The sequence below is a fragment of the Dermacentor andersoni genome, chromosome 1 (genome assembly GCF_023375885.2).
Source record: "Dermacentor andersoni chromosome 1, qqDerAnde1_hic_scaffold, whole genome shotgun sequence".
Classification (NCBI taxonomy): domain Eukaryota; kingdom Metazoa; phylum Arthropoda; class Arachnida; order Ixodida; family Ixodidae; genus Dermacentor; species Dermacentor andersoni.
In genome coordinates, this window is record NC_092814.1 from 88,679,739 (window position 1) to 88,919,820 (window position 240,082).

The 240,082-nt window shown below is 46.8% G+C and overlaps 4 protein-coding genes across 8 annotated transcripts; 3 read left to right on the top strand and 1 right to left on the bottom strand.

Moving 5' to 3' along the window:
* Positions 1-28,183: 28,183 nt before the first annotated feature.
* On the top strand, positions 28,184-47,840 carry LOC126543261 (hemocyte protein-glutamine gamma-glutamyltransferase-like). Its single transcript, XM_050190390.2, has 15 exons — positions 28,184-28,238; positions 31,306-31,499; positions 32,889-33,092; positions 34,039-34,317; positions 36,022-36,140; positions 36,202-36,309; positions 37,192-37,369; positions 37,989-38,127; positions 38,870-38,973; positions 39,482-39,659; positions 41,100-41,197; positions 42,467-42,715; positions 43,712-43,875; positions 44,950-45,086; positions 47,586-47,840. Exons 2-15 carry the CDS (start codon positions 31,352-31,354, stop codon positions 47,722-47,724), a joined length of 2,244 nt encoding a protein of 747 aa, XP_050046347.2. The 5' UTR covers positions 28,184-28,238; positions 31,306-31,351; the 3' UTR covers positions 47,725-47,840.
* Positions 47,841-54,870: 7,030 nt separating this feature from the next.
* Positions 54,871-115,774, top strand: LOC126544125 (hemocyte protein-glutamine gamma-glutamyltransferase-like). The gene is made up of 14 exons (XM_050191347.3): positions 54,871-55,306; positions 59,714-59,893; positions 67,665-67,925; positions 70,678-70,796; positions 71,405-71,512; positions 78,041-78,218; positions 79,217-79,349; positions 81,946-82,049; positions 88,732-88,906; positions 90,345-90,421; positions 103,185-103,415; positions 110,014-110,168; positions 114,675-114,811; positions 115,578-115,774. The coding sequence occupies exons 1-14, from the start codon at positions 55,225-55,227 to the stop codon at positions 115,717-115,719; spliced, it is 2,082 nt and encodes a 693-aa protein (XP_050047304.1). The 5' UTR covers positions 54,871-55,224; the 3' UTR covers positions 115,720-115,774.
* An 8,705-nt stretch (positions 115,775-124,479) lies between these two features.
* Positions 124,480-147,760, top strand: LOC126543262 (hemocyte protein-glutamine gamma-glutamyltransferase-like). The gene is made up of 14 exons (XM_055061726.1): positions 124,480-124,625; positions 125,796-125,990; positions 126,740-127,000; positions 127,761-127,879; positions 129,753-129,860; positions 131,559-131,736; positions 135,016-135,148; positions 135,436-135,539; positions 138,297-138,465; positions 140,226-140,314; positions 141,336-141,563; positions 143,826-143,980; positions 145,483-145,622; positions 147,488-147,760. The coding sequence occupies exons 1-14, from the start codon at positions 124,490-124,492 to the stop codon at positions 147,615-147,617; spliced, it is 2,145 nt and encodes a 714-aa protein (XP_054917701.1). The 5' UTR covers positions 124,480-124,489; the 3' UTR covers positions 147,618-147,760.
* A 22,616-nt stretch (positions 147,761-170,376) lies between these two features.
* LOC126544244 (uncharacterized) lies at positions 170,377-230,769 on the bottom strand. Of its 5 annotated transcripts, none has more exons than XM_050191473.3 (3): positions 230,566-230,769; positions 230,100-230,208; positions 170,377-173,664 (listed from the first exon to the last, which is right to left on the bottom strand). In XM_050191473.3, the coding sequence occupies exon 3, from the start codon at positions 173,649-173,651 to the stop codon at positions 170,568-170,570; it is 3,084 nt and encodes a 1,027-aa protein (XP_050047430.1). In that variant the 5' UTR covers positions 173,652-173,664; positions 230,100-230,208; positions 230,566-230,769; the 3' UTR covers positions 170,377-170,567. The 5 variants fall into 5 exon arrangements, 4 of the variants coding, with proteins under 4 accessions (XP_050047430.1, XP_050047432.1, XP_054917703.1 ...); XR_008608636.1 differs by lacking the exon at positions 170,377-173,664 and adding an exon at positions 217,103-226,077 and having other exon boundaries at positions 230,566-230,767; XM_050191475.2 differs by lacking the exons at positions 230,100-230,208; positions 230,566-230,769 and adding an exon at positions 215,605-215,657.
* Positions 230,770-240,082: the final 9,313 nt, after the last annotated feature.

Genomic DNA, 240,082 nt, shown 5'->3' on the forward strand with positions numbered 1-240,082 from the left:
GAAGAGACTGTAGTGCACTCTCAGGGAGCGCGTTATTTGTAGCAAACTCGTCCTAGAACGACGAACTGCATGACCGGCGCTCGGTTGACTCCGGTCCACATAGGATGATCACGAAGACCTGCGCACGAAGTTGTTTTCCCTCTCAGCAAAGCAGTAATGTATGAGAGAATCAAGTTGAAAAACGTTAGGCTAAGTGCACATCTTAAATCGTTCACACGGGCTAACTAAAAGGCATTTCTAATTAAAATTTGGCATATGGAGAGACAACGAGCTGCATATAACATATGCAACATTTTAAAATCTTAAAATAATGAACATAACCATAATTAATTCCTAAATATTTCGGCGGAGTAGCGCTCAGAGTGCAAGCTTTGAATCACTCTCATGGGCAAGTTAAACGTGGTTGATAAATGGGAGGTGTGGCTTCCAGTATATTAAGGTCGTAGGTTCTTTGAAGTAAGAAGTTGTCATCTCGTTCTTGTTGCATCGCAAACGGATCAGTCAGGACATGTAGGTTTCTCTCAAAATCACGGAGCCACTAAATTATTAACATTCTCTGAATGTCTGAATTGCGAAAGGTGTTAGCAGAGATGAAGTATCTAGAAGTTGTAGTGTCTCTTAGATTCACCATAAAACATTTACCACCTTTATTCAAATAAATAACATGCTGCGCCCGTGAAATATGAACGTGTTCCCTCACTTGCGTTTGAGTGAAATGTAAAACAAAAAAATCATACGTAGTATAGTTAACTGCTTTGGTCGACGATGCAAAGGTTACCTAAGCCTCTGTCAATTTCTTACCTATTTTTGAGCCTCGATCTGGGGAATTGTGCGACCAACAAACGACTTCTCGGCAGCGATTAACAGTGATTAACGCACTTAAAGTAAATAAATAAATTACCGAATATGTGTATGGGGTTAGCGCCAATTTTACCTTTGACTCTAATTATTTATGACGAGACGAGTTTTCGCCAAACACTTGTGTTCACGCTCATATTCATATTCAACCACTAACCACTCGCCGTGATGTCGCCCTTCTATTATTATTTCATAGATTCATTCACAGAGTTGGCCTCACCTTATCAAACCTGAAAAAAGCATCCTCGACGTCACAAAGACTGAACAATCAGTTCAGCTCCACCCGAATTTATGGCAACACACACGCTTTTAATTTTTCAGCTTGGCCCCATGCGGTCCGTTTATGGAACGCTCTATCAGATAACATGAATTGCCAATCCAAACACAGTGCATTTCGCAATATTCTAATCGATCAATATGCCGTTTCAACCGTCTAACACGTCTTGCCTTCTTTTAATTTCTTTTCTGTATTTTTCTACAATTTAATAAAAGAATTTCAGTGATCCAAATTTTTTACTACACTTACTACTGTATACATGCAAAAACATTTATAATGTTGTTATGCGATTATGTTATTGTGTTTACCGTTTATTGTTGTTGCTCTACGTATTGTATTTGCTAATGGCGTATTAATTTTCCGTGTTGCGTGAGTATTCCTTTCATTACACTGATGTTTCTTTTTTCCGGATTCCATACTAATATGTTACCGTATTTCCCCCTTACACAATGCCTTATCGGAGGCCTGTAAGGTACATGTAAATAAAATAAAAATAAAATAAAAAATATAAGTTTCGGAACAGTGGCAACCGCACTGATTTTTTTTTTTTTTTTTGCTGCAATTTTGCCCGTCTAAACGCTACATTTCGGTGCTAACGTCTTGCTCCTTAATTATTATCACTAACCGTTTAGGATCTAGGAGACATGGGGGGGCACTTGCCTGTAATTTTAACTGTTCTTTTTAACTGTTCGTTAGCTCTAACTGTTCTTGAGTACGGCCCTCATCAAAAGGCAGGACTTGTATTCACAAACATTTTCTTACGCAAGAGCCCTTGTTCGCTCGTCGACGTTCGTGTGCTATATTCATCCATAGCGATCGTCTTGCTAACGACACGATCGCTGCTGCGATGACCAATCACAGATCGACTTGCGTTGACGAATTTCTGAATGCGGGCCCAGATCATTGACTTAAAATGACTGAGCCTTAAGACTGCCCGAGTGAACTGCAGTGTTCCCGCGCCTTTGTCAAAACTGAGCAACTCCACTGCCGAAGCCCAACACTTCTCAGGTCCGCTATACTGGGTTTCACCTGTGTTTCCTTGACCATGATCAACATGTACAGCATTCGCGGCCTCCCTAACTCTCAACGCAATATAACGAATCGTACCGCCTTTTATTTCTGGTGGCTACGGTGTTGGGCTGCTAAGCACGAGGTCGCGGGATCGAATACCGGCCACGGCGGCCGCATTTCGATGGGGGAGAAATGCGAAAACACCCGTGTAGTTAGATTTAGGTGCAGGTTAAAGAACTCCTGGTGGCACAAATTATTCCGGAGTCCCCCACTACGGTGTGCCTCATAAACAAATCGTGGTTTTGGCACGTAAAACGCCACAATTTAATTTAATTTATTCCTGGATGAAGACCAATTCGAGTACGAATGAGTTAAGCACGTGCCCAACGTGTTTAACGGCTGGATGTACATTTAATTTATACGCATGTTTGCAACCAAGCCCTAAAGCAGACAGAAGTATGCGGGGTGGCTGATGCGTCAACAACAAAGATCAGTTAACTGGCTAGTCAATTTGGGAATTCGGGTTGTGCGCAGGAACTGTGCCCGAATCAACAAAAAGCTGTTACGCTAAAATTTTTCGCAAAAGCAAATGTCAGCCAGTACTAACGCTGGACATAACATTAGCGAAAGCAGCTTTGACTTATGGCAGAGGTTACTTACGAACGAAAAGCTTTGTGAATTCGACTCCTGGGGCTAAATTCACGAATATTTTCTCTCGTATGTGATCCTTCTCATTGCCGGTCGCCATCTCTAGCAATATCTCCAGCGTTATGATTGGCTGGCATTTACTCTTACGAACAATTCTAGCGCAAGAGCTTTCTGAATACGGGTCCTGATTCGTAAAGTAAGCTATGAAACAATTATTCGCGTAGCACACACAGGCACCAAGCTGAAAGGGTACTGCTTAAATGTTGCTGAAAAATCGTTTCTGTACGAGAGCGAACAGGTTGCAGCTAAGATGCAAAATAAGCAAAAGTGGAGATTGCATGAAGGTGTCATGAATGCGCTGTAACACGGCTGGTAATGCGCGAGCCTCAGATGGTGCTTTGAACGGTACCGTAAAATTTAAAAGTTTATTAGGTTTAGCAAAATGAGAGTTCTAAGCTATGTTTGATAGTGTCAAGAAATGCGTAGATGCCAAAATCGTCTTTAACTCGCGTTCACATGCACCTGCACACGCAACAAAGTATTCTTGTGGCAAAGAAAGAACGGGAAAAGAAAAAACGTGGTGTCCGGGAGGTTCCCAAGCCCTGTCTTGCAAGTAGTGCTGTTGCAGTCCAAAGTACTCAAATCAGATGTGGTCGTTCAGCTTGTGCCATATCGAATATTTTGAAGACTGTCGTCAATTTAGTAACAAGAACAATGTGAGGTCGACAATATAGCACGATTTCCATTACAGGTTTGGTACAGTAAGATTGGCGTCCGGATTTCAGCTTATAGACATCGCAGCAGTGTATTTATTAAGGGTGAATTCGGTTGAATCCCTGCCGACACTTACCCATCGATGACGCCAGCTACGGCAGCTGCGCATAAGTTGTGGAGAACTCTTCTTCGCAACGGCGAACGGATCTGCATCGTCAGTATCCGAGCAGAATTTTGCGTGCGAGAGCGTGTAAACAAAAAAGAGAAAAACAGACCTCGCAGAGCTCCACGGACAATAGGTCCTACTAATGTTTACGGTTCAGACACCTGACAGCCAGAACGCATGCGGCTCACGAAACACGACGGTGCATAAAGATGTCACCGTTGGAAGCAGGGCACCGCTGCTCAGCAGAATTACGCAATAATGTTTATTGTGCGTGGGCGAAGGTTCGCCTTAATAAAAGTAATTCAGGATGGGGGGGAGTGTCTGTTTGTATGTTGGTGTCTGTGTGCGCGTGCGTGCGTGCGCGCGTGATGCGAGGTAGGAGCACAGTAAAGGAAGATGACTTTGACAAAGCTGAAATAAAGGAAACGCAATTTTCAGTGAAGTGAAACAATGTTTCCTTAGCTTGTGCAAACAAAATTACTTGTAGTTAGTTAGTTAGCTAGGCAGTTAGTTAGTTAGTTAGTTAGTTAGTTAGTTAGTTAGTTAGTTAGTTAGTTAGTTAGTTAGTTAGTTAGTTAGTTAGTTAGTTAGTTAGTTAGTTAGTTAGTTAGTTAGTTAGTTAGTTAGTTAGTTAGTTAGTTAGTTGGATCTGCTTCATTTGGCTGTAGTGAGCGTGACTTTCTGACGTGGATAAAAATGACAATATTTCTTAATCATATCGCAGTCGTCATCTTGGTGGTGCTAAACGTACGAAAAAATTGGGCCCTATGCCGAGATTGTGCTTCGCGCTCTTTATGACCCCGATTAATTTTGACCACGTGGGTTGCCTTAACGTGTTGTTCTCTGCATACGAGCATTGTTTTGCCCTCGCTCCATCGAAACGCCTCCTAGAGGCTTGCTGACGTTGACGCTTCCTGGAATCGAACTTGTGACCTCAGCTGCAGAATGCTACAGCCATCGGGGCCACAGTGGCGGGTGGAGACACGATATTAAAATATGCAGGCCGCTTAATGTAAATGAACTTTCTCGTCATGCAAGCTCCTCGCCGAGAAGAAGAAAACTGGCTGAGGTGCGAGTGTCCAGCGCGGCGCCGGCACAAGACGATTTCATAGAATCTCTCGTTATCCGCAGCCACGACATTCTCGCGATGTTGGCTCATGTGGACGTTGTATCCCATTTCACCCGGCCTTTATCATCACCGATTTCTTAAAGTATATCGTTTGTAGTCCTGACAGGAAAGACAAGCAGGCGCACTCGTCTCTCTTGTGCTACATGCCTGCATGCAGGCTCCCTCGGTTCCCGCGATTCCGGCGTGGCTTCTCACGAACGTCTAAGCCAAGAGACTGGCTCCCACAAGGTTCTTAATCATAGGATGAATAAGAACCTTGTGGCTCTTCTTAGAGGTCATACGCAGTTTTCAGTGTCATGATGAAACAGCGCGAAAGGAAGCCACGAAGGGGAAAAAAGGTGACTATCAAATGAAGGTTATTAGGGAAAAAGTACATATAGAACCCTCCGTGCCCGATGCTTGCTGGTGAAAAAAAAAATGAACCAAGGCAAAATATTTATAGCAAGTTCAAGGCAAAGTATACATTAACATCGTCCCATATAATCAATACTGAGGGCGGCGTAAGGGTGAAGAATATTCTGTTTCTTCACAGGATAATGCAACGGACGATTAGCTAATACAGTCATTGTGTAGGCGAAAAACCAGAAAAGCTCGTATAATCTCTGAGTTATAAGTGAATAAGAATTGCATACGAGAATGATGGTGTCGTAGATTAGAGGGGTACAGTCATTCTTTGCAATTCCTGCATTACAGTTGACTTACCAGTACCTATCTTCTTTTGATCTGATAGTGACATGTATCTATACCGCTCTGACGGACATACACTTTGCCCCTTCGGATGGAACAAATAACTACGCTTGCTTAATGGCACAACCGCCTATGCCACAATCACCAATTCTTAGTTTGCTTCAAACAAGATTGCATACTCTGTAAAGCTTAAGCGAACAAATTACTGTATCAGTGCAGTACCTGATCGTACAATCAGACACACAGAAATCGCACACAAGATGTAGACACGTACAACTTCTGCAAATGTTTACAACAATAAGCTTCTTTTCATTGCGACCGTTCTCTAACTTATTTTGCCTACCGTTTCTCCCACTTCACGAGCAAACTACATGCGCTGGTGATACAATGGCTCAGGTAACCTGAAGCAGAGAGCCCCTGTACGATCCCGACCGGGTGAGGTGGGTCTTCACCGCAGGAATCAGGAAACGACGACGAAGCCGGGCATCGTGATGATGAAAAAAAAAATTGATTCACTTCATTAGTACATGGATGTGACGATCATCTGAATCTCGGGCGGTTCTTATTAACACGTGGCCAGCACGGCCTTAAATAACCTCTGGCGGTCCTGTCGTCGCCGCTGTCTTCTTCCGGAGCCTGTCTTTCTCTTTTGCCCATCCTTGGTGTCAGCTCGGGGAAAAGGGGTGACGTCGTCTTCGCCTTCGGTTTCTGCTTCTTATGGAATAACGAAAATTACGGAACAACCACCAAACTCATTTTTTTAAACTGGTATAATAAAAATGCTTGATTTGTATAAGTATCGGCTAAGCGTTCGTTTTAAAATAGAAACAAGAAGTAATATAAGTCACATTCGGCATCTAGCAAACTTACAAGAAAATAAAAAGAGTTACCCTTTCAGACACCCCCAAAACTGGTTGGTGCCAACAGCACGCATCAATACGGGGAAAAGAGCGCCTCCAAAACACACTTCTTTCCCTTCTAAACGCGTACGAATCTGCTAACATCAATTTGTTTACCTGTACCCAACGAGATATACGTTCCATATGCAATTCATATGTAAAAGAATGTACCACTGAGTAATCTTTAGGTATAGTTAAGCTTAATATAGGATGTTTTCTTTGTTCTATTTTTATTGTGTCCATTATTCTTTGTCATTCGTGCTGTTATTTGATGCATGTTATTTGACGATTGTCTTAAATAAGTGTAATCACGCTTCTGACGAAGTAATTTGATTTGTGCGCATGTAAGTGCAGATAAGATTTCGTTTCGTCTTCTTATGTTCTTGCTATATTGTTATATTGTTAACATGAAGCCGTCATGTCTGCGATGATATTGCCTGTCGCTGCTGCTTTGTATTTCGGGGCTGCGGCCGAGTCAAGCTGTTTAGGACAGACCCGCCGTGGTTGCTCAGTGGCTATGGTGTTAGGCTGCTGAGCACGAGGTCGCGGGATCGAATCCCGGCCACGGCGGCCGCATTTCGATGGGGGCGAAATGCGAAAACACCCGTGTACTTAGATTTAGGTGCACGTTAAAGAACCCCAGTTGGTAGAAATTTCCGGAGCCCTCCACTACGGCGTGCCTCATAATCAGAAAGTGGTTTTGGCACGTAAAACCCCATAATATAAAAAAAAAATGTTTAGGACAGCTTTTTCTGCAGCTCCCCTGTCTGTATTTCCTGAGGCAGAAATAAAATTATTATTATTATTATGTGTCAAACCGGGCAATAACGTGACGCCGTTTCGGAGAAGAGTGCAATTACGTTGACGTAGGAAAGCCCGTTTAAATGCTTCTCACACCGGACAGGTCCATCATAACAGGCCAGACAATTTGCTCGTGAAAACTGATTCTCGTACCATGAACCGTGATTTTCATACCGTGTTCAGCTTATTGCGTAAAGCATGTCAGCCTAAATGCCGGGCGGATCTAATAGCAGTCGGTTCCTGCTCTCAGCATAAAAACGACCCTGATTTTCTATTTCCCCCTCAAAATAAGCTAAATCGCATTGTACGTTTTTTCTTTGTGTCGAGGCGCTCGCTTCTGAACGCCAAATTAGTGTACCGAGTGTCAAATGTGATGGCGAATGTCTGGCACCAGAAGCGATGTAGAAAGTGAACTTGTCTTCGAATATCAATGCCTTCAGGATTCTAACAAAAACATTAAACCATATTCGCAAATTTAAAAAAGTTGGTCGGCATTTCTTTCTTAATTGTCCATTTGCCGATTCTGCTTGTGGACAAAAACTGCGTCCTCCAAAGTGAAGAAATCATATGTGCAAGCAACAATTCATAGCACAGCGCTTTATGGCGCTAAGCCGTTACAGGCTAGGTATCGGGGTATCCCCATGGCATCATCGCTGCAGGTGACATCACGGCACATTGCAAAATCATGGCTGCTTGTAACATCCCGCACGAAGCCACGAAAAAAAAGAAGAGGAACAAAAGACTACGGCCAAGCTACGGACCAATGAACAATTCCTGGGAAAGGAGAACTGTCACTTTATTGGGCATTACTATTCGCTTTGGTATAAAAATAATATTACAGCGAAGCTGTTTATGGCTAGCGTTCCGTGCATCTTTCGTGTCCGTCAACAAATCTGCGTGAGCAACAACTATCATCATCAGCAATAGCTCGTGCCACTGCTCGCGCGTTCGTCGTCGTCGTCTTGTTCCACAGCTGGCTCCGATGCCCCTCATCATGCTAGCGTTCCCATACTGCCCCTCGCTCTGCGAAGGCGCTGACGGCATTGGCCTACTGCCAGTCGGTGCGTAACTTCGGTCTCAAATTCCTTGCCTCAATATATCGCGAAATTAAAATACGAATGTGTATAGCGAATGCATAACACAAATGAACGCGGATGTATAAAAATAAATGTGTGTGCGTACCTTTCGTCACGATGACCACCGACCAAGACAATAAATGCGCGAGTACCTTTGTTCAAAATTCTGCGTCACCTCTTTGTCGTGTGCTACAGAGCTTCACTGGTCATCCGGCTTCACAAAATGGAACGGCTCATGATTTTTTTTAAATCCATTTCCATTTCCATTAATTTATCATTTCTTTAATTCAATTATTAGGTACAAGCAATTTTCCCTATGTTGTCCTTGGTGTCTTTGTTTGTTTGCTTCTTATTATATGATCAACAAGAAATTAAGAAATGCATGCCAATATAAGATTTATGACGTTGGGTAGCACGGGTGCGCGACACATGCGGGTGCCAGAGTCCTTTAGGCCAAAGACATAGGAATGAAATGGGCAAATTTATAGCATTTCATTACTGCTTCACGAAAGCTGCACTTAGATTCCAACATAGATTGACACAACATAGAGACATAGATTCCAACATATGCTTGGATCTGCATAATTTTTTCTTCTGGTTACGACCAGCAGCCTTGACTACAGCCATATGTAGCAGTAGGGGTACGGTAAATGGGAGTGGGATGAAGGGAAACGCAGTCAGAGATAGGTGGTGAGGTCTCCCTCCCGTAGCTTCATTCAGTCACTGAGCTGGCTGAAAAGTGCATGGTTTGAGCCGGGACACACGGACGACGTCAGTGCGTGGCAGGGAAGACCGTGAAGCACTGTCCAGGTGGCACGATTTCATAGTTAAATTTCATAATCGGTAACCTGCTGTAAACTTTCTAAAGGCCCACGTACCCCAATAAAAGTTTTTCAGGGAAGCTGATGTGTTGGCGGCTGCGCTCTTCCTGCGAAAACTGCGAATTGGAGAGCCGCGCGTGTCCAATCTGACGTGCCGCATATGTCTGGGCTACTTCTTTACGCGCGTGCACTGTTATGTGGTACGGAAAAGCAGGTAGGGAGGGGGAATGGGGGGGGGGGGGGGGGGGTAGGTGCCGTGTCGAAGGTTAAAGTGGGGTGGCGACCATAAGTGACGTGTAACAAGCGGTGTCGTGATGAGATCACTGGTATGCGGAGGTGACGTAAAACGAGGTGTTGTACCAGCGTTGGTCGGCATTTAACAGGCGTGCGATAGAGCGTGCGCGAGCGACGAAAGTCGTGATTGGACGTTGGTATAAACGCGAGAGTACCGCTATTAACGCGAGTGCGAGCGGAAGTCAGTGACGGCGAATTGTAATTGACGTAGGCGTATAGATGCGAGTATAAGCGTGAGGGCGGGTGCCGATAAATGCAACTGGAAGGGACGCGAGTGAGTGTTGGTAAGTATGAGTGCCGAAGTGAGTGACTGAGGGAGAGTATGTGTGCACATGAGTCTGAGTGAATACATAGCCCACGAAAATATGGGCGAGTAAGTATGCGTTAATATCCGCTTATTCTGCCGACCTATGTGCCCCTGTCACGGGAACCGTCGGATATTCAGAGACGGAAGGAGCATAGGCATTGTCATTCATGATTGCATCTTTTTTCAGTGTGAAGTCTTCCATCTTGGTTGGGCCGAGCAGGCTATGCAAAGAAGCACACTTCAACTGCAAACACATTCGACTGCAGGCATCACAGCAGCAGAAAGAACTGTACTCGCAGTGTCAGGACAATTGGCTGAACGAGCCTTGATGACAAGGAACATACGAGTGTTCACACCACGGCATCTCGCTGCAGGAATTTTGAAAACACGCCCAACGCTGAAGCAGCACTGCAGCATGTGCGGTATTTATTCGAATTCGAAGTAAACTGCAAACATCTCAATGCAACGATCCCCTCTGCACCATGTTCACTGTGTCGCACTGTGGGAAGAGCATCCTCGCATCCCGCCCCGACGACAGACACGAAGGGCAGTGTAACAAAAGGAGTTATTTTTAACGAGACTAAAATATGAGCGCCGTCATGGAGACTTACGCTGCCTAGATACGGTGGAGCAGGGGCTGAGCTCCATTCAGTCCAACCGGTCAGCAGCCGTCAGCTCCGCCATGTCTGAAGCGTCCGCGTTAGTCTTCAGGCTCTCTTTTGTGCGGTTGTTGAGGTCTTCCTCATCAGTATACATAGGAGAGATTTCTCGGCTCCAGGCGGCTCCAGGTTCCTCTGCTGCTGAGATTTTGCCACATGAAGCAATGGCATAGTGCCATCTCGGTGACAGATGGGAGACAGCTACATGACTTCACTTTCTGGACCGGAACCCTTGCTGCAATGTGTGCGCGAAACAGCTTTGCCAATGATGGGGCTCGAACGCAGCGTCTTGTGCAACCGGCGTCGAAGATTGCCTTTTCATGGGTTTGTCTGTCAGCGCTCTTAGCAGTTGGCTTTTACATCTCTCCGGAGTCAGCATCTTTCCTTCTACAGCGCTGCCCAAAATGTTGCGCCGAAAGGAATCATGAGAGCTGCTTTCTTGACGGGCTCTTTGCTTGTACTGAGCCGCATGGAAGGTAAAGCAGTCCCCCAAAAGTGAGCTGATGTCAGCGTCTCGAGGTATTGGCAGCATCGTCTCGGTCCGAACTGTGGATGGATTGGGCTCCCGTTCTGATAACAAGTGACTGCCATGAACAAGGCCTGGCAGCAAACGGGCCCTTCATCCTCGATGGTAGCTCCCGTGGAAACGGGTCAATCTCATGATTTGAGAAGAACAGCTCGATGGCCTGCTGGCGCATAGAGGGCATTGCTTCTTGCCGGCTGTGGTAGCTGGGCTCTCGCAGATTTATGTTCGCCGGCCACAAACCAGCCATCTGCTCAAATGACCACCTGAATGAATGGCGCGATTCCGCTGTTTGGCGACTCCTTGACTGGAACATGGACGGTGAGCAGAATAGCTGAGTGAGCTGCTCGGGCTCCTAGTCGAAAGAGTTTGTACTGCTTCTGCTGCTGCTGATGCTGCTGCTGCCGCGGCGGCGGCGGTGGCGGCGGCGGCGGCGGCCACGACGTGTCGTCAGCAGCGCCACCTCGTCTGATGCACTGCTCCGACTGAGCGAGGAGGCAGGGCCGTTTTAAGAGAAGCCGCCATATTTGCCGTTCACTTCAGCGTCAATGCTCCTGTTGCTACTTGGCACGAAAGTCTGCCTGAAATCTTTCATTCGTGCTGCTCCGGGAACACACCACAGACTTTCCAATATGCTCAGACTCTTCGCTGTGCTTCGGTTACGCACAGAACGATAGGACTGGCAAATATCGCAACGCATGCCAAGATGTCATTGTAACATAAATGCGCATGTTTGCAGTGACCAGTACTAGGATGAGAGCGTCACATCTTTCTGGAACGTTGGCGGCGAGCTCAGAGGTAGACTTCGATGTGCAGACGCAAATGTGATGGGTTACGACTGTGATCGATTGACTTGGCCGCGGCACCGGCGATGACTTTTAAGTTCCCGAGATGCCGCAATGGCGGATGGCCCTATACGGAGTGATCACTTTTAAGTTTTACAGCATTTTTTAATTATCGCCAGTGGTAGATAGTATAATTCTGGTCTTAGAGCTGTATTATTCGAAGAGGCGCACATTACTAACACGATAAATCAAAACCCACATTCAAATAATAACGATAATTCACTAATTAACATCTTAATAGATTATTTTACTTATTATACAAAAATTACGCCACACATTGCAATTTACGAATTGTAGTTCGTCAGATTGCAAGGTGTATCCACTTGAAATGAATTTACCGGAGGAAACCCGTTTCGAGATATTTCCCAAAGTGTGAGACGAAATACATGGGCGTTACAGTTACTTTTATGCTTCAGTGCATGAAAGAGAATTTTGTTAAAAAGGTAAATGTAACAGCAGTGCATTTTTATTGTGAGTTTGGTGGCACATATCTCCAGACTGGTGTCATTCTGGACATTCATTCCAAGTGGATACGTCTTGAAATCTAACAAGCTACAATTCGTAACTTGCAATATCGGCCATAGTGTAATTAATTAAGAAGGTAATTACTGAACTTTTGGTAATTAGTGGAACACGTGTTTAGATATCTCGTGCAAATGATGTCCGCCTCTGAATAATTCACCTCATGGACTAGAATTATGTTATCTGCATCAGGTGATTTTCAAAAATTCCGTAAAACATGAAACTGATCACCCCGTAAATACAAGGTGGCCCGTCGGGTGGGATCACACATGGTTAGTCGGTTGGTTTTCCTCCAAGAGTGGCTCATACCCACTATGGGCGATTAGTCAAGAATCTGAGGAGTTAAAAAATAATTAGTTGAGTCTAAAAATAAACACTAAGAAGAAGTTTTGAACAGATAACAAAAGAATGAAGCCATATAAAAATTTATGCATTTAGCAAAGAAATAGTTCTGATTCAAATATAAACCCCAAAGTAGCTGCACCAACATCCCTACGATGATATCGTACAGAAGAGGCTCCCAAGGATAAAATATCGGGAATGGCTTGATTCAAACTAGCAACATGAAATTGGCCTTCTAAAGTATGTTCACATGTTCAACCAGCCGAACATCGCCATGGCTTCGTCTCCTTCCTCCACGACACATGTTCCTTGAGGCCAGGAGCGATAGGTGTAATCTTTGTGGGGCGAGAGGGACCCTCGACCACATAATATGGGAATGTCCGTACTCTCCCGGGGGAACGCACAAAATAGGTAGTAGAGACACCTGGGAGACCCTGCTGCGCAGCTCGGACTCTGAGCTCCAGCTCCGGCTCGTCCAACTGGCTGAAGAGGCTGCTGGGACCCAAGACCTCCCAGCCTGCATCTGAGGAGGCGGCACTCGCCCCCTGACCTGCGTGTCGGGGGGTGGGTAGATCACCTTATCAGTTGGAAAATAAAGTTTATTCTATCTATCTATCCACGACTGTGGGTACGGCACGAAGTAGAAAAGACGGACGGAAGTAGACAAACACAGCGCTTTATTGAAGCGACTGGTATCAGTATTATACCTATAATTTAACACAACGTTGTATGGTTGGTTGATCTTAGGTGATATGGCTCAACCCCCTACGAGGGGTAGACCATAAATCTGTCGATAGCAGAAAAAGAAAAAGCTAGAAGTGACCTTTTCAAGTTAAAGCGAAGAAATTAACGCGATATTAATAGTAGGGGTGTGCGTATACCGAATAGTAGATTTCGAATCGAAAATCGAATCGAATAAATAAAAACAAATTCCGAATATCGAATCGAATATCAGAAGGTTCTTTAAAAAATTAATGCTTACAAATTCTGGACATGTAAACACGGTGCCGCAATGCTTGGGGAATCTGCTAGCATTGCATAACAAGACTGTATCAATCTATCAGTAACTAAGGTACGTAGAAATCAACATATATAGTACAGTCTACTCTTATTAAAGGGAAGTCCAAATTAGTGTGCCAGCTAGCCCTGAGGACAGCTCCGTTCCAGAATATGAAGGAAACAAAGGAAAGCGGTAACTTCTAACGGGGCGGAAAGAAAGACAGAGACGCAGGAGAGGCGATATCCTGTCTCCTGTCTCCTTTTGTCTCTGTCTCTCTTTCCGTCCCGTTATAGGTTTGCGCTTTCCTTTCTTCCCTTCATAATGCACCAACTAGCCCAGCAACGCATTTTGTTAGTATATGAAGGTCTGGAGAGAGCGAGAAAAAAAAACTATTATTTTGAGCAAGCACAGTCTGCGCCCTAGGTGGGCATTTTGTTAGCCTCCTTATTCGAGGTAGCCGCGGGCCATGGCCACCATCCCGTGCCCGTTCGATGAGGCTGCGCTGTCTCTTCGGGTCCGGGTCTGATAGCTTGGCCTCCCACTGCTCTTCTGTTAGCGTTTGGGTGTCTGCGGTGTCATCTTTAACGCGCATCCACATAGCATATGACATAGGGTGTCTGGGACATTACAGTACGTGCCGAAGTATGAGTGTTGCAGTAGGAGAGATTCGGTGCAATAGGATACCGCGGACGTAGCTGTTGGTTTGCAATTTCCTGGGGGTTACTGCCTCTTTCCTAGTTAGCGAAGAGGCAGTAACAACAACAGCAACAAGCTGCTGAGACCCTGACGGCAACAGTTAACCAACTCAAGGCAACCCTTGACGGGTTCTTCACCCATCTCAGCAAGACTTTAGCCGAAAAGGGGGAACGCGCAGCAGCTTTGAAGGTGTAGAAGATATTTTATATCAGTGGAACATCTGTTGAATAGAATCAAGAGCTTTCCCCCCTCTGAAGCTAAAGAATTAGTGACGTTATGTTGTTCTAAACAAGAATTATGTTCTCAGTTAAATAGCAGACTTGTGTTTTATGACAATCTTTTATTGCTTATCAAGTTTTGCTTTCCAGTTTTCCTCTAAAATATAGGAGGGCTTTCCCGTCGTTAGGGTACGTGGGGTATCGTAAAGCTTGTTTCACTTGGTGCGACTGAAGCGAAAGAAAAAAAGAGCCGGTAACGTCGCTCGCGCCAGTCTTCGCGACAGACGACAGATAAAAGCGCGGACCGCGCATCACGTGTCTTGACCACAGCTCGCGCGTAGCCATCTCTGGCGCTGTGCAGGACGACGGCGCCGGTAAAGAGCAGGTGCCGTTGCATTATCAGGTCCAGCGTGATTTGCCACCTGTCAAATATTCTTAAATTGGGAGAATCACGGCAAGTTTGCGCGGTGCTTCTCCCTCCCCCCCCCCCCCCCCCCTCCCCCGTTCGCGGAAATAAATGCAGTCAGCGCACTAGATAGTCGAACGACCCTTTCGCGCCCGCCGTGTGAACTTAAATCTAGTCTTTCGGGGCTATAAAAACAGACCGAAGTGCGTAAACGAATGGCGTGGAGACGGTGTGACGCAAACATGGCGGCCGTGAGCAAACTATCGCCTTCTCGTACACTAGATTTCATTTGCGCGGCGGTCTGTCGGCTTTGTGAGTGTCGTGCGGCTGCTGCGAATAAATCTACGTCGATTCGACACCAAACCGTAACATCAGTCGCCGACGCCTGACGAAGCAGCGCCGATCAGGCCAAATTACCTACGAACTGGGGCCCAGACAAAATTTCGCCGCTGGCAGGTGTGAAAACGGCCCGCCAGCCGTCGCTGAATGCTCGTTTGAAATACCCAAGATCACGCGTACGGGTTCGATTGATGCCTGTTGAATAAGCTTAAGTTCGTCACCGCCTATCCAACACGATCTGTGTGCCTTCCCGCGCCCAGTCTAAGACCTTGAATTTCCTAGAGGAAAGAAGCACTCTGTCTGCATGCTCCTTCTAGACATAAAGCAAGCTTTCGACTCGGTTCCGCGTAAGACGATTATTTTCGTTCTTGCAACCGCGCGAATTTCGGCTCGTCTGCTCCGCTTTGTGGACAATTTTCTATCGAAGCACCGGGTGAAAGTGCGCGTTGGAAGAATAACAAATGAATCCCGCACTGTGAAGTACGGGTGTCCCACACGGCAGCGTTCTATCACAGCTTCTGTTTGGCACAGAAGCGTACCGTTTTAGCCGTACACGCCGCGCTTCCAAGTCACTTGCCTCGGGACACTGACTTAGGAACATTAATTTCTGGCATTTGTGAACATGCTGCTTCAGTTACACCTCCGTCTCCAAAAGATATAACCAAATTCGTATTTCCCATCTATATCCCAATACCTGACATACACAAAAATATCTGATATGCCTGTTTCGCCAATATCCCAGTTCACTCAGTCACACATCTTCGAAAGCATTCCAGATTATCTTCAAGTATTCACAGATGCATCTGTACACAGAGACGGCCAATGCGCATCTGCAGCTTTTTTCTGCCCTTCGACTCAAGCACGGCGTATATTTCATATACCCCATCCAGCCTCGTCAACAACTGCGGAGCTAGCAGCGATTAATGTTGCACTGAAATACGAGCAAGAGGAGTTCACCCCATCGAAGAGTGCCATCTTTACGATCTCCCACGCTGCCCTTAACAGATTACGACGCAGTCAGATTGATTGTACGGCTGTGCGCAACATTACTGACTCTGATCTGTGATATATACCTTCACACGTAGGAATCACCGGAAATGAAGAGGCTGATCGTCTGGCTTCAACTAGCGCTCATAACGACTGTGTCTGTTCTGAAATTTCGCGCAAGTTTGATGACGCTCGTCTGCTGATTCGTCGCCACCTTCTCAAGCAGGACCCAGATTAGCACGTCGCAAATGGAACGTTCCCGCCGCGTGTTCGCTAGAGCACAACTACAGGCTACTCAAGCTAAGGGTTGGCTGTGTGCGAATGTTTACACCCACAAGGACGTGCGGCCAGTCCATCGTGACGTCTTGTAGTTGCTGCGAGACACTTCAGCACCTGATATTGGAGTGCCCCGCTTTCATTGCGCAGCGCACGTCGCTAGTGAGTGTATATCATCACCTTGGCCTGCGGTGTACGACGCTCGACGAATGTTTGTAGCCCAGTGTTTGTGCGTTTCGACGTGATGAGGCACATCGCGCTCTCCTTACTTTTCCAGGTGTAACTAACTTATGTTCACGTTTGTAGCTTATTTAAGTTTTCAAATGACAACACCTCAGACACTATTTCTTCTATGTTAACATTCTTTAGTAGCGTGACCTATACTGTAGGTGTACTGCTTTGTTCTTTGAGATTTGTCCATCTTGCTCTTTCTTTCCTTTTTTCCTCCCCTGCCTCCTCCTTTCTGAAGAGTAGGCAGGCGTTGTGTCCGTTCCGGTGGCCGTTGCCAGTTTGCCCCTCGCTTTCCTTTTCCTGCACAAGTCTGTATATGTTTTCAAAACTAATAATAATAATAATAATAATAATAATAATAATAATAATAATAATAATAATAATAATAATAATAGTCGGCCCGATCCTCGCACCCGCTTTCGCACTTCCCAAAATGCGCGCTGCTTTTGCTTACCGTTCCCTGTGCCCGCATCGCGTTATGATTCCCATCGGTCCTGTCGATCTGGACGAACCTTGTGCCAACAGAGGCACACCCCCTCCCCCCCCCCCCCGCCCCGGCCGACGCGGCGCTGTTGAGCATCGGGCCGACGTCGGTGACCGCGCGCAGACATAGCTCACGACCGCGTTAAACCGGGGTGGCCCGTCCGCGGCGCGCTCGGCGCATCTTTTGCGCCGAAAACAATACCGTGAGGTGTACTCGTCGAGTACGAGGGGCTACGCGGTGCGAGTGAGATGCGGCGCTGCGCGGGTCTTCTCCGTCGAATATGCCGAATATTCGGAAAATCTAATAGTAGATATTCGATTCGCGAATCGAATTATTCGAGTTATCGCTATTCCATTCGATTCGGTGGTATTCGAGTATTCGCGCACCCCCAATTAATAGTACACAATAACGAATAATCATACTAGAGGATATTATTTTTCTGAACTCTGTTATAAACGTTAAGGCTTATATTGAAGAGCTACAGTTATTGTTAGTCATTTACAATGAAAAAGAAAATAGGAAAATTGACATGGCACTTGCTCCGTTTCACTTCTAAGATTAAATATGCCACCAAACAAGTTTTCGTTGCAGGAGCCTGGAAGAAAGTAGCGCGGAAATTGTAAGGGCCAGCACAAGCTGGCGAAGGGAACCTTCCCGAACTGGTTTCCTTTGAATTTTAAACCTAATTCTAAAAAAACATGTTCCATAGGTTCAGGTTCACTGCCACAGCATTAAGAGGAAGGTGTCAATTTAGTCCTGAGTAAATAAAAATTCACACAAGGGTATATTAAACCATGAACGTCCCCGCCTCGTCGCCTTCTCGAATTCAGGCATGCCTGGCCCAATATCGCGCAACTGCCAGGTCGGTATGGTAGAAACGCACCACACATGAAATTGAATCATTCTCAAAATTGCTCACAGTTCCCTAATTCATTTTATGCCCCCAAATTTACCTACGCAATGGTCAAGGATTTTCTTCACCTCTCACTTCAACTATGTTGGGTTCCAAACAATAACTTCACAGCTGTAACACTTCACCATCGTACTGCAACAACCCGCCCCCCCTCCTCCCCAATAAAAGCAATTAAGCAGGTCGCATTTAGACTGCCATCAAAAAATACGAATCCAATTTCCTGATTGTAAGTAGACCTGGAATGTGTTATCAAGTGAGCAAACGTGCTGCACCATCAAGCGGGAACTATAGAACAGGATTATTCAAATTCGTGGCTTCTGATATTTACGACGCCGCTAAGTGGGTTGTCTCCACGGTCGCATCCGAGGTCTCGCGTACCTGAAGCATTCAGACACTGCATACCTCCGTTAGAGCCAAATAATTCGCGGCCGTCACAATGCCGCCTGTATGTTCCGTGCTTGAAGTGTACTTACATTGAGTTAATTGTTACTGACTCATGCATTTGACGTTCCGGAGAACTACAAACTTCACCGTGTCCACAATAACCCGAACTGGACACTTAAGATCAATGCATTGGCCGGCTTATGCAGGAGCACAAAGTGACAACCCATACTAAGCAGTGGCCCATGGCGTTCACGTGAAGACCAATCTTGATCATTCCTTAAGTTAACATTCGTTCGGTTGTCTGACCAGGGTAGGACACTTTTATTATTGTACCTGGGAAGAAGAAAAACTTAAGTGTGACTGTTCTTGCGATCATATGTGGAGCTAGTACTTGGCTTTGATGGCGTTGGATTGTCTGGTTGTTAAGGGAGACAAATAAGACATACGACCAAGTGCATATTTGTTAAGAATAAAAAAAAAAGGAATTCCAACCAAAATTCTCGTATACGTACATCAAGAGCATGAATGTCATTAGATTTAATTAGTTCTCTAAGGGTGTCGATGAGACAAAACTTGCTGCTGATAAACCTACTCACTTTACTTTGGACATTGCTGATAATAGTTTTAGTGTGCGGGTTTTAAACAGAACACGCATACTCAAGTTTAGGTCCCATAAGCCTACCTCACTCTTTTTCTTCTAGTATTCGTCTTTTTGCAGCCGACTGCGTCATCTATCGCGCCATTCACAGTTCAACAGGTGATCAAGCCTCAAAGCATGACCTGGCGAAAACTGAGTGTTACCAGAACTGGTTTATGACGCTATACGTGAGTAAAACGGCGCTTTTTTTTCAGCGGGGCGCGTACTATAACTCTTACAGGTATTTAATAAATGACAATATTATTTGTTATGGCACCCCCCTTAAATAGTTAGGCATTAAAACCGGTCGTCTCAAGTAACAAGCATTATTAACAAAGCTAACAAAGTTCTAGGTAGCACGAGGTCGCGGGATCGAATCCCGGCCACGGCGGCCGCATTTCGATGGGGGCGAAATGCGAAAACACCCGTGTGCTTAGATTTAGGTGCACGTTAAAGATCCCCAGGTGGTCGAAATTTCCGGAGTCCTCCACTACGGCGTGCCTCATAATCAGAAAGTGGTTTTGGCACGTAAAACCCCATAATTAAAAATTAAAAAGTTCTAGGTCTTTTTTTTTCCAGAGTCATATAGCCGTTACCCTTCCACATGAAAAACTATTATACTACATTTATCCCACTAGTCCATGACAAAATATGCTAATGCTGTATGACTTTCGTGTAAATAACCTAACTCAAATGCTTGAACACGTCAACAATCAAGCTCTTAGATTTATTTTCTCTGCATTCTCGCTTGATGTCCGCGCCACGCACTTAATGGAAAGAACCTAGCCGTCGGGCCTACAAATACGACGCAATATCTTCAGGCTTTGTCTTTTTGTTAAATTCTATCACTCACTCTATCACCCAAAACAGCTACGCTATCCAACCAGCCCACCAGACCTTAAAGGGCCCCTCACCAAGTCTGGCCATATAGAGCTGACAAGCGCAGAGCATACAATGCGCGGCAGCGATCGTGTTTGCAAAGAATTACTACGTTACGCGTCGTGGAAAAGTCTGAAATTTCAATCCGAACGCCGTTTTTCCTTCTCCTCGCGACCACTGCGCTCCAAGCTGGACGGTGACGTACTCGGGTCCGCAGTGTGACGTCGCTCGTGGTCACACGTGACTTCGAGAATTATTCAAGGCACCATCTGTTATTTGTGTGATCTGTTGCTTGAATTGACGAATTGAAGTTTAGAGAAATAACAAAACACACAAACGGAATGTCTGCGTGTTTTTTGTTTTACTTCGCACCGAAGCAAGAGAGATGGTACTTCCGCTTCGTCTGCTTGTTCGCACGGTCGTGCAGTCGCGTGCGCAAGTACCGAAACAATGCCATTTTCTATCGTGTTCCAGCGCCGTGATCATGCTCTGTGATACGCTTGTTCTGCCTCAGTATTCGTGTAGCACTGAATTATACCGCTAGTCATGTGTCCTTGTGCACAGCGCGCAAAATCGGGCGCTGCGCGAAATGAGCCATGACAACAGCTCGCGCGCAGCGCCGCAAAAAAAAAAAAAAAAAGTGAGGAGAAAAAAAAAACAATGAAGGCGGGGCCCGTGACGTATGCGTCGCGCGATCCTCGAGGTCCGGTATGGGAGAACGCAGGGAAGGAATTTCGCTTGCGGAGGCTAGACAGGGCTAGTGGGGAGAGTGTCCCGATATGCAGTGGAAATCGCCTCCTGAAATCATGGGTTCACGGCACTGAAATATTTCCATCTCGGCTATTAATGAGCCGATTTGAAACATTTGAAACTCTAGGGAGCGGCAGAACGCTCCCTAGAGGACACGTAACAACTTCCAGCGTATAACTAAAGTTTGCTACGGGGCCTGGTGATGGCCCTTTAATACCCCTGACACACGGGCACTCTAAAGTCCTTTAGGTAAGGGGACATCTACCGGAAAGGCGTTCAAGTGCAGTGACACACGACAAAGGAGTATCTCCTTTACGGCAAAGTTCCTTTTCGGGAAAGGAGATCGCGCAACTACTTTTCGAGCGGAAAAGTAGTTACCCTCGCACGCAGCGTGCACAACTCGTCAATAGAAGGAAACCTGCCACACAACTACGGTGCCCATAGGTATTTTTTTTACCTTGCGAAAATGTTTTAATTGTTAGCGGTAATACAATTTGTCGAATAGCGAAGATTTCCTCTAGCTATACTCTCAAACGCTCGCATAACGTCGCTAGTGCCGCCATGTTGAATTCCGGCAGTGTCGTCGTTGTTTGCTGCGCGCATGTGGTGTGTTCACGTCGCGAGATGGAGACTGCACAATGAGCGCCCGCAGGAAATACCCAGAAGAAACCACAGTTGTTGGAATAACATATTGAATAAAACGCGTTACGCCTGCGCGCACAAAGGAAGGGACGACAAAGACGTGAAAAAGGACGACAGAAACGTGGGCAGCACCAGAATAAACAGCACGCACAGCAAACCACCGGCTGCACATAGTTGCTGGACCAAGTTAAATGGCTGCTAACAACGCAAAAACGCGAATAAAATAAACGACTATAAGCATTATTAGCCATCAACAATGAAACAAATATATTTTTAGGTTCTACAGTAGCTAAGTGTAATTAAATACGCAGCTTTTTAGGAATGTTTTCTCTCTTGTGGCTTTAACAGCCAGCGCTATTTTTCTTGCGGCGTTCATCTGAGGAACTACCTAAAGAAGTTCAGTGCGGTGCCGTGTGTCATCGGCGCAACTCCTTTCTGCAAAGAGTCCTTCAGAGTAGCAAAAGGGGTTTACTGGAAAGGACTTTAGTTTTGCCCGAGTGTCAGGGGTATAAGCCGTATGAGCCACCAGAGAACATTGTCCCCACCACATGCTCGGACAACAGCCCACCTTCGCTCCTTTCTTTTCTACGGAACACCACGAACTGGAACGATCTTCCTACGTAAATCGTCGTTCATGTATTAACCACACGCCACTTCAAGGGTCCCCTCATGTCTCTGTTTTAGGACGATCGTTATATCCACTCCTCACCTAGAATTTGAGGTATAATAACTTAATTATTACAAATTAAATTTGAATAAAACAAGCCACACCATTTTGTTTTTCACTAAGGGCTTATTTCATCGTGATGTTGCTAAGAGCTAAAAGAGCGGGAAAAAAAGTTATTGCGTGGTTCATTGAGGTTCACGTATTATCGCAACTTCTTGTTTTCAGCGCAGTCTTCTTTTTCTTTTTTCAAAGAAACTTAACAGAATAGTGCGTATCGCTAAGTAAGTGTACCTGACAGCCGCACCTTGCTAGAAATATCTGCCTGACCTTGAAGCATCTCGCCGATCACTGAAGATAGGCAGTGTTTATCGAACATATAGGCGACTTTCGATAATAAATATCTGTTTTTCTTACTATGTGCCACGTTCTGTTGGTTTTAGGCAACTCACTCACATCCCCAAATCTATCTGCCGCCTTCGACTGCGTTTCTTTTCCCTTGGAACATGTTATGAGACTTTAACGGGCAACGGATTAACTCCTCTTCGCGTTAAATAATCTTCTCAGCTCAACTTGCTCAACAAGGCTTGGGCGCGGGCTAGTTGGTAATTTATGAGTAGATTTCAAGCGCGAAATTGACACAGGGAACAGGAAACGCTTGTCTGTGACTTGTTCTTCTCAATATACTTCAGATATTCGATCCCAAAACGCACCACCAAATGCGTTTCTGTTTTAAGTAACATTTTTTTTTTCTGCAGCGTGCTAGCAAGGCTTTCTATGAAAGGAAAAGGTAAGTGAGAGGCCAATCCATTTCTCCGCAGTTTTGCATTTCTCCGTGATAGCCAGTGCTCGGTCACGGGCATTACTGAAACTCAATGCTTGAAAACGCGACATTTTCAAGCCGAGGGCATTCCAACTAATAGCGCACGGATGACTCATGGCAAACTGCGAGCACGGGGCCAAGAAAGCTTTCAGTGTGTTTTTTTTTTTTCTAATTTTTAAAACTTTTTTTACAAGCAAGCGGTCAGGATACTTGCGGAACTTATCATGTTGCACCGCCCTACTAGAGCCAGACGTCGGGCCTTGTGCCCACCAAAATGCTTGTGCTGCTTGTGCCCATCTCAAAAACCAATGAGCATTCGACCATTGGGATCGAATGGGGCACCTCTCGCCACTGAATCAGGTGCCCTGCTCGTCATTGTGCGTGTATAGTTTATACAAAAAAAAAAGACAAAGGCCCGTATTCACAAAAATACTCCGGCAGAACCCATTTCACGATGAAAGTAGACGACCCATCACAAAGCCGAATTGAGTTCTTGTAGCTGAAGGCTGCTCGCTCAGTGCACGCTTTGGTCCCATTTTGTTCACTTCACTTTTTTCTCCACACACGGCTACTTTTGACGGCGTCATTTTCAGTTATCTGTCGCTGACTTCTTCACATCTTGCCTCTTGTTCTGCTTGTCTATCCGGGCACCCACCGAGTGGCATGTATTCTGGAGGATTGGCCAAGAATGTTCACATACCTAGGTTCACCTGAGCAGCTGCACATAGCCAATGGCTCAATTTCTCTATTCGGGCACACACACAGTGGTACATAGCTAGTAGCCGAAGTTGGCGTGAAAGAGATTAGATACCAACGGACATACCAAAAGTGCGTGAAGTTCTGAAAGAATGCTAATCCCATTAAAAATTACTTACTCTAGGTCACTTCGTAAGAGCTCAATAATGATGACGGACATATCGTTAGCGAAGACGAACGGCCATTAAAAACAGCACTTACAAACTAAAGTTTTGTGAATTCAGCCCCTGGGCCAGTATTCAAAAAGCTCTTTGTTCACAAGTGTTCTTCGCCGTTGGCCGGTCGGCTTCGCTAACGAGATGTCAAGTTTCACGATAGGCTGAAAGTTTATCTTACGAAGAATTATAGCGTAAGAGTGCTTTGTTTTGTGTGTGTGAATATGGGCCATGTTTTTGACGCTTACTCGTTCCTAGGACACTCAAAATGTGGTAGTCTAGAGATGCCGTCCGTTTTTCTTTGTGCGTGGGTTTGTGCGCTGGTTTTCATGATGCAACCATACCAACTCGCCCAGCTTACTATGCTTCTCCTATAGATAATAAGGTTTCGCTGGCGCATCCTGAGGGTAAAGAAAACTGTAGTGTTGGGTGTGGAAAGTATAAAAAATATTGTTACAGGGATGTTGCGAGTATATAAAAACTATATTTACAATATATATGCAGGATGAGTCAGAATAGTTAAGATTGCTGACCACCAACAACACGAAGCAGCCAGCGTCTCCGATCTTCTTCCTCTCTCTTATCTCATCCTTCCGTAACAGGGCCCCCGGGTGGCGAAGCGCCGTCTCGGCGCATAGCAGGCGAAGAATTGCGAGCGAAGTATGGCTTCAGCCGCGAAACGTACACGACGTCGACCGGCGCCTGTCTGGAGGATGCATCAAAGTGTAGCGACAAAATCTCGTAATTGACGTCGTTAACTTGGCGTAGGACTTCATAGGGCCCTGTGTAACGAGAGAGAAGCTTCTGGGAGAGGCCAACCCGACGATATGGTGACCAGAGGAGCACCCACTCACCTGGGGCGAACTTAACATAGCGATGGCAACGGTCGTAGCGCTCTTTCTGTATATGCTGTGAGGCTAATAAACGAGATTTGGCGACTTGAAGAGCCATGCGAGCGCGATAGATGAATTCACGAGCGTACTAAGTTGCAACACGTGGCACAGAAGGGAGGGTGGTGTCAAACGGTAGTGAGGGGTCGCGACCATACAAGAGATAAAAGGTTGAATATCCTGCGGTGTCATGTCGGGACGAGTTATACGCGAACGTCACGTAAGCCAGCGTCCCGTCCCAGTCGCGGTGATCGGTGGAGACGTACTTCGACAGCATATCTGCGATTGTTCGGTTGAGACGTTCCGTAAGACCGTTCGTTTGTGGGTGGTAGGCGGTGGACAGCTTGTGCTCAGTGGCACAAGAGCGGAGGAGGTCTTCCACAACTCGAGACAAGAACGAGCGGCCGCGGTCTGTAAGTAACTGTGGAGGTGCACCGTGCTGGAGAATGACGTCGTGAAGGAGAAAATCGGCGACGTCAGTTGCGCAACTAGTCGGCAACGCCTTTGTTATCGCGTAGCGTGTCGCGTAATCAGTAGCGACGGTGATCCCCTTGTTCCCTTTAGCGTTGTCGGAAAAGGGCCAATCAGGTCAAGGCCTACGCGAACGAACGGTTCAGAGGCAACTTCAATGGGATGGAGTCGTCCGACAGGTGCCACGGGAGGTTTCTTCCGGCGCTGACACAATTCGCAAGTTGCGACATAACGACGCACAGAGCGGTAGAGACCCAGCCAGAAATACCGGCGTCGTACGCGGTCGTATGTACGCAAAACTCCAAGGTGTCCCGCCGTTGGTGCATCGTGAAGTTGTTCGAGAACGACGGGTCGCAGATTACGAGGAATGACAAGCAGCAACTCAGGGCCGTCAGGGTTGATATTGCGGCGGTAGAGGATGCCGTCATACAGCACCAACATGCGGCACGTGCCGTCGCTGCTGCCTTGCACTCCGGCGATGATGGACTGTAAGGATGCGTCCCGTTGTTGTTCAGCGCGTATGTCTGTCATGTCAGTCAAAACCATCACGCAGGTCACCGGATCATTCGCAACAGGATCCGGAGGATCCACGGGGTGACGCGAGAGGCAGTCAGCGTCCTTGTGGAGGCATCCAGTCTAGTAATGGACACTATATGAAAATTCCTGGAGCCGCAAAGCCCAGCGTAACAATATAGTAAAAGTAAGGACCCTTGCATTGCTCATCGTCACCACCGAAAATCCCGCGGTCCTGTCAGGTTATATTACAGTATGTAAAATCTGGGTTTGGATTCAATCCTTACATCAAGTGCCAAGCGTACAAACAGGAGCGCACCGCTACCATAAGTAGCCACTCTGGGCCACTGAACAAAAAAAAAAAAAAAAGAAAGTTATGGGGTGTAACGTGCCAAAACCACTTTCTGATTATGAGGCGCGCCGTAGTTGAGGACTCTGGAAATTTCGACCACCTGAGGCTCTTTCACGTGCACCTAAATCTAAGTACACAGGTGTTTTCGCATGGCGCCCCCATCGAAATGCGGCCGCCGTGGCCGGGATTCGATCCCTCGACCTTGTGCTGAGCAGCCCAACACATAGCCACTGAGCAACCACGGCGGGTATTCTTCCCGTAGCTAGACCTTATGAGTTAGCATATACGGTATATTGGAAGGAAGCGCTTATCACAGGCTAGGCAACCACACGAAGGCAGCGCCTTATCGCGGTGCATGTGCCCTCTCTCATTCACCGCTGCGGCTGTCACTTTTGCCCGTAAAGTTCCATACAATGATTACTAGAGGGAACTCTGCGCTGCGACCATTCATCTACCATTGGAATGATGGTTAGTACATGAATTTGTCCGACCTCCGTGCTTGTGGCCTGCGACGTTCTTGTGGCTACATTTATTACCCGTTACCTGCCTTCATTAGCCTAAATTTCAAAGTAATCTATACATTTCTTTCTAAATTCAAAAGCAATACGTATCTGCGAAAACGCATAATCGCGGCTAGTTGCAGTGGTTGCGCTTGTCCATGCGTCTGTGGCGTAATGGTTTCAATATCGGGTTTCTTTGCTAGAGGCCCTGGGTTCGAATCCTGTCGCTGGATAATTTTAATAATGCTTATTGAATTCGTTATCGCACAGTGATTTCTTGAAAATTATCAGTTTGCAAAGTCACCAAGCCATTTAAAGGCAGATGCTTGAAGTTTAGGCAAATCCATGTACTAGCGGTGCATCATTCCCTTGCCCTGCTTGCAGCTCCCGTAGACACTAGGGCCAAAGTTCCCGCTAGTAATTATTGTATGAAACCCTCTGCTTTCGCCGAGCTGGTGCGTTTGGCAGCAGATGCAGGGCAAAGGGTGCATGATCAGAAACAGGGGAGTCTCGAAACAGAAGCGCATTCGGCAGCACAGACGCGCATCGCTCTCGTGCTCTTGAAAAGTGCGCCTAGAACAGTACAAAAGAACGTTTATGAAAGAAAAATATGCGACAGGTTTTGCTGTAGCAATACACATCACTCGTATTAGAATAGATACAAAGGACAGAAAAACTACGTGCATCGGACACGTAAAATGCCCCCCGAACGCCGCTAATATTATTTTCATGGTTCCGGCGGCTTATGTGGAGAGTGAAATATCTCTTGAAACATGATGTCACAGTTTTAACAATTGTAAACTTCATTAATAACAAAGTGCCAAATGATAAAATACAAACTTTCTACACAGACGGCCTCGCCGTATGCGTAGCGGCGTACTATTGGGATTTCGAGTCATCATAATTGAGGTGAGGTTCCTTCATAATGGTGATAGACCTTAAAGCACACAGATTTGTGTGATTAAACCTGGGCAGTTGTTTAATCTACAGCAGATATCAACCAAAGAAGCCCTGAATTCGAAAGTTGTTAGCACACGAGAACAGCTTATATTTCGATACTCCATGACCCTTCTTGTTTTTCGTTATCGTGATTGGTCAGCAAGAGGACGCTGGCTAATCACCATTCACTTCTGAATGCTAACTACCTTGAGAACTTGGCCATTAGCAACATAAAATCAGCCTAAACTTTCCCGGCACTGATTTTTTTTCCCTGTCTAGAATGAGGTTTCGTTTATTTTTATTTTATTTATTTACAGAATACCTGCATCGCCTCGAAGGCATTATCGCAGTGGGGACAGTTAGACAGAGATGTTGAGAATTATCCTAAACTATAGGCATACATCGCGGGCTGCGCGTAGTAAAACTAAATCAATAATAAAAACTGAAGCAAATTGCATTGCGTCTATGTGAAATTGCATATCACAGTACACAAGGAAATTTTCAGCTTTACCTCGCCTATTTCTTTAGTTTATTATCGCTTACGGCGCCCGCAGAGCCTTAGAGCTGTCCATTTAACAGTGCGGCCGGTCACGAAACAGCCATTCTATTGAAATTTTCACCTAAGTGAGCATCCTTACGGCTCTCTATGCCACATAAGTTACGCTAAATAGCGAACAATTGAATGTGCGATATAAAATAGCCAGCGCAAGCACACAGAGTGCGCACGGTCCTGCGAGGAGAGCAGCACTCTCAGGTAAGCTGCTGTGCTTTGCCGAGGCTCTGGTAATGTCGTGGTAGAACTACTGATTACAGTTGTGTTTGCGCAATCAGTAAGGTGAAATATGGAGACTCCCAAAGCAACTCGCGAGCTATGAGAAGCGCCGTAGTGAAGGGCTCTGGGTCAATTTCGGCCACGTGAATTGCTTTAACATGCACTCAAATGTACAAGAGCACCTTTGCGTTTCGCCCTCATCGGAATGCGACCGCCACTGTCGGGCACCGAACCCGCGACCTCATGCCCAGCAGCAGGACAGCGCCGCCTCTGAGTCACCGCAGTGGGCGTTTTTGCAGCATAGAGTTGCCAAGCTCGTACAGCCGCTACATATCGCGGTTTTTTTTTTTTTTACTCGGAATAACCCGCCACGCAAATGACATGATAGATGGCATGACTTACTTGCTAGTCAACCCTCACTAAAATATGGCCCAGAAAATTAAGAGAAAAAGAAAACGGTAGAACGCCTTCAACTGGAATACCGAAACGGCGGAATAAAGTTCTCTTAGCTGTATCGTAATTTCGGAACTCGTCATCAGAAAAGAGACACAAGGCGTCGGACACATTAATGGGAAACGCGCCATACAGCTGAAAGGACCGATTTTCACGGTCAAGCTCACCCTCCGCGCAAATCTTCCCCAAAAAGGGCAAGAAAGCTTCCTATGTTTTCGCAGAATACGCGCAGCCTGGACCATACCTGTTGCCCTCAAAGATTCCGAATATTCCCTCGAGCTTCTTGCATCTCATTTCTGTGCTCTTCCCGTTTGCGTTCCCGTCATCGCTTTCTCTCGAGCGCGTCTTTGCCCTTGCGTGCTACACGCTCGCGCTCGTCTTTTTTTCCTTAATGCTAGTTGAGCATTCTTCTAGTTCCTCGTCTTCTGCCCCGATTGTCTCGAGCGCCTCAATTATCACTGGCTTTCTCTTTTTCTCTGAAATTTCTCTGTTCAGCTCACTGGCCAGCTGTAACAATGCCGGCTTCTTTAACGCCTTCAGGTCCATGGCTGGCCCTAGTGCTTTTATTTCTTCACTGCTACACGACCGTGGCATACTCTAAGAAGACTCGTCAACGGTTACTACTATCACTGTTCTGTACTTCGCATAAAAATACGTAAAGCCAGGTGATATCTCAGTGAAGAAAAACCGTGCACTCACCAACTGCAGTCATGAATCCTGCGACGATCGTACCGAAGTTGCTATCGAGAGACATCGGTTCTTGCCAGGACGAAGCGTGGTCGATTCTATCGGCTGCCAACCAGTCGCTCGCGAATCAGATGATGGCGACTGCCATTGGCCGCAGGTTGCATCCCACCGCTGTCGCCAGTTGTTGCAACTCTGCGTCCGAGCGGCCATTACGGTTCTGTGACTGATGATGAGCCAAGTGCCGGGCAATCAAGAGGTCCGAGGCGACGTCCAAGAGATGGGAAAATGGGTTTATTTACAAATTTACGTGGTGATGATGAAGCGTCAGTATGACGTAATAGTTCTCCGGAAACCCGCAAGGTGGAGAGAAGTAATTATTATGCAAAAAGGTGAGGCGTGCAGACAGGACACAAGAGAAGAGAAGTGGACAACACTAACGCCTGCTGTCGTCCGGGACCTGCTGTTCGTGTTGCTGTCGGCGTTCGTGTTGTCCACTTCTCTTGTGTCCTGTCTGCACGCCTCACCTCTTTGCCTAATGAATCCTTACCAACTAGCTCAGCTTTATGTCGTTCTAAGAAGTCATTAATAAAGGGAAAATTAGACATCCACCCAATTTCAGCAATTGCTACAAAGGACACCCGTACGGGTTCTTCGAAAGAAAGGTCTCGAAAGACCAGGACGATTTTTTTTCAACTGCGAGGCTTTTCTTTCGAGGAACCGTATGAATTTCCTTTGTAGCAGTTGCTACAATTGGGTGGATGTCTAATTTTTCCTTTAATAATTAACGAGCACCAGTATTATTACAAGCATGAGCACGAGCACGAGTAAGAGCACTCGTACGACTAGGAGCACTAGTACGAGATGGAGCACTTTCCCGCAACACTCAAGAGAAGTGGTTCTACAGGGGGAAAGGAAAGGTTGACGCTATCTTCTGCAGCCCTTGCGGCAGCACGGCTCAGCGCAAACAGGGGTGGGGGGAGTGGTAGCAAAGAAGATAGGAGAGTAGGAGGTGAAGGTGTCGCCATGGCAGTGGCCGAGCAGACCGGCAAGAAGGGTCTAGTGGGTCCTGCCGGTAGGGTAATCTGGTGACAGGACAGGGTGCGATGATCCAGCAAGGTGCCAGATGGTTGGGGCAGGTCAGGTAGCCTTGAGTGGGTTGGATAGCCGTGAGGCTATCCGTCTTTGCAGAAAGTCCTAGAGTCCCGCCCAGAGCCCCAACGAGTCGAGGTACTCGACGACACTTAGGAGGGCTGGCAGCTCGTTGGGACCAGGGAAGAGGATCTATTAGAAATGTAAGTTTTTGGTGCACACTATGGTGTACATTGCTGTACGTGATGTCAGCGTCCCGTTTCTTGTGTGTATTCGAGTTTCTTTTCTGTATTTTCTATAGCCTTGTATTATGTGTATTTGACTCATTTATTGTACCAACTGCGTTGTACTTGTATTTTTGTACTTCAGGCTTTTCTTATTTTCATGATCCAATCCCCCCCCCCTCCTTCCTATGGAATGCCTATGAAGCCCTTTATGGTAGAGAAAGGCGTTTATTGTGAATGCCTTTAGACAAAGAAAGCTTGGCTTGATAACGTTTAGGGGAGAACAGGACGCAGTCCAAGCATTACGAAAAAGAGACTTGTATTCGTCAAGGTCCCTCTTGAGGAAAACATAGTCTTTTGTAATCTTGACACAGCGCTGATGACGAAGAGAGATCCTCTTGTTGAAACTTCTCAGCTCGGGAGTGAACAGCCACTCTTGTTTACCCCTGGTTCTCAAGGGGAGCGAATGATTATCTGGAAATTTTAGACCTGGCTCAAGGGAGCTTCGATCGATGAACTGTCCATTACAGTGCGGTGCGCTGCTTCTGATCCCTCGGCCACCAGGCGGTTAATCCAAAGCGCGCCCCCGCGCCCAGATCCCTGCCCCCGTTGTAACGCAGAGAGGCCCAGGAAAGGAGCACCATGGACACCAGCGACGAGGCAATTCTCGACATGCTGCGGCAGCGGATGCTCGCCAACAGCGACTTCCTCCAGTACATGGAGATCGTCATCGAGAGCCTCCGCTCCGGGGCAGAGTTCGATCGCATGCCGCGCCTCATGGCGCACACAGGTACTGTACCGCGATGCACGTGAATGAATACGCACACAGAAGTATTCAGCACGATCTTAGAATGAGAGGGAGCATTTCTTGTAACCACCTATATGCGAATGTATCTTTATCGCCCACTTGGGAAAATTCCCCAGTTAAATTTTGACACTGAGGGGAGAGAGCGAGCCACATGGGATGAAGAACAGGCAGCTTACTTAGACTGTTCGACTAGCTGGCTTCCCTGCACTGAGGTAAGGCGGTAAAGGAAATTAAATGCTATAGAAGGAGAGACAAGATTGAAAGGGAAGAACACTTGCCCCATAAACGCGAGAAAACTCTTGAAGCTTGTCACGTGTATGCCAGCAGGGGCTCCTCGTGGCATGAATAGGCATGAAATAATGCCTATTCATGCCTATTCAAGGGAAAAAATAGGCGAGAAATCATGAGCCATTCCATTCTGTAAAGGTGTTTGACCAGCTAAGCTGTTTAGCACACGACACGGAGGTGACACCCAATTTTGAACACGTGCACGAACTCATTTATTGTCTTGATGGGTGGTCATCATGAAGAAAGGTACGCACACTCATTTATCGTCTTTATCGGTGGTCAATATTTCACCCGCGACTGCAATCACATTCTTTGATAATATCAAATCGATGCACGTATGTCACTGAGTGGTCGGTTGGGCCGAATCGGCGTGGCATCGCAAGGGATTTATCTTAACACGGAACGCGTAACCGCTCCCTTTTCGGTACTGACACATCCACATTGATATCATCGATAACGACAACACTGGTAGTGTCATCGCAGCTACTTCACGCAAAGTTAGTAGCCATGAGCCTTACGGGACTAGCAGTCATTGCATTTTTTGCTTGCTTACGGGGGTATGAGCCATTGCTCACGGGGGTATGAGCCATTGATGATGACAATTTTCGACATGTTGTTCTGTATGATGTATGCGTGATTAAAAATAATTTAAGCGCTGTTCGCTTCACTTTGCCGAGTGCTCTGCCTTACGGAGCTATGAGCCATTGCATTTTTTGCTTGCTTACGGGAGTATGAATGCTTAGGGGGTACGAGCCATTCATGATGATAGTTTTTGTTCGCGGAGAACACAAATGCATGCAACCCTAGCCCTATACAGCTTCGCTTTAAAATGTGGCGTAGCTGAGTTGTGTGTCATAATTTTGCTGGGAAAAGAACTGCTTGTTCCGGTGCTGCTTTTTTTTTTTTTTTTTTTGGCAAAACGAGTAAGGCATAGTTTTGGAGCTACGACTACAGCATCTGATCTAAGGACAGGGTATGCAGGGTAGCACGCAAATATGGTTTTCTGAAGCTTCGCAGATACTGTATGCGCGATCACTGCTATTCCACGCGACGTCGACCAACCACCGTCATTCCCTGCTGCAGGCGGCACGAACCCCCTGCAGGTGAAGCAGCTTGACTACCACATACCGGCCAACACCCGCCGCCACAAGACCGACAAGTTCCTGCTCACCCAGAGCAGTGATGCCACGCTCGTGGTGCGCCGTGGTGCTCCTGTCACTATCAGTGTCCAGTTCGATCGGCAGTACGACGGGAGCAGGGACCAGGTTTTCCTCATCCTCAACACAGGTGACTTTACCGCTTGCCTTTCGCAGTGCCGGCACTTGTAAGCTCGTGCTTTGTAAAGTGCACCAAATTCGTGGGGTCCTCCCTGCGCCGCTCGAAGCAAAAAGACAGTGCTAGTACGAGGCCTTTCTTTTCAGGTGGAGCGCTTCCCTGAGAGTGTCCTTGTTGCGTGCGGCGAAGCGATAGCGCGCTAATGCAGGGACAGGGTGCGTAAGGAAGGGTAGTCTGAACAGCATTTAAAAAAAACTACAGGTAGGACACGCAAGGCTATAGAGCTCGCATTGACGGCGCTGCCGTTATGTAGTTTCAGACGCTACATTTGCTCCGAGGCAAAATTTTGAGGGGAGATGTGTACAAATGCATTTGAACGAAAATGAGAAATTATATGACGTTAACCTTAATCAAGAGCGCACAAATATGACGTGTTCTACATACGGTGGCCACGTGCGAACATGGCCGAAACTGAAAGTCATCCTAGGGTGACATCATTGCTTTGGTTTTTTTTTACCGCCCACTTACCTTTCTAAACCAGTCAGACATCTTGAAATTTTCAAACGCAATAAAGCACATGTACTAAGCGAGTGGAAACAATGCTTTATTCCATACCTTCTCTTGCGCTGGAACGCACGTTCACGTGTCTTACTAACACGACCGAGCATCTACACTCGCCAGGCAGACACAGTGCAGTTCGTTGCTGTCCCAAATCGCCAGGGAATAAACAATAATATGGTCTGATTCCGATTTGTTTACATTTCATCCCTTGAGTTGTACTGCGCCTAATGTGACGGGGATAACGCGAATGATGCAGAGCTGCATTTGTCTTAATTGCATGTGCAGCGCCTATCTGACGGCTTGGTTTAGTGTTTATGGTTAAAGTGGCACTCATGGAAGCCCACAGAGCGCCAGCCCGACGCTCAGTTAGTGCATCGTCGCCCCTTCATGCGCGCAGGTCTGGAGCCTAGTGAATCTGATGGAAGCCGCGTGCGTCTGGAGGTGCCCAGCTCACGCGGCTCGTTCTTCTCCGGGGACAACTCGCCCTACAGCATCTGTCTGGTGCTGACCGAGAAGAACAGCATCACGGTCAAGGTGATGCTGCCGCCGTGCGCCGCGGTCGGCCTCTGGCGCCTAGAGGTTGAGACGCGGCTGCGTGGTTCCGGAGACCCGTCCGACAAGTGCCTGTTCAACGTCAAGGAGACCTTCTACGTTCTGTTCAACCCCTGGTGCCCAGGTTAGTACGGTATTCAATAGTGGTTAAGAAATGAACAACCATTGTTCTGCAGAAATCCGCGTGGTGGAGTAAGCTTCTCAGGAACCCTCATCGGCTTTCCTTTACTTTCGTGTTAATGTCAGGCGTATGTCAACGTTTCCTTATACTAGTGATACCACCTTTCCGCGATCTGTTAGAAGTGAAGTCATGTCTTGAGTTCAGAAAGCAAAAAAATACCATAAGAAAGTAAGGACAGACAGGAACAGCTTCGACTAGGATGCCTAAAGCTCTCTCTCTCTGTCTCTCTCTATTTCCCTCTCTGAAGCTCGCATTCTTCGCTTGTCACGCACAAAAAAACTTGGAAAGAGCGACAAAAGTTTCAATGCTCTGATGGCTCCTTGATGGCAGCCCCACAAAGTGCATTCCTTGTTCCAAAAGAACTTCTTGGGCAAGTTGGTGCTTAGGATTGACTGTAAGGTTCGTAACAGCGCAACACAAGACACGGACAAAAGGAATATAAAAAAGACAACATGTCGCTTCTTTTTGTCCGCGTCTTGTGTTGCGCTGTTACGATCCTTGCAATGAATCCTAACCAACTGGCCCAACTTACCGTTTCGGTGCGTAGGCTTGCTGTGCATTCTTGTTTTGGCGTGTGGTTTAGAACGGGAAAAATCTTGTTCCACTTCTAGTTGCACAGTTAACCCATGTAGACGAGGAGGTGCCGTACGTTGCAAACCACACGTGCTTGACGCTTTCGAACCATGTATGCATGACGCTTTCAAACAACGTGTAAAGAGAGAAATAGAGAGAGAAGTCGTAAGAACTAGTGCTGGGCATGCTCCAAAATACCCGCGCAGCGTTGTTATCGATGCTGTTTCCTACGATAAGCACGTGCCTCTTCTGACTAGAGGCCTTGAATGAAGTAAGTGGCTGGCATAGTCGAACTCAAATCGAATAGTTGAAAATCGTAAAGAACCGTGTCAATGTTTGAGGTGCAAGCAAACGTTAAACGCGACCGCAGATCCTCAGAAATTCTTAGCTATATGGTGCGCGCACGCCGAAGTGTCGGTGTAACCAATCGTAACTCAACACTCAGAGAAGCTTTAGAGCGTGCAACGTGCCAAGCAGGAGGAAGGAATGAGAGTAAAAGGCAATAAAGGACTGGAGAGAAGGATAAAGACTACGTTAAGTACTGTGTGGTTGCTTGTTGTCTAAAAAGATGACTTATTAAAACCCTAATACGGAACTTTTTTTTTCTATCCGAAAATTCATGAAGTGCGCGTTCACCATCGCATTGGCGAGAGTATACATTCCTCTTGTTTCAGCCTGAACAAACAAAATGAATGAACATAAATGAATATACGAAGCAAACGGCTTGTACTTTGTTGCCTCCTTTTCAACTATGGCCTAGGGGAGAAATGTGCTTAATCTTTTCCGAAGTTAAGATGCAACGTGAAACTGGAAGAGAACCATGTGAATACATCTGACCACATGTTTAGTTTTAATTAGCGGCCTTTCTTCTTCCAACGTGTGGCATCGCACAGACGAGACTACAAGCACGCAAAAATTTATAATTTCTGTGGCCCGCGTCGGCTTACAAGCTGCATAGACTTCGATATTTGTCTACTGAAGTATTGCCCTCTGTACTTAGCGATCGTCGCAATAAAATGAAGTTAAATTTCTCTCATATCAGCTACACCGGCGCTGCTATTTGCTTTTTTTCAGAGGACCTTGTTTACATGCCACAGGAAGACCGTCTGCAGGAATACATCTTCAACGAAACCGGAAAACTGTACCAAGGCAATTATGACTACCCCACAGGAAAGCGTTGGTTCTTCGGGCAGGTAAAAACGAAATGTATTTCGCACTAGCTATGTGCACTAACGCGCGTCTCCTGTGTTACAGTTCACCGACGTCGTCCTGCCCACGTGCAACTACCTTTTCGAGCTTGGCAATGTCAGCGTCAGCGACCGAAGTTCGCCCATAAAAGTCGCCAGGGCAATCTCGGCGCTGGTAAGAAAGGGTCTCTTGTGGGTACGCTCATCTCACTTAGAATATCTGGAAAAGAAACTGCATCTTAATGAATGTTATGACTTTTTTTTTTTACTTTCGATTCTCATTCACGCTGCAGCAGTATAAGCTTCGTGCTAAACCTCTGGCTAAACTGCAACGCAAACCCGCTTCGTGAGAAATTAATGTGTAATATATTAAAATACAGTGACTCAGGCACTCTAGACGTATTAGGTACACCGTGAATTCGTTTCTCTATAACACTAACGGTCCCGACATTAATTATTGCAGCTGGATAAATTAAAGATCCATACAACTAAGCATCTGCTTAATAAAGAGTGCGTACAATCCATCTGGAGATCGCGTGCGCCAGTATCCGTTTTTCTTTGTCAACTGCAGAGAAGGTTGAAATCAAATATTGCGCGTTAAGAAGGCGCATCGGGATTTTTTTTTATATACGATAGCTAATCTAAGGCGAGTCGTTCTTCGACGGCCAATTCGGCAGCGATATCTGATTACCGTCCCAAAATGCTTATCCATCACTCCAAGTAATGGACTATGGGAGATCAGGGCCCATGTTCAGAAAATATTCCCTATGTGCAGCCTACCATTGGTTTTCACTGTGGCGATCGCATCGTCACCATACTGATCGCCATCCCAGCCAGCACTAAGCAGGACCAATGTTGGACACACTGCTGGGCCAAAGTCGTCCAATGCCGGATACACATTACTCAATGTAGGGCCAATGGCGGGGCCTACATGGGCCCAGTTTTCTCAGCTCCTGTGCGTCACGAGTGGCAGTTGTCCGAGCAGCGGCCAATCAGGAAACCCCCTGGCATAATGTAATCTAATGTAACCGCTAATCTTTTCCCGTGAATCCCACAGGTCGACTCGAAGGACGAAAACGGCATCCTGGTCGGCTCGTGGGACAACAACTACATCGACGGCGTGTCTCCTACTGCCTGGACGTCCAGTGTCACCATCCTCGAGCAGTACATGCACACCGGTGGTGCACCCGTGAAGTACGGCCAGTGCTGGGTCTACTCCGGACTGGTAACCACGTGTACGTATAGGCGCGGCGATACGCTCAAGAACGAGGACGAAAGGTCGTCAGCACTGCTGATAATTTCACATAACGCTGCGAGTTACCTCAAGGTTGCCGTTATCGTTCACATCTACCGCATCAAAGCACAGCTCATACCTTCCTAGATTTCATTGCAAAATAACAAAGAAGAGAAAACATGTCGAAGAAAGAAAGTCGCATTGTCTAATCATGCTAACTCTGTGCTGCGTAGTTAGGCTAGAGGAAAAAGGTATTATACTCAATGCATTGCCCAAACTTACGCATAAATGCGCAGTTAGGTTCAAAAATTAGTGATTAAAGTAAAAAAAGAACTGGCCGGGATGTAAGCTCGGCTGTAACCCCCTAACCCGTCCACCCCCCTTTTCTTTCTTTTGCTACACGCGCGCTCTGAGTTAAGAAGCAATTATGGCTAAACCTGCCGTATGTGTTCCGTATAATAACGAGCGCGCATCTATCGCTCAATCGGGGACTGTGCGAAAATCGTAGCGTTGAATTTATATAGCGTGTAGTACGTCTAGTGCCATGCATTGCTGACAGCTTCTATGGTGACAGTTTGAAGCCTAGCGTTTTGTACATCGCTGACCCTTGTCGACCCCAGTGTGCAGAGCCCTGGGCATTCCCTGCCGCTCCATCACGAACTTCTCCTCGGCGCACGACACCGACGGCAACCTGCTCATCGAGCGCTTCTTCGACGAAAACGACAACATTCTTGCCGGGAGAAGCGAGGACTCTATCTGGTACGGCTACTTGGAGGCGACGAAATAACCACTGTACACGCGAGCATTACGCGCTTACTCTTTGCGAGGTGTACGTGACAGTGTAGCCGTACGCGGTATCAAGGCCCCCTAACTACGAACGTTGGAGGACAGCAAGGCTGTTCGCTATTGCGAATCGCGTGTCTTCAGCTCAAAGGGATTTCTTCCAGCCAAGAACGCGCTTTAGTGCTCAAGTGTATTCCACAATCTCCACCCGTCGCGGTGGCTCAGCAGTTTTGGTGTACTGAAGCAAAGCACGAGGTTGCGGCTCCGATTTCCGACGAATACCTGCCCGTTTGTAAACAGGCGCAAGTGAATTATCTAAAATGACCAAGATCAATCCGGAGACACGAACAACGCCGCCTCTCGCTGTCGTGCAGGTGTAACTTTGGAACGTAAAATTCGATCAGTTACTGCTCGCCCCAAATTTTTCATACGTAAGGGAACTTAAGCCCATGTCTACTCCACGCACCCCCGACCGTGCACTCGATGAAGAGGTGTCTACTAGGAGCGTAAGCAGCGTCACGCACTAACACGGTCTCAAGTCTTTCGGTGACGAATTTCGAACCACGCAGTGAAATTATGTTGTCATCATTGGCAACATTATAAGCAGTAATGGCATGCTGCCCTTACTGCTTACTTTTCGTTCTGCTCAACTGAATTGTCGCGTTTTATTTTGTTGGCGTTGTACACTGATAAATCTTGCATGATTGCCCCCCTGAAGGAACTTCCACTTGTGGAACGAACTGTGGATGATGCGTCCCGACCTTCCCGGAGACTACGGCGGCTGGCAAGTGATCGACGCTACGCCGCAGACCCTCAGCGATGGTACGGAGGCTGTCAGTTCTAACTATTTATTATGTTGCAGGGTTAATGCGGCACAGCTGCTGTGAACCATCGAGTAGCATAGTTTATATTTGTGTTCTTGTATTTCAGAATCCATGCAGAGCGTTATTCTTCCTGCAATGCGTGTAAATAACGACATTCGAATTCAGCAGTTTCCGTTACGCTTATCACCCTTACTCTTTCATGGGCACATAAGAAGTGAGCACTGAACTATTACTAATGTCCCTCATTGCCGCTATCGTCACACAGGCCTATGCAAACCATCAAAGGCGTTACCTTACTTTTTTTTGGAAAACGTTGAAGCGCAAAACAAGGGACAGAAAGGATGACCGCAAGCTTCAACATTTTTCAAATATCTTTCTCCAAATGCCCCAAACGAATACTCTTCTGAACCTTACCTTGCCGTTCCCCAAGTGTATAGACTTCGAGCCGTAGAAAAGTTCTTTTGATGTGATCTGTTACATCTACGGGTGTCTGCACCTGCACACAGGACTTTTCCGCGTGGGACCGTGCCCTGTCTCAGCGATCTACAATGGACACCTTGAACTGGATTACGACACCCGTTTTGTCTACGCTGAGGTTAACGCCGACCTGGTGAGCTGGAAACGTGACCGGGCCACCGGCCAGTTCAGGCAAACAACGATGAGGAACTACAACGAGGCCGAAGCGTAAGTGCGCACGCTTCCTTCCTGCGTGTGCTGCTCGCAGTGTGTCGACGTTGCTGTCGCAATCGAGGAACGTCAAAGAAGCCACGTTAAATAGGGAAAGCGCGGCAGTAGAAACATCAGAGAAAAGTACCGTTGAATGAGCGCGAGAGTGTATTCTAAAATTAAACTCGACAACTTAACCGCCCTTGTATGAACGTAAAGTTTGTTGCAGGAAAATATGTCTGCTCTCGACAGCATTAAAAAAAGAAGGTTCTGAAATTACTTCTCTCTCTCGCGCGCTCTTTCTCTCTCTCTCTCCTCAGCGGTTATGGCTGTTGAACACGAGGTCACGTGTGTTCGATTTCCGGCCACGGCGGCCGCATTGCGACGGAGGCGAAATGCAGAAACGCTCGGGGTGCCGCGCTTTCGGTACACTTTAGTGAACCCCGCGTCCTCAAAAATAACACGAAACTCTCCCACCGTGCATCTTCGGGACCTTAGTTATTCATCTCATTTTCACAATCCGCACCACTGTTTAAGGATTATTCTGATGTAAGGTGTTCTTTATGGTAAAAAAAATGCTGCCTTATGCAAGTTGGCGCACATAAAAAAGAAAAGATAAAACAACGTTTAACCGCGGGAAGAGTTCACGCCTGACATTCCTGCATCGCTCCAGACAAGTGCAGGCACGCAGATAAATCGTGAGATCTCAGAGGAATACTACGGTCGTAAAGAAGTTACCGCTCCATTGTTATCCAGTACTTCGTGTCATCCCGAAAGGAACTCCAGCTGCACTCTTTTCCCGTCGGTTTCACGCATTCGTCCGATCGCGGTTTGTGTCCACAATCACCACTGAGTCCAAATTCCATTCGAATTCACCATAGACAGTGCATATCTATAAACGGCTTGACATTTTCTAACGGTATGCGTTACCTGAATACTTCCCTCATAACTCAGTATAATGATATGCCGCTTAAACAGGAATACTGTTCGCAGTCCCGTTCAATCGACCGACCACATAGCAGTGCGTGGCGCACCTCGGTGAACGGCATCTGAGGGTTGCAAGCGTATCATCAACGCTAGGAGTAATAAAAGAATGCCTGCGTAATGATCGCAAGTCATAGTACTTTCTGAGCCCTTCAGAAACTTTTCTCGGTCGAAGTAACATTGCATGGAATGGACGCTCACTTCACCCGCAAAGGGGCAAAGAGGAAAGCGTTTTTGCTGGGAGCCCGATCCTCACGCGCCGTTCAAACTGTTAAAAATGTTGTGCCCAGTACAGCGACCGTACACTATACTACCGTACACTGAACTACCACTAAGCGCGTAGATTTTCTCAGCTCTGGCTGCGCACGTTACAAGCGCTCGGAAAGCGTTAATTGAGCAACAATGCGACAGCATGTTAGCAGCACCGAAATAAGCTCATTGATTCTTCTTTTTTTCCTTTTTCTTTTTTTGCAGCGCGGGAATGCTGATTTACACAAAGAAGATTGGAGAGATGACTGAGCATACGGCGGAGGATGCGGAAGACTTGACCAAGTTGTACAAGGGCGTTAAAGGTACCACGATGAACTGGCATTGCAGCATGATCACCATGAAACATGTTCTCCTGCACACCTTTTTTTTTTTTTCTCTCTAGTTCGGATTTCCTTCTATCGTCTTTCTTTCCTTCCATCCCTTATCCCAGAACATGGCAGCCAGCTGGTTTCACACTGGCTAAACTCCCTCTATTTCTCTCTGTCTCTCTTCCACTTTTTCTCCTCGTCCTGCAACGGGAAGAGCATTGAAAAGACGCTTCCATTAACCTTCCTTTCATAAAAGGTAACAAGCGTGTTGACGTAGCTCTAACTTAGCTGTGTGTTACCAGACATTCTCATGTGCATGTCGCAGTGATTCAAAAGGAAGGACGGACTGGCTGGTGGGTTTGTTGATATGGCATATCGTGCAGTACAGTACAACTACAGCGCACAGGACGAAAGAAAAAAGGTGCCACGTCCCAGTCTTTCGTTGCGTCTTGCGTGTTCTCGTTGCGCTATACTGTGCGGAAAGGCGTAATAGCCTCTTACATACTGACGCTGCTAACTTATCTTGGCTCCAACGACAGTCACGGCTATATAGAGCACGTGAATTAATCATCTGGCAACTAATCCAACACGGATAGCAAAGCTTTCTGAAAACCCAATCTCATACATGCGAAAACATTTCATAACACCCAAAATGGCGGTTAGGAAAAAGAACCCGCTATTGCCGCTACGAACCATACTCAGGAACGATGCTGTCTATCAACGCTACGAACCATACTCACCTGCTTGAATTTTAAGTCCCGCTGGCATCAAATTTAAGTGGATGAGAGAGAGAGAGTAACGCTGACTTTAATAGTAAACCCAAGATGTTAGCCTAACTAATGGGGCGCGCTACTGCTGGGGAAGGTTGAGTCGTGAGAACTGTATCGGCGACGTTATGCTATATTCTACCTGAATAAATATTAATAAAATTATTGCTCCGCTAGCTTGAAGCACCAGCGCTTCTTTGATGAGCCCGTTTCTTACGTTAAGATAGGTACATTTAAGGAAGTATGATCGGGTAAAGGCAGCCTGCTTCCAACGCAGCTTTCATATATGTTTCGAGACACGAATGTAATTATATATTGCGTCGAAAGGCGTGCAAGCTCATGCGCAAAGAGGAAAGAGAAACTAGACGCCCCGTGGACCGAGTAGCTGTAGTTGCCCGTCTGTTTCCGCTCCGCTTCTCTACCTCTGGTTGTGTTCCATGTCTAGGTGCATATGAACAGTAATAACGCTCGGCCACGTGGCCACCGCTTCCTGCAGTGAAGCCCAACAAGTCGCTGATGGGCCTGTCTGGCGCTCCGCCTCCGGAAGACGTCGAGATGAAGATGGAGGAGATCTCCTCGGTGCTCGCAGGTCAGCCGGTTCGGCTGGCCGTCACCTGCACGAACCAGTCGAAGACGCCTCGCAAGGTCACGCTCACGCTCTCCGCCCACTCCGTCTTCTACACCGGCGGCGAGTACAAGATGCTCAAGAAGCAGACCTTCAACGTCGAGGTGCCACCCGGAAAGAGTAAGTCCTCACTCTTCCCGAGCACTCAAGTTGAGACCACAAAGCATGCTCATTTGCGCTTAGAACCCCCCCCCCCCCTCGAACAATTATTCAGAACAGTTTTGTTGGCGACGTACCCGACATTCCATACGACTGCACGGAACAGACACTTCCACGAATAAGAAGCAATTAAGCCCACTTAGTCCTTTAGCCCCGGTCACACTGACAATCCTTTAACTCAGTCTACATTGACGCGATCGACGCATGATGCTTGATAGATTGCAGCGGAATCAAAATCAAACACGTTTTTAGTAGCACCTCAGAAGCCAATAACAGAGCATCAAGAAGGGTCAAATGACACGAAAAATCCGAACGCTGCATTTGCCTCAATTCACTTAAAGCCAGTTCTACCCTTGTTTGAAATGACTGCATTTCAGCGCTAGATCTACGTTGAGCTCTTTGTGCGTCAGCTCAAGTTACGAATATGGTCCGAGAACTTGCCAGTCCGCGCAAAACTAAAAGCTAAGCCAGTCATTCCATAGCTCATGAGCTCGAGCTTAGCGCTCGCTGATGATAGTGGCCGGTGTGGTGGTGATGATGACGGTGGACACTTCCCTGGTCGTGTGTCCACAAACGAGACCTTTTTTTCCCTCCAGAGCAAGGCAGGCGTTGTACCACTCCAGCACCCTCCCTGATCGCTTTGTGTCTAGAGCCTAACAATAAAAATATAAAGAATAAGAATAACAAAGCCCGCTTCGGAGGGCATAGGTATTAAATGTTAGAAGAGATCGCGGTTTAGATCTCCAGCTTTCTTACTATGTGTGAGGTACTGGTGTGACTGACGGAGGATCCAAGAGCTCAAACTCACACCTTTGCCATTCGATTAAATCACCGAATTATTAAATGGCTAAAACGCATTTTCGCTTCGTAAATTATCACAGTGTCTCAAGACGTTCCACGCACACAACGCCGTGGCTACGTGGAGCGTGCCATATCGAAATAACACATATTTTGCAGCCGAGACTGTATGCCTGACTGTGACGGCCGACGAATATCAAACCAAGCTGGCCCCGCAGAACGTCGTCAAACTGTTCGCCCATGGCAGCTACGAGGGTAGCGGCCAAGGTACCTGGTACCGCCAAACTAGAATCACCATCGGAAACCCGACCATCGACGTCCAGGTAAGCGCTCTACGATACCACACTTTTTTAAATTTCGTCGGCGCTCGTGCTCACAAGATTGGGGCTCGTGAGGAGAGAAAATGAAGGGCTGCAAAACAGATGCGTGCAAAGTTCATTAGCGGTGGTCCGGTGTCCATTTCGGCGGGCGAGGCCAAACGAGTGCGCGCGATATGCCAGTCTTTCCCCAATATGAGCAGTCCATGTAGAGTGCACGGAACATCGCGACCACGTATTTCGTTTCTTGGGTCAAGTCCAACACGTGTACCTTACACTGGAAAGTCTTCATTACTATACCAAGGATTTAGCGCTGCTATGCGAAAAGATTTAGACGAACAATTGGTCTTCCGGATGGGGCATCGACCGTGCGCGACATGCATTACGTAGCACGACGTATAGACGAACGCCAACCGTGACCTGAAGAGTTCAAAACTAGGCCTTGCGGCATGCTACCATACGAGATCACCGGATTACTTCTTGTGTAGGCACAGAATCTTAGGGTGGCGGTGGTATAAACAAAGTTTCGCATCGTAGTACCTTTTTTTTTTTTTGTTATAGTGCCCGCATCAACTTGTTGTCGTCGGCTTAATCGCTTTATCGTTCAATGTTTCGGTGTGGCCTTTCTCAAAGTTTCGGAGGCCATGTACTCAGTGGGTGACAAGCTGCTGCGGTCGCATTCTGCGGCGGTGCATTTCAGTAACGACTCTAATATAATAGCTCTGAAGCTCGAGATAACGAGATGTACTGTTCATCTTAATCTACAGAGCTTTACTGAGCCGATCTTTCTGAGGGCGTCCTGGCCAGTATACGACCTGAAGACATCCTTGGTGACGCCCGCAGTGCATCTGAAACCTTTAACAAAGAGAGCAAACGTTGTTTACAGCGACATAAGCTCTCACCAGGCTTATGCTTCGCGTGCGCACCCGCGTAACACGTTGCGCTGAGCAATGATGCGATGGCGAGGAGTGAAGCCATCCTTTTTCTTGATGGCGCGTTCCCTCCTCATATACTTCTGCAATCCCGTGTAGCGCAGTTTTTACTATCACGGCTGTATTATTGTGTTTCTCCGTGTTATAGGTACACGGCCCGGTCAGCGTGTCCAGACCTATGGAATACTGCCTTTCGTTCGACAACCCCCTCGGCGTGCCCCTGACCGGCTGCAGTCTGACCCTCGACATCCCTGGAATGCTAGAATCCCATGTTATTCCTGTGGCGTAAGTGCTTCTGCCATTCCTAGTAGTGTTTATCTCTCCTTTTTTTTTTCTCTCTCTCTGCGCGATCATGTGCGTTTATGTGTGCGCGACAGCGAAAAGCAATAAAATCAAAGAATGAGAAAGAAAGGTGGACCACTTAGCATACTTTCAAAAATTTTTTGTCACCCGTAGAGATTCCTACAATGATTAATAAAGGGAACGCTGGCGCTGAAATCGTTCAACCACCATGGGAATAATGGGAAGTACATGGATTTGTCTGATCTTCGTGCTTGTGGATCCAGACGTTCTTGCGGCTTTGTTTATTACGCTTTATATGCCTTCATCGTGGTAAATTTCAGAGCAATCTATACTTTTGGATTTGAAGAAGACGCTGCGAACACGCGCAATCCTTACTAATTGCAATGGTTTAGTTTGTCGAGGCGGCCAAATCGAAACGCCCCAAGCGTCTCAAGACGCTGGCTCACCCACGATAAATTCATAAGGGCGGTTCACGTCGCTTGTCGCTGTATGCATCCGTGGCGTAATGGTTTAGCTATCGGGCGTCTGTGCTGTGCGTGTCCTGTGTTCGAATCCTGCTGGTCGGATTAATTTAAATAATGTTCGATTAATTATTCATTACACAGTATTTTGTTGGAAATGAATTCGCAATGTCACCGAGCCGTTTGAAGCCAGAAGGACGAAGCCTAGGCAAATTCATGTACTTCCCATAATTCCCATGCTGGAACAGTCCCCCCGAGTGCAGCTCCCGTAGGCACTAACGCCAGAGTTCCCTCTAGTAATTATTGTATGAAACTCTATGTTGTCACCCTTATCTCTAAAGAAAGCTTTTTTTTCTCTTGCGATCACGTAAGCCGCGTTAAAGATAAGGGGGTGGGGGAGGGGTCAGACGATGACCACGGCTTCCATGACTTTACCGGAACTCACCCTCTTTATCTGGACGATCCTTCATATATCCGGTAACATAGAGCGGTAGCATTAAATAACTATCGCATGGACGTGTAATTCGATGCTTTGCCCAGATACCGTCTAACATGAATCAAAAGAAACCACATCGCGTTGAGCCGCAAACATGATAACGAACTTTCTTGCGGATGTGCAAATAAGGTCCCTCGTGAATGCCACATTCCCCACCGGTCATCGGCTCAGAAGGCAGTGAAGACACTTTTGTTGCTTTCTGAGAACGTCTGGCTTGGGCGAGCGCCTTTGACTCTGTATGTATTGCTGTCCGTGCACATCTCTCTCCCCCCGCTCTATCTCCCTTCCTTCTATTCCCCTTCTCCCTTCACCCAGCGTGGGGTAGCCAACCGGACTCATGACTGGTTAACATCCCTGCGTTTCTTTTATCTCTATCTCTCTCTCCCAAACACAACATTCGGGAACACGGAAACAGGCCCCACGGAAACACACACACATAAAAAAATTGGAAGAAAATAGAAAGAAGACAAAAATATGTATGATTCCAAAAGAAAAGTAGTAAATCCACAATGTTTTTTTGAGATCGGGAACTGCCCAGGGACATCTGTATTTCTTTTCTTTTTCTTTTTTTCTTCGTGTGTGCGTGCGAGCGGCGTTATAAGTCATAACCAATGTCAATTTTGTTTTGTCATTTTGCTCGCAAAACTGGCATCATTTTGCTCACCTTTATCATGTTCGAGAAAAGGAGTGGCCGGCAAGGCCTACACACGCCAACATCTCAGATATTATTAAGCAGCGTTAGTATAGCATTTCGGTTGTTAACGCGGACGCAGGCAAAACGGCTGTGGACACACCCTACGCATATTCTCTATTATACTTTAACAGAGCGCTCCGTATGGCAAACGGATGGCCAGCGCCAAATGCTGTGGCGCCGTCTGATATGCGGAAAACAAAGGACCTTCTCGACAACGTTGGCATCTTTTGTTAGGCCTGCCAGGTACAGAACAGACGGCTGATATAGCTGATGAGGACAAAAAATTGCCAATACTTTCTGCTGAAAGAGAGATGAGACTAAGCCAACGGCGAATCTTATCATTTATATTTTTCTATGCCGACGAAGAGCAAGTAAGAGGACCGAATTCGGATCGAGGTGGATGCCCTGCGCCCCGCTGTGTCGTTAGGCTAGCTACGCAAGCCACACGAATCCCGCAACTCTAAACTCACAAGTTAGCGTGCGTACGTAACGCGCAAAGTTTCTATGGCGTTCTGTGCATATGCGTGTTCGACCTGCTATATTATAGCCTACGCAAAGGCTTTGCCTGCGCTATACTAAAGTTCTCTTAAGAATTCTCTCTCGTCACCTAGCACTAATAGGTCGAAACGATATTGAAGAATGCAAAAAAAGGAATCAATAAATCGTTTGATATTATTATTATTATTATTATTATTATTATTACTATTATTATTATTATTATTATTATTATTATTATTATTATTATTAATCGGCAGAGCAAGAACAGGACAACGCACACATATTCAAGAGGCACGCGAATTAACGGCTACGCTTCTATCTTTTTCCGGCAGGGACGTACCTGCGAAGGGAAAGTTCGACTACAAGAGCAGAATCATTCCGAAACGTCCTGGCGAAAAGTCCATTCTGGCAGTGTTCAACAGCAGGGAGCTGACCGATATCCGCGGAAACAAGGTGGTCGTCGTGAAGTAAGCTCTTGCCAGCCACAACCCTACCTCGAAAAAAACGGCAGTTTCAGCGTAACAAGTGGCCTGCGTTTCAATCCGTTAAACTTGCTACACGTCAATAAAAGATCCTGGGAGCATCGACTTCGTTGCCTTGAGGTGCCTTGATTGATAATGGTTTTCCCACACATATACACGCAGCACATAGTACCACGTGAATAAACTAAGCTTCCGATAAGACCTTTATGTTATTAAGCCGCTACCAGATATTTTGGAAGCTACTAAGTCACCGGCGAGCGGGCTTCCCTAGAAAGGGGCGACTGCTGAAGTAGCTTGACAGGAAAAGGTTGTTGTTGTTGTTGTTGCTGTTGTTGTTGTTGTTGTTGTTGTTGCTGTTGTTGTTGTTGTTGTTGTTTTAGGCGGTCCGAGGGATGACGCCTGCGAGGAAATGAGGGATGGGCATAAGATAAGGCAGAATGAAGTCCTGCACACATTATCCACAATGCTTCGTTGAAGAGGGTCACATACAAAGAAGCACAAAGACTTCGACATAACCCCACTTTGGACACTATATGTCAATGGGATTTTCGTTTGTCTCAATGTGCCGTTGCGATCGGTGTTTGGTATTTCGTGACCACCGTGGGGCATTTTGCGCTGAAATATTCATTAAGCTTCTTATTCGTGGAGCAGCTCATTTTCCTTAATTATATAATGTTAATTATAAACATTATAAATAGCGCGAACACAACTGCGACCTCTGCAGAAGACATCTCTCGAAAATTGCTCAAAACATTCGCCCATCCATCTATGATTATTGAGTGATCCCGACATTTATACGATGACGCGGCCGTCATGCTCGTATGGACGATACTCGGTCACTTCGTCTACGACTTCCTGTGGGAATGCCCGAACAGAATCATCCCCCTCCCCTCCTTCTCCCCCCGACAACAACGCGACTAAGGTCAATAAACGGCGTTACCAAAAAAAAAAAAACGTTATTAAAAAAAAAGGAGGTATGAATTGGCTTATTCATGCTATCACGAAAGCTTTTGCCTTCCATAGCGAAAGGCCAAAAACAGCTGCAAATGAGCACGAGGAAATAACATTCCTGTCACATCGCCGTAGGACTTCCTGTAATTTAGTCGGTCTTTCTCTATATTTCATCGTGATTAATTCAGTTCGGGCACGTTGCCTGTGTTCTCTTCCTCAGGCAGCATACTACGGCGATCAAAAGTACCTGGCAGAATTAGTCTTCGCGGTACTGTAGAAGCTTTCTAGCAATGCCATGGAATATGAGGTACTGGCAACCCACCAACTTCGAACAATGTTCAAGAATATTTTTATCATCATATGCACCATTTCACTTTTTTCTCTCAACTACTTCGCCGTCCTCCTGTGAAGGTTCTCCTGTTCTTGCTGACTACATTTTCATCTCTGCAACCCAGATGCTAAACGGAAAGATTGCTCGCCTCTCTCTGTTCTTGGTAGTTCGTAGGAAACGGCATGTCCGGGAACTTCATGTCCCACGCTCGCTCAGACCTGTGCGAACCACTCTTTTCGTTCTCATGCATTCGACGTTTCAAGAACTCCTCTAAACTTGTGCCGTTAGCACTCGATCAAAACACAGAATGTGCTTTGATCTAGCGGTCGTGCTTCTGCTTTCACTACTGCGCCGTCCAAGTTGCCAACTTTGAAAGGCCTCTGCCCTTAAACATCTGACGCACTGGAGTTACACCTTTTTCTTTTTATTATTATTATCCGTTTGCGGCTGTCATCGCGCGGTCCTTGTGGTCTTTGCATCTCCGCTTCGCTCTTTATACTTGTACTCGATTTTTTCCGTGGACACCTTGCAAACTTGTGCTCGACACAAGTATATATTTAACAGCACCGCCTAACTGCTTGCATAATTCTATGTTCCCGGCTTCTTTTGCTTAAATACGTGATTTCAGGACTTCTTTTCGCACAAGAACTCATTACCCTTGCACCCCCCCCCCCCCCCCCACACACACACACAAGCTTTCTCTCATCGAGTGGTTCGACGTTGTTTCGCGACAATTGAACTGAACTTCACGGTACACGCACGCAATTTCGCGTTTTTAGTTACGAGTTGCAACTAATCAAGGTGCCATGATCCCCACAGCAGGCGCTCACTGACAGATTACACGCACAATTTGTGCTTTAGCTACAAAGAACGAAGCTATCAACCAGTCCGTTTTCTACCTGAGTACACCTGCGTGCTTTTATGTTTACATTCATCTCATTCACAATTTCGTTTTGAAGGCTGATATGGAACTGTCGCTCATGTAAAAGGAACGTCTTGAAGTTCACCACAGGGTTTTCCAATAAAGGAGGGATTTTTTTTTCTTGAATTTCATTACGGGGAGACGAACGTAGTTTTTCGTTTTTCTTTTTATTCACCCATTTAAGCAGTACAAGAATTTATGGAGTTCCAACGTTGTGCATATCACCTGCCATTTCTCGATAGGCACAAGCTGCACGACACGCACAGTCACGCTATCTTCGCAAAACAAGCAATTACATTCGCTTAAAAACGCTGACACATTTCCCTTTTTTTTTGTTTTACAATGAAAATGAACAAACGCGCGAACTGCAAATAGCAACGCTGGGCCCCTAACGCCGTGACTTTCGATGTATACCCTTAATAAGAATAACCAAACTCTTTATTGCGTTCTTCTCTTTATAATATTGCGCATAATACAGCTCAACGTAAATCGAAACGCGATACCTGCGAACGTGAGATGAGGAATTTATTTAGGGTATTTGATGGTTCCACTTCCAGGCAATTTCATTCGTACCCCAGCGGATGAAAAGCAGCGTCACACAGCAGTTGGTGGGCGCCCACGCTTTATTTATAACTTTTGGTCCGTAAATACGAGCTGTTTTTTACGACGTGGTATTTATACTACTGGAACTATCGAGCCAAGTGCAATCGCCAGCAGCCTAAACTCTCAAGGCAAGTGCACAAACACCTTCAGCCACACAAGATTGGCGGCGCCAGCGCGCACACAACGCCGAAAATTCGCTCACTCTTGTCTATGTAGTGGCGTGAAATACGCAAGGGCCTAGGTGCCCACTTTCTTTCTCATACGCTGTTAAGCAGAAGAATATATGTCAAATTCCATCTCGGAATTGGACGCAAAGATTGAAATCTTGCTGCCTCTGAAGGAAGCAGTCAGCGGCCTCGCTTTCAAGATTGAGTACTCGCCGTTACGGTCGACTGTAGAAGCACTCCAGGGGCGGCTTGCGCGAACATTTAATAACGAAAATAATAACGAATTTAAGAACGCGTTCTTGCGCGGACTATGCGTTGTCTATGGAACATTTAGGAGCGCGTTCTTAAACTCATTATCATTTTCCTTAATAAATGTTCGCGCAAGCCGTCCCAGTAGTTTGTTCAGAGTGTTGAATCCTCAACAGCATATCTATCTAACAAGTACAACGCGATGCTTGCTTTCGCAACAGCGCATCAATCCTGTTTGCATAAATTACAAAGCCTGCATGTGTTTACGGCTTCGATACATGTATAGCCGTCTTACTGACAGTCCAGGTGACCCGCCAAGCCTACGACCTTACGCTATTTCAATCCACCGGGTAGATTTTATCGCATGGTGTGGGCGTTAACTGTCGAGCTAACGCGCGTCATGGGCTACCATCCTTCACCGCACACAAGCAAGCAACAAACCACGCCACAACCCTGCGCTGGGCTAAGAACGAGTGCTGGCTGGTCTCGAGCAAACACATGCAGTGGCGGCTGGTGAAGAAAACAGAACGCAGACTCTGATCGAAACTGGTGGCGAAAAGTGCTATTTGACAAACGAAAAAGAAACTAAAAAGCGCTCGACCAGAGGGTGCTCTCACCATCGTCGCTACTGTCGCAACATCGCCCCTTTCGCCGGCATATTAGTTCGTTGTCTAGTCAAAAAGTTGTTAGTGCTGCAAAAAGTGTCGTCGCAGTTGCACTCTCTTAATCAGTGGGTGCTGCTAAAGTGGTGAGCTTATTTGAGGTTAAAATTGCTGACCACGACCACGGTACAAAGGCAGGAGGCGGCACAGAGACAGTCGATATGATTAAGTATGGGTTGGTCTATGTTCCTCGCGTGCAAGGAGTAAACAGGAATGAAAGAAGACAAGGCACGAGAAGCAGGGTCAGGATTCATGGTCGAATAGAGAATTCCCCGCCTCCGCCCATCCCCCAGCAAGGCCACGAGAAATCGAGCGAGAATCATCTTACCAGGGCAGTGAAAAAAAAAAAAAAGTCTAGTGTGTAAGTGAAGCCCGAGAATTAGAAAAAGCTGGCAGTGAAGCCGTATTCGCGTGAAGCCACACATGTGCCACCAATACGCATCTCAACCAAGAAACGCCGGAAGTTGTTTGAAACCTCGTCGTGTCTCTGCAAAGACAGCTATCTCCTGATCGTGCCTCCGCAACAAGTCTTGATTCTAATGCGATGCATTCTGCAATATCGTTCGCTCTTATTCATCGTGAGGAGTTAAAAAAGAAAATAACTAAAAAAGATAATATTGAAATATTTAAACTGGAGCGCAGTGTAGGCAGACTACCCAAACAGTATGCAGTACATGTTGTTGCAATATCTGCAACCTTGTCGATATTTAATTCACTTGTAAACCCTAGCGCAAGTAGTAATATTTTACGAATAATCCTAGACAGTATAATAGAGAAAACTGCAATCTACACGCTCTTTCGAAAGTGACTAAACCGTTGTTACAGTCGAGTCAATGTACGCCAGACGTATATCTAAGAAAAATGCATATTCGAAGTACCCGCCGTTCCCACGCTGGCTACAGCACTTCAAGGTCACGTTTTCATCAAAGTCACTGCAAGAAACTCTGTGATAGTGGAACCACCTCTTCGGGGCTCTGCCGAAAGATCCCTGGACTCCCATTGGCTATTTGAATCCCTTAGCCTGATTACTGCAAACAACACTTGTGAGCCCTCGACTACTCGATTCCTACTCGATTGTGCGAGTCCCCTGTACTCCTGGAAAAATACTGAAAAGCTCGGGCGCAATTTCAAGACACGTGCAGCTTGCACTCAATAGGAGACGCCCTTGATTAGAACTCCAACGTGCGATACGAAGTTCTTTGCAAAGAAAAGCAAACTGTGCCCTTAATGACAATTAATTTACCAAACTGTCCATATCTACAGAGTCAATCTAGATGCACCGCGGACGCGTAGTATAATGTTATAATGGACCCCACTTTCAAGTTTTGAGCTAGAGGCCGCTTTTCTGCTTGAAGGGATCCACTAAAGAAAAAAAAAAAGATTCAGTTCAGGCTGTACGAGTAAATTGCCCTTCTGCAGTACCAAAAAAAGGCCACTCTTGCTGCGAGAGGGACGCTTGCGACGTCAATAAAAACGCAAAACAAAAAGACGGGTGGCGACGCCGCCTCAAAACTCCCGCATCAGTTTGCCGTGACGTTACTGACGTTAACGAAGTCTGCTCAGACCTAGTAAGAAGCTTTTTTTTTTTCTCAGTAAAAATGGACTAACTTGTAATCTAAATAAGAGAAAGGGTGCGACCTCCGAACAAGTTGGCATTGCGTCTCACGGTGGAAAACAGCGCGTGCGGGGAAAACAGTTGCCCGTGCGTCCTTGTTTCTCGCGCGGTCTTCCACTGCAAGCTAAATGAAGCCACACAGCCAAGCCAGAGCGCTTCGGGAAATGTTACTGCGCGACAATGCTCAAATACGAGAAAATACTTCAATATCCTTAACGTCATACCGCCGACTGGTCTTGGGGTTTCGGTGTGAAGCTAAAAAAAAAAAAAGCGCGCCTTCACTTTTTCCTACAGTAATCAAACTCCTACCACAGAATTAAGGAAAACAGAGCTTTTAAAGCATGCTTTATCAGTTTAGACTTACTTACTGTTTCTATTTTAACGGTCCCTTTCCGTAGTGGTAACATTCCGCACTGGTGCGTGGGTGAAATCCGTCGTAAGATCAGTTTGAGAGAATTCGTGAAACTGGCGAAATGCGGCGTTTTTTCCTTCTATCAGTGAGAGAAGAAAGTGTCCATGGGACAAACGCAAAGCCCAAAATTACAGGGGACCACGCTTTCGCTCGTTAGCCAATGCATAATACCGGAAACGAACAACAAGATGAACCAACCGTGTTGTCGCCTGACTAGTGAATGCGCTCGGAAATAAACCCTCTGCAGCCGCGACTTGTTCGCACGCAATAAAGAGCCCACATTCGATGCTGCTTGCTTTCAATAATAGCACGTAACATTCAACAGGCCGCCATTAAATGCATAAAACTCATTATTATCCTTCCTTTGTCCGCAAAAGAGACAAACGAGTAACGTAAACAGTTTAAAAAGGATAGCGCGAGAGAAATGACGGCGCTAAAGATGCGGCGTCGGTCGTCGTTATTTATGCGCGCGGGCGCACCACTTGCGATCGGCGCGCGAAGATGAACAACGTCACACTTTTCCCACAGCGGGGTGGCAAATACCGAGCAGGAGCGTTAATAGCGTTAAATAAAGCGTGTTGTCGCGTTAAATCTCGGGGCGCGTAACATGGTCTCGCCGCTGCACTTTCTGTCTCAGTGCACGAACAGCTGCGCGGAGAAAGCGATGCGCTGTCGCCTCTGCCCGCAGCGCGCGCCTCAATTGGGCGGCCTGCGCGCGCAGATATAGGATGTGTTGCAATCTTGCGGCCCGGAAAAAAGAAACAGTTGCTGTCACTTCGCGGGAAGACATGCGCGCTCCGAACGCGGCGCGCCTCACGCGCCGCCCTTTGTGGAACCGTCAGAGTGATCTACGGCCGCCTCGTCGTCTTCAATCAAGTGACGATTCATCGTCGGCGCGCTCAGGTTCAATAGGCGGCCGAAGAGATTCAATACGGCCAGACATCAATTGAGCGACACCCGCTCGCGAGAAGTAAAAATCGTCCGCAGAAAACAACGTTTAAAGAAAGGAACTCCTCCCCTCTGCTTCTCGACCTGGTATCCTCCCAGAATGACGGTCAAAGAAAGGGGGCCGAAATAAACAAACACCATTTCGATTAACGCAAGCCTAGAGGCACCTGAACCGGCAGCTGCACGCCCCCATCTCCGTGGAAACGGGAACCGCCGAAAGCGATGCATCCGCCCTTCCCCGAGCGCATATACTGGGCAAATATATATTTCGCTGAAACGTCAACGCCTTCTGCGAATCCCGAACGCCAGGCGACACCGAAAAGCGATCGAAGGCGGCCAGATCGTCTCCGGCGCAGCGATCGGAAACACTCGCTGCTCGCGAACCGGCTGGGAATGAGACCTTAACCGCAGCTGAACCTACGCCCGGACCCTCGGCAGTGGCTGTGCGCGTGCGACAGCACGTGGAGTAGAACGCGCATCGTCATCTCTACGACCTAGGTCCTGCATCCCAAGTATCAGCGGAAGGACGTTCCGAGGCCGCCGAGGCCGTGCAGACGATGGCTTCGCGTTAGACATGCTGCAGCACCGTTCTTCCGTTGGTCCCGTGAGTTCACGCGACACGTCCGGTGATGCCCCGTGTGCCTCGACACCTAGCCGCTGCGTTTGCCGGCCCATTCCTCCTCCTGTGGTGGTCGCTTGCAGAGGTTTCGGGTACGTACGGGCACACGCCGAGCGTGTGCGTCGCTTGAGCTTACGAGTCCCATAGGAGGCCGAGGTATCTCGTATCACGTCTCGGCCTCCACCAAGGTGCGATGCTGATGGTTTTATGCCATGTGCCCAACACGCGGTGACTTAGTTGACAGCTGTAGCCAGAGAGTACACTTGTCACGCGACCAGAACCCCCTTTTTCTCTCTGCTGAATTCAGCACTCCGCAGTACCCTGCACGAGTACCACACAACGCCCTCAGTTTCATAGCCTGCTGTTGTGGCGAGGAGTCACGACAGCTCCCAAGTGGGCCCACAAAGTAGCGTAAGAACTGATGCGAAATGCGAGTTCTAAGCGAGTAACGCATTTACTATATGCACTCTCTTACGCTCCACCAGTCATCACATTAGCAACAAATGCACGCGCTGCAGCTGATCCACAGATAAACCGGCCTGTCCGAACCCTTTAACATTTCGATGTGTTTCCCTTTGTCGTCTCCATCTGCATTGCTCCTCTGGCTTGCTCCATTATATCTATCGGTCCCCCTGTGTGTAATGGACAACCGGAGTAGCCCCGTTTGATTACGTTCCCTGCATTTTTCTTGACCTCTTCATCTATTCCCTATATCCTGGTTTTCTGCTTAAAAGCTTCTTAATGGCTCTTATGCGTGCATATTCCTAAGCAATGTTGCTCGACCAGTGCAATTTTCGTATCGCATCGAACATGCATGTCGAATTTTTAAATCCGGCTCCAAATATCGAATAGAACTTAGTTTCCTAACATCAAATAGAAGTATAAGTGAAAGGTTGGAACCTGGCTATATACTAAATAATAAATGCTCATTTTTTCTAATGCGCAGTACCGTGGTTTACAACTTTAAGTTAGGCCAACTACAGAGCCTGCAAATGACAACTATGAGAAAGGTCGTCACATCAAGTGTGGCAGCGGCAGTGATTACAGAAAGGAATTACACGTGATTAGAAGCACGCATAGAGTTAGACTCGTCGTAGTATACTCAGGAAGGATTGAAGATGACTGTTGATATTAGTCAGAAAACTATAAGCTCAAACCACAGGTCAGTAATGCAAACATGAAGTCTGCCGAGAAATTATTTCAAGTAAGTGACGATAACAGATCTCGACGCAACATAAGAATGAAGCGCCTGTCGATGATATAGCGGCAAATTATCGCAAAAAAAAATTTGTTTCTCCACCTGTTCAGTCATATGTTGTCATACCTGCACAACAACATTGCCTCCTCCATCAAGATAATATAGTGTAGCGATTGCAGCACTGCCTATGTAACAAGCATTCCTACGATTTCTTCGAAAAAGAAAAGCTAGAGCAAAGAACTTTCAACACAGCTTGATCTATTGTTCAGTAAAGTGGAAAGTTGGGCTGGTTGGTGAGTAATCATCATACCTTGCTGGTGAAGCAGCGCACTGACACGGACACAGTGAAGACACACATGAAAAGACGACACTCAGCAAGGTATGTTGATCTATTGTCTTTCAATGTTTCTGTGTTGTGAAACGTTTTATGAAGGCGTTACGAGGTTCGTTGCTACGTCCGTGTGTCAGAATGCGCGTAGACAGAAAGCTGGCAAAAGAAAAAAACTTCCCTGCTTTCCGATTCAGATGAACTCGCTACACGTTATCAGGTCTCTATGGTATAAATTACGGTGCCTGGAAGCTTCATATTCAGCGACGCTGACATCACGATTGACACCCACGGCAGATATTTTGCAAGGGTAGAAGGAGCAGTATTACTGAAATAAATTAATACAGTGTATCATGTCCACACAATCATTAGGGATGTAAGTTATTATTTATATGGGCCGAAATTAAAGATTTTCCTTATGAAATGCTGTTTAGCCTTGGCCGACCTCCTTCGCTAATAACATGTTCAAAATTTAGATTGGCTGGCGTCCATACTCTTATGAACAGTAGGAGAATTTTTCTCAACACAGGACCTGAAGCCTATTTCATAAAGCTTTTCTTTCTTAAGTGATCTTTGTCATTGGCCGGTTGCTTTCGCAGATAATATGTCCAGCGTCAGGATTGGGTGGAATTTTCTCTTACGTACAATTCTAGCCTAAGGGCTTTTTGTGAATACGGACCCTGTTATTTTAAAGTTCTTGTGGAGAAAACTCCTTTATTCCACCAGCTCCTGTGAAGATAGGAGCTGGTGGAATTTCGAGGTGCGCTACAGGAGCTTTAAAATAGAAGACAGAGATGCGGGGGCTCTTTAATGAATCCTGGAGACGTCTGCCCAGCGGCCACACCTAGGGCCAAATTCAGTCTCTCCCTCGTAAGTGCGCCTTGTCATTGACCAGCTTTCTTCGCTCATATGTCCGGCATCAGGGTCGGTTTGCATTTTCTGCAGAAGAGTGCGCATTTGGGCTGGTTGGTTCATCATTACGAGCAATAAAACAGCGCTAAACAACAGAACCAGCAGAGGGACACAGACAACAGCGCTCTTGTGAACAAATTTAGCGTAAGCGCTTCTTGTGAATACCGACATGCCACTCCAGATGGGAATGATGGGAAATTATACGCACAGTGCACGTCACAGGCACACGGCAGACGCAAAATACACCACAGCACGCAACCTACAAACTAATTAAAGTATGTCATTGAAACCAGTGCCTCTCAGGAAGGCTAAACGCGTCTTTTTTGCGCGGGACGCACATGCATGCCAGTCTTCTATGTGTATTCACTGTGGATGTTAGGGAGGTTCTTTCTAACGTGAATACTTTGTAGAAGCAGATTAAGTTTGCTATGTCTTCCCGTTACATAGCACGCAAGGCACAGTGGTGATATTGTCCGCTTACTTTAAATAGAGGTTAATGTCAGCACTAAATCCACGGCCATTGCTTCTAAAGACTTCGTGCTGATGTGTCTCTGGTATCGATTACTCCTCGTTAGAAGTGGCAAGCAATGCCATACCATTTCGGCGCTGTATAGCAGCACACAGCATTGTTCTGCAAACTGTTCGGTACTAATTGTTCCCCAGTAAATTGCATGCTTCTTAAATGCAGTCTCCAACTTCTCGTTTCGTTCTTGGGCACCAAGTTAACAGGGATATATTTTTCATTTCTTGTATATATAGTTAGCGTAAATAGGCCTCCATTGAAGATGTTTCCTGTCGTATTCACAGTCACACTATAGTTCCATCCCTTGTAAAAGTAATATACATATGCTACAGCCTAGTATCTATAAACAACTTATAAATTATTATGATTTTCTACCCTAGCCTCTTGCAATCAGCGAGAGAGAAGAGTGGTTTTGGTACTCAAGGCCACATGAGAACTCCGAGAAGTGTAAGGCTTCAGGTTGACACATTTTTCGGGAACCCAGGACATCATGCAGTTTGCATATGGCGACCAATGTTTTGTCTACCTTGATAGCTTAGTCTCTGCTAAATCAGCGTGCAAGAAGCTGCTTTTGTGGTATTAGTATAAAAAAGCACACATAAAGCACAAGCGCTAGGATGCAACATTTCAAACACATGTTACCCGTGCCAAAGCTTGGTCGCCGAACTTAGAGGGAAGACGAGATGGTCTGCGTTCAGTCTGCACCGGTTTCAATGGCACGTTTCTATTTTCTCCGTTCAGCGCAATTGAGTAAGCATTAATGCAACGTGTATCGTGAAAGAGCAAGGCTGCCGTGAGAAGATTTAAGTCCAATAATTTTGCTGCGTTTTACTTCAGAGGCGGCTGCTTATGGCGCGGACGAGCGCGGTCGCGTGGGCCAGTGCGCCGAGTGCCGATAGCTTCGTGCGCGTTTTGTTCTCACCGCTTTGTCAGCATTGAAGCCAGAGGGCGAGAAGCAGCACGATGGTCAATTCGCTCGCAGCTGCGGCCGCGCTTCCTCACGCCAGCGTTTTGACAGCGAGTGTCCGCAGTCATCGAATGAGATGTGATCATGTTTGCTTGCGCGCGCTCTACAGTATGCTTGTTAATTCAGTTAGTAAGCGAATGTTTACAAGTTTCCACGGCCGATAATGTTAATATCCTTACTTCGTACAGCTGGCTAATCATTTTCTATCACAATCGATGCTTCGCCTTTAGGGCGAAACTCGCACCCTTGAAGAACGTCGCATAAAGGGTAAAGCCATATTCTTAGACAGATAGTATTTTTAGGAACTCTACGCTCTATATAAAACTTTTGTGGATGCATAAATTCCGGGCATCCTAAGGAAAATGCCTAATTAGTAGCGCAAGACTCTAAAATCCACACACGTTCTTAGTGTCTGTGGACAATTAGGGATTCATAAAGAAAGAGCCTGCATGCTTTGGAGATAAACGCTGATAGGCATTTGTCGACCCTCAAAGGGCAGCAAGAACCACGAGATCAGTGACGTATGCCGAGATGTGCGATGACTCTCAAAATTGTTTCCCTGGCGCTGCAGCTCAAGGCGGGAGTGGCATCAACGTCGACCTCTTCTTCGAGGAGAACGCGGTCGTACACCACACGGAGCCGTTCAAGATTCTCCGCGGCCACGCACCTTCACTCGTGTTGAGACGAGGGTTCGCCTTCAAACTCGGAGTCACAGCTCCCGCATCGAACGTTGCCATCGTCCTTAGCCTAGGTAATCACACATGCCTCTTTGATATGATTGCTTCCGAAAAGAAGAAAAATCATACGTATACAACTATTCTTCTTCAAGGCCAGAGTTGGTGAACGTAGAAACTACTCACTTGGCGGGCATATTTTAAAACTCCCTCATTGTAATTTTAGCAAGCCAATATACAAGAACACGTAATGCAAACGTTCGTTTGTAGTGACGTAAGTTCTGTGGCTGATTCCGGCAGGAAGGTAATGCTCTAAAAGAGAGGCGCAGGGAAAGAAGGTAACGGATACATGAGAGATAGAGAAAGAGAATCAGGAAAGAAAAGAAAACGTGAGGAGAGGAGCCGTTGAAATTATAATTGGCTGCACCGCTGAAAATGAATTGTAATTTCCGTGTAGCTGAAAGTGCGCCTTGAACAACCCCGGTTTCTTTCGATTTGATGTTACTGATTCAACTGCGCACCAGTGAGGACGCAAGTTCTGTTACATATATTGAGAGGAAGTTATTCGCGTACTCCCCGTCGACATCAGTGACAGATACAAAAAGTGGTTTTGTGAAGTGAATTTGTTTGAACCCATTGTATCGGCACTAATATCAATACAACTCATTTATGACTTTTTTTCAGTATATGATGGTTAAAGAGATGTTGGCGCTTTTAATTGACGTGCTTATATAAACGCCCCAGACATGAAAAAAAAGTATCACTGAAGATCACACTAAAACTGAAAGTCAACTCATATAAATAAGTCGAACATTCATCCCTAAAGTGTTGTCACATAATCTTTTTTTATAGAAAATATACTGCCCTAATTCAAACAAAATCAGTTAATCACTTTCATCAAATAAGCAGCATCGAATTTCAGCCGCAGTTGTAAGCATCAAATTCTTTTCTTCAGGTTCTACATCATTCGTAAATTCTTGGTTCAATCAAATTCTTGAAATATGGAAGCATCACAGTCTTTTATGTATTTATTTCTTCTACTTTTCCGTCTCCTTTACTTGGGACTTTTCTATGTGCAATCCTAAAGATGCAGACCATCCAGTACGTGCTTATATTGCTACGGACTATTATTTACGGTGACGAACAGGCTAGTGGTGAGAAGACGACGACGACATTTGGAGGCTAACCGCCGGCTTCTTGGCCAATGCCCCGTAGTCAGTAAGCGCCACAAATGAGGAACAAGCAAGCAAGCAAGTTAGCGCGGGCTGTTGCCTTTTGGCCAAGGGCAGCGTAGTCATTTGTAAATATACTTGTATGTAGCTTCTTCTCTGCGTCTTGCCACGTAAGATATTTGGTGGAGGTGTACGTTCCTTGTCCTTGTCATGGAACTTCGCAGCGGACGGTACGTCGACCCTTCCATCGTGGGTCCCGAAGACGACTGCTCAACTCAACCGCATCCGCCACCTGGTGCCACCCCGATGACTTGCATCGCACTCTCTGCTCTCCGAGATCCTGGTGTATAAATATAGGAAAGACGTCGATGACTGGATCAGCCTGTACGAACGCGTCGGTACAAATAACCGGTGAGACCCTACTGTCATGCTCGCAAACGTAGTATTTTACCTCAGTGGCACACCTCGAATATGGTTTCGGACAAACGAAGATGGCCTCACCATATGGGATACGCTTAAACAAAAGCTGTGAGGCTTGTTCGGCAACCCTCACGGTCACCAACTTGCCGCGAAGGCGTTAACCAGCCGCGTGCAGACGTCCACAGAGCCACGTACATTCAAGACGTCTTGACCCTGTGCCGCAAAGTTGACGCACACATGACTGAGACAGACAAAGTTTCCCACATTCTCAATGGCATCGCCAATGATGCCTTCAACTTGCTCGTCTTCAACAACGTGGCGACGGCGGACGCAGTTGTCAAAGAGTGCCGCCCCCTGGAACTCGCAAAAAGCCGACGTATCGACAAACAGTTTGCCCGTCTACCAAATACCGCCGCGACATCTTCCTGTGCCGGCGCACCCCGTCCCAACAACACTGGAGATGTTACCCGGATCGTCCGGTGAGAGACTGAGGCCGCCTATCCGGCTGCCTTCGCATCCAGCTCCTCCGTCACGCTTGCAGTCACGGTTTCCCTGATTCAGGAAGTTGTCCGCCAAGAGATCGCCAACACGGGCCTTCATGCCGTCTGCTCGGCCCATCGCCCTGACGCCTGCCCGGGTTCTTCGATACGCCCTTTCTCGCATCTTATTACCCACCACGCTTCCGCAACCCACCTGAATGACGCACTACTGACAAGCACATCTATTTTCACTGCCGTCGGGTCAGGCACATTTCACACCACTGTCACAGTCGCTGGAGTTCACCGGCCCAGACCACCTATAATGGTTACTCTCGGCCAAGCGACCCTTTTCGTCCCTATATACCGTACGGCCCAGTAATGCCGCCACTAAAGCTCCTGCACCGAACCGCCCCTATTCAAGGTCGCCTTCGCCCAAACGCCGACAATCTCACTTGCCCCAGCCCCGTCGCTCATATTCCCCGACTCCCTCCTACGGACGTTCCCAGCCAGAAAACTAGAAGATGCAGCGTCTCGAGGTATTGTACGCTGCATTGCTCCCTACGCCGCCAAATCCTCTACTGACGCGGCCCACTCATATGAACCTTCTTGAAGGGCAAGTCGGCGGTATTCTTGTGTCTGCTCTTATATATACTGGCGCGCATTTATCCGTTATGAGCGTTGACCATCGTAACCGCCTGAAGAAAATAGACAGTTTTAGTTGGGCGTCCGCAGTCACCCACGTACGCAGCGCGTGAGGTTGTGCGCACGTAGCGAAGCGCGCGCGCACAAAACGGCGATAGTTGGCCGGACGCAAAAGTTGAGAAGGGCATTGCTGACTTTCTCGCGCAGGAGCCGGTACTACTCAGCGCCGCCATATGCCATCTTCTGAAATTATGTAGCCAGTATCAGCCACCACGAACTCAAACCACAAGCCGGAGTCATATCTTCGGCAAGAGCCATATCGAAAAATGCGCTCTCGTGGACACGCTAGAAAGGCGAGGACGTCCCGAGAAGCCCACAGAGCCCGCAGCGGACGTAGATTTTGAAAAGCTGCGGGCGCCCGCATGAGACCGTGTGTTCTCCTGCGTACTGCGCGTACGCTCTGTTGCCTCCGTGGTTTTCCTGCTTATGCAGAGCTGCTGCGGACGCCCAACTAAAGCTGTCTATTATTAGGCAGTTTTAGTGGGGCGTCTGCAGCAGCTCAGTAGCGCACTACCGGCTCCTGCGCGTGAAACTCAGTAATCCCCTTCTCAACTTTTGCGTTTCCCAACTATTGCCGTTTCGTGCGGGAGCGCTTCGCTACGTACGGAAAACCTCGCGCACTGCGTACGTGGGTGACTGCGGACGCCCAACTAAAACTCTCTAATAACACCGGCCACGACACCTGTTATTCGTGTCGCCGACGGCGCAATAGCTCCTGTAAGTGATATGTGTGCCACCCGTGTCTCCTTCGCCGATCGCTCCACCATCGTTCTCTTCTTCGTCGTCGGTCACTGTGCCCACGACATCATTCTCGGCCTGGATTTCCTCTCCGCGCATTCTGCTCTCACAGACTGTTCAGCCAGTACTCTCCGCCTTGACCTGCCTGTTCTGGATCCCATTGGACCTCCCCCCCCAGTCGCCTCATTTCCGTGACTTCGTTCGCTTGCCACCTTCGGCACTGGCTTACGTTGACTTTGTGTTATCCCCACCGGTGTCCGACGGTCACTACATCACGGCTCCCATGTAAGCCGTTCTTTTTACACACTGTATCACAGTACCTCATACAGTTTTATCTATTATGGCGAATTGCGCCTGCCTGCCACTGGTCAATTTTGGCTTGACGATACAAGTGTTGCCACGCGGGATGTCTCTTACCCAGCTTTGCTAATTCGAGGATCACTCAGTATAGCATCTATTATAGTAGACGACAGTACAACCGACTCTAATCTACCATCGCAGTATGCAACTTGTACCATCGCCAACTTACAGAAAATTATTGCGCCCGACTTGCCGTCCGGGCACGCTCGTGAGCACTATCGCATTCTCTTTTCACACCGCGACATTTTTACTTTAACGATCGTCCTTTGTCCCAAGCAACAGCTGTTAGACATCACATAAATACGGCGATGCCTCTGCTATTCATCGCCGCCCGTATCGAGTGCCGCCGGCTGAGCGTGAAGTCGTTCACGCAAAAGTTAACAAAATGTTTGCCAAGAGCATTATTGAACCGTCGTGTAGTCCATGGGCGTCACCTGTTGTCTTAGTAAAAAAGAAAGGCTCATGGTGCTTTTGCGTTGATTATCGGCACCTTAACAGAGTTGCAAAAAAGGACATGTATTGCCTTCCTCCCATTGATGACGCCCTTGACTGCCGTCACGGTACTCACTATTTCTCTTCTATTGACCTTCGCTCCAGCTACTGGCAGATTGCTGTGGACGATCTTGACCGTGAGAAGACCGCCTCTGTAACACCCGACGGTCTTTATCAATCCAAAATGATGCCATTCGGTCTATGCAAAGCTCCGGCCACTTTTGAGAGCAAGATGGACTCCCTCTTCAAGGTTTCAAATTGACCACATGCTTCTGCTACTTGGACGACTTTATAGTGTTCTCCCCACCCCTCGCGACGCACCTCGAGCACCTCTCGTCAGTCCTGGACGTTTTTCGTCGAGCCGGTCAGCAATTCAAAGCATCAAAGTGCCACTTTGGCCGTCACCAGATTACCGTCCTTGGACATCTCCTTGACGCGAACGGAGTGCAACCGGACCCAGGCAAAATCCGTGCTATTACGCACTTTCCTGTCCCGAACTGTGTCAAGGATGTGCGCAGCTTCATTGGCCTTTGCTCGTACTTCCGCCACTTCGTGAAAAATTTCGCACCCATATCACCACCACTAACCGAGCTTTTGAAGAAAGACGCCCCTTTGAAGTGGGGCGATAACGAGGCCTCTGCGTTCTCGCATCTAATCGACCTTCTCAAAACGCCGCCCGTTCTGGCCCATTCTGATCCTCCTGCACCTACCGAAGTCCTTACTGATACCAGTATCCACGATATCAGCGCAGCACTAGCACAACGCCAGCATGGCAGCTAGCGTGTAATCGTTTACGTCAGCAGGTTCCTTTCAACCTCCGAGCGCAACTATTCCATTACTGAGCGTGAGTGTTTGGCCCTAGTTTGGGTGGTTGCCAAGTTCAGCCCATATGACCAACCCTTTTCAGTCATCACAGGCCGTCACACACACTGCTGGTTGTGCTCACTGAAAGGTACTACAGAACGACTTGGTTGCTGGGCGTTGCACCCACAAGAATATTCGTATTCCGTCATCTACAAATCTGGCCGTCTCCACAAGCACGCTCATTGCCTGTCTCGCTACCCGGTCGACGAGCCTGGTGATGTCGACTATAGCACCGCCAACGGCATTTTGTGTCTACCTTCGCTAACATCACCGATGAGCAGTACCGGGACCTACGCTGCGAGCACTCATCGAGCGTCTGCACTCTTCCCCTACCAACGCCTTTGTTCACCGATATGTTCTCCAAGGCGGCATTTTGTGCCAAAATAACTTCCTCCATGGCGAACCAGGGGAGGTATTCTGTAAGAATGGACCTATTGGACATGTCCATTTTGTCTGCTGCCTGCTGAAGTGCTGACTGGATGTGATGCCTGGCCACTGCGGACGCGCAGTGCAGCCCAGCCAGTCAGCACTTCAGCAGCAGACGAAATGGACATGTCCACTAGGTCCATTCTTACAGAATACCCCCCCCCCTTTCCCTGAGTTTCTTCTTGTCGTGCCCAAACATCTACGACGGACTGTTCTCTTTGAGCTCCATGACCCACCCACTGCAGGAAACCTAGGGGTATCTCGCACGTACGACCGCGTCCGCCGCCGCTTCTATAGGCCCGGTCTCGCTCGATCCGCCTGACATTATGTTGCTGCCTGTTATTCCTGCCAGCGTCAAAAAACTCCTCAGGTGCTACCTGCCGGTAATCTCCAGCCGATCCCAGTCCCTGCGGAACCGTTCTTCCGTCTTGGATTAGATCTCCTCGGCCCCTTTCCCACGTCATCCTCTCGGAACAAATGGGTAGCCGTTGCAACGATTACGCGACACGATACGCCATGAGACGGGGTCTCCATACCAATTATGCCACTGATGTCGCAGACATTTTCTTGCATGAGAGTACCTTGCTTCATGGCGCCCCGAGACAGCTGCTTACTGACCGTGCTGGTAACTTTTTGTCGGAAGTTATCGCCAACATTGTGCGTTCCTGTTCCACTCAACACAAGCTGACCACCTCATATCATCCTCAAACCAATAGACTGACAGAGCTGTTGAACCGTACCCTCACAGATATGTTGTCCGTGTAGGTTTCGAAGGACCACCATGACTGGCACATTGCCCTTTCTTACGTCATATTCGATTATAATTCGTCTCGTCATGACACCACCGGATTTTCTCCATTTTATCTATTGCACGGTCGCAAACCGGCCCTTGCCCCTCGAAACTACATTTCCTCCTGCTGCGACCTCAACAAGCGAGTATGGCCGACAAAACACACCAGCTTGCCTCGCAAACCAGTCAGCAGCGCCTATACAACGCCCGCCACCGTGACGCGCAGTTTTCGCCTGGTGCGCTCGTGCTCCTGTGGTCACCCTCTCGTCATACCGGACTTTCAGAGAAGCTCATTTCCCGATACACGGGGCCCTACCGCGTGCTACACCAGGCGACGCCAGTGACTTACGAAATTGCTCCCGTCAGTTCTACCTCACCCTCTGCTCTGGTATCCAGTGATGCCGTGCACGTCAGTAGGCTCAAGGCCTATACTACACTGCTTCCGAGAACGGCCTTTAGTGGCTCAGGGACGGCGCTTTTGCCACCGGGGGTAGGGCTACGGACCATTATTTACGATAACGAAGAGGCCAGTGGTGTGGAGACGACGACGACGTTTGGAGGCTAGCGCGGTTTGTGGCCTTTTGGCCAAGTGCAGCGTAGCCATTTGTAAATATTCTTTTGTGTAGCTTCTCGTTTGCGTCTTCCCACGTAACAGTATCACTTGTCTGCAAGAAAAAATAAAATAAGAACAGATATTCCTTACGATACCCTTTTCCGGCTTATCGGTAAGCATCAGTAAGCATTTTCTTTTAGCTTCCTCCGACTTTCCCGTTTGAGTATAGTATGAGTTGTATTATTAGCTTTCTCTTTGTTTCTCTATTTCTCTCCCGGATATTTTTTTTTACCTTCTTTGTTCTTAAGGTGTTTCTGTAGTTTCACCTTTTGTTGACTACGTCGAAGCCTTGTTATTGTTTAATACGTTCATATGCTGCTTTTCTGTTCATTTATGCCTTGCCTCCTAAAACCTTTATTCGTAAATTTTACATGTTGCCATTGTTGTTTGTATTATTAATTCTAGTCATCATGCACAGGAGGTCCCATTTCAGTTTCTAACTACGGGACCTCCTTCTGTACATACATATGCTGTAATTATCCCCATTTTGTAATGAATAAACTGATTCTGAAACTTATTCTGATTCGTGCCAGCTTAATATAACAGTGTGACTTACAAACAAAAGCAAGGTAGAGCAGTGTCACACCCCATCCTCAGTCACGCGGTTTCCAGTACTTGGGCTGTCCTAAGTTATAAAGCAGTGGGCACCTCACGAAGAAAACGACACTCCAGCAAAAAGAATAAAGCGAATTTTTTTTTTTCTTTCTGGCTGGAACTCATGCACACTTCATAGCGAAGTGCACGAGCTCTCACGCCCTCTCCCGCGACAGTGCCACGCGTTGCCTCGCGCAGGTGACGATCCGCAGCCCGGTGACGGCAGCCTGGTGCAGCTTCCGGTGCCCGAGAACCCACAGTCTGTTACCACGCATCCCGCAGCCGGCCAGGATCAGTGGACGCTGGTCCTTGAGCATCAGGAGGGCCCGATGCGCCTGGTCCGCATCCAGATCCCTGTAACGGTCGGCGTAGGCCGCTGGATTCTCACCATCACTGGCGACGGACACAACTTTCGAGTCAGGGAGTCCCTCTACATTCTATTCAACCCCTGGCACAATGGTGAGCGTGTTTGCCGGTGCACCTCGTGCTAACTCGCACACCTATACGCGCGAAGACATGCAACACATGAAAACACACGTAGAGATCAAATAACGCATAGGAAGACGGTTGGCGAAGTAGGCTTCGCGAAATAAAGGTTACATTAACCAAAGTCGATATGATTCCATTATCATATTGAATAAGAACTTCTAAAGAGTGCGGCAAGGAAAGGGTTGCGAGAAGCAGGTGCCAGCTAGTCGCGGAGTAAAAGTAACCGATCGGAATTCGGCACGCATGGGCGACCTCTGCTTATTCCCACTGACGCGTGCATTCTGACCGCTCCCGGCTATAAAGCTTGGAATACTTTGACCTGCCGCGGAGAGGTGGTGATACAGGAACCTAATTCATTTGCGTCTCACAATTCCAAAAGAGATTGCGTTGGCGAACGCTCCTTTCAATCACCCTTGAGCGTCCCTCCTTCTCCCCCGCTTCCCTTCCCCTCCCACAGCGCAGATGCTGCCGCTGGCACGTTTAGGAAGGCGCTTCGCTACGTTCGCGCAGGGCCGGGGATGAGAAGTTCATGTATTCCCCACGAGCATGAGCACACTTACGGCCAGAATTAGCACTTTAGAATTGTCCCTAGATGTCCCTTTTATGAAGGTAAGAAGAAGTTGTCTTTGGCGAAAAAACAAAAAATCGGTTCTAACGTACTGAAGTAACACAGGGGCCACGAGAAACGGCGTGGTGTAGGAAGGACGCGGGATTATTTCTGACAACCTGGAGTTCTTTAAAGTGCGCCCAGTGCACGGTACTCGAAAGGTTTTGCTTTACGCGTGGATCAGAATCCGGCCCCCGCGTACGGGGATCGAACCACGGTGCATTAGATCCTTATGACGCATCCAGGCACCCCATGTCCTAAGTACATTTAGCACCAGCCTCAGAATGTACGGGGCACGGTTTCTACGTCAATTAGTACAAATTTGTACATTTGCTCATTTATGTATTATTCGTAATCCTTGCATCTCTACAATGGTGACGTTGCCGCCTGCATGCATGCATAGATACACTAACTGCGACCCGCGCGACGAAGAAAACTGCACAAATGAACATCTCTGCACAGTGCCTCTTATTGTGGAGAAGCCAGATTTAAAGGCGTCCGTTACATAGGTCCAGACACTTCCGAGGCGAAAAAATCTTAAACGCAGGCGCAAGCAGCGCAGAAAACTGAGACCAGGATGTTGAGCACATAGAATGTTCCGTATACGCCCTTTAGGCGCACTTAGTAGAGAAAGAAAAGCCCCGGATGTTTTCGCCATTTTGCAACAGAGGCGTAGGCAGAGCGAGGCAGCCCAGTGGCTGTGGCGCTCCGCTGCTGATCGCGAGCTTGCGGGTTCAATCCCGGCCACGGCGGACGCGTTTTGATGGAGGCGGAATGCGAAAAACGTTCGTGTGCCGTGTACTGTGTGCACCTTAAAGAACTTGCAGGTGGTCAAAATTAATCTGTAGTCTCCCACTACGGCGTGTTTCATCAACAGATCGTGGTTTTAGCAGATAAAACCTGGCAATTTAGTTTAACAGACACCCCTCACTGTCTCACTCGAGGCAGGCACGTACATTATTTCGCTAACGAAAGGAAGTCTTCGACTCTTTGCAGGTGATCTCCCTTCTACGCCCGATCGAGTCCGGTGCTGCTTAGTTTCGGTGTCATTCTGCGAGACGGGGCGGGCGGCACGACGGCGGATATAGCGTCACCAACGGCGTTCCGCTTCCTTGTTTCCGTGATATTTGAACAGCTGCACCCGATGCTCGCAGCTCCACGCAGTCGCCATGGAAGACAGTCCAGAACCTATATGCACATCTTCCGGCACCTACTCCGCACCTCGCACGTGCATTTAACGAATGCGGTCGAGACCCACCAGCGGAGCCTAGAAGGAAATTGCTTCTAAGAACGTCGTTGCATATAAATATATACGTTTACCTCTACAGAGTTGGCGCGTTTCATAGGGTATAGCTTGGGGACGATAAGAACAAGCCTATACTGCTGAAGTTCGAGCTTGTACTCGTTCGCTGAAGACACCAAGGATGTTTTTCCTTCTTTTTTTTTTTGCTTTTTTACTGGTGGAGCCAGAGTGCAGGAACACTTTTATCTGTTTAAGATATTTCCAGCGCTTATCTTATCTGTCCTGTCGTCTTTTCTGTGTTCTTCTAATACGTTGTTCGTCTTCTGCCGTGGTTTTTTTTTCTTTTCTTTTTTTTTTAAGCAATGGAAATGTCTAAGTTTCAACTAACCCAGCATTATGTATTAAGTAACCCTTCTGTGCCATAGATTTAGGTCATATTTAGCGAGTATGTCAATGACTGACAAGGCTCATTGACAGACGCCTGGCTCTTAACCATTATCATCGAAACTGCAGCAAATGTCTGGGCAAATATGAAACCCACTCTGTGTATTCCAATGGGATTAGTTCTGATCGATACGTCTGAACCCGCTTTTTTCATTGACATCGTGGTAGATGTCAACACCCGAGGGTTTAGTTCGTTTACTTTTCTGATTTGATGTTTCTTTCTGTCCACCGGGAATGGGTTTCTGTGAACAAGACTCACGTGCGCTGTCGGTGTCTTCAGGGGTGTCGTTGCGATCTAAATTATTGTCAGGTATATATATATATATATATGCTCTCCAATAATGGATGGATTGGGAATTTAGAGTTCCTTTGAATTGATCCCTGCATATACTGCTGAACACCTGTGTTACACTACACGCAATTCGCAGGAGACCTCGTGTATATGGAACAGGATCAGGCTCGGGCCTTCTACGTGATGCAAGACAGAGGCCTCGTATATCACGGTCATGTGGAGCACCCCCATCCCAAGGAGTGGTACTACGGGCAGGTACGAAGCGAGCTCCTGTTGTAATGGAAAGGGGCCGCTCTAATGTGTGTCTCGCGCGGACAGTCACAGTGGGCGCAGATCTCCGTCTAATTTCTGAAGGCCTCCTCGTGCTTCTTATAAAGCGACAGTTGTGCAATACTGCGCGCTGAGCAGCGCATGGTGGCACCCATCACGTAAAAAAAAAAAACATACCCAAGAAATCTGGAGATTGTTCCGGGCATTGTACCGTGTCCCTGTGTCGCTTATTCTCGTGAGAATGCTCGTTAGTACTCACTTTAGGAGTTTACGCTGCACGCAGAGATGCACGGACAGGACAGTAATGTCTGCCTTACACGACATTATAGGTGAAAGGGGGTTTCTCTTTTAGAGGAACACGTATGGGTTTCCTTTGTAGTTTCGTGCTACAAGACGGGTGGATGTCAATATTTCGCTCTCATGAACTTTCCTCCGCCTTGAGGACTGCCGCAGGACTGATTTGTTAGACTCCATATGTGATCCAGAATGGCAATCGAATTGTACGTGTGTGCTTGTTTATTTCGGAAGCTTAGTGCGTAACGCCAAGCAGTGATCTTGTCTTGCACAAAATATTTTTTACTGGTTCCTTTCAGTTCGAGAAAGCAACGCTGCCAACTGCTGAATTCCTCTTAAAGATCCGCGAGCTGCCGATTTCCGAAAGGGGGAATCCCATCGCCGTGTCGCGGGCGCTTGCTTCCGGCGTAAGTGTATTTCTCGTTTTCATTCCCGCACACGAAGTAGGAGCAACGTTTGCAAAGTCAACACACTTTCCCGACCAGTACGAGTGGCGACGCGGGATTCATGACCTGGACAAGCCACAAGGAAGGCTAGAGGCACGAGCCATAGGGTTTAATGCGGGGAGTCGAACTGGAAGAAATGCCGCTTCGGTTAGTGCTCGGGTACAACGCGCTCCCATTTCGTTCCATTTGAGTTCCGGCTCGGAGAAATAAAATTTATGACGGTTCGCAACACTGAACTGGTTCGCAAACCGGTGCGGCGCAGTTAATTTTGTCCTGCCCCCTGGCGATATGTCGCATAGTACTAGAGCACTGCACGGGCCGTTCTGTCAGGCCTGGGCCCGGCCCGAGAGTGCTATGCGTTTGTTTAAACTAGGCCCCTACACGACCCGGGCCCGAAAGATCCGGGCCCGAAAGATCCGGGCCCGGCCCTCCCCGGCCACACCCGGTTTGGTTCGACCTATTAGCCCTTGAGCCTAAACGAAGCATGGTCGGATTCTCTGTTATTGTGAACATGCTAGCCGAGCACACACAAATTATTACTCGATTACTCGATAAGAAAACAGGCATATATAATAGACAGAGGGGCAAATAAGGAGAAAGCAAGCAGGCAACTGCCCCCGAGACGGGATCAACACCTACCTACTCTCTAGCAAGGAGGACATGGAAAAAGAAGTTGATTATTTGGAACACAGTGATTTCACTACGTCATGTTTCCCGCTGGAGTTGGTTCTCTGAAAAAGAAATTCCTCGGTAAGAGAAAAAAAATATTAACCATGCTCGTGTGTTAAAGTGTGATAATAACGACTGTACTATACTTTCCAAATAGTTGTGCAGCAACATATGACGAAGCGTAGGCACACTCCCGTACTCACCGCAAGCCATTTCATCACACTTTAGAATCTCGACAATTCCAAGATACATTGATGTAACTCGAACCAATTGACTTGGCACGAATGTAAAGTTAAATACAATGGTCTATTGGTTTTCAGGAATGCCATAATACACTGCAACTAGAAGCTTTTTAGCCCCAATATATGCAAATTGGTGACACGCATGGGTAACGCTCATGCGCAATCATATTGTCACACCGCACATGCCGTTTTGAATGCTTTATTCTGCTTCCTTTTTATTGGTGTCCGTTCTTTACTGAACAATTTAGGCATCCGTGTTTCGTAATGTAATATGAGCAAATTCTGGCTCTCTCTTCTTTTGTTTCGGCACGTATAGGTAAGAACCATGCATCGGAACAGCGTAGGAAATAGTTGTCTTTTTTTCATCAATTTGGGATATTAAATGCTGCTTTGTTCACCTAAAATTGCAGAGGACCCGCCCAGTGCTATATAAAAACATGTACACTTATCTCTGCAGCGTATCGCTGCTGTGTAGTGGCCTGCCTGCCCCGAGTTTCCCAGAAAGTGGCTGACACAAATGACCTAAAATTTCATTGGGGTTGCACTTCTACAGGCTTCAGTTTTGCGGAGTTGCAAATATAATGCCCGGGTCCATTATGGGCCCGATTGAAGACAGGGCCCGACGCGAGCCCGGAGCGCCTAGCCCCGCCCGGGCACGAGTCAACTATTGGTTGGCCGGCCCGAGCCCACGCAGTGCTCTACATGATACTATACACTTGTCCGCATGGCTTCATCATGTCCGCGTACCTTTCTGCCTCCTTCATCAAGAGGAGGCGGAAATTTAGGAGTCAAATACACAAAGGCGGGAGAGTTTTCATCTCCCTACTGAAGACAGAGGTAATTAGTGAGAATCCACGCGTCAGAGTAAGGTCTACGCAGCTTCCACATTCATTAGTCTGACAGCAGCAGAAGATGTTAATTTTCGTTTTGCTTAAGTTTCTTTTCTTTTTTTTCACTAGAGAACTGGCGTGAGAAAACTGTGGCATATGATCTATGGTGTGGAAGACAGCGCGAATTCCCCACTGTATTACAAAAATGACAACTTCAAATTTCTAGCCTGTAGCAAAGAAGGAAGAAAGCTTCTGACATTGCGCTCAGCTTTCTGCTTTTCTAGAAGCGGGTGAAGACATTGATGCTTCTGAACGATGAACAAGGACGGTTTGTGCCGAGCCCTACGCCGGTATTTCTTGCGCATCTGCGCGTGGGCCTATAGTCTTGTGCAGGCTAAGGGCGTGCAAAGACGTTAGAAGCACGCACGTTGTGTACCGCGATTAAATTCTGCAACCCTAAGAGCGCTCGCTGCGCTCTGCTTAGCTGAGCCCGAAACGTGCGTTGAACCAAGGTGCGTAAAAAAAGCAGATTTCGCGTGCTGTTTACGCCGCGGTTACCGCTCACTGAGAAGATGTCGTTCATTAGCGACATCAGTGTTAATTTTATTTATTTATTTATTTATTTATTTATTTATTTATTTATTTATTTATTCAGTGCACACAGTCGCCAAAAGGAATTACAGTGGGAGGAGAGGGGGGAGGTTTTAGAAACAGTTAGAAACGTTCACAAAATATTTTTTTCTACACAACGTGTGAGACAAAAAAAGAAAGTTTACAGCAGTTTCAAAGCACGTTAAGTTATCCATGGACAATATACAAGAGAACAGCCAAGGAAACGGGAAAGTAGAGTCGCTTCAACAGGGCAAAAAGAATATATCATTTGACACGACATTGACGATACCGGAAGGCAACCTGTTCCATTCTTGTATATAGTCTTTCCGAAAAATGATTTCTTAACCAGTTCTGTCTTGCACAGAACTTCTCGTACCTTTAGCTCATGTCCGCGCGTTGTGACTGGTAATGAAGTGGCGTCATATACTTGTCCATTTGTATACCAATTGTAACGTAGTACATGGAATGAAAAAGCTCCAGACGTCGTACTTCTAAGGTATGCCATTTAGATTTCTCCTTAGCACTCGTAGCGCTGAAATTAACTTTGTCTCGACCATGACATGTACCGCACACCTAGATTCTGTACCCTCTCAAGTTTATCAATGTCACGTGCCGTCGGATGGTCCCACACTACACAGGCGTACTCGAGGACGGACCTCACGTACGTTTTGTATAGCAGCTCTCGTGAAGACTGGCTGAATGCTCTGTAGTTCCTGCGAAGACCTAGAATTGTCCCTGCTTTCGCGGTTACATAGGTAACCTGTTTCTGCCATGATCATTCTGGGGTGTACCAAACACCTAGACATTTAAACTGAGTCCTGGCAAGAGGGCAAAGTTCCTCAACATTGGAAGATCAGCCGCCTGGTACCGCTTCTTAAGCCTGGCAAGTCTCCCTTAGAGATTACTTCATACCGACCAATTGCGCTGGCAAGTTGCGTTGGGAAGGTAATGGAGCGAATGATCCTCGCCAGACTTGAGTGGTATCTTGAATATTATGAAATCTACCCGGACGCCATGGCTGGTTTTCGACGTCACCGATGTTCTATCGACAACGTTATCGATCTGGTAACCTATGTTCAACACCAAAAGACGTGTAAGAGGTTATCTGTCGCAATGTTCTTAGATATAAAAGGAGCCTACGACAACGTTCTTCATGACGCCATACTTGGAATCGGTGGGCCTAGGCGGTCCATTATATCGTTGGACTCGTAGTTATTTACATAGGCGGTCTCTATTTCTTAACATTGAAGATGGCCCAACCTCGCAATATTATACGCACCATGGAGTTCCACAAGGCGGTGTCTTGAGTCCCAAGCTTTTCAACCTTGTACTCATTGGTCTCGTGGAACGACTTCCAAACACAGTTAAAATATCAATGTATGCCGATGATATCTGCGTCTGGGCATCTGGTGTGACACGGCCGCAAGTACGCGCCAGGCTTCAAAAAGCTACCCCGTCAACATCGGCGTACTTAAATGAACAAGGCCTCAAGATCTCGCCAGAAAAATGCGCATTGGTCGCGTTTAGCCGAAAGCCAATGAGATCATACGATGTCTCTATCGACGGTCAAAACATACCTTATGTCAGGACGCACCGATTCTTAGGCGTAATCATTGATCGCGACCTCTGCTGGAGTCCTCATGTGGCCTACCTAAAGAAGCGCCTGACGGATATCTCTAATGTGTTTAAGTTTCTTGGAGGAAATGTCTGGGGTACTTCAGTACATGCAATGATGCAACTGTACAGGACGCTCTTTCTTGGTTATTTGCGATACAGCTTGCCTGTGCTGACCAACACCTGCAGAAGCAATATCCGTACACTCGAAAGCGTCCAGGCCCAGGCACTTAGAGTGTGTCTCGGATTGCCGCGGTGTTCGTCAACGGCTGAAACGATCGCCATTGCACACGATTTCCCAGCCAAGACCCATATAGTCATGGAAGCGCTCAGAGCACACGTAAGACACCTTGCTCGAGCCCCTGCCCATCATCTAGCCTCACTGCCAGAGGATCGACCACGTGCTTCCTTTTGTGAAACAGTCCTGAACTATCGTGCATACCTTCCATCAGGTTATACAGCTCCAGCGAAAGTTCCGTTTCCACCATGGTGCTTGGCTCAAGCAAACGTTCGACTAACAGTACCAGGAATACGAACAAAAGCCCAACTCTCGTCTCCAGCATTCAAGCAGCTTTCACTGCTCTTGCTGTACGAGGCGTACAACGAGCATCATCATCTGTATACTGACGCTTCAACCACGGTGAATGGGTCTGCAGGATCGGTGATCTTTCCTGCAAAACCTTCCACCATAAAGATTCGACTCTCTCACCAGACTACATCGACTGCCGCGGAGCTTGCTGCTATTCGTTGTGCACTTCGTGTAATTTCTGAAGAACTACCCAAGAAATGGAGCGTGTTCACTGACTCCAAGGCTGCTCTTCATTGTTTGGTTTCTGCCTTACGCCGAGGACCTCACGAACAACTAGTCCTTGAAATCAGACTGCTGCTTCACCACCTCGTCGAGCAAGGACACGACATCACGTTGCAGTGGATTCCAAGCCACTGTGGCATAATGGGCAATGAACATGCCGACGCAGCAGCACGATCTGCACATGAGGAGGGCTTGCAAGACTCCATTCCATTCTCAAGAACAGACGCTGCAACGAAAATTCGTGTGCTTGCAAATGAAGCCATCAACACTTTATGGAACACACCAAGCTTAAAGCATACACGTCTACACCGACTGGATCCATCCCTTCGACTTCGACCCCCATCTGGACTCTCTCGACTCGAAACAGCAGTACTTTGCCGACTGTGGCTTGGTGTCGCCTACACAAGATCCTTCGCCTTCCGAGTCGGTATGGACGACAGCGCGGCTTGCAGACACTGCGGCGGCGAGGAGACCATCGAACACGTGCTTTGCCACTGTCCTCAATACAGCGCGCACCGGATGTCACTAGCGACCGCGTTGCCACGCCTTGACGACAGGCCACTTTTAGAACAGTCAGTTTTGGAATGCCGACGTGAACTGTCGTCGCAGCAAAAGTCTGTCAAGGCTTTGTTGACTTTTCTACGTGACAGTGGCCTATTAGAAAGACTATAATGACCCCATTTCATCCCTTTTCATATTATTTTTTCTCACGCTTTTATTTTTGTCACGCTCTTCTTTCTGTCTTTACTTCCCCTTTCCCTTCCCCTAGTGCAGGGTAGCAAACCGGAGGTTTTAATTCTGGTTAACCTCCCTGCCTTTCTCTCATTTGCATCTCTCTCTCTATCTCTAAACTGTGTTACTTTAGCTATTACATTGTCATTCAAGGTGTAAGAGAAATTTAAAGAGTACTTCTTTCGAGTGAATGTCATGCTGACTGTTTTAGTTAGGTTTAGCTGCATGCGCCACTTATTGACGCGTGCAGTTGCTAGGCGCAGGATCCAAAGCAGGAAAAGGAAGTGCTACATTCTGTCAGACTAAGCACGTGAAAAAGTACGTGGAATGCGCTAGTTCAGTGGTTTACCAAATCGCGCTACATTGCGGGAAAGTGTGCATTGGGCCAACCGAACGATGTCTAAACGACAGGTTACGGGAGCACAAATACACGTGCCAGCTTCTGACAGCGCCTAGCAACTTGGCTGCGCACTGCAAAGAGTGCAAATGCTCTCCGCTACTAGAAAGCACCACAGTCATTGGCACGTCAAAAACAAAAATGGAGTGACAAATATAGGAAGCACTTGCGATAGCAAAAGAAAGAGAAGTGTGTAAGCACTCAGTCCATGATGCTTATCGAAGCTGAGGTCGAGTTTGCCAGGGCGAACGGCTGCAAGTGAACGATGTCTTCCGGCCTACCACATCATCACATGTCGTCACCTTGTCATATCTATTTATATCCCCCCCCCCCGCCACATCACCTTGTATATAATCGTGTTCTTTAACAGTATTAAACAAGTTGGTAGTTTGTGCCACGTACGTCCGCGTCTTGTTCCTTATATTCGTCAGCGTAACACTAAGCGCCATACAATCATAAACGTCGACCAACTAGCCCCGTTCATTGCTTTACTAGAAATTCACTTATTGGCAAGCATTCGTCACTTTTTTTGAACAGGAAGCTTGGCTTAATGTTTAGCTAAACCATGTTCGTGGACTGCAGGTAAATTCCAAAGACAACAACGGTGTGGTCCAAGGAAAGTGGAGTCCGCCCTACTCCAACGGCGTCCACCCTTATGCCTGGAGTTCATCCTCCGCCATCATCAACCAATACATGGAGTTGGGAGGAAACACGGTACTCTACGGCCAGTGCTTCACCTTCGCTGGGGTCCTCAACACCCGTAAGGCGACCGCTGCGCACACCTAGTTGAACATGTTTTGCGAACACGTCGTATTTGGTTAACATATGAATCAACCCGCCGTGGTTGCTCAGTGGCTATGGTGTTGGGCTGCTGAGCACGAGGTCGCGGGATCGAATCCCGGCCACGGCGGCCGCATTTCGATGGGGGCGAAATGCGTAAACACCCGTGTACTTAGATTTAGGTGCGCGTTAAAGAACCCCAGGTGGTCGAAATTTCCGGAGTCCTCCACTACGGCGTGCCTCATAATCAGAAAGTGGTTTTGGCACGTAAAACCCCATAATTTAATTTAATTTTTTAACATATGAAACAGTGTCGAAAGAAAATAAGATTTCCTTGATACCTCCAGTTCCCGTGCTGCTGACGATATTTCACCTCCCTGTATAGTTATTGTCATCAGAAGCTGAAAGCATAATCTCCATATACACACGTTTACCCTGAATTCCTAAGCCAGAGTCAGGGGATCGGCAAGCAGCACCACGGTATCCACAATAGAAAAAAAAATAACGGCCTGATTGGCAGTCAAACTCTAGCCCCGAGCCCGCGCAGAAAGACATCGGCCGCTTAAGACGCGATCGCGCGCAGAGACGTTGTGAAAGTTACCAACTTCTGCCACTGTTGAGCTAATGTCAGGCTAAAAAAGACGCTCATCTCTTTCTCGTAACATTCCCAGCAAGTTAGTCATTTGAAAGTTTTTGTTCATATGAACAAATACAACCAACCAATCAAGTAGTGAAACTCCCGACGCTCTTGCATGTTCGCTCTCCCCGTCCACCACTTTTTTTATTGTGCCTAAACGTTTAAACACGACCTTCAGAAAGTGTCGAACCTGAACGCTCGTTAAGGACTTCCCCCGAGTTGTCATCATAGTGTTCTGAATTTTTATAAGAATTCGGTAGAGAATCGCGACGTATTCTCAAGCCAGGAACCGCTCCTTTGCGACTGCGCTTAATTTTACGTCTACGTGGCCTACGTTACAGTTCTCCGTGCCATGGGAATGCCGTCCCGGGTCGTGACTAACTTCCCGTCAGTCCACACGGATAATGGCGGCCAAGTACTAGACATAAGGTTCACGAACCAGGGAGCAAAACCATACATGGCTGGCAGCATTTGGTGAGTGCGGTGTCTTCGCTGTTTCTTTCTTTCTTTCTTTCTTTCTTTCTTTCTTTCTTTCTTTCTTTCTTTCTTTCTTCTAAAGCGAAGCTTTCTTTGGGAACCCTCCCACACTTTCCTGACCATGGCTGCTAGGTGCTGCTGCAGTCATGCCGAAAAGCTCACGCTATAAAAAAAGGTTCGAGTACACCTAGGCAATTCTTATGAGTTGTGAATGCGAAAGCATTAATGTCCAATTGAACGCCGCTGAGCGGCCCTACGAACTCCTCGCGGACTATCGAGCGCGTTGAGACGCTTGGCTAGCGCCTCCTAGACAGCACAAGGCCGGTGCACTTCCATCCGTGGCGTCATGCATGCTACCTTGCCCGCCTGCCGCAGAACATAATGGGGACGCTCCCGAGTAAGCCGTGGTGATTTTGACGTCACCACTTTCGTCACGCCGGGCTTGGCAATGGAGATTTCGGTCAAAGTAGCATGATGTCATAAAGCAGAGTGCACAGGCCTGCTATCCAAGAGGCACTGGTTCAGCCCAGTGGGTAAGACACTCGGCTTCTGAGCGTGGGGTCCTAGGGGGTCGTAGGTTCTAAACTCACTACCGCCAACGTTTTCCCTGTCTAATTTATTCAGTTTTCTTTATACATTAATTTATTTATAGCGATTACAGAGGTAAAGTTAAAACGCAGACGAGAGCTTGCGCGGACAATGAACGCGCGAATAACACAAGCTTCCGAGGGTGACGTGGCGTCGCGGGAGGCCCTCTCCCTCTCCCTCGCTCAGCGTACTTTGACCGGGGGCGAAAACAAGCTACCTTTCTCGTGCCGCTCGTGCGCCGAGCGTTGATCCGTCGTTTAAACGGGCGCAGAAGCCTTTGGAAACTCTAAATTGTGCTAAGCGACCGCCAACAGTCTCTCGCTTCACTCTGATGCCAATCAGCTTATAGCTTTATAATTATCTAATTACCTCTTTGCCAGACATAAGTGACTGCTCGGCTTAGTTATTTACCAATCTAGCAAGCACAGCGTTCTTCCTGATAATGTAACAGAAAGTACTGTTGAGAATTTTAATGCATATTTCGAAAACATAGGCCTAGTCTAGCAGGAATGCTTCCCCGGCCATAACTTACCCACATATTCTATCACTCCTATTGTTAATTCTTTTGTTATGCGCGACATTGATCTGGGTGAAATACTTAATAATGTAACCAATCTAAACGTGGGAAAAGCAGCAGGACCTGGTTGCATAACTGTAAGGTTAATCAAAGAAAACATCGACATATTGGGTTCAATACTAGTCCGCTTATTCAATCACTCATTGCATACGGGAATCTATCCGTCATTATTAAAGACTGCTAAGGTCACCCCTGTCTTTAAAAAGGGAGACAAATCTGACCCATCATGCTATCGCCCCATATCTGTTCTTAGTGATATCAATACCATCTTCGAGAAATTTTTTGCTAAACGTATTGATTCTTTTTTCAAAAAGTATAACGTACTTAGCCTTCAACGACATGGTTTTCGACCTAATCACTCTTTGTCTACAGCAATACTTTCATTAACACAGGCAATAAACAACGCTCTTCATAATAATCAACTAGTAGCAGTTATTTTGCTCGATTTAAGAAAAGCATTTCACACCGTGGCTAATCACTTACGGGTTTCACAACAACGTATTTCAATTATTTTGTAGTTATTTTCAAAATCAAAAGCAAATCTTTTATATAAACACGATAACCTCATCCCCTCAGCATCTGAGAACAGGAGTTCCACATGGATTTGTGCTTGGTCCCTTGTTTTTTTACAATTTATATCAATAACTTACCCCAGATTTTAACGTCCGCTAATGTATTAATCCATGCCGATGACGCTGCTTTGATAATTGCAGGTAACAAAGTCAAGGAAATAGAAGAGAAAACACAGATAGAGCTTTCTAAAATTTCTGAATGGCTCACAGCAGATAAATTGACAATAAATACTAACAAAAAACTAAATATACTCTTTTTCATTCACGTTCCAAAACCCTTCAGTATTGATTCTATCTCATTGTACATTAATCAATGTCCCCTCGAACGCACCGACTCCTACACCTATCTCGGCGTCATTATCGGCAACCATCTAAATTGGCAATGCCACATAGAAGCTCTTTGCTCCAAGCTAGCTGTTATGCTCTTCTCCAGACACGGGAACATTTTCAAACAAATGTTCTCCGCATTTTGTATTTTTCATTAATCCAATCTCATTTAATGTACTGCACTGAGTCACGGGCATGGACTTTCACAACGTACCTAGAACCAATCCGACGCCTGCATAAACGAGCCGTCCGAACCATTAATTTCTCTCGGCGAAATGAAACAAGTAAGCCAATTTTTGTCAATCTACAAATACGAAAATGTTGTACATGAATGTGTTGCTTCATAAGAGGCACCCTATTCCCTGCCTCTTTTGAAGAGGCGGGGAATAGGATGCCTCAGCCTGACAATAGGTGAGAGGCTCGTTTCTCAGGCCAGTCCCTTCGCTGTTCCTGCCAATACACGCACCCTTTCTCACTCTCTCTTTTGTTCTTACGTGATATATTTGACCTCTTCTAATGTTTACTATAGGAACTACCACGTTTGGAACGAAGGGTGGATGACTAGACCAGACCTCCCGGGTGGCTATGATGGTTGGCAAGTGCTCGACGGAACCCCTCAAGGCCTCAGTATGCGTAAGCACATATCGCAGCATGTACGGGAATGAGACTGAAGATCGCTATTATGAGCAGTCCGCTTATCCCGCCGTCTCAAGTAATGCAAACTGTGTTGCGCTGTTGCCTACATGTTACGGTACGGATGCGTAAAGGTGTGGCAATGGAGAAGAACGCCACCACTAGCACCGCGTTTTATTACTATTTTTTTTAGTGAAGCTGTTATTGAGCTTAGGTACTGCGAAGCAATGTCAATTCCAAGAGAGAGTGAGACAGGGAAGGAAGGAAAGGCGGGGAGGTTACCTAGACAACTCCAAACTTCCACTCCAAATGTCGACGAAAATTCTTTGAGAGAATCATTCGAGCTTGCGCAACAAAATTTCGAAGGTATGTCGCATATGCCAAGGCTAATTAGAGGGCAAATATAGAAATCTATGGGCTAATTAGATGGGTTGTTAAAAATTATGAAAGGTGCTCTGTGGGTCGGTGTACAAAGCGTCGTTTTTATTCATTCTTTGCCCGCACCTTAAGAGGGTTTAACGGTATATTATGAGAGTGTCGTCAGCGTTTTTATAAACGCTCGTTTGAGCAGTGAATTCATCTTTAGAACAATTTTATAGGCAAACAACGCTGCAGGTTCGCATCTGTGAACTTACTGTCAACCATTGTAAGTACCCACCTAAGTTCAGGTCGCTTAGTTTTACAGCATTTATTCTAACCGTTCGTCCGTTGACCACCGTCGGTGCTGGAGCAACAGCTGTGGCTCGGCTATAAGAACCTTAAGCTCGACGAGGCGCGAGAAGGCTTTGAGATGGGTGCGCTAAGGCTGCAGAAAAAAATATCGATAAGAACCAGAAGCGCCTCTTCGCTGTAAAAAACACTCGGAGGAAGGCACAATAAGCGCGCCATCCACCACGGCCTCTTTCTTTCGAACTAAGCTTGACTAACATTTTGTTTGGGAGTTGGCAAGATCAAGACTCACGAGTTTCTTTATACAACTAAATACAATCGACACAAGAGCAAGGGCGTTGAATATTGAACTAGGCGCCGACAGCACACACAAACACACACACACAAGAACAAAACAAGAACACTCCAGTTTCTTTCGTTTTTTTTCATGTCAGGAGAGGGAGATGATGACGTTAATGAGAAGTTGGAGAATCTACAAAGACAAAATACCTCACAAATAACACTCCTCACCATAGCCGACAAAGCAGGGTAGCCTCGTGCCGGCAGACCCCAGGTGGAATTCGAAGGCGGAACGAAGAGTCCATGGGAGCTATTCTGTAAGAGTCCACCTAGTGGACATGTCCATTTCGTCTGCTGTTGAAGTTCTGATTGGCTGCGCATCCGCGGCAGCGAGGTGCCGCAGCCAATCAGCACATCAGCAGCAGACGAAATTGACATGTCCACTAGGTGGACTCTTACAGAATAGATCCCCAGGTAGTGTAGTCGGTTGTTCTGAAAACATGATGTGTTCCAGACGCTGCCTGTGAGATGACTGCGGGCGCGAGGAGGACTTTGAACACTTTCTGAGTAATGGGTCTGAGCCACCTGTGGCTTGGTTCGCTTGGCTCTTCTTTTTGCCAACCTTTCGGATGTTTTTCGAATGTGTACCCCTGAACTTTCTACATTTCCGGATTCGTTAAGTCAAGAGGAACACGCCGATACTCCACTTTTATAGGTGGGTGGACGTTTGTGACATTTCTTGCCGTTTTCCTTTCGGCTACGCCATGACTGTGCGTTGTGCCTAACCGCGTTAGGGTTCGCGCGGCGAGGCATCGCTCGCCCGTCTCTTCTCGTCGGAAGCTCTTCCACGGACTTTGTGATGGAGTGTGAGGTGGAAGGGGAGTTTTTAGCCCCCGAGGACTTCACTAAAGACTCCGGGTGGCAGCTCGTTGCCTCCAGACGTTCAATGAGAATGAGAAACGCCCCCAATGCCAGTGCGATCGACGTTCAGCATAACACCGGTTCCAACGCTCGGGGCCGCGCCGACCGCGCGTGCATTAAAAGCAAGATCATTCGAGGGGGCAGGATGCCTCCGCTGCCCAAGGGGTAGGCAAAGATCGTCGTGCGGCCCAGGGGAGGCCTGTGTATCAGCAAGTTAGAACCTACAGCAGTCGCCGACGCCATATGGCAGGCTGCCGGGCTCGATTCGTCGTCGCGGGACACCGACACGATGTGTCCAAACTTTCAACAAAATATAATGGTGATCAGCACACCAAACAGGCACAACGCTGAACGCTACTTCGGCATCGAGGGCATCTCCGTGGCCGGTCAACAGTTTAAGGTGAGCGTTTGCGAAGCCGCCCCCCCCCCTCCACGTGCAAGGGCGTCATCCGAGGCATCTCCCTTACCGAGACTCCAATCCCAGCTCCGGTAGACGGTACTGCGACGTCCTCCATACGCAGGGCAGTACTCAAGCAAACATGTGAATCAGGAGCTTTGTCTGCAGAAGTCAACGAGATTAAGCAAAGTCTCATTGGGCTGGCAGATGGCCTCAAACAGGTCACCGCTAGCGTCGCTTGCCTCAGTGATAACGTTCGCCAAATTCAGGTAGCGCTCGGGGTCCCCAACAGGGGCCTTGGAGCTCTCGCAGATCGCATCGACGCCATTGAGGTGCGAATGGCTTCATCCGCCTCCGTCGTACAACCGCTAACCGTTCCCGCCATACTAAAGGAAGCTAGACTTCATTATCCCACCAGAGCGGCGACAGGAGGTCCCAGTCTTTGCGCAGGCCTAACTGCCCCGTTAGCTGGTAGTCCGTCAGGTCAGCCATAATGGATAGATCCAAAGAGAGTTTTCGCATTTGGCAATGGAACTGCAGAGGGTATTCTAAGAAAAAGCCCCTCTGCAGCAGTTTTTCAGGTCTTTCGCTGCGAAACCTCAGGTCATTGCTCTCCAGGAAACATTAATCTCTGCCGCCTCGCTCCAGGGCTAGAGGGCCGTGTCGGGCCGGCCCGGGGGGCGAGGGATTTGCACCTTGATCGATAAACGGCTAACTCATATCACCCACGACCTCAAGCTGGCGAGTGGTAGAATAGAATATGTCATGGTTGAGATCCTGCTCGACGTTCCGCAGCGGAATCAGCGCAGTAACTGCGTGTTCGTCCTCAATGTATATAGCAACCCCAGATACTCGCGCCAGCAGTTCAAGACCATTCTCAAGAAGGCGACCGACTTGGCCGGCCCTCGACCCTTGGTCGTCGTCGGCGACTTCAACACACCATACGGCATCGGGGGTTACGTCTACGACACTACCAAGTGGCGCAACCTGTGGCAAGACACCAACGAGATGGACCTCACTCTGGTCACTGACAAGAATTTTCCTACGCGTATCGGCAACTCCGTCACCCGGGACTCGACACCCGACCTCGCCTTCGTGAGGAACGTCGAGGACGTGGGTTGGGAGAAAACCGCCATGGAGTTCAGCAGCGACCACTACATTCTCGAGACCAACTTCAAGGTGTCTCGGAGTAGGGTCAGGGAAATCACGTTCATCGATTGGGACCATTTTCGCAAGATTCGTGAAAACCCCGGGAGAGCCAGGGCACCCGCCACTCTCGAAGAATTGTGTGAAGGAATCCGGAACGACGCTTCCGCGGCCACCAAGAAAGTGGAAACAGATCTCGACGTCGAGCGGATGGACAGCAGACTCGCCCACCTGATCGAGGCCAAAACCGCCCTGCTCCGCCGATGGAAGGGTCAAAGGCTCAATCGCAGACTCTGAAAGAAGATCTCGGAGCTCAACAAGGTCATCGATGACCACTGCAAGGCGCTATGCCAGCAGCAGTGGGAAGAACTCTGCGAATCCATCGACGGACAGATGCGCAACGGCAAATCCTGGGGTATGCTGAAGCACCTTCTCGACGAAAGCGGCTCGAAGTCAAATCAAAGGCATACGTTGGCCCGAGCCCTTCACGAAGCCACCAGGTCTCACACGGTCGATGAACTCGTCGAAAAACTCATACAGAAGTACTTGCCTGTCCTTCGCGACGGAGATCCGTCGACCCAACTCCCGGACTACCGAGGCCATCCACGCCATGAGCTGGACGAAGACTTCTCCATTGCCGAGGTCAGACAGGCCATCTTCGCGCTCAACCGCAAGTCTGCGCCGGGTCCGGACGGAGTCACCAACAGAATGTTGAGAAACCTCGACGACACGTCGATTGTCTTTCTGACCGACAAGATAAACGAGTCCTGGAAGAGCGGCATTGTACCTGCAGAATGCAAGACGGCCTGCACGGTGCTCATTCCCAAGCCCGGCAAGGACCCGAACATCGAGAACTTGACGCCAATTTCTCTGACCTCCTCCGTCGGCAAGGTCATGGAGCGCGTCGTCCTCAACAGGCTTAACGGGTACCTCGAAGACAACGAGGTTTACACGTACAACATGATCGGCTTCCGCGCCAGACTCTCAACGCAGGATGCCATGAAACTAATCAAGCATCAGATTGTGGATGGCCGTTCCAGAGACGTCAAGGCCCTGCTCGGTCTGGACCTCGAGAAGGCTTTGACAACGTGCTCCACAGTTTCATCGTCAAGACCATTTCAGACCTGGGTCTCGGTTCCAGACTCCACAGCTACGTCAGCTCTTTTCTAACTGACAGGAAGGCCAAGCTTCGCATTGGAGACTTCCGCTCCGAAGATGTGCCCTTCGGAGGGCGGGGCACTCCTCAGGGCGCCGTCATCTCCCCAACACTGTTTAGCATCTGTATGATTGGTCTTTCCGAGTGGTTGGCGCGCGTCGAGAACGTCAAGCACACCATCTACGCCGATGACATCACCATATGGTGCTCCGGCGGCTGCGAGGGCAGAGTCGAAGAAGCCATGCAGGAGGCGATCGACGTGATCGAGGAGTATCTCCGACCCACCTGACTTCGATGCTCCCCCGCCAAGTCGGAGCTCCTCCTTTACAGAAAAGAGAAGGGAGGCAGACCCAAAGATTGGAAGCCAGTCTCCGAAAGCAGCATCAGACTTCGCACTTGTGACGGGGGGGGGGGGGGGGTGATACCCAGGGTCGACGTTATTCAGGTCCTGGGCATGTCTGTCGAATTCAACGGGGGGAACGGAAGTGCTCTCCGCAAGATCATCGCAATGTCGGACAATGCTTTCCGCCTCGTTCGCAGAATCGCAAACCTGCATCGAGGCATGAAGGCAAACAATCTTCTCAGGCTGATCAATGCCTTCGTACTCTGCCACCTCTCGTACACGATTTCTATGCACAACTGGCTCAGAGTGGAGCGAGACAAGCTCAACGTTCTCATCCGCAAAGTAGTCAAGAGGGCTCTTGGGCTACCCATCAGGACCCATACCGAGGATCTCTTGAAGCTGGGGGTACATGACACCGCCGAGGAGATTGCCGAAGCCCAAGAACGCGCGCAACTCAGTCGCCTGACCACCACAGCGGCAGGTAAACGCATCCTCGAAGAGCTGGGTTATCACCTTGCGGAATTCCCGATGGTCAGTACCCCGATCCCTAGGTGCATTCGAGACAAGTTCGTAGTGGCCCCTGTGCCCCGAAACGTCCATTCCGTCCACAACGAGGGCAGACGCAAGGCCAGAGCAGCAGCCATCCTCAAACAGATCACGCAACACGACATTAGAGCAAGCTTCGTCGACGCCGCGGACTACGGTGACGGGAAGACCTTTGCCGTCGTTGTGGTCGACTCGAGCGGCAAGATTTCCAATAGCGCCTCGATTCGCACTGCAGACCCTGTAGTCGCCGAGCAAGTCGCCATCACCCTCGCCCTGCTAGACGGTCGTGGGCCCGAAATCTATAGTGATTCCAAAACGGCAGTTAGGGCTTTTCAGAAGGGTTGCATCGCCAAAGAAGCTGTTCGTCTTCTTAGCGGCTCGAGTCCATATGCTCTCACAAACAATTCAATTCACTGGTTTCCCGCTCACGTAGAGTCGGTCGAGGGTGCTCCCCCGAACCTCGATGAGTCTGCTCACGAGGCTACGCGTGACCTCACCGACCGCGCTTCCTCTATAAGGAGCACTGACTCCCCTCCTCTCTACGGTCACAGAGACGCTCCCGTTACTCACAACGAGATTAATAAATATTTCTACATGTCCAGAAGGGTCTTTCCACCCCCTCACCCCAAGTTTAATAGGGCGTAAGCCGTTTCGCTTAGGCTTCTACAGACCAGCACATATCCGTGTCTGTCCGCTCTCCACGAGGCTTACCCCGACGTGTATCGCGACGACGCCTGCCCGTCCTGCGGCGAGATCTCCACTCTACCTCACATGCTCTGGGAATGCGGGTCGACATACCCCAAGTTCACCAAAGAGGAGTAGGACTCTCTTCTGCGTAGCCCCGCTCTAGAAAAGCAAATCCTGGCCGTCCGGCGTGCCCGCGACCGGGCCGGTGGGCTAGACCTGCCGGTCCCGACGTGGAACTAGCCGGGTGCGCGACGAGTTCGCGTCCTCGCCGGACCTGCAATAAAGTTTATTCACTCACTCACTCACTCACTCACTCACTCACTCACTCACTCACTCACTCACTCACTGTCCTCGTGAAAATCAACAGAGACAATCATTCATGACAGACAGACAGACAGACAGACATCTCCAGTTCGGTGGACATTATATAGGCCGGCAAGAGCTGCAGCCTTGATTAGTTAGCTTAAATAAATTGCTTTGCGCTTCAGGCTACGCAGATGGTAATATTAACCGCTGGTTTTTGTTCTTTCCGCAACAGACTCTCAGCTGTTTGAGGTGGGTCCCTTCCCCGTGCGAGGTGTGTTCGACGACAAGATCGACATGCCTTTCGACGGCAACGTGGCACGTGCCGCCGTCAAGGCCACCTATCGCTACTTCATTGCAGACATGAGTAACCCTTCCGGATGGCGCCTCGTCAAAGTGCAAGAAAACGAGTAAGACTTGCAGCTCGATCTGAATACCGGATCATCTTCTGGTTTGCTGATAATGCCTTTTGCACAAGGACGCACCTGCAAAGCTCCACTTTCTTTTTTTTTCCTTTCGATATTCATAAATTTTATCACCACGACAGGCTTTCATTGAGACCGGGGAACTCAGAAAAACAATAGCCGTATATTAACGAAGGAGCTGCCCAAGCTGTAATTGTCGCGTTAATAATAAAGGCACAAGTAATACTGCTTAAGACTATTCATATTCTATACGAACAAAATATTGACCATTGAAAGCCTTGAGAACGTCATGCATCCTTTTACTTCACTTTATTTGGAAAGTTTCGATGTTATTGTTTTTCGCTCGAAAATATTGCTGTTAACTTCATATGCTGCAGACTCTGCATTGTCTGCGATCACAATTACCAGTTCATGTCACTGCAACCTCGAGACACTCAGTGCAAGTTAGTCGGTCGTAGTGTCATTGTGTCATTTCTGATGTAGCCGAGTAATGTAAGTCAGGGTAAGCGCCAATGAGTCAATAAAAGGGGCGCTGCTAATAGCATCCTCGACAAACCGCACCCGGTGGTTCATCCGGAAAGTTTTATAGAGAAAGCTGTTAAATTTCTTCGAACATTGGCGCCGCTTACTTCTACTTGAGCCGGCGAGCGAATTTATGCTTGCAGCTATAGCTATTTTCCTGGCACGTTCATTGTGAGGAGGTTCCATATGTGGCTCACAGCTAAATGCTCTCCGGCACACAACCACGCCACCAATGCCTGCCCTTCACGTGACGTGAACTGTGAGTGGGGTGACGTCACGGAAGTTGCGAGTGTGTCAGGAGCTCAACTGGCAAAACCGACTGCGGCCGTCTGAGTCTCTTATAAGCCTCCTAAATAAATAGCTGTTCTATCTAGCACGAGGTCGCGTGTTCGGTTCTCGATCGGAATGCAAGAACACTCGAGTGCTTCGATTTCGGTGCCCGTTAATGGAATGGATCAATCGACGACATGTCGCCTGGTGAGGAAGTGAAGTAATATTAATTGATAAAATTAAATACAGCACGCCGGCCAAAGTGGCGTGATATAAAGGGTTAGACGTTCCCCATGGGAGTCTCGCTTCCGTGGGGAGGCCGGAAGCTCCAACCCATTTGGCAGCACCACTTTGGTCGGCGTGCTGTATTTCCTTGCCTTAATTATGCTTCTCAAAGAAACCCAGTGGTCGTCATTTACCCGCCCCTCTCCACTACGGTCTTTATCGACCTTAGTGTCGCTTTAGGTGGTCAGACCCTATAAATCAATTAAAACTGAAACGAAACATTCTCGAGCGGTTCCCCGCTTGATGTTAGATAAACTTATTCTTCGGAAGCCTCTATAAAACGTATTTAATTGCTGGCAAAATCGCAAAACTACGCGCCCCCTGACCTTTGACTTTGTTCCTGCAGGTGTGGCAAGCTCATCGCCACCGAGGCCATTGGAACGGGGATGCTTGAAGATATCACTCACAACTACAAACGGCGACGTAAGTAGGTTGACTCACTGACGTGTTCGATGTGTGCAAACATGTGGGCAAAGAAGCTTCAACTTCGGCAAAATTTCACCCACACGTACACACACTATATGTACATCCTATGATCCCATCATCAGCCTATTTTATATCTACTGCAGAACGAAGGCCTCTCCCTGCGATCTCCAATTACCCCTGTCCTGCGCCAACCGATTTCAACTAGTGCCTGCGAATCTCCCAATTCCATCACCCGACCTACTCTTCTGCCGTCCTCGACTGCGCTTCCCTTCTCTTGGCACCTATTCTGTAACCCTAATGGTCCACCGGTTATCTAACCTGCGCATTACATGATCTGCCCAGCTCCATTTTTTTATCTTAATATCTATTAGAATATCGGCTATCCCCGTTTTCTCTCTGATCCATACCGCTTTCTTCCTGTCTCTTAACGGTACGCCTATCATCCTTCGTTCCATCGCTCTTTGCGCGGTCCTTAACTTGTTCTCAAGTTTTGTCAGCCTTCAAGTCTCTGCCCCATATGTTATCACCGGTGTAATGCATTGATTGTACACCTTTCTTTTCAATGATAGTGGTAAGCTTCCAGTCAAGATCTGACAAATGCCTTTTCGTAATATATGAAAGCCATATGGAGAGGTTGATTGTACTCTTCAGATTCCTCGATTGCCTGATTGATGACATGGATGTGATCCACTGTAGTGTATCCCTTCCTGAAGCCAGCCTGTTCTCTTGTTGACTGAAGTCCAGTGTTGTCCTTATTCTACTATAAATTATCTTGGTGAATATTTTATACAATACTGGAAGTAAGCTAATGGTCGTATAATTATTAAATTCTTTAACGACTCGCTTTTTGTGGATTAGTATAAAGTTGGCATTCTTCCAATTCTCTGGGACCCTTGAAGTCATGAGACATATCGTATGAAGGGCCGCAAGCTTTTGAAGCATGATGTCTCCTCTATCTTTGATTAAATCGACTGTTATTCCATCTTTTCTTGCCCCTTTTCCCCGTTTCATGTCTTGCAAGGCCCTTCTAACTTTATCGCTGGTTACAGAAGGAGCCTTTGTAGCCTGTTCATTACTACTTCGGATGGAGGTATCGTGACTACTTTGGGTATTGTATAGGTCAGTATAGAATTCTTTAGCTGCTTTTATTATATCTTCGAAATTACTGATATTACACTGCTTATCTTTCAGTGCATACATCTTGGCTTGTTCTGTGCCAAGTTCTCTTCTCACTGACTTCATGCTGCGTTCATTTTTTACTGCTTCCGCAGTTTTTCTCACGTTATAATTTCGAATATCCCTTCATCATCATCATCATCATCAGCCTGGTTACGCCCACTGCAGGGCAAAGGCCTCTCCCATACTTCTCCAACTACCCCGGTCATGTACTAATTCTGGCATTGTTGTCCCTACAAACTTCTTAATCTCATCCGCCCACCTAACTTTCTGCCGTCCCCTCCTACGCAGAAAGTTAGGTGGGCGGATGAGATTAAGAAGTTTGAGATTAAGAAGATTAAGAAGAATATCCCTTACTTTCTCCTTGTTTATCAGTTTTAACAGTTCTGCGAATTCTATATGATCTCTTTAGTTGGACACTTTGATCGGCATCATAGAGAGATTAAAAAGAAAAGAGGAGAGCGCTGGGGGGGGGGGGGAGGGGGGGCGTGCTGTAGCTGCCCAAGGCGTACGAGGGTGATTGCTCTGTGCCTATATGTATGGTTGCGGTACGGTTGGCTAAGAAAGTACTTATGTAGGCATAAGTCCTTCCACCAACCCCGATGTGATGAACTCTCGGAGGATGGCGAAGTGTGAAACGTTATTGGCGGGTCCATTGAGGTCCAGACTCGGAATTGCTTGCGTATCTAGACTGTTATTTGGTGTAATGATGCCATGCTTCATTCGAAGCATGATATCAATGGAGGAGGCGAGAGGCTTTCGAAAACCCGCCATTTCTGATGGATAAAGAATCTTTGTCGTTTCTTTATTAGATCCTTCGTTACTTGGGAGAGCTTACCTAGTGGTTGCCTTGGGGCCTTACCTCCCACTTCGATTGCTTCTTCTAAAGCCAGTCTAGTTACGGTTTCATTCATTATCTCTATGTCATCTTCATCCCTCTGTTGTAAAGCTGCATATTTGTTTGCAAGTACCAGCCTGAACTGGTCTGCTCTTAGCTTTACTGCGTCTAAGTTAGCCAGTTTCTTTTTGACCAATTTTACTCTTTCTCTTATAGTGAGGTGAATACTAGACCTCACTAACCTGTGATCTGGCTATACATAATCATATCATAAGAAGCTAACAAAGACACCCAGCACAACATAGGGGAAATTACTTGTACTTACTAAGTGAATTAAAGAAATGATAAATTAATGGCAATGAAAGTGGATGAAAAAACAACTTGCCGCAGGTGGGGAACGATCCCACGTCTTGGCATTACGCGTGCGATGCTCCCAACCAATTGAGCTACCGCGGCGCCGTTTCCCCATCCACTTTCTTGGATATTTATGTTTTTACTGCTGGAACTAACCTTGGGAGCCTTAATCAGCGTCACTCCTCACAGCCATGGCAGTGGATGTAGAGCATCCTATCTCGTGCAGGCGTCACGGAGTACGTGAACTTTTTGAGTGAAGGTAACTGGTCAATAAACCCACACGTGCTACCGGAAGGCATCAACGTTGCCGGATTCGAGACCCTCGTTGTGTAATGAATGAGAAGAAAGGAAACCGAGGGGCCCAACTTTTATTATTCAGACCATTCTCGTTCATTACATATCAAGGGTCAGTTGTTTACACCGGCGGTCAGTTGTTTTAACGCGCAAGCATTATATGCCCTATTATTCTAAAATCCGTCGTAGTCGGCGGCGTGACCGAATTATGGTGCCGAAAATGACTGACGACACAAGGAGTAAAGACAACACAAAGAATGCTCGGATCGACGTCAAATTTCTCAGGGAGATTCCTGTAAACAAAGTAAATTAATCCGTTCGAAAATAAAATTTGGTAAATTTCGGTCTTGGTGGGAATTGAACCCGGGCCTCTGGGATGAGCACGCTTCCCAGACACCCCGGTGGTTCCATGGTTATGGTTGACAAAAAGTATGCCTAGTGCGTGCGTCATTGCACACGTCACGTCGCAGACGTCTGGCTGACTAAACGTGTGGTCTAGTTCGTGCGTCGTTGGGCACACGACAGCGTAGCCAATGGGGAGGAGGTATCCCCACCTCGTGAGTGCATAAAATAGAGAGCATTAATGTTCAAGTGAACGTCGCTGAGGGACCCTTCGAGTTATGAAGTCATCGCGGGCAAGCGAGCGCGTTGAGACGCTTGGCGCGTTTTGATTTGGCCTTGCCGAGGCTCAGTTAGAACGCAGGCGGTAGCTTGCGCGGGCCAGGAACGCACGGAAAAAGCATTTCGCCAAAGGCACTATAATGCTTTCGCATTCCCACACGTAAGCAACCTTAAGTGTCTTTGCCGAATTTTAACGCGAAAGCGTTAAGGACCTCGTATCGCAGAAAATCCGGTGTCGGCGTCGGCGGAGTTGTCCGCGAGCGAAAATTTCCGCATATATTTAGGTATGTGCGTATGCCACGCCTTGCTAGTGTATGACATGCGGTATATGCGGGTTCTATTGCCGCATCATTCTATCAGTAACGTTGTTTATAGCTTGTCTTACACTGTTGACAAAGTTATTCCGTGGAATTTTGATAATGACAGCCCACAAACAAATGTCATGAAACAAAACATTGACAGCGCATGCCTTTTATGTTACATCTCCTGCGTGATTTTGTTAATAATTTCTTTAATTCAATTAGTAACTACAAATAATTTCCTGTATGCTGTGCTTGGCGTCATTGATTGTTGGCTTCCTATGAAATGACTAATAAAAACACACACACGAAGGTTGCGCGTTCGATCCCCAGCAGCGGCGACAAGTTATCTTTCCATCCACTTTCATTTCCTCTTTTCTTCATTAGTCTCTACATTTGAATTCCAACCAACGTAAATTAACCCTATGCTTTCCTTGTCATCATTGCCTGTTGGCTTTATATGGTAATGATTAATGAAAATCAAACCTTCTGCTCTCGTTCATTCCCAGCGAGGGTCTCGAATCTGGCAGCCTTGGTGCCATTAGGTAGCAAACGATGGTTTATTATCCACGTGCCTGCTCTCATAAGTTCACGTGTTACGTGACGTCGTCGGGTAAAAGTGAATGCTATACATCCGCTCACCATCGCCCTGAGTTGCGCTGGCTAGCACAGTTAACCGAAGATCGCTAGGCCGTTTGGCTTTGGGAGCCCCCAGTAAATTCACAAACGAGGCAGTGCAGAATGAGATGAGTATGCGCTTCTTTCGAAGTCAGAAGCGCAGAGCGAAATTAGTTTTGAAGAAAGACTCCAGAACATGGATGAAAATAAATGGGCGGCTATAGTGCAAGAAGTATCCGTGCCTGAATAGCGCGGACACAGAATAGAGGAAGAGTGAGTAAAAACGTTATTCAATATAAATAAAGTAAGGCACGATGGTTGGGGCCCCTATTCCAGGGCCCCACTGGCACGAGCGGCTCGCTGAGCTTGGTCCAGAAGAGCCAACTGGCTCTCCCGACCTTCGTCCACAAGCCATTCCTCTCACTGCCTATTCCTCATTAGTGGATGTTGGTGTAATATGGGGCTGTCTATCTGCGGAGGCCTCCTGGGGCACTTCCGTGTGCTGTGTTTTTGTGTGGGTGTGTCTTTGCACCACGGGCACTCGTCAGTGAACCTCGTGCGGTGCATTCTGTGTAGGTGGTGCAGGTTGGGCTATGTATTCGTCTGAATACGACGCCAGTCCCTCTCCTGTTGGCTGTTTAAATCGTAGTGAAGATGTCCAAAACGTCTCCGCTCCTGCCTTTGCTATAGGTGGATGTCACGAGAATTCGGTGGAAGGCCGTCGCTAGGCCATGCCGTTGCTCGGACGTTTAATCCTAGAGCAATAAGGTCGGCCCTCGCATTTCCTGCCAGTCCATCATGTGCTGGAGACCATATGATAGTGTGGTGCCCTTCTACTTGATTGCCTAAAATTTGTAGTATTGATTGGGGTGCCGTTCCATTTAGAAGCAGGCGGAAAGGCGCTTGTGAGTCGGATAATATGACAGCCGAGTTGGTGTGGCGCTCGGCGTCCTGAATGGCCAAGGCGATGGCTGCAGCCTCTGCCATGCATGACGAGGTGGTTTTGAAGGATGCCGTTGTTATGTTGTTCTGACACGTATAGAATATGGTGAAGGTGTCTGAGCTGGTTCGATTGGCATCCGTATAATACACTCCTGGTCCCATGCCAAACCGTTTGTGAAGAGTCTTTACCATTGCTCTGCGTCGTCCGGGTTGTACTTGGGGTGCACGTTTTGGGGAATTGGGGCCACCGCGATGTGCGATCTAACGCTGCGGTCTACCTGTGCCGTTTCCTCTCCGCAATACTGGGGTCTCAGGGGAAAGCCTAACCTCGCCAATACTTCCCTGCCCTGAGTTGAAGAACAAAGTCGTTCTTTCTGAGCATATAACGTCGCAACTGCGTACTCGTCAAAAGTGTTGTGCAGACCCAGTCCCTCGAATTTCTCTGTGCTAGCGCATTCGGGGAGACCAAAGGCGGCTTTGAAGGCATTTCTTACTATTGTGTTTGCCTGTGTAATCTCTTGGTTTGTCAAGGCCTGATACGGAAGGGCGTATGTGATGCGGGTAATTACGAATACGTGAACCAGGCTGACGGTCTCTCCCTCAGTTAGGCCGTCTCTGCTTCTTGCCACTCTCCGTATCATTCTGGAATAGATGAAGATGTCAAGAAGTTTGGCAACGAAGTGCAAGGTAATTGAAAGTGTAAATAGGCAATCAGGAGTAATCAAAAAGAAAGTTAGAGAGACATAGACAGTATATTATATGCAAGGAATGGAAACAAAAAAGACCATGGATATTTACAAAAATGGGAAGAAAGAAATTAGAAGGGAAAATCTGTACGATAACACAAATGACAGTGCCTTGTTATTTGGGGCTCGGGCTGGTTGCCTGAGGACAAAAACATACCGGAGCGAATATCCGGAACTAGGTCATGCATGTGTACGCTGCAGCAAAAATCCGGAGACCGCTCAGCACATCCTAGTGGAATGCGAAGGGATTCACTCAGCAAGAAGCGTAGGTAACGTACACCTTCCAGAAGCTCTGGGATTTAAAGCGGATGGAAGCATCAACCGTTCAGCAGTCGAGATAAGCAAGAGACGTTTAAACTATTGGCGGAAAAAAACATGGAAGAGACGGATAGGAACGGGCTCGTTGCAGGCATAGGTAGCGGAACAAGGACAGGCCGCGGTTGCTTATTGGCTACGGTGTCGGGCTGCTAGGCCCGAGGTCAAGGGATCGAATCCCGGCGGAGGCATTTCGATGGGGGTGAAATCACCCGTGTACTTAAATTTAGGTGCACGTTAAAGAACCCCAGGTGGTCCAAATTTCCGGAGCGCTCCATTACGGCGTGCTTCATAATCAGATGGTGACTTTGACACGTGAAACCGCATAATGTAATCTTTTTTGTAGCTGTACAAGGAACGTTCTCAAAGTAGGTTTCGTCATTTATTTTAGCATGGACACTTTAGAGCCAAAAAAAAGAAAATACACCATGGCGTCATGAACTACACACCTTGCATTATTTTTCCAAATAGACGCCACCAACATCGAGATATTTGTGGCAGCATGCAATCAGTTTGAAGAATCCACTCTGGTAAAAAAAACTCGGTGCCCTGCGATGCAAGGAACTGTCGCACAGCCTGCTCCACCTCAGCATTGTTTTGGAAGTGGTGTCCCGAGAGTGCGGCTTTCAATGCAGGGAACCAGCTGCCCATTCAAACCGGATAACAGCACGCACTTCCGTTGGCGACTACGTTGTCAGCACACGTCGGTCTGCCATCGTGTTTTGTACTCGAATCACCTCGGGCACGCCGGTCTGCTGCTACCCTCTCTTCTTCGGCGCTCTGCGCATGCGTCATTCCTTCTGCGCTGACGCTCCTTCCGTCGTTGAACCAGCAACGGGCGTGGATTCCTATGGCGATTGTTTGTTTCACATCGTGTACCACCTTCTCTTTAAAAAAAGAATGACGAAACTTACTTTCGGAACGTCCCTTGTAGATACAAAACTTTTTGAGGATAAAAAAAGGAAAAAAATTAACGAGGCGTATGCAAATATATTAGAATGAAAAGCATGTGCAGTACCAGATTAACTCAAGCTAGCTGATCTAGCCCTGTTTCAAAAGGGATGCCAATAACCATCATCATAATCATCATCAGGACTAGAGCTAATGCACATCAATACCCAATTTAGTGTATGGATTGATGAACGCGTCGCGGTAGCACAATTGGTAGTGTATCGCATGTGTAAGGCGAAGGTTGTGGGTTCGGTGCCCACCGGCGACAAGTTATCTTTCCCTCCGCTTTCCTTCTTCCGCTTTGCTTCATTATTTTCTACATTTGAGTTTCAACCACAGCAAATTACCCCTATACCGGGTGTTTCAGCGAACATTGAAAAATGTTTAAAAATTGTCTGTGGCCGATAGCACAATTCTAGTCCTTGAGCTGGTCTACTCGAAGAGGTGGACATTACTTGCACGAAAAACTGAAATGCGTAACCGACTAATTAACAAAAAGTCCTAATTAAATTTTTATCTAATGACCTCATGGCACGTATTACAATTTACAAATTCTGGCGGGGAGTTCGTAAGGCAGATCCACTTGGATCGAATTCTCAGGATGACACCAGTTTCGAGATATTAATTCCAGAACTTTGCGTAGAAATGCATTGGTGTTCCAGTTACTTTTATGCTTCAATGCAGAAAACGACGTTTTGTTGAGAAAGTAAGTGGAACGACACTGCATTTTTGCCGCAAGTTATGACGGCCTACATCTCGTAAATGGTGTCATCCAGACAATGCCTTACAAGTGGATATGCCTTACAGTCGCATTCGCTAAAATTGGTAAATTGCAATATGTGCCATTAGGTAATTAGTTTAAACGTTAATTAGTGAATTTTTGTTAACTAGTCGATTATGCATTTCAATTTATTGTGCAATATCTGCAACAGGCAATTTGAAATATTTTTTTAAAGTTCTCGCTGAAACACCTTTTATTTATTTATTTATTTATTTATTTATTTATTTATTTATTTATTTATTTATTTATTTATTTATTTGCTTGTTTTACAATACTGCCACTCTCAGCCGAGAGTCTAGCAGACGGGCATGAACACTTTCTTTTCCGTACATAAATACACGTGCGAGCTAAACAAACAATGAAAAAGCAACAATATTCAACAAAATACAAAAGATAAGGTAGATAAGGTATACAATAGAGCACTAAACAACGCAGAATAAAATGAACAACAACCGGGGCACATCAAAGACAAAGCAAAAACGTGAAATATTTGGGAACAAACAAGTGTGTACATTTTTTTTTTCTAACTACTGTCAGTTTAACATAAAGAGAATAGGGAAGAAACATTAGAAGTCGTTAATAATCTCTTGTGATGAGCACTAGCTGTGAAACGAACAGGGATAAAGAGTTTGTCGCTGTTAACGACGGGTTAAGTTCATTCCATTCTCTGATTACCCGAGGAAAGAATGAGTACCTGAATGCGTCATTAGAAAAGGAATACTCGGTTAGCGTATGCTCGTGTTGATGCCGTGTTATTCTAGATTGCGAATATAAAATGTACTGGGTGATGTCAATTTTATACTGACGGTGCAGAACTTGAAACAGGAATTTAAGTCGACCTTGGTTTGTTCTCGTCGATAATGTGTTGAGGCCTGAGGAAGCTAAGAGACGTGAAGGTGAGTAAGTAGAACGATATTTGCTATGAATGAGCCTTGCGGCTTTTCTTTGTACGGCTTCAAGTTTAGCTATGTTAGTTGCTGTGTAAGGAAACGAAATTGTGCTAGCGTATTCTAAAATGGGTCTCACAATTGTTTTGTAGGTCAGAAGCTTAATGTTCGTTGGAGCGATCTTTAGGCGTCTTTTTAGACAAAATAGCTTTCGCAGTGCAGTAGTTGTAATATTAGTTATGTGTGTTTCCCAATTGAGGTTTGATGTCAGCGTTAGCCCTAAATATTTCTGCTGCTCAACCATCGAAAGACGCGTGCCATTAACGATATAGGTGAAATGAGAGGGTTGCTTTTTTCTTGTTACTGTCATTGCCACTGATTTCTTGACGTTAATAAACATTTGCCACTGTATATATATATATATATATATATATATATATATATATATATATATATATATATATATATATATATATAGCTTCTTGCAGCAATTCGGGGTGGATGCGAATTTTCCCTTTCGTATATATTAACCGTACCAAGTGCTTTTACGAGAGACACGCCTGTGAAGGGTACGAAACTACATACGTTGTCACAGTTTTGTCTTGACCTTTCAGAAGCGGCTCAATAGCCTACTTCCTTGTTGAGTTATTCTGCAATCGAATAATGTCGACGGAACTATACAATATTGCGTGAAAACTGTGCTTTATAAAAGTATATAACACTAAGCGACCGTACTTGGGATCCAGTCTGAAGTAAATTACTCTATTTTTAATTGGATCATGATCGCACACACATACTGTAAAAATGAAACATGAGAGAAGAATATAGTGACAGCTAACTAGAAACTGTGTAAGTGCGGGCGCGTGTGTAAGCGTATGGTGAGACAGTATTATTCCTTGCCGCGAACACTGCAACTGTTCCTTTCTATAGGCGGGAAAAAATTAAATTAAATTGTGGGGCTTTACGTGCCAAAACCACTTTATGATTATGAGGCACGCTGTAGTGGAGGACTCCGGAAATTTCGACCACCTGAGGTTCTTTAACGTGCACCTAAATCTAAGTACAAGGGTGCTTTCGCATTTCGCCCCCATCGAAATGCGGCCGCCGTGGCCGGGATTCGATCCCGCGATCTAGTGCTCAGCAGCCCAACACCATAGCCACTGAGCAACCACGGCGGGTGTATAGGCGGGACGCTCGCAGAATTCCGCAGTAGAGTTCTGTTTTGTTGCAGCGCATCGAGAAGCACAGACACACAGAAAGGCACATTAGAACGACACGCAGAGCTGTGTGTGGTCTAACGTGCCTTTCTTTGTGTCTGTCGTTCTACCTGCGCTACGACAATGTAGAAAATGCTACACCCAACAAGTCCATACAGCTACCCTCATCTATCGGGGCTGTCTTTCAGAATTGGGCGTTCCCAGGTGACCTCCCTCCCAAAGAGTGACCGAGCCAAATGGTGCTTAATCTGTGCTGATTTTACGAGAACGAGAGTACAGTTAGCATGACATGGCTAACGTCGACGGGCAAAGTTATTATTTAGTGGTTTATGAGAGCCAACAATTATGGATGTATGCAAAACTTTGTTACCCCACAAATCATAGATGCGGAAATGTTGATAAATAGTCCACATTTGAACGATAAAAGCACGAGGGAACGTCAGGCGCGGACACTGAGACAACATGGAGAAACTTGCCTTTTTGTTCCACGCAAAGCGACTACGAGCACCACGCCATGCCGAAAGTACGCCGTAAATACGCCGCATGTGGTTGCAGCTTAGGCGGGAGAAAATAGCTGAACCTGCCACCTAATAGCAGATAAGGTTGAACACAGCTCGGGCTGACCTGTGGTGATGGTCGGCGCTCGTGTGCCCAGGAGTTAGGGCCACTTTAGCAAAGCTTGTCTGGTGACCGAGAGCTTTATTATTCGAAATTCCCGCGTCGAAGCAACCAGTCGCGCAGAGTATAACGTGCAGCCAATAAGTGGCCTGAGCCTAAACTACAGCGAATAAAACAAACAATAGGTCGCGCGGGAACCGAACGAGTGAACTAAAATTCATCTTATCAGCGAGTTGGAGTGTATATATGGATGCTTGTGCAAATCTGCTGTCTGTCACATCACAAGTCGGCAAATAGAAACGAAGTAAAAAGAAAAAGGAAAAAGTAAATAGAAACCAAGGTCACGCCGCGTAAAAATGCGTTTCTACGAGCACCTTGGGCGTTGATCAAAAACAGTCGCAGTTTCGCGCGAAATGCGAAGCATCGATTGCGATAACAAATAAGTAAACAGTTATACGAAGTAAAGATAGTAGTTTCATCGGCTACATAAACTTGTAACCCCTCGCTTACTAACTAAATTAGCAAGCATGGTGTTACGCGCGCACCAGCAAACATGAACACATTTCACTCGATGACTTAGGACACTCGCTGTCAAAACGCTGGCATGAGGAAGCGCGGCAGCAGCAGCGAGTGAATTGACCTTCGTGCTGCATCTCGCTCCAACGCGAACTAAGTGGCGAGAACACAGCACACACGAAGCTATCAGCACTCGGCGCACTCGGTCCCCATCGCAGATCGCTTTCGAGGTAGCGCCCGTGCGCCCGCGCGCGCCGCGCCATGAGCAGCCGCCGCCGAAGTAAAAGGCACACCCGCCGTGGTTGCTCAGTGGCTATGGTGTTTTGGCTGCTGAGCACGAGGTCGCGGGATCGAATCCCGGCCACGGCGGCCGCATTTCGATGGGAGTGAAATGCGAAAACACCGGGTACTTAGATTTAGGTGCACGTTAAAGAACCCCAGGTGGTCGAAATTTCCGGAGTCCCCCACTACGGCGTGCCTCATAATCAGAAAGTGGTTTTGGCACGTAAAACCCCATAATTAATTAATTAAAGTAAAAGGCACCCCCCTCCCCCCCCCCCCCCTGCCTTGCGTGCGATAGAAAACGGCGCGCTTCCTCCCCGTTTTCCTGCCTTGTGCGCGCGAGATCGAACCACCATCTTCGGCTCACCCTCGCAGGCTTTCACTAGCACTACAGTATACAGCACGTGCCCGCGATATTATCGCACTTGGACTTTATACGGAACGTCACGGCGACGCCGACGGCGGAAATTCGACTGGAGTGTACATATAATTGCCATCGCAATAAAAAAATTTTAAAATTATATCCCTTGACAGGAATTTCATTGCACGCACAGGAATCGGAAAAATATCCAGCATTTCCCTGCGCCTCTCTTTATGCCGCTTCGGCCATTGCAACAAGTTGCAGAAATTCCGAGAGGCAGCCTTTCGTTTCTTCGTATACCGTCAGCACGTCGTTAAATTGGTTTCCTAATGCTGGCCTCGGAATCTCATTGGATAGCTAAAAAGAACTTCGCAGCACGTGTAACTTCATAACATGGCCACGCGCTTAACTCGCGTCCAGCAAGAAAAAACACATGTCTCGTGTTGCTTAAGACAGCTACGGCTCTGCGAGCAGGTTAAGCTTACCAGCTAGGTCGAGATATAAGCCTACGCCTGAGCCTAACTGACTTCTCGCTTGCTGATATATTTATTTGCTGCTTGTAGAAATATTACGCGCGCACAGCCTACAGAATCTCTAAAGTGAGCACGCTCCACGTTCCCTCATTCTTCAAACTTGCTTTAACAGGCAGCAATGAACCCGCTGCGCGCAAGTTGCCAACGTACCAACATTTTGCGGTAACATCGTGTGACGTCTCTAGGCTTCCATGAGCTGCAGAAAGGTAAGTGTCGCTCCAAGGTGTGCAAACCTTGGGATCGCTAATAACACGCAGCTGCGCTATTGGCGGTTGTGTAAGACATAAGCAGAGCGCAAAAGTAGAAGCTACCGACAGCGCGCCGATAGTGTTGTTGACATCTCCTGTGCTCTGTACGCTGGTGTATCGAAAACAAAAAAAGGAGGCGTGCTAACTGGGCGCTTTCCCGCAGCCATGCCCATGGCGCGCCACTCCGTGGAGGAACTCGTGACAGTAAAGCTGCGGCACGAAAAGTCATTGCCGCTGGGCCAGCCCATCGCGGTCACCTGCGTCGTCAGCAACCACCTGGAGAAACGGTTCTACGCACATCTCACGATTATCGCCACATCGGTCACCTACAACAACCGGTTTCCGCGGACGATCTTCACCAAGGTGTACAACATCACCATGTCGGCAGGTGGCGGTAAGCGGCTCGAACTAGCTGGTGCCGTTGTCGTTGCTTTACCAAACTGTGAGGTTGCAAGAATCTCTCTCGATAAGAAATTGCTAATGTTCACATACATACATACATACATACATACATACATACATACATACATACATACATACATACATACATACATACATACATACATACATACATACATACATACATACATAGTATGTATGCAAAAACGCCCGTGTACTTGTATGTATGTATGCGTTATAAAGAACCTGAGGTGAGGAATATTAATCCGAAGTCCCCCACTACGGCATGCTTCAGATCGTGGTTTTGGCACGTAAAGCCAAATAACTTCTTTTAAGAAAAGAAAGCTCGCCTCAATGTCTCCTTCTCACTGCGCACGAGGGCGTAAAATCAATCAGAAGGATAGCAATGCACGTCGCAAATATTGCTTACACCCGTGAGTGATTAAATACACCGGGCTTCATATCAGACATAAATCATTTGAATTCACAAAAGCATAAACGACAAAATATTTAATAAACCATTGGCCTATAGGTACTTCGAACTGCAGTGATCAGTTTCAAAAGTCCACGCGATGTAATTTCCTTTCGATCCAGAGTGGACTGCAGGGTATATTTTTAAAGCATTGCAGTTAACTGCAAATATAAGGACAACTTTATAACTGGATACGAGTTTGAGTCTTTAAAAAGTTATCTTTGTCAACATTTACTATATTACACAAAAAGTTCAGAATACACAGGGTGTTTTACGTAACTTGAACCAAGGATTATTAAAAAATGGTTAACCACAGTTGAATGAAACCAACGACATATGGTTGGGCGTCATGTGGTGCATCTTGGAGTATTTTTTTATGTTCCGCTTAATTAGTTAACTAAGAGAAATTATGCAAAATTGTTAATGTTCACTTTACAGGGCCAAGTGCGTTTCGTTACGTTGTGAAGGGGATTCAGAAACGACCGATCCAATTTCTTGTGGCGACGTACATGCTGCGTGGTGATTTTTTTTTTTTTCGCCGTTTAAATAATTCCAGTGAAATAGGAAGTAAAATCACGTGACTGTGATCATGCGCTACCGTACTGCAGCGCTCTCAATCCTGCGTCGAGGCTATCGCTTATCAGGCAGTACGGCGTTTCCTTTCCGTGTGCCACCGCCAAAGATGCTGACGCACTGTGAAGCCGATTCCTAAAGCCGCGGCCGTTCACTTCGCCATGGTCCGCGCGCACGGTTCTTTCGCTCGAAGCACGGTTGAGAGCACGGTTAAGAGCGCTACAATAAGATAGCGCATGAGCGCAGTCACGTGACTTTACTTCATATTTCGCTGGATTTCTTTAAACGCCGACAGAAATCATCACGCAGCATGTATATGTCGCCGCAAAAAATTAGATCGGTCGTTTCTAAATCCCCCTCTAGACAACGCAATCAAATGCACTTGGCCCTAAAGTGATTATTACAAATCTTTTTTTAATCCTTGGTTAAAGTTACGTGAAACACCCTGCTTATGCAAGTACCGTGCCCCCTCAGACACAAGTCTGCCTAAATAACAAAGTCATGCAGCCTAGCTATTCTACATTCTTGAGGTCTTCGACCATATCGCAAAACAATGGAACACGGCGGTGCAGCAATACAATAAACACGTCAACGTAGAAAGCATCATGCTTTCGCGTCAGCACCAGCTTCGTTGCCCACAGCGCCCTGTTGAGGCGGCCAGGAGTATGTTCAAATACCCTCCCCCCCCCCCCCCCCCCCAAAAAAAAAAAAAAAAACCATACGTCTTTTTTTTCTTTTTTTTTTGTATTTATATTAGGGATGTACGAATATTCGATGTTTCGAATACGAATAGAATATTACTCACCAACTATTCGTATTCTGTTGTATCCACCGCCATGCCCAGCCAGATTACGCCGTAGAGCCGGAGAACCGCGAAGTGAACAGCTCCAGCACAAGCCGTTTATTATTAGTCCGCGATGGATATATATGTAGATATAGAAGCATGTGTCGGCTAATCCTGCCAAGGCGCGTGCCTAGCGCCGTCTAGTTTTACACAAAACAACTATTAAATACCACGTTATTCTTATTCAAAAATTAACTATTCGGCGTTTTCGAATATCAAAACTAATCAATATTTCGCAACCGACTGTTATAGTAGGGGGACTGTTCTGCGGCTGCTAAACAAAGCACATTATCAGAAGTGAAACAAGGACAAAAGTTTTCGAAGCAATGCAGAAACAAAATGTTGCACGACACACCTGCCAACTTTCCCGGATTTTTTCGTAATGTTTAAAAAATTTGGGTCGTTTTACAATTTTACGAATGTTGCGTCAAATTTTACGAATTTTGTTCGAGAAAATGCTTCTCTTGTCAACCTTCCGTTGAAAGTCTGCTTCTGAAAGGGCGCAAGAAGGGTGCTTGCTTTGAGCAAGTTTATGTTCCGGAAGCAGAGTTTCAGGCGTGTGGTCAGTGTCAGCTCTAAAGAAAGCACCTGCTATACCCCCTCCCCGCTCTTTCACTCGGTGGTGTGGAGCCTGGAGGTTTTTGCGAATTTTAACGTTCGCAGGTTGATCAATATGATAATGCGTCTTGTTTTCGGATTCGTGGCGCGAGCCTACGTGGCAACCTGCGAATTTTTGCTGTAGTCGGTCATTTAGTGTTTATTGCAGTCTAGTCATGTAGCAGTCAAGTATCGTTTATGCTACAACCAGTGATGCCTTCGGCACACAAGTATTTCAGGAGCTGTTTCTGTTCCAACTCTTCTGGAGCCGAATTCACAAAGCTATTCGCTCGTAAGTGGTATATGCCATTGGCTGGCCGAATTCGCTCTTAAGAAAAAAGTTCTAGCTTAAGAGCTGTTTTGACGAATGCGGGCCCTGATCTTTTTTCAACAACCATGTATTTAGCGTTTTTGGGAAGCTAGTCATACCCCCAACCAATTAATCTTGGAAAGCTTGTTTGCAACCAGGCTCTAAAGATGTGGAGAGGCTGTTCGCGCAGTTTTTTTTAAATTGCAATTAGTGATCTTGTGTTTAAAGTTGATCCTAATCCTCCGTGATAGCTGTCTGAATTTTTTTCACTAGTCAGTACAAGCATGGTACCTATAATTATACCGACATAAGTATATCTGCTGTAAAAAATTGCGGCAGAACTCATCTCACGATGACTGTAGACGGTAATGTGGTGAGCATTCGAGCAATGTAGCGACACACCGTATTTCTGAAGTCACGTTTATCTACCACCTGCAGTGGTGATTCTGAGACTTCCGTTACTGGGGCTATATGCGACATATGCGTCGTCGCACTTCGCTATGATACTCGTTTGTCAAGGTCGCCCATGAGCATGTAGGCATGACAACGAGTGTATGACGCCGACGCAGTGGCGACGACAAAATTACGAAGAAGGAATGATGTGGATGGAACAACAAAGACGATATGACGACAACCGGATGACGCAGCTGGAAGGACGACACGATGGCACGGCGATGACGGTATGACAACGGATGCACGACAGCGAATCTCTGACGACGACGCACTGACGACTGTATGGCATGACAACGATGGTATAATTACGACTGAGTAACGACGGCGTGAATGCGATAGACTGACGAAGGAATGATGACGATAGATCGACGAAGGCAGTATGTCGAGAACGGCATGACGACAGTTGGATGGCGTTAATTATGACGATCGCAAAGCGACAGCGTGACTCCGACGGCATGACGACATTTGTAAGACGACGACTGTAACGACGATGGCGTGTCAACGGCGGCATGACGACAGCTGTATGACGACGACGCAATCACGTCGGTGGAATGACAAGGGTACGTGGACAATGGGATGAGTACGAGTTTACGACGACAACTGCACGACCACGACTGTCTCACGAAGCCTGTCGATGGGGTGACGACGATGGCATGATAACGAGGGCATAATCACGACTCATTGGCGACAGCAGGATAACGATAAAATGACGAAAAAGGATTGACGTCGATGGAACGAGTGCAGTATGACGAGGACGGCATGACGACAATGGGATGACGTTAGTGAAGTGATGACGATGTTAAAATGACTGCATGACGACGACGGCGCGACGACAATGCCATGATGACAATTGCGCGACGATGATGACGTGACGACGATGGCCATGACGTGAGTCGGATGACGAAGTTAGAACGACGATGCTAGAACTACCGCGACGGCATCACGACGACGGAGTGACAATGAATGCATGACGATGGCTGTATGACGCATGGCGTGATGACGTCGGCATGACAAGAATGGAATCACAAAGCTTGAATGACGACGACGGCATCAGTGACCCCGACGGCATCCCGGCCACTAGCACATACCTAGTGGTTGAAGCTTTTAGACAACTTGGGACATTGGGTTGGCGTAGAAGGCGTGACAACAGCGGCATAAAGAATCAGAGCTGGAATGACGGCGCTGCAACGGTGGTTAGACAGACAGACAGACAGACAGACAGACCAATGCCTCCTCTACTAGATGCCTGCCGCGTCGCTAGTCTTCCCATTGGAGCGGAGGTTCCCGTAGTTAAGGGTCGTCGCGGAGAGACGGCGCTCGCAGCCGACCCACTTCCAGTTGCGGAGGAAGTGACGATTACTAGGCTGGCGCGCGCTCGACCAATGGCTTGACGAGAGACCGCGGGTCCTGCCTCCGGGATCGCAAGAGACGCCGCTAAAATCTCGGAGGCAGGGCTACGTGATTTAGGTTTGCAGCGGCCACCGCAGCTAGCGCTCGCAGCCGACCCAGGTTAACCCGGGTGGGGAAGAGTAAAGAGGAGAGGGGCAGGAACCAGCTTCTCGGCTCACGCGGCAGGCATCTAGTAAAGAAGGCATTGGACAGACAGACAGACAGACAGACAGACAGACAGACAGACAGACAGACAGACAGACAGACAGACAGACGGACGGACGGACGGACAGACAGACAGACAGACAGACAGACAGACAGACAGACAGACAGACAGACAGACAGACAGACAGACAGACAGACAGACAGACAGACAGACAGACGGACGGACGGACGGACGGACGGACGGACGGACGGACGGACAGACAGACAGACAGACAGACAGACAGACAGACAGACAGACAGACAGACAGACAGACAGACAGACGGACGGACGGACGGACGGACGGACGGACGGACGGACGGACTGACGGACGGACGGACGGACAGACAGACAGACAGACAGACAGACAGACAGACAGACAGACAGACAGACAGACGGACGGACGGACGGACGGACGGACGGACGGACGGACGGACGGACAGACAGACAGACAGACAGACAGACAGACAGACAGACAGACAGACAGACAGACAGACAGACGGACGGACGGACGGACGGACGGACGGACGGACGGACGGAGAATGCTACTCGCAATAGTATATGCGTCTTCGTTTCATTTTTTGATGTTCTATTTGATATTCGATAATTTCTATTCGCATTTAATTTTCTTTATTATGTGGCATTTAGGGGCGGGGAATAAACATTTATTGTATTGGTGTTTAGGAGATATCGCCTTTAATTGGCGCCGGCTACACCTTTTCACAGAGATTTAAAAAGAAACGAATAAATCGTAACAAAAATAGTGACATCATAACAACAGTAATTCCGGTAACATAAGTACACTAATGTCACACTATAACGGAAAGACGACTCCAAATCGTAAGAACACAAAGTCCAGTCCCGTAAGTAGACTAATGCCACACTAAAACAAAAGTGAACTCAGTAACACAGCAACACACAGTCCAATCACATATATGCACTTAAGTAAACACAAAGTCGGTCACTTAGCTAGACTAAAATAAGGTCACATAAGAAATCACGGATTAAATTCTGATGAAGTTACAAAAAGCCAGGCATTGTATTGGCCAAAGTCGGGTAAAAGAAAAACATAGAATGCGCTATCACATTTAAACACTCTATTCAATATTTCCTGAAAATATCGCTCGCCTCTAGAAATCTTCGAAGGGCCAGTAACGCTCGTCTTTGCAATGAGTATGTTGGCCAAGGACCTAAGATCTTCCTGAGGCTGAAGGGCCTGCGATCTAAGGCCCCTAAATTAAGTGCTAAGCGTCATCTGTGTGTGTCGTGTCGCGGACATTCTAGCAGAAGATGTTGTACATCTTCATCAGCGTGGCCACAAGTGCATTCCGCACTATCAGCTCTCCAAATTTGATGTAGAAAGTGTTTTGTGTACGCGGTACCGAGACGCAGACGGTGAATCGGCGTTTCAAAAGTTCTGGTTGTATTTAGTGTGGACGGGACTTGAAATTGAAGCGATGGGTTAATGTGAAATAAATCGGAAGATTTTGTGTTCTGATCAACCATGTCACTTTGTAATCACGGGCTGATATCCTTCTCAGTATGCGGCGCAATTCACCTTGTGTTAGTGGGAGACCATGTCTGGAGTTTTGAGTCGTATTTGGTTAGTAATCGATAAAGTTTATATTCGCCCACCTCTAATTTTAATATTAGCGCGCTAGCGTTTTGGAAAACTGCGTTATTAGCAGCTGGCCATAGCAGACAGTGACATGGTGACATTTTCGTTTCGCGCATTGCTCGCCTCCCTTCGCAGAGCAAATGTTCCACGTCATCGCCCAGCCACAAGACTACATCATGAAGCTCCGCGGTGAGTGCATGATCTCCATAGAGGCAACTCTCAAGTACAGCAACGACTTGGCCTACGCAAGGAGCGTCGCCACTATACAGTTACCCAAGCTCAAAGTAGATGTAAGTCTTTTATCGAGTCGATGTTCCACTGCTACAGGCTCAGACAGAAATTACGCCCAGGCAGGATTGCGATTTTAGTACATATGAAATGCGGAAGCGCTGTCATGGGGCATCTACTGATTCAGTTTTTATTATTCTTTTCTTTTCTTCATGTAGAAGTAAAGATCACATTCTAGCTGCCACTGATGAAAAATTAATAATTTTTGGCCCCCTTCCCCGAATATTTGACATAACTAGAAAAAATCGCAGTCTTGAAATTTTGAATTACCAATCATACAACTCCGACATTCCGCAACAAGCATAATGTTGCAGGCGCTTCATCGAACTTTGAAAACAGGTCAATTTGACTTACTATACTTAACCTTAAAGCACACCAAAGTTCTAGGAATGGGTCTTTGCAAAACTTCTGTCACCAAGGCAAAACAAAATTTATGTAAAAGATAATTTAACAAAATGATGCCGCACATTTAGCACCCTTTTACTAGGTTAACCTCACACAATTTCATATATATATAGATTTTTGTTGACGAGTTACATATGTGTGAAGAAGACTAAAAGCAATCATGGGAACCAAGGGACTCGATTTTTTCGTTATTTACAGCCCATGATGCCAACAGACAATGAAGCCAAGGAAAGGGTAGGGGAAATACCTGCTCTATTGCTTAAATTGAGATGTAGAAATAATAACAAACATGAAAATGAAAGTTGACGCAAAGACAATTTTGCACAGATGCGAGCCGAACCCACATTTACCAAATTACGCTTGCGGTGCTCTGCCGTTAAGCTACAGAGGCATCTGTCCCCTTGTCCAGTTCCTTTGGTATTTGTGTATGTGCACTAGACATAGTCCTGATTGGATTGGACAAACAATAACAAAGGCCCTGCAGGACGCACGTCAGCGCGCAGTGGGCGCTGACGTTCGTTTTTGACACTTATTGGCAGCCCCTTTGAATTGGCATCCCCTTTGAAGCAGGGTGGTGACAAATAGTCACATAGCCTGCTTGAGTTAATCATGTATGCTATAAACGCTTTTCATTCCAACATTTTCGTATACAACCCCTTAATCTTCCTTTATCTTCCCCAAAACTTCTCTATCTACCTTGTACCACTATGTATACCTGTAACGGATCCGGTCGCATCAATCTCTTCCCTGCTCTTTTTTTTTTTCACCAATACTTTAAACGTATCTTGTTTATCTAGACTGCTGACCGGTTGATGCTTCCATCCACTTTAAATCCCAGCGCTTGTGGAAGGTGTACGTTACCTAGTGAGAACTCACTGGGTGAATCTCTTCGCGTTCCACTAGGATGAGCTGAGTGGTCTACGGATTTTCGCTCCGGCATACACATGCCTCATCTTGCTGCGAATGTTTGCTCCGGTATGTTTTTGTCCTTAGGCAACCAGCTCGAGCCCCAAATAGCAAGACACTGCCGTTTGTGTTATCGTACAGATTTTCCCCGCTAATTTCTTTCTTCCCATTCTTGTAAATCCCCAGGTCTTCTGTATTTTCATTCTTTGCATACAATTCGCTGACTCGTTTCTCTCAATTTCTTTTTTGGTGACTTCTAAAAGTGTTAAACAGTGCCACTCACGGCCATGGCGGCAGATTGGAACAACTTAGGATCAGGCAGCGAGCCGGTAAACTCTCGTATTCTAGCTCACTGCATCAAGGCTGCCCAAGTCGAGACCCTCGCTGACGTTTTAAACGCGACGTTCTAAATTTTGGAGTTCTGTATCTTTTTTTTTTCAATTTTAGTGAACAAATTGAGGATAAATTCAAAATTCTTCGGTCAGTACGATGACACTCATATATCTCATTTTCAACACATTTAGTTCAGATAGGCTCACCTAAACCTAATCGGAGACGTTCTGCGTATCACCCTCATTTGGACATGCCGTAGTTGAACCAGGATTAATGCATCTCCTTAAAGGAGCCATGACTCGGCCGTCCAACAGTTCTCTGTTTATATTCGTAACTGAGAGTAGAGGGTCCAATATGTTTATATGCCCAAAAAATAAACTGGACTCTCGGCGCATACTTTTTTAACCCGAAATTTCAATTTGAAATCACTGCCGCTCAACTCCTCCCACCGACATCAACCGCCATTTTGGCAAGGCTATGTGACGTCAGGAACTGCAAGGGCCACCTCTGTGTCGTCTGTTTTGAAACAGTTCGAGACCACGTCGGACGTCTTTCTCCACACGCTCTAGCACCCAGCGGCGTAGGAATGGCGTCGTCGCTGAATTGTGCACGCAATTCATTCACTTGCGCGAAAAAAAAGCAGCAGTAAACCACAGAGATGCGCCGAAACCATGAAGGAAGGAAAAATATAGTAAGGAGCGTTACGTCACGCAGCCAGCCTTGGCAAGCGGATGCTCTGTGAAGCCAAAGTGGTGGCCCAACACGTGACCTCTTGCGTCGAGATCACGGAGCAAGAATCGATATTTGGTGAGAGGATTGGTTCCCAGAAGCTATGCCAGTAGTTTTTATTCGGTGCGCGCTTGTTCAGCTGCACTTCCATGGCTCTGCCTGCAGAGCGGAAACACAAAAACCAACAGCGCACTTTGACGTGCGATCACGTTTTGGGCCACCAAATATGGCTTCAATCTTTTTCCTTCCTCCATGGCAGCATGCGCGCAGCATGCAAAAACGAAGCGACGTATGGCGGCCATAGCATATTTAGAGCTTCTGCAATCACTTCCGGTGCGTGCAGTGAACAAAATAATGGCCTTCGAGACTAGCTTCTCCTACCCAAGAGAACAGTTTCCGGAGCTGACTATTTGTTTCGTCACCACTCAGTGTCGCCAGACTGCTTTACGGTTCAACTGCGACATTTAAAAAATTCGAATACAAATTATTTACTCCGCCGAATGCACTCCAGCTTGCTGTGGGACACGTAAGGTTTCACACACGTGCCTAATTTAAGCTCGAAAATTTGGTGCCATGCCCCCTCCCCCCCGTTAAGGGTCCGCGAAATACTTCTGTCCAACCTAGACTTTTCTTTGGATTTCTTTTTTTCATTCTTCATTTGGGCGCGTATTCCCTAAACAAGTTCTTGCGTTAGAACTGTTCGCGTTCCCATCCAACTGTGATGTTGGACATACTATTAGCGAACGCGGTTGGCCAATGCCAGACTTGTCTTACGAGCGAAAATCTTCGCTTTCATTCTATAACAAAATAGATCCGCTGGGTGCCCCCAGCGCCTACAGATGGCGCGAAGAGCACCGGCAGCCACGCGTTCCAATCGTATCGCGTTTCAATTGCTGAGCACTCTACATCAATTCTTCTATGATATGGAATGGCTTCCTTAAGGAAAAACATTTCGTCTTTCTCTACTGTTCCCTGTGGATCAGCTGTGTATGTTCCGTGATAGATTCGCAACGTTTCTTTAGAGCAGCAAACCGTTTTGCATTCACAAGTAATTCATTCTATCAAATAATCTACAAGGCATAATATGCATATCGCGATTATTAGAAAGCACTAAAGCTAAATAATATTTGGGCAATAACACTCATTACGGGTAGTTGTTATTACTGTTAAAAGCAATTACCTTTGTTTGTCGTATCCTGACAAAAGTTGAACAGTACAAATTAAAGACTAACTGAGAGTAATTATTGTCGCTGTACGAATCTGTCGTCGCAAATAAGCCTTAAGAAGATTAGAAGTTATACGCATCCCCCCGCCTAAATCCAAATATACAGGAACAAACCAAAGTGTATACCGATATAGAGCTAAGAAAATATGATGCGGATGTGCGGACATTTCTCCTCTCGGCTGCTGCCAAACGTACCTTTCCGGAACACGCAAACATCGCGCCGGTGTTAGCGCTCACGTCGCCATATCATCCAGAACCTACTGCAATGACAGTTGAATTAGGCATGAATTTTACGAAAGCAAACTTTCCTTAGGCGCCTGCCTATATATGAATCAGAGTGAAAGCGTTTTAACCGAATTAACGGCAAGGCGTCGTAAACTTTCTGTTGCTAACGTTGGCTCATTACAGCTTAGCCCGACTGTCAAAACAGAAGTGATGCAGATATATTAACAATTTCTCGGGCGAGATCTCTTAAGATACACCGCTAGTGCAGAAGACATGAAAAGAACTTACTAAAGCGAGTGAGGTGCGGCGTACCGTTGTCCTTCAGTGGATATCGGAACACTAACATACATATGGAAATTCTGCAACTGGTGCATCAGCGCGACAGGCACATAAAGAGAGTACGACTATTGCACTCCCTACAACTGCATCTGAAATACGTCGCATATCAAGCCGAGAAAACATGGTTCGATGAAATTGATGACTTCTGATCTGTATTGTATGGATCTCTTTATTGAATTACATACACCAATAGAGCTGAACGGGTGTCTAGAAACACTAATTTACCATCTGCGACTGCATTCCGCTTTCACAAAATATATTCTACATCGCACTGGCCGTGTTGAAAACTCTCGCTTTTTTCGTATTCCTATCGACGCCGCAAAAAGTTTCCTGCATCTTTCGGCAGCTGACTCCCGTTGGACGGAACGGAGAGGTCTACTACAACGTGTCGATGAAAAACCCGTTGGCGATTCCACTCACGAGCTGCGAGCTTGCCGTGGAACTTCCGGGCTCTACGAAATTCCTGACACCCACTCCCGCTGGGTAAGCACCGAGACAGATGGTATAGCTCAGTCACAACATCACCAATGTGTCGAGATCAGCCATTAGGAGTGTCGAATACGCTAACCGCTGGGCTTGATGTGGTGGACGCTAGTATAGTAATTCGAAATGGACTAGTTGGTATCAGATCATTTCAGAAAAGGTGCGTAGGATGAGCGACAAAACAACGAAGGAAGGCGGGACAAGTGCGTCTTCCTGCTTCGCATTGTCGCTCGTTCTACGCACCAATTCTCAGATGGACGTAATTCACAGTAATCCGCGTATATCCGCAAAATTGTGCAAAATAGGCCCTCAAAAATAATGGGTCCGCCATGCTCACCTGCTTCACAGATTTAAGATGAGGTGAGGTGCAACCTCGTATGGAGATGAGGCCAGTGATGATAATTTCGATCCCCTCGCGAACCTGAAAACGTCTTTTTTGTACGTCTATGTTTAAATAGTTCACTTCAATTACAAAAATATACAGTTATTAATCTCAGTGCGCCAGTGCTACTTCGAAAGATAAGCTCAGAAATGCTTTACGCAATTGTCTCCACGAAGTAAAGCTTTCAGTGGTTCTTCGGCAACATTATGTGCAACGTGTTTGGGCGTCGCGGCATCGGAAAGCAGCCCTTTGGCCCTTGCTTTCTCCGCCACTATACAACGTCTCTGACCGTCGAGCGAATGCAGACGAAAGCTCAACGTCCTAGCAAATAATAATTCTAGTGTTCGCGTGAGGGCGCCACAGGTTTTGTTTGTTCTGGCGCAGGTCGGTCGAGCCCTTCGGTGTCTTCTTCAAGAGCGGCAGCATCGTCCGAACGTCAGTGTACACGCGCGAGTTCAACGCGGCCTTCCACTGCCGCGAGATGCCCATGATGAACGGATACCGGATCCTGCAGGCGTCCTCGTGACCTCACGCTTTGCAACAGCTCCAGTGTCAGGAAATAAAACCAAAATATCGACAAAGCTGCGCACGTGTGCATTTATGCCTGACAAATGCCGAACTTCTGTGTCCGGAAAGCGTCGGGTACACCTCACGCTGCTGGCGTCAGCCTACCTGTGATTGGATTGGCTGTTTCTGTTGACACAGGTGGCGAGAGAGGTCACTTTGCAAGATAACTGGAAGTACCAGGCCTTGCGACCTCAAATGGGAACGCCTGACGCGTGATACAAAGGGAGTTTTCTTTTATATAGAATTTATGTATTACATATAAATGAGGAGGTGCTGAGCCCAGCTCTACACCTCTCCGAAAGAGAACTTACCCTGCCTCGACTGCTTGTTTCACCAGACCAAACAGGTAGTAGGCCGTAATGGACTACCCATCCTAGATGACTTCAACGCCGCGCATGCCGGGCGGAGCTACACCAGAAACACGCCCATAAGCACAACACTATACAACGTCATGCAGCAACATCAACTCGCCGTTCTCGCTGATTCGCAACACCTTACAAGAGTGGGCAGCAACATCAATCGAGACATCTGTCCTGACTTAACACTAACCAACCGACTCCCGCACGCCGAATGGTGCGACACAAATGTGACACTAGGCAGCGGTATGACTGCAAACTTCATGCCACAATATATACAAGAAGCTTCCCAGGCCGAAGAATTCGCACCACCAAGCTAACAGACTGGACAGCCTTCAGACAAGAACGTCTGATCACTGGTCTTACCACTGTTGAGAACCTTAAGGAATGGCTCAAAGGTATCCGAATGACAATCGATAAACACTTCAAACACGTAGTACTCACCACCGACAAGCAAGCAGTTGATTCACACCTTCTGCACCTTTGGGAAGCCTCACACTGTCTCGCCAAAAGATGGTGCCGACAGAAATACAACCGACGTAAGAAGCTACACATCGTAGCCCTCACCGCAGCCGCTGAAATATACGCCAACCATCTCACACGACATAACTGGGGTAACGTGTGCACTGCTCTACAGAGTACTCTGGGTATAACCAAGGCATGGCATATTCTCCGGCACCTTCTCGATGCCACTCAAAACTAGCGGGACAGCCAGCACATCATGAAGCGAATTCTTCACAACTACCATGGAACCTACAACCAACTCCTTCAAGACCTTAAAGACAAGTACATAAGAGGTCCATGCACAGGTACGTGTCAAAAACCCGAATACACGAGGTGTCCAAATGAGAGACTAGACCTGCCAATCAGTTCATTCGAACTTATGCAAGCTCTGAACAAGCTTACTCTCAGCACGACACCCGGCCGTGATCGAATCACCAATTAAGTGCTCCGGAGCCTAGACGACGACTCCCTGCAGGGAATACTCGACCTTCTTAAATAGGGAGACGGATAGCTTACTAGCAGAATGGAAGCACGCCGACATTGCGTGAATTCCCAAACCGGGTAAAACGCCCTGTGTCAACAACATTGACATCATTGACATCCTGTCTGGGAAAGTTCTTTAAGCACATTGTCCACGAAATACTGCAACATCACATAGAGGAGCAGCATCTCTTCCCAACCACTATGTTTGGTTTCCGACCCAATCTTTCCACCCAATATATTCTACTTTAACGTAAGGAAGAAGTTGATTCTCGATCACGTCACACCCAATAGCCAAAAGGTCATTCTTGCCGTAGATCTCAAGGGAGTTTTTGACAACGTCGCACACGATGCCACTCTAGAGAACCTGACGTACAACTACGATATATCAAGGGCTTTCTTACCAACCGTACAGCCATCATCAGCATCGACAACTTGCGAACGCCACCTGTCCGCCCACCCAACCAGGGTACACCGAAAGGAGCAATGCTCTCACTAGTACTCTTCAACATCGCCATGATTGGACTACCGCCTCAACTAAGTGCCATCCCAGTCATCCAGCACGCCTTCTATGCGGATGACATTGCTATATGGACAACGGCTCGCTCCGTGGGTGCATAACAAGCTGCCCAACGGAAATATCGGTACTACTTACACTAACATTCAAAGCGCGAGGAAAAGCGAGCCCGATACCGACCGATAGTACACTCCACATAGGCACTATCTAACTCCCCAGGGTGAGCAAGCTCCCTGTCATCGGCCTGCTCATGCACACCGATGGTGGAGCGGGTCATGCTCCCCAGCGCCTACGACACTCCGCCATGCAGGTACTTCGCACGGTCTGCCGCATCACCAACAGGGAGCGTGGCCTCAAGGAGTATGACATCCTGCGACTCATACAAGCACTCATCAGTAACCTAGTACATTTCATCCCCTATATTCCATGAGGACAGTAGACCTCAACGCCCTCGACGTAGAGAGAGAGAGAATGAAGAGGAAAGGCAGGGAGGTTAACCAGATATGAGTCTCCGGTTTGCTACCCTACACTGGGGATGGGGGATAGGGGTTGGAAAGATGATAGAGAGAAAAACAAAAAAAAATTGATAAAAAAGGAAATAAAAGAAAATAAAAAATAAAAAGGGAACGCGCACACATGGAGACACACACACAAAAGGCGTTCCAGTTAAAGTCGTTCACACAGGCCGGTAGATCGCAAGAAGCGCAAAAGCGCTTGCACGGCCTTCTTCTGTGAAGGTAGGTCCTTTCGATGTTGTAGAATTCTTTTTTCGGATAGCGGTTGGTCGTCCAGTTGGTCAAGTTCGTGGCTAAGGCATGCCCTCTGTGGACTGTACTGCGGGCAGGCGCACAAAATATGGCCAATTGATTCTTCATGGCCGCAGTGGTCACAGGTTGGTGTGTCGGTCATCCCTATGCGGAAGGCATAGGCTTTAGTAAAGGCAACGCCCAACCAAAGTCGATATAACGTAACTTTGCGAAAAACCTACGAGCAGGTGTTTAGACTGCCACCAAGAACAGCAACATTCCGACTAGAAGCGCTTGGAGTTCACAATACTGCCCAGGAAGTTATCGAGGCTCAACTTGTTAATCAAAAGAAAAGACTACAACGATGCACAACCGGACGGCACATCCTTCAAAAACTAAGATATCCCCTACACACTTCTCACCCATCCCAAGAAACATGCACCCCACGCATCATGCTGGTCGAAGACATTAGGTGCAAGCTTTGACTGACAAATACGAAGCCCACCCCAACACCCTCTACGTGGATGTCGCTATCATTTATCCACTCTCAGCGCACGCTATGAGCGCAGTAAAAAGGGGGGGGGGGAGGGGGAGGAATTGTTACAGCCACGGTACGACATGCATCAACCACGGAAACGGATGAGGTTGCCATTGCACTAGCTTTAGTACCTCGGCAGCAATGGAACTGCGTTATCGTTTTCTCGGAATCCCAAGCAGCTTGCCGCAACTACGCTAGTAGCAAGCCTTCTAACAAACCTCACCCCATACTCCACTCACAACAAACACCAACCCGATCCATCGTTCTCCTATGGACTCCGGGTCACGAGTCTCCATGCGGCAATCAGCAGGCGTAGATAATAGAGACCCTGGCCGAGGCTTACCTGGAGCCTTTACCACTTACCTAAACTCATCTCCTACAACACTATCGCTTAACTCGCCGCAACCTACCAACCCCACACGAAACACTCACTCCCTAAGAGGCTGTGGCCTGACGAAGACTTCAGGCTAATACTTATCCCCCTCTTAGGCCTATACCATGCCACCCATCCCGCAATATACTCATAATATAGATGTCCCCACTGTGATGAATTCGCCTCCTTATATCACACAATGTGGGCATGGGGACATACACCCAACATTCCACCCATTCTCAACATCACTCGGACCAGTGGGAAGCAGCGCTGACAAGCTCCGATCCACAACACCACCTCCGGCTGGTAGGGCGGGCATAGCAGGCAGATGCTGCTGCAGGGCTTGTGGACTAAGGAGCCTAGCCACTGGCAAGCGAAGAAGCCCGGAAATCTTCAACGCTCGTTCTCTTTTCAATAAATGTTTTGTGCTACTACTACTACTTGTTCCCAGCTACATTCAGGACTTGCTACTTCAAAACATATTTCCTGACACGTGACATAAAGGGAGTTTTCTTATTATTTTTGTTTTATTATGGATATGTTATGAGACGTTGACACCTCGTAGGAGTCGCCGGCTACGCCTCTGCTCCAAAGTGTCATAAATTAATATAAAAACGCTTCGCAAGGAATTAATCCATAGCAAGATACAAAAGCTCCCAATAATTCGTAAGAACATTTCATGAGTGCTGAATATGCGGCATGAGACAATCCACAGGCAACATATGTTCGGATGGGATGACATTTGGCGAGATCGAAATGTCATCTTCATAATTTGATCCATTCCTAAAGCGACAAGTGCCTCTAAAGTTTCCCGCTTTGAGGCGACATTGTTGTACCGCTATTGTTGTACCGGCTCAGGGTGCCATTTACAAAGGCCAACTGATTACGCATCGGAATGAGGGATACGCCCACATGCGGCTCTTGTGAAGCGAACAGAAGCGACTGAACACATTTTGTGTCTCTGTCCCCGGTACGACATGGAGCGTGAACCTCTCCGCACAGCACTGAACCAGCTGGACGCTAGGCCATTTTCGGAAATGGTTATCCTTGGACAATGGCTGTGCGCATCGATGACAGAGGAAGCCCACAAATGCGTTATTGCAATTGCAATACCTAAAGTCGACAGGTCTTAGCGACAGTTTATAGACTCGGTTCGCACCCTCAATTGTGCGCAAAAATGTTACGTCTCTGTCCTCTCTTTCCTATCTGTCTTTTCATTCCTATATCTCTTCCCCCAGTGCAAAACGGACGTTCGTCCCCTGCCTTTCTCCGTCCGTCCGTCCGTCCGTCCGTCCGTCTGTCTGTCGTCTGTCTGTCTGTCTGTCTGTCTGTCTGTCTGTCTGATCCCTTTCGAGAGAGAGAAAAAGAGAGAGCCATGACAAAGCTATACCGCACCAGAACACTAGTTCAGCTGAGCTTCTTGGGAGAAAAAAAGAAAATGTCTTTCGTCCACCGGTCGTCTTTGTCGTCAAAGGCAAAAGCAAATAATTCCAGATAGGTTTGCAACTGCCTCCGGGAAGTACAGAACGATAGCCTGTCTCAGACACACGCAGAAAATAAAAATAGAAGGAAATTGACCAAGGTGCGTCCGTTGGGACGGACTGTCATGATAAAAGCATCATGACGTTAGTGGCATGGAAGGTCCAAGAACTACCGATAGTCGGTGGAGCCACATAGACGAAGCACTGACTTTGCTGCCAAGCGCGACGCCAGCGTTACGCTATCAATACGCCAACATTGATACAGCGACCGTAAAATCTCCTCATGTACACCCGTGAGCAAAAGTATACAAGCCAGGGATTGCGCCATAAAGCCAATTTTTTCCTCTGCCTGTGAATGCAACTTGAAAGTGAGAACTGCAGTCCAAACTTGGTATTGCGAACTTACCAGTGTACTCGTCGATTTCAGGTTATGCGTGTCAATTAGAACGAAATTTCATTTTTTTCGTCGACCCTGTGGCTCGCATACTTTTGCTCGCGGGTGTACATTTTAGCATTACCGCCAACATTCTATTTTGGACCCAACATGGAGTAATCTTACCGATGGTTGGGTCAAAAAGACAAAAGAAAAAGAGTCCGTGGGCACATCAAGCGAACGCGCTACAGATGGAGAGCAATTACAGCCGATCTGCTGTGCATAGTTCTCACACGCAAGGATGTTCTACTCACTGGTTCACGCTACACGAAGCTGAAGCGATCGTCCACGTCCTTATTCGTGTAAGTCTCGCATGTACAGTTGCAACGACAGATGCTGAAAAATGAATAAAGCGGCAAAAGCGTGCAGACGACATATGCGATCAGCATTTAAGATGCACCCCGGTAAAAGCTAGTCGACGTGCTTTAGTCGAAAGATCCGAAACAAGGACAGCACGTGAGCTGGCCTGCATTGTACTTCGTCTAGTTTCTTTCCGCGACCACAATTCGCGAACACAACTTACTCGCGTACCTCGTAAACCGCGTTCTGACTTCATCTCTAACAAAAGCTTGAAAGGTGCGGCAAGCGCATACGCAGTCAGCAAGGATTCGAGCACCAAACTAAGCAACAGACGCTTTGTGCAGGGACGTGCGCTCCATATCTTAAAGCCTCCAACGACCGCGGACATGCGTGTTTTCACGCGCTTGTTTCTCTGCCTCTTTTCTTTCCCCGCTGCTTCTTTCTTCTTTTTTTTATTTTTCTCTCTACATGTCACTTCAGCACTTCTAGCAATCGGGTTTACGATTCTATTCACAACGCCGAACTCGTACGCACGACGTCCGAAAGAGTGCATAAAGTTGTTCACTTCCAAGGCTCGTAATTTCCTTTCGAGACTGAAATTCTGATTTTCGTCTATAAATGGCTACGCATGGCGCTGCATGGCTTTGCCCGGGCTTATACTGCCGCTCACCAGTTGAAATACCGAGACGGTTGACCTTGCGGCCTTCCTTGGCATCTTCCAAACTTTGACCTGCACGTTCCGCACCCTTCGTGCGCATCAAATCCCGGCCAACAGCGCAGTGAGGAACGTTCTCACGGGTGAGTAAGGGAGAAAATTCTACTTGACGGCCAGGAAATATCTTTGGCCTTATAGTGGTCGGTGGTATTAACGCTTCCTGGCGTAAGCCTTGAGAAAGATTATCTGCGCAAATGGAAAAACGGGAAGCCTAAACAAATTTGAGAAATCAAAGTGCTGGCTACTGCAATTTCGTAATTTACGTATACTCGAAGCTCCCCATTATTGAATGTTTCTGAAATTTCGGAACTCTGTAAACGTCGCAGCACGTTGAAGTTACGCATCTGAAATGCACATCTTTGAAGCTCACCGTTCGTGGCACGTAACATGACCATCGCGGCGTGAAAAGTGTCACACTAAATTTTCGCTATTCTTGACGCACTTATGATCGCGAAATCAGAATATGAAAGCATGATGAGCTCCCAGCAACGCACCAAATTCGGGGACAGAATTCGATGCCTTGCAAAAAAGCTTCTCTGGAAACTTAAAGCTTAATTGTTTTATCTCCTTTCTTTGCTCAAATGTGCTACTTCAAAAAAACCTAATTCGATCCTGAAAGAGTTTCCTACAAATCACTCAGCAAGGTCAATATCACTGCAATGTTACTTTCAGCTCCTGCTAAAGCAAAGCGTAAAATATTGGAGCAGGTCGCCTGCAATTCAGATAGAACTACGGTATAGCCTCAAATACGTATGGAGATTATCCCATTCCAGTATATCTCGCAGCAAGCTACCGAAAGTAGGGAGAAGGCTCTGCAAAATTTATCGGCGTACTATCATCCTCATTGTGCTACACCCGTTGTGTGAAGCTGTTCTACTCGACCTTTTCTTTGCACGGAGAGAATAAAGAGATAGAGAACGGAAAGACGTGCGCAGATCAACCACACGCGCCTTGGTTTCGACACCCTACAAATATGGTGAAGGGAACAAAAAGAAAGAAGTGAGAGGTAGAGAGATAGGGAAGCATTAACATTACGCAAGGCGCAGACACAGTACGAGCACCTTAATAAAGGTCTCACTATCAACAGCACATATTACTGCTCACTACTGAATAAATTACAAGATGCTGTGAAGCAAAGGTGCCGTGGTAGGCTCAGAGGCGTCCGTCTTCTCACTGATAGTGCCCCCGCGCACTCATCTCAAGCAGCTGTTAGGAAGCAAAATAATGTGTCCACGAAATGGTAACCCATCCGCCTCATTCTCCCGATCTTGCACCAAGTGACTGCTCCTTGTTACAAGCAATGAAAAATCCACTGCGAGGTTGGCAATTTGAGCCCAAAAGTCTGTGCTCCTCCTTTACTAGGTTTATTGGTTGCTATAATTGTTTCCGAACTTTCCGTAGCCTTCCTAGGGAATTATATACTGGTCATAGGCTTAACAGTAGTCTTCCTCGCGGCGCACTCACACCAATAATTTATTCACGTATGCCACCATATCGCTCCTACCTTCGACCCGGCATACGCAGCTCAACGCGACAATCATGACTACGCCACCGGCGTGGTCGTTTTCAAAATTAGTGGTTGTTCACGCATCAATTCGCACATACAGCTGAAATCAGTCGCTGGTGCATACAGAAGACACGAAAAGGGCCACTTTGTCTTATGCGCAAACAGCGCCTCGCGGAGCGATCGCAGAAGTCACCTTTGCAAACACCGTGGAGACGGACGCTTTTCCCACTGCCATGTCCGTTCTTGTTCTTGAATGAGGGACACCATGCAGAGGAAATGCAAGAGACGGTCGGTTGAGAGTTGTTTCACCGTTCTGCGCTGTCACGGCTGTGCGTTGGAAGCAACATGCTTCCGGCTATTCCATTTAATTTACCGAGAACGTGAGAATTTGCAAGAAAAAAAAAAGAAGGTACAAAACGAAGCAACCAACGATACATGTATACCTGGTGTGAAGAAAGTTACTTCCGAAAGTGCCTCTCCCTCGCAATGTGTTTTATGTTTAGACACTCCCCCTCCCCCCCCCAAACCTATCCTCCCCCCGTGTCCCCGAACTGAAAAATACATTCTCTTCCATATATCGATCCTTTTTATGCAGCCCCAACTTGCGGCGCAGAGGACGGGACATAGTTCTGATTATCATCCCTACCTACCACTTCTATAACGGTCCTCTCTGTCTTTTTTTCATATATAGAACAGATAAGCCAATAAAGTGCAAAACATTAATTTTAATCTCCTTCTCGTACATTTTTGTTCGCTTTTTCAAGAAAAAGTAAAGGAGCATGGCTGTACCCGGCGACATTGAACCGTTTCTTGAATTCTTGAAAGCCAAAGTGCACGTACCTGATGACCTTGAAACAATGGCCGTCGTCTTGGAATTTATGCGCGAAGGCACCACGTTAATGGGCCACACCTCGGGTAAGTGCATGCATACCGCGCCTTTTCACTCCGAGTTGTTCATGATTAAGTAAATGCGCCGATAAATAGGGCTAACGGGAGGTAACAAACGATTCCCCATTACCCGATCACGAGAAGTTGATTGATTGAGTGATTGATTGATTGATTGATTGATTGATTGATTGATTGATTGATTGATTGATTGATTGATTGATTGATTGATTGATTGATTGATTGATTGATTTTATGGCTACGAGATATTATAATAATGCACGGAAATTATAAATCATGCATAACTAAAAGTATATGCACATATGCTGCCACATTAGTGAATTAATCTTGCTAAGTTCCGTCATTCGCGATGCTTTCCTGTCACGAAGCCGCACTATAGAAAGAAGAAGCCACTGTCGTTCTTAATTTCCTGAATTTAAAAGGAGTGCAGAATTAGCTTATCTTTGTGCGGGAGAGGGGGCAATACAACATATGCGCACTTCATATCCCCTAGCGGCCACATGGTACCCCAGTGTTTTGTACAGTGGCGTGCATCCTGCTCCCGGGGCCGACGTTGCGGAATCCATTCCCGGCCGCCACGGCTGGTCTGCTAAGGGCGTAATGCAAAGACACCCCTCTGTTGATATTGCAGTGAACGTTAAAGAAACCTTGATGGTCAAAGTTAACGCAGAGCTCTCCAGCAACACCACGTAAAAACGACAATAGTGCTCTATTGCCGAAAGCTTGTGCTTGCTACAGAACTAAGACAATGGTAACCACAGTTTTATTCACATGTTCGCGATAGCGAACAGTGAAATATAGCTCCGGTTACAGCCCTAAAGTCCCGTGTTCTGGCTCTACGTCGTAAAAACAGGACACCCTTACTATCGTTTAAAGCGGGCGTGCGTCTCGCTGGTCTTTTACTTGTTGTGCACATCACACTCCTTCCATGACCTTTTTTTTTAAGCAACAACAAAGCGAAGAAAATGTGCAACGCGTAAAATGTCGCTCTCAATGGAGGTGCTGCTTCGACAATAGCTGGAGATAGGCTGGAGCAATGTTCTCGTTAGCAAAATTCGTTACACTCACTCCGTATACGCCAAAGTCGCAATAGGAGGCTTATCCGCGAAACAGGGGACTCGTATACACCAGAAAAGCTTGTCTGATTACCGTCTACGTTTATACATGCCCATCTCAAAGGACCTCCCGAGATCGTGGACATCAACATGCACGAAAAGCAAAACGCAAAGGCCAACAACACGGAATCGTACAAGGTCATCTACGGCGAGTATCCCTTCGCCGTTCTCCGGAGGGGCAACGTGTTCAAAGTTGGAATACGCTTCAACCAGTCCTTCGAGCTGGGAAGCATGCCGCTGCGAGCAATCTTCACGTCAGGTAATCAACGTACACCACCTCATTTACTGCCTGCCGATCAAATAATAAAGTGCATCTCTCTGAGTTAACAAGAATAGCAAATGCATTACTTCCAATAGCCTCTATTCATTCAATTTTCCCCGTGAACTCCGACTATCGATTGCATGAAATCTGTGTGTTGTGACAGAACATACAGAACATGAGCTCACCGGTCTGAAGAAAACATTTATCAGACTAATCATTAGTAAACACTAAATGATTACAGAACGAAGCACACTATACTCATTTCAAAGCTAACGTGAAAAAAAATATACTTACGGGCACCTCGCATAATTTAATCGGGAAGAATTCCGTACAAAGCTTCAGGCAGTTCCCCACCACCCAAAGGAAGACAAGACTTTTAAAAACTTCGTGGTCTCACAGTAAGATCAAATAGCGCTTGCCAGACGCGAATGAGTACAACGTTCCATTAAAACGAAGATCCTAAAAAATATTCTCTTGAACAAAGAAGGGCGGGAAAAAAAAGATGCTTCCCTACAGCCCCAGCTGCCGCTCAAGTCATCGCATGACACCATACACGGTGCATGTTTCATCCCTTCTTCGGTAGAACACTGACAACAGTCGCTGCCACTGTATTTTGCTGTGCGGAAATAGTTAGCAGTTGCAACTTTAAGTGCAATTCACCAATATAAATGCTTCGTCAACATGCGTGCGCCGGCATCGTGCGAACGCGACGCAAAATTTTCCCATGTTTTGTGCTCCCACCGCAGGAGTGAGCCCTTCGGAAGGCGACGGCACGCTGGTGATACTCACTGCTCCACACTCGGTCGACAAAGAAGGGAAAGCGCACGAGATGGTCGATCGGTGGACCATGTCCGTGAGCTTCCACAACAACGACATAATGCTGCTCAAATTTCGCACTCCGGCCAAGGCACCGGTGGGCCGCTGGTCGCTGGCCTTCAGCTTAGGCGGCGGCAGTGCCACCCCTGCAAAGACGCCCATTTTCATCATCTGCAATCCGTGGCTTCCAGGTACTGCCCGAGCACGTAGGCATTTTTTTTTCTCTTCGAATACAGCGTGGCATTGCGCCGCATTCCATCCTGCTGTTGCGGCATATATTATTTTGCAGATTGACGCCCTGCGTGCTTTGGTGAAAGCAGACGAGTGAACTACGCCGCGCAATCATTACAACTGCCTCTTTTGTTGTGCTATCGCGTCGGCCGTGCTGATTTCAGCTGAAACTCGCAGTTTACAGGTTGAGCGAAGGATAACAGTTGAATCGATGCCAAGGAGCGTATACTTAGCAGCTAGTCGCGGCACCATTCCCGTGATGTGGGTCCGTCTGTCACTGATTTGTGGCAGAAAAGTTTTTCTGGGGCTCTTCCGAATGATAGCTTCATTCGACTAACGGCTCCTACACCATTTTACGGTAGAATCGAAAGCTCCGGTACAATGCATCGCAGCACTCCATCCTACGGTGCAGAAGCGCTTTCATACACAGCGGTCTTCAAGGCCAAAAAGGAATTTACTGATTGCCGTCGTTGGTCCAACGTTCGAGGGATTAGCCTACGCGGGCTCACCATAGGCAGCACGCCTTTTGCTCGAGCGTAAGAAAACTTGCGCCGCTCAAGGTCACATACACACAAAAATAATTGAGACTGTTGCACGGGGAGCCTAACTCATGCCAATGACGAGGCGCTGAAGGGCGCAGAGTACGCAAACGCCCAGAATAAGAATAACAGAATTCAACACAGGAAGAGGCTGCAGTGAGCTACAACTTTTTGCTCGCAGAGGACCCCGTGTACCTGAAAGACGACGCGCAGAGAAACTTCTACACCATGAAGGAGACCGGAGCCTATTACTACGGCACTGAAAAGAACTTCGGCCAGCGGGAGTGGAACTACGGCCAGGTACGTCATCCCTATATACCGCCGAAATGCCCTGAGAGAAGGGCACCTTTCCCGTAGGGTAAAGTCGATATGGTTGCATTCTAGAACTGGCAGCCGCCTGAATGCCGTATCTCATTTCCTTGCACAATGCCAGACGTCATGGAGAAAGTTGTCGGTTCGGATCTCACCGATATCCTATAGTGAATTTCTTCTACGTTCAGTTCCTTTCCCTTAATCGTGTACTTAACCAAAATAATAAAACTGACACTTCTACTCAACTAAAGCATTATTTTCTTCTATGTTCTTTTCGGTCTCGCTGACTGATTGCCATTTACCTCAAGCACTGACCCGAGCCTCTCATTTGGGAGAATTTGAGCTGAACTGTTAGGAGACTATATTTCCAAGGTGCCTTCTCATTTGCAAGAATTTCTGCTCCATTAAAGAACTGTTATGCTTGTACAGCCGCAAGGCGTGAAAGCGCTCGAAATAGGTGCGCTGGTTCGATGTTCGCTTTGTATACGTGCAAAGCTATATCCTCAGATTTACTTCATCTTCTCTCTTCCGACGCACACTCACAAGCATGTGGTATGTTAATGCAGAAGCACTAAAAGCCGCAACAAAGGAGACGAGCGTATGGACGTTCAAACTGAGTATAAACTTGCTACTTGTGGAAACGGAAGTCACGCCAACGGAGACATGATGATTAATATTGCTCGCGTGCTTCTTTTATGGGGGCTAGGGTGGGCGATCGAACAGTTCAGGGAAAGACAGGCGCGCCCGTTAAAAAATACAAAAAAGAAGCGGGCCCACCGGTTCGTACTGCCGATCAACCCCGAGAATTTCCATGCGGACACTCAACAGATACATTAGGTTCAGTCAGATTAGTAGATACCGCTGCTAGGATACTTAGAATACTAATTAGGTCCCTCTTGCCGTCACCGGACGCTTTATAGACTAGAAGAAGTGCAAATAAAAAACGAAATACACAGGTGGTGACGCCACTTCAGTATTCCCACATCAGGTCTCCCACTGAACATCACGTCTCCGTGATGTCATGGAGATTATGACAACGTACATCATACTTAACCTTTTAGCAGTCACTCTTTACGTCCTGTACATTCTGACGTCAGGACATGTTCTTCGTGCTCTGCCGCCGGCAGAAAGTGGGCGCAGAAAACGGGTCTCGTACCCGTGCAATATACGGTGTCCCAGCTAACATCACCAGTCTGTCAAAAAGAAAAGAAAGATGATTTTAAAAACACGGTGCGAGGTACAAATTTAAGACCTATGGCGATCGGTCGTCAGACCTGTGGCGACCGAAAACTACTGTTCTGATAATCTTATCTAGCACCGTGATTTTTTAATCTTATTTCTTTCTTTGAACAGCTTGACCAACGTTAGCTGGGACACACGGTATAATGCTCTTGAGCAGGCGTTCACGCACGCTTTCAGTGGTCCAATATGGAGTATGACGGCGCACAGAGTGCTCTTGTTGGAAAATACTGTAGACAAGGACCGCAGCACGTTGGAAAATAGGAGATGTTTCTACTTGGAAAATTTTTGGGAGCGTGAAATTGGCCACGAAATTCGTGACGTGACTCTTGACACCACGGATGTGGCAGTTCGAGCGCAAAATTGGCGTTCCGCTGATTTTCCAGAAATTTATTTCTGCTAATAGTCTACGTCTCTCTCCCAAAGAAAAATGCATATAAAATTTCGAAGAAGTAATTTACCAGTACGCAATCCTTTATTCATTCTTTTCAGTGTCCCTTTAAAGCATCGCGTACGCAATTGTTTGACGCATAAGGTGGCATGAAAAGCAGAAAAGAGTCCAGTTCCTGGCGTGCTCGCGCGAACGTACGCGTGAGTACGACACTTCTCTCCCCTCGTGCAGTTCGAGAAAGTGACGCTGGCGACGATCGAGTTCCTGCTCAAGGCAGTGGCCGCCGACGGAGCGCAGCGGTCCGACTGCGTCAGTTTGGTGCGGGCATTGTGCGCCGCGGTGAGTACAGACAAGTGAAATTATGTGGCAGCCCGCTCCCAGCTGAAGCCACTAAGGCTGCAGATGACCAAACCATCGCAGCAGCCCGTCTGCTTGGTCAAACCTAAATACCCTCCCTCAAATTCTTGAACTTCACTTCGTAGCTCTCTGACGAGCTTATCGTTGTTCGCCGTTTCTCATCAAGTAGTACTCTCGCTAAATGAAAGTGTAACAAATATTTGCCACCAACTGACGTGATGTATTTGGAAGAAATGGAAGTCGAAGCGGAAAGTGGAATGTCTGTTACTTTTGCACACGGAGCGAGGTATAGGCTGGGCCGCGATGTGTTCCGTCTGGCGCGCTTTCTATGTTGCACTCGTTTTTCAGAGGCAGCATCAGGCGAGAGAGAGAAAGAGAGAATGAAAGGGGGTTTAGCGAACGCAGAGGAGAAGTCGGATGGAAAAGCCTGCCTCTGGTCCACTGCTCCTCGATATATTAAGGGGAAATAGGAAAGACTTGGAAGCTCAGAGGTAGATGGCACGTGACCCTGCAGCAATATACACGCAGCGTCTAATACGCAGTCTGCGTGTGCTGCACGAACACTATATATGCAGTAAATCAGTCCGCACCAAACGCACTCCCGCAAACGCATTTCGCACAACCGTTGCACCGCCGCATGAAAACGCACTTACGTCCCACGTACCCTTTTCTCGAGCGCCGAGCCCGCCTCACGCAGAAACCCCGAGTTTCATTCATTCTTCTAGGATCGCAGGAGCTTTGTAAAATGTCAGGGGGCGTTGGAGGGGATCGGAGATGTAACTGCTGTGGCTTTAAACCAGTGAAAGGAACAATACGACGGGGGAGATCCGACGGGCCCGATTTTTGTAAGTCATGACGATATCAAACCAACAGATAACGAAGCCAAGGAAAGCATAGGGGACATTATTTCTCGTTTTAATTGAAATATGTAAATGATAACGTAAAGGGAAATTAAAGTAGACGAAAAAACAAAAACAACTTGCCGCTGGGGGAAACCCAACCCACCCACAAACTCCCCACTACGCGTACTACGTGACGTACGTTCAAGTACCACGTGACGCTAGCGGTCGAACCGGTGTGCCACATACGCCGCAGTGACCATGAGTAGCGCTGGCTAACGCTCCCGGGCTGCAAGGCTCCGACCTTGTACACATGCATAAATACCCAAGAATGTGGACGTGGGAAGAGCCGTCGCCGTAGCTTAATATTAGGGCACCACCGCGTAATGCGGAGGTTGCGGGTTCGGCTCCCACCGGCGGTAAGTGTTCTTTTATTTTGTCCTCTTTCATTTCCCTTACCTTATAATTTCTACATTTCAATTAAAACGACGTATAAAATGCCTTATGCTTTCCCTGGCTTCATTAGCAGTTGAAAGAAGGAATTGCTCAAGTCCGTTGACTTTTTTCAACTTACCACACACGTTGTTTAGAGACGTCATCCACCTTCACGTAAACCAGAGTAATGAATCTGTAGTAGCACAGTACGGAAAAAATTCACATTTTCGATAAAGTCAGTCTGTCCGTCAGTTCGTCTGCTCACCCGCTCACTCACTCACTCGCTTGTCTCCATCCGTTCGTCTGCCTGTTTCAAGCGTGCAATGTAATGTAATTAAATATCTCAAGGCGAGGATCGTTTAACATTTTTTGCCCTTCGCGATGCTTCAACGCATTGCACTTCCAGATCAATGTGCAAGACGACCAGGGCCTATTGACTGGTCGCTGGTCGGACGACTACAGCGCCGGTACCAGTCCAAGCGTCTGGAGTTCCACCATGCCCATTCTCAACAAGTACATGGAGAATGGGGGAAACAGCGTCAAGTACGGACAGTGCTTCGTGTTCGCCTCCGCCCTGGTCACTGGTAAGCCGGCAGCGCATCTCTGTGTGATCGCACGCGTTTCAAGTGGCTCGTGCAGCCCGCCAGTTTGACGAACCCTGAGTAACCCGCATGCATACAAGAGAAAGGATGCTTACCGCCAGCGTTCTTCCACGTCCTGAGCCAACATCTTAGTGAGCAACCACGGTGGCGAACCCAACGAGCCGCACATTCCGGACTTTCACTCAGGGAGTGCATTAGTATAAGCGCTCCAACGGTATTTTGAAGACCGAGAACAAGTAAAAGGCCGCGAAATTATTAACCCTACAGTTGCAGCAGTGGCGGAAGTAAATTTAGATGTGGTGAAGGTCCCAGCGTGCACTTCATCGTCCATCACTGGGCGACCGGCTCCTCGCGATGCTTCAACGTGCTGCACTTCTAAATCAAGGTGACGTTCTGCTTATCTCGGACACGGGCCACAGCTGCCGCATTCTCTGTGGCTGCCGTGGCTGCCGTCTTGCCGCGCGTAATCGCGCTTTGCGTATAGCAGGCCATGACATGACTCGGAGCGATTCGCGGCGCAAGTTGTCCCCGGGAGACGCTTGACGCCGCACAGAATGTTCGTTCACATCTTTTTTTTTTTTTTTCTTGTCTTTCTCGCTTCTGGCGTTCATCGTCAGCTCGCCTAACTCTAGTCCGCAGCGCCAATGAAAAGCAGCAATCGGAACCACACCGACAGAACAAAAATTACCTAGCTTTTTCGGAGATCACGTTTTGTGTTTGCTTAAATTTAGCCTTTGGCGGAAACAACAAAAATGACGAAATTTCACACAAAGTGCGCATCAGTGACACCAATATTTTACGCAACTTCAAAGACATTTCCGCTTCTGATTTTTTTTTTTTTTTTTACTTGGTTTCATTCCTACCCTAAACAGTGATCGCCTTTTGCGTAAATTTCCCTCCGTTTTGCGCGGTCCGCTTCAGCTAGCTGCATTGCTTTTCGAAGACTCGACTCAGGGCTCGGTGCTGGTTAACTGCTAGTTAAGTACAGTCCCGTGCGATATGAAGGTTAAAATGCGAGCGTCGACCGATTCGGTAACTGTGCCGTCGGAGGGCGTTTTCGGCGCGGTGGCGACAAATTTTCGTCGCCCGTCTGTCGCTGAACTTGGAATTCAAATTATGGGGTTTTACGTGCGAAATCCACGATTTGATTATGAGGCACGCCGTAGTGTGGGACTCCGGAATAATTTGAACCACCAGGGGTTCTTTAACGTGCACCTACATCTAAGCACACGGATGTTTTCGCATTTCGCGCCCCCACCGAAATGCGGCCACCGTGGCCGCCGAGCTTGAAATTCAGCTAGGGGTGCACTGTGATGGTCGCACGTGGACGTGGTATGCACCACACTTTTCATTTCTGGGGAGGAAACTTTATGTAGAACAAAATATATTTTTGCGGATCCCGTGCCATATATCGGATCCCGCCATCCCGTCATATCATCGTGGGCTGTCCAGCAGGCCCACGATGCGGCTGGCAGGCTAGGCCTGTCGGTCCCGACGTGGGAGCGGCCCGCGACGTGCTAATACGCGTTCTACAGGACTGTAAAATAAAGGTTACTCAATCAATCAATCAATCCCGTCATATGGCGGATCCCGTCATATATCTTTTGTAGTCATAGGCGTAACCATCATCCAGGAAGACAGGTTATCGCAGCACTGTGTTTCATCAAGTCGCAGTGGTGAAGCACAGAATGCACACTAATAGAGAAGGAAAGCATGCATTTAATTACTCTGTGGGAAGTAGAATCAGCCGATATTTACGAGCGCAGCAGGGTTCATGTCTTTAATGACGCTTAGCAGTTGCTCTGCATGCGTGTCAACCAAAGGGCACATTTCGTTTCTTTTTTTTTTTTTTAGGATATGCTGCAGTGGTTCAGGGTTGGTTAATTGTAATTGATGTGGGAAGCCTACAAAAAGGTACATGGTCTTCCCTAATGTGTGGTTTTCTATAAGGAACTATACCGTGTAGTTCGTTTTTATTACTATTAGTTCGAACAGATATTCTCTTTAATCGACGGTGGATGAAGGCCTCTTCAGGTGGCTTGTGGGCACAGACGAACATCAGTTCCGTGACAAACCAATATGTTCAGTTAGCTACTTAGGAAAGCTTCACTTATTTTCAACAAATGACTTTGTAGGACACGCGTTGCAATTGAGAAAATAAATTCCGAGTAATAATGAAGTCGTATCCGTTAAGCACAACTTCCCAGACTAGTACCCGCTCACATGTCCAAGAAATGCTTCGGCGTTCCAGGTTGACAGTTTTCTGAAAACCCCTCTCTCCCCAGCGTAGGGTAGCCAACCGGGTCTTTTTCTCTGGTGAACCTCCCTGCCTTTCCCCTTTCCTCTCTCTCTCTCTCTTTTGCGAACTAAGGGAAGAAATTAGCTGCAGATAAACCCCTGCTATTGGGTACATACTAGAGCACCTGCTCCACCGGACAGAAGTTCTACCATTTATGCCTGCAAGAGTCTAGCGCAAACGTTCCTCGTCCGCGCTGCTCGGGGATTGTCTCCATGGGGACTGAATTCAGAACGCGGCCTTTGGCAATCTCCCTATTTACGTGCGGGTTTCACCATGCCGCCGGTGCAGCAATAAACTGCCAGTAGCCTTTGTAGCACATAGACTGACTACACTTTTCATTTATTTCATTTATTTGGACACATTTAGTCTGTCGAGCAACTTCTCCAACGCTGCCTTACTTTTATATTTATTTATTTATTTATTTATTTATTTATTTATTTATTTACTTATTTATTTACTGTTATTACATTTTTTTTTTAACATTGCTTCTTCACAGCACAAAGTACTCAACTGCTGGCAGCACTGGTAGCGTTCGTAGTGTGTGTCCTACAGACGCCATCATAAAGAGCCACTGGCGAATCATGCCATGTGGTTAGTCTCAGCGCTCGACGTAACGCAGCCGTAAACCTAATTGCGGCGATATGGTATGGAGATGTGGAATACGGACGTCGTGCAGTGGGAAGTCTGCAGACGTGCATGCACGTATTATCAATTTGTCGAACTCCGGTTACGGCAGCTGGTCTCCTTTTAACGTGGGAACGTGAACTTAAAAAAAAAAAAAAATAATAATAACGCTTCCTCCGAGCTCTTGCACGCGTCGAAGGAAGCACACTCCCATGTAGCGCGTTAATTCTGAAAAGCATCCAACCTCGTGGTCTACAGTTTTGTAAAGTTGAAGGTGAAATGAACATGCTTGCCACTGTTGCCACATCACAGCGTTAACGCCACTGCCTGTGACGCAGTACTACGGGCGCTGGGCATACCGAGCCGCAGCGTGAGCAACTTCCCTTCGGCCCACGTCGAAGGAGACGACATGTCGTTGGACTTCTACTTCGACGAAAAGAACAAGGCCATCGATGGAGCCGACATGGAATGGTAAGCCGTTAAAGTAACTCTTTGTCCGTCTAACAGAGTGACTAGCTGACGGTCTCGCGCAAATTTAGAGCAATTGAGCCCGATTATAAATTCGTTGCGCGATGGCTGCTGAACGTCTGCGGCAGAATGAATGTGACCTTATCAAGCGTTCGTGAAGGGGCCAAGTCTACCACTCTTAGTGGTGTCCGGCGCCTGCCTATACAGTACCTGCGTGCGTGTGGAAGCTTCAACTGTGCATCCATGATCCGCATTAGTAGATAGCCTTTTACAGAACATTTGTTTTCTAGGAATTTCCACGTTTGGACCGAGGCCTGGATGGCACGTCCAGATCTGCCGGCGGGGTACGGCGGATGGCAAGCTGTCGACAGTACGCCCCAAATTGTCAGCGAAGGTGAGGCCGCGTATATTTGATGCGTAATGCGCGACGACACGCGCAACTTTCTCAGACATTACGCCTCGGAGCGTTCGTGCAAGCGCGGTGACCGTCACGCCGACACGGATCCGCACATTATACTACCAAGCGCGAGTGGGGACAAAAAAGTGTGTGCTGCGCGAAGTGAAGCGCCTCGATAGCAGGTGTCCAAGCGCTGGATCGCTAGCCACGAGAGGCCGATGTATTGTACAGGGCGGCGTGGGCATCCCGCGATGCAGTGCATTACGCAAATTTTTAAACTTTTCCGGTGCACCGGCGTGGCATACCGCATAGGTGTTCGGTAGCCGCCAGCGTTTCAGACGCCTATGCGTTTTTCCCGCAAAGAGGGAGAATATTTTTCGCGGTTCACTCAAGTGCTTAAAGGGCGGTGAATGCGTTCTCAATGTCTCGTGGGCTGCCAGGCTTGACCACGACGTGTCTTCTACGGCATGTAAAAGGGGTCGCCATTGAAGCAGGCTTGCCGAAACTGAAGTCGTACCGGCCGCAACTTGTTCTCTTTTCAGACAGCAAGGTGGCACTGCAACTACTACATGTGCAGGTTTACAAGTGTGTCCAGTGTACATTACATGCTGTTAAAGAATTACAAAACATGCGTTTTACCACTGTTTTCCAGTGGCTACCTTTACATATCGGCATAGCAAGCAACGAGGCCGCTGACAATCTTGAGCGCGAAGCTTTGCAGTTGGGCCAGCGAAGAGAGCTCCTCAGGACACGAAAAGTCATGAAGCAGATCACCTAAGCCTCTTCCGTTCGGTGTCGTTTCCACCGCATCAACCTTATCTGACTGAGGGACTTGGCAGAACTGAAGCCGATCCCTTTTATCGCAGCCGCACAAGGCCAGCGCAAACTCCAGCTTGTCGGTGCAAGACAGGATTTCGCACATCATCGTCGTGTGTGCACTGTCGCGCTCTGGTCGACATCGACTGCTATTCATTAGAGTGTCCTGAATTAGATGCAGAACGTAAAGTATTAATAGGTGGGCTGAAGCACAAGATGTCGCTACACTCAAGCGCGAGTCACATTTTCTTCTCGCGACGGCAGTGGATATTTAAGAGAGCTGAGGGTGTTTCGGATCCCCCTAAAGTTCCTCTGTACGGGGCTGGAGTGTAAACGGTGAGCCGTGTGTGTCGACACGGATTGAATAACGTGCAGTCTGCTTCGCTTCGTGTTCAGTTCCTTGTGTTACTGGGTGCTGTTATGTCACCAAATGAAATGCGACGGGCTTCAGACCCTGCCACGTTTGATAGGTGGCGCTGGGGCGGAGCAACTGAAGAAAAAAAGAGCATGAAACAAACCCAGGTGGAAAAGGAGCTGGTGCTGACAAATTTCAACTGCAAGAAGGCCGAAGAGAAAATTCCTAAACGCACAGCCACAGGGATAAACGAGGTTCCCGTTAGGCTGATTAGTGAACTAGGACCAAAAAGTAAGGAAGCTCTGGTGAAAGCAGTGGAAAAAACTTTAAAAGCTAGAGGAATACCTGACAGTTGGCGACAAAGTAGAACGAATTTAATTTATAAAGGTAAGGGGGAGAAAGAATTCACTCGTATAGACCGTTGACCATTACATCGGTAATATACGAGCTAGCAATGCAGGCAATCAAATTAAAGCTGCAAGCATGGACAGAGAATAATGGCATTTTGGGAGAACTTCAGAATGGCTTCAGAATAATTAGGCGTTTGGAAGAGAACTTATTTGTTCTTACTCAATGTATTCAAATATCAAAAGTAGAAAGCAGACATTTATATGTGGCCTTTTTAGACATTACGGGAGCCTATGACAACGTAGATCACAACATTTTGTGGGATATTCTGGAAGGGGAAGGCTTAGGTGACGATTGTCTACAGCTTTTGATTTACCGAGAAAATACCGTTTGCGTTGAATGGGAAGGGATGAGGAGCGAGGAGAAAGTTGATATCAAGAAGGGACTGAGGCAGGGGTGCCCTTTATCCCCACTGCTGTTTATGATGTACATACATGGTGAGGATGGAGAGAGCGCTAGAAGGAAGTAATAAGGCCTCCTTGAAGCCCTTGGGTTCAGCGAGAGCAGGGGAAAAGTAAACATTTCCGCAATAGAGATTAGTAAGAGGCGATTGGAAGATTGGTGGAAGAAAAGTAGGGAAACGACAAAAAACGGAGACGTACGAAAGCAAAGTTCGCACTAGGGGATCAGAAAATTTGCTTGTGGGAGTTCATAGCGCTTTTTTTTAACCTAGGTAGGACATTAAGCAGTATAATGGCAAGAGCTTGGTGGCGCAACCCACCGCCCTGTTCCAAAGGGGATGCTCATAACATCCATCCATCCATCCATCCATGCCGCCAGCTTTTGCAAGGCTTGGTCTGCTTGCTGCAACAATCCTTCTGCTGCTCCTCCTGCGTATAAAATGTTCATTACTGTATCAACGTGCTAATAAGGTGCACCCAGTGCCGCTTCAAGTGGAGAACGATGCAAGAGTTTTTTTTTTTTTTTCTCTACTGGGCGGCCCTACACAGACGCAGCAAAGACCATAACGACAGAAGAGCCCCATAAGTATTTCGCATACTAAGCAACCAGATAAATTAGAATTAACTGGGGGAAGTGCATATGCGCACTTTACAAATGAAACGCTGGATTTCTTCATATGGTACGCTTTGGTGATATATCTGAAATTTTTCTCGAGCACGACTGCTCGGTTTATTCAGTTCGGTTTATTCAGAGTAATGACCCAACTTTTGCAGGGATGTACAAAGTAGGGCCGTACCCGGTGAAGGCTATACGAGAGAACAAAACCGACCTGAAGCACGATGGCAAGTACCTGAGCGCAAGTGTGAAGGCGGTCTACAAGTATCACAAGAAGGACCCCTCGCACCCCAAGGGATGGAAGCTCGTCTGCGAGAAAAACGATATGTAAGCAATCTTTCTTAGTTCTTTTATTTTTTCCTTTTACATTAATACCTGCGTTGATACTCTTATGGTGTATATTACTCCTCTATATTTGCTGTGTTTCCATAGTCACAACTAATTACGTAATGCTGTATTTTGTATTTTTGTATTTATCTCCATTTAATTTTAAACAGGAGGTCTCCATCCAGCCGTCTACTATGGAACCTCCTTCTGAATTAGGAATACCTCCTTCTGAATTAGGAACCTCCTATGGAACCTTTTTTTGAATAAGTATATAAATGTTTGTATTTGTTTACGAGTAAAGATTGATTGATTGATTGATTGATTGATTGATTGATTGATTGATTGATTGATTGATTGATTGATTGATTGATTGATTGATTGATTGATTGATTGATTGATTGATTGATTGATTGATTGATTGATTGATTGATTGATTGATTGATTGATTGATTGATTGATTGATTGATTTTGTATAAGACGGGTAGAAGGATCAACAAATTTGGTTTTATTACCTTCAGACAAAAAAGAGAGAGAAAGTCTACGCTTTCCTTGCGCTAACGAGCGCTCTAACGATTAGGCAAGGGCTTCCTAAATTGCAGGGTGTGGCTGAAAACCTAACAGGCTATACTTGTGTCCATACCTCCCCGTGTGCGTATTTTACTGCGCAATGTAGTTAAGAGCTAGGTAACGGGATATTCCTGTAACATGACGATTCCTTATAGAATCACGGTTCATTGTAGCATCACTGGTGCTTGTAGCATCACTTTCGAAGCCTCGGACACAATAATAAAGTGTTTTTTTTTAATAATTTGCCCGCTTAGAGGAACACAAAGTGACAGCAGTTCACAGTTGCGTTGAAATGAAGACTAAACTTGGGCGTTGCTTATGTATGCATTCATTCGGTTGTGTGACTGGAGCTGGTAGGTCATGTGAAGCGGTACACTACAGTTGAACTGCATAGCGCAGTCATTGACTCGGTGCTGCTGATTCTGTCTTTTTTGAAGGCATTATATGTCTTGGCGAGTAAACCTCCCCCCCCCCCCCCCTCTTCCGTATCGGGTATGTGCGCACTAAGGTCTCAGACCGACCTAGTTAATTAAGCAACATCTTTCAACGAAACAGAGCAAAAGACGGGACAGTAGCAAACGGAAACGCCGCGTTGGTGGCTGTGTGTCTCTAGCTTCTTTCGTGGGCCGATCCTGGAGATAGTGCAGTTTTAAAAGATGTGGGCCGATTCCGAGGGTAGTGCAGTAAAAAGAGAATTAACCAGTCCGACACTCCTTATGCTCCCCTCACGGGAGGAGAGACGCGATAGAGTCCCGTGCGCAGTGATTGTGTCTACTCCCCATTATCACTTCCAACTTGCTCAGGAAGACATTGCCTTTGATCGACTTTAACGAGAGTGTTGAATCGCCTTTCAACTTTTTAATATCTTGAACGGCTTTAACGCATGGCGATATCACGTTAGGGTCGTCGGTTCATTAAATCCTAATCTTCGTTTAAAGAAACATCGCTCAAAAGCCATCCCCACATTGTTAGCTGTATGGTACAGAGAGAGTCCAGTTCTGCCTAAGATAAGTCTGCTCAAACTAAGAAATCCATCATTAGGCAGACATGGGGATCGCGTGCATGATCCATATTGGCTAGAACTCCTCTTGTGCCGCTCGCGTAAGAAGCTCAGATTAATCGATTCCTTAGCTAGCCAGACCACAGCAAATGGTGGCACCGAGATCCAATTTGACGTATAGCCCTCGTTTCAGGTGCGGCCGACTGCTTCTGACGGAAAAATTTAACCCGAATGGCGGCCGACTGCAGCCCGACGACATCACCCACACCTACAAAGGACCAGGTAAGCATTAGCAAGATGCAGATCGAGAAGCAGCTCATTCTTACGATAATTTACCGACCTTAATGGCCATTTCTTATTTTTACGTCAAGAGCACATAAAGAATGCATAAAAAAGCTCTGCAGTCTGTAGGTGTTCGCGGCACAATTATTGCGTGTGTTACAACCATGCTATTAGCGGTACATTCGAGTGGTCACTTTCGAACTCACTATAGAGCGCTCGCGAGGTGCAGTTTATATTCGACTGGTCGAAATCTAGCGCTCGGAACACATTCGCCTGGTTCATTCAGTGCCCCGTGATCCAGCTCAGAACGCTGGTCGACGCTCTCAGCTGAGAGCGCAACTAAGATCTGACAGAATCTCGATCACGTGGCCACTCCGGTTGCTTTGGGTGTGCTGAAAGTTCGGCTGGCGCGGGCTTACTCTTGCTCCAATCTCGAAAGGGCTCTGCATCGCTGCAAATCGAGTTGGAGCGAGGTAGGAACCACTCGAATGTACCATGAGGAAGCACTTGGGAACAGCATGAGAAGACTGGACAAGAAAAGGCAACACAGGGATCCCTGTGTTGTCTATTCTTGTCCAGTCTTCTCGCCCGTTTGTAATGCGTTCTCGTAATGTACCAACAGGCTCAATCTTCAACCCTGTTTGTTTCTTATTAAGTCTGTTTCTCAGCTACTATATGTTGAGGCGGCCGGCAATTAAGAATCTGCAGTAATGATCTTTATTCTGAACGAAAGAAAGATCTTTCAAACGGGCATGTTGTTTCAAGAACCTAGGAAAAACGTGCCTACAGACTTTTTTTCTTCCCTTTCTTTTTTTTTTTTTGCGCTCTCCTTTTTCCGGGACAATATACTCGTCCGAATCGTGCAGCTCAGTTTATGCACGCTATTCGACGCTGGCATCATGCAGCATCTTCTTCTCAAGCGAAAAAATAGCAAGCAACCTTAACGAGGCCCGCCGTGTGGCCGGCATGATCAACATGCGGTCGCACACGCGTTGAGTCTACCTGTGACTCGTCGCCGCAGCGGCGCAGCCCCGAGGCGCGACAACGGACGTGATCCAGGTGCGCCTGGAGCATGAGAAGCAAGTGGCAGCCGGCCAGTCGGGGCGGGTCCTCTGCACTCTCACCAACAACGACCTGCAGGAGCACCGCGTGGGCCTAGCGCTCACCGCCTACTCGGTGCCTTACAGTAACGTCAGAACCAGCGCCCTGGTCAGCGCACAGCGGGACTTCTGCATGCAGCCGGGCGCATGTGAGCATAAGCCTACACCATATCCACCGCAAGGCTGTGGCGTGGCTTCTCTTGCCATGCGTGTGCGGTCTATGAAATAACGCACGAAGAGCGGAGATTGAGTGTCGCGCACTCTCTGGCTATATTGTGCTGAGAATGCGGGCATTTCAAGGTTTATAGTTTTTTTTTTCAGTATTACTGCCCGCCTTCACAGAAGGCCTTAGGCAGGAGTGGGACGCACATAGTAAAAGGGCAAAAATGCATAACAGAAGAAAAGAGCCAGCTTAATAAGACATGAATCAAGCAAGAGGATGCATAATAGTAGAAAGAAAGAACCAACCTAACAGGACGTGAATCAAGCGAATAAGAAAATCAGACATGATCAGCCCGCTTGGGGAGTTGGCCGGGGGCCAAAAAAGTGGGTCGAATGACCGGCACATCGGTACACTGTTCGTACAGTAAATGTGACGACAAAAAAAATAAGAGCGCATGTATATGAAACCAAACGCACGAAAATACTGAGCACTATAGGAGCACCACAGGTGAACAGGTTAAAAACAACGGTTCAGTTTCATACGAACACTCGAAAATCGGCCATTATGCATTCCGACAAAGAAATAGAAAAGAACCAGTATAGAAGTGGTACATAGAAGAACACGGAGAATAAAAGCAGACATATTAAACCACATGGACGAAAAGCGTCAAGTACCACACGCGAGCCGATCAAAGATGGCGTCTCAATTTTGATAAAAGACCCTCGACAGTCAGGCATTCCACAGTATCAAAAGGAAGTTTGTTCCACTCACTGATTGTTCTAGGAAAGAATGAATTCTTAAAAGCGTTGGTTTTACAAGTATATTCTTTCGCTTGTTTTGGAATGATTTCCGCGCGTAATCCGCCGAACAACAGGTTCGATATATAGGTTATCTAAGTTATAGCCCACGAGCACCTTGAAACGCACGTTTTCTTGGTGTATTTATACAGTGAATCTATATGTTTGTCCTCTGAAGACGATGTAGCGCTGTTAATTATCCCGTATCGTTTTTATTGATGCCGCACGCCCGGCACAACACGACAGTACAGCGTGTGTGGGGCGACACGTTTCATTGCGCCGCTATACATCGACCCGAATAGGTGGTCAGCGGCACGCGTATACAAAAACGTGCACATTCCACTGCGATCTATTTGGGCCGATTTCAAGTCAATCAAGCGCGCTCATTACTGAGACAGCAATTATATGCACACGTCTATGTCGCCGTGAAGTTGCGTATAAAGTCGAACTGCGATAACGGGGCCAGGTGAGCGCGCGTCTCTTCTACTCCGGCCGCGGCTGCACATGGCGCGGCCGCGAGCGCCCTATCTTGGCAGCAATCTGCAGCGGGTGCAAAGCGTGGCGATCCACGATGGCTGATGGCTTCGTGTGCGCTGTGTTATCTCGCGCATATAGTTAGCGTTGAAGCGAGAGGCAGCATGAAGAGGAATTCGTTTGCCGCTGCTGGGCCGCTCACCACGGGAGCGTTCTGACAACTATTGTGTCCGCGGTCATCGAGCGAGACGTGTCCAGGTTTTCTTGTGCGCGCATGGCAGCGTGCGTGTTAATTTAGTTAGTAAGCTGATATCATGTGGCCTATAAAACTACTAACCTTACTTCGTATAGCTATCAGATAATTTGCTATCGCAATCAATGCTTCGCGTTTCGGGTTATTGCAATCTGCTAGTAATATAATATCCTCCAATTTCACATTTTTTACGCGCAAACGTAAAATTTTCTTCTTATACTTTTAAAAGAGCACGAACTGTCAAGGGACAGGGGACTTGCGTTCATCCATACATCCCCTGTTTTTAGTGCTTTCTTGCAATGGTGCTTTCTACGCATGTTCAGCCTCCGCCCTGCCCACTCACGTTTGACTTCGTGTATCATCGTTCTGTTTACTGCGTTATACTGTTGCACAAAGAACGAAATAAAGGAGACTGACACACATGTGCACATTTGCACACATATGACACGCATTTTGCACATGTGTGTCAGTTTCTTTTATTTTCTCTGTATAACGCAGTAAACGGAACGATGTCATACCAACTCGCCCCAGTTGAAGCACTGTTGTCTATCACTTACCTCATGCCACATTCCTGAGCATTTTCTACTGGTGTACAAAAATCAACTGCCAAATTGTAGAAAAATCCCGCGGTGGCCCATCATTCCACGGAGGCTGAACAGCTTTCGCCGTCAGATGTCTCTTCGTCCGAAGTTGAATTGTGTGCATTACTGTGCTCTGTACGAAGCTGACGCACTGGAGCTACTCATCTCACCTGAATCCTACGTGTCCAAGCTGTGCGCCGAAGGAATGATTCTCCTGGAGGCTATCGCCACCTACGGAGATGATTTCACAATTGCTAGAAGTAACCTGGCCATCCAGATGCCTCAGCTTGACATTCAGGTAAGGCGGAGCGATCGTATTCAAAAGCTGTTGAACTTTACATTTTGGTAAAGACGGCTAAATAGACTGAAGTTTAGAATTACATAATGATCAAATGGGCTAGCTGAATGGTGAACGTTTCCGGCCATATGCTGAAAAGCTCACCTCGTAGAACATGCAAAGAACAGCTTGCTTTCCATAGTAGTCCACCAAGTTCGTATACCTCTCTTGGAACTGGTTAGAACACATGCTATATGTTGCGTTTAGGATCGTGGTGTTGCACCATACAAATATTCATCAGACAGCATGCGTAGACCGAAGCCTGCCGATGAAACTTAAGGAGCAGCAAATCTTTCCATGGCACGTCAATGTTTTTCGATAACTTTTATGAAGAAAGCTCTTTCGTCGACAAAGCTGTAGATGGAGAGCTTGCGCAGGTATAGACCCCCCCCCCCACTGCGCAATTTTTCCCACTTTATCGATTCCGCGTGTTAGGCGATCCCAGTTCTCGTTCACACGTGAAATCGAAGAAGCAGGAAAGGTTGCGCAGTTGGGTTTGCCTGTGCAAGCACTCCATCTATATATAGCCTTTCTCCGAATAAAATTTGTTGAAAGTTGGAGCTGTTTGTGTCTACCCGGTTCGTCTTGTCTTCCTCGCTTTGTAACCATGCTCATGAAGCACCAGCAAACCCAACTTTCCAACCTTCTAGTTGGCGCATGGATTTGCCTGATTTTCGTGCTTGTGGCTTCAACTACTATGTTTTATGTGTCTTTATTGGTTGGCGCAAATATCGAAGCAAGCCAAATTTTGTAAACGCAATAAGATTCTGCGCACATGCATAACCATCCCAAAGTGTTGAGCAACGCTTTGAGCAATACTTTGTTGAAAATGATCCATTTGACAATTCACAAAGCCGTCCGTGCCATAAAGACAAAGCTTAGGAAAATCCATGTGCTAATTAACCATCATTTCCGTGCTGACTGAACCGACAAAGCTCGCAGCTCCCGTAGACGCTAACTCCAGAGTTTCCTCTACAGCACTAATTCTTGTAGGAAACACAGTGGTTTAGGGACCCTTTAAATGAGCCAAAGACGGAACCCAGCAATTTTTTGTTCCGGCAAGGCGGCCAAAATACGAGAAAATACTTCCAAAATCCATGACTTCACATTGGCGTAGCGGCACTGGGATTTTAGCGCGAAATGTGAAAAATGGATGTATGGCCTTCATTACCACGCTAGTAATCAATGTATTTCTTCCGAAGGGATGAAAGTACAGCTTTAAAAGAATATTTCACCAGTTTACATTGACTTAGTGTGCGCTCAAGAGGCTAGGATTTTTGCTTTGGTTCCAGAATAACGGCGCACTTTCAGGGCTTCGCAGCGTTTAGCCGAGTGGCTGCAATATACAGAGAGGGAAGCTTTTTTTTATTATTGTTATTAGCAATAGAGAATTTCGCGGATTGAATGAAATGTGCAGGGGGAATGAAATGGTAATGTGCGTTTGCCCATTTGTCCAAAAAAAGATTGCGCGCAAGGAAGCTCCCGTGGGCGCCCTGAAGTATAAGCTGGCGATGAGAAACCCGCTCAACGTGGCCCTCAGTAACTGCAAGTTGACTGTGGAGCTCCCGGGCTCTACTGCCTTCCTGGAAAAGGTCACGCTCAAGTAAGTGTAAACTCGAACCAGTGGATTGTTAGAGTCGATAGAACCTGCCGTGGTTGCAGAGTGGCTATGGTGTTAGGCTGCTGAGCACGAGGTCGCGGGATCGAATCCCGGCCACGGCGGCCGCATTTCGATGGGGGCGAAATGCGAAAACGCCCGTGTACTTAGATTTAGGTGCATGTTAAAGAACCCCAGGTGGTCGAAATTTTCGGAGTCCTCCACTACGGCGTGCCTCATAATCACAAAGTAGTTTTGGCACGTAAAAGCTCATGATTTAATTTAAGAGTCGACAGACTGTATCAGACAAGCGACGACGAGTGAGCAGGTGTCGCTGATGCGGATAACGGTGTTGGTCATACAATCGGGACCTCTACTGTGATCAGCTTGCAGCCGGTGAGAGTTTATATTGTTCCAAGAAGCAATATCATGAGCAACCACGAGGTTCTCGAAGTGCGAGCACGACACGAACAAACAAATTGCGTCCGAGCAAAACGCGCGGTTCAGCCATAATTACGCTTCGTATACAACGTTTTGTCTTCCGTATTCCCTGTGACGAGATGCTGCGCTTGCATAGGCAGCCTCACGTTTTTTGAACTGGTAAAATCCATCATAGCACATCATCGTGTTTTCTTAACGTTTCCTGTTTAATGAGCAGCAGTGGAGTGCTCATCATTACTTACGAGCCAAGCCACATAAAGTTAGATAAAATGTGGGTTTACGCGCGATTGTTCTCGACAAAACAGGTTCGATAATAAGAGCGCATTGCGTTTTAATTATACTTTTTGTATGCCAAATATGACAGCGCAATCTGTATACGTATACTTCGAAAAAGAGACTTATGCTCTGGAATATCCTACGGATAAAAAAAATGAAGCTTCGTAGAGATATGTAACCGCCCCGAAGCACTTAGTTTCCTCAGATTACTTCTACCGAGCAGCTAAAGTCATGTCATTATTGTCGTCCCAAAAAGCCTGTCCCATATAAAAGCGTATCCTCGATATCCGTTGGCCGGTCGCATGTTCAAGCTCCGCTGGGCATACGCACAAATGTCAGGGAGGCTGTCTTGACTGGGACTTCAGACGACTCAGACGCGCGAAGCTCTCGGACCTAATCAAGGCCTTTGTTCAGACTTGAGTGCATCCCTGCAACTCTTGGACACTCCTTTCAGTCGTACAAGTGAGCGAGCCCTTTTTTTTTACAGCCATGAGCGTGAGTACACGGCGTACCCACGAATTTTCTCGAAGGCGCCTAGAAAGTCGCCGGAACGTGATTGATTGCAAGAGTGACTAAGCCATCGTTTTACGTTAGCAGTTTACGCAGAGCTTTGGCGAATAAACTTGAGGATACGAAAAAGAAGAAAAGAATGTCGAAATAATACAATTGAACTGAAAGGTGCCCTTATAGAATACTGCAACACCGAAAGAAAGAAAATGTGGATCACAAAAGCGTCACCTTGCGTGCACGCAAGCTGGCAAAAGGAGGAAGCCAGAATGTCGTACACCTTCCACCCGGAACTCGTGACTTGGCTTCCTCGAAGCGACATAAAATACGACATCTTAAATCACTTGGTTGATAAAAAAAAAGGAAAGAAAATAAACTACAAACCGGCTGTTGACGTCCCTCATAAATAATATTACGACAACAGCTGTCCTGAATGTAGCGTCGTGTCATGGCTGAGCACAAATTTGGCATTAGACATCATGGTTCATTAGAATGCCAATTTATCCCCCGAGAATTAAAGAGTCTTTCTTTAGATTTAACTTTTCTTTCTTCCCAATGCGGAACAGTGAAACGCTAGAGGCACGTTCCTCTGGCCAACCTCTTCGTCTTGCTTTTTGTTAAACTCTCATCTCTGTCCCATTCACCAGAAATGTACCTCCACGTGGAACGTTCGAGAAGGAAGGCGTCCTCTTCGTCACGTCCCCCGACACCCAGCGCATCGTGGCGACGTTTATGTCCGAACAGTTGCCCATCGTGAACGCGGCCAAGGATTTCTAGCCTCGCGAATGGAAACCACTGGCGGACTGTAGCTTGGCAGTCTCTGCCCGAGACGAGGCCTCACGCACACTCCTCCAGTTACCGTTATTACTGCACGAGCACGCAGCGGAAGAAAGCACGGAAATAAATGGTTGTGGTTCTGACGACACTTTGAATTCTGTCGTGCTTTGACTGTTCCCGTGTGTGTACGCGTATGCTAACGGGCTTCCTGCCCCATATTGGCCAACGTTTTTAGACATACTTAAAGTGTGCTAAACCATGTACTCCATACATACTTCGGTTTCACGGTTTATTTATATATATATATATATATATATATATATATATATATATATATATATATATATATATATATATATATATATATATATATTGTAGAGGTATTGTAGAGGTACTGGGATCGATACCCAGCACCTCCACCACTTGTAAAGGAGATTTATTAGGGTTCGTAGCGACCGCCGGTTCTACGATGCACCGAGCAGTTCTCGAGCTCGAGCTTCTGCTGCGCGCTTGATGCTGCCGATGCTGCTGACCCAGTGCGCACGTTCGTTATCTTCCTTACAATATATATATATATATATAGGGTGACCTATGTAACTTCAGCCAAACTTTAAAAATATGCAAATGCCATGTAGCTGGACAGCTCCAAGGTGCTGTTGTTTGCCGTCGCCCGGACATACTCAGATTTTTTTTTCTTCATTCCGCCTAATTGCCTAATTAGTGTTCATAACTTATAACTTCTCAAATGTTATAATTACATGAAAAGTGTCGATGAGAAAATTGTACAGCAACATGAAACACTCCCGATCAGCTTTATGTTGCTCAATGCGTGCTACATACTGTAAAAGTGTTTTCCCAAGCGTGAAACACGCCCGCAAATACACGCAAAGTGACTCGAGCAGCCAGTCGCGCGGCAATTTTGCGTGTTATTCGCGGGCTTCTTTCATTTTCTTTCAATACTCTGCGTGAAGTTCGTAAGCTAGAAGTTACTCCGGTTATCGCGTTCTCACAACTAACGTGTGCAATGAAGATTGTTTCCTGAAGTAGATCAGTAAGTGGACGAATCAGGTGAGCGCAGCGGGGCATGAAACGCCGATAAGAATTTATCAGTCGCAGGAACTCGCGTAGTTTACGTACGGAATTGGGCTGAGGAAAGTCGTGAATGACTTGCACTTTGTTAAGGAGCGGCTGAATGCCATGACGGTCAGCGTGGTGCCCAAGAAAGTGAAAATTAGGCACGCCGAACGTACACTTGGCTTTATTAACGATTAGGTCGTACTCGGCAAGGCGTTGGAAAAGCTGTCGAAGGTGTAAGAAGTGGTCGTCTGCATCGCGGCTGAAGATGAGGAGGTCATCGATGTAGGCAAAGCAGAGCGGAAGACCTCGGATGACTGCGTCCACGAAACGCTGGAAAGTTAGAGCGGCGGTGCGAAGACTAAAGGGCATCCGTGGGCATTCAAAGAGACCAAAAGGCGTTATGACGGCAGTCTTGCAAATTTCCGAAGGTTCGACAGGTATCTGATGACATGCCTTGACGAGGTCTTTCAAAAGATGGTTGCTCCATGTAGTGGCGTTGTAAAATCCGCGATGTTAGGCAGCGGGTAGCGATCGGGAATTGCGGCGTTTTTCAAGGCGCGGTACAGTCACTGCAGGGCCGTCAGTCACCTGGGAACTTCTTGGACACCATGTGCAGAGCAGATGCCCAGGGACTTTCTCGCACGAGAGGCAGTAACGGCGCTGTACTTTTCTCTTCACTTTCGCCTTCAAAATCATTCACACACACACACACATGATGGTCGCGCAATGCCAAGTTCGAAGCGGTAACCACAAGCACCGGCCTATAAGCCGTTTTATCTGCGAGGAGGAACGTAGCGTCGAACCAGCGCGCCGCGCCGTCCTCGTAATTGTACGAGAGCGGCAGCTTGGAACGGTAGCGGTGTCATTGCGAATTAGTGCGATTTTAACGTATTCCGAGTGCCATTTCTGCGATGTCAGATAATTCAAAGTCAATTGGCTACCACTGCGCTGCATTCGGCTGCAAAAATAATTTTCGGAAGCGAATGTAAAGTGGCATCTTAAGCTGCGGCGACTACGTGGACTCCGCCGCTGCGGTTGCAAACAAGCATCCGCTTTGGATTACTTACATAAACAGAACTTGACGCCATCAGCTTTGTCGCGAGTGTGTTCAGAAGGCTTTCAGAATATTTAGTTTCCAACTCGGCACTCGTGATCATACTGCAATTCGCATCACTCAACTATTGCGAATGGCCCAAGTCAACTAGTTCTTCGTGCACGCACGTTAACGTTATTCTGTTCATATGTGTTCCGAGATTATCATGCTTGGCAGCCAACATTCTGGTGGAAGTTGACTGAGGAGGTATTATGAAAAGAGTACGTGTCAACTAACAAAATGAATGTGTGTTCTTTTATTGCGATAGCAATTATATGGACACTCCAAGTGCATTTCTGCCATCGGCGTCGGCGTCGCCTTGAGGTTCCGTATGAAGACCAAGGGCAATAACACCGTCGCAGCGCGGCCTACGCTGTATGTGCGAGTGAAAGTTTGCGATGGGAGCCGGCGATCGCCGCTCAATCTCGGCCGCGTGCCTGCGTGCCTGCTGTGCGTTCTAGGCGCTCACTTTGCGTTGAAGCGATAGACAGCACGAATATCACTTTGATCGCTGCTGCTGTTACGTTTCATCACGTCTGCGTTTTGACAGCGAGTGTCCGCGGTCATCGAGTGTGATGTGGTCATGTTTGCTTGTGCGCGCTGTGACACCATGCTTGTTAATTTAGTCAGCAAATGTTTGCAAGTTGATATATGGCCGATAAAAGTAATATCCATAGTTCGTATGGCTGTCTGCTAATTTGCTATCGCAATCGATGCTTCGCCTTTCCGGCGAAACTGCGACTTCTTTACAGCGAAGCTATATATAGCTAGCCGATTCGTCCGTTCGTCCGTCCGTCTGTCTGTCGTCCGCCTGTACGCCGAAAACTCCGGCGTAACCTCATGCGCATGGGCGAAAAGAGAGAGAGAGGCACGCGATTAGCCAACAATGTGCTGTTATCGCCTGCCTGTGTTCTGCGTGTGACGTCACTACGAATAGCTGGGCGACGCTACGTGCGCCAAGCTACATTACCACGTGATGTCCCCCGAAGTGTATATTATCGGCCATCGCAATAAACAGTGGCTTTTTCCCCTTTTGCCACCGAGCACAACTTATCGACTGACTCTTTCCGGCACGCATACGCCCCGCGGTCGTATGCGGTGTCACCGCAAACACCTAGATAGCACAAGACCTGTGTACTCTGATCCATGACGTCACGCTACCTGGCCCGAAATTTCAATTAACAAGTGTGGCGTAATGAAAGCGATGCCGTCAAAACCATTGTTGTCTACTCGGGAGCATCCCCATTAGTCTGTGGCGGTCGGGCCAGGTAACATGACGTCATGGATCGGAGTGAAAAGGCCTTGTGCTATCTAGGTGGTGTCGGATTAGTTGCGCCAGTAGTGACGTCGTTGCTCTCCGTCGCAGCCGAGCGCGCGCGCAGCTGTTTCTCTCCGGCACCGAAATGGGTATTCCACTCGTCATACGTGCTCCTTAGGAGCAGGCAGCTTTCCTGCAGCAACACCGAGAACAGAACCGGTAATGAGCTCGTCTACGCCGTGCCGATGCTGCAGACCGAGCACAAGAACAGGCTCGTGCAGCCGAGCGCAAGCAGCAACTGCGTACCAAGGATCCGGCAGCATACCAAGCCGTCGTTTAACGAACCGTGGGGATAACCGTCATAAACACCGGGGCCACACGTTTCAGCTTCGCTGGTTAACCATCTGTACGGAGTGCTTGGGCGGTGTTCTTTTGTTTTGTAACCGTCTGCCGGCCGCCCCTAGTTCACATGGGCTATCCCATGATTCCGAATCTCGCCTGCAAGTTCTCTGGCCGACACCGCGCATCGCGCGCCGTATTACTTAAGAAAATGAAGTTACACTTGCGACGAGTAGTCGTTCGTTTTTCAGCTCTCTTGTGTCGGCGAGGTGCCCTTGGAAGGTGCCATTCGAGACCATAGAGCGCATATTTTTTCAACGCGTCGCGTGTGTCTGGTTGATCGTGGTATATTTGTGGCCACAGTCACCAAGTCGTTTTATCGAGTCCAGGTTTCCGGCCCTTCCAACCGGGTTATATTACAATTCTTGATTTTGTAAAGCTTGATGCCCGGGTGCCAGGTAAACAATGCTTAGAAAATCGTACTGCGAAAAGTTTAGGAGCACCAAAGTTAGCAACACGTGTTACATCGGAGCTTCGCTAGTTACCTGGATTGGAATGTTTGCTGGTGCGGCACACTGCATGGCACACGGAGACACCTGTGATTGTTGTCCACCTGAGTGATACCTTAATAGCGTTCAAGGCTAGGTATACAATAATAGCACGTATGTTACGTATCGACAACGTTCACACTTGATCCGCCTCCTATTTCGATCGCGGGCAGAGCGCTGACACGGCCTCTAACCCGTCAGCGTTCGATATTGCGGTTATATTGAAGCTCAATGCTTCACAACGACACGTTAAGAAGTTTCCCAATCACAAAAACTTTACGAGGCCTCTCGGGAAAACGCGAGAACTTGCCAACAGCAGGTTCGCTGCGCACCCTACAGCGTAATCCCACATACCAGCACGGCGCCGGACGATAGACGGCGCTTTGATCAACAAGGCAAGCATGGGCAGAGAATAATGGCATTTTGGGAGAACTTCAGAATGGCTTCAGAATAGGTAGGCGTTTGGATGACAACTTATTTGTGCTTACTCAGTCTATTGAAATATCAAGAGTAGAAAGGATACCGTTAGATGTCGCCTTTTTAGACATTACAGGAGCGTATGAGAACGCATACCGCAGCATTTTGTGGGATATTATGGAAAGGGGAGGCTTAATTAGGCGACGATTGGCTACAGCTTTTGAGAGAGATTTACCAAGAAAATACCGTTTGCGTTGAATGGGAAGGGATAAGGAGCGAGGAGAAAGTTGATATCAACATGGGACTGAGGCATGGGTGCCCTTTATCCCCCCTGCTGTTTATGATGTACATGGCGAGGATGGAAAGGGCGCTAGAAGGAATTATCGGGTTTAATGTATCATACAAACAGGCGGGTACAGTAGTAGAGCAGAAGCTTCCAGGTTTGTTTCATGCGGGCGACATTGTGTTGCTAGCTAACAAGCAAAGTGATATGCAACGTCTGGCTAATATCTGTGGACACGAAGGCGATAAGCTAGGTCTGAAATTTAGCGTTAAAAAGTCAGGTGTTATGGTATTCAGTGAAAACAGCGAACAGACAGTAACCATACAGGACCAGGAAATACATCGCGTAAAATGCTATAAATACCTTGGTATATGGATAAACGAAAGTTATAGATATATGGAAACAAGAAAAAACAATAACAGTAAAGGGGAAGAGAAATGCGGCCATAATGAAACACAGCGCTATGGGGATACAATAGGTATGAGGTACTGCGGGGTATGTGGAAAGGTGTAATGGATCCAGGACTTACATTTGGAAATGCGGTTGTTTGTCACGGTGTCTACTAAGATGACATTTCCAAATTCCCCGAGTTTTTTCAGGCTTTCCCTAACTGTCTTTGCAAAATTCGCTGAGTGCCACAGAAATTTGTTTTATGTCAAGACACAATGTCGCCCGATGCTGTCACTCTCTGGTAAGCATTGTTAGATACGCATTGTTAGCCTCCTTCGATTTCACCAGACCACATCGAATTGCGTCACACCTAATTAAGGACCGCAGAAGCACATCTACCACGTTCCCGAGGCGCGGCACGTCCAAACAAGTTGGCGTCCCCCACCTCGTGCGCCGCATGTGGAGCTATTGTCCCACTGCTTGATTCTTCCCGAAAGTGTAGCGAGAGCCTGGCACGGTTCCAGGTAACCTGGGTCCCGAGCAACGCTGCTTTGCAGCTCTGAAAGGTCGCTCGAAGACAACCCGTCTCCCCCCCCCCCCCCATCCGCCTATTGTGACGGCGCTTGCAAGCCGCGAGGCAACGACGGCCGTAATGCACCATGAAGCCCTGGGAGCAATCCCCCCCGTCCGCCTTTGTGACGGGAGTTGCAGACCAGGAAGGCAATACCGCAGACAAGTAATCCCTCGGACAATTGGAGCCCAAGGAGCGACCCTCTGCGCCGGGTGCGACTTACATTCGCACGGGCGCCTACCATTGGCCGAAAAGACGCCACCTGAGCGGGCTCGCCGATTGGCCAAAAATGACGCCACATGAGCGGGCTCACCGATTGGCCGAACGTGACGTGACTTCGAGACACCGAAAGGCTTAAAAGCCAGAGACCGGGAGCATCAAGAGAGCATTCCTTCATTCATCTCTTTCGAGCTTCTTGCCACGGGCTGCAGCGTCCGAGTTGCTGCTGGCCCGTAATGACTTTATGGCTGTTAATTTCTTTGTACTCTCACTGTAAATAATGTAAATAAACCTCCAGTTTTCATCTCAGAGTACTCCTCTACCTCGGGCAACTCCTGCACCCAACGGCAAGGTCCAAAATCTGGGGGACAGCAATTGGGATTGTCCTCCAGATCCAACAGCATGTTAAAAATAAAAGAACGACTTAATGCAGTTTAAACAGTAAGTAGTGGTGTTTATTTTATTCAAAAAGAAAGCAAAAGGGAGGGGATAGTAAAATGCACAGCGAATCAAATTGCTTCGGGAAAAATGGTAAAGCCGATTGCAAATCGAGCCTAACATTTTCAAACACGAATAAAAAGAGATGCATACAGAAGCAAACTATTTTCAAATGTGACCTATTTCAACTGATAGCAAGCTCATTGGTATGAGGCCCGAACTTCGTCACAAGTGAGATTCTCTCTCAGCAGCTGGAAAGTCAACCTCAACTGTCCTGACATACTCTCGGCCCGCGCACAACGCCTTAGTGTTGATTTCCACTGCTTTAAAGAGTTTATATTGGTTTGGATGAGGAACACCTGCATCTCCATGTCAGCCAACACTCTTTTTTGAGCTCAAGCACCTTTAAAGAAGCGGCGGCACACTAACTTTCCCGTTCATTCCTCAATTCGTCGGTGCTTTGTTCTCGTCCTCCTTCCACTGTGCGTTCGCCCCTTGGACCATTTGAAGCATCACCCTTGGTCAGCAGTACAGTCAACGTCCGATTTTCCGGACTCCCTAGGGGCCGCGAGAACACGCGAAATATAGGGCAGTTCGAAAAAATGAATGCATGTTTTTACTCCCTTTAAAGGCTCATATCGCCACAGGCACATCCGAAAAAGCTCTGAAGGCCTGCCAGCACACTTATTAAGCATATCGATCCTCTTACTGGGACAAGAGATGGCGAGTGCACGCGTGTATAACTAAGGAATACGTACTGGGTCCCGTGACAATTGCCCCTTCCCACACTTGTTAAGCTTCGCTGCAATACTTTGCGTATGCTTCACCACGTAACATTGCTGTATTTAGGCAAACCTTACTTTCAGAAACCGGCATAATTCAACGCGTCGTGGATTTCGGCCTTCGAAGCCATTACCGAGGATTAAAAAGCCTGAGCCGGCGTCATTGCTACTAGCGGCGAATGGCTAACAGTAGCGAACGTCGAAGGAGCTAGGCCTAGCGTTGCCCAGGTGGTCGCTACGGCTGCCAGCGAATCTGCGTGCGAGAGCACCAGTTCGAGGCGGCGAGATAATCAAAATGGCGGAGGTGGTTTCTTTGGCTAATGCCGTTTCGGATCGGGGGTCACGGCAAAAAGTCCGGAAAATCGGGTGGTGAAGAGTTCTTGCGTCCGAAATTTCGCACGTTATTATGCATCCACTCTACGGGGCACGTGGTGGCGCCTCGAAGCCGTACGAATTATCGGGCATGTCCCAAAAATAGGGCGTCCGGAAAATCGGTCGTTGACTACACTGACAACTGCTCCAGCCGACGACACGGCATCAAAGACGATTCATTACGATTGCTCTCTGTTACTTGAGCCAGCATTTGCGCCACTTCCGTTAGTGGGACGCCTCGCATTGTGCGCTCACAGGAAGACTACAAATGAAGCTGTGCAGGGTGATATGGGCTGGACAAGCTTTCAAGTGAGAGAAGCTCACAGTAAAATTGATCATGAAGAGCGACTGAGCAATACGGAAGAATGTAAATGCGCTGGGAGACTTTTCAGGTATTTATACAGGAAAAACATTGACTCACAGTAGAGGAAAAGAACTAGGAAGCTTACCAGCAAGTATGCGACCTGTATGGAGAGCAACACAGCAACAAAGAACGTCAAGCAGAAAGTCAGAGAGGTTGATATAATCTCATGGGTGGCGGCAATGGAAAATAAACGTGCTATGAGTAACTACGTCAGAGGAAAAAACGAAATCAAGAAAGAAACAATTTATGATAACTCAAAGGGAAGCTCTTTACTTTTCGAAGCGAGATCAGGACGCCTTAGAACGCGCACTTATAAAGCGAGATACAAGCAAGATGAAGCATGTGCTTGCTGCGGTAAAGCTAGGGAAACGATGGAGCATGTTTTATTAGAATGTGAAGATATCTGCCCAGCGTTCGATTTGGACATCTCTGGCCTCATTGAAGCCCTTGCGTTCAGCGAGAACACGGAGAAAGTAAACATGTCCGTAGTAGAGATTAGTAAACGGCGATTGGAAGATTGGTGGAAGTAGGGAAACGGCCAACAACGGAGGCATGCAAAAACAATGTTCACAACAGGGGCTCAGAAAATTTGGTTATTGGAATTGATCGCGGTTCTTTTGTTCTCAGTCTTCTTTTTTTATATTTTCTTTAAATATAATAACAAGAGCTTGGTGGGACAACCCACCGCCTCGTTCCAAAGGGGACGCTCATAGCATCCATCCATCCATCCATCCATCCATCCATCCATCGGCGGCGCCCGTGATAAAACTGTCTATCCTTGCGCTCCTACGCCTTCGTGCTGCATCTAATGACGGCAAAAACGTTCCTGAAGGCAGTAACTTTTCCACTCGTCCTCTTCAGGACTACTTGTAGTGTCACTATGTCGGCCTACGTGTATAAATTTCCATGCGAGGAAAGTTCGGACATCATTGCGGGGCGAGTTAGTTAACTACGTGAGCTTCTCTAGTGCAGCGTGCGATCAGATGTAAAAGAAAACTAACGCCAGCAACCGGCATATATGAGCGGCTGGGCGGATACGCGAGACGCTATACATGCAAAGCGCTTTGCAGTCAGCAACGCACCTGTGCGCCATTTGCCACGTTCCAGTCCTCTAGTCAGCCTTCTTTTACGAAATCAAGCGCTCCCGCTTTTTTTTTCTTTTGGGGGGGGGGATGAACAATTCTATATCAATTCACCAGAACGTCCGGCACAATAGGAAATGTTTCTCTTTGCGGTCGCAACATCTAGCGAGGCGCAATTCATATTTGAGAACGGTGGTTCAAGCGAACGCCGCAAAGCAATGGGATAATGCGGCGTGCCGATTCAATCACGTGTGTTGCGTTGCACCAATTTTAGCATCTGCATCGAAAGTTGTCGTGTTCGTTCTCCAAGCGGCGTCACGACGTGCTTCGCTCCGCGGCTGTTCAAGCGTGCGCTCTTTTGGGTCCGCGAGAAAGGCCGATTGTGATTTACGCGTACCGCATCAACACGTGCGAGTATCGCACCCGTTGCACGTGCTGCACTCGGTCTCGCCGAGCGCGCCTGGCACGACGAATAGAGGCGGTGAGCAAACAGCTGTGCTGACTCCAGCTGGGGCACGGCCCTCTTTCGGCAGCTTTTTGCGCACACAGCAGATGACAGCACAGCAAGCTGCTGCGGCGCAACACGATTTTCCCGCTTAAAGCGTCGCACCTGTCAATGGTCGACGCTATGCTTTGCAGCTCACTGGGCCCTGCCTCAGTCAGATGCACAGGCCATGATGGAAGATCATTAGGAGAGTTCCTTGCGCTAGATCGCGGCGACAAAGCGATTTTCATAACCTCGACCGGTAGCTTACACCAAAAAGCACATCCTCCCATATAGTTTTCTATTTTTTAAAAAAAAGTCACTACAGGCAATTCGCTAGTGTCTATGGGAGCTGCAAACATGACGGTTCAGTCAGCATGGAAACGATGGTTAGTATGTGGTCGCTACATTTAGTACGTGGATTTTGCCTGAATTCTGTCTTCCTGGCTTCAAACAGCTCTGTTACTGTGCAAATTGATCATTTTCAACAACATCATTGCGCTAAAGCTACAACAATTCGCAATAATTCTGCGTGTGCGCAGTGTCATCGCCTTCTGCGCATAAAATATACAGGATTGCTGCGCAATTGAGGCCGAGAAATTCAGAAACATCCAAACAAATAAAGCTGCAAGAACGTTTCAAGCTACAATCACAAAAGAATAGACAAATACACGCACTACCAACCTCCATGGATGCTGAATGATAGAGTTCCCCCTAGGAATTTTAGTAGGAGACTATGCACCCTCCTCCATACTTTTAACGCGTACACACCTTTTTTTTTTTTTTTTTTGCTTCCCTTCAGATGGTGATGGAAATGTTGGTCGGGGTGTTTCGAATGTGCAGGCTTTATGCCTAATCCTTCAGAGCATTAGTTTACCTCTTTACAACCGACGTTAAAGTGGCACTTAAGACAAGCACTAAATCAGTATAGAATGATATAGTCTTTCAAACTCTATTCTTGTCAATTTCGCGATAGTAGGTTGGTTATTACAAGAGATAATGAAAGTCATAGTTCCACTTCTTGAACTTCGCGCCGCAACCCCAGCTGTGACGTAACAAATTTTGATGTGTTATGTTTCATATTCTGGCCGCAAAAATTCTTGATACTTGCTCAATTATCTATTTGGCCCCTTTGGAATATGGTGTAGTAGATTTTTCCCGATAAAACATTTGGCCCGAGAACGCGGTCAGACTTGATGACGTTACGGTGAGTTCGTGCGGCAAATTCAAGACTGCGTCGACACCTGACAATTTTTTTTTTGTTATTATTCCAGAGGGGTTATCTACTAATACAGCTCAAATTTATTTTTTACTCTAGTGTCCACTTAGGTCGCCAGATACGTGCCTTTATTCGTTTTGTCTGGCGACGACTGTACGTTTAAAGGGACATTTCATTGCGAAGCGCGTCTGTGGCGCGCCTGAACCGACCACATCTGGACCACCTGTGTCCTGCCATCCCTTTCACCGGGCCTAGGAGAATTACCAGATTGCATTGAGAGGTGCTTCCACTGAGAAGAGCCTTGCTTCCTTCCCGCCCGTCGAGCTGGCCACGCGATAAACTTACCTTTACTCTTCTCCTTTAATCCCACTCCTTTACCCAACACCGCGGTCGAGCTTTCCCCACCGCTGAGACAGCTGTCGCAGTATGTCTTTATGACCACTACCTCCTCTCTACCCAGTTGCCAATTTAATACGCTGGGAAGGTGCGCTGGTTAATATCCGGTGGTTTCACTCTTGAAAGCTCGGTCAGCGAGAGAGAGCTGGAGTCCCACGACGACTCGGGCCAACCGACTGGCCTTGCATCACCGTCGCCAAGTTTACTAAACCAGTTGATCTTTGGCCTGCATCAGACCTCGACTCCTCACTTCGACTTTGTCAGCGTGAAGAGGTGGACGACAGCAGGCGCCTGCCGCCACTTCCGAGATGCGCTCGACCCAACCGCTTATGCTCGTGCCACACGGGCAAATTCAGTGTCACTTTCAGCAAGAGGACTTCAGCGCACTGAGTGTCACATTGGCGGCGCACTGCTACCCGAGAGAGGATTGTTCTTTAGAATTGATGACACTGGCAATGGGTGAATCAGCAGGCACAACATATATTTATTTTAAGCATGGTCTTCAAAATGACAGTGTGTTATGGTTAAAAACAGCATTTAATATAAACTTTAGTGCAAATGAAGTAATTCATTGCAATCGCAATAACATGTTCGATCATCACGACCCAGAACAAGAGAGCATCCATGGAGCAAGGAAAGCGTTATGCGCGCAACGCGATTGAAGCCAAACCTGGTGGCCCAACACGTGATCGCACGTCAAAGTGCGTGGTTTGTTTTAGTGTTCCCGCTCCGCAGGCAGAGCCACGGCAGGGCAGACGAACACACGCGCACCGTATAAATACTGGCATAGCAACTGGGAACGAAACGTCTCAGCAAATCTCGATTCTTGCTCCGTGATCTTGACGCAAGGGGTCACGTGTTGGGCTACCACTGAGTATCGGATTCATGGTGTTCGCTTGCCTAGGCTGGCTGCGTGACGTAATGCTCTCTCCTGACTTTTTCCTTCCTCCATGAGAGCATCACATCCAAGGCGATCAGAGAAAAAAATGGCGGATTGCGTTGCAGACGGCACCAAAAACTGATCGCGAACATTCGAAGTGTGGTATGGCAGCACTTATTCGCCGCTTATACGGACCACTGCAAGACTAGATCCGCTCACCTTTCACGCGCTCAGACAGTAGAAATAATTGTGTCAGTATTGCATATCCAAGTCGAAAGCGACGCGCAGTCAGCTAGGCTGTAAGATGACAAATAAGTTAAATGGACGCACTGTGATGCACCGCTAGATTTATTCGGCAGCTCGACCTGGACGCGCGCTCGAAGATAGATTGCGCCGTTTGAGAGCGCCACGAGCGCGAATTCCACGCGCCTCCAGTTAGAGGCTATGCGGAGTTTGTGCCACAACGAGGAGCGTGTCACCATCCGAAATGGCGAGAGGGGTAATATCGAGGCACCCCACACACGCCTTGGGTCTCCTCGTCCCCCGACCATGTCGCCATTGATCCGCTACTTCCGCCCATTAAACTCGGAACAAACGACAGCGCCTGCACATGTAGGGTGGTTAGCCCAGGCATACAATAAACAACTGCGCGGCCATTACACATACCTTGAGATAGGGAATAGAGCACATTATTTTTTTTTTTACAGTATAGCACGTTTTATTAGCTTATAAAGTTTCCGCTCACGAAAAGGTTTTAAAATTACTACCGAATCTGCCTCTAACATTAGTTTGTGTACCTTTTAAGCATTGCTACCGAAGAATGGACGCAGCGAAGCGAGTTCGCCGAACGCATTCGTTGCCGAGCGCGTTCTGCGGCGAGTGTCACTAAGCGTTCCTGTGTGACAGCTTACGAATGACACTAGCGACGAAGTGTACTCGCTGAAAATGTCACTAAATTTGTCCGTGTGACAGCGGTATTACACCGCGTGAACCTAGTCGCATGCACTAAGCAAACCCACAAACCTGAAGTAAATACGGTCCACAGGTTACACAGGTTAAGAATCACGCCAACCGCCAATGCTTAGTGCTAGTACTAGAGCAGCTGCCCTGTTTCAAACTTTTGTTTCGTGGACAAAGACGCTCACTTACCTTTTCTGGCAGCAACTGTCGCGCAAGAAAAAGATCACACAGAAACTCCTCTGGGAGTTTTCTATAAGTGTGCGTAATATTCTGCCACTTGCCTATCTCCACGCAGCCCGGTGTCGTTATCAATGTTATCAAACTTTGTCCGACCAGTAAAACCTTTATCAACCTTTATCGGTCGTTATCAACCTCACCAGACTAAATCCGACCCTTATAAATCCTTATTGGTTATCAACCTTATCGGTCTTGATCCAAGCCTTATCAACCCATATCGGTCGATATCAACCTTATCGGAATCGATCCGATCCTTATCAACCCTTATCAGCTTTATCGAATATGATCCGATCATTATTAACCCTTATCGGTGCTTATTAACCTTATCAGAATTGCTCTGACTATTATAAGCCCTTATCTCACTTTAGCACCTTGACGAGATCCGTATAAGGCTACGTTTACACTTGGCAAGCGGGCAGAAAGGCCAAAGTGGGCGGAAAATCTTTTCCGCGCATATCCAAGATGTTCACGTTTATTTCGCCACTGCAGCAGAAACCACTGCCGCTTTCGCCTACAGCCATCTAGTCTGTGTACGCTTGTACGCGTGGTGGCGCTGTTCATCACACCATTGCAAGTGGCATGTTCGTTCATTGACCCATCAGTCATCAAAAGCTATCATTTCGCGCAACTGCACGTGTCGTCTTTACTTTCGTGTCGTCTTTACTTTCGACGAAGAAGGCATAGTTTTGATACTTTTAGCTAGTTGTTCTTCCTAAAAATGGACAGATCAACAAGCGAAAATGTTAAATTTTACGACCGGATGTTTATATGCAAGTGCCGCTTCCGGTGAAGCGGAACCGCTTTCGGCGTCGCCGTGACGAAAAAATCGGTCCGAGACCCATCGGGCTCGCCGCCTAGGCGGGCGGATTTTGTCAAGTTCTTTCCGCTTCCGTCTGCTCCGAGACCAAGTGTCAACGTAGTCTAATCCCTCATTACTCCTTATCAACTCACTGAGTGCTTATCTGTGTTGCGCGACGTGAAGCGCATGAGCACTCAGAGGTTGATGGCAGTTCTGTCTGTTGTTACGATTGGCGAGTAACACTCCGGGCAAAAAGGATGCTCGAAAGACCCTGCTCAACCGAAACGGAGGATGGATTCCTAATTTGCCATGGTTGTCTCGTGTGGTTGCCGGTCTAACCACAGTGATGACAGGCCCCTTTGTGTGTGCTACCGAAGGGATAACCCTTTCCACGAACTGTCCAACTCTAGGGGAGAACGCTTTCCGCGAACCAAACAGGTCCCGCGGGTTGCCGCCAGAGGAGGCAAGCCCGTACCAACTCACCTGGGAGAAGGGATCCGCCGCCTATCCCCGACCAGACTCAGTGGGTTGTCGCCAGAGGAGGCAAGCCTGTGCAAACTCACCTGGGAGCAGGGATCAGCCGCCTATCCACGACCAGACTCAGTGTATGTCACGTGACGTTGACGTGAGCTAGATCCCGCCAACAATTTTAGTGGGCCTATTTAAGGGGCCCCGCAATGTACTTTTTCGATTCATTCATTCTCTTCTTTTCATCTTTCACCAACCATTGAATAAACAGTGCAAGTTTCGCACTACAAATCGTCTCGTCCCTGCCTGGTCGCCATGGTCTACCGGACGCCTGCAGCCCGCCGACAACGCCACGCTACCCAATAGTAACGCCGGTCGATGTTCGAGAAACACGCATCGCAACACTGCATTGCGGATAAGGAGGAAGAGCGTAAGCGCCTAGAAGAAAAGGAAGAGCGCGACCGTGTTGCACGCGACGCACCCGAAATGAGGCGAATAGAGAATGAGTTCCTGAATGCGCAAAATACCAGCCCTAGCAAAAAGGCACGAGAAAGCGAGCGCAGAATGACAGACTTGATGGCACCCTACGCAGTAGGAGGGGACATAGGTCTTTTTCTGGTGCAGTTTGAGCGCACGTGTGAGAAGGCAAAATTCGCGAGAAACACGTGGCCGCAACGCTTGCTTACGTTGCTGCCACGTGAGGCAGCTATCATTGGCCGCATGGGGAAAGAAGAAGCAGAGGGCTTCGATAAAGTCAAAGTGAATCTCCTCAAAAAGTATAGATTATCAGCAGAAGCATTCAGGCGAAAATTCAGGGAGGTCGAGTAGACCAAAAGCGAGTCATACTCAGATTTCGCATACACCTTGGGGGTAAACCTGAAGGAATGGCTCACAGAAGAGGGTGTACTCGGCGACGCCGAAAAGACAATGCAGTGCGTTGCTTTAGAACAGTTCTACCGCCGGCTCCCAGAAAACATCTAGTATTGGGTTCAGGATAGGAAAGGCGTGAACACTATCACGAGAGCGACCGATCTCGCTGAGGAGTACGTAACTCGTTGTGCGTTCAAAGGCAGCGAAGCTCCTAAGGACAGGAATAAATACAGACCTGGCAAGCCAGAGCGATAGTCAAAGTCGAGTCAGTATAAATCCAAGGAAAGGTCAGATTCGGTGAAAATTAGTGACGAGAACAGCAAGGGAAAGGAGGAGTCACCCGAACAGAGGGCAGAAAGGCAAAAGAAAAAAGCTTTCGCGGCAAAGAAACCAGTACGCTACAAGCAGTGGCGTAGCTAGGTCGTCTGGCCCCCGGGGCCCTTTGCTCTTCTGTCACACCCCCCCACCCCGGGTGTAGTCGAGGAAGGCGAGGATATCGACAATTTTCGGGTGTCTTCAGACGTATATGACACCCCCCCCCCCCCCCCTACTGGCCCCGTGCACCTGGGGCCCACGGCCCCCCGGCCCCCCCTGTTGCTACGCCACTGGCTACAAGTGCCAGCAAACGGGGCATATCTCCGTGGGGCGCGAAAATCCCAAACTAGTGTTGACGTCACTAACTAGTAACGAGGAAAATCTGAAATTGCTAGAACCGTACAATCGAGACGTCGTGGTAAACGGCAAACCGCGTCGGGTGCTTTGCGACTCAGCAGCCACAATGGACGTGGTGCACCCGTCGTACGTGGAGGAAGGCCAGTTCACGGGAGAACGTGCTTGGATAAGGCAAGCCGTAGAGACCTGCAGTGTTTCTCTCCCAGAGGCAAGTATTCGTATAGAAGGCCCTTTTGGAGTGCTGGACACTGAAGCCGCCGCCTCGGCACATCTCCCGCCACAGTATCCATATTTGTTTTCTAACAAATCTGAGGATTTGCTGCCACGCAGGGGAATCGGGTTTAGTGAAGGAATAGTGCAAGCCCTAACTCGTTCCAAGGCAAGGGAGCTCGCGGCCAAGGCAGTGTACGAATGTCCAGTGGTGGAGGAAACAGATTTGACGGAGGATTCGTCAACCAGCACCAAACAGGACAGCCCTATAGGGGATATTGCGGAAAGTACACTAGCTAATGAAGAGGTCAGGAAAGCACCGGAACCTGAAATGTCTCGATAGGCAGAATGCAGAAGAAAGTTATTGAATGTAAGCCCTGCCACATTGATTGCTGAACAATAAAAAGATTCCACCCTGCGTAACCCAAGGCCAGGCGCGAAAGAAGGTGTGGCCAAACAGAACGTAAAGTTCCTCAAGAAAGCAGGCGTCCTCTGTAAAAAGAACGCCAGACGAAAGGGAGTGCAATTCGACCTACTCGTGGTGCCGTATCCCTATCGTGAGCAGCTCCTGCACCTGGTTCAAGGGGCTTTTGGACAGGGCATCTGGGCATTCGGAAAACAAAGGACCGCTTACTGCAAGAATTTTACTGGCCCGACTGCTTTCGGAAAGTGGAAGCGTTCGTAAGAAGCTGCTACACATGTCAACGCATAGGCAAGCCCGGAGATAAGGCTAAAGCGCCAATGAAACTTGTTCCCATTATCGCGGAGCCGTTTCGCCGGCTCATAATAGACAGAGTGGGACCACTTCCTGCAACGCAGTCTGGCTATCTGCATATTCTCACTGTACTATGCCCTGCAACAAAATTCCCAGAGGCGGTGCCCCTCAAAGAACTAAGCTCGGTGGAGATCGTCAGCGCGCTTTTGTCTATCTTCCCGCGTGTGGCGTTTCCCACAGAAATCTAATCAGATCAAGGATCCGTCTTTACGAGCACACTGACCTCGACGTTTCTGGAAACGTGCGGCATTAAAATCATTCATAGCTCAGTGTACCACCCGCAGTCAAATGCGGTAGAGAAAGTTCACTCAATCATGAAACGGCTTTTGCGAGTCCTTTGTTATGAGCACAAAGCCAATTGGAACGTTTGCTTGCCTGCAGTAATGTTCGCGCTTCGATCTGCACCGCACGAGTCAACAGGGTTTCACCTTCAGAACTCGTTTATGGTCGCTGCCTTCGGTCCCCTCTTCGCACTGTTCGAGAAGCCTGGGAAGGCCGGGCGGCCTACTCTTCGGTTGTGGCCTACGTGCTAGAGCTGTTAAACCGACTGCACACATATCAAGGATGAGCAAGGCAGGAAATGCCCAGGGCCCAAAGCAATGCTAAGCGATACTATGACAGGACGGCTCGAACGCGACTCTTTGAAGTTAGGGAAAAGGTAATGATCCTCAAACCCTCATTGAAAAACAAACTACAGGTTCAATGGGAAGGACCGGGTGACATAATTCAGAAATTATCTAACAAACTACGTAAGCACGGTACCGGGAGAACGAAGGGCACCACAAGTGTACCACAGCAATCTACTTAAACCCTACCGGCAGAGGGAGGCCATTGTGAACATGTCCCTTAACCAACCTGAGGACATGCCTGTCGACTTTCCAGAGGAGGAGGAGGAGAAACATTTATTTAAAAAAAAGAAAGGACAAGCAGGTGTCTTTCTGCTTGTGCGGGAGGCGCCCTTAGTCCAGGGCTCCTGCGGCTCTTGCTGTCTCCCGGGCCCGCCGCACCAGTGTTAACATCAATAACGGGGGCAAAATACATTCACGAGACCATTGACAAGCTAGTAGAGCAGGCAGAGTTGAATCCCAATCAAAGGGCCGAACTGAGGGAACTGGTGTTTGAATGTAAAAGGCATATTTTCAGACACACCTGGTAGGACCACTGCGATCGTTCACGATAACGAGTTAACCTCATCGGACCCAGTTCATTTGAAAGCTTATCGCGTTTCACCTCGTCAACGTCAAGTCATGGCCGCTGAAGTAAACTAGATATTAGAGGTAGGTGTAACCAAGCCAGGAGAGAATAAAGGCTAAACCCCATTAGCGCGATTTTGTGCGCGACGAGCGACGGGTTCGCGCGACGGATCGGGCCGTCGCTTGAACAGATCGCTCGGTCTTGTCGCGCGATCGCTCGGTTTTGCAAATCTAGAATTCGTCGCTCGTCGCCCGGAAGTGCTATGAGCGACTAGCCAATAGCGCAAAGCCGGAACTGGACGTACATAACTCCAGCACTTCCGATTGTCGCACGGAACGAGCGAACAATTGAATTTTTATACGTGCAAGGATAAGAACCTACTGCAAGACTTTCAGAAACATTTTATGCTGCTTTTTACAGTAAAATACATCAACTTAAGTTAATAAAGCACGCGTCGCGCTAGTTTCGGCGCCTATATTGCTGCCCTCATACCGGCAACACTGGGGAGACGTCGCTTGAAGTCATCGCTCGCATGGGGTGCAACTTGTAGGCGACGAGCGAACGCGACAGCCATCTCCATCGCGTCGCTTGTCGCTGTCGCGTGCAAGATCGCTTGCATGGGGTTTATACTTTATTATACCTCGCCTCTTGGTTGAGGTCCCAGGAAGGGAGCCGTGACCGTGTATCGACTACCGCCGGCTCAACTTAATCACGAAGGACCAGGCCTACCCTATATCGCATATCGAGGAAAGGAATTGAGAAAGTGAACAGTGTTAATTTCATCTCTACGCTCGATTTAGTCAGAGGGTACTGGCAGGTTCCGTTGATCGAGGGGGGCAAGCAGGCTGGCGGCGTTTGTTTCCCCGATGGGAACCTTTCAGCCGAAAGTCCTGAGCTTTGGATTGAAGAATGATCCCTACTGTATCTCTAGCCTAATGAACCACGTTCTACGGGGAATGGAGGACTTTGGACTTCCGTATCTTGATGACACAGCAATCTTTTCTTCATCATGGGCGGACCATATGCAACACCTGCGAACCGTGTTGCGTAGTCTACGAGAGGCCAACTTAAATGTAAAGGCTCTGAAATGCCAATTAAGGCGCGCGGAGGTAGGTAGCTTATCTAGGTCACGTAATAGGGCAAGGCCATCATCGGCCTTCCGAGGTTAAACTGACCGCAATAGACAACTTCCCGCAACCACGAACCAAGCGGGGCATCAGGTCATTCCTTGGCTTGGCAGGTTATTACCAAAGATATATCCCGCGTTATTCCGACATTGCAGATTCTTTACAGGTGCTCTTAGAAAAACAGAACCGCAAACGGTAAAGTGGGATGACGAAGAAGAAAAGGCTTTTAGTATGCTGAAGAAAGCACTAACGAGACAGGCAGTGTTGAACGCGCCCGACTACTCTAAGCCATTCATTCTTCAGTGTGATGCCAGTGACAGGGGTATGGGGGTGGTGCTCTGTCAAAAGAGAGATGAGGAGAACGAACACCCTGTACTGTGCGCCAGTAGAAAGCTTTCATTTCGTGAGGAAGCATACAGCGCATCAGAAAAAGAATGCGCCTGCGTAGTATGGGCGGTGCAGAAGCTAGCTTGCTATATCGCTGGTTCAAGGTTCATCATAGAGACTGACCACTGTCCCCTTACATGGCTGCAGTCCATGTCTACGAAAAACGGCCGCCTTTTGCGCTAGACCTTGGCTCTTCAACAGTACACCTTCGATATTCGCTACAAGAAGGGTAAACTTAACGGCAATGCCGACGGTCTGAGTCGTGGCCCCTAGAGTAGCGAAAGCCTCATGCTCACTCTGGTTTCCGTGGCACTTTTAGGTTTGTAATTTTTCACTTTTTTTTATTATCGCGAAGTTGTAGTTGATTGTTAGCTGATTTTAGTAACCACGTCTTAACGTTTTCAAGAACTGGCTGTTTTTAGTGTTTAAGGGGGGGGGGGGGGGGAGTACGCGCGAAAGGGATGGGAAAGCAGTAGCGGGTTTGTGTCTGGTGTGTCTTGGGGGAGGGCGGCCTTGTGCTCGCTTACTTTGTTGTTGTGGGTCCGGCACTGTTCTGGAGTGATTGCTTGCCCAAACAGGAGACGAAAAGTTGCGAGACCGGTTTGCAAGTCCGGTTTCACCGGACCGGACCAGGGAGAAACGGCACAAGAGCGCCACGACTGAACGACTCCCAGGAATCTACCAGGTACGAACCAAGGGTTCGTCACCCCTGAGGGAAATTCTGCTGCTGAAACATCGATCCTTCGCCCAGTGATGCTGTTACGGTTGGCGTGTAATACCCCGGGCAAAAAGGATGCTCGAAAGACCCTGCTCAACCGAAACGGAGGATAGATTCCCAATTTGCCATGGTTGTCTCGTGTGGTTGCCGGTCTGGCAGGCGCCCAGCAGTGGTGACATGACCCTTTGTGTGTGCGACCGAGGGGAGAACCCTATCCACGAACTGTCCAACTCTAGGGGAGAACGCTTTGCGCGAACCAAACAAGTCCCGCGGTTTGCCGCCAGAAGAGGCAATCCCGTGCCAACTCACCTGGGAGAATGGATCCGCCGCAGACTCCGTGGGTTGCCGCCAGAGAAGGCAAGCCCGTGCAAACTCACCTGGGAGCAGGGATCAGCCGCCTATCCCCGACCACTCAGTGCATGCCACGTGACGTTGACGTGAGCAAGATCCTGCCTACAATTTTAGTGGGCCTACTTAAGGAGCCCCGCAATGTACTTTTTCAATTCATTCGTTCTCTTATTTTCATCTTTCACCAACCATTGAATAAACATTGCATGTTTCGCACTACAAATGGCCTACCGGACGCTTGCAGCGCTCCGACAACGCCACACTACCCAATAGTAACGCCGGTCGAGGTTCGAGAAACGCATCGCAACTCTGAAGCAACGCTCCAACGGAAGGCGGATCCCGCGACCACCGAAACGCTTTGGGGATGTGGGGTGTTTGGCATTAAATGTTCGCAAAATCGGACTGTTCCTAATGTCTACGATGCTCCAAGTCGGACCTTCGTGTGATGCTAGAGAGGACTCTTATTCAGCATCTTACAAATCTTACAACAAATCTTTCATACAAATTGTTCTCGTTTGAGGTTTGTTTTCCACCGGCGATACAATACATTCATATGGTTCAGATACATTAACCAGCGTGCGACAGGCATACTGAACCACCGCAAAGCACTCGGTCTTTTCGGGAACCTGCTGCCTACGTTCGTAGTGGGCACGCTGCGCAAGAAACAGCGCAGGACTGCATGCAATTATTCGACGCTTGCATGCGCTTGCTTAACTTATGAATGTCTTCAGTGACCTTAAATTTCTATAGCGCATTGTTTTTCTTGTTTCACTGAAAATTCTGCTCATGTAACAAAGAAAAAGAAAGGTGGGAGTTTAACCTAGTGGGTAGGACACTCGGCTTCTGAGCGCACGGTCGTAGGTTCGAAACTCACCACCGCGGACGTTTTAATGCGAAAGCACTGTATGCCCGATTACACGAAAATCCGGCGTTGCAGCCGGCGGCGTGCCCGAATGATGGTACCGAGAATGGGCGACGACAAAGAGTAGAAACACCTCACAAAATGCTTGGATTGAGGTCAGATTTCTTAGGGAGCTTCCTGTAAACAAACTGATAATGCCTTTGAAAGAAATAGTATGTAAATTTCGGTGTGGGTGGTAATCTATCCCGGGCATCCGGGGTGCGAGACGAGCACGCTTCCCCAACACCACGGCGACTCCTCAGTTCTGATTGACACCAGTCTAGCGCCGGCCAGCTTAAACCACAGGTCTCCTACACTGGTATGCGCCCCCGATAACCCTATCCATTGAACTTTTCTTAATTTATGCACGGCTGACGAAGCCTGAAGTAAAACTAATGGTGAGAACGTCGGGCGCAAGAAATGTAAACTACATACCGAAAGATTTTAGTAGTTTTGTCAGCCGGCAAAACTAGTTATCTTGTATGCGCGCGATACGTACAGTCAACCGCAAAAGTTTACGGGACGCGGGATCTGCCATGAAGCTGAATTATCGCGAAGCGTGGTCACACAACCTCGAATTAAATGTTACAGCATATAGTAGCCTTAGCCACCTACACAGTGATTCATTAAATGTGAAGTGACATGCCTTAACAGTGCAAGAATTCACATTTGAAGGGGAAACCGCATCCCGTAATCTTTTGCTGTTGACTGTACATATCTGCAACGTCGGAAATGTGCATCAAATGCGAATGACCAAGAATTGTTAATTTGCGTTTGCAGCAATGGAAAGACGCACGATTGACTGCCATCGTCCTCGCTGCGAGGATGCGTTTCTACAAACCTGAGGTAATTATAGCCCAGGCGAAAGCAAGACACCAGCATGGACAACAAGATGACTTTAATGAATGACTATACAAGAGAGCCAACAATGGTAGCTCAGCTTTGGATGATAGTTTCTGTACAAAAATGGTGCAAGTCACGATTGAGAACACTCAAGAACTGCATCTTTTAGCTCACCAATGAAAACACAACAAAAGACTGCACAGTGAATGAAGATGATGGGGACGAGAGTTCACAATATGCCCAATGAGATCGCTCGGCCATGCATCGGTCGGTTGTTGAATTTCGAGAGGGCTTCCTGCGCGTCTCGCGGCGTTGGAAAGGCAATCCGTGCGTCACCCGTCGCCTGGCCCCGGTCGTTGAAACGCCGCATGACATTCTCTTTGGTCAATTCGTAGCCCTGAAAGAAGTTGATGATATCCTCGACGCCTGCGCGGTACGGGATGTTCGTGGCGGTGACGACGCAGCCGGGCTTCCCGAAGCTGTCCATACCGCGCGTCGGCGGCTCCTCGTGGCGCGGCGCCCTCAGCAGTGGCCCTCCGCGTTCGGGAAGGGGCCCTCCGCGTTCGGGAATGGGTCCTCCGCGTTCGGGAAGGGGCCCTCCGCGTTCGGGAAGGGGCCCTCCGCGTTCGGGAAGGGGCCCTCCGCGTTCGGGGATGGGTCCTCCGCGTTCGGGAAGGGGCCCTCCGCGGTCGGGAAGGGGACCTCCACGGTCGGGAAGGGGACCTCCGCGGTCGGGAAGGGGACCTCCGCGATCAGGAAGCGGCCCTCCTCGGTCCGGGAAGAGCGGACCACGACGGGGCCCTGCCTCGGGGAACAGGGGCGGCCTCGAGGAGCGCTCGAGCAGCGGCCGCTTAGGCGGACCATCGCGCTCACGCGGTGGCGGGCCCGGCGGTCCTGGCTCGAAGCGCCCCTCGGGCCGCATGCCCGGCCGTTCGGGGCGACCGTCACCGCCACGGTCGTGGTGGCGACCATCGAAGCGACCATCGAAGCGGTTGTCATAGCGGTTATCAGGGCGACCGTCTGGCCGGCCGTCGGGACGGTGGTGGCCTCCCAACGCTTGCGCTACTTCGCTGTACGGGATCGTCTTGAGCGCTATTACGTGCGGCCCAAGATTCGCACCGTCTTGCAGGAATGCCCTCTCGCAGTCGGCATGAGTCGCAAATTCGGCAAATGCGTGACCAGTGGGCACACCATTTGCACCAAGCATTATATGAATGGCGCGCGGTATGACACCCTGAGTGCTGAAGAAGTCAGCGATGTCCCTGTCGGTCACAGTGTTCGGCAATCCAAGCATGGAAACGCAGGTGTGTCCAGGTGGCACAAGCGGGTGGCCAGGCCCGTGGGCCGGGACCGCAGGGCCCATCCCAGGCCCGTGCATCGGTCCGGGTCCATGGCCTACTTCAGGAGCACGGTCCGGGCCCACTACATGAGCCACAGGCGGCTCTTCATCTCGCCGACTCGGCGGCATGCCATCTGGCCGGATATTATCCCCATTTCTCGCTGCGTACATGACGTCACGACTACCTACAGAGAGTTCGATGTAGCGGTGGCCGATTTTGCGTCTCTGCATACTCATGGCAGTTTCAAAGTCTCTCTTGTCCCCAAATTCCACGAAGGCCATGCCCGTTGCGCGACCGCTACGCTCATGTTCCACAAAGATGTCCAGAACATTGAGCCCGGAGAAAAACTGCAGGACGTCTTGCTCACTGGTATTGTAAGGAAGACCCTTCATTACGACGACCATGTCGGATTCGCGGGAACGGCCCTGGTTAGGTGGTACCGCAGAAGGTGAGACGAGTAATTCAGTTTGTTCAAAAAGGTCCTCAGGGAAAGGAACTACCTGGATAGGATCTCCACACAGTATCTTGTAGTCACCCTGAATTGCCTCACGAGCATCCCACTTGTTGGCAAAACGCACCACAACGCTCTTGATACCGGTTTCTGAAGTGGCCACGCGAATGCAGCCGCTGAATATACGCAGTCCTCGGAAAAGGTCCTTCACATCTCGCGGAGTCGGAGCCCCGCTTAGGCCACGCAGTTCGACGCAGCAACTCTCCTCCGCGTGACGGGGCACTTCGCGTGCTCCACCAGGGGGCCCTCCATCACTCTTTCGGTCTGCTTTGCCACCGCCATCTAAACGTCGATCGACGAAGCCGGGAGCCATGTTTCCTATACTTTCCATGTTGTTAGGCACACCCATCGCGTCACCCATTCCGAAAGCACCTGGCATGTTGGCGGCCATATTGCCAGGCATCCCAGCAGCCATTCCGCCGCTCACATTGGCGGCCATGCCACCGGCAGCACCAGACATTCCACCCATGTGGCCGGGCATGCTTCCAGGAATGTTGCCAGCCAAACCACCAGGAATCGCAGCAGGCACTCCGCCAGTGACGTTCCCAGGCATACCTCCAGCCATATTGGCGGCCATGCTGCCTGACATGCCACCACCGATCTGACCAGCGAGACCGCTGGGAAGACTACTGGCCACGTTGGCGGGTACGCCTTCACCCATGTTGGCCGTCATGCCACCCATCATGTCGCCGCCTGCAGCGCCCATCAAGCCGCCCATCATGTTAGCTGCAAGACCTGACAAGTTGCTCATCAAGCCAACAGGGGGCAGGTTGAAAGCCGCCAAGTTCGGAAGCGCTGCGGGTTGGCAAGCCATGTTCACAGGCGCCGCGTTGACTTCACTTTGTGGCCGCGCCACCTGGTTCATGTTGCCGATGGGGAAGATTGGTGGCGCCGTTTTGCTCGGATCCGTGTAAGGCGGCTTTTCATCCCAGCCCTTGCGCTCGGACGCCTGGCCATTGGACACCTTTGAAGGTTCCGGCACTCGACCAGGGTCGTCAAAGCTTCGGCGGCGCTCATCAGAGCGAGAAGATCGCGATCGGTCCTTGTCCCTGCGATACGGCGGCGAACGGCTGTGGCTGCGGTCCCGCCGCGACGACCGGCGCCTCGGCGAACGGTCCCGTGGTGGCCTACGCGAGCGGTCGTCAGGACTAGGGCGACGGCGCTCCTCTTTCTTGACAGGCGGAGGTGCCGTATGCTGTGCGCGCGCCTGGTCGATGATGCGCTGCATCTCGGCGCGCGAGCTGAGCAGAAGCTTGATGCGGACCTCCTTGATTTTGCCGCCATCGCGCTCCATGGCCTGGCGCGCATCTTCGTCGCTGCCGAAGGCGATGAAGGCGTCGCCCTTCTCGCCGCCCACGATGTGCACGCCGCCCTCGGGAATGTTGAGGCCCTGGAAGTAGCGACGAATGTCCAGCGAGTTTGCTGCCCAGGGCAAGTTCTGCAGTCGGATGATGATGGACATGGTGGACGGTTTCCTGCAAGGACAGATGGCGACCACCTTGAGGAAGAGAAGGCGAACGTGCACCAAGCCTGTTCGGAGACAGGCTTACCTTTTTTTTTCGCAAGCGTCGACATTTCAAAACAGTGCTTGGGCACTGTGCCACCGACTGCCAGCACAAAATGGCGACTGCTGGCTGCAATGACTATAGTCCTTCAGAAAGTAAAGCAAGGAAATTTATCGAATTCTTAAGCTCAACAAAAAAAAAAGCGCTTCGAGGTATGTTTCGTGCTTTACAACTAAATGCAGACTTTAGACCATTATAGCCCATTCCACATTCCCCCACAATGCTGGTCCGTAGAAGTGTGTGATAGGCTAAACCTCAGGCGACGCACGCTCCCTTGGGAAGCTAATGTTAATTTTTGTTGGCTTATCGAAGTATGTTTCATCGCAGTAAGAAATACGCAGAACACGTAGAAGAGAACAAGACTGTCCTTGTTTACTCTTGCGTCGAGTTCTCGCGCATTACGTTTTAGTTTGTAGCCGAGTAGGGTACAAGACAGTCGGTGAAGATTCCCTCGACTACATAGAGAAGCTCTCGCAGTGCCTGCAAAGCAGCATTATTCCAAAAGATTTTGAGGGCATCTGCCGCCACGGACTCTCTTTAAAGATTTGTCACCATTCCACGAACTACGGCGCCAACATAAGAACAAAAAATCGCGTTCGCCGACAATCGGCCAACATCTTAGTTGCCACAGGACCTGTGCATAGAAAGATAAGAGTGTTAATAGTATAGCAACTACGTTGTTCCGGTGCGAACCAACAAGGTCAACTTTTGTTGGCCGACGAGCACCGTTGCGTCTGGTGGCTGAGCTAATCTTGTAGTAGCAATACGACGACGGTGCCTTTAACCTGTCTTGGAAGAATACTGGTCAGAACTCGCAAGTTTTAACGCAACCCAATCACGTACGCTGAAACGTTGAAATATTGGGAGTATTAGAACGGGGGCCGAAACCTAAGAAACATGAACGACCGTGTATGACGGCGTTGGGGTGTACAAGCGATAAGGTTCCAGAACTGCCCAAACGCGTATGCCTTTGCGTTTGCCACTTGCAGCGCCACTACGGATGAAAACGATCTTATTACGAATCAATTAATATATTATGCGCTATGTGTGCCTAGTTGGCACTGTAACATGTATACAATACTACTCAACAACTTACAACGCCAACTAAGGTTGCTACTTCAGTCTGCATGGTGGTGTGCCATTGGTACAGGTTACGCAGCACGTTACGGACAAACAAATGGGAAAGAAATGATACACATACGCTCGCAACACAACGATGGTTTACTCCCGGCTCCTGAGAGCAAGAATTTATTCATTTGAACGCCATGCTTGTTTCGGCGCAGTGTTTCCATAACAAAGCATCCACACGAAGCTTAGTGACGCTCGACATCGAGATGTGGTTAGATTATGGGCAATTTTTTCTCGTTTAGGAAGAGTAAAACAGCGAAAGCTCGTCGCGCTACAGCGTGTGTTGCACATGTGAAGAAATAACGAGCTATGAGGGGGGACGATGGCAAATTCGAATAAAAAGGTGCATATCCTGCTTCGAAGGGAACAGTGTTAACAGACGAACTCTTTCTGCAGTTTGGAAGCACGCCTACACAAAGACCGAAAAGAAAATTGGCGTGTAGTCTGGTGAAGCAATTTTCTTTCTTCAAATACCACATCTACATTTATCAGGCGGTAAAAAGTTGGTTGTTACTGGAGAGAATAAAAAGCGTTTTTTTTTCGCGCCTCAACCGCATGCAGCGCTAGCACATTCGTGTGGCGTTATGCCCGTTTTTGTGAAAAGTTTTTGAAACGCTCGGCTAGTCTTTGGCTAGCCGAGCGTTTACATGCATGCGAGAACTGGCGTGTCGCATCGCATTTCTAACACATCGCATTCACGTAAAGGGCGGTAATGCGCCATAGCACATTACCGCCGTTTACGCGAATGCGATTCGCTTTCGAATCGCACTGATGCGACAGGATGATGATGAATGTGGTGTTTTGCGGCACAAGGGCCAGATATGGCCAAAGAGCGCCAGGCCGGTGTTAACGAGTACGCAGTGGAGCTATGAATAACGAGGTAGATGTTACGTGGCTATAAAGGGGCCTAAAAATAGTCACTGTAAAGTGCGCAAAACCTATATAACATAAAATTATGCCAATGGTTAATGACTTGTACTATGGACAAGATACATTGTGAAACAATGATGATATAGTCAAATATGTCAGAAGTAAACGTTTGCAAGAAGCACTACCGTATTAACAGAGCCCTTGAAACGCAAGGACCTGGAGGCATGTGCTATACAAAACTACTATCACAGCGGCAGCCTCTCGAAAGAGGATGTGCTATGAATTTATGGGGCTAAAAACTTACAATTCAACATCATTCAAGAATCCTATAACTGCTTTAGTGTCAAAGAACGGTTCTGCGCCGAGAAACATTACAGGATGGAGATGGGTGTGCTGGCGGTATGCTAGAGGAAAATGTTTTTCTCTCAGCTTCGCCTTCCCGACACTCCCGGGGGACGTGGAGGACGGTCAGCCTCTCACCACGTCTACCACAGGTTGGGGGCTCATTTCCATTCAGTAAAAAATTACGGGTGCTACAGCTGTGTCCTATTCCGAGTCGACAGAAGAGGACATCAGTACGTCGTGTTTTCGTTTTGGAGGGCCAGAAACCTAACTGTGGCTTAATCACGTGTAGCTTGATTACTTGTCTCAGCGTCCTACAATCGTTGCCAGTGGCTTCGCAATTTATTTCGTAAGAAACGCTTCAGATGTGGCAGGGACCGCAGCGGTAGGAGTAGCTTGCGATTTAGTTGATGTGGCCATTTGGCCTGCGACAGGAGAGAGTAGTTCGAGAGCAGTCTCGCGCTGTGCGTGTAAACGCCGGCGTACCGTTATGCCACCACAGTATCGCATTGAGGGAGAGCGACGGCTGCCGCCGCAGTGAGCCCTCCTCTACTCACCAGCGGCATACAAATCGCTGGAAGCCGCTGTTTCGGACGATGGGCCACATGTAAACGCGGCAGCGTAGCAATTACGACACGCTATATGGTACACTGTAACGCTGCATTCGCATCCATGTAAACGCGGCTACTGTGACGACTCGTTATATCTCAAACCGTCACGAAGAGCTAGCGCAGGAACTCCAAGCAACTCTGTCATTTTTGGCTTACCAAGACTCCGCTCACAGCAAGACTGACGTTTGCGGTGTTCCAGAAGTGTCATCGGTGTAAACGCTAGTAAGCTTACTAGTACCCTGCAGGTTACCACGGCCTTTTGGTATGGCAGTGTATATCCCACGCACTGGCAAGCTCCCGATATGCCTAAAGTTCCACCACAGCCGAGGAACGCCGAGGAGCGAGTGCTGCCGCCACAGACTACCAGGAAAAAATGCGGCTACTGCAAGTATGGACGGCGAAGCACAAGTTTATCAAAGACGCCAGCGGAACACGGTAACTAAAGTCAATCACAGGTTACGCATACGGTAAACACACCTGAAATGAAATTCATGCGTGCGCCAGCCAATCGCCTTTGCTCATCTCGCCCAATCCCTTTGGGGCATTCCACGCCAAATGAACCGGCATTTTTTCGACCATCGCAGTTATAGCTAAAAAAAATTCCGCATGTTTGTTGGTGTTCAAAACACGTCCTCCAATTTATTTTTCTTGGCAAAATTTTTTTAGTATTTTGGCGACAATTTGTTTTTTCTGCCCAGGTGAGCTGGAAGGCATCAATCAACATTATTTTTTTCTCAAAGACACATTGAAAAAAAAATTGGATGATGGGGTTTCACGCGCCAAAACCACTATCTGATTATGAGGCACGCCGTAGTGGAGGACACCGAAAATTTCGACCTGGGGTTCTTTAACGTGCACCTAAACATAAGTACACGGGTGTTTTCGCATTTCGCGCCCCATCGAAATGCGGCCGCTGTGGCCAGGATTCGATCCCGCGACTTCGTGCTCAGCAGCCCAACACCATAGCCACTGAGCAACCACGGCGGACACACTGTATGATCCAGTCCTTCAAGCGGCGTGTATGGAAAGACAATGAAGTGGTGAGACTGCCAAAATCGCAAATTTTTCAAATATGGGAATACTTCCAGTGCTTTTGGCAGCGACAAAAGCGAGTAAAATTGCAAAGTTAGATTTTTTTTTCTCTGAACGTATATAATGGCAGCCCACTCAACAGAGTATAGTTTCACCCGCCGTGGCTGCTCAGTGGCTATGGTGTTGGGCTGCTGAGCACGAGGTCGCGGGATCGAACCCCGGCCACGGCGGCCGCATTTCGATGGGGGCGAAATGCGAAAACACCCGTGTACTTAGATTTAGGTACGCGTTAAAGAACCCCAGGTGGTCAAAATTTCCGGAGACCCCCACTACGGCGTGCCTCATAATCAGAAAGTGGTTTTGGCACGTAAAACCCCATAATTTAATTTTTTTAGATTATAGTTGACAAATATTTGAAGTGTCAAAGGTATGGGCAGATCGCATGAAAAAATTTTTTTTTTTTGCAGAAAGCTCCATATTCAAGGCAAAAAAGTTGCTTTGGTGGTTCGCCTAAAAATATATGCGCTACATTAGATAGCCCTACGTGTCTACTACGCATGTGGGAGGTTGCAAAAAGCTATTTCCTAAACGCGAAAGATAATTTTTTTAATTTTCAGCACGTGGATCACGTAGACAATGGAGCGTTGCCGTCCAGCAAAGACACATTGGTAACAAAGCGAGTCCGAAACACTATTCAGTGAAGAGTTTCTGGCTTTTTTATTGTATTATTGTACGAAAACCTAGACAAGCAATTTGCAACGACAGATTATTGACCGATGTGAACAGTGTTTGAACAGTGTTTGAACAGTGTCCATGTGAACAGTGTTTGAACACATGAGCGCGAACATGGCACGTATCAATTTTCTAGCCGAGCACGTGCAGGCTGTCGAACAGCAGCAACACGTCTTGTCCTCGACGACGACGTGAATGCCACTTTTAGTTGAAAAAGTGACGTCGGTCGTAAATAGTGCGAAAACCTGGTTCCATTAATGCGCACAGCGCTCGCAAACCCAGTCGACCGCTCCTCCCGCTTCAATATTGCACTCTCCGGTAGTCAAATTGGTTTTATGTGTAAAAGGCTTTCACGTGCACAATCGTAGAGCTCAAACGGCGTCAAATCTGCCCCGAGAAAGGCCTTTGTAGGTTTGCCTTGGCAGCCTACATTTTCAGGGTGCCACCCATCCTAGTAAAGGCGCTTTTTCCGTGCGATATGGCAAAAAATGCCATGCAGCATCCAAATTAATATCTTCCTTGTGGTAGCGCAAGCTTGCACATTTTTATTTTTTTCCTGTTCTTATACTGGGAAGCAGCGCAGTCTTAGTAGCGTATACTTTCTACCTGCGGCATGCCTACTTTAGGTTGATCCATCGGCATCTGCTGAAATGTCGAAACCGTGGCAGTCGTATGGTCGAGGCAGTCGGATATCACTACGTACCATTGTACATGTGGTTCATCCGAAGATCCCGTCGAACGAGACTAGACTACAACCCGGCGTACTGTCGCCTGAGAGCTGTCCCAATATGGTAGGACTGTGGCACGCTGTGGATGAGAAAACAGTGTAACTATGGCTTCTGCAGGTGCGAGAGCGTTCTTCAAATTGCTTAGGCGCCGAGCGTGGGCTTTGCTGACAAAGAGATGCGATCGTAAGTCATTTATCATCTCAAGGACGCAGTCCACGAAGTCATTAGTGGTGAACAGGATTGTTTCCAATTGGCACCGCATTCCACTAGTCCACTGACGAACAGAAATACTTGCTACCAAATCCGGGTTCAGGGCAGGAGAGCTCAATATCAGCGATTTGAGCGCCAAATCTCCTGGGCAATTGTGGCACATACCGGTCATACAGCTCTCGTTCGTTATCTCGCCCACAGTCATATCGAGGAGGGAATAAATTGTTTGTAAAAGGCCCAAGGACTGTAGCATAAATTTTAAATTTTGGTGGTAAATGCAAACGCATACGGAATGCGTTCCCGAAGCGTCGACAAGTAAACAGTGGCGTGGCCTGAGGCAGACGAAATTCGAAAAGCCGCACTTCGGCTCTGTGTTACTTCCGTTCCTCGTACGCTTCCTTGACATTAGCAGCAATCTTTTTTGCTTGCCTCGGACATCTTTCTTGCCTGGGAGACAGACGAATTTAAGATCATTCTCACAGAGCTTTATTACGCTTTTCGCTGTTCTCTCGTCTAGCGGTCTATTTAACTTTGTTGCCGGAGAGCCCAAAATTCCTCCCTGTTGCCTAATATTTAAAGCTATGCGAACTTGCCTTTCCGATGCACCAAAGTACTCCGCAACCACTTTTTCTGGACCATGAACGAGGCGCCAATGTCAGAAATCTTTTTTTGACCGGTTTCTTTCTCGTACGAATCGCTCTCACATTTTCAAGAAGCTTTTCATAGCCTTCAGCAAGTGCGGTGGTTGATGCCATTTCATAGGCTACGTCGTGCACCTGGGCATCCATGCTTGCCATTTCATAGGCTACGTCTTGCACTTGAGCATCCATGCTATTATCATTGGGTAATGTACCATCTGCGCCTGCTGCTTCTTCCTTGTGGCGCTTGTTTTCTGCTCGAGGCCCTTCCAGTCCAATCACGTGGTGCAGCACGTGTTGAGGTGGATCCACTCCGTTCTTCAAATGTAGACGCGCATGGTGTTTCACAATCCGCCAAGCTTTTATTGGCTGCGTCTAATTACACCCGCATTTGGAAACACCTAACTTTACATTGTGGACAGAGTCTTTCACCAGGAAACAGCTCCGAGAGAGGCATTGCTGTAGCTATGACCTAAGTTCCCCGACGGTTTGACCCATGGGCGGAGAAAGGGTCCAAGCACATCTCTGACGCACACAGTGTCGTGAACTTAATGTAGATGCAATAATGGTGTGCGGATACCGTTTCTAAACTGTCCTTGTCGCTTTTCACACGCAACACCAGAAGATAAGTTCACGCTTGTCTAGGCTTTGAGTTCTAATTATGAAGGTGATTTGTACTTGTGTAGTCTTATGGGTCTTTGGGTCCCAGTGGGCAGGGCAAAAAGTGTTCATCTGAAAACAGAAAATACATTTACCGAATACAGTGCGACATTTTATTTATAGTACTTTGCGTGAACGAGGCCAGCGCTCTTTCTTTTATTTATTTATGACATACTGCAGGCCGTGAGGCCCAAGCTTTCTGCGTTTAATTTCTACTATGTGCAAACATTTCAATGTATAATCTGTGTGAACCGTACCTTCAAGTTTGCGGGACTCTGCAGAAATTAACCCGTCGTGAAGTTCCATGTGCAATGGCAGGATGGTTTATCTGGCGCACAGCAAGCACAAGCCGCATTGCATTGAAGCGTGCGTCTGTTCGCAATGAAATGCAGATTTTCACACAGTTTCTGCGTTGCAGACGATGCTCGATTTGTTGTCTGCATCCCCGCCCTGGCTGCGGAGCGCCCGAATGAGAGCTCAACGTAATTTGGCTCGCGTCGGAAAAACATCCGGTACTGACACGAAAATGCAAAAGTAATTTTTCGCGTTTAGAACTAATACGTTTTGTAACTTCCCACGTGCATAGTAGACGTGGGGATACCTAATGATGTAACGCATATATTTTTAGGCCAACCACTAAAGCAACGTTATTTTAACTGAATATGGCTTTTTTTTTTTGCAAAATAACAATAGAACTTTTACATTTTTTTTTCTATGCGATCTGCTGTACCTTCGACACTTTAAATATTTTTCAACTATACTATGTTGAACAGGCTATCATTATATAATAAAGTATGTAATGATTTATTCGTCTCCTAGATTTTTTTAGGTTCGGAGAAAAAAAAAATCTAACTGCAATTTTACGCGCTTTTACCGGTGCCAAAAACACTCGAAATATTCAAACGTCTGAAAAATTGGCTACTTTTGCAATAACACCACTTCACTGTACTGCCGTACACACAATTTGAAGGACTGGGGTCATACGATGCGTCTTTCAGAAAAAAAAATGTTGAATGATGGCTTAGTCCAGCTCAGCTGGGCACGAAAAAGAACTTGTCGCCGAAACGCTACAACATTCTTGGCAAGAAAAATAAACCTGGAGGACGAGTTTCGAACTAAAACAAACGTGTGGAAATTTCTTTTAGCTATATCTGTGACGGTCGAACAAACGCTAGTTCATTTGGCGCAGAATGACCGCTCTGCGAAGTTTACAAGTGTCTGAAACACGTGCCAGTCTTGCGAACAAGAATGTTTTGCGCACAAGCACGCGTGCATACAAGTGTGTTGAATTCGCAAAGCCAGCACCCAGCGCTCTTAAATGTGTGACTGTGGAACGCCATCGCGCGCGTGTTGCTAGTTTGCTGTTGAACTGCGGCGCCTCCTCTTCCGTGACCTTGGAAGGCACAAAACATTCTTTTTTTTTTTTTTTTTGGAGTGCGCGGGAACAGAGAGCAGGCGCAGCACGCTTTCTTTTTGACAGGAACTTCAAGTTCTTCAGTTGTAACGGACTACACTCCTTTCGACGGAGAGAATGCAACTCCCCTCTAAAATTAATTTATTCTCTCTTGCAAGGACGTTGTGAACCAATTACTTAACCAGAAGAAGAGTACGAACGGAGATGAGCGAGTTTCATTCACTCAATGAATGGTTTCCTGGCAAGGCCTGCAGGCTATTCTTTCTTTGGCTGCTCACGGATATTTAGAGAAAATAAGTGAACATCACAAAACAAAGTGAAGCAACCTCTTTCAGTTAATTAAGAGGCAAGATTGTTTTAACAACAATGATCATTTTTTTATCCGGGTATGCCAACAAGCAGGCACGATCTGTCCGTAACACCTTCCCGCATTAGAAGTCTGTTTGAAGTTTGAACTTTATTCCCTTTCTTCATTACAGAAAGAGGAAACAAGAGCTAAAGGCTATTTGGCCTGACAGGGGAGGGGCTCTTGCTCTTTCCACGAACCGTCACGCAGGGGAATATGCTAACCAACAGTGATGTGGCACCCACAGTGACATTGTCTGCATTTGATTTATTCCTGCATTGCGTATTGCGCTTTGTATTATACCGTTAATGTACATTGTTACATTTAGTACGCCGGCCTGGTAAAATCCACACCGGAAACCTGCAGTATTTAATCAGCAAGTATGTGAACGGACTGAATATTTTACATCTTTTGCTATAATACAGCTCTTTTGAATCTGCAAATATTGTTCGAACTTTATTAGTTCTCAAATAGCGAGCTCGTATTCGACTTAAACAAAACGACCAAGATTTTTTTTAAGTGCTAAATATCGAGCAATGTGCTTCCATTGTGCTTAGAAACTACTGTCAGAAAGTAGAAACATGAATTCTCTACGGCTGCCTTGTGTGCCCAATGGAAAACAATGAGTACACAAGCTAAATAGTGGGCGCTGGCAAGAGCATTGATACAGGAACAAAACAGCAGTTCATCTCTTAAGAGTGCATGTTGGAGGGGGTTTAACGTTGTTACGTTCATCAGTTGCGAAGAACGTATCGGCGTTACTATTCTATAAAAAAAAAAAATGAAACGAGTCTTTGAAGTAGGACAGAATCCTGACGACAGGCGGTACAGGCGGTCTGTGGGACGAAAAAAAAAAAAAAAAACTGGGGTTTTACGTGCCAAACGAAAATATGATTATGTGGCACGCCGTAGCGGGGGGACTCCGGATGAATTTTGACCGCCTGGGGTTCTTTAACCTGCACCCAATGCACGGTACACGGGAGTTTTTTTGAATTTCGCCCCCCATCTAAATGCAGCCGCCGCGGCCGGGATTTGGACACGCGCCCTCGGGCTTTGCAGCGCAACGCCAAAGCCACTACGCCACCACGGCGGGTGGTCCGTGGGCGTGTGCCACTCTCCGAAAATACAAAATTCATGAAGCACACAAACAGCAACGGAAGGTGCTCAGCGAATCAGTAACCGAAGTGATTGTAAGCGGGAAAGCATCCGCACAGAATAGTTACTTCGGCGCGCGTTTTACAAGGGTCTGTACCATACCATGAAAGGCTACCAGCAACAGCGCTTCAAGAATGCAGTCTATTTCAAACACTTTTCCCCGCGCACTGCAGTGCAACCATTTTAATCATTGTGGTAACACTTCGGTAGTTTGCACCCTTCCTGCGGTTTGTGTTCCAGCCCTTGTAGCATCGCCAGCGAAAGCCCGGAGAACATGGGTGCGCGGTGCACGTGTTTCGACCAATGCAGTACAAAATCGAGGCCGCGCGACCACGCCAGACGGCAGCTACGATCCGCTAGCTTTTGCTCGCGACGTCATCTTTGCGCTGCCTCCGCGGCAGTAGCAGTGTCTCTATCATGAAAACATAGTCATTCAAGACACTCTACAGCGCAAAAGATAAGCAGCTGGTCGCTTTTACAGTGTTCAGGTGGTATTGGTGGGCTAATTGGCTGGCCTTTAACGGCAAGTTTTATATCTGTGCGAGACTCATGTGTCACACGTCAGTGAACCTAGAGTTGCAGTTCAGTACTCGTACATGTGTGTGTCAATTCGTTCGTCTGTCTCAACAAGTGCGCTGCCATTGAATCGATCATTCAGTGTTAAATAAGGGCAGCGCCTGTTAACCTTACCGGCGCGTATGGTGTGCGGCCGGCCTCCCTTTATGGCGCCGAACAGACCCCGCCAGTGCCCCTTGATGGTCGAGAGCTACCTTCTCATTTTCGCTAAGATTGCTAGCACTACGAACTGTCGGTGCGATTTCACGTACTTAAAAAAAAAAAAAAAAAGAAAGAAAAACGGGTCTTGCAGCAATCACTTTCAAAATTTTTTTTGAAGGTTGCCTGTGGCGGACAGCGCAATTCTAGTTCGTGAACTGGTCTACTCTAAGAGGCGTACATTACTTGCACAAGAAATTTAAATCCATGATCGACTAATTAACAAAAATCACTAATTAAGTTGTAACTAGTTACGTTATGGCCACTATTGCAATTTACTAATTCCAGCCGTGGAGCTCACAAGGCAGATCCACTTGTAACGAATTCTCAGGATGACACCAGTTTTCAGATATTAATTCCCGAACTATGCGAAGAAATGCATTGGCGTTTCAGTTGCTTTCTTAAAACATCGTTTACCCATTCAAACACAGAAGTAACTACAACGCCAATGCAACGCCAACGCCAATGCAACGCCAAAAAATTTACTGCAAAGTCCGGGAATTACTATGTCAAAACTGGTGTCCTAAGAATGCGTTCCAAGTGCATCCGCCTAGCGAACTCCACGGTAAGAATTTGAAAATTGCAAATTGGCCATACAGTAATTAGTTCAAAAGTCAATTAGTGAATCTTTGTTAGTCGACGATGCTTTTCAATTTTTTGCGCAAATAGTGTCCGCCGCTTCAAGTAGACCACCTCATCAACTTATGCCATCTACCACGGGCAACCTTTAAGGAATTTTTGAAAGTGTTCGCTGAAACACCCTACATACAGACATATCGCACATTTCACTGTCTTGACGTTGTCTACTGGGTTATCGTGCAATCGTGTCTAGAGTTCGCAACTGTGGGGTGGAACTCGCTGTCTCTTACGTTTAGTATTTGTACGTGTAGTATATGACACGTATATCAGGCGCCCACGGTTTTATAGCCAAAGTTGTATTCCGACAGATCTTGGGCCGGAAAATTTGTCCGGCAGAAGGCTTGCGCGTGACGTACTTTTCGTGCCAAGTTGTGCGCAGTACGTTCGACTGTGATGTACTTTCGTCATTGTTGTGCTTTTGTGTTTCAAGTGTCAAAACCTGCATGTGTATACGTACGTACATGGTACCCAGATTTTAAATCCGTTTGTCTGAGAACGCAAATGCAAAACACTTATAATGCATCATTCTTTCGCGATGACACATGTAATTGACATTTTTATGAATACCGAGTTTTCCTTGAGTTTCTTTTGTATGTAATGTTTAGCGACTGTTTAAAAGGAGCGTTTAAGACTCAAACGGTACCAAGGTCTTCATTTCGCGAGAAATAGGAAAGATGTATCATGACAACGTGTAACTGTTGAGCAGGCCATTGGGCTGATGATAAGCGTGGAAAATAAGCAATCCAACCGTAACGACAGCGTCGACAGGCGCAAAACTGTCGATCCTCCGAGATTCGCGATGTGTTGCGTGCAGTGACGCCTACAAAGCCGCGCAAATAGTCCAAGGCGAACGCCTCACTTGGCTTGCTCCGAGGGTCCAAGGCAGCGGCAGTAACGACGGGGTGGTTGCGCGGCGGTCGGCGACCTTGGTTCTTGTGTCATCCCGCGATGACTGGTCGGGAGGAGCCACCAGCGAAGGCGCAACTTTGCCGCGCCTTGCACAGGTACGGTCTATTGCGCTCGACAAAGCAGGTCGGAACGAGAGCACGTTGACTGCACCACACACACAGCACTAGCCAAGAATGAGGACGTGTGTGCCACTCGCGGTGCTGGGAGGTGCTGAATAGTACATGGAGAGTGTCAGGAAACGTGTGTGGCCGCTCTCGCATAGGCTGGCACGCAGTAAACGGAGAGAAAACGGCATACGTACGATGCAATCACAAAGATCGTGGACAATATCGCTGTCCATGAATACGACGGTGCTGCACCAACTAACAATACATCGGATAAGCGCAAGGATGAGCTGGTTAAAGTGAAGCGAATAAGCTACTAGATGTGGTGCGACAGCCATTTTTGCTGCTTGGACGCGCTGTTGTTTATCGGAAGCGCATCGACCAAAGTACCTAACAAATGTTTCAAAAAATCGGCCAGGCGCAAGTGTTACAACGTTAATGAGAGCCAACATGGGTTGTTTGTGTCCATGAAAGCATGAAACAAGTGATCGCCTTTGAAAAAGTTGGGCCGAATTAACGAAGGCTCTTGTTTGTACAGAGAAGTGATTCGCACTAAAATGCATTGGCCAATGACAAACAGGCCTTAAGAATAAAAAGTTTAGTTTATTGGGCCCCTAACATACGCCGAGATAAGTAATCACCTTGTCAACAAATATACACACAAGACAGTAATATGAAAAATAGTTTGTCATGAGCTCACGAAACTGCGGTTTCGTGGTTCACGGAGTATTAAGGGCGCCGACTGCTCGCAGAGTTCTTCCGCAAACGTAGATATGAGGAAATGGTCGCCGACTTCAACATCAACCACTAAAGTGGGTAGTCCTGCTCCCACACGTTTCTACCGTTCATATTAAGTTTCGGCCATTTCGCATAACAAATTACGGTCATTTAGCAAATCTGGCCATTTAGCGAGGCTTTTGACACGAAGAGTGTGCCGTGCAGTCGACCCACTGTACCGAGACCGCCGATGGGCTTCAGTTGGTATAAAGTTGTCACGTGCGTCTCTTAAAAGCGATCGTTTCGTAGGTACTTCGTCTAACGGACCCCACAAAACAAGAATGGGTGGCAAGCAGATGCACAGTCAACGTACGGTCGTCGAGGGAGAATCTCGCTAGCTTATGTTTCTTCGAATAGTGTACGTGTGTGTGTATACTATACGACAGCGTTAAGGGGGTTTCAGTTGTCTGAAATGCAACAAGCCAGACAATGCTCAAGAATAGCGGGTCACTACCGGCTATTCCACGTTAGCAGGATGGAACTAAACGTTTTCATTCGTACGATGTACATCAACTCATTTTACGGCACCTTCAAAACTATCAGTAAGTGCAATAAAAAGGCATTAAAAGAATATGCTACGCTAGCTACGCACATGCTTGCTCGCACGGGTGGTTTATGCGCTTTAGCTGACATTGCGAACAAGTTATATCAAATACGCAATAAGCAAACGTTCTCATTTAACTTTCTAAATTACGGTATACGGTTATATCGGATACTTAAAGAGAGTCGTCTTTGAAAGTAACTCCATTTTGTTTGCTACTTCTGGAGCGCTTGTGCTACGAGATAATCATCATCAAATTGGACGCTCGATGCGCTAATTTCGCGTCCAGAGCCGAGAGTCTCGACACACAGACAAGCCACCCACGGTGCAGCAGCTGACTGCGAGATTTAAAGAACGAAGCCACCCTCGTTTCTGCCAGCCGAGCAAAAGCGCAGCTGTTTTACGGCTCCGACAGGCTTTTAGACTGGCGTGCTACAGCATCCAGTTACGTTACATAGGGGCGTCCATATCGAGACTGTCGCCTCTGACTGCGAAGTACCGAGTGCCAAATTTGATTATGAATATCTGAAACACAGGCGCTCTAGAGGTATCAAAGTCTTCCAATACGATTGTCTTCAAATACCCAACATAAACGCATGCGATAATCGCGAAATAAAAAAAAAAGTAATGCTTTGTTAATTTAGCATTTATTGACTATTCGAGCGCGAAGATTGCGTCTGCCAAAGCGCACAAATTGCCTGTGCTAGCAGAATTTGCGTCGATAGCACTGCGTTTTTGCTAATATTGTGGCTAGTTTAAAACTGAAGGCCCCATATACTGGCCAGCATCCATTATTACAGAAGACTTTAAAGGCGCATCAAGGGATTTTTGGCTCCAGCCCCCAAACAAGCCTAAATAATGACATACACAGGACTTTTTTACAGCGAAGCTGTACATAGCTGCCCTCCGGCGGTGGTCGATGTCCGTCCGTCTACGCGTCGCGTCGACACGAACAAAATTTGCCTCTCCAGTTTCTCGCCAACGATCTGTAGCTGTCAATCTAATGTAGGTATCTTGGAAATCATACTGAAATCTGCCGCCAAGACGACTCATTACGCCGAGTTTCACTTGTCATAATTAGTTCATAGTGAAGTTGTAAACGTTACAAAATTACCGTCTGCTGTCAATACATGGCCGTCTACGGAGCGAGTATGGTTACAGAAAACGGCTGAAATGCTCGTTTTATCAAAACTATCCCCAAACAAATTATGTGACAATTTCATCTACCTTTCGTAATTACGTAGTTCACAGTGAAGTTGTAAATATTGTAGATTTCCCGTCTGCCATGAGGCGGCACTTGCACACGTCACAACTTCATAAAAAAATAAATCACTCCACAGTCAAATGATGTGTTCGTTGTCTGTGTCCTTCAATAAAGAATAATAATAATACCTATATATACATAGATACGTCGATTGAGGTAAAACACACCACAGCTTCGCTGCTCGTCCTTCATTAGAGTGTGGAAGGGCCGATTTTTTTTTTTTTTTAACTTTGGCCTGACGGAGCACTATTAGCCTCCCAGGCAGGTGTTGCAACCCTCTTACTGAGTCGCGGTAGCGGTCGGCGCCCTAGTGTCCAATGAATACGATTTGGCGCAAAAAAAAAAAAAAAATGCAAAGCTTGCCCACCCCACCTTCACCGCAGTAATGTCTCCTGTTTCGGTTTTGGTGTTGACTGTGTTTGTGCGCGCATGATTCAGCAGAATGGTTGTCTGTTAGGGTAGATACGAATTTTCTGGAGATCTGGCTGGGCAAATTGTGCACAGAAGTGTGTAAAGGCGTGCTTTGCAGCAATAAAATTCAGTTGCAAGCGATCGCTCGTGCCGTGTATATTGTGTTCGGTGTCCATGCCTTCTTGCGCTGCGTTCTCTTCAGTTAGCTGAACGACCCTCTACAGAGGTCTCCCGGTCTCTACAAGAACTCCCGCCGTGTAAAGACGCTTGTAGTACATTTCTCAAGCCTGGAAAAAAATATCGATACCATGACTGACGGCAACACAGCCGTATCACAATGGATGCGTTGAAGATTGAGCAGTTATCCGATGCTTCAAAGACAACGGCACAGAGGAAACTTGCTGTATCATTGAACCAAGCGGCAATATCAGTGCTCGCGCCCACGCCCTCCGCAGAAAACCGGAAAAGTTGGAAACAGTTGGATCAGTTCGATTTCACATATCGTCAGGAACATTCCCGCACTCTTGCATTCTATACAAGTTTTGAGATGTGTGGGAGAAAGCAACTCTCGACGTCATGTTTTCTTTCAGTGTTTCTCCGCTGTTACGTAATGCACCACTCACGCTCTGCATCTGCGGGAACCGGCCTTCGTGGCCGCAGTAGAAAATGGCTCTTGAAATGGGTTTAAACCGTCGTAGATTTGGTGCGACTTCGCGACTTACCGAATCTAAGCTCCTAAGCGAGGGAAGGCCAGAGTTTGAAGTCACGTGTAGTCATCCGACAAATGTATGTCAGCGTGTCACCAGCTCCGACTCTAGAAAAACATGCTTCGCGCACGAGCTTTCCAACGATGGCGAACACTCCAAGACATTCATGTGCTTGCAAACATTCAGGCTAGGATACAAGACAGTCTGTTATACACAAGTTTGTACTACAGAAAATGTGCGGATATAGGAGTACTGCGTCGTGGTAGACGCGCATCTATCTTTCTTTTCATAACGGTGCAATTCAGTTTTCCTTCAGTAAAAAAAAAAAAAGAAAATTCAGGCTATAAGAGGCTAAATGTCTATACGGAACTAATCCAGCAAAGAAGAAAAGCCACTCTGTCTGCAACGGAGAGACCACAAGCGGAGCGGCCACAGATGTGACGTCTAAGTCCTATACGACAGTGATCCGAACCTGGTTTCAAACATCGATGTCAAGAGCTGGAGCAGACCAGAAATCCATTCATAGAAATGAGGCTGGACATATTCATGTCGCAACAAACACATTGACGGCGAGTCGGTGAAAATCTGGTAATCTCGAACGATAGTTCTAGCGTGACTTGGCACTACTCGAAACCTTACTATGCAATTCGATGTTATTAACGGCACGTGTATACGTAACAACCATCAGAGAGACACGCAATGCCATGTCTGCTCATGACGCCCCGGAACACAGCATCATCTCGAAAAATCACTCGCAGGTTGCGCAGAAAATATGTAAGTAACCGCTACTGCAGGCTGACAGGCAGGCACAGGGTGTGAATACAACGCGCGGGTCAAATTTTAATTCAAGATAAATATAATGCGTATTATAGTTTAACCTTGTCAAACTGCATCGCAGGGCATGTAAATTTCCTTGGCAGTTAAGCAAATGTGTCAATAGATCGAGACGCGTCACTTGGGAATAACAGCTAGCTACCTCTAAAACAAGAGCAGACACGTGGCAGAAGTTGGTGGGCCAGTGCTTGCAGCGTCACTTGCAGTCCCTCAACGTGCAAGACTGCGTAGCGAACGCAGCGGCAGTAGTGGTGGCGCTGAGCAACGGCACTCCTGGAGCTAATAGTGCCACCTTTTCTGTGGACATAGAAGACCTGTCTTACAGCATACCTCACGGCGAACAGTCGACGGCAGTGCGTGAACTGATCGATCAGAATGGCCTAGTCACTTTCCAAAATACACGCGGCATCTCTGTTTATGTATTCTTATTACTGTTAAATATATCTTTCATCCGCCGCTGTTGCTTTTATGGACTCCCTGTTCAAATAGAAAAAAAAAAGGAATCTGTATCGGGGCTAGCGTTGCTCCAGTCCTGTGCCAGATATTTTAAGCTACGTTAGACAACACACTTCGAGGTTCTCTTCTCGACAAACATGTGCGCTATTTTTTTCAGATATGTTGACGATTTTTTCATTATTTTAAGTCTTTCGCCGAATGACTCCCTGCCTGTGGTGGTAGACCAAGTTTTAGCGGCCTTTAAAGCCTGCTCGCGTGCTCTTTGCTTTACACATGAAGTGCCCAGTAACCACTCGATTATATTTTTAGAAGTTCAACTTCTCCTTACGATGGCCATGTGTGCAGGTGCTTTTCCCCCAGGAGTAAGGCGTTGTTACCGTACTCGTCTGCTCACTCAATAGTCGTTGAGAGGGATTGCTATGAATTGTTTTCGTAATGCACTCCTAAGAGTTGCCACCACTGCATAAAGTCAAGTTTTGACAACCAATTTGAGTGTTTGGAAGCCGCCGGTTTTCCAAAAACGCTTTTGAATGCAGTGGCAGAGACGTTGCTGTAAAAAGATTAAGAGGCGAGATAAAATTAAGGCTGACCCCACAGGAGTTGAACGGGAAAGGTTTGAAGTTATAACAGAGGCTTTCCCACAACGACAAATTTGCTGCGAGGCAGGCCGTTAACAGTCTTTTCTGCACCATGCAAACCTTCAAGCCTTTGCTCACGTGTAGCGCGTGGCAACACTAGACCCTGTGTGTGTACGGCTCTGCATAAGAAAACGTCACGTTACGTGTGCGACACGTGTGGTGTACGAGATCCCGCTGAAATTTAAGAAGTTTACATCGGCCAAACAGGCCGGCGTATCAATGAGAGGCTGCGAGAACGCCACACTCTTCTAAAACTTTCGACGGAGCAAATCTGCCTAACCATTGTCGAAAAAAAAAAAAAAAAAAAGGCGGGACGCAGCTGCATTCCCGTACGTTAAAATCCTCGGTAGAGGCAACGGCAAGGAGCAGCGTGAAATTCTCGAAGCGTATCACATCAGCACGCAAGGGGATAATTGCATAAGCGACTTCTACCTCATTGGTGCAGAAGGAACCAAGTTTCCTATCTTACTTGTGCTAGCTACTTGGTATATCTCACGATCAACGTTTTGTGTGTGGTTTGGCTCTTCAGCTGCGCATGCTCGCCTGGTTTTTCAATAAAGCGCAGTTGTTAAACAAGTCCAGTCGTGCGCGCCACGTCTCTCCTCTGTTCTTCGTCTTTTGACTGGTTTGTATCTCAAGAATACGTACCAACTGACCCAGGTCTCAACTCTTCTCAAAAACAAGGTTACACGTTTTCGTCAGGGTGCAGTGCGTTCAATACAAGTGTCACTTTTACGGGCAAACGTTTTTTCAGCGGGTCTAGACACAACCGGGTACCAGCGAAACTTGATAACCTGCGTTAATGTATTCGCGCCGAACCTACTGTTTATCACAATGGCGTCATGGCGTGTTTGATCCGCACGTTGCGCGCCGTAACGGATCTAGTCTATGAATACACGGGTGAACGCAGGCGCATTTTCGTTCTAGAGTGAGCATTTCGAAGGCCGATATCACCGACAGCTCGTAGGTTAAGAAATGGTTAAGGAAAAAATGTATTACTTCGCCATAGCTGACTAAATAGGGCAGTAATGTGATCGTCTCTAGCACTATTCTGCACATTCATGTGAAACGGAGCAACAGTGGGTAAGAAGACTGTTCAGTTTACCCTCAGCTCAATATCTGCGTTTTCCTTGCCGCTACTGGACAGAACCAGCAAAAGCAAGTCATGTTTACAGTGTGTACACCGCGACTGTAAGAGGTTAACTAATCGCTGTCAAGTTTGCCATCGAAGTACCGCTCTGTGATCTTGAGGCATGGCGCAGGCAGTTTGCTAGTGGAATCCCGCCAGTGAGAAACCTATATTGCGTGTCACCTGCTACTCCGGGCCGAATGTGAAACGTCCACAAATAGCAAAGCGCATGGATGACTGCTTCTATTGGTATCGTGTACGTAGACTTGCATCCTGAAGCAGCACGATGAACAAGCCGGCACGTAGGGTTGAAGAGGGTTGATGAAGACGGCCGATGACGCGTCGTTACCGCGCGTCGAAATATCGGCGCAGATTTGTGTGTGCTATGGAATGTACGCTAGCCCGTTTGTTCGTGGCGGTGTGCGCGCATCGGTAAATCATAACACCGTTTATGAGTAGCTCATCGTTGTATGCTTGAAGAACTCCAGGCGGCTCTTAATTTACTGGTCGAGTGATGACATTGCACGAGCCACCGATGAAGGACTACCGTGCTTAGATCATACCGGGCACCAGCCTATGCATTCGTCGTAGCAGAAGAGACGGATTCCATACGAGTGCCCTTCGCGACCGGTCAATGCCCACCCATAAAGGTCCAACCACAATGGTTCCCTGTATTTGGCAGCGCTTTAACCTGTATTCAAAATCCTTTATCACGATGGTTCGCGGAGATACATAAGTGCGATGAAACCAATTTCGAAGCCGCACGTCGCAGTGTCGAACGTGACACGCACTGTGTTCAGGAAGCAAAATGGGTCGTTCAGCACACATAAATTGCGGGTATTTATTTGGCTATAGCGAACAGACTGCGCGATGCACAAGAGTAAGAGTTCAATGCTACGATGTTGCAGTGTGTTTCAATATGTGTTTTTATAGTCAACACACACAAAATTAGTGGCTAAAGCCATGTAATCAATGAAGTATAAGTCGCAGTGGATTCCGAGCAGATCTGCGAGAGAAGCGCAGAGGAGGGTAGGTTGGTGCGAAATTGGTCGCCGAAGATAGACTTGCTCTGTGCACGACCGGCCGTTAATATATATATATGCCCGTTCGCAGAAGCAGCGCTTTGAAGTGGAAGGTAGGCGCGAATGAGCGCGCCGCAGTCTGCTACTTGGCCGTACGCTTGCTTGTCACCAGTAAAAGACTATTTCGGCAGCAGGACACAAGTTTGAAGCGCTTCGTAAACAAATTTCATTTGCACATGATTACAACCGGTAATTTATCGCCGCACTACGAGCAATGTCATGAATAAAACAAGTGCATCCTGTATGACCTTAATCAAAGTGTCAATCCGGCTGTTACTCAAGGTATTTGGGAGCAGGTGAGCACTTCGCTCTATCAAGAACACATTAGTATCCAAAGGCTATGCGTTCGCAAGGGCGAAAAGTTGAAGCAGCGCCATAATTATGCGTACTTCTCTAAAACTCCGTTTTCTTCATGCATTTATTTTTATCTTTTCAATGCAATCGTATAACGAAAATGTTCCGTCCACTCAACGAAAGTGCATAATCGTTACTTGCTTTCGCAGAACTCGTTTGCTTATTAGGTTTCTTGAGCTTTGTGCGCCTCCAATTATCACGTGCTGGCGTTGTGGTTATCTAAATCGGTACACCGCTATCGAAGTGCAGCGGTGGCCCCCAATTTGAATTCGGTACAAGGACGAATTTTTTCAAATACGAAGCCAGATTTTCGAGAAATCCGCGTTGCTCCGCTTTTCTGCATTCTGCCGCGATCAAACGTAATGTAGATTTTCTTCTAAAACGATTTCCACCTCGGAAAAGCGGAACTCGTTTTGTTCGGGTATGCAACTACTTTCGCGCTATTGTGTTGATTCCAGCAGGACGCGGCGTTCTGAAAGCGCGGTGTGCAAGAGGTGTATAGTGTTCGCATTGTGCTCGGTAAACAGCAGAACCGAGAGTACGACGGCTGAATTTACGGCGCCGCCATTAAATTGCGCGGAGCGAAGGTTGACCGTCACGTCAAAGTTATCAAAAACACACACTATTTGAACGTTACGCCAAATTACCGGTGCTCTTTACTGCTTCTCTGTGCTTCATTCCTGCTTATAAAGCGGATTTTTACGACGTGAACTACAGTGTAGTAGATCTTACGTCTAAGACAAAACTAGCAGCGAATCCTTACCAGTATATATATTCGCCGATATCTTGAACTGGTGATCCTACACGAGAACAGCGATGCACACGGGTTAGTCCAGAATGCTCCTATGCACGGAAACCACATCACACAAAGAGCAGTTGAACACACCAATACTCAGTCTTTCTAGCTATTTCGGACAACCATTCAGAAAACCTTGCAAAATTACCACCTGGTACTAAACTTGCCTTGCGAGAAAACTCACGCCCAACAAGTTTGCGTAAATCTTTGGATATGCTGAGCTTGAAGCAGCGCCGTAGCATGTTCGTGACGTCACGCTATTCCCTTAAAAGGGGCGAAAAGGTGAGAACTAGCTGAACATGCCGCTAAAACGAATAAAAATTGACGCTAGCGTAAGATTGAGGTTAATTGTAATAAACTTTGACCCGGTCGATGCCCAACATGGACGACATTGGCGCGAGTCAGTGAGAGTCAGTGATGTAAAGGCAATAATGAAATGCATGTTAGCTTTTTGGCGTGATGCACTGCCCAGATGGCGCTGCAAATGGATGGATCGATGGATGGATGTTATGAGCATCCCCTTTGGAACGGGGCGGTGGGTTGCGCCACCAAGCTCTTGCTATTATACTGCCTAAAAAACACGACGAACTCCTACAACCAAATTTTCTGACCCACTATTGTGATCTTTGCTTTTGTACGTCTCCGTTTTTTGTTGTTTCCCTACTTTTCTTCCACCAAGCTTCCAATCGGCTGTTTATCGGCAAAAACGACGATAAACAGCACCCCATACGGAGCAGCGTTCACTAGTTTCGAGCAGAACAAAAAGAGGACGTCTGCTGCTGAAAGCGCACGAGCACAATGGAGCCACCGCTTTCGCTTTTGCTGCGTTATGAATTTCGGCAGGCGCCAAATACTTCTTTAGGCCAAGTACTATTCAAAAAGGCAAAAAAGCTCTGCAACACCAAGTACGGTTACGACGTGCAAGCCCGATGAACCAGCAAGAGATTGAAGGGATCGTTTCGGCGCGCTGTAACTTGCGAGTGCAGCCAATGCCATACGGCGTTGAGAACTACGGAAGTTCTATAAGGCATGTTCGCGCGATTAGCGACAATGAATGCATGAACCCCTTGCTTTTAAGAGAGCCAATAGATCGAGTGATCTGCAATACACGACGTCAAGAATTAAAGGCCGACCGATGACGGCTGGCCGCATTCGGGATGCCTTCGGTGTCTTGCCCGTTGCAACACAATAAATCGCACCAATACGTTTTGAGGGTGCACGGCAGTTGCGTGTAAAGTTCATCATTTGCTTTTAAAATTCTTCAAATTATGTCGGTGCGCGGCGGCAGTACGCAATTTCGCGCGCGGACAGCTAGTTTCGCCATGGCACGCAAATAACTCGATCTTTTGTTTTGCCTTATGTTTACTGCGCCCTGGAACTGGGTTGGTTTAGATGTTCTCTGGCTTTGGGGAGGCCTTTTTACACAACGCTTTATTACACACTTCTAAAGCGAGCAGCTCCCGCGACTATTGCTGGCGGCAGCGTCGCACGAAATCTGAAGCTTTCTCCGCGAGCGTCGACAGTGGCTGCGCGCTACATTCCCCACAGCGCGTGCGATGCTCGCGTACGTATCGGCGCCCGCCAGAGCACCGGTAAGCGGATGCCGCATCGGGAGTGTCCTTTTTCATGACAATTCACCACGCAGCTATTACGGTGGCGATGACACATGGGGACCGCGGCGCTGCTCGCCGGATCCGCCTGAGCAAAGAGCGCCCGCTTTCAATGACCAGAGCGGCAGCGCATAAGGTTGTGTGCACGTTTCAAGCGCTTGAGTACGAAAGACTACGCACGTAACTGATGACAACGCACAAAACGAGCGAGACTCGTGTTACTATATGGGGCGGTGTCTTATCTGTACTGCCCAGCCAACTTTTGTTCGCGGCTAGGTTGCGCCATAGTGCGTTCAAAATTCCTGCCCGTCAACTCTATGGGCCCCTAGCCGGAACCCCGCTCACTTGACATAAAGTCACGAAAACGCAAGACAAGCAGACGCACTACTGAAGTTAATACACTGCTTGCTGTTTCAGGCCACAATGACCACACGTTTGACGACACCCAATTTTCAAAGGTGCTAAACTGCTTACTACTTACTGGTGAAGAAACATGGGTGGGTGGTGTGTGTGTATGTGTATTGGACTCTTCCCCCCCGCCCCCCCGCAGCAGAGTGGGAGAGATCCACTCTGATTTGTGACTGCCACGAACAGTAAAGGGCTGTACGCAACCCATACGACTTGATGCCGTTTCCAGCACCAACGGATAGTAACGGCCAATAAGCTCTGAATAAAGTCATCCAAAGGTGCACATTTGCAAAAATGTGCGCCCATATTATCAACACAATGTGCAATATCTTTAAATGAAAGCTTTGCTGTTGTTTAGGATACAGAAGACCTGTGGCTGCATCATGAGGTTTTATTAATGCACTATCTTAATTGGAGAGCTTGCTGTTAACAAATGATGAAATGGCACTTTTGGTCCTACTGACCATCTGTCACTGATGTAAAGTAAATATTGAGCCCCCGAGGAACTGTATATGTGTGATCACCATGAAGACCGCTGCAGACTGCAAAATCGTGCTGAATGAACGTTACACCATGCTTTCTCTATGACAAAAGCACAGGATTACCCGCATCCTTTGTATACTAAGTAAAGAGCCACAGTATAAATTAAATGCTGCACTGTACTTGCTGAAGGAACTACAATTGTTCATGTTTACGTTGAAGGGATCTCTTGTTGAATTTTGTCCCTTGTTTGTGCATGTCAACATAAGTGGCCATTGCATGTGTGTGGTGTGGGGACAAGGCTTATAGTTCATACAACAAAACACAAGTTCTGCACAATGCAACTTGTAGAAGGATGAAAAAGCAGCAGTGAGAAGCACACATGTTTACACTGTAATATACAACAGGCTAACAAATTTGCCGAGTCCTAAAGCAAGCTAAAGGCTCTAGACATATGCAGGCCGAGAAACACCGCATGTGCATGCAGTTTTAAAGGGGCACTAGAAAAAAAAAAGTTTCTCCTGTATTAGCAAATTACACTTTCACAATACCAAAAACACCACTCTTACCACGAGAAGGTGCTTGGTAAGCCAGAAAAGGCACAATGAGGAAAGACTGATGGCGGCGATGCTTTGAAATGACTTCATAGATTTTGACGTCCTCTGCTAGGATCTGGTTAATTATTTATTGCTAAAATTGGACTACAGTGTGTTCTTATGTAACTAAGGGCTGAACATGGCATGCTTCAGGAAATTTTACTCATCAACGCAGTCCAATTACGAAAAATACTTCGATATCCGTGACATCACACTTCACACAGGTGTTCGGTTTTCGGCATGGAAGTTTAAAAAAAATGGAATGTAGTTTATCAGACTATTATGTTGAGAGAGTTTGTGCACAGCTAATCTCGACGTAACGACGTAACTCGACGAATTTTACTGCGCCGGACACAAGAAACCAACCAAATAATCCTTTGTAATTCCGTTAAACCAAGTCTCGTTTATTGGGAATCCACTGTACAATAAAAGAAATGACACTGACTTTCATTTTCTCCTCTAATAATCAACCTATTGCATGTAGCAACTGTTTTCAAAGAACACATTATCAGTCTAACAGAAACAGTTGCATTGAATTATCTTAAACAAAGGATGAAATCAGAAGGGGCCCAAACATGCCTACAGCATTTACGTCGTGTGTATAAGATGCAAATTACATGTACAGTCCAGTCAAAGAGGTCTTCTCACTAGTGCAGGCGTAATGCTTGAGTAGAAGAGTGAGTGAGGAGTGCAGTCACTTTTCAGCACTGCAGCCCCACGACTGCCAAGAGCCTCGCCAAAAGGCCCAGTGAAAATTTATGCTTGCAACTAGGACGCTGTTCCTAGCAGTGAAGCCTGTGTATATACTGATATCAGTGTCTGTGCTATACTTTAATGCCCAATAAACTGCACAAGTAATAATTTGGGCACACATGTCCTTTCCAGCTTAGCAGATAATTTCGAAAGAGTGCTTAGGTATTTGTTACTACTAAACTGCAGCCACGATAATAAATGCGGTTGGTGTCTTACTGTGCGACTCGCACACTTGCTATAGTTAATGGTAAAAGTCAAGGGTTTTGCACCACAATCTTGCTAGGAAGAAAAATCTAATACAGTAACAATTACACATCTAGCTTCAAGACCCAATAAGATTTGGGAAAATATTGTAACAAAACAATACTCCAAGATATTTTGTCACAAAATCTTTGACAAGCAGTTTTAGAATAATAAAGTTTTTGTGTAATTAACCACTATATTTAGAACATTTTTCACGAAGTTAATTGCTTTTCCTGAAAACAAACACTTATTGGGATTATTGGTGTTTGTGCAGCTTAAACCGTGTTAAATAAATAACAACCAACCCATGCCATGAGGCATGCCACAGGGCAAGTATAATACTGAGCAAGAGCCATGGCTGTCTTCAGAGGTCCACTCAGGGACTCACTTAAGTACTCGCATGCAAAACAAGTTCCACTAGGGCTGTAAAAAATAAAATCCGCAGTTATATTTGTGCCTTCAAGATTATATACAAGTGCTTAATTATTTACAAGCAACTCACAGTCCACTGTCAAACTAGAAATGTGCATTACACAACCAAGTGCCACGACCCCAAGTTCAATGACAAGCCATAGGTTCAACTGATCTACCACCCATCCTAATTCTTGCTTTCAATTCCATCTGGATCAATTTGATGAATGCAACCTCACATGGATTAAGGGCTACAGTATTTATTGTCAGACCATCCGTCCACTCACTCCAACTCTCCGCTACATTAACTACATTACGCTGGTTCCTAGGTACAGTTCCTTTTCTCCTTTTGACTGGACATCAGATTAGGCATCCATTTCACATAACACATCATATCCCTCATACCAACTATTTCCTTTTGACTAGTGAAAGGCAGCTGCAGAAACTTGAAAACATACTGCATAATGCTTAGCAGAAGTATTTTTGTCTCTGACTTCTGTAAAGACGCTTGTGCACCCTACAAAGTGCACTGCATCAAGCTGTATGTTAGCCTCTGTACCTGCCTTGTTTGACGTGAGTGCACAAATGAGAATCGCATGAAAACACACATGGCAAGTGATGCATATGTTGCTGAAGGCTTAACATTAAAATCCCGGAAGCTTGCATTACTATAAGAGGTAGAATATGAGCATGCTGAAACTGAAATCACGTAACAGGTGGCGGCACACGCATTGCTTTTCCATCTGTGCAGCTAGTACTGATGCCCTACAAGCTGAAGTTCCATAAAAGCATATACAACTGAGGATAATATGCATAACAGTACTCTACTGCAGAGTATAAGTCCAGTGCATAAAGCAAGGCAAAATCAGCTAAGTGTGAGATGTGTTGGCAAGCCAACATCTAGTTAGATCTTGAAAACCAAAATACATGTTTATTCCTATGTGCCAACAGGTGGCCCTGGAAGCTGCTGCAAGACCCAGCGTACTATGTGCAAGTCATAGTTGATGTCATGCTCACTTCTATTACGCAATGACATCAGCCTAAAAAAAAAGTGGCCTTTCAATGGTGAGCTACAATTGAGCTTAGGCATGTCTTGGTTCAGGCGAACTGTAGATATCACCTAGCCACAAGTTCTTTTAGCAGTGCTCCAGTGCTGTTAATTTTAATGCATCACAAATGAATAACATGTAAGCAACGCTACTAGAAGTAGTTTATACGCAACTTGCAAGATGTTTAGCCATTTAATGTCGGCACATATAAATACCAAGAAAAATGCTTCATTTTCTATTTAAATGTGCAAAACACATTGAGAATATTCATAATCAATCAAAAATATTTTCTGCGGAAGCTTATTCAATAGGGGGAAAACACCAACAAGAAAACTTGAAGTGGGCTTCACCCCAAGCCATGCATGGCTTTGTTTGGAATTCGTAGACAGCTGTCGTCATGTCAACCATAGGTGTACATTTCATTTGCCTTATATCACATTTGTGATACCACTGTAACCAGAGATCATACATCAGTGTCTCCTCTGACGAGTGTGTTCAAAAGAAAGGGGGTTGTGTACCAAATTTCTTTTTCATCCTGTGTTCCTGCTCTAAACCAACAAATGACACTTTCTGCCTGTCATTCAGTATTGGCCGTAGACATTTAGCCGGAAACTGTACTCCATACTGAAACCCAGCAAGAAAAAAAATTCTGGTGTGCTGAACCATAATGGGTTAATAGAGAATTTTTGAGGGTCAGAATATGTGAACCGCTTTTCTGAGCAGTGTTTTCTGGCATAACAGTGCACAGTCAATGAATTCAAAAAGACATCACCAAGAACAGGGCCAGGAAAACCAACATATTTCTTTCTGCAGCACTCATGCCCATCATCATTCTTCTGAATGCTGCTTGCACTGCTTTCTTCACATTCCTCAACATCTTAAATTATCTTTTGGCAAGAGAGCCCAAATGTATCTAGCCATAAAAATGAAGTTGCAACCTTGAAGTATGTTTCACATATCAATGGTGCTCAAAGCAAAGAAAGTTTTAAGACAAATGAACACAGCATTGCTCCTACATTGGTTTCTATATTTAGACTGTAATGTTGATATTGTAATCAGGATTTCAGTTCCGAAGACATTTAGGAGGGCTATCTCAGGACTGTAGGGTCTTCCTTTGATTAAAGGGCCCCTCACCAGGTTCGGGCAACGCAAACAGACAATTGCAGTAGGCACGTAGATCACGCAGAATCTGCGAAGTATCAAGCGGCTGCACCGCACAAAAATGGCTTAAATTTCAAGCGAAAAAAAAAATGCAAACTGTTTCTATCGAGAAGGCCTGCTTCCACAGCCAGATAGTGAAGGTCACATGCACAAATAACTACATGTAAGATACCCTGCCTAGAACGTCGCTGACTATGGCATGTGTCATTGATAAACAGTCCATTGCAGAACATGTAATAGCGCCACAAGGGAGTGCACTGCGCGATGAAGACTAGGAGAAAAAAAAAAAATAGGTGTGATCTTTGGGCTCTCATATGGGAGAACGGAGGCAAGAAATGTCAATTGCAGACACTAGTCAAAGCAAACAGAATTAAATTGTCAATGAAGCTCGCCTCCTGGAAGCATGGCAGTGTGATATTTCAATTTCTCATATCTGCTCTAATAGAGAACCAATCTGAAAAGTTATTATGATGAGACACTCCCTAGATGGCACTTTAAAACTTCCAGTGTACAGTAAACCGCGTTAACTTGAAGCTGGAAAAAACGAAATATTGAGATAAGCCAAGTTTCGAGATAAGCAAAATTTTTTTTTAATTTGGAGATGCGACACACGAGCTTCGCCTTTAAGTGTGGAACGCGATAGCATGCAAGCACCCCTCACTGCTTTTCATGCTTCCCGGCAACTGCAGCTTATGCAACCGTAACGTTTACCGGGAAATGCTGGCGGCGAACGCTATGCACAAAGGCGAGCATTCTAGTAGACGCGGGGCCTCTTGCATGGGTCGATCTCCTGTTACTGTTTCATACTTTTAATATTTCACTCTGAGAAGAGCTAACATAAATGGCATGCGCTGTGGGTGTTTTTTTGTTTTTTTCGTTAGATGTTTGTTCGCTGCCTTTCTCAAAATTCCAAGGAATAACTTTGTAAAGAATGAAAGCCGAGGTGTGAGCAACTTTGGTGGTAGAGAAGTGGTTGGGTATGCATGGTTCGGAATGTGGTTCGACATTTTTTCCGACCCGACGCCCAATGCCGGATTTTCTGCGACATGGGCGTTAACGCTATCGCGTTAATAGAATCCTGCTAGCTGCGCATGGACGACATGGAGCCTTTCCAAAGTACCCCTCATAATATTTTCGGTCACCTCTGCATGCATCGGCACCAGAGATGTCGGCGTCCACGGGCAACGATGGTACTGGCATTTTGCCAAGACGATTGATTCTCATGCAATGTTGAAGAGAGTCATCCAAGCATAACCGTTTTCAGACATCCAAAAAGCGGACACTACTGACATTACTACTTTCTGCATCGTAATGATTTTAGGATAATTTAACTTCACAAACCAAAATACGGAAGAGCACAATTGTCAGGTCCTTCTTTAGCAGATGCCCACAGGTGACGCAGCAGTTATGCCTCACTGTCGTGTGAGCACGAAGCGAGCGTCCCTGTCAAGCATCAATCTCACTGAAAAGCTGTGGGCTCGCATACCGGCGTCTTTGGGCGCAGTGTGTGGACTGATCACGCATGCTCAAAAATGACGATCATGTCGCCCAAGGTCATTATTATTTCGCTGTGACCACATTGATGGGATGCTGACAGCACCCTAAATGAAAGAGAAAAAAAGTCGCAGTTTCGCCCAAAAGGCGAAGCATCGATTGCGATAGCAAATTAGTGGATAGCTATACAAAAGATAGTAGTTTGATCGGCCGTATAAACTTGTATACATTAGCTTACCAACTAAACAAGTATGGTGTGACGTGCGCACAGAAAAACATGAATACATCTCACTCGATGACCGCGGAAACTCGCTGCCAAAATGCTGGAGTGAGGAAGCACGCCAGCAGCAACAAGCGAATTGACCTTTGTGCTGCGACTCGTATCAACGCAGACTAAACCATGAAAATGCAGCGAAGTGAGGACTCTGTACCTGCCGCAGATGGGTTTCAAGATACAGCGGCCCAGCCAGGCGTGCGCGGCCGCCCAGAGTAGAACACCTCCACACACTCCTGCCCACTTTCTTCCATTGCGTGCGCGAGATTTAGCGGCGATTGCCGGCTCACCCTCGCACGCTTTCACTCGCAGACACGGCATACGGCGCACGGCAACAATTTTATCGCCCTTTGACTTTATGCAGAACCTCACGGCGAAACCAACGGCAGAAATGCACCTGGGGTGACCATATAATTGCTATCGCAATAAGAAAAGGCCGACTCCCAGCTCTGAGCAGTCGAACAAGTGTGCATGAGCAGCGATCGATAGAAAAGGGGAACAAGCAGGGAGCGCGGCCTCGCGTGGCATCTGGCTCAGCCAACGAGTTGGCACTGGTTAAACGCAAGTGCAAGCGACGCTGACACGTTGCCTTTTCCCTAGTATTTTCGAAATCGAAATTTTTAGATATCCGGAGTCCAGTGGAAAACTTTGGTGAAAGAAAGGTGAAAAACATGTTCGAAACCATGGCTGGAAAATTTCGACTTAAAAGATATTTCGAGATGAGTTCCGAGTTAACGAGAATGTTTACTGCATAATTAAAATTTGCAATTGGGCCTAGTGAGGGGCTTTGCAAGTTCCTCTTGGTAGCATGTTTGCAATGTGCCGATTTGGACCAGTGTACAAAAGTGCACAATCATTGTTAAGTAACTTACTATTGGGCTTGTTGGTAACACATCTTAGATAACTAAAAGAGTGCAAATAGGTACACTCACAACCAAGCACATACTCACACATGCAGAAACACAAGATACATCCCCCGCACACGCTGGCGGACGTATCTAGTGTGTGGGAGGGGGGGAGGCGTGGTTGCGAGTGTGCCTATTTGCTCTCTTTTATTTATCAAAGACGATCACTGCATTCTAACTTGGAGGTTAGCACTCTTGAGACGGACTATGCAATGAGCGGTGAAAGGAAAAATGTTAGACAATGTTAGGAGACAAGAAAACATCGGTGTGGATTAGAGCAAATGGGGGTAGTCGATATTCTAGCTGACACGATAAGAAAAAATGGAGCTGAGCTGGTTATTAATGCATAGGACGGGTAACCTGTGGTCTATTAGATTAGAACATGTGCCAAGGGAAGCGAACTCAAGGACAGAAGAAAATTAGGTGGTGCGATGAAGTTGGAAACTTGCAAGCTCAACTTGGGAGTCAGCTAGTGAAAGACAAATTAATGGATATTGCTGGGAGAGGCTCGTCTTCAGGGCAGTGCACATAAAAATATGCTGCTGCTGATGACGATTTGGGCCAATTTCTTTCAATACAATTTCAATGTGAAACACTACCAAGTGGTCCACAGTTTCCAACACTGCACTAACAAATAGTGATCAAGCACATATTTGCATGGTCCTTGGCAAAAAGTGCACTGCAATAGCGTTACACCTTGCCACTCGCAGCCATAGTTCATGAATCACTCAACTACTACATGGTATTAGATAAATGGAGATCCAAGATGTGAAATCATCATGTGTTACAAGCATTGCTACGCAGGCCACAGATGTACTAGCCAAAACATGCCAGATACAAGTACAGCATTATATAAAATCTATCGGCCCAGATGACCACCATGCAAGCATTTTCTTTTTTGTCACTGCCTTTCGATGCAAAGAAACACATAGCATAACTTTCATTCCATAACTACAACTTGCCACAGAATGCTGAAATGGTTTTACTGCACTTTGATACCCCAGGATCACATTTTTGTTTCGTGTGTGCTCAAAGTATGCCAAAACACATTTGGTAAATGCAAAGGCATATACAGAATCTTCGAATGACATGTACTGGTATTGCATAAGACCTGTGTTTAGTCTATATCAACCTATATCATATACAAAAATGATCTTTCAGAGTGTACATTGTGGCCCCCTAAAGCTTCTATTGAACAAATGTCCACCATTCAATACTGAGACACCCTTTGTGATCGCCTCGCAGTTTTAGCAGTGATCCCTTATCTCTAAATAAATTACATCTAAAGAAGTTAAGACCCTGGTCCTCTCATTATAAATTCAGAGAAGCTGTAAAAGCCATGCACAATTTTTCTCATTAGATCCTTGTAAATAGAGGCAAGTGACAATGTGAGCGACTTTGTGACGACTTTAGCCACACTAGTGACCTTTTGTGTGCTTGGTATTCTTTTTATCTCAGTTTATGGTCATGATAACTTTCCTTGTTAGTGACCTTTTATGTGCTTTCCTTTCAACTATTTTAAGATGAGCAGAGACTACTCGTAATTGTCACAGGTCACGCGCCAACTGTGCATTATGTATGATCTGCATAGACCTGCAGCTTTATGCAAATTCTTCTTATGTTTGTAGAGTGCATGTAGCATGTTTCTTTGACTAAGCAAGTGTGAAAGCTGTTCGTACTTTTTTCCATATTGTTCTCTCTATCTTTTTGTGCGTGTTTAGCTACGATCTTGGGATAGCAGGCTTTAAGTAGCCAAACTTCCCATACTGCCGCAGTTTATTAACTATATTCAAATTAGCACCGTGTTACAAAGCTCATCACCACCTCAAAGTGATGACTTAATGTGCAACTGTTGTCAAATAAGTAAAATCAGTGTTTTTACTGAACGTAACGCTTATGGGGAACCATTTCCAGCTGGCAACACAATCTCGCATCCCACATCACCAAAGACATAAAACTTGCGTGTTCAGCTCACCTTCGAAGTGTTAAAAGGACAGCAATATAAAAAATACAGGTGCACACCAACAGATGTCGTTGAAGTAGCTCCAGTAGACAGGACGGGTGCAGCTGAATGAAGTGACTGCCAGCCTCCAAGATGCACCCAGCAATGAAGTGCAGTACTTTCAGGCATGACTGCAGCTGTGAAGCAGTGAATCCATGCCGCTTCGACGGGCAAGACTGATTTCAGTCGAAAATTCACTAAAATAAGTCGCAATAAAAGACTCCCTTGCAAGGATTTTGTCTTAAAAACAAGCGTACAGAATCCACACTGACAACTGCAGAAATTTTCTGCTGTCAGCCCCTACACATTGTCAGCTCAGGCGCTCACCATGACATGAAGATAGCCTTAAAGAATAACTTTACAGGTCTGCTGAACACACACCACTGCTAGTTAGTGCTAAAAGCAGTGCTACTCGCTGCATAATTTCAACAGCTGGCTTGTGAGCATGCCACTTATAGCCTAAACTCATCCGAATATTTGCCAGAAGCATGGCATGAAACTTTACTTTGCCACAGGTATCCTCATGACAATAAGCTATTACTTTACCAACAATTCCACTAAATTAGAATCCTATTCACATCTATCCCCTTACACTATAGCGACACTTTGTATGGTCAAAGATAACATGGCAACACATATGCCTTTGAATTTAACTCATTTACAGCCCACTTAAGCCTTAGCAACTCATCACATCCTTCTGGGATAAGGAGCATCAGTCAGCTTTCTCAATCAGCACATTACTAGAGTTGGAAAAGTGTTCTGCAGAGTGGAGTTTTGACCAGCGACCCAAAATTTCGCCCCTACCTTTTCACTGCACCACAATTTCTGTGGTGTATACGCGTTCACCGAGCTACAGCATGCGACTAGTGCCCTTTGTGCAAAGTGAGCGCAGACAATTCAGTCACTTCACGTGAAATAATACCTTTTGAGGGTGCCCTTATAAATAAAACCTCTCACCTTGCTTTCAGTGGGCAAGCAGGCATAGAATGAAGTCTTTATTTAGATAAGACATTCTAACACTCAGTGCAGTTTTCTTCTCCTGCTGGATTCGACTTAAGGTTTTGCTGTATATGGGTCCGCAAGTGTCAAACTCTGACATTTCAATAAGAAAAAAATCAAAAGGTGTACCAATGTATCAATGTATGATAGCAATGTTGATTGCAACTGGTCCACTTTAAAGTTAATGCCAAAAAGTGTAGGGAGCAATGTCCCACACCACAGTAAAGGCAGCTGAACCTCACATGAGCTCACTAACTGGTGAAGGGGCATAAAAGTTAGCTGCCGCAAAATTTGTTCCCCGTGCACATGCTACACAAAGTTGCCGTCTGAATCGTGGTCATCCTTATCGCTGCAAGTATGGTCAATAATAACCTCCAAGTTGGAATCCCCGTCACTATAGATACTGCAAGCCATTTCCGATTTAGCCCGCTTGAAGCAAATTTAGAAGTCTCAGCACTGCAAGCAACGATGCAGAGATGACAACTTTAGAGTGGCCTTGTTTAATGGTAACATGCCACAGTTGCTCCGGTGTCCTCTATATGCTTTAACGTGCATGGTTGGCCATGTACCAATGCCCCGTCATGATCCATTAGCAGATACAACTTTACACTAACTTCTCATGACAGCACACATGGGAGAGTCAAGAATTTGAACCTAGTAAGCAGACAATTCGGCTGCTCCACACAAGCATCCTGATCAACGACACCAGCACTCTTAAAAAACCATGTAGAAAGGAAATGTTGCCGACAGCCCAGGAGACACAGTGATATTGATTTTAATATTATGAAGTGCTGCAGTATGAGCTCGGGTGCCTAACCAGTCTTAAGCTTTAGTTTGGCTGCACTTTCTGCACCAGTTACAGACAATGCTGGGCACAGTGCCACACAAGTTCATTTTATGCAAGTGCAGCATGGCATGAACAAATTGAGGACATAATACAACAGAAGTGAGCCATGTCACATGCTGCGAAGCACATTACATTTTCATTGTTGCTGTAACCTACGTGATGTTGGAACCGTGGCAACAAAGTACAAAGCAACTGGCCCACCAAATATGGCACACAAAAACGCACCACAATGAAGTTAGCATGCTGCAATTGTCTACAAATCTGTCCAGGCATCCACTGGACACGTACTCAGCTCCTTCCACGAGCTAGACTGCATTAACCAAATAATGTGAAGCACTGTGATCATCGTGCCACATATGCTACAAAGAGCTTGTCACAATGCCTGCACTTCAGCACCATTCAGTGAGAAGGCCGTTTCACATGTTGCAACAGTAATAAAAAAGATTGGTGTACTCACACATGTCACAATGCAGTTTTTTGGAGAGCCTTTGTCATACATTTGCAATTCTGCTGGTGCAACGACAAGGTTGCTTGCTGCCAGCTTTTGTGGCGTATGCTAAATAAATTTGAAAGCCTAAGCATTATATTGTTGACCCTTCTTTATTAGGAGCAAATAACACATGTTTTGTAATTAAATGTTTTGAAGTTGGAGTGCGCGACAGCGGCTACTAAAATTCAGTGTGAGAACACATTGTAGCCATACACAGCTGTTAGCAGTTTTGTAGCGATCAGCTCCACCGACGTCGTCATGTCTGTACAGTCAGGTGTGTAGTAATAAATGTATAATAATGCATAACATATAACAATGTATGCGTAGACATTGCAGGTATTATTACTTAAAGTGACAGATATCGGTGCAGTAAGGATACTAAGTAGGTAAAATATTGTAAGTTTATTGGTGTTTGTGCAGGAAAGAAAATAGTATTCCATCCGGTTAAACAGATAAAAATATGTAAATGCCATCTCTCCGAAATAGACTGACGATACGGTTTATTCCCAGTCGCGGCATTGGATGTTCAAATGCAGAAAATACATTACGATATAGTCTGCATGTATCGTATGCAAGCTCTTAATCAGCACTTGTGTCTTGCAGCCGAAGTAACACCCTTAAGCGGCGAATTTAATCCACTGGGAAGATCATGCATGAAAACCAATGCTAACAGAATGTAACTAAATGGTAGTGTGTGGCACACAATGTTGAAGCTTCACGTACTATGCTGTTAAGACATATGCCCTAGACAAAGCATTTGGACGAAGTTGCGATTCTTTAAACTGTTCCGCACGCACGACTTAATCAAAATACATCTGATGGTACAAAGGATACGCGGCACAACTGCAGAGTTTTTGTATCACGAGTAACATGTACACAAGAGATCAGACAATTGCATTGACATCTGAAGACCATTTTGTCTCGTAGGGGACATCTTGTCGTATTGGCAACTTGCAGTAACCTTTAAGGCACTCAAACACGTATGTACTATCAGTACCGGAAGCCATTGAGAAAATGCATTTAATTTGCCACATAATGTGTCCACAACTGCATAGAAGTGAGAGAATGGAATCTGAAGTAAAAGTTTTTATTTGCCCTATTCCTGTGTCACGGTGCGGATGGTACATACCCAATACGGCAATCCACAGCTCCAAACAATAAGTCGCAGTTTTCTGGATTTGTTGAACGACATATTTCCCAACCACCACAACATGCAACAAACCATGAGATAGTTCTCGAGAGCAATTTTGATGGATCTTCTCCCCTACTTTCTTTCATTTTTGTGTTGCAGTGTACAAAAATCGCGCTAATCACAACGACCAACTTGATGGTAGCCCCCTGCGACAAGTCGCGTGATGTCGCGTGATGAAAATCCCTATGTGAAAAGGCCTTAAGAGTACAGAGAACAAGTGCATGACTTGTCCCTGCACAGAAACAACTCAAACAGCATGGTGCAGGTGATGTGCCCCATACCGGGGTGGGACTGCCCGAAGTCCTTTTAGAGCAATTTTTGGAGCAAGTAAAATTGCATTTTGGAGCAGGTTGAAGCAGACAAAATTGCATTTTGGAGCAAGCCATTCTGAATTTTGGTGGAATAATTGAATATAGCAGCACACTTCGAAACCACGACTTAATACAGAATAAACCAATACAAAGCAAATATAGAAGCACGCTTTGTAGCTATAGTGTACTAGAATATAGAAGATTCGAGTTGAGCAGCGGCACAGCACATGCTTCCCTGTAAAGCCAAACATTGGTGGTGCTACAATCCCACTATATATTTCCGCACTGATGCTCGTGATGATATCGAAAAATGTTCTGAAATTATGTGGTCCAATAGACGTAGTAACATAACTTCTGGGTCACCATATGGCAACGCCGACACAGAGTCGCATCAACCCTGGGCTGGTATAACATGACTACTGTAATGTTTTTATTGAGCTAGCAATTACCGCATATACCCGCCTAATGAACATACTTTTTTTCCCAATATAAGTTAGAGTGCATTCATTATGCGAGGTAAATTTCATGGAGGCATTTTCGAAACAGCAAAAATGGAAAAGTAAGACGGCAATGATAACTTTGCAGTAAAAATACATGTATACCATTCCAACCGTAACTTCACTTCGCATCGGAACCACCAGACCTGCCGTTCAGGTCGCTGGCCGCTTCATCCACATCGTGGTTCCATAATAAAAAACCAACCCGTCAGCCGCGCGGCCTAGGCCAATCACGAGCGGTGAAGCCACGCGCACTCGGAACAGCGATCACCAATCGTGCCTCAGCTTGTCCTCACAGCCGCTTCCGGCCGTCTGCCGTTATCGCAAGCACCCCGTTAAAGCGCACGCTGTGTGCGTCTCGTTTCTTGACCGTCCTGCTAATCGGCATGTCAAGTTTATCGGTGCCTGATCAGCGTTTCCATTTTGAGAGCAGATAAACTATGTCCCGCAGCAGACGTATAACTCGACTTAAGGCCCATCGAACACATTGAAACCAAAGGCAGGGAGAAAAGCAAGCCACAAACACACAAACTCGACACTGCGTCCGACTATGACCACTATGCCCATTAGGTGCTGGCAGCCCGTTCTTTGCTTCAACTCTCCCACGTGCCGCGCCCGGCCGCGCATCCCGCACTCTCCTATAACGTCAGTGTAAATAAAGTACACAAACTGCATACGTTGCAGAAAGCCAGTTTCGTCTTTTTCTCTCTCGAATCTGCAAGGTGCCTTTGCGCATGCACTGGAGGGAAGGATGCATTAAGAATTAAGTGCACTTGCTTTAAACAGATGTGCAAGTCAAAGATTGCAGTCTCTACAAAAAAACTACAGCACGGCCGTTTAACCGTGGGACTGCACAGTAGCAAAGCTCAGGGTGCGTTCATTACACGAGAAAAAAAAAAAAAGAATTCAGATTTTTTGCGACTCATTTGTGGGTGCACTCATTATGCGAGTAAATAAGCTATATGGACACTATCGCATTTCTGTCGTCATCGTCCCCGTCACCGTGATGTTCCGCATTAAGTCCACAGGCAATAACATCAGCGCTATGTGCCGTATGCTGTATGTGCGAGTGAAAGCCTGCGAGGGTGAGCTGACGATGTCAACTCAATCTAGCGCACGCAAGGGGAAGATAGCGAAGAGAAGCTGTCTTCTGTTGCGCGCAAGGCACCAGGAGGAGGGGAGGGAGGGGTTCTACTGGGAGGGGTTCTAGTGGCACAGCCGGTCTTGAAAGCGATCTGCGATGGGGACAGAGTGCGAGTGCTGACAGCTTTGCGTGCGCTGCATTTTCAGCGCTTAGTTCGTGTTGAAGCCAGGCAGCACGAAGGTCAATGCTGCTTCACGCTTCCTTACTCCAGCGTTTGAAAAGAGTTTCCGCGGTCATGGAGTGAGATGTGTTGTTTGCCTGTGCGCACATCACACCATACTTGTTTAGTTAGTAAGCTAATGTTTACAAGTTTATACGGCTGACAAAACTACTACTTCGTAAATCTGTCTACTAACTTTCTATTGCAATCAACGCTTCGCCTTTCGGGCAAAACTAACTTTATTCCAAATGCGTCATTAGCCCTTCGTGATAGGTCAAAATGGCTCAGACCTCGGCCATATGGCCATAAAAACCTACTGAAATAGTTTTACGTTATACTAGCGCTGCAGACAGACGCCCGCTGAACCTGCTACAGCGCCCGCCTCCCTAATATCTAGTTTGCATGCAGCGCCCTCAGCCTACTTTTCGTCGTTCTGAGCCTCAGCTAGAGATCGCCGTGCCGCTTGGCACACTGAACCTTATTCTAGTACACTCTAAATACAGCCACCCTGGCCGTTCCGACACCAGTGACAACATCCCAGAGTGGCCGCATACATGCCGGCCACTTGCCGGAAGCGTGGAAAAGTCCAGTGTTAAAAGTGTGAAAATTAACTAGAAACTGCAGCAGGCACCGTCGCGCAGTGTGCGGAATGTGAATGGCTGCACTATTTTTCAAAGAACGAATCCGCTCGCTCTTTGCGGCCACTGCCGGAGCACACATCCCAAAGCCGTTCTGGTGCAGCGTGGTGCAATTTTGGTCAATTTTGTGTGTTTGATGCAGGAATTTGCATTTGTATCAAAATGGCGCAAGAGTCCCACCCCTGCCCATAGTTTCCTAAATAATTACTACAGGGCACTCGGGCCCTGCAATCACTAAGCTACCATGGGAATGATGGGTAGTACATGAATTTGTATAATCTTTGTGCTTGTGACTTCAGCATACTTGCAACGTTATTACGCTTCATCTTTATAAATTTACAAGCATAGCTGTCTAAACACAGTATGGTGATAAGTATTTGCACACATTCTTAATTCCATATTGTTGCACTAGCAAATTTCATTGAAAATCGATTTGGAAGCCCAAATGCCATTTTAAGCCATAAGGACCAAGTTTAGGCAAACACAGTTACTACCCATAATTCCCAAGGTGGTTACACAACCACAGTTGCAGCTTCTGTAAACAATAGCTAGAAGTTCCCTCAAGTACTTAATTTTTTATAGCAACTCTATAGCATACACTGCACTGTCAAATCAAGGACAAGAGTTCTGCACTTCTCAAACTAGTGCAGACAGTGCAGCCATCAAAGCTACCTCTTCAAACTCCTACTATATTCTGAGCAAGATTAGCCACAATACTTCATCACATATACCTATAGCTACAAAAGAATCGAACTACACAAACACCTCTAGTTTGAATTTTTGTTTCTGCATTCTTTTACGCCAAAGTAAGTTACTCACCAAACACCACAACAGGCAATTAAGTGAAAGTTCAATGCAGAACACTAGATCTGTGAAACTAATTGCCAAGATTACAATTGCAGAAAAGTGGTAGTGCCAGTAACTCACATGAGTATACTGCGAGGAAAATATATATAAAACCTTGAGTTAACTTTGTACGTTATACTTTGCTGTAAGCAGATGAACGACAAAGTGACAAAATTGCATCTGTGCTGGTCTCACCATAAGCATCTTCAACTATTTAAAAACAAACACTACAGAACAATCACACGATTTATCGATGGTGATTGCCAGGAATTCATTTACCGCAGAAGCAAGTTAGTGGCCGACCATGTAGCAGCAGCCAGTGTCAATACGTACATGCCAAAAGCTGGTCAGACTCTCTCAGTAGTGGTGTTAACTCTAGCAGCCGATTTTAGCCTTTCATTGGCTTGATTTGTAGATTATGTCATTGTTCCAATGCCACAGTTCATGAGATTGTGTGCTTAAAGCTTAGAGACATGTTTCGTGCGTGAAGTTAATCCCATTTGCTTATTCTCCTTTTCCTTGCGTTCATCAGGATGAGCAGTGGCACAAACCATTCAACGAACAGGTGAGGAGAGGCTCTGCTTGAAACGTGCAGATGGCTGACATATGGCTGAAAGGGGACCAACCACAATTCTGCTGGTAGATGCATTTACTCAGCAGCAGTGTGCAACAGTGAAAAAGCGATATAAGATGACCTCATAACTTCTGTGGCACAGGCGCCAGGGCCTATGCACACCTGAATGGACACTAATACACTAAATCAGTTTATACTGATGAAGTGCTCTTTATAAGTCCATTTTTCATTAACCTTCCAGTACAGGTTGATTATTTGAAGAGAAAATAAGCAACTAAGTTTCATTTATTGAATTTGGCGCCAAAGCCCTAGCCTCGGTATGTCAGTGTGACGTCGCAGATTTCAGACTTATTTCGTATTTGGGGCATTCTGGCCCAGCAAAAGTTCGTGAAACTTGCTAAATTCAGTCTTTGGCTCTAATGCAAATGCTCCAATTTTGATTGCCAATATTTTCTTCAAGTAAGTACTATTAGTACACAAATTTCATGTCACCTATATGAAATAGCCAGCTACAGTGTAGCGTATACATGACGCGCTGATTATAAAAGTGAAAATTATTACAATGCTGCACGCCTGCAAATAGGGTGGGGGGGGGTGGGGGGGCAACTGAAATGTCAAACCAAACGTTGCATGCCTTCCTCATGAGGGTGCCCCCCTCCCAGACAGAGAGGCAAAGTCACATGCACAAGGGCCTCTTCGCCATACGCGCTTCGTCATTCACCACGACTAATCCAATGCGGAAGGCACAACGCCACAAAAAAGAAGGAAAAAAGGAGGCTGAGCATAACGTCCCTCGGCTCCAATGTGGGAGAAGGCAGGGAAGGAACATCTCTTCGGAACCTTGTTAGAGGCAAAGAGTGCCTGTGTTGGCAGCGACACTCACTTGCTGACAGCATGGTAGAAGGCCAGTTCTCGGTACCACCGTCTGATGCTCGGTACCACCGTCTGATGCTCGGTACCACCGTCTGATGCTCGGTACCACCGTCTGTACTCGGTACCACCGTCTGTACTCGATAACACCGTCTGACAGCTCGGTACCACCATCTATTGGGTGCCACTTTACGCACCGACAGCAGCAAAGGGTGGTGATGGCATTTGCAACGCCACTGCTCCCCCCGTTTGGGGGCGGGGTATTTCAATTTCGAAAAGGGTATTCAGGCCCTTCAGATGCAATTTTCTCGTAAACTAAGTCTTTTCTTGGCACGAAACAAGCATTACAAGGTTTCTGGAATGGTATTTTAAACAGCCCAAGACGACTTAGCATTTGTCTTTAGTATCCCTTTTTTTGTGTTGCCTACCACCTTAATGTCTGCATCATGTGAAAGCTGTTTTTGCATGCATGAATGAAAAAAGGATGGCCACATCAGGTTCTAGAAGAAATGAAGCCCCAAATCAGGCTAAACAAAAACCATCCGTGTTCAGACTTTACAAGCATGAAAGTGGAGAATGCAGCTTCATACACAGAAGACATCATAAATGCCTCACCGGGCGTTTCAGCTGATGACCATTGGCATCTCCACAGCAGATCCCATGGACACCCTCGAACTCACCAGGGACCCCTGAGGGTCCACGTAACAAAGGTTGAGTAATACTGCTGTACAGCGTAAAAAGCTTGTAATGCTCATACTTTAGAATCGCCGTCGGAAGTTTCTTCATAAATACATGAGAACTCATCAAGCTAAACTCATCAAAGGTAATGGATGCAAACTTCAGTTATACAAAGATAACCCTCAAATAAAGTACTTTATATTCAAAAGCCAAGCAGCATAATACATTGGAAAAATGCACTTGCAGAGTCATGCAGAGATGCCAAGACAAAACATGCAAGCTTCACTACCTTTCCTAGAGAGTTTCAGAAGGAGCCACCCATTGTCTTAAGAAGCACACACCAAGATACTTCCCATAAAATCCTGCATATAATATGACCCCAAAGTAGTAAAAGAAAATTTTGGACGCTGAAAAATTCATGCAGCTAAGGAAACACTTAGTTTTTTTTTTTTTGGTAATATAAAACAAGCAAATATAAACCTATCATTTGAAGTGGATACAGGGGGCATGAACTGGCGGCTTATCTCGACCAGTTTGTTTGCAGCTCTTCATCCAGGTGGCTAAGTGTGGCCCACCATTTTATATTGATTATCAGACCATTCAGCGATTCTAGAGTGAGTAAACACGACTAATTAGCAGTCACAAAAAAATGTGGTAATCGCCCTACCAGCCAACATTCTCTTTTTTTATTCAGCATATTGTGGGCTGTACCTGCCGAGATGCCATCTCAGCTGCCATGGGCCTTCAATCAGCAATCTTCCAAAATTATGCAATAGATTTTCACAATCATTTCTGGCAAGGTGACAAATTAATTTTTTGGGCACACTTTATTTCTGGTTGATGTGCAGTCCCGTTTGAATTCATGAACACAAAAGCAAACAGTCTTCCCGCAGATACAGAGGCCCAATGAACGTCTAACTGCACTTTTATCTGCAAAGCCGTCCAGTGCTTAAAAATAAGATATGTATATTTGCAGCACAGAATTAATCTTGATCCAAATTGTTTACGAGTGTCGACATACTCCCTCCAAACAGTTAGAACATCAATCAAGCATCAGTAAATAGTAAATTACTGTAGAGTGTAGCTATTTAACAATATACTAAAAGTTCATTATGGTGCTTCTCAGGAACATTCACATTACTTATTTAACCCCTAATACATCATAAGAACCTAAAACGAAGCCTGGTTTTCCACTAGTGCTGGCCTGCACTTTACTCATGCTGGAGAGGCAAGACTACATGCAAAAGGCAAGAAGCCCTGCACCCCCAATCCCCCCCTCCTTGCCCAGACAACATAATTCTCAGATTGTTACTTCACTTGCACCAGCTCCCTGCAATCACAAATTGTGGCAATGTTCAGCTAAGGCACGTATTCTTTATTGATAACAGGAACATAATTCACAACTGAAAACACACTAAACCTGGAGGCTTTCGTGTTCTTTTTTTTTTCACGAATAGCTCAAGTATGCGAAAATGCCAAGAACCACGCGAAGTTACTGTAGTCACAATGTGGACACGAAATTCAAGGGAAAGTTTGCCTTTGAAGGAGTACACACAAAATTACAACCATCAGATGATTGTGATATTCAATTACCGTGCATATATGCATATCTCCGACTAAGTATTTATGGCAAATGTTGCCACCATTATATATTATCATAAAGACCACAGGCCAGCAGCCATTTACAAGCTGTAGCAACCCATGGCAGACATCAACATGTGGCCTGCAGCTGCGGACCTTAAGCTAAAGCTGTTGACATCACTAATACTTGCACTAAGTACAAAGGTAGGAGATGCTCCTATGACAATTCTATGCTAGGCTGCTCACTTGCACTGTGGTGTTCCCCACAATGTGCATATTCACGAGATTAAGGTGGCTGAGCGTACTGAAACTATTTTAACATTATCCCAACTACTTACAAGCTTACTGCATGCTAGCTTATCTGCTACAACCCTACTAAGTGCATATGTGGATTAGCTCGCCAGTGGCAGAGAAAATTATGGTATATTAAAGCAGCATATTAACACTGGTTGCATTACGTACAGCGTGCTTGCACATCATCCATGTTGAAAATGACCACCATGTTGTGATGATGGTGCAAAGCATAATTGCATCCACGTACACCACAGTAGCCCTCTTGTTTCCCCATGTGGAGCCTCAACAACACCAAGTTGGATTAATTTGTGCCAATAATGGTGACGATTATTTGGACGACGATGGTATGCATGTGTCGAACAGATGAATGCTGAAATTGGCATGTCCCTGGCACTTCGTGATTACCACCAGATATGATTACTTCAAAGGGCGTTTAAACCAGCCATAAAGGAGGTTGCACTCATTCTACATCAAAGAAAGAAAAAAATCTGGTTACAATATAAACATCATTTATTATAAGATGCACAGTAGCAAGTGACCCATTCCATTATTAGGCCCACAGCTATTCATAAAGCAAAAGACAAAACAATTTTGTGTCAGTACGCATTTTCTCTGCAGTCACTTTATAAAAAACCAACGCAGAGAAAGTTGAGAAATAAAGCGACCTATTTATACTGCGCTTAATGCTTAGCAGGCAATGCCGTGGAAGCTGTGCACGTAGTGTGGCAATCAAGGTTTCTCTCCACACGTTTCTGTGTGCAGTTATTTTTGACCTGCACCCAACTACAGATATTTGAACATGTGGCCAAAAAACAATGTTATCCACATATCTGTTGCACCTTTGTGGTTTGTAGTATGCAGAGCACCATGTTTGGTCACAAGCACAAGCCATGCACTGTGGCCACTGGCCGCAGAAACATTCCACTCTGCTCATTCGGCGTTAAGTAGGTTCGCATCCACAATGCCCTTTATGTAATGTCATATATTGCAGCATTTGAGTACAAGCTTTTAATGTTGTATCAAACTACATGATGTGTACCTACACCGTTCATATGTGATGCACTATTTTTTTTGTTGTTGTTATGAATGCATACTGAGAGAGAAGTGTGTCTAGCATCTAGCCTTTGTAATGCTGCCTGCTACATATGAAACGAAGAATTGTGCGATTCAAACATAGGCAAGGATATATACTGTGCGATTCTTACAATGAAGCAGTTCCATTTACCTTTCCTAGCAAGAAAAAATGTTTAGGGCACACAGCGATCTTGCATCAGCATGCCACTTTCCTTATCCAAGGTCTTGAAATCAGACCTATGTCGCTCCTTCACCCCTTTTGGATCCACATACATCCTGCATTCTTGCCATCACAGCAATATAAAATTTCTATTACTAGCTTCAAAATTAATGCATACCTGCTCTAAGAAGTAGGTCCTGCAAAGTTTCTTGCTATGGCTATGCATGAATTTTCTGCTTTGCTACAAATGAAGCTCACTTGGCTTCAAACATGAGTGGCAGTTAATATAAATTTGAACTCAAATCATTCGTGCATGTGCACAGGTCACCAGGTGCACACTATACAACCAAGTTTTTGTAAATGCACCTTGCTGCTCAAGGATGCTGTAATGTTTCAAACATTTATTAAGCAAAGAGGAAACTGGAATGTGTCAAAGTGCCATAACAGACTCCTCTGCCGTCCTTCACATTGGGCATTAGCTATTGTAACAAGGTGCAGAAAACGCAACATACTAAACACCCACCAAATTTATGTGTTGTCTTGCAACCATTCCCACTGAACGTATCCTTCTTCCCACTACTGCGACATCAAAACCAATTAAACACATAATTAGTGTTGCGCATCCTCTGTCTGAGCGGTCACTGCTAGCCCCTTTGATGTGCAGCAATGACAACCACGCAACGAGTGATCCAAAGCATTCACAAATTGGCCTGGTGCAATGCTTGCAATTAAAGTACTTCAAGTCTCTTGACAATGTTGACATGAACTGCTTCATCCTTTCACCTACATTCCAAAAGTTATTAAATACAAGGCAAGAAACAGCACATGCAAATGGCAAGTAAGCCACTAATGAAAAATTTCCGGCAGAACCAATCTACAATGACTGTCTAAATTCTACCCTACCCTCCTAACCCTCCACATGCAAGCTGCGCATGCATGACGATATTGTGACAGCACAACAGTGGTGGTGCTCTTTCGCTTTACTATCGCACATATTCTGCGCTCCCTTCTCATCTGTTGGCATGCTGCCAAGGATAGGTACTCGCTTACCGCACTCCGCAGGCCCTGGTTCGATTCCTCATAGACCAAATCAGGGTAGGGTAGCCAAACGAATTCTCGCGTATAAAAACTATTGAAGTCCAGTAAATCATCGCCACAGGCAGCACTTTCATAACATCAACTTATATGGCAGATAACTCTTATCTTCCGAGTGCCTACATGTTATATGGTTGGTTATGCAACAGTTCTTGCAGCCATAAAGTCAGGCTAATGTGTTGGCCTCGTCTCCATTGTACGCTCGCAAGCTAAAGTTTAAGAAACCACAGCATAAGCAAGACATTTTAATTTCTAGCGCAGACACGCAATGTGGAACTGGCTCAGTGCACTTCATTGATCAAACAGGTATACATAGGTTATACCACTTGATTTCAGCCTGCATGCCTAGGCTGAAATGCAAAAAAATTTTGTAGCATCCGTGGTCTCCAAACTTCTGCTCGCAAGTGTGCCTTGTATGAATGAAACTGGTAGTGTGAAGGCGAGCATTTGGCGAGTTTTGCTGATTTTATTAAAGGCACCTGTACAGAAGGCATACTACCTCCACCAGGCCATTTGTACACTTAAAGGCAAATAGTGTGAATCAAAGTTTGCAATGTTTCTTCTTTCCTCCCCTGATGTCAAATTTCTTTTTCTGTAGACTATATGTTACATTTCGTAGGCATCAATCAATCATTATCCATTATAAATCCTTTTTAATAAATTTTAGCAAGATTACATTATATGGTGTCGCATTGGAGCTCAGTCTATCATCCAAGAGACAATCTCATCCAAGCTGCCTTTTGTAAGGCTCATTACAAGCCTACTGTAAGGCAGCAGTATGCTTAATGATAGTAAACACCATATCATGCTCCACAGCAGCATTACTTTGGCCGCCTCCAAGAAAATATACCGTGTGTTCCAGCTAATGTTAGCCATGCAGGTCAATGAAAAAAAATTTAAATAAAATCAAGGTGCAAGATTAAATTGTAAGACCTATGATGTTCAGTGTCCAGACAACTGAACACTGAAGGTATTAAAGTAAACCTGAAAAAATGTTGATTTTGTAGAAACATAGAGTCTTTAGGATGGGTTCTTCTGATCACTGACATATTTAAGCACTCCGCAAAAAGCTTGTAATTTATTATAAGGCTTTAAAAGTGTGCCATCACTACCCATCGCAGCAGCGCCGCTCCCCTGTGTATTCAGCCACACCAACCCAATTGACGCATTTGGCTCAACTAACATCAGTTGGACAAGCTATCCAATTGGCTACCTAGGTCACGTCATCTATCACTTTTCCAACTTTATGGTGAACAATGTTCGCAATAGCTGCAATGTTGTTTAATTTGTTTCTATAAAAAAAGTTGCAGAAAAAGAATAACTACAATTCATCACTACACTCGAACACTTCCAGCACGCAGCAAGTGTCTGCTTGTGTTCCAGTGCGCTCCATGCTGACGCAACCTGCACAGTCAGTGTTGCTCTCGAGCTTTCTTTTCGCGAGCACCACGGTTCGCCCTTGTTGCATTGTGGGCTGCAGACAGTGATCAGCGATATGCCATGCTGCGACATAGTGTCCCTCTGCAAAGCAGCTAACGAGCAGAGTGGCTGCAGCGCATTAGACTGTCGCTAACCGATTGGCACCAGGTTAAAAAAAAATTAAATTATGGGGTTTTACGTGCCAAAACCACTTTCTGATTATGAGGCACGCCGTAGTGAAGGACTCCGGAAATTTCGACCACCTGGGGTTCTTTAACGTGCACCTGAATATAATTACACGGGTGTTTTCGCATTTCGCCCCCATCAAAATGCGGCCACCGTGGCCGGGATTGGCACCAGGTTTTGCGCGCTTGTGGCTGTCACTTCACGCTGGAGGATTACCACAATATAGAGTTTCAGTGTCCGGTATTCAGGTGCATGCGAACTGGGCATTTTAGCAGGTAAGCGGAGGCACAAACATGAACGACCAGCACGGTGCAGCCACTTGGTAGCGCAGAGCTCAACCAGAAAACCCACAGAGCTAATATAGCAGTAACCAAGTGTACTCTATTTTGCTGATGGGGTAAAATTTCAGCAGGAACATAATTGCAAACATGTCTTTTTAAATGTTTAAAATGCTTTACACTTGTTTACAGCAATGGTAGCTGTGTTTTGCTGGTTAAGCTCTGCACCACCAGGTGGCTACACCTTGCAGGCTGCTCACATTTACGCTAAAACCCCTTTATCACAGCGGTAGTAGAGTGGAGGAGCTTAGTTTACGCCTTCGCCCATCCACCAAAACACCAACCTCGCCTGCAGTTACCGGAAAACCAGACACGCTCAGCACTGCGATAGAACACTCGCAACACATGCTGCTTGGATAGCTCTCACGGGGGATCGACAGCCATGCTGCTAGCGGAGAGGTTGGAGAGGCTTCGCGCGCTGGCTCCAAGGCAACAGCAAGTAGACGACGCAATGTCACATCAAGATGCAGATCCAGTGAAGGCGGAGCTTACTGCCAATCACTCGGCAAACGAGTTGAGGAGGAGTTGAGCTCTCTTAATATCAGACACTTCACTTAAATTGTGGTGCTAATGCTTTACTGTAGCTGTACCCTATGCACCTACAAAATTTGTCCTAACCATTTCAGGGACCCTTTAAAGTTGCATCTTGCACCGTGTTTATTTAATAATTTGTTTCGTTGAACAGCTTGGCTAACGTTAGCTGTAACACCCTATATATTGGCTAACAGAACAGTTATATCACAAAGTGTTTCCACAAGGACATTTATACTTTCAAATACCTATGAAACAAAATTTGCTAGTAGTACAAGCTTTACCAGCACTGATTTACAAGATCCCATACCTATGTTTGCTTTTCAGATTATTGGGGATATTGAAAACGCAAATTTTTCTCATAGCAAAGAACACTATAAAGCAGCAGTTATGAAACTGGCTTTGCAAGACCAGTGCAGTAAGAAAACTTGGGGAGGAAAACTAATCACCAAGCGATGATACCACCTCGCATTCTGCATACTTTTGTGCATCACAAAAAACATGCAGTAGCCAACAGTCTTTTGCACACTTGGCAAGAGGGGAAAATGTGAATGTTCTAAAACATCACAGAGGCGAGTCTGTCCTTTTGACAAGAGTGGATGGAGTCTAGAGAATATTTCAGGGCACTGATGAGCATTTCTGAAACTCTTAGGATTAGCCAAAGAGCCAGAACAAGTGACGAAGTGCATGAAAGATGTGTATGCTGCACAATGCTCCTTGGACTTCGCAATTTTCCTGGAATTCTTTTCTGAACAACCAGCAGGTATTGCCAGGACTTTTGTATTTAAGGCCATGGCACCCTCTTTTGTACAACTAATACACTGCTAGCAACTCGGCAGAAGTGCCCAGGGAGACAGTGTGCAAGTTGTAGAACTAATGGTACAGCGAAATAGTGTGAAAATTCTGTTCCGTTTTCAAGAAACCATACTGTGCTGAAGACAAGTCGCTTTGTCAGTACATTGGCTCCATGCCGAGGTTTCCCGTTTTTCTTCCAGCACAGCAGCCACACTGACTACAGCGTTGCGACAAAAAAAAAAAAAACGGATGCTTTCTAGTTAAATCTGGAAAAAGTGTGCCAAGCACTTTGCAGCTCCACAGCAGCATCTTAAATAGAATTGAGTTGGGCTTCTTTATTCTTTGCTGATGAACTGAACAGTGCTGCAACAACAGTTTACATACAGCATAGATTTGTACTCGAAGACATCGACAAGCAGCAGCAGTTGATGCATCTTTTAACACTTAACTAAAGCTTTCGCAACTACAGATGGTATTCCACTTATCAGCAGGCATAAGCATTCTGACAGCAACATAATTATGAAAGTAGTTTTGTATTTCTTTTTTAAAAGAAAGCTCAACACATGAACCATATCAAAATACTATGCTGAACACAGCATGAAAAGTTGTAATCAGCACTGCTTTCGTCAGACATGTAGTTCACAATTCCATTACAGTACTACACCAAGGCATACCACCAAAAATATGAGAAGCTTCAGTGTTTGCTTCAGCCTGCCTCAGACAAGCAGTCCAAAAAATTTTCATTCACAAATATGTGGAAGTCTACAGCACCCCAGAAATTCAGGGGGGAGAGAAGGGGATTGCAACACAATGCTTTACATTTGTGGTTGGAAATACTGCTGTCAAGAACATGACATCCGAACTGGTCTGTCCAGGAATTGTGGTGTCATTTTCCATGCGACCTGGTGCAGTGAAGTTCACTTGTGGAAAGTCCAGTGTGCCCTTTTTATATATCTGCAGGAGCTGTACATATAGTGCAATTGGCCAAAGAGAGTGTATAACAAGAAGCTGTCCAACTTACGTTACTAGAAAAACAAGGTACAATGTTAAACACTGAACTTCTTGCAGTTCAATTCTGCAAGGGGTCACACCATAACCTGCACTAATTAGCATGCATGCCAGGACATTAAATCAATTCCTTGGTATTGCAACACAGAAGTGTGTGAACTGTTGTAGCACTTATCCAACTTAAGAATCCAATACACTACAGTCCAAAATTATAGCAGCTTGAGCTGATCAGATGCTTCAAAGAAAATTCAGCCAGGCTTTCAAACCAAGGCTGTTGCTGTGTAAAACCTTTGTAATGAACTGTGTAGCTGACAAGCATGAAAAATCTAATGTACCGTTGAGTTACACGCAGCCACCTCTATTGTGCATGCATAAATACACTCAGCAAGAGCTTGATACACCTGTCACACAGGCACCCACAACCTCCTTTTAACTCTGTCGTCGTTATGTTGAGGGAGATGCACTCAGTGTCACATGGTCGCCCATCAGCTAAGAAAGTTTAATTAAGCTTTTGGTCGAGGGAGATTGGCACTCTCCTTTGGCAGCTGAGGGGAGTACTCTCGCTTAAAAGAATTATGGGGTTTTACAGGCCAAAACCTCGATTTATGAGGCATGCAGTAGTGGGGGAAGCAGGAATAATTTGGACCACCAGGGATTCTATAACATGCACTTAAATCTAAGTCAATGAGTGTTTTCACATTTTACCTCCACTGAAATGCGGCCACTGTGGCTGAAATTCGATCCCGTGACGTCCCATACTTGTTCATACTTGTTGTGGAACTGAGAATTTAATTATTGTTTGCATTAAAAGTAATGTTGCGTGTGTTAGGACATTTCTATTGAAGTAAATGAAAGCTGAAGCACAATTCAGCAACAGTTATGCTTGTTGCTGCACAATAATGCCCACTTAGGCCGCTTGGCACCATGTTTTTCTAGTCTTTCAGAGCATTTACATGAACCCTACAGAATTGGGTCGAGTCAGCTTGTTCGGCTGGAGTATGCCTGTCGAGTTCATGTAAACACTAGCCAGTTGGGCTGAACAAGTGTAAAGTCGGGCGCAGTCAGCCCGACTATATGGGGTAGGCTGACCCAATCAGACCAGTTTGCAGCATGCATGTGCACGCAGACAGATCGAGCCCACCAGCACCGAGACTTGCACGGGAGCACCGTGACATCACTATCTAGGCGCCGGCAGTGGGAATAGCATCAGGACGAGGCCAAGACAAGCACTGTGCCGTACAACCTCTTCGTAAAAAGACCTATGAAAATAGAGCTGTTGCAGATGGCAGCTGGAACCAGAAGCCTAGTTCGAACGTGTTGTCTCGGCTCGACGCTGTTTGCCGTCGAGTCCCGATTCGTCATTCAGAAGCAGTTCATGTAAACACTGTCACATCAGGCTCGGTCATCCCGAATTCAGACTTCACCCACTCGCGTCCGGTTTATGTAAACGTAGCCTTTGTCGTGCCAGCCATGCAATGGTAGGTGTGGTCGAGTGACATTGGCACAGTAGACAAAAGGAAAGCTGACGAGGTCACCGTGCACGAAATTATGTGTTTTAGTATAGTTTGCAGCAGTTCGGGTAGCAGAATGCAGAGCCTACTCGCCATGCCGTAATGGAAAGCACAGGGTGGCTAGTGTCGCTGTCAGCACTGCTATGTTTAGTGAGCACACCGATTTTTAATGAGGTATGTTTTCCACATCAAATATATTGAATCAATTTTTATGGAAGGAGTGTTAATTATAATAGCTACGAGCTTAATTGGAAGTTACATTCTTGTAATTCTACAAAAATCAAATACCAATGAATGCGCCTCCGGCGGCTCCTTTTCAAAATTGGTTATTGGCCGTGTGACACGCCCACAGTTTCCTTGAGGTCGAACTCCATTGGGAAGTCTCGTGCTCCCTTATCCTAAAGGAGCTTGTGGGTGCCTGTGTGACACGGGTATAAGCCAATCAGACGGCCTGTACCATGAAGGCAGGCTGGATAGGAGGACATGGGCTTACAATCAAGTGAAGGAGTGTGCAGAGGTGTGCAGACAGAGGAAACAGAGTTATAGCATTTTGACCCTTCAGTGTAGACGTCATTATCAGCATTGCCGCAAGGTGACAGGTGGCACCCTCTGTGTTGTGTAGACAAGTTTTGTGGGAGAGTAAAGAATTCATGGCAGTCACGGTGGTCAAATCAGTTGCCTCAGTGTGCTCAAGCAGGCCAGGCCTGCTCTCAACTGAGCAGCACACTAACACTTCCCTTTGCTCCAACTTATCATTTATAGCTGTGTGTGATTTTGTGTTAATGGCTACCCGAGGAGGCATTACTCCTCCCAGTACTCGCAATCTGCCGATGTCTTAGCACAGCTGGATGCAACAAGAGTTTTTAGAGAAAATGCCACAGGTTGAAAACCAGCCGAAATCATCTTCAGCATGCAGTGGTGATCATTACGGCAGTACTGATACAGCCTCTGGAAGCCTCTACAACACCCGCTGCTTTAGTAGCCTTGAAATATTGGGTACAACGACTGCGAAATATGTGCCACAAGCAGGAGACCCATGTCAGACAAGGCACAAATCTGTGCTTCAATGAAGTCAGAGTTGAAGTATTCACTAAAGCAAATGCATTGCTTTTTCTCAGTAGTAATAGCTAAGATATGCCCACCATTATTTATATAGTTAAGTAAAAGAATGCCACATCTGCTCAAGAATTTATAAATATGGTCATGCATGTCTTTTTGACAGCTCTTTCTTGACTGTACTAACAAATGTAAGCTTGCATTACCAGCAATGGAGTCGTTATTTAGATTTATTAAAATAAATTGTTCCTGTATTTTATATTAAACCATAAGTTGTCCAATTCCTGTGACAAATTTTGCATCAAATGCAGCGTATGCTACACCAAGTACATGTGCCCATCTTCAGTTTTTATGAGTTTCTACCATCCCTCTGTTGCACTGCTCTGAACTCGAGTCCTTGGATTGCAGTATGCAGGAGCAAGTATTCGATCACCTTTAAATGGACAACGTAGTGGCCTTTGGTTAACTTCTGGTTCTTGCAGCAGGAGAGACTGCCTTATCTGAACGTTTCCAACATGTGAACAGGCTCTGTATAACGGTGTTGATGTGAACTCGTGGCCGATTCCGGACCGAAGTAGCACATTTCACCTGCACTTCATGCTGGTTGTATCGAGGAATGCTGTACAGTCCCTACAGGAACACAGTGGGTACTTGAAAGTAATATCATGCTAGCTTTACACAAATTGGTACAGCTTCAGTTTACAAATGGAGCAGCACATGCAAGTGCTTTGACAATGGAGTGAAGGCACTTTAGGTAATGGTTAACAAAGCTTTGTTTTGAAGCACTGCTAAGAAGAGCAGTGAATCTACAATCCCAGTGCTCCATAGACAGAAGGATCCAAGTGCGAGGCACACAGATTAAGCACCCATTCTGTGTGAGCATCCTCCAGCTTAGGTCAAAAGTAACAGCTGTATTTGTTGACTGTCAGGTTAAATAGCTGAAAGCGTTAGAGAAGTCCTTGTAAGAAGGCTCAGTCGGAAGAGATTTGCATGTAAATAATGGTTCTGTACAATGTCATAGTGGACCCCTAGATATATTTATGTAAAGTTTATATGCCATGAAAAATCATGATGCAGCAAACCCTGCTCGTGTGCGACCATGGGTACAGCCCAGTCATTCCTTTAACTGTAACGTACTTCACAAAGTATGTTAGTGGAACTAAGTGTGTAATGCAACTTTGCATTATGTCTCTTGGAATATCTTTGCTGTAATACTTCATGCAAAGCAAAGCTGCTTGCATCTTAAACAGCCAGACTTGCTACACGCATCTTTGCCTTGCATAAAGTTTAGTGCTTCATTCAACAATGACTACACGGTCATTCACAGCCATTCCATGTCACCCTTTGCTTTCAGATCATTTCAATGTGATAATTGCGAGGCCACAATCGCATTTGTTTTGCAGGACTATTGGTTTCACGAGCTAGTTACAAGCCATGCTTCTGTGACCTACTGTAAAACTAACATATCAGAATTCAAGAGACTAATCTCGCCAGATTCAACACATGTACAACTGCTCTGCTGGCACCATGATGAAGGTCATCCACACTGTTTTTACACTGTGTTTTGGTTTACCTAAACCAGATTACCAAGGCAAGCTGCATTATGAATTGTGCGAGCAATATCTTTTGGGAATACATTTCAGCCCTGCTCCTACTTTAGAATCTTCATCCTCATTTTCTTGCCTGTGCAAGCCAGTTGTAAAAAATTTGAAAAAAACTTGGAAACCCTAACCGTGGTCACCTTTCTGTATCCTTTGCAGCAGCATTGTAGTTGTGAAAACCTCAGTCTATTAAACCAATTAAGTCAATTAAAAGGCAAGTTCATGACCTTTTCCATTATACCAAAGTGTGCAATGGATATCTGCGACACTTGAAGGTGAACTGTAACAAAATTTCACTTTGGGTAAATTGGTTATAAATGAGTAGTATATACTACTGAAGCAATCTTTGCGAAGATGCAGGATTGGCAATTGCATAATTTTCTTATTAGCAACCTTTAAACAACACCTAAGCAGACAATGTGTGCACCTGGCTATTAGTGGATGACGCAAGCTCCAGTGCATTGCCTTCAGTTTTTTTTTTTTTTTTTTCAATATGCCGCAGCCGGTGCCCAATCATTCTAATGTAGTATTACTTCAGGCAAGAAGTAATAGCAATTTTTTTTTTCAGTATCAAGAACGTTTTTTTGCAAGCTTTGTGTGACTCATACACTCAAAATGTCAAACATAAAATCTTTCACGGAGACTGTTATATATCTACACTATCTGAATCAACCTTTTACATGAGCCAAAACTTCCTTGCAGATGACCTTTAATATCAGTAAAATGGCTTCCATAGTAAACTGTCATACTTGAGGCATCGCACTTTCCAAGCCGTATGGCCAGTTTTCTGCTACTGAACAGTTCTGTTCACAAAGTGCAAAATCGATCATAAACTAGTGTATTTCCATATCTGAAGCTCATTCTTGAAGCATGCTAAACAACTTGTGTGGCATGGCTTTGAGATAAGCAGATACCGCAGAGAACCACCCAGCAGGTCAACTGCTGTTGAAAGGTCCATTGTAATGCCACTGCTCAAACCAAAAGTTACAAAAAGCATGGTGGCTTTGTTCAACTTTTACGAAATGTGAAGAATGATATAATGTGTGCACAAGGTTGAATTCTTGAGAGTCGGCGATTTAAGAGATTTCCGTGAACCATCGCGACCAGCACCTAAAATATTTAACCAACATATCAGACAGGTCCTATGGCTCAGTGTGTGGAAACACCTACCAAAACTTATGTAACACTAAGTGTATGGCAGCAAGATGGCATGCACCGTTGTGTTTGTCACTTGCAGTGTCAAAGTGGACTCAGAGTCCCCCAGCTCTTATACTTGTGGTCACGCCTCCCTAAACGCAGTCAGCTGTGCGAGTCATGGAAACAAGTATATCAGCGAACCCCACTACATCGCTATATAGGTGTAAATGTGAGCAATAACGCAGCTGGGGTTGCCCTCTCAAAAGATCCAGTATAGCGAAGGCCGCTGTCGCAGGCACGAGCCCAGACTGCACGGCGCAGTAAAGGCAGGCGGGGTCCATCCCCTCGGCTGCAGCATTGGAGGCCGATCCACGTAGTCGCCTGGGTCGTCGCAGATACGTCACAAAAGTGTCGCGTTCTTTCTTGAAAAGCCAGTGGCCAGTATATGACTTCCCGCGGCGACCGTGTCATGCCGCTTTTAGCAAACAGCAGTTTCTTTTTTTTATTTGATCAAGATAAATGCAAGCATGTAAGCATAACGCGAATCTTCCGTGTACAAAGGCAGGTGAAAACCTCGCAATGAAACAAAGCAATCCACGAGGCCAACGGCCGGCCCACGGAACAACGCAAGTGTTACATCACTAACCTTCAAAGTGACTGGAAATAAATGCGCATTGGTCGAGACTTCGTGCAGTACCAAGCTGCCACCTCAGGGGGATCGCTTGATAAGTCTTGCTCTGAAACCCGGCAGCAACCTGCAAGAAACAAGAAAGCACTACTCACTACATTCAATAACTGCCGCGCATACCGGAGGCGGCACACGCTGGCACACGATCGCAAATAATGGCGTCGAGAGGCAACGCAATCGACCGCCATTGCTCGTCTTAACCCACAACGTTAGGCTTATGGGACAGCTGTGTAGTCTTCACACCATTCGTTAAAGCAAACAGAACCGCGGCACAAGCAAAACATTTAGAGTGGAAGTAACCTTAGGAGTAGGCAATTGCCTTATTGGCAGGTAACACAAGACGTTCAGTAAAACTACACACAGAGGCAAAAAAAGAAAAAAACGGCCCCCTCGAGGGCGCAAACGATGGTAACTCAAACCTTACCGTTAGCTTCTGCTGTCAGCGTCAGACGTTTAGCCACGAAACCTTGAACAGAAGAATTCCTGGAAAAAGTAATATCCCGAGCGAATTCCTTAAAAAAAAAAAAAGCGGGCATACAAACCCGCAAATGAGTCGTGACGATAGGCGACCGCAACAACTCGCGAGAGGCGACAAATGCTGGCTAGAGCTCAATGGCTCAATACCAATGCGGCTCGACCGGGCAGGCGGGCCACGCGCAAGCCAGAAGTTCGTGATGACCGCTTGTATTTCAAATAAACGAAAAGTTATTATATAGAATGCCTACAACGCAAAATAATAATCAAAATAGGCAGTCACTGACGATAATTTGAAACTGCACAAAGATTTCTTCTTTTGCTATAAGTGGCGTCCACGTGGCGTCTCAAGACGCGGTGATCTTAATGCCTCCAAAGCATGGCCTCCGAGATATAGTGCCTAGAATATTAGCCGCTTCGGAGTTCCGACGCGGTCTGCGTTTCGCTGGAAAAACGTTTATTCTATGTGGCCATATTGGCTTGAAATTCTACACGAATAGAGCATGCATCTGCAAAAAACATGCTTGCGAAGTTCTAGAATTATTGTTAGAAGTACGAGCAATGGTCAGACGGGTTCTAACGCCGACGAAGCATATGCGATAACCTTCGCGTATGCCTTGGCGAAACGGGTGGTTGTGTCAGCAAAGCCGCGAAAAAGAATGATAGTAAAGGTTATAATATATATATGCCAAAGACTATGAGGGGGGGACAGCACAGGCGCTGTGCTATGCGGCTAGCTATGTTCTGGGGTTGCTGTGGTGCATCACCGACGGCGGCGTCCGCCTGCGGGTTCAGCCGCTTCGGGCTGCGTCTCGCTGTAAAAAAAGTTGCCACGAGTGAACTATTGGGCATATTTGGTTGAAACTCTACATGAATAGAACATGCATCTGCAAAAAGATGCTTACGAAGTTCTAAAATTAATGGCGGAATCGCAAGCAATTGTCAGATAGGTTCTAACGCCGACGAAGCATATGCGATAACCTTCGCGTATGCCTTGGCGAAATCGGTGGTTGTGTCAACAAAGCCAAGAGAAAGAGTGATCGTAAAGCTGATAGTATCTGTATGATTATCTTGCTGTCTACCTATAGGGGAAACATGTGCGAGAAAAAACGAGAGACGGACAGGACAGGCACTGTCCTGTGAGTCTTGCTTGTTTCATTTTTTTTTCGCGAAGCTCGAGTTCAGACCCTTTTAGAGTATCTATATAGGCTTGTCTATTTCGCTAATTATGTTCAGCTGTTCGTGGGAGCACTACCTAATGACTGGCATGGTTTATTTATGCACACAAAGCTCACGACGTGTTGCATGTTCCATTCAATTCTTATATTGAGCGAAACAGAAACATAAGATTTCCTAGTTTGCTGGGGCGCCTTATGGTGTCATGGTTTCCCAGTTTGCTCTCCTCGTACTCAGGGCACCTAAGTATTAGAATCTTCAGAACTTCAGACTCCCTTACAGTTCGCAAAAGGTTCTTTTGCAAAATTGTTCTTCATCCTCCATGTACTTTTACTAGACTTTACAATGCTAGACATGTATAAACAAGGCGACCATTGTCGAACATTGCTGTGAAGTTAGAATGAGGATTCAGGAGTCACGCCTTGCGATTCACACCTGCACATTTTGGACAAGCATTTCCGGCAGCCATTAAATCGAATATTTGATGAGCATGTGCGGCAGCGTAAGATAGGTGCCGCTGATGCGCTTCACTTTTGATAATGTGCCAAGAAGAACGCAGCGTTCACGTGTTTTAAGATATACGGATTGCTTTCTGTCTTCATGTTTACCAAAATAAATGTCAGTCGAAAGTCAGCACCCGTCCTGTGTGTACCTTCGTCCACTTGTGATCGAGCGCTGCACAAAAATGCATAATTAAAGCAAAGCTTTCTTAGTAAATCCTCCCGGACTTGCCTGACCGTGGCTGCAGCTGCTGCTGTCATGTTGAACAGGCGCCTGCCTCATGCCGTGTAGCACGGGCGCGCCATATGTTTCCATTAGGCCATGGACGCAGGAATGAAAGGGGAAAAATAACAGGCAACCTTACCCTTTTTCTTTCGCGTCGTATTTCTCACGACATACACCTGTACTGGCCATTCTTCTCTCGACAAGCATCACCCTTGTCCTCGTGACATCACTGCATCGACGCGTCTCACGGACGCGCATTTGCATGAATTCTGCTTTTCGAATTTCGGCTTAGGTAGTGAACGGTGCGGCGTGTTAAACGTATAAATAGTGCGTGACATTACACGTTCTATAGATGACAATGTGCGTTGGATCTGCATATATCCTTTCCTCCTTCCCTATTGCAAAACCCAGTATCCAGTGCGCCGGATTATGTGCCCAGTGCCGCGCGCTGGATGCTGGGTCGCTGGACAGGCGCGGCGTACGGGAGGCGCTGGCTATATATATATATATATATGAACGAGAAGAAAGGGGGTTAACCGAGGGGCCCGATTTTTATTAGTCATATCATAAGAAGCCAACAAACACTGACACCAAGGACGACATAGGGGAAATTACTTGTGCTTAATAAATGAAATAAAGAAATGATAAATTAATGGAAATTAAAGTGGATGAAAAACCAACTTGCCGCAGGTGAGAACCGAACCCACAACCTTCACATTTCGCGTGCGATGCTCTACCAATTGAGCTACCGCGGTGCTGTTTTCCCATCCACTTTCTTGGGTATTTGTGTGTCCTAGTAGAACCCTGGGAGTGTTAGCCAGCGCCACCACTCATAGACCTTGGCAGCGGACGTGAAACGTCCTTTTTGTCGCAGGCGTCACGAGAACGTGAACTTCACGAGAAGCGAAATGCGAAGCATTGCCTGTGCAATGCTACCTGCAATCTGAAGATATCAAATTAAAAACTTCATGTGTGACCACATCGACGGGTGCAGAACTTGCGGCACTCCGTGCTGCACTTAATTGATTTCATTAATCAGGAACCACCGCAACAATGGACAGTCTTTAGTGACTCCAAGGCAGCCCTTCAGTGCATACAGAGCCCAATGTGTCACGGACCCAATGAACAACAGGCCTCAGAAATTCAACAGATATATTATCGCAGCCATGACAAGCGACACAAGATAATCTTTCATTGGCTTCCAGGACATTGCAGCATCAGCAGGAATGACCACGCTGACGAAGTCGCCCGATCTGCACATGAAAGTGGTGAACGTGTCTTGATTCGACTTTCACGAACAGACGCTGTGGCTGGGATGCGATTGATGTCGTGTGAATGTACTTTGCCCCTGTGGAACTCTAACACTTTCACCATGTGTCGTTTGCGTTCGCTGTCTCCAGACATACGGTTGCACCTACCACCTGGGTTACCACGATGAGAACAGACCTTGCTGTATCGTCTGTGGCTAGGCGTTGCATTTACGAACTCGTATGCCTTTCTTATTGGAATGGCCACCAGCCCCACATGCAACACATGCAACAACGATGAGACACTCGCACACATTATCTGTGTCGGCCGACGATATAGCGCGCCGAGACAAGTGATGTGCTGAGTACTGGACCAATTGGACAATCGTCCACTATCAGAACAAAAAGCTTTAGGTCAGTGCTCCCAAAGAACATCCGCGCTGAAGGCCTTATTCGCGTTACTAAGGTTCCTGCGGTCTACGGGTCTTCACAATAGACTTTAAGAACGTCGCCCCCCTACCGCTCCATAGTGCATGTGGTCTGTTCGTTCTCGTCTCTTTCTCTCTATCTCCCCCTTCCACTCTTTCTCTTCCTATCTTCCTTAAGCCTTCGCCCCGTGCAGGGAAGCCAACTGGAACTACCTCTGATTAACCTCCCTGCCGTTATTTGCATCCTTCTCTCTCTCTCTCTTGGTAAACAATATTACTCAAGAAAGTGAACACAAGGCAGATTTATTGGACTGCTTCTTTGGGATTTTCATTTTGTTGTACCTGACTGACTTCTCCATCAGAAAGACAACATGCCGTCGTTCCTTTGTGCATCACGTTAACTTGAAGGTATCACTTCTTTGCTGAGAGTTGGCAGTTTCAAGCTGATACATTATCATAATCCCATTATTTCTTGCATATATAAAAACGTTTTCAGTTGGTCCATTACTGATCACGCCTGTTAAACATGCAGGTACACATATAGTTACACAAGCTGTTCATGTATGGATACCATCATGGCTACACGTATTTCCGTTACAATGTGGAATAGTCTAGCATGAGTGCCAAGATTTGAATAGATGATTGTGAATCCTGGCCACTTCTATGTGGGCGAAATGCGAAAACGCCTGTAAGAACTCCAGCTGGTTCAAATTTCAGGAGTCCCCCACTACGGCATGCCATATAATCAGATTGTGGTTCTGGCGCGTAAAACCCGACAATTTAATATTTTTTTAGGTGATTGTGTGTGGTTGCTGATATCTGTGTGTATCTTAAGTGATGATAGTGGTAGGGCTGAAATTACCTGCCAGGCTTAGATGATCCGGAATAAACCTGAGATTATAAGTTGTCACATTTGATTTTTGCATGTGTGTTTTTAATTGCATTTGTCGCCTGCCTATATAGCTCATATTCATCCCAGATACCTCGGCATATTCGAAGAAGAGGGCCCACGCCAGCAAATGAATAGAAACAAAGCAGGCCACTCAAAGGTTGTGGTGGCTTGCGCGGAGATTGCAATCTTCAAGAAGAAATGGAGCTCTGTGTGTACTTTTTATTGCTTGGTTGACTTCAGGTACTGACTTACATTTCCTGCTTTTCATTTTCAGCTCCTCTGATGGCCCAAGACAGGCTGTTCACGTTGTTGAACTACATTATGACATAAAAACTGACCTTCTTTTGTTTTCTTCTTCAACAACTATCCTGAGTATTCGTGTAACCTTTATGGAGTATCAATCAGTATTGCATGAAGAATATTTGGTGGTGTTGGACCGAAAAGGAGAAAGCTCATCAACAAAGTTGAGCTCCTCATACCCATAAAATAGCCAAACAGGTGGTTTTATTTATTCTGACTAACATGTTTCTTTTTTTAATGAACTCTTTACTATGAGTTCTACCTTAGACTACCTAACAGATAGCTGCAACACTGGGGAATGCTGCACAACGCAGAAGGAAAGGCGTCGCAGACACGAGCACCTGTAGTAATAGCTGGTGTTGGGATTCCTTCCGTGTATTTATGTTGCATTACTTTATGGCGTTTTCATTATTAAAGCTGCTGTACAGCACAGCAACCATACAAATTCATTATGGTGTCATTACAGTCACGATGTCTCACAGGTGAGATCCGTCATGCACCAGTTACGGTTATGACCCTGAACTTGCATGTTACATATATATAATCGCTTACCTATGGTACGATATTGTCAATGTTGGGAGGTACTATGGCTTCAATGGTTGTTTGTTGTGGTTCGGTATTTGTAATGTTGGTAAATAAGCACAGCTTCAGATGTTTTTGCTTGTGGTATGGCGTTGGTAACGTTAAGGGGCACTAAGGTTTGAAAAGTAGTTTCTTGAGTTACGTATCAGTAATATTGGTTGCTGACTACGGCTTCAATAGTATGTGTCATTACGGGAACTTCCTGGCATCAAGCGTTTGCAGGTTGTTATACCGTAATATGATGGGACGTTTTTTTAAAGGGGCCCTGAACCGCTTTTTATCGAAGTGGAAAAAGACATCTGAAGTGGAAATAGGCTATTACAGAAATGCTTTTCCGCAAAAAGTAGTTCAATGCGTTCAGCATAAGCGGAGTTATTGGCATTCAAACACGGCCTCCGCTGTGCTGCGTTCCTTCTTCAATGCTTTGCACTGCGAAGGCAATGGTGCAGAGGGGCTTGCCCACAACGCTCCGCCTTCTATATGCCATCGTGGCGCGCAGTTCAAATTTCATTTTGGATGTGAACGTAGACTCCACGACTTCCGGCTTTAGTGCCTACGATGCGCTAAACATAAGCCAAACGCGGTTGTCCTCAGCGAGGCGCCATGCAGTGGACTCGTGGCGGCGCGCCGCGGCGGCCGCCATGGACACCATGGCTACATGTGCACCATGTAGCCAACCACGGCTTGATGTCGGCTATCGGCCAATAGCAGCTGTCTAAGGGAATGACAAAATAAAAGCGTCTGATGACGAAATAAAGCGTCCAGAAGAGAGTGAGGACAGGGCCTTCCGTTGAAAAGGGAGCGTTTGAGAGAAAGGTGACTTCGCGATCCGCTTGCGAGTTCCACGCAACGTGTGCGACAGCAAAGCTTGGCTGAGATGTTCACAGCGGCGTGTGCTATACCTGCGGACTATATTATTTCGCCAAGCCCAAGGGGTGGTTCAAGGCCACTTCAGCAGTGTACATAAGCGTCAATTATGGGGCGGTGGTCAGGGGTGCTCTCTACACCCTCCGACCTACTCCGGGCCGCGAACCTTAGACAGCACCAATTACCGGTTGCATTTTGTTCTGGACATTGTTAAGAATGGCCATACGGGGTGGCAACGTGCCAGCTTTCAGCCCGCTGCACGTGTTCCAAGCCCACCAGTCGGGGCGCCCTTCCGAGAACTGCGGACGGCCGGCAGCCACGTGGCACGCGGTCAGCTCAGGAATGTGGTACTCCGCCGCGCCACCCGAGACGGAGCACAGTTCTACGAAGCCCTCGGTCGTTGACTCCGGAGCCTTTGTGTGTGAGCCATAGTGCGAGGCGGCGGCAAGTTTACAATGCTTGGACGAACCTTCCCGACCATTCCTGCTCCGTCCCCGCCGAACGATGACGTCGAACTATGACGTCAAGCGGAGAGCTTATAAGCAGCGTTTGCCGGCTTCTAGGGTGTGCTCGTGTCGTGATCGTTGTCGGGAGCTGAGTGCTCTGTCATACTAGAAATGTACTAGTGAGCTGTGTGCTCGTAAACTGTTTGCTGTATGTTAGTTTTGCGGGCTCCATATGGGAGTCGCGCTAGACTGCCAATGTATCCTGCTTAAACTGTTAATATGTAAATAAATCCTGTTCACCAAGTTCCTGTCTACGACCTTCATCCCCTTCAAATGGTGGCAGCGGCGAGATAGTCCGACGACTCCTACATCTGGTCGACAGCGGTAGGACCATCCGACGAATCTAATAACATGTAGTTTACTGCTGGAATCTTATCACATGTAGTAGGATTCACAGCATTTCCCGAGTATGTCATTATATTGAAGTGCTTCTAAAAGTAGCAAGCTGGGACGCATAATTAAGGGTTAAGCAAAGACCGAATGCCTCTGTTGGCTCCTTGGTGGTTGTGTGTTGTTATTGAATATTGCCAGGTGATTCTTTTTGTAGAAATAAATTAATCACGCATAAATAAGCACCCAATTAATTTCATCACAACGACGATCACTTATTTTGTGTGCCTTCTCGATGCACTGTTACGCTACCACACGAACTCCCCTATGAAAATGGGGAACGCTACTACGCCTCTGAGAATGTAGGCAATATCCGCTTTTCAGAGATTAACTTTGCGAAGTTGTGGAAAGCCATTCTCATATTCAGTCACCAGAAACGTCACGGAACGCAAGGGAACCAGTGTTGACACATGCAAAACGCATAGACGCGACTGGAATAGTTGCAAGCGATGCACGCTCCTAATTAGGTGCCTACACGGCCTACACGGTCCCAACGACGATCGCCCCTTCGTGGCTGCAAGAGGAGGTAATGGCGCCACCCTCTCCTCCGGCGCACGGCACGTTTACTAGCACCAGCGTCTCAAAGGCGATGCGAAACCTGATGGAGAATCTCCGGTTCGATTCTACAATCATCTGTTTTGTGATCGTATTGGCTAATCTGTTCCGCTCTGAGTTTCAACACACTATGTAAAGCAGGTCAGATTAGCATTAGGAGGTGTAATTTCTTCACATTCTGCGCCGTCAGACATTTTCAATAAGCTAAAATAAAAAAAATTACCAACCCTTCCCCCACCGGAAAGCGTAGGTAAGCGAAGCTTTTCCTGCGTGCACCTGACCTTCGTCACGGATAAGTAACCCACAGGTAACGGTGCCTGATTGCTTCGGCCGCCCGCTCCCTCAGATCGGGATCATCTTTTCGTTGCTGTCAGATTGCCTGGGCTCGGGCGGCTCTAACGTCTGGATCGGAGCACCGACGGGAGTTCTCGCCGCTGCTCGTCGAAGGCTGCCTGTTACTCGAGGGAACGCACAACGTATGGCCATCCCATCAGTTTTCCAATACTGAACGGAAACGAAGCAGCCCTTTCCTCCCCGGCGGAAGCGTAACGGCACTGATTGGTTGCGCGCGTGGCGTCAGCGCGCACCTATGCAGCTTGAATCCTTGCTAATGACTCACGCTCCGGCACCGGCGCAGTTGTCAACTCGTCAAACCGCCCTTTCCCGCAGCTGCTCTGCTCTGGGAGCAACTGAGTTTTTTGCGTGACCACAACACCACCGAAACGTCTGAGCCAATACAAGCTTCGCTTGAAAAGGAATACGAGGTGTGACACAAAAATAACGAGACTGGTCCAATAACTTATTGTACTTACTGAATCAGTTCTCTGTGACATTATCACCTTCAAAGTAGTCCCCTTCAGCATTCACACACTCATTCGGTGCTGCCATTGCTGGTAACAGTTCTGGAACGAAGTTTTTGGAAGGCCCTTCAGGAGATTCTCCGTTTTTGCCTGAACCTCTTCAACTGAGGTAAAATGGGTTCCCTTTAAGCAAGATTTAACTTTAGGAAGTAAAACAAAGTCGCATGGAGCCAAATCAGGTGAATAAGGAGGATGCCCCATCACAGTAATGTTTTTGCTGGTCAGAAACTGCTTGACAGATAGGGCCGTGTGAGCGGGTGCATTGTCGTGGGGCAACAGCCATCCATCACTCCACAGCTGTGACCTATTTTTCCTAATCTTTTCACGAAGTCTTTTTAGTACTTCTATGTAGTAGTGTTGATTAACAGTCTGACCACTGGGAACCCACTAAATTATTACAACTCGATTAATGTCGAATAAGAAAATTGTCATTGCCTTGAATTTTGATTTTGACATGCATGCTTTTTTGGGTCTTGGGGATCCTGGAGACTTCCACTGCATTGACTGCCGCTTACTTTCTGAGTCATAGGTAAAAATACATGTCTCATCACATGTTACAACAGATTCCATCAAATTTGGCTCGTTTGCAATGCGTTCTAACATGTCCACACACACGTCTTTACGGCCCTGTTTGTGGTCAACGGACAGAAGTTTTGGAACAGGCTTCACACAAATCTTCCTCATGTGTAATTCGTCCGTTAAAATGCGTCTAAAAGCTTCCCTATTCAAGTGAACCAACTCCACCACTGCACGAACACTTAATCATCGGTCACCACTGATCACATCACGAACTTTGGCAATGTTTTGGTCTGTAATCGCTGACCTTGGGCGCCCAGCCCCGTTCATCATCTTCCACACTGTCCCTTCCCCCTAAAAACCGCTTATGCCATTCAAACACACGTGCACGAGACAAAGTTACATCTCCATAAGCCTCGGGT

Bases quoted from the DNA above. Each gene is read 5' to 3' on its own strand.
- LOC126543261 (XM_050190390.2), top strand. From the start codon at position 31,352: ATGGACACCAGCGACGAGGCAATTCTCGACATGCTGCGGCAGCGGATG. The intron at 39,660-41,099 runs GTAAGTGCGCAC...CTTTTTTTGCAG, and splicing joins AACTACAACGAGGCCGAAGC to CGCGGGAATGCTGATTTACA. The intron at 45,087-47,585 runs GTAAGTGCTTCT...TTTTTCCGGCAG, and splicing joins TCCCATGTTATTCCTGTGGC to GGACGTACCTGCGAAGGGAA.
- LOC126543262 (XM_055061726.1), top strand. From the start codon at position 124,490: ATGGCTGTACCCGGCGACATTGAACCGTTTCTTGAATTCTTGAAAGCC. The intron at 124,626-125,795 runs GTAAGTGCATGC...CCCATCTCAAAG, and splicing joins GTTAATGGGCCACACCTCGG to GACCTCCCGAGATCGTGGAC. The intron at 143,981-145,482 runs GTAAGGCGGAGC...GTCCAAAAAAAG, and splicing joins TGCCTCAGCTTGACATTCAG to ATTGCGCGCAAGGAAGCTCC.
- LOC126544244 (XM_050191473.3), bottom strand. From the start codon at position 173,651: ATGTCCATCATCATCCGACTGCAGAACTTGCCCTGGGCAGCAAACTCG.
- LOC126544125 (XM_050191347.3), top strand. From the start codon at position 55,225: ATGCCCCGTGTGCCTCGACACCTAGCCGCTGCGTTTGCCGGCCCATTC. The intron at 103,416-110,013 runs GTAAGCGGCTCG...CTCCCTTCGCAG, and splicing joins CACCATGTCGGCAGGTGGCG to AGCAAATGTTCCACGTCATC. The intron at 114,812-115,577 runs GTAAGCACCGAG...GTTCTGGCGCAG, and splicing joins CTGACACCCACTCCCGCTGG to GTCGGTCGAGCCCTTCGGTG.